Raw genomic sequence first — 288,358 nt, 5'->3', positions numbered from 1 at the left:
GTGTAATGGTGTCCCCGCACTCACAAAGTTCAGGGAATTGTCTCTGAACAATGTGGGGGCACCTTGGCTAGTGCCAGGGTGCCCTCACACTAAGTAACTTTGCACTTAACCTTTACCAGGTAAAGGTTAGACATATAGGTGACTTATAAGTTACTTAAGTGCAGTGTAAAATGGCTGTGAAATAACGTGGACGTTATTTCACTCAGGCTGCAGTGGCAGGCCTGTGTAAGAATTGTCAGAGCTCCCTATGGGTGGCAAAAGAAATGCTGCAGCCCATAGGGATCTCCTGGCACCCCAATACCCTGGGTACCTCAGTACCATATACTAGGGAATTATAAGGGTGTTCCAGTAAGCCAATGTAAATTGGTAAAATGGTCACTAGCCTGTTAGTGACAATTTGGAAAGAAATGAGAGAGCATAACCACTGAGGTTCTGATTAGCAGAGCCTCAGTGAGACAGTTAGTCACTACACAGGTAACACATTCAGGCATACTTATGAGCACTAGGGCCCTGGGTTACCAGGGTCCCAGTGACACATACAACTAAAACAACATATATACAGTGAAAAATGGGGGTAACATGCCAGGCAAGATGGTACTTTCCTACACAACCCCCCCCAAACGAAGGACAATAAGACTAGCCATGACCTGATGAGTCTTCATTGTCTAAGTGGAAATATCTGGAGAGTCCATCTGCATTGGAGTGGCTACTCCCAGGTCTATGTTCCACTGTATAGTCCATTCCCTGTAGGGATATGGACCACCTCAACAATTTAGGATTTTCACCTTTCATTTGTTTTAGCCAAAGTAGAGGTTTGTGGTCTGTCTGAACAATGAAGTGAGTGCCAAACAGGTATGGCCTCAACTTCTTCAGAGCCCAGACCACAGCAAAGGCCTCCCTCTCAATGGCAGACCAACGCTTTTCTCTAGGGGTCAACCTCCTACTAATAAAAGCAACAGGTTGATCCTGGCCTTCAGAATTAAGTTGTGATAGGACTGCTCCTACTCCTAATTCAGATGCATCAGTTTGGACATAGAATTTTTTAGAGTAACAAGGGCTTTTCAGGACAGGTGCAGAGCACATGGCCTGCTTCAGCTCCTCAAAAGCTTTCTGACAGTTTGCTGTCCATAATACCTTTTTAGGCATTTTCTTGGATGTGAGGTCATTAAGAGGGGCTGCAATGGAGCCATAGTTCTTAATGAACCTCCTGTAATACCCAGTGAGGCCTAGGAAGGCTCTCACCTGAGTCTGAGTGGTAGGGGGAATCCAATCAATAATTGTTTGGATTTTCCCCTGTAGTGGTGCAATCTGTTCCCCACCAACAAGGTGTCCCAGATAAACCACCTTCCCCTGCCCTATCTGGCACTTTGAAGCCTTGATAGTGAGGCCTGCCTTCTGCAGGGCCTCCAAAACTTTCCATAGGTGGACCAGGTGATCATCCCAGCTGGAGCTAAAGACAGCTATATCGTCCAAATATGCTGCACTGAAAGCTTCCAGCCCTTGGAGGACTGTGTTCACCAACCTTTGAAAAGTGGCAGGTGCATTTTTCAAACCAAAAGGCATTACAGTAAACTGGTAATGTCCTCCAATGGTTGAAAATGCAGTCTTAGGTTTAGCATCTTCTGACAATTTGATCTGCCAATACCCTGCAGTCAAATCAAAAGTGCTTAGATACTTGGCAGATGCCAGTGTATCTATGAGCTCATCTGCCCTGGGTATAGGGTGAGCATCAGTTTTGGTTACCAAGTTGAGACCTCTATAGTCTACACAAAACCGCAATTCCTTCTTTCCATCTTTGGAATGGGGTTTTGGTACAAGTACCACAGGAGAAGCCCATGGACTGTCAGAGTGCTCAACCACTCCTAGTTCTAACATTTTCTGGACCTCTTGCTTTATGCAGTCCCTGACATGGTCAGGCTGCCTATAGATCTTACTTTTGACAGGCAAGCTGTCTCCAGTATCTATAGTGTGCTCACACCAAGAAGTGGTACCTGGCACAGTAGAGAAGAGTTCAGAGAATTGATCTAGGAGGTTTATGCAATTGTCTTTCTGCTCAGCAGTAAGACAATCAGCCAAAACTACACCTTCAACCAGAGCATCTTGTTCTGTGGAAGAGAAGAGATCAGGTAGAGGATCACTGTCTTCTTCCTGTCCCTCATCTGTTGCCATGAGCAGGGTGAGATCAGCCCTGTCATAGTAGGGTTTCAGGCGGTTTACATGGAGTACCCTAAGGGGACTCCTTGCAGTGCCTAAGTCAACTAAATAGGTGACTTCACCCTTTTTCTCAACAATTGTGTGGGGACCACTCCATTTATCTTGGAGTGCTCTTGGGGCCACAGGCTCCAAGACCCACACTTTCTGCCCTGGTTGGTACTGAACCAAAACAGCCTTCTGATCATGCCATTGCTTCTGGAGCTCTTGGCTGGCCTGAAGGTTTTTACTGGCCTTTTTCATGTACTCAGCCATTCTTGATCTGAGGCCAAGTACATAATCCACAATATCCTGCTTAGGAGCTTTTAAAGGTTGTTCCCAACCCTCCTTTACAAGTGTGAGTGGACCCCTAACAGGGTGTCCAAAAAGAAGTTCAAAGGGGCTGAAGCCCACTCCTTTCTGGGGTACCTCCCTGTAGGCAAAAAGGAGGCATGGTAGAAGGATATCCCATCTCCTGCGGAGTTTTTCAGGGAGACCCATAATCATGCCTTTGAGAGTTTTATTAAATCTCTCCACCAGTCCATTTGTTTGTGGATGATAGGGTGTTGTGAACTTGTACGTTACACAACACTCCTTCCACATGGCCTTTAAGTATGCAGACATGAAATTGCTTCCCCTGTCTGATACCACTTCCTTTGGGAAGCCCACCCTTGAAAGTATTCCCAGGAGGGCCTTTGCCACTGCAGGTGCTGTAGTGGTCCTTAAAGGAATAGCTTCAGGATATCTTGTGGCATGGTCCACTACCACCAAGATAAACCTATTGCCCGAAGCAGTAGGAGGGTCAAGGGGGCCAACTATGTCAACCCCTACCCTTTCAAAGGGTACCCCAACCACAGGCAGTGGAATAAGGGGTGCCTTTGGAGTTCCACCTGTCTTGCCACTGGCTTGACAGGTTTCACAGGACTTACAAAATTCTTTTGTGTCCTCAGACATCCTAGGCCAATGGAACAATGGAACCAGTCTGTCCCAAGTTTTCATTTGTCCTAGAGCCATGGGGTGGCTAAGTGTGTTGTTGTGAGCATCGGTTACTTGGTACTGGTGACCAAGTAGGTGTTGTTCAGGGTGGACCAGTTTCTCTATGACCATAGTCACACTGGCACCAGTGTCCCTGTAGGCCTGAACCTCAACACCATTTATTAGGGGTAGCTGCTTGTACTTATCCATATTAAGGGGACAAGCAACTAAGGTGGCTAAATCAATAGCCCCCTCAGAGACTAACACAGCCTCTGTGGCCTCCCTAACAAGGCCAACCCCAACTAAGTTACCAATAGTGAGCCCAGCTACTCCCTTGGATTGGCTATTAGTAGGTTTGCTCCCACCACCACTGCTATTAGTAGGGACACTAGGGGTAGCAGTAGGGGTTGTAGTGGTAGGAGCATTGGTGCTTTTCTTTGGACAACTGGGATCTGTTGTCCAATGGCCTTTTATTTTTCATAAATAGCACCATGGTTTCTTTTCCTTGTTCTGATTAAAAGAGGATTTGGGCCCACCACCCCCACCAGAGTGTTTTTGTGGGCCTGATGAAGACTCATTTTTAGATTTGTCCCCACCCTTATCAGAAGACTTACCATCCTTCTTTTTGTTGCCATCTTTGTCACCCCCTGTATGAACTTTTCTGTTCACCCTTGTTCTGACCCATTTGTGTGCCTTCTTTCCCAATTCTTGGGGAGAGGTCAGATCAGAGTCCACCAAGTACTGGTGCAACAAATCAGACACACAATTATTAAGAATATGCTCTCTCAGGATCAAGTTATACAGGCTGTCATAATCAGTAACTTTACTGCCATGTAACCACCCCTCCAAGGCCTTCACTGAATGGTCAATGAAATCAACCCAGTCTTGTGAAGACTCCGTTTTGGTCTCTCTGAACTTTATCCTGTATTGTTCAGTGGTTAAGCCATAACCATCCAGGAGTGCATTCTTAAGAACTTGGAAATTATTAGCATCATTTTCTTTCACAGTAAGGAGCCTATCCCTACCTTTTCCACTAAATGATAGCCATAGGATAGCAGCCCACTGCCTTTGAGGGACATCCTGTAAAACACAGGCTCTCTCAAGTGCAGCAAACCACTTGTTAATGTCATCCCCCTCCTTATAAGGGGGAACTATCTTGTGCAGATTCCTGGAATCATGCTCTTTTGCAGGATGACTATGGGGAATACTGCTGCTGCCACCATGGGTTTCTAAACCCAACTTCTGTCTTTCCTTCTCTAGTTCAAAAGACTGTCTATCCAAATCCAGCTGTTGCTTCTTAAGCTTCAGTCTGGTTTGTTCCACCCTCAACTTATTGAGTTCCCTCTCTAACATTCTGTCATCAGGGTTGGTGGGAGGGACATTCCTAGATACAGAGGTATGATGGGAATGAACAGAAGGAGACCTGTCCCTTACAGAAGCCACCCTAACAGCTTGGCTAACAGAAACATTACTACCAGTTAGGTGAGAATAAATGCTTTTGCTATGATGTGAGACAACACTATTTGTATGGTGTGGCTCATCATCCTTACCAACTATGCTAGACTGTCTAGTAATGGGCAGGCTAGGAAGTTTCTTTCCTGAATCTTTTCCTGGGGGAGTCCCTGAATCAGATTGGGAACTATTAGGTACTTTTTCAACAGATGGGGCACCTATAGCCTTATCTTGTTCTCTAAGCATGTTAAGTAACAGTTCCAAGGAAGGATTCTTCCCTACACTCAAACCTCTCTCTATGCAGAGACTCCTTGCTCCTTTCCAGCTAAGGTGATCATATGCAAGTTTGGACAGATCAACATTTTGGCCTGTGCCAGACATCTTTAGAGAGAGTTAAAGTGATAGAAAAAGAGAAAAAAGTTTTCAGAACTTTTTAGAAAGACAGAAAAAAAACTTTTTAAACTTTTAAGAACTTTTTGAAAGTTTAGAAGTACTTTTCAGCACTTACAAAAGAGTGAAAAGAGGAAATGCAAAACTTTTTGGCTATGTGTATATACACTGACCTTGTTTTGTATATTTTTCTCTTATGAAAATTACAATGACAAGAGTGGTAAGTAGTCTCAAAGCACTTATCCCACCGCTGCACAACCAATGTGGGAGGCTGGACTGGCTTGTAGTGAGTACCAAGGGGTACTTGCACCTTGCACCAGGCCCAGTTATCCCTTATTAGTGTATAGGGTGTCTAGCAGCTTAGGCTGATAGATAATGGTAGCTTAGCAGAGCAGCTTAGGCTGAACTAGGAGACGTGTGAAGCTACTACAGTACCACTTAGTGTCATATGCACAATATCATAAGAAAACACAATACACAATTATACTAAAAATAAAGGTACTTTATTTTTATAACAATATGCCAAAGTATCTCAGAGTGTACCCTCAGTGAGAGGATAGGAAATATACACAAGATATATATACACAATAGCAAAAATATGCAGTATAGTCTTAGAAAACAGTGCAAACAATGTATAGTTACAATAGGATGCAATGGGGAAACATAGGGATAGGGGCAACACAAACCATATACTCCAAAAGTGGAATGCGAACCACGAATGGACCCCAAACCTATGTGACCTTGTAGAGGGTTGCTGGGACTATTAGAAAATAGTGAGAGTTAGAAAAATAACCCTCCCCAAGACCCTGAAAAGTGAGTGCAAAGTGCACCAAAGTTCCCCTAAGGACAAAGAAGTCGTGTTAGAGGAATAATGCAGGAAAGACACAAACCAACAATGCAACAACTGTGGATTTCCAATCTAGGGTACCTGTGGAACAAGGGGACCAAGTCCAAAAGTCACAAGCAAGTCGGAGATGGGCAGATGCCCAGGAAATGCCAGCTGCGGGTGCAAAGAAGCTTCTACTGGACAGAAGAAGCTGCGGTTTCTGCAGGAACGAAAAGGGCTAGAGACTTCCCCTTTGGTGGACGGATCCTGCTCGCCGTGGAGAGTCGTGCAGAAGTGTTTTCCCGCCAAAAGAACGCCAACAAGCCTTGCTAGCTGCAAATCGTGCGGTTAGCGTTTTTGGACAATGCTGTGGCCCTGGATGGACCAGGAGGTCGCAAATTGGATCAGGAGAGAGAGGGGACATCGAGCAAGACAAGGAGCCCTCTCAGCAGCAGGTAGCACCCGGAGAAGTGCCAGAAACAGGCACTACAAGGATGCGTGAAACAGTGCTCACCCGAAGTCGCACAAAGAAGTCCCACGTCGCCGGAGAACAACTTAGGAGGTCGTGCAATGCAGGTTAGCGTGCCGTTGACCCAGGCTGGACTGTGCACAAAGGATTTCCGCCGGAAGTGCACAGAGGCCAGAGTAGCTGCAAAAGTCGCGGTTCCCAGCAATGCAGTCTAGCGAGGTGAGGCAAGGACTTACCTCCACCAAACTTGGACTGAAGAGTCACTGGACTGTGGGGGCCACTTGGACAGAGTTTCTGGATTCGAGGGACCTCGCTCGTCGTGCTGAGAGGAGACCCAAGGGACCGGTAATGCAGCTTTTTGGTGCCTGCGGTTGCAGGGGGAAGATTCCGTCGACCCACGGGAGATTTCTTCGGAGCTTCTAGTGCAGAGAGGAGGCAGACTACCCCCACAGCATGCACCGCCAGGAAAACAGTCGAGAAGGCGGCAGGATCAGCGTTACAGAGTTGCAGTAGTCGTCTTTGCTACTATGTTGCAGTTTTGCAGGCTTCCAGCGCGGTCAGCAGTCGATTCCTTGGCAGAAGGTGAAGAGAGAGATGCAGAGGAACTCGGCTGAGCTCTTGCATTCGTTATCTAAAGTTTCCCCAGAGACAGAGACCCTAAATAGCCAGAAAAGAGGGTTTGGCTAATTAGGAGAGAGGATAGGCTAGCAACACCTGAAGGAGCCTATCACAAGGAGTCTCTGACGTCACCTGGTGGCACTGGCCACTCAGAGCAGTCCAGTGTGCCAGCAGCACCTCTGTTTCCAAGATGGCGGAGGTCTGGAGCACACTGGAGGAGCTCTGGACACCTCCCAGGGGAGGTGCACGTCAGGGGAGTGGTCACTCCCCTTTCCTTTGTCCAGTTTCGCGCCAGAGCAGGGCTAAGGGGTCCCCTGAACCGGTGTAGACTGGCTTATGCAGAATTGGGCACATCTGTGCCCAACAAAGCATTTCCAGAGGCTGGGGGAGGCTACTCCTCCCCTGCCTTCACACCATTTTCCAAAGGGAGAGGGTGTCAAACCCTCTCTCAGAGGAAGTTCTTTGTTCTGCCATCCTGGGCCAGGCCTGGCTGGACCCCAGGAGGGCAGATGCCTGTCTGAGGGGTTGGCAGCAGCAGCAGCTGCAGTGAAACCCCAGGAAGGGCAGTTTGGCAGTACCAGGGTCTGTGCTACAGACCACTGGGATCATGGGATTGTGCCAACTATGCCAGGATGGCATAGAGGGGGCAATTCCATGATCATAGACATGTTACATGGCCATATTAGGAGTTAACATTGTGAAGCTACATATAGGTAGTGACCTATATGTAGTGCACCCGTGTAATGGTGTCCCCGCACTCACAAAGTTCAGGGAATTGTCTCTGAACAATGTGGGGGCACCTTGGCTAGTGCCAGGGTGCCCTCACACTAAGTAACTTTGCACCTAACCTTTACCAGGTAAAGGTTAGACATATAGGTGACTTATAAGTTACTTAAGTGCAGTGTAAAATGGCTGTGAAATAACGTGGACGTTATTTCACTCAGGCTGCAGTGGCAGGCCTGTGTAAGAATTGTCAGAGCTCCCTATGGGTGGCAAAAGAAATGCTGCAGCCCATAGGCATCTCCTGGAACCCCAATACCCTGGGTACCTCAGTACCATATACTAGGGAATTATAAGGGTGTTCCAGTAAGCCAATGTAAATTGGTAAAATGGTCACTAGCCTGTTAGTGACAATTTGGAAAGAAATGAGAGAGCATAACCACTGAGGTTCTGATTAGCAGAGCCTCAGTGAGACAGTTAGTCACTACACAGGTAACACATTCAGGCATACTTATGAGCACTGGGGCCCTGGGTTACCAGGGTCCCAGTGACACATACAACTAAAACAACATATATACAGTGAAAAATGGGGGTAACATGCCAGGCAAGATGGTACTTTCCTACAGGGGCGGAACACGGAGCACGAGGATAAGGGGCAGTGAGGTGTTGGGAACCACCCCGCGAAGGATACAGGTGAATTTCGGTTCACCTGTGTGGTCCAACGGTGTTCGGGACGCGAGAGGATCCTTGGTTGTGTCGTTATCATGATTTATGACAGGATGGAATTTTGACTTACAGGATATGTTTTTTAAGATTTATAATTTTAATGACTTTTGTAAATAAAATTATTCCAATGGCAAAAACAATCAGACTTTGTTGGTTTTAAGTTTGGCAGGTGTTGGGGCGGGGGCCTACTGGAGGCATCTGGGTTCTATTCAATGAGGCGCTGTTGTTCAATTGGTCCTCTTCAAATTCTAGATGGCTCCTTGTTTTATCAAGCCTGTACTGAGACAATGCGACATCCAACCTTATGTACTTTACAGCAGCTGCAGTCTTAATGATACTGGCCTTCACTGAGCTGATAGACGACTTGATGAAGGTAAGCACCTTCATCAGTGTTTCTAGTATCCACTGCCCCATTTGAAATTTTTTCCCCCTTGCCTGACAATACTTCAGTTAGTAGCAGTTGTCTTGGACATTTCTATTTAGGCAAATATATTGATAGGGGATTTAAGTTGGCTGTGGTAAACAAGTAGTCATGGCTAGATTGCCAGTCCGAAAGAAGAGACACTTTTCCAAAAGTAGCAAACTCAAAATATAGATTGGGGGGTAGGTATTAGTAGTAGTAATCAACTTAACTTATTTTGATAGTTTTGTCAATGTCGTAGGTGGTGTTTCGGGAGATAGGGTGGTTAAAGGGTGGCGTTTACCGGGGGCATCAGCGACTGCCCGGCCATATAGCAGAGGCTCCACCCAACTCAGGGAAGCCAAACATATGGCAGCTAGCCGTGGCCTGGCCTTGGGGTGTGGCGTGAGCTTTCATGGCCCTTAGGTAAGGTGTGGTGGGATTGGTTAGCGCAGGTGAGACCCCAGAAGCACTTGAGCGCTTCCAAGGTCATTGAGGCTGTGAAGCAGCCATGCCCATAAAAGGTGACACAAGGTGGCAAGCGGGTCTCTTTCCCCCCCTTGCTGCCTCGCAAGATGGTCGCTGCTCCGGACCATTAGCCACCCTCAGCTCACCTGAATTTTGTTTCCCTACCCATCCTCTCCAGAGCAATTGGCAGTGGGTTGGGGAGCACTTGGGTAAGGGCTGTTGTGTGTGGTAGGGTGTTTGGAGGGTGGTGTCTCTCAAGGGGCATCAGCAACTGCTTGGCCATATGAGGCAAATGGACTAATCCATAATTATTCAAAAAACACTGCAACTAGCAGAACTGAATAATTTCAGTGTCACTCTATATGATCAAACTTGCTTGAGTGCAAGCCATGCTGCTCGCCTAGTTGCACCTTGGGAATTTAAATATTAGCACATTTTCATAATCCAGTTCCGAATTGATCAGGAGCCATTTTATGCTTTCCCTTCACTGCCTACATTGACTCTCTCCAGAGCTCTAATTTTTCTGGATAGAATGCTCTTTTAGCTCCTATAGTCCATGATTTTCTTTACAATGTAGCACCTGTCTTGAATTCATAATGAGATAAACTAGGAACTACAATCAGCAGAATGCACAGTGCTCCCCATCTCAGGTGGGCCGCTCGCACAATGGGCCAAAAGCTCCTTGTTGGGGGCCAAAGGTGCAATGCTCCTTCAACCACGAAGTTAGGATTCCAGTGATTGGGGGAGGCATTAGCATATCCCAGGAAGCACTACTAGTGTTTCCGGGCCGCCGAACGGATAAGGCCATCTGCCCTGCCCTTTCAAAAGGGTCACTGTCGTTCCCGCTTGCTGGACGCTCCGCTGAATGCCATCTTCAACCTCCCAGCAAAAAACTATTTTTTTAGTGTCTCTCTTTTGTTTTCTCCAATCTATGTGTCAACCACGAGGCCCAGGAAATTATGGAGCAAGCACTGCTCGCGCTCTGCATTTGGCAGGATTCACAGAGAAACAGCCCAGCGTGCCTTTGTTGGAAGCCACATGGGTTAGAGCCCAGCTCACCTGACCCATGCACTGCTTCTGTGGCAGCTTGGGCGGAGTCCACTGTGCCGCTGGTGAGGGGGGTTTGCATTTCATGGGGGGGCCTGAACAAAAATGTGCCTTTTCGCTGTTATGGGGCCATTTTTGGGCTAATTATCAGCTGAATGTGTTTCACAAAGAGAGGCATTTCCTGGTTTTGGGGCTGATTTTTTTCTAGGGGCAAACAGTGAATGTAGAGAAATTTGAGGGCTGCAGAGGAGGTGTGCTGGTGGTGTGCACTCGAGGGTGGCAATTTTTTCCTGGCAGCACCCTCTGATTTTGCTCAGATTTTTGGCATTTGGTGATGTGCTGGTGTTGCCTTAGAGGGCATTACTGCAAATCCTTTAGAAAGGAGGTGTGTTGGTGGGGTGCGCTCGAGTTGGGCAATTTTTTTTAGTGGGTGCTTCACTACCTTGATGACTTCCTGCTCCTGGGCCCACCTGGCTCGGAGCGGTGTGCACAGGCTTTGGAAATCTTTCAGAGGCTGATGGGTGACTTTGGGGTCCCATTCCTGCAGGGCAAGATGGTTGGCCCTTCTACCACAATTGAGTTCCTGGGTATTGAACTGCACTCTGTGGCAGTGGTATCCCAGATCCAATGTGTAAGGTTGATGCCTTCTCTCAGGCCTTACTAGCATGTCTGAGAGCTAGGAAGTTCAAGCTCCATCAGTTGCAGTGCCTGGTTGGGCAACTCAATTTCAACCTATGGATCATTCCCATGGGGCGTCCCCTCCTGTGGTCGATTGCTCAAGCCATGTCAGGCTTGAAGGTGAGAGATCACCACACCAGACTTTGCGGCAAGGTCAAGAGGGGCATGAGGATTTTGTGGTCCTTCCTGTATGACTTCAATGGGACGCTGGTGTGGCCAAGTCATCTGAGGTCCAATGTTGAGCTGCGGCTGTTCACAGATGCAGCGAGCAGGGAAGGGTTTGGTGCCATTATTGGCACAGTTTGGTGTGCACAGCGCTGGCCAAGGGAGCGGGTTCAGTCGGGGCTGGTGGCAAATATTGGCTTCCTTGAACTGTTCCCAATCCTTGCAGCTTTGTCGGTGTGGCCAGAGAGTTTTTGTAACCAGTCTGTGATATTCTGGTCCGATAATATGGCAGTGATAGAGTGTATTATTCAGCAAGAGGGCGAGGTGCCAGATGATCCTAAGGCTGCTGAAGGAGATTGTGCTTCTATGTTTAAGATTGAATGTCTTGTTTAGAGCTAAACATGTGCCTGGTGTCCTGAACAATGCCACTGATGCCCTGTCCTCTTTTAAGATGCAGGTTTTCACAAATTCTCAAGCGCATCCTGTCCGCAGCAGGATTTGACCCCTCTGAATTAGGGACCAATTTCTTTAGGATCAGTGCTGCCACTGCAGCTGTGGCAATGAGGCTCTCCGGTTCATCGGTTAGGAGGACTGGCAGGTGATCCTCGGATTGTTATAAAAGCTATGTGAAATTACATATGCTGTGAGGACTTGCTTCTTACCTTTCCTGTTTTCAATCCTGCCCCCTTTTTAGGTGGCCAGTGCGATTTTCTGGAAGTCTCAAGTGTTTTGGTATACACCGTAACAGCAGGGATCACTGAGGTTTGGGTCATTGGCCACTTTTATGTGCGGTGAGCAGGTGAAATGTATGAAAGAAGTGCATTGGCGTTGCACGCTTATGTGCAGGATACCAGATTGCTTTCTTTGGTCAGGGGCGGGCTTTACCTCACCCAGTTGAGGCTGGTTATGGACTCAATGCTCCCCAGGGGTGCTTGCACCCGTATATAGTTATTCTTCATCTAGGCGGTAATGACTTGGTTCCACTAGGTTGGCAACAACTTTTGGAAATGGCAATCTCTGAAGTTGGTGGTGGCAAAGAAATGTCCTCATGCAGTACTTGCCTGGTCAAATATCATCCCCCGACTTCAGTGGAGAGGCGACATTTGGTTAAGGCCCTTAATAACTCAGTGAGAAGGGTAAACAGCAAGGTTGCCAAGTTGTTCAGGCCACCGAGGCTGACTGTCATTCCCCACGACGATATACAAGGGGAACGTTTCTTCCTACTGGATGGAGTCCTCCTAATGCTAGCTGGCAATGAAATGTTTTTGGAAAACTTCCTTGTTTGGCTAGTCCGCTGCCTACTGTAAAAGGCAACTGCGGTGGGAGGCCAGATAGTAGGTCGACTATGCTGGCCTGTGGCAGGGTGAGATCATGATTGATGGGGCAATTAGCTTTACCTTTTCTTCCCTGAGCAGCACACCAAGGTAAAGTGACCTTTAAAGGGATGCTGGCCTGGAATTGAAGATGACAGAGGGGCGCAGGGTTGCAAGTAGCCGCTGGCATCTGGTCACTAGGGTCAAACACACACACATGCGGAAGGGTCTTGAAACTAGCACTGGCCTTTGGGGTAGGGGGAGTGGAGTCTGAGGTGGGGGGGGCACCTGAAGTAGGTAACCTGGCGGGCAGGCAGGCCCCCTGAACAAGCATTCCACTTATGAAGATGGTCTGCAAGGGGTAGTTAGGGTGCTCTAATATAGAGAGTCTACCCAGGGCCACCTAGACGTGGGTGGAGCAATGACTGGGGTGTCTCCATAGGAATCAGTCATGATCTCATTCGCAGTCACTGAAGTGGTTGTACAGGAACGGACTTTAGCTAATGCTAGAAACTCAGAAGTATTAGCGTACTCAGTAAAAGTTAGGCATTCAAAAAAAAAAATGAATATGTAAATAACTTGGGGTTGCTTCGTAAAAAATATTGGTTGCTGGATATTTTGAATTGTGATTCTTTTGTGAATACAATACAGCCAGGGTTTTACGATCCCTAACCTAAAAGTTGAGTTTTTATTCCCCAAAAGTGGTGTGGGCTGGTGTTGGCGGGAGGCCTCAGCAGCATCTGGCCATGTACAAAGAATTCACTTTGGATAAGCTACTTACAACTGGAATGAGTAATGCTCAGAACTCTGCCTTTCTAGCAACTTGGTCTTGCAGGACTGTACGGGGAACGTCGGGGTCATCAGCAGTGCCGGACCGGTTAGGGCTGCCGCGTGCCAGTGGAGGGGCATAAAAGCACCCCCCCTCCCCCCAGAAGGCACAGCCTTCTTCTTCCTTGCTCGGTGGCCCGAACGGACGGGCCTGTTGTCGATCAGCATTTCACTCGGCAGTGCTGGATTTTACTCGTATTTGTGGAAGCGCAGGGGAGCAACCTTGTTGAAACGAGCGGCGGTTCCTGAGCAGTGCTGGACTTCATCCGTATTTCCAGCATCAGTGGTGTAAGCGCAGGGGAGCGGCCGTGTTTGGGCAATATTACAGAGGTAGCGAGGTGAGTGAGCGCACGGAGGCTAACTCCGTTTTTAGGAGGTTGTTCTGTGCGCGCTCTCACCTGCTAGGGGTTCCCCCCCTTTTTTGGGGGGGGCTGCAAAAATATACGTTAAAGGGAGTAGGCGCAGGTTGAGGCCAGTTCTGTGCGCGCTCTCTCCTCCTAGGGGTTTCCCCTCGAGTTTTAAAAAATTAGATTGGGTGCTGGAGCACGTGGTCGGGGCTCCATTTTTCAGAGCAATTGTGTTTGTGCGCGCCATCTCCTTCACTTGGCTTCATGGTTAGAACTAAGTGATTTTATGGTATTGATTTATGGTTGTGCTTATTCCCATGTTATGATTGTTGTCACTTGTATCATGTTGGTATTATTGTCGCCAATTGAACTTGACTAAGCTGTATTGCGGGGACAGTGTTATAGTTCTGTTAACCGCTGTGTTTTTCAAACGTACTGTAGGCGTTGTGTTAACAAAAAAAAATTCTTTCAGGATAATTAATTTTAGCAGGTTACCTACCACAGCTTATACCTTGTTTTACCTGGCATTTGCATTATGGCATCTAATAGGGTGAGGGTGGGTAAGAGGAAGGGCACAGATCCTGAGCTTGCCCAACTATTGAAATTGTTCCTAGCAAAATTGGGGGGCGGAGATTCAGATGGGGAGGCTGCCCTTTCAGATGGAGATGACGGTGGGGAAGGCACTTCCCGCCCGCGCCGCACGCATGTAGCCCCACCTGCAGCATTTCCTCCAGTTAAACGTAGGAATAAAAACCAGTCCGCAGTAGTCCAACAACCTACGCCTCAAACAGTCCCCGCCCCTCCTCCTCCTATGATTGAGTTAGTCACCGTGGTGGCCCCCAGTATTGCAGCGGCTGCACCTTCTGAGGAAATTGCTGGGCCTCGTCCGGGGGGGGCGACGCCTATTCCGGGTCCGGCAGGAGGTGTGGAAGCTATGCTAGCTGACATACGGCGTTCTGTAGCGGCATTAGCAGCACCAACCAAGGAGTTACCCACACAAGTATTACCCATCGTGCAGGGAGTGGCACCAGGAGCTAGCACAACCACAGAGCAGGGGCAGGCGGCAACGGCCCTACCGGGGGCATCCCAGGACCCGACAACTCAAACGTTGTTGTCAGTATCCCAGATGTTAGCCAATATTACTGTGCCAACGCCAACACCACCCCCCACAACCCCATGGGTTAGTGACTCATTGCAGAATACGGTACTCGAACTTAAGCACCAAGTCGAGGCATTGGTAGCAGCGCGTAATGTTCCTTCATTGCAGGTGACGACCTCAAGCCCCTGTGTCAGCCAGGCACCGGGCTCGCTGTCTCAGACTCCTCCAGTGGAAAAAGAACATGGTAAGGTTATGAAACAGGGTGTTAGCATTATAAAAACACCGGCTTCAGCTGAGAGAACGGATTCAGACACATTGTTATCTAGGCCAGGGAAGTTAGCCGCACATGTGGCTTCTGAAATCAAAGAGAAAATATGGAAAGGGGATTTTGTAGACATTTTTAGCCTAGTAAGGGCTAAGAGAAGGGAAATAGAATCAAAAGATAAAGATGCAAAAGCTTCATCATTTACAGATAAAAAACCAAAGATAGAAGAGAATATTACGAATTGGTTATTCGGTTTTAATGTGTTTATGTCGGTCATGCTGGAAAAGAAGCCTGAAATAGGTATGTCAATTATATTTTATGCGAACAAAATTTTAAAAGCCCACCATATGTATGGAGGAAACGCTTGGCTGAAGTATGACCGTGATTTCAGGTTGGCAAAGGTAGAGGACCCAGCAATTGGGTGGGACCAGACTGAAGTAAATGTTTGGTTGGAGTGCGTGAACAACAAATTACCTAGCAAGCAGCCCTTTCGAGCACAGTATTCAAATGACAAAAAAGGATCTTGCTGGGCGTTTAACAGGAAAGTATGTTCACGCCCCCCCGGGACGTGCAAATTCAGGACAAAGCTAAGGAGGGGAGTAAGTCCAGTATCTAGTTCCTCCTTGCCTTCTCCCATTCATTTAGAGGTTATGATGCCTTGGCTGAAGGTTTATCCAGTTAAGGCTTCAGCTGAACTACTGATTGAAGGTTTTTCGCAGGGCTTTAGAATTCCAGCATCCCGGGTCCCCCCCTTAGGTCATTGCAGAAATCTTCTGTCTGCCGTGAGGAACCCCGGCGTGGTGGCTAGAAAAATTGCTAAAGAATGCACACTAGGGAGTCTGGCTGGCCCCTTCCCTTCTCCCCCCACAACTAATTTTGTTTGTTCCCCATTAGGAGTAGTACCCAAAAAAGAGCCGGGTCAGTTCAGATTGATCCATAACCTCTCAGCTCCTCGGGGTGCATCAGTAAATGAGGCTATAGACCCGACCCTATGTTCAGTGCGTTATGCTACCGTAGACCAGGCACTGGTGTTGCTGAGGGGTCTGGGGCGTGGGGCGCTGTTAGCAAAAACAGATATAGAGGCAGCTTTTCGGCTTTTGCCAGTCCACCCTGAAGATTACCATCTTTTGGGATTCCAATTTAACGGGGAATATTTTTATGACAAGTGTATGCCTATGGGGTGCAGTGTGTCCTGCAGTTATTTCGAACAGTTCAGTTCTGCTTTGCAGTGGATTTTCACCAGGCGTACTGGTCATGCAAATGTGATACATTATTTGGATGATTTCCTAGTTTTGGGCCCCCCTGGGTCTAAAAAATGCCTCTGGGTCCTGCAGTGTCTGACAACCATGTTCAGGGAATTCGGGGTCCCAATAGCCCAGGAAAAAACAGAAGGCCCCTCCACGTGCATCACTTTTCTGGGCATCGAAATTGACACCGTCGCGGGGGAGTGCCGCCTTCCTCTGGACAAGCTTCAGGTTTTTAAGGGGTCCATCAGAACTGTCTTATCCCTTACCAAGGTCACCCTGCACCAATTGCAAGTCCTGGTGGGACAATTGAATATCGCCCTGAGGATCATTCCCATGGCCCATCCTTTTTCCAGATCCATAGCTAGATCTATGGCAGGGTTGACCAAAAAACCCCACCACACAAGGCTGTCTGCAGAAGTAAAGGCATTTTTGAGGGTTTGGGAGGCTTTCCTACAAGACTTCAACGGGTGGTAATCTGGCCTCATCCCGCTGTGGACAGCCCTTCTCTCAGCCTATTCACGGACGCTGCAGGCAGCGTGGGCTTCGGGGCTATCCTAGGTTCAGCCTGGTGCAGGGCGGATTGGCCAGCTGATTGGGTTGACATGGGTCTCACCAAAAATATAGCATTCTTAGAACTATTTCCCATCATTGTAGCTGTATCTGTCTGGGATGACACATTGAGAAACAAGTCAGTAGTATTTTGGTCAGACAACATGGCAGTCGTTGAGTCTATCAATAGACAAAAAGCTAGCTGCAGATGGGTGCTGAGACTACTTAAGTATTTGGTGTTGCAATGTTTGAAACTCAACATCACATTCCGGGCGAAACATGTTCCAGGGGTAAATAACAATGCGGCTGATGCCTTGTCTTGATCATTACTGCAGGATTTTCAGAGGTTCCACCCACAGGTGTCGGAGAGGAGGACAGAGTTTCCAACATCACTGTGGAGGATTGGTGTCCCGCACTGTCAGCCTTAGTAGGGTCATCTTTGGCGACACGAACGAAGGGGGCATACGAAAGGGCCTTCTTGCATTATAGACTGTTTTTTAAATCAGTGAACTCTTTAGATTGGTTTTCATCCGAAGCAATCTGTGCCTTTTTGCAACATTTAAAGAGCAATGGTAAACCTGTGTCTTGCGCCAAGGCCAACTTGTCAGCCATCCGTTTTTTCGCCAAGCTAAGGGGGCAAGACTCTAAACTCAATGCCTTTATTATTAAGCAAGCGCTGGTGGGGTGGTCGAGAGTAGATGGTCCCAGGAGGCCTATAACCCCTCAATTATTAGAAAAATTGCTGGGCGCAGTTACCGTAGTCACATCATCCCCTTTTGAGACTACCTTATTTACATCAGCCTTTTCTGTGGCCTTCTATGGGGCCTTCCGTATTGGGGAAATGTTAGGTACATCCAAGAACGACCATGCGGGGGGTCTCCAGTGGCCAGATGTGGTAATCAATAATAACTCTGCCACAATACTGCTGCGCAAGTCAAAGACTGATCAGTTAGGTAAAGGGGTGAGGATTGCTCTTCAGGCAGCGCATGGGTCTCTTATCTGTCCTGTAGCCAACCTAGATGCATACCTAAAGGTGCGCCCTTTAGAAAAATCCACGGCGCTATTCATACACACAAATGGGGACTGTCTGTTGCGCTACCAATTTACAGAGGTAATGAAGTTGACACTAAATGCAGCGGGCGTAGAACCTCTGGGTTACTCCCCTCACTCGTTCAGGATTGGCGCGGCTACGTTTGCAGCGGGGGCAGGCTTGCCCATCTCTGAGGTTAAGGCCATTGGTAGATGGTCATCCAACTGTTATAAACGTTACGTTAGGCCAGAGCTGGTCTAATCAGTGGTTATGTGTGTTATCTAAAAATCTTTATCATTTCTCACACAATTTTCCCTTTATTACAGTAGATGGCTCTGCGTGTGGTTTGGGTACTGGGGCATTCATTCGTTCGTCGGGCGGAGTACCGGTTGCAGCAGCTCCGTAAACCGAATCCGGCGACAAGCTTAGACGTGGCCTTCAGGTGGTGCGGGGTTGGCAGCAAAGGAATTAAACAGCTGCAGCAGCTAGTAGATTTGGCTCGTGGATGTGCAGGGCTCCAATCCCCGGACCTCATCATCATTCACCTTGGGGGCAACGACCTGGTACATTTAGGACGTAAAGCCCTCAGAGAGGCAATATTCTTAGAAATTACGAAGCTTGCTAAGCAATTCCCTAATGCAGCCATCGCCTGGTCTCACATGGTGCCGCGGAAAAAATGGGGCCCAGGAATAAAACCGAGGACAATCAATGTGTCAGTTAGGCAACTTAACGCGGAGATGTCAAAGCTTTGCCCTGGTCCGGGCCATTTGTGGAACATCCCTCATAGACAATTGAAAGGACCTGAAATGTTTCATAGAGATTTGTCCGATGCAGGTACTGACCAATTCATGGCAGACATGTGGTTCTTCGCTAAGTGTTTGTTTTCTGGTGGGGAGGGCGAAGGACCCTGGGGCCCTGGTCGCCCTTGTGGCGGAGAAAGAGAGAATAAAGTAACTGGAAGCAACAGAGGGGACCCCAAGGGTGGGGCCCCGGTATAACAACAGAGATAGGATCCTGAAGTCCTGGACCAACCTGCGGATGGACACACCTGTTTGGGGGTAAGGAGCCCAGATCACTGGGGTGGTCACGGGGCTCATGCCCTGGGCCGCCCTGGTACACCCCTTGGTTGATTGGTGTTTGGAGAGGGGGCGGAACCCTGAGCATGGGGGCAAGGAACAGAGGAAGCAGGGGTACCGCCCCCCAAAAGTGACGGTAAAGTGACGGATATACCACCAGCCGTATTACGAGTTCCATAGGATATAATGGACTCGTAATACGGCTGGTGGTAAATCCGTCACTTTTCCGTCACTTTTGGGACGGATTAACACCTCCTCCAAAGTTAGAATAACCCCCATAGTTTGGGTTCTGGGGCATTCTTTTGTTCGACGGGCGGGGTACCGGGTGCAACAGCTCCGTGGGTCGAATCCGGCGATGGTGCAAGGCGTGGCGTTCCGCTGGTGTGGAATTGGTGGAGTAGGCATCACGCAACTTCAGCATTTGGTCAATATGGCGAAAGGATGTGGGGGGCTGCAGTCCCTGGATCTTATCATTATTCACTTAGGCGGCAACGACTTTGTGCGATTAGGCAGCAAGGCACTAAGGGAAACTGTATTCTTAGAAATCACTAAGGTGGCGAAGCAATTTCAAAACGCAGCAATTGCTTGGTCGCACATGGTGCCGCGGAAAAAATGGGGCACAGGGATCAGATCAAGGACTATCAATGTTTCAGTTCGCCGGCTTAACGCCGAGATGGCCAAGCTTTGCCCGGACCCTGGGCGCCTATGGAATATCCCCCACAGGCTCCCACATGTTTCACAGGGACCAGGTGCATCTTTCCGAGGCGGGGACCGATCAATTTATTCGTGACATGTGGGGTTTTGCTCGCGGTCTGTTTTTGGGTGGGGAGGGTGAAGGACCTTTTGGGCCCTGGTCGCCCTTGTGGCGGAAATTGAGATATAAATGTGACTAGAAACAACTGGGGGGGTCCCCAAGGTTGGGCCCCCAAGAGGACACATGGGATAGGATCCTGAAGTTCTGAGCCAACCAGCGGATGTACACACCAGATCAGGGGGTAAGAGAGCTCAGATCACTGGGGCGAACACAGGGGCTCCAGCTCTTGGCCGCCCCGATACACCCCGAGTCTGATTGGTGTTTGGAGGGGGGTGGAACCGGAAACATGAGGACAAGGTACGGTGTAGTCAGGGTAACCGCCCCTCATATGGATACAGGTGAGATATGGGTCACCTGTGTTGTCCAATGGTGGTTCAGGACAGGAAGGGATCCTGTCAGATTTGATTTATGGTCACTAAACTCTCATGACATGTAAATATGAAAATATTGATGGAATGAATAATCTTTTTACACTTATTATTACTAGTTTGCTATAAAAAGTTATAAGATGTTTTTGAAATGTTTTTGATAATAAAAACCACTTCCAACGAGTTAAGTTTGTCGATTTCTGGTGGGGGTAGTGTGGGCTGTCTGGAGGCCTCCGGAACCTATTACCTGTGCACACAGCCGGAATAGTATCAGCCCTGTTCATCACGTTTTCAGTTTTCAACGTCCTTTCCACTGCAGCGATCTAGTCTGATGGTGTCTCTTTATTCTTTTAGGATAGGGTTTGCTACGTCCGCTGTTAGAGAAGGTTTTAGTGCAGGTCAGTTCAGCAAGTTATGTCTTGCATTTTCTACCTCTCGCAAACGCTGTGTACACCTGAAATTACGACAGTGTATCTTTCCTAAACCACTGACTCACGTCTGGATTGTATTAACGAAGGGTCAGGATGGCAGAATGGACAGAATAAAAGAGCACTAGATGAAATTGAGATGTCAGTTTAATCTTTTTCGTCGTGATTCAGAAGCAGTGAGCACTGTCTTTGAGTTCTCCCTGAAGTGTGCGTGAAATTGCCGCACATCGCCACGAGAGCTTTTAAATGAGGCAGGCTGGGCACCAGTGCCTGGGTAAGGTGTCCAACACATGGCGCAGGTACATAGCCTCAGGTGGGTGGAGCTTGCATTAAGTGTTGACAAGAGGCAGGTACAATGGGTGAATAGTTTCAATTAGGTCATCTTTGTTTACACTTGAAGCTTATCAGATAATTGGCGCAGCAAGGTGCAATTCACAGGGCCGCCCCTTACATGAATCAGTTAGGAGGAGGAAAACAGGGAGAACAAACGATCCCAATTAAGAGAGGACTAACTGGGGTTAATTATCTGCCCATAGAGAAAGGCGGCCTCTTCCATCAGCTAAGCTACACCACCTCCCTAAAACCCAATCCACAGTAACACTTATCCTGCGGGCGAAAGAGCTTCAGATTCCCGCCAGGGGGGCAACACCTGAAAACCCCGCAGCACAACCCCCTCGGTGCCTGTGAGCCGAGCCAGCGTCCAACTTAGGGAAAGCTTTGAGTTTTATTTCAAATTACTGACACAATGAGGCAGTAATTAGTGCAATTTAAACATGAAAGGCCCTTGCATTAAGAGAGCATTGCCTTTATTCTTTTGCTACGTCTCTCCGGTTGGGCATGTGGTGTTTATTTGAGAGTGCTTGTATATTTGTTTTAGAGGCACATGTTTTGACCTGTCGGGTGCAGTTTATCCACAACGCTTGCTGGTTGTTTTTTATGTATACAGTTGACTTTTTAGCTCCTGTATCTTTTGGAGCGCGGACCCTAGGTGGAAATTCCCAATTGCCCTTTTACAAGCGCTTCCCACTGGGCGCTGTTGTTGGCATGTATGTTTTTTGTTATTTTCCAGGCAGATGTAGTTCGTTATACCCAAAAGCAGTTGTGCTAGCGTCAAGAAACCTCTTGCCACAGTACTATGCAAAACACAATAGGAGTTAAAGCTTGCGCTTCGACTAATCTGTAGTGAGGAACATTCCTGATACAAATTTGAACAGGCAATTTGCGTTTAATAGTGTTTATTGGTTTCAATTGTAATTTTCACCTATGCATTAGATTTTGCCTAGTGATTTTTCACACTGGTCATGTACAGTTTAGAGTTCAAAATCCGACGTTATTCGTAGCCTATTTTTTATTAATATTATTTTTAGGAAAACAGCACATTCTTGGTTCACTTCCATTGGACGAGCATACAAGAAAACACTGAATTGTGTAACGAAAACCCTCAACTGGAAAAAACTATGTGCCTCAAACATTGCAAACAATCATGGTTCTACTAACACTCATGTGTAACTCATCCTGTTCGGATTTATATTTTGTATTGTGACATTTGTAGTTTTGCTTGTCCCATTACAGAACTAAAAGTGATAGATATACAAAAAGGGACACGATGAGTTAGCTACTAATGCCTGACATGAGACTGAGCAAATTGAGAGCTTCGAAAAAAAGAGCTCTGCACGCATGAGTAAATTAATATCCATTGCAGGTATTGTCTTTACATTCTCGGATGTGAAGTCTTGACATAAAATGAGATAAACAGTATTTCAAATCTCAGAATGCACAGAAAGGAAATCTTGACTCATTAAACGGGCCTGCTGAACGAGTGAACTGGTCAAACTCGGTACTCAGTTAAGTAGAAACTATGTGTCTCTGGTCAAATGGAATTTTCTCCAGGTGGGGGTCACATACTTGGGAGATGAAGGATTATAGAACTCGGAAGCCGCCAGTGGGCCTTTACCCCCAACACCGGTAGTACACCAACCGACAAGACAGTTTAGTTTGATGGAAGAAGTATTTATTTTGATATATACTTTCAATAAAATTCATCGAAACAATTTATGCAAGTCATCATATGCACATTACTAAAATAAAACATTTCACTGCAAACTTAATATATATACTGTCATAGACGATACTTTTTCATTTGTAACCATAAATTATTTTTGACAGGATCCCTTCCTGTCCTGAACCTCCTTTGGACCACACAGGGACTGGTCGTCACCTGTATCCCTAGGGGGGGCGGTACCCCCGCTTCCTTTGTTCCTTGCCCCCATGCTCAGGGTTCCGCCCCCTCTCCAAACACCAATCAGCCAAGGGGTGTACCGGGGCGGCCCAGGGCATGAGCCCAGTGACCACCCCAGTAATCTGGGCTCCCTACCCCCAATCTGGTGTGTCCATCCGCAGGTTGAGCCCAGGACTTCAGGATCCTATCTCTGTTGTTATACCGGGGCCCCACCCTTGGGGTCCCCTCTGTTGCTTCAGGTTACTTTAGTCTCTCTTCTTCCGCCATGAGGGCGACCAGGGCCCCAAAGGTCCTTCGCCCTCCCCACCAGAGAAGAGGCACCTAGCAAAGAACCACATATCGGCTATGAATTGGTCAGTACCAGCATCAGACAAATGAACCAGGTCCCTGTGAAACATTTCCGGTCCTTTTAATTGTCTATGAGGAATGTTCCACAAACGGCCTGGACCAGGGCAGAGTTTTGACATCTCTGTATTGAGTCTCCTAACGGACACATTGATTGTCCTTGGCTTAATTCCTGGACCCCATTTTTTCCGTGGCACCATGTGGGACCAAGCAATGGATGCGTGTGGGAATTGTTTAGAAAGCTGTGTAATTTCCAGAAATATGGCCTCCCTGAGTGCCTTTCGACCTAAGCGTACCAGATCGTTGCCCCCGAGGTGAATGATGATGAGGTCCGGGGAATGGAGCCCTGCACATCCACGAGCCAGGTCCACCAACTGTTGCAGCTGTTTAATTCCTGAGCCGCCAACCCCGCACCACCTGAAAGCCACATCTAAGCTTGCCGCCGGATTCGGTTTACGGAGCTGCTGCAACCGGTATGCCGCCCGACGAACGAATGAATGCCCCAATACCCACACCACACGAGGAGCCATCTACTGAAATAAAGGAAAATTGCGTGAGAAAAAGGAATAACTGCGAAGACATGACAAATAACCACTTCTTATACCAATTCTGGCCTAACGTAACGTTTATAGCAACTGGAAGACCATCTTCCAATGGCTTTCACCTCTGAGATGGCCATGCCAGCCCCCGCTGCCAAGGTGGCCGCGCCAATCCTGAATGAATGGGGGGAGTACCCTCCCGGGTCGACGCCTGCTGTCAGTAGTGTAATCTTTAACACCTCTGCAAATTGGTAACGTGACAAGCAGGCCCCATTAGCATGTATGAATAGGGCAGTGGAGTTCTCAATGGGGCGTACCTTCAAGTAAGCAGCTAGATTGGCTACAGGGCAGATTGTTGACCCATGCGCTGCCCGTAGTACAATCCTCGCGCCCTTACCTAACTGATTAGTTTTTGATTTACGCAGATGTATAGTGGTAGAGTTACTATCGAATGTTACATCAAGCAACTGAAGGCCCCCTGCGTGGTCATTCGTGGAGGCACCTATCAATTCCCCTATGCGAAAGGCCCCGTAAAAAGCCACAGTGAATGCCGCTGTGAATAAGTTAGCCTCAAACTGTGAGAAAGTAACTAGGGTGACTGAGCTCACCAATTTTTCCAATAATTGCGGGGTTATGGGTCGCCTGGCGTCTGTTCTGGGACCGTCTGCTCTAGACCACCCCACTAGTGCCTGCTTAATAACAAAGGCATAGAGCCTAGAGTCTTGCCCTCTTATTTTGGCAACAAACGTATGGCTGACAAGTTGGCTTTCGCGCAAGATACTGGTTTACCCTGGGTCTTTAAATGCTGCAAAAAGGCACAGATTGCTTCTGATGAAAACCAATCTGGAATGTTCACAGATGTCAAGAACCGTTTATAATGCAAGAAAGCCCTTTCATATGCCCCCCTAGTGCGTTTTGCCAATGATGACACTACTAAGGCATTTAGGGGGTCATTCTGACCCTGGCGGCCGGTGACCGCCAGGGTCACCGACCACGGGAGCACCGCCAACAGGCTGGCGGTGCTCCCAAGGGGATTCTGACCGCGGCGGTTCAGCTGCGGTCAGAAAGGGTAAACCGGCGGTCTCCCGCCGGTTTACCGCTGCCCCATTGAATCCTCCATGGCGGCGGAGCGCGCTCCGCCGCCATGGGGATTCAGACACCCCCTACCGCCATCCTGTTCATGGCGGGAAACCCGCCATGAACAGGATGGCGGTAGGGGGTGCCGTGGGGCCCCTGGGGGCCCCTGCAGTGCCCATGCATTGCATGGGCACTGCAGGGGCCCCCGTAAGAGGGCCCCACAAAGTATTTCAGTGTCTGCTTTGCAGACACTGAAATACGCGACGGGTGCAACTGCACCCGTCGCACCCCTGCAACTACGCCGGCTCAATTCCGAGCCGGCGTCCTCGTTGCAGGGGCATTTCCGCTGGGCCGGCGGGCGCTCTTTTGGAGAGCGCCCGCCGGCCCAGCGGAAATGTTTGAATGGCCGCCGCGGTCTTTTGACCGCGGTGCGGTCATTTGTCGGCGGTACCTTGGCGGACGGCCTCCGCCGTCCGCCAAGGTCTGAATGACCCCCTTAATGCGGGACACCAATCTTCCACAGTGATGTTGGGAACTCCGTCATCCTCATCGCCGCCTGTGGGTGGAACCTCTGAAAATCCTGCATTAATGATTGAGACAAGGCATCAGCTGCATTGTTATTCACCCCTGGAACATGCTTTGCTCGGAATGTGACATTGAGCTTCAAACACCGCAGCACCAAATGTTTCAGCAATCTAAGTACCCATCTGCAACTAGCTTTCTGTCTATTAATACTCTCCACGACAGCCATGTTGTCTGACCAGAATACTACAGATTTGTCTCTTAATATGTCGCCCCAAACTGATACAGCGACGATGATGGGAAATAATTCCAAGAATGCAATATTTTTGGTGAGTCCTAGGCTAACCCAATCACTTGGCCAATCCGCCCTGCACCAGGCGGATCCCAGGATAGCCCCGAACCCCACGCTGCCTGCAGCGTCTGAGAATAGACCGAAGGCGGGGCTATCTACTGTCTGGTGAGGCCAAATTACCGCCCCATTGAAGTCCTGCAGGAAAGCATCCCATACTCTAAGATCCTCCTTCACTTCAGCAGACAGTCTGGTGTGGTGGTGCTTCTCTGTTAATCCAGCCATGGACCTAGCTATGGATCTTGAAAAGGGGCGGGCCATGGGGATGATTCTCAGGTCGAAATTCAATTGTCCTACCAGGACCTGCAGTTGGTGAAGTGTGACTTTAGTATGGGACAGGACGGTACGGATGGACCCTTTAAACGCCTGGAGCTTATCTAAAGGAAGGCGGCACTCACCCGCCTCCGAGTCAATTTCGATGCCCAGAAAAGTGATGCAAGTGGAGGGGCCCTCAGTTTTTTCCTGCGCAATTGGGACCCCAAATTCCTTGAACATGGTAGTTAGTGACTGTAAGGCCCAAAGGCATTTTTTAGACCTAGGGGGACCTAGGACTAGAAAATCATCCAGGTAATGGATCACGTTATCATGATTGGTACGCCTGGTGAATATCCATTGTAAGGCTGAACTGAACTGCTCAAAATAACTGCAGGATACACTACACCCCATGGGCATACACTTGTCATAAAAATAGCCCCCATTAAACTGAAATCCCAGGAGATGGTAATCTTCAGGGTGGACTGGCAAGAGTCGGAAGGCTGCCTCAATATCTGTTTTTGCTAGCAGTGAACCGCGCCCCAGAACCCTCAGCTTCTCCAGCATCTGATCAACAGTAGCATAGCGAACTGAGCAGAGGACCGGGTCAATAGCGTCATTTACTGAAGCCCCCCTAGGGGCTGACAGGTTATGAATCAACCTGAACTGACCAGGGTCTTTCTTGGGTACTACCCCTAAGGGGGAACAGACAAAGTCATTAGCGGGGGGGACTGGAAAGGACCAGCCAATCTGCCTAATGTGCGATCCTTAGAAATTTTTCTTGTGACCACTTCAGGGTTCCTTACAGCAGACAGCAGATTCCTGCAGTGTTTTAGGGGGGGGACCCTGGATGCTGGAATTCTAAAGCCCTGGGAGAAACCTTCGATCAATAGTCTAGCAGAAGCTTTAGCTGGGTAAGTCTTCAACCAGGGGATAAGTGCTTCTAAGTCAATGGGCGGGGGCAAGGATGAATTATACATTGGGCTTACTCCCCTCTTTAACTTTATCCCTTGATCTCTGAAGGCATTTAAACTCGGGGTGGGAAGGATGCCCACAAAATGAACAGGAGTGCCTGAACTTGCACGTCCCGGTGGGGCGTGAACATATCTTTCTGTTGAACGCCCAACATGATCCTTTTTTGTCATTCGCGTACTGTGCTCGAAAGGGCTGCTTGGTGGGTAACTTGTTATTAACGCACTCTAACCAAACGTTCACTTCTGTCTGGTCCCACCCTATCGCTGGGTCCTCCACCTTTGCCCACCTGAAGTCCCTGTCATATTCTAGCCAAGCGTTCCCTCCATACGCCTGGTGAGCCTTTAATATTTTGTTCGCATAGAATATCATAGCGATCCTAATTTCTGGCTTTTTCTCTAGCATAACTGACATAAACACATTGTAACCGAACAACCAATTTGTAATGTTCTCCTCAATCTTCTGTTTTTTCTCGCCAAATGCAGAGGATTTTGTATCCTTTTCTTTTGTTTCTACTTCCCTTCTCTAAGCCCTAACCAGGCTAAAAATATCTACAAATTCCCCTTTCCATATTTTCTCTTTTATCTCGGGAGCCACGTGCGCGGCTAACTTCCCTGGCCTGGACAGCAGAGTGTCCACCCCTGACCCTTCAGCAGAAGCAAGTGGTTTTGTGGCACTAACGCCTTGTTCGCTGCCCTTACCATGCTCTTTTTCCACCTGCGGAGTCTGAGTGAGCGAGCCCGATGCCAGGCTGACACAGGGACTGGCTGACGACACCTGCAAAGAAGGAACAACACGCGCCGTCGCCAAAGCTTCAACCTGGCGCTTAAGATCTTGCACTGAACTCTGAAATGAATCGCTACCCCATGGAGTTGTGGGGGGGGGTGGAGGGGCAGGAGGCGCACTCAGCTTAGTCAACATCTGAGATACTTCCAATAGGGCCTGGGTTGTTGGGTCTTGAGACACTCCTGGGGGGTTTGGCTCACTCCGCCCCAGCTCTGACGCTATTCCCCCCACTGGAGTCACCCCCTGGGTACTGTAGGATGCGTGGACGGGCAGCCCCGTGGTTGGGGCTGCTAATACTGCTAAAGATCGCCGTATGTCGGCCAGCATGGAATCCACCCCTAATGCCGGGCCCGAAACATCTATCACCTCGATTGGTTGAGGCACTGGATTGACTCCTGTGAGTGATGTAGGCATGGGGGCTCCCAGGGGGACTGGATCCACTGTAGGAGGTGGAGGGGGGGGTGCCTGTGTTGCACTTGCTTGTTGGACCGCTGCGAGCTGCTTTTTACTCCTACGTTTGACTGGAGGGAAAGCTGCACGCGGGGCCACATGTGCACGACGGGGGCGAGAAGGCCCCTCCCCGGCATCATCACCCTCTGAAGGGACGTCCCACCCATCTGAGTCACCGTCACCCAATTTTGCTAAAACTAATTTTAAAAGCTGGGCCAAGTCTGGGTCAGTTCCCTTCCTTTTACCCAACCTCACCCTAGTGGATGCCATAATTTAACAGTAAGATGAGAAACCCAGTGAACAAGGATGCAGCAGCTGCAATACACTTACCAAACGACAGATACCCTGCAAGTGAAATCTTTTTTAAAACAATCGCCAAGTTAAATAGCAACTTATTCAGGTTAGTAATTATTAACAATCCTGTAAGACCTGAAATAAATTGTGTTAATCAACACCAGCAAACTGAACAAACGTGCTGCATACACTTTCCAAAACCAATGGCGAAGACTTTGATGTTAATAAAATTCAATTTGCACAGCATATACAACTAATAATAAGTTAGTGTAAGGGAATAAACACGAACGCGCTGCTCCGTAGGTAAATTGCAATGCTACCCAAAAGATATCCACACACGCCTAATAAGCTGAACCACTGGGGCTCAAACACCCCACACACGTTTACGCGCTGCAAACCGCGTTTTACCTGCACCCCCGAACGGGAATTCCTGCTTTTTGCTATACTGAAAGTTTCTAGGGGGAACCCCTAACAGGTGAGCGCGCGCACAGTCAACACCACTCCTAAACACGGAGCCCCGTCACCGTGCGCTCACTCACCTCTTTTTCCCGCAAAATGGGCCCCGGGATCTGCCGCCTGCTCCTTCGTGAACTTCCCTCACAACCGGTCCCTCTGCACGCCTGAAGACCTGCCGCCTGTTCCTCCGAGAACTCCTGGTAAACAGCTTGCTCCCACAAGATGATGCCCGAACGTCCGCAAATTGGGCCCGCGACCTGCCGCCTGTTCTGCTGAGAAGTAATCAGCTCGCTCGAAGAAATCGGCTCGCTCCAAGAAGATGATGCCCAAACGTCCGCAAATTGGGCCCGCGACCTGCCGCTCAAAGAAATCCGCTCGCTCCAACAAGAAACATTGGAAAGATGATGCCCAAACGTCCGGGCCGCCGCGCCAACAAGAAGAAGGCCGAGCCTTCAGTGGGGGTGCTTTTAAGCCCCCCACTGGCTTGCGGCAGCCCAGACCGGTTCGGCCCGCACGTCGGCCCAACGTTCCTCCTAAGAGGTATTTCCGCTCCCACGTCTCGCGAGGCGTGAGAGCGGAAGCCTCGGCCAGCCTGCGCACAACTAGTGCGAGGGTTAGGCCCCGGCGTCCCCGACCCCTAAGGGGTCGCCCTCCCCCCATGTTGGGGGGGCGCTCTTCCAAAATCATTCTCATAGGCTCTCTTAATGCATGGTGCCAGAGATGTTGCTACTAAGTCTGGGACGGCGGGGCACCAATGCTCCACAGAAATTCGGGGAACTCCGTCATCTTCTTCATCGCCTGGGGGTGATACCGCAGAAAATCCTGCATTAATGAGTGAGACAGAGCGTCAGCTGCGTTGTTATGAACCCCCCGCACATGTTTAGCCCGGAAAGTAATGTTGTGTTGCAGACAAGTCAAAATCAGGTGCTTTAACAGGCGAAGGACCAGAGGGCAAGAAGCCCCTTGGCGGTTAATAACTTCCACTACCGCCATGTTGTCAGACCAAAAGATTACAACCCTGTTCTTCAATTCTTCCACCCAGATATTTACAGCTACAACAATAGGGAATAGTTCCAAAAAGGTTCTTGGTCCAACCCCTGCTAACCCAATCTTCTGGCCAATCAGCCCTACACCACCAGGGGCCCAGTATTGCGCCAAAACCTACGCTACCTGCAGATTCTGTGTACAGGCCCAGCGTGGGGCTCGAAATCGCCTTGTCTGGCCAAATGGCTGCTCCATTAAACTTCTGCAGAAAAAGATCCCACAACCTTAAGTCCTCTCTAAGCTCCCCAGACAACCGGGTGTGGTGGTGTTTCACTGTCAGCCCGGTCATTGAACGAGCTATTGATCTAGAGAAGGGGCGGGCCATAGGAATGATCCTCAGTGCAAAATTCAGCTGACCAACTAATACCTGAAGCTGTTGAAGGGTCACTTTCTTCTGAGACAACAGTGTACGAATGGACCCTTTGAAAGCTAGCAACTTCTCCTGAGGCAAGCTACACTCGCCAGCCACAGAATCAATTTTAATCCCTAGGAAAGTGATGCAAGTAGAAGGGCCCACCGTTTTTTCTGGTGCCAAAGGGACCCCGAATTCCTCAAACATTGGGATCAACGCCCGAGATCCCACCCGCATTTGTCAGAACTAGGAGGACCCAGGATTAGGAAGTCATCCAAGTAATGAATGACCTTGCGGTGACCAGTACGAAGAGAAAAAACCCATTGAAGAAAGGTGCTGAATTGTTCATAATAACTGCATGATATACTACAACCCATGGGCATACATTGATCATAGTAGTATTCTCCCCGGAATTGAAAACCCAACAGGTGCTAATCTTCGGGGTGAACAGGAAGCAGTCGGAAAGCTGACTCAATGTCGGTTTTTCGCTAACAACGCCCCATGGCCTTATGCCCTGACTTTTTCCACTGCGTTGTCAACTGATGCATAGTGGACCGAGCAAAGTTGAGGATCAATGGCATCGTTAACCGATGACCCCTGAGGGGCCGACAAGTTGTGAATCAGCCTGAACTGCCCCGGTTCCTTCTTAGGAACCACTCCCAAAGGGGAACACCCAAAGCCTGCTAAAGGCGGTCTTTTGAAGGGGCCTACTAGCCTTCCCATGGCCCGTTCTTTAGCCAGCTTCCTGGCTACCACCACAGAGTTCTGAGATGCGGAGATTAAGTTCTTACAGTGATTCACTGGAGAGACATTAGAGGCAGGTATCCTGAAACCAAAGGAAAAACCGTTAAGAAGTACCAATGCGGAAGCCAATGCTGGGTAAGCCTGTAACCACGGGCGCAACGTGTCCAGCCTAATAGGGGAAGGCAGGGGTCGAACAATTTGATGGCTTACTAGGATCCCTGCCCCTCTCTTTTGACTTCATGATACATTTAAATTCTGTGTGGGAGGGGTGCCCGCAAAATGAACAGTTATGCCTGAACTTACAGGAGCCTGCGGGTCGCGAACATACCTTCCTGTTGAATGCCCACCAGGACCCCTTCTTCTCACCTGGCACTTGTGTCCGAAAGGGCTGCCTCCCAGAAACTTTGTTATTAATGCATTCAAGCCACACATTAACCTCAGTTTGATCCCAGCCAATGGATGGATCTTCAACCTTAGCCCAACGATAATCTCTGTCATATTCCAACCAAGCAGACCCCCCATAAATGTGTTGGGCCTTCAATATTATTTTCTTTGCGTAATACATCAAAGAGATACCCAACTCTGTTTTTTTCTCCAACAGAATTGACATGAATACGTTAAAGCCAAATAACCAATTTGTAATGTTCTCTTCTATTTTGGGCTTCCTTTCAACATAAGAGGATGACTTCTTTTGTCTCAACCTCCCTCCTTTTTGCCCTTATTAATGAAAAGATGTCCACAAATTCCCCCTTCCATATCTTTTCTTTAACCTCTGTACTAACGTGAGCTGCCAGCTTTCCTGGTCTGGATAGTAACGCATCTGTTGTCCCTTCCTTTGTATGGTTATCCTGACCAGCAACCTTGCTGGAACTAGGCAGGAATTTTGAACTATGGGGGGTGATGCGAGAACGGCGCCTGGTGTCTGGGTGACACTCGGGCTATTAACTGAAGCTTGCAGAGGATTTGAGGTATGTGCCGCCGCCAGTGCGTCCACCTGGCACCTTAGGTCATGTAGTGAATTCTGCAAGGAGTCGCTTGACCCCCACGGTGTTGTAGGCGGCGGTGTGTTGATAGTTGGGGGATTAATACTGGCTAACAACTTGGATACCTCTAGTAACACCAGCCTGGAAGGATCTTGTGCCTGCGCCTGCTGCTTGGGAACCCGAACAGGTGTGGGCACAGGCGGTGCAGGCAAAACTACCCCTGGTAAAGGAGTGGGTGGTGCCCCAGACTGCGATGTAGGAGCCAAGGCGGCCAGGTACTTATGGATAGCAGCTAAGTCCCCCTCTAGGCCCAGACCCGGTGATGCAGTGGTGCCAACAGTTAAGACGTGAGGCGCGGGGGAGGGGCTGCGGAAGGGGCAGGAGGTTCAGGTCGGGCAATCTGTGCTGGTGGACTAACCGTTGTGGAGGACGCCTGATTAATGGAGGCCCGAACCAGCGTTTTCCCATTCCTCTTGCGCTTCACCGGGGGGAAAGCAGCGCTGGGCGCCACATGGGACCGCTTTGGGCGGGTGCTCCTATGCCCAATAGCTTCTTTCTCAGGGGACCCATTGACCTCAATTGTGTCATCGCTCCCCAGTTTTTCTAAAACCAATCTTAACAGCTGGGACAAATCGGGGTCCCTCCCTTTCCACTTTTGGGTGCTAGCCTTTTTTGGTGGCATGATGAACTGAAATGCAAGCAACTACCCAGAGGCTGAAATGAAGAAGTTTTTTTTATTTTTTTTTATAAAATTGTGTTATTGATGACCCTGCAAAGAAGACGAATACAAACACAGTTAACCACTGGATCAAGAGGATAACACTTCTTAGGTACTTAACTCAGCCACGGCCAGCTTGAATAATTAGTGCAACCACACAGGCCCTACACACCCTTTGGCTGAATGCAAGTAAGCCACTTATTAAATTAACAATATTTCTTAAACATAACGCGCAACACAGGCAGGTCTAATACCACAGCTACCATGCAGTAAAATACATTTCCCCAGTGATAAAACATAAACCAAACTGCACTTAAATTCTTTGCGTGTCAGTAAGAATAAGTATACCCTGATAAAATAATTTTTTTATATATTTTTTTTGTACAAACAGCGCGACCCACAAACACAAGACCAATTGGGCCAAGCGTGCATTCAGCAAAATACTCAGCGCGCCAGTAATTGCGCTGCCTACCACCTAAAAATGCACTCAAAAGGCGCTTCCCAACACGCGAGGTTTAACAAAGGGGGGGGTGACAACTATACCCCAGGCTTAGCCCGGTGCTTTTTCGCAAAAAACCTGCGCCACCTGCTGAAAGACTCGCGTCTAAAGATCTCGCCGCCAACATTTGTTTAAAACGCTCCTGTCACGCGTCGGATTAGATGCTAAACCACTCGTGTTACCGGCGCTTGGTCTTGGAAAGCCTAGAGCCCCACTTTGGTGAGGGCGCTTTTTACCCTTCTGCACTTGCGTCTTTTAGGGGACACCAGTGCAGGGGCTGTGTCAACGTTTTATTTAATTGCCAATCGCGCAGGCAATAAAATTTACAAAACAAGCCTGTCGCAAAATGCTCCCCATGAGGTTTGAGACGGGGGGCTCCAGAAAACAAGCAGTGCGCGCGCCAATACTTACAATTCTGCGGACCAAACACCTCCTGCGACGCTCCGCTCCCCGAGGAATGTAGAACACTGACCTCACAAAAGCGTGTCCAATCCCAGGAAGCAGGAACCGATGCCAAAAAGGAAGCGACGAAGAATCCTCAATCGCAGGCCCCCTCGTGAATCTGGCCACCGCAACAGGTAAAGAAGGACTAGCCTTCTTGGGGGGGCTCTTAAATAGCCCCCCACCGGATTGCGGTGGCCGGATCAGACCAGGAGCCAACGTCGAGCCAACGTCTAGCCCCCCCACTGTACTTCCGCCCCAACGCCTTGCGAGGCGGCGGAAGTCTGGCCAGCACTGTGCACCTTCCGGTGCAGGAAAGAAAGGGGGAGTGAGCCCTGGGCCTCAGAGGCCCCGAACCCTAATGGGCAGCACCCCCCCACTTTGGTGAGGGCACTTTACCCAAGTTCTCTAAGGCAGCAAGAAAGATGGTGAGCTGCTTGCAAGGGGATAAAGTTTTCCCCTACCCAATTTAACAGTCTTAGAACGGGGAAGCCTGATGTTGACCAAGGACTCACCCATATGGAATGGGCAATCTAAACCAGCGTCCCCTCTCCGAAGTTGGCACGTCAGACTAGCTCCTCTATGCAGAATCCTCCTGGAATGCCAACCAGTAAACCACCTTGAATACATAAAAAGTACTTGAATCAAAATGCCTCAGAAGGAGAGACGCAGATCGGAGGAAGTGGCCAGCTGTCTGTTGTAACTTCAGTACATCGAGGGGCTTACTAGCAGGGTTGAAAGTGCCAACCAATCACTCAAGCTCTACTACAGATTCACAAATGAGAAAATGGAAAGAGTGCTCTACAGTGCCAGACAGCTTAGCTAATAGGAACATTGCCACCATCTGTGCTCAGACAAAGCCTACTAACATTCTCTGTATGTGAATGACAGTTATTAAAGTCACCTAAGACTCTGAAGTAAAAATGTCCACCCCAGCTTCCCTGTTTCCACTGGAGAAAACAAGTAATTACACAGTGCTATTTTGAGGGCACTGTCTGTCTTTGACACTGGTGCAGCTATAATCAACTCTGGCAAGCCCTATTACCAAGCTTCCATAGATATTTTCAGGAATTAATGGAAGATGAACAAAGGGATCTTCTAAGGATATGCCAGCAGAATTTCTTTCTCACATAGTATGAACCACAATCGTAAAGGCCTTTGTGTGCCAAGCAGAGTGCCTTAAAGACAGCTCTTTTTCTGACTGGAAATCAACGTAGCGCCTCAATAGTTTGGGAGACTAACGTACATTTTGATATCTGCATGAAAAGGAGAGCTGTCACATTTTGAAGTATCGCCAGTTTATTCATCCGCCTTTTTTGAATGTCCAAAATAAAGGGCATTACAGTAGTCAATCTGGGAGAGAGCTAATGATGTAATTAGTGTTTTCTGTAAATCGAAAGAGTTAAAAGAGAAGGTCTTTTTCAGTGTTCTTGAGAGGTAAAAGCAGGATGATGTAATTTGATTGATCTCTTCTGAGAAAGTGAGTTTTCTATCAAAAATCACTCAAGATTTCTGACTTGAGTGACTTGAAGGGGAAGAGGACCAAGCTCTTGCGGCCACCAGTAGGATTCCAAAAAGTTGTTTCCTTTCCAAAAAGAAATACCTCTGTCTTCTCAGCATTTAGTTTGAGGCAATTGCCCGCCATCCAGTCCACTACCTCATGCATACTCTTGCTAAAACGTTTTGCAACCTCTGTGGGATCACCTGAGATCTAGACTACAATTTGCGTATCATCTGTATAAGAAACAAGAGAAGAGCAGAAGAATATGATCAATGTGGCCAGTGGTGCCACATATATATTAGAAAGGGTCGGACTCAAGGAGAATCCCTGAGGGACATCACATTGTAAAGTGAAAGATACAGATGTAAAATCTCCAAAACTACAGTTTGTTCTCTATTTGAGAGAAATTATGTCAAAAGCTAAAGTTGTTCAATAAGCACTGAGTGACAAGCAGTAACAAATGTGGCAGAACGATCCAGCAGGATCAATGCAACATTTTCTTTGCTGTCCATAATCATTCTGATTTTTTCAGATGCTGTGGCTAGCATTGACTCAGTGCTGTGGTTTTCCCTAAAACCGTACTGCACATTATCCAAAATCTTATTCTCATCCATAAAGGATGAGAGTTCAGAGTTGGACCCAACCACATGTTCAACATTGTGCCAGGGACGTCCGGTTGTGACAGAGCCATCCATCTGCATTGGGAAACCCTGGAGATCTTTGTGGCTGAGTCCCAACCTTAGGGTGATCTGGAGCTGCTGTCACGGACATGGCCAGCCACCCTCACGTGGGACATAAAGGACCCATATGGATTAGAACTCGGAGACCACCAGCAGGCCCTTCCCCCAACACCGATCATACACAAACTGACAATCTCTATTTCATTGGAAGAAGTTTTATTTAACACTTTTGTTGTTAATACCATAACACACGTTAGTCATAAATCACTTCAATAAACTTCAAACATATTTATAATAACATAACTATAACTGTATTTGCACATTTTCTGTAACCATAAATCATTGTGACAGGATCCCTTCCTGTCTTGAACCTCCCTTGGACCACACAGGTGACCTGTACCTCACCCGTATCCACTGAGGGCGGATACCCTGACTTTACCGTTCCTTGCCTACACGCTCAGGGTTCTGCCCCCTCTCCAAACACCAATCCGGGATGTAACGGGGCGGCCAGGAGCAGGAGCCCCATGGCCACCCCAGCGATCTGGGCTCCCTACCCCCTTATCTGGTGTGTACATCTGCAGGTTGGTCCAGGACTTCAGGATCCTATCTCAGGAGTTATCCCGAGGCCCCAGCATTGGGGACCCCTCTGTTGCTTCAGGTTACTTTAGTACTTCCTCCTCCAAACCAAAAAATAGGGAGAGGGTGGGTGGGACAACAACAATCCTCCCGGTCGATTCCACCGCAGTGCCACAAAGAAGGCCAAGCCTTTCTGGGGGGGCACTTATGTAGCCCCCCACTGGCGCGCAGTGGTTCCCACCGGTCCCAGGATCCTAGCTGTAATGTGCACCACTCAAAACTACTTCCGCCCCCACACCTCGCAAGGCGTGGGGGCGGAAGTACCTGGCCAGCCTGACGCACAACTAGTGCGGAGGGTCCGGCCCACAGCGGCCCGACCTCTAAGGGGCCGCATTCCCCCCATATTGGGGGGGGGGCGCTTTTCCATAGAACTCGGAGACCACCAGCAGGCCCATCCCACAACACCGATCATACACAAATTGGCAATCTCTATTTCGTTGGAAGAAGTTTTATTTAACTCTTTTCTTGTTAATACCATAACACACGTTAGTCATAAATCACTTCAATAAACTTCAAACATATTTATAATAACATAACTATAACTGTATTTGTAAATTTTCTGTAACCATATATCATTGTGACAGGATCCCTTCCTGTCCTGAACCTCCCTTGGACCACACAGGTGAACCGTACCTCACCTGTATCCCTAGGGGGGGCGGCTCCCCTGACTTCACCGTTCCTTGTCCTCACACTCAGGGTTCCGCCCCCTCTCCAAACACCAATCTGCCAAGGGGTGTAATGGGGCGGCCAGGAGCGGGAGCCCCATAGCCACCCAGAGATCTGGGCTCCCTACCCCCTAATCTGGTGTGTACATCCGCAGGTTGGTTCAGGATCCTACCTCTGGTGTTATCCCGGGGCCCCAGCCTTGGGGACCCCTCTGTTGCTTCTGGACACGTTAGTACTTCTTCTCCAACCATAAAACAAGGGAGAGGGTGGGTGGGACAATGCCATACTGGATGATCCCCGCCGCCGTGCCAACAACAAGGCCGAGCCCTTCTGGGGGGGCGCTTAAGTAGCTCCCCATCTGGAGCGCGGCGGCTGGAACCGAATCGACGGACGCTGCCCCTATGTTTTTCCCCTACCTAACTTCCGCCCCCACACCTCGTGAGGTGTGAGGGTGGAAGTTCCTGGCCAGCCCAACGCACAACTAGTGCGAAGGGTTCAGGCCACGGCGGCCCCAATTCCTAAGGGGCTGCTCTGCCCCCATATTGGGGAGTGCTTTTCCCTTGAAAAGAGTTGTTCTGTTTCTCAGTCCATGGCTAAAGTCAGAATTTTCCTCATTCCTAAACCAGGAAAAATCCAGAAAATCGTGGATCTTATTGCTGGTTTTGTTTTAAATGTAGATGCAAAAATCTATTCTACTATCCTGGCAAAAAGACTGTAGAATCTGAAGCCACCCAAGTGGGGTTTATCTTTATTCGACTGAAGACAATAATACACAAAAGACATTAAGCACAATAGACATTATCCACAAACAATAAAGTGCGGACCCCTGGACAGAAGTAAGGCCATTGGCAGAGTAAGTTGAGGCATTCTTCAAGAGGCTCTTCCTTGCTGGGGGTAGGGGTGCAAGTTATAGTTAATTTCAGTCACAAGTTACTGTTACATGAGATAACTATAACTGGGGAATTTGAGTGGTTTTGTTAAAACAGAATGTTTAAACAGACATTTTCACTTAACTATAAAGTCCCCTTAATCTTTTTTTTAGTGAATTTCTAATTTAAAAAAAAATACAAATCAAGATATTATTACAAATCCTAACTATAACACCACTTTAACCCTAGGCTTTTTCAGTGAATGTAAATGTTTTTTAACGTAAAATAAGATGTCAATCATACTGTGAGGCATTCAGATGGGCACACAGCTATCTCATGTAACAATATTAACATTGTCATTTTGAGCAAGAGACACCCACTGGCTTTGTTAAAAGGTCAAAACCCCAAATTATAAAAAGCAGGGGGACTATTTGCTTTATAAAGGGGTCATCACACCAACACATATAAAGCAATTCCTATTGACTTTGTCAAAAAGTCACCACTAAGTATAATCAAATGTTTATTTTTATACATTCACACGTTGCAATGTTTAATAATGGTGATTGTCACATTTTCAATAAAGCATTATTTAAAAAAAGCATTAAACATGTCTTTGAGCCTTGTGTTTTTTTTTACATTTCTCAGGCCACAAAATGGAATTATAGAACAAATCACAAGTGGTCCCTGCATTCCAGTTGAAGATCATACAGCTCCAGTAAAAAAAGTGCTTTGAAAAAAATATGGTAAGCTCTCCTGGGGTCATGGATTCAATCACCCATGAGATTTGCTGGAAAACAGCTGAGCTCCCAACAGGCCTCTACAACATTAAACAAGCATTTGCAATGCAATGGGTCTTGCATTTGCTCGACTTGGAGCTAGTAGCGTCGTAAAGTCCTAACCGTACTTTTATTGCCACATAAAATGAATATGAAAAGTAATACAGTTTTACATAAGCAAGCCGATTTAAAGCTTGAGCATGAAGGAGCACACAAAAGGAAACAGAAGTTTGCTCGCAGTCAAATGTATTGGCAAATTTGCAGCAAGATCGCGCTGCTTAGGAAATAAAAATAAAAAGTTGTCCAGAAACCATGCAGAAAACATAGCGCCTCGTATGTTTTCAGTAGTTGGTCAGTGCGCTCCAGGAGGGCTAAACACCGGAAAAGGCATGATGTATGCATGCCTCTCACGAATGAAAGCAAGCGATTTTTAAAAGTCAAACCCACAAACCAATGAAACTGATGGGCGTGCGGTAGGCGTGGTTAAAAGCCCACAGAGAGATTACAGCAAGCTAGAGTGCTTGCGCGCCTGACCCTAAAAAGGGTTACCGCTGCTCATTTATAGTTTTCTTTTACCCTTTTTTTATTTTTGTTTTGTGACTCAGTGCCCACCTGAGACACACAAACCTTTTACATTTTGCTTTATAAGTTAGGGCCACAAAGGGGGGCCCCCAAGACTCTTGCAGCTCCTGACAGCTCCTGAGCCAGCACCCACACTAGGTGCCTGTGGGAATTGTTTTTGAACTGGGGGCCCTGGTGACCAGCCATAGCATGCATAAGATATGCCTGGTTTTAGAGCTGTGGGGGAAGCTCCAGGGCCCCTGCAGTGCCTGCCGGCTCTCAAGCCAGCACCCATACCGGGTGCCAACAAGAGGGAAAATTTAGTTTTAAGTAGGTGCCCGTTGCTCAAGAGTTCCTAAACTGGTGAAAGCTGCGGGAGCAGTTCCAGTGCTCCCACGAACCCTGCCAGATCCTCAGCCAGCATCCATAGTTGTGCTTGCAGGAGTCAGCTCTTTTACTTTGCTCCCATCCAGTCGTGAGCAGTGTTTGAGGTCTCTGGGACAATGCTCTCATCACACCCAGGGGTTGGGGTCCCCAGAGCTGGTGACCAGATCGAGGTGAGGCCCACACCCTGTCCCCTTAATTGTAAAGTCAGCCTTGGAGAATGAGGTACCCAAGGGGTTTAATGAAGCTTGAAGAGGGGAGGCCACATGCCCTCTCCCCTAATTATGATAATCAGCCTCCGAGAATGGGGGTTCTGGGTCCTTCCCACATATGACTATCGGCCCCCGGGGATGGAGTCCCCAGGGTTTCAGTAAGGCTGGTTGAGGGGCACATACCCCTCACCCCAATAAAAAATAAACACAATGACCCCCCCGGATCCTGGACCAACACGAGGGGCTCATATTTAAAAAGTGCAGAAGAGCACGTGTTTTTCAACCCTGCAGATCCTTCATAATTCCACTGCACAGAGAAATAAATATATGTTTTTTGCCCTTGGGGGCTTCCATTAGGAATATTAACCTCTTTGTTGTTAAGGAAAAATTGTGTATCTATTTTCACCAACTTTTTAATACTAATATGTTTGTTGGGTTTTAATTTAGTTTTTTCTAAACGGTGTTGCTTTTGGAATTGTTGATGCCTGGACCCACCAACACTTCCCTCATAGTGAGCCTTGATCTTGGCCCATGCTGCTAAAAGGTGTACCAAGAGTACTTTGTAGAAGCCTTTGGACTGCCTTTATTGGGATTCATTGTCAAGAGTGTTGCTGGAACTCGGCTACAGCACCAATTAGAATATTTAACCATGCTCTCTGCCCTAGCACTATAAGGAATTTATGGAGTTTTATCTGCTCTATGCACCTAAATGAAGATAAAATACAGATTTAAAAAATGAAAATCCATTTTCAATAGGTGGCGCAAAACCCAAAGGTTGATGGCTCAAAACCCAAATGTTGATTTAAATTGAGTTCCCCTGTGACTCACTGAAATGGACATATTGTGACATAACAGTGGAATTTTTTTATGGTTCTATATGGAGTTGTGTGGACTGCGACACTGTAGCACAGTGGCCTTAGTGGTCTCTGAGGCGTGGGATGCTGGAGCTGCGGAAATATGGGTAGCAAGGGCATGAGAGCTGCATGGACCACTGGTAATCCGGTTCCTGTTGGCCTCCAATCTTTCCCAACCCGTGAGAGCCTTCTTGACTACAAAGGAGTGTGAATGGTCAGGCACCCCCATACGTTTGGCAAGGAAGGTTACCCCAGATGTGTGTCACCTGGCAGATGCGGCTGATTTGCCCTGCGTGTGCAAGTGCTCGATAAAGCACAATCAATTGCCCAAGGAAAAACACTGCAATGGCACAAGTGCTGCTGTGCATGCAAGAAAGGTCTGAAAGGCCCTCTCTTAGGCCCTCCACGTTATGGGTGCAAGACTGGCAGCGATTACCTGTGGTAAGGCCGGGCACCAAGACTCCGTAGAGATGCTGGGAATATGGTGGGCTCTGCTTCCGCCTCCAGATGAAGACGTCAAAAATCATGCAACTTGAAAGGAGACAATGCATCGGTTGCGTTATTCAGGATACCAGGGACATGTTTAGCACTGAGCAGAATCTTATTCCTCAAACAAATAAGTATCAATTCTTTAAGTAGCCCCAGAACCCTTCGCCATTTTGTGTGTTGCAAGCTAATAAACTCCACAACAGACATGCTATCTGACTAAAATGATACTGAGTGATTACGAAACTGATCCTTCCACAAATACAAGGCCACCACTATGGGAAACAACTCCAAGAAGGTGACATTCCTCAGCAAACCTGAATCAATCCAGTGTTGTGGCCAGGGCTGGGCACACCACTTTGAACCCAATATAGCACCAAAGCCCACACTCCCAGCCACATCAGTATATAGGCCCAGCTGCTGGCTGGACTGCATAGTCCCAGACTCAAGAGGTCATGTCAGCAATCCGCAGGGGTTCAGCACACCACAAGGCTAAGTGGGTGCTTAAGGGTTGTCCACAGCTTGAATGCCGCTTCCTGGGCCCCTGCCGGCTGCCCAGGTGACCCCGCTGACCCCCGGCAGCCAGTGAGCACCAAGTGCAGCTAGCACGAAAATTCTAAATCAACACCAATGGCAAACAAGCAATAAGCACCAACCTTCCACTGGTACGTCTTCACCCCCACCTGCACCCGGGGCCCACCATCACAGCTTTCCCCTCTGAATCATTATGTTGACAGTCTAATTAAAACAATTGAGAGGTTCAAGGTGTAGGGTTGGGCTGCCTGAGTCTTAATGAGACTAAGCTCAATGCCAAGAAATGAAACCTCCACAAGACAAGAATTCAAATCAACACCATAATGTTTTATTGAAAATTAAGAGCATTACAGAAGGCAAATAATTGTTAGTTAAATCATGGGGAATCAGCAATCATAATAAGTCATTTTCAAATAATGCAAGAGAATTAACATAAGATAAACCTTAAAAGCAAACTGCAGCCATAACCAAAGTATAGTTCAGCAAAAGGATTATCAGAGAGTCTGCCTTCAAAGAGTGTGCCAAGAAGACTGGCACATATCCCAAAAAACATCATATTTTATAGGAGTTTATGTAACGAAAACACACACTCAACATGATGTGACATGATATAATAGGGCTGGATTAACAAAAATACATTCATGTAAACCTATAGGATACATCAAATACAATACACCTACTTTACTGCTTATTAATAAAGAGGTGTGTTTAAGGAAATGAAGGAGATGACTTGACATTTACTTAATACAGAATTACAATAGACTATTTAGCTAATGAATGGTCCCTGAAAAGACTCGAGCAAAGGACCTTAAATGTTACAAGACAGGAACATCCTGAGCTAGGCTTCCTTCAAAGGAACACAAATTAATAGTTATATTCTGCACAGTGACCAACACCAACAAATAAGGTTTGGATTTTGATTGTTCTGAAATAAAAAGAAACACATGCATGTGGCAAATGCCCATTCACATAAAATGAAAGTGTAATTTCTATCTGCAAAGGAGAATAAATATCAATGCAAGCTGTTTGCTGCCTAGTCATGCCAACCTAAACAAATCAGGATTAAGCATTATTTTAAATTCCATAAAAACACCTCTTCGGTTCAAACTATGACCTAAAGCCACAAACATACCAAAAAATCAAGCGCTATGGCAAACATAAATATACCTTTCCTGCATCAGACAGCTATCCATGACTTTATTTTCAATAATGGAAAGAATACCGTTTTAGGTTAACTGCCAGTTAATCACCTAGACTGGCTCCACTTTTAGAAGGTTGTTCTGCAATATTTGCATTGTCCAAACCCAAAATCCTCATTATCATACACAAACTGCAAAATAAATAGAGTCCAAAAGGGTCCTATCATCAGGAGAGGACCAGCTCAGCAGATTGAGGTTTCCTTGTTGCAAGGCAAAAGTGATCTAGCAACTTTTTCTGAAGGTCTCCAGCAGGAAGAGCGTTTTATTACTGTGTGTGTTTTCCTTTGCTCATGCGGAGTGATATGCAAGGGCATGATTATACTCCATCCTGATACATTCCCTGTACCTGTCTCCTTTGTGCTGCACACAGCTATGCATGATCTCTGGTCCACAGTCTGCTGCCTACGTAGGTGACTGGCAGCTAAACTCATTCCATGGGTTGTCCAAAAATGTGAACATCCAAATATACCAAACCACGGCCTCACTCATCAAAGTTTCACTATCACCCAGACATGAAACATGTTTTAATGAGGTTATATTCAGATAATTATACATTTAAGCCCTTTTCCTGGCTCAAAGCTGCATTTGCTATAATACACAAATTAAACACAAGGAGATGTTTAACATTATTACTGGCCATAGACCCCAGCGAAGTGACACAAAGTGGGATATTTTATTGTTCAAAGAGATATACATGGAAATATGGCTCTAGTGTACAAAACATGTGCAAAGAACTGACAGCTGTCAGGGATTGATACTAGCATTGCCTGTCACTGCTACGATGCAAAGTTAAAGCCATATCCAACATGCAATTGGTTGTTAGCATGAACCTTAGTGTCTCTACTCTGCTGCCATGGAGAAGTTAATTTACGTAGTGATGGAAAGGATGACCTGTCTCAAGAGTTGCCAAACAAGTTGACTTTGATTTTTTTTTAAATATCTTTATATTAAACAACAAAACAGGCATTGTACAATATAACAGACGACAATAAAAGTCCCATCATTTATCCGCTACCCTGAGACCAATCCCAACAAATATCAAATTTCAAGGGTAAACATGTTGATCGAGCAACCTCCCTGTTGGATAGTCCGGTGCAGTCTAGTTCCAGAAGCCCATCCCCCCGCCCGCACACAGCCCGCCAAGGGTCATCCCGTAGATCTATAAGCCCCCCACCCACCCCAGATTTTCTCCCACTTCCTGGAGCATCCCCAGCTCTCGTATATTACTTTTTCTGCCCTTACAGCACCAGTCCAGTGTCTCCCAGTCACGTATACTTGGCGGAGACTCAGTACCCCATGTCCACGCTACATTGCATTTGGCCACTATCGCTGCTACGGCCAGCCACAGTGCTTGCTGTTTCGGCCAGTGTTCCTCCCCTGCTACATTAAGCAAAAGCAGGCTGGGGTCCAATGGAACCTCCCTCCCCTACACCCAATCCGCCACCCCGGTGACCCCCTCCGAATAGGTCGTTATCACAGGGCAGGTCCATAGAATATGATAGAAGGTGCCCTCCAACCAGCATTGATGCAAGCACTGTGAGGTTTGCGCCCTACCCATCTTGTGCAGTACCACCCTGGAATAATATGCCCTATGCAGAATCCTTAGGTAGATCAGTCTGAGTTGTGCTTTTATCACCAGCACTTTAGGACCCTGTCTCGCCTCCCCCCATTCCTTGTCGTTCAATGCTCCCATGTCCGCCTCCCATTTGGTGCGCAGGGTGGTCATCGGGTTTGGAGAATTATTCAATAATTTCTTATACAGTAGCGAGATGGCCCTGGCCACTAGGGGCTCCATCAAAAGGCGGTCCTCCAGGGGGGCCGCCTCCGGCATCTGCTCCACCTCTGGGACATAGTGACCTAGCACATGCCGCAGCTGCAGATATCTAAACTACTCTGTTTCTGCCAAGGAATATTCTCGCTGAAAGACTTCAAACGTCACCATTGCCTGACCCCTCCAGATGTCCTCCAGATGTTCAACTCCCAGAAGAGACCACCCGCGAAACCCGCCCAGGATCTTCAAGTCCCCCAATAAATCACTACACCACAGTGGGTCCGGGCCGACAAAGTAGTTCTCACCCAAGGGCGCTATAGGTGTCGCACCACGCCCTCACCACCGTCGCAATGCCAGCACACTTGCAGGGGCATATAGAGCCCACTCATATCCCCCCAGCCCATTGTCTTTCTGTCCACCCAGAACTCCGGGTCCTCCTGGTCAGTGAAGGCCCAGTCATTAACCGTCACCAGCTGTGTCGCCCAATAGTAACAAAGAGGACCCAGAACCACCCTCATACAACCCAAGTTTCAATTTCTGCAGTGCCACCTGGGAACAGGCACTGTCCCAGAGCAGCAATCTGATGTCCCAGTCCAGGCGGTGAAACACCTCTGCCGGAACCTTGTAGGGGGTATTCAGAAAAATGTTTAAAAGACGGGGCAGTGTCATCATCTTGTAGAGGGCTGCTCTACCCATAAGAGAGAGAGGCAATGCTCTCCATCGAGCCACGTCCCCTCGAAATCCATCGAACAGGGGCTGCAGGTTTTTGCATAAGAAACGCTCCTGATCCTAGTTACATATATCCCCAAGTATTTGAAACCGCCTGTGGAGATTGGCACATCGCACCCCTGGGGTAGGGCGGGTGGGTCCCCAACCAGAGGGAACACCAATGACTTGGCCCAATTAATCTGGTAGCCTTAGTGGTCCCCGAATATACGAAAGACCTGCAGGATCCTGTTGACAGACCATCGGGGATGGGTGACGAACAGCAGAATATCGTCTGCGTACAGGGAGATATGTTCCTCCCATGCTGCTCCTGAGTCAATGCCCCGAATCAGGGGATCTTGCCTAATCCACTCTGCCGACGGCTCGAGTGCACGCGCAAATAGGATCGGAGAATGCAGACATCCCTGCATTGTGCCCCTGTGTAGGGCAAAGGGCTGTGACAATGTCGCGTTGACTTGCACTCGGGCCACTGGCTCACGACAGAGCAGTCTGATCCAGCCCAAGAAACGTGGACCCACTCCAAACCTCCTAAGGACTGCAAAAATATAAGGTAATTCTATGCTATCGAAGGCCATTTTAGCACTGAGGGATAGGAGCGCCGCCTGCCCCTCAGTCTGGTGGTCCGTCATGTGTAAGACCCCGTAAAGCCTCCTCAAATTCAAGCGCATAGATCTGGACGGCATAAATCCTGATTGATCCGGATGAATGAGCTTAGTAATAATCGTGGTAGCCAGGACCTTTTCCAGGACCTTGACCTCCGTGTTAAGAAGGGAGAAGGGCCTATACAGGCACATTTATCAGGAGGTTTATCCTGCTTCGGGGTCAATACGATAGTTGCAATCTGCTGGTCCAGCAGCAGCTCCCCCACCTCCCTCATCTCCAGAAACATGGCCAACATATGTTGTGCTATCTTGCTTCTCAGAAATTTGAACAACTCAATCGGGAGTCCTTTCGGTCCCACCGCTTTACCCTACTGAAGCCACCGCAACGCTGCGGTAACCTCCTGCTCTGACAGCTCAGCATCAAACACGTCTCTTTCCTCACTTGAGAGCCCCGGAAATGGGATGTCCCGCAGGAGGTCTGCGCAATCCTCCTCAGACATCTGAGTCACCGAGGTATAAACCTCCTCGTAGTATGCGGCGAATGCCTCCGCCTTTGACTCATTGGTCTCACAGAGGCCACCATCTTTAGACTCTACTGCCCTGACCAATGCTCGTTCCCTGTCCCTCTTTTCCAACCAAGCCAGCAGTTTATTGGCTTTGTCACCCACATCATACAATCAGCGCTGGGTCGCCTGCGCATGCGCTCGAGCGTGCTGTTCGGCCAAGGTGCACAGCTCATAACGCTTAAGTCGTAACTGGTGCTGAAGACTACTTTCCGCCCCTCTGGCCGCCTCACAGCGGGCCTCAAGAGCTACAATTTCCCACTCAAGGTTGGCGGCTTGCATATTATGTTCCTTTTTTTTTGCCCTGATCAAATCTTGCGCGTGGCCCCTGAGTACAGTTTTGAGGGCCTCCCACAGGGTACATGCCGAGTCCACAGACCCTAGATTCTCAAAATATTGGGTGTCCCTCTCCCTCATTTTGTCCACAAAGCCTTTGTCTCTCAGATGCCAAGGGTCAATTCGCGGTGGCAGAAAGTAGGACCGGGAAGGGCCTAGCAGAGTGACCCCCACCGGGGAATAGTCCAAAACCCCCATTGAGGCAGCGGGCTCTCTTGCATGTGAGATTCTGTCTAACCCTGGGTCGGACACTAGGTTCATGTTGCCACCCAAGATCAGGAGTCCTAGCAGGAGATCAACTAGCAGGGCGCCAAGCTTCATTAGAGTGGCTTCCTGCAGTCTCGGAGGAACATACACCAAACACATATGGAGGACACGTCCTTCCCACACACCCGAAACAGCCACATAGAGCCCCAATCTGTCCCACCAGGTGCATGACAGGATAAAAGGTACTGATTTGTTTAGAAGGATACCCACCTCCCTGGAATCTGTTATGTAACCCGCATGTGCTTCTAATAGGTAACCAAATCTGTCTAAAGCCTTGTAATAATTCACCTCCAGGTGTGTTTCTTGTAGGAGGACAAGGTAGGGGCCATGCCTGTGTAAGTACTGAAGGACTATGGTACGTTTAATACAACTGCCCAGACCATTCACGTTCTATGTCATAACCGTAAGGGTGCAAGCCGTCAGTCCTGCCATGTGTGAGTCTTCCTCCCCTCACTCGGGTCACTCTGTTCCCTCCCTTGCCGCTCTGTCCCTGGCAGTATTACTTAGCAGCCCATAGCTGTACAATGGCATAGAAAGAGTGTAGAACCACAAACAGTAGAACAACAGTCACTAACAGAAAAGTCCCTCCACCCTGCTACCCTGCTTAGCCAGCTTGAAACTGCCCACCCCCTAATCAGCGGAGTGCCTATCACCCATAACATCTTAAACACCTGCCTGGGTGGGCTAGTGCCACTGTTCCGTGTCACCTCCAACATCAATGCTAAGATTTAATTCAATTCAAGACGATCCCCCAATAACCATTACAGGCTGTGCGCCTCACGTCAGTTCTATGGAAGCGCTGGGCTTGCCCCGTCCCCAATCGGTGCCAGGGACCATCACCTCACGGACTCTGTGGTCTCTGCAGCGTGTTTCGGCCAAAGTCACCAATCCTGATGACTACGATCCCATAGCCTCCACTCCCGGTTCCTGTCGCTGTGAGGAGGGAGCCATCCTTCCCCTTTCACCACGTCCTCCTCCGGGACCTGGTCGACCCACACGGCCCGCCGACCGGGACCCCTCCAGCCACTCCCATGCCTCCTCTGGAGTGTCAAAGTGCCATGCTTTCCTTTCTGCGATTACCCTCAGTCTTGCCGGGAAGAGCATCATGTATTTGACTTCGCGGTCCCGCAATACTTTTTTGACCTCCTGAAAGCTTTGGCGCCGCCGTTGGACCCTTAGCATGAAATCTGGAAAGCAAAGTACAAAAGCATTTTCATACTGAAGATCTCCATGCGATCTGGCCTGTAGGATGGCACCTATGTCCCGAAAGTAAAAAAATTGTGCAATGAGGGTCCTTGGGGAGGCCCCGGCCGGGGGTGGGACCGGAGCCCTATGTGCTGCTCGACCGTTAAGAACTTAGAGAGCCTCTTAGGGCGCAGGGAGTCTGTGATCAGGGTCTCCACAAAAAGCTCGACATTCAGGACCTCGGCACCCTCCGGGACCCCAACCACTCTAAGGTTGTTTCTCTGGGCCCTCTCCTCCTGATCCTCCAGGTGTGCCATTATTTTCTCATGTTCCATGGTTAGGAACTAGACCTGATCCTCAAGCCTCTTAAATGTAGACTGTAACCAGGCAATATCAGTTTCTGCATTAGTAACCTTCTCTGTGACTTTCTTGATATCTGCTCTGAGAAGGGTAACATCCTCCGACACTGCGTCTACCTTGGGTTCCAGCAAACCACGCAGGTCTTGAATGGCTGCCATTATTGCACCCAGGGAAGGTTCGCCCGCAGGGCCCCAGTCCTTCTCCTGTCCCCACTTGGCGTCACCCGGCACAGCTGGCCCCCCGTTGGTCTCGGCACTGCATTTTTATCCATTTTATTCGCCTGCTACAGGGGACGCCCCTTGTTCCTGACCATGCTAGAAGGGCGATCCCGCCAAAAAGGCTCACCAGCAAACCCCCCCCCCAGTTACAGACTCACCCTGCCGCAGGTCTCAAAAGGTTCCCAGGGCAAGGTCTTGAAAGCTGGTCAGTCCCCTTCACCAGTACGCGGTGCCCTTGTCTGCACCACGCCGCTCCGCCTCAAGGCTCCAAACCCGCTGACATCTCCTCACCAAGGGGGGGGGTGCACAATCCCCGATACAACAGCCGTGCTGCCGCCAACAAGGGGGGGAGCCAACTAGCCACTGCTCCCCCAATGCAGGTCCAGCCGACCCCCACTGTGGGCTGCCGAGCCAGCGCCTCAGCTCGGGTGCACCGCACCCCCACCCCGTACCTCAGGAACAGGTCCGCTACTTGTCAGTGGGCCTCCTCTGACCCCTCCTCCTTGCTCCACAGTCTCCCCCCGCTGCCAGCATCTGGGGCCCCCGGCCCCCGATATCGCCTCAGTCACCTCCGGTCGGGGGGGCCAAGAAGCAGAGGCACCAAACGTCTCTGGCTACGGTTTCACCAGCCGCTGCGATTCCCGACAGGGCCCCGCACTCACGAGCCCCCGGACTAGGGGTCCATCCCCATTCTCCGCCCTCTCCGCTCCGTTGGCAAATTTTGGTCTGCCGGCCCAGCGCACCATGTCTCGGCAGCTGGCTCCATGGGGCCATGCCCAGGCCGCATGGCGCTACCACGCTTGCCACAGAAGCACACGGGCACGACAGCCCCCAGACTGCTGCCTGGACCACCGCCGCCGTCGGGAGGTAGGATAAATACCCGGATTACATAGGGGATTAGAGAGCAGAGAGTGGAGCTCTGCTAAATGGTGTCCATCTCGGCTGGTGCCTAGCCACACCCCCACCTTTGAGATGTTTGGGCTAGATGTACAAATATTTTTTGTGATCGCAAAGAGTCCGATTCGGAGAACCGGGCTGTTTGTGACCATAGAAAGGTCTGTTATGTGCCCAATGAATTTGCTATTCAGTAACATGTGACTGAATCGCAATTTAGGTTTGCACCAAATAGTGATTTGGTATTCGAAAGGGGCATCTCTTTCAAATACCGAATTGGATTGGTATGTATTAATATTTTGCATCAGAATTTCCACCAACACCACACTAATCTTTTACCACCTCCCCAAAGGAGGTAATAAGCCCCAAGGTCCCCAAGAAACACCTTGGACAAAAACATTTTTTTAAAGTGGGCACTGGTGACATGGATAACTATCTACTTTAAAAAAATGAAACTTACATTTTTTATTTATTTATTTATTTATTGTTAACAGTATCAGCAGGCCCCCATCCCTGTGACAGCTTTGATTCCTAGTAAATCTCAATTTACAACTTAGCTTATTAGTATTCATGAGGTACCTCAAATTATAACTCACTAGTAATCAGTAATTTGCAAACCAATCTTTTAGTACATAGGTCGGTTTGCCATACTGGTCATAAAAATACAGGTCGTAAATTGCGGCCAGTATTTTATGACCAGTTCTTAGTAATCTGGCCCTTAGTTTGGCACCTCAATATGATTGATTGGTCACATGCAATTGGTTACCTTTTTCAGAGGATGCAAGCAGTATGATAATAAGATAAACTCGTATATTTGAGGTGAGCTCAGTGGCAGCTTGTATCACAGTTGATGAGCAGGGAACTCAACATGGCTGCCAGCAAAGCCCAAGCCAAGCAGAGGGATGCTGCTCTAGTGGCGATGAGGGAGAGGCGACACACCGGCACAAGGAGAAAAATGAGAAAGCTGGGACAGCGGGTGCATAAGAGAGAAGGTCAGAGGATAAAGATGCAGATGAGGGAGGAAATGCCAGTGGACTACAAACGGGTGTGATGGTAGTGAGAGAGAAATCCAGGCCATCTGGGAAGTAGCCGTTACTGCAGGAGATGCCGGAGGTGATCACAACTTCATCATGAGCAGGTTCCAAGAAGCACAACCAACTGTGTGCAAACCTGGTGGCCAGGAGAGGCAGGAAGACTACCCGGGGACCACAGCCAATGCCTTGGAGATGAGCCATGGCCACAGGCAAGTGCCTGCTTTCTGATTTTCAAATTTGTTGAGGTGGTGGTTCGAAGTGGGAAGTACCATACAGGGTAATAACCAAAAGGAATAAGAGTGGAGGGGGAACACCAAAAAGAAAGACTCAGACACTCACTGGGTAGGTGATGGTAGCACAACAGTATGTAGTGGGCAAAAAACAGCCTATTCATTCCTCTTGTGTGTTTTTTCTCTGAGGATCTCAACTCCTCTCAGCCGGACTACAGAAGGAATGGTGAGAACTACAGACAGAGTTCAAAGACTGCGCTGAGCAAACTTGAACCTGGAAAGACTGTTTTTTCTATTTTTCTATTGAAGGACTTTGAAGAAGACTCACCTACCTGGGAATATTCAATAAAAATACTTACTAATGCCCATGCCATGATTGTATGATTTATCCCACCATATAACAAGCAGTGGCAGAAGTGGGATAACGTGTGTCTGCAACCATGGCCCAGCCTGTGCCCCTGGAGAAAATGATTACCCAGCTAGCGGAGGGAGAGCAGCATTTGCAGCTAGTTTTTGTGGAGCAAGCCCAAGCCTCCCAACAAGACAGTGAGACCCTTCAAGCAGCATTAAAAGGTCAGGCTGCTCTGTTAACAAATAACCAACAGGTTACTGTGATAATGAGACTGACAGGAGCCACTACCAGTATAAGGGTCCATCCAAATGTTCCTGGAAATATACAACAGAAATATCAGGAGGGAGACAATCCCATTCATTTCTTTATTAACTTTGAAAGAGGGGCATCCATGGCAGCCTGAAAGATGGGGATAATATATTGCACCACTGCTGTGAATGACAGGTTGCATATCAGGCCGCCAATCCTGCAGAACAGCTCCAAATGTAGATATCAAGAAAGTCATTCTAGAAAGACTAGGATGTGATCCCAAGTATTACCGGGTCCGGTTTAGGAAGGAGAAATGGTCTACAGGGTATAATCGCAGAGCCCTACATTATAGAATACGAGACCTAGGAAACTGGTCCCTCCAGATGAGTATATTGAGTGTAACAGAAGTTACAGAAAAGGTATATTTAGAGGAGGTTCTAGATGCTCTACCAGCAAGCACTCAGAACTGGGTTAGGCAGCACTCTAACTTTAGGACTACCATAAGCAGTGAGTTTGACTAAACTTACCATTGTTCCCCAGAGTTCTAGACCAATGTGGTCTGACCTACCTATCCAGTAACTAGAGGGGTTCCCCAGGTGGACACATGACTTTCCTTGGCCAGTAAACCCCCTAACAAACCTGCACAGGAAGGCAATGGACATCCCCAAGGTCCACAGTGTTTTGATTGTGCAGAGTGGAGCCATATAGCTTTCCAGTGTCCACAACGGACCCCACCAGTGGAGCCCATGAAAGTTAGGTATACACAGGGTCCGATCTTCTCTACAAGGGCAACCCCCTGCTGGTATCGGAAGATGATATATCTCAATGTCAAGGTCCTAAAGGCCCTCCTGGACACTGGATGTCGCAGTACAATGGTCAGTCAGGAGCTAGTTCCTAAGGCCCAAATAAGGGAGGGAGGAAGTGTGGTTGTCACCTGTTCATGGAGATCAAAGAACATACACTGTAGCTGAGTTTTTGATGGACATTGAGCGAGACCCTCAACTTAGGAAAGTGGGGGTAACCCTTCCTCAACAAAACAAGTGATAATGGGCACTGATCACCCTAGATTTAATCATTACTTAAAGTCCCTGGAGGTACAGCGGTCAGGAGATCAGTGGTCCAGAGAAGCCCCTTTCAGCCAAGCGAAAGTAGAGGCACACCATGTAAGGCCCAAGAAATCTAGACAGGAGAGGAGAGCAGAGAAGCAGTGAGTTAGACTTCCAGTGACAACTATCCCACTTATATAATTTCCTCCCCAGAGAGAACACGGACCTCCACGTCTAGTTTCCGAACAGCACAGAGGGAGGACAGTGTGTTGAAAGCTGTCTGAGAAAAAGCTTGCAAGGGAGACCCTGATCAGGTAGGACCCTGTTTTGGGATAAAAAAGGGTCTTATGCACAGGGTAACGAAGGTGGGAAGCCAGTGCTTCAGGAGGTTGTTGGTTCCTAGTGCTTTTCAGGAGCAAATATTGCAATTAGTCCATAACCAGATGGAGATGGACATTATGGGAAAGAATATACCTTGAAATATGGTTCTATTGGCCAGGGGTTTACAGAGACATAGCGAAGTATTGAGGCTTTTCTCCCTGGTGTCAATTAATGCATCACCCTGTCATAGCAAAAGCCCATTTACCCCTCTACCCATAATTGGGATACCATTCCAAAGAGTCAGAATCTACCTTACGGGGCCCCTTACTCTCTCTTAATGAATACATCAGTATATTCCACTCCTAATGGACAATGTCACTTGCTATCCTGTGGCTATTCCAACTAACAAGTATGACGATCATTAATGCAATGATCACTTTCTTCTTTCCGGTGAGATGACCCTGGGAATTGTTAACTGCCCAGGGTACACCTTTTATGTTCTATCAAATTTCCCAAATATGCAAAACCCTGGGTATACAGCAGATCCAGACTTAGGTCTGTTATCCTCAGACAAATGGCCTAGTAGAGAACTATAATAGAACAGTAAAAGCTATTTTAAAAAACTATGCAAAGGAAAATTATTACTGAAACTGGGAAAGACTAAGATTGGAAATTACCTGTAATTCTGTTCACTATGCAGTCTTGTGAACAAAAGTCTACAGGCTTTTCCCTTTTTGATCTACTTTTCAGGAGAATGCCCAGTGCATTCTTAGACATGGCAGCAGAACAATGGGAGGAGGATGCAAATAAGAAAAACCCCTATTCAAATGGGTCACAAGTGTAAAGGAAACCCTAATACCCTTATGGGATCAAGAACATGAGAACTTACAGCAGGCCCAAAAAATAACAAAAACAGGAATATAATAGAGGGACTAGATTAAGGGCATCATTCTCAGAAGTGTATAAGGTATTCTTTCTACTCCCTAGTACAGAACATAAACTTCTAGCCAAACGGAAGGGACCCTATAAAATGCTACAAACATTGACTCCTGTAACATATAGAGTAGCTGTTCCTCAGAAACCCAGAGAAGGACAGATATTCCATGTGAATCTACTAAAGAAGTGGGAAGAGTCTATGTCAGATAGAGAGGAACACTCACTCTTTGTGCAATAAATCACAACCACCCAGCCCTTAGATGTTCCTATACAACCACAGATGGGGAAGGGGATAGACAGTGGCACTATAGGAACCACTCTAACAAAAAGACAAAAACAACAACTCTACCAACCTCTGGAATCCTAGCCCATGTTGTTTTCTGGTACGCCAGGGCGAACCTCTTTGTTTTCCAATGACATCCACATTACAAGGGAATGAGTAATAAAACTGAAACCCTATTGGATCCTAGCAGCCAAAGGGCTGTGGAGCAAGAAGTTGAGTCAATGTTAAAGGCAGACATTATAGAGCCCTCATATAGTGCTTGGTGTTTGCCCATAGTAATTGTATCAAAAAAAGATGGGAGCCTTAGTCTTGATTTTAAACAATCGAAGAGTAAATCTAAATTTGATACCTACCTCATGCCCCGAGTCAGCGAACTCATAGAACAGTTGGAGGGAGCTCGGATAATATCCAAGCTTGACCTCGCAAAGGGATACTGGCAGATCTGACATCAAGGGATGCGAGAAAGCAGCTTTCTCAATACCTTTGGGCATTACCACTCACAGTTCTTGCCTCTTGGGCTTCACGGGCCCCTGACACATTAGGGACTCTCTACTCAAACCCCATTGCACATATGCAGCTGCGTACCTGAATGACATTGTGATTTTTAGCCTCACTTGGGAGGACCATTCAAGGCATCTAGTCCTGATACTGAGAACTCTACAACAGACGGGTCTCATAGTCAACCCAAAAAAATCCATTGTACCCACTAACCACATACAGTACCTAGGATTTCCCATCCGATCTAGAGCCCTTTAACCTCAGATTGCTCAAGTAGAAGCCGTACAAAAGTTACAGAGGCCTTCTACAAAAAAAGAGAGCCAATCCTTACTGGGGCTGGTGGGATATTACAAATGATTCATTCCCCAATTTTCGGAAATCGCCAGTCCTCTCAGAAGAGCTGCTAACCAACAAATAACCCTGTTGGGTACAAAACTGGTCAAGCATCCACAACCAAATCTTTTATCGCTTGAAGAACATCCTATGTAACTCTCCCATTCTACACTGTCCAAATAAAATAAAAACATTTATCTTACAGACTTATGCTTCTAAGTTCTAGGAGCAGTATTTTCCCAGACCTAAGTCACAAACTATACCCAAGAGAGATTCACTACACCACCATGTAAAATAATGTTTGGCCATCAATTGGGCCATTTAAGCCCTTCAATATTACTGGGTGAGTCGTTTATTTTATTAACTGACCATGCCCCACTTACATCTCTAGCACACAACTAAGAACCTAGCCCTTGAATCTTGAGATGGTTCTTGGCTTTACAACCTTTCTCATTTCAGACCCTGCATGCCATGTTTTAATGGCCACAAGAGCTGATGACGAAGATGCATCACACAGCAGCAAGGAGAAAAACAAGGAAACTAAGGCACCAGGCACATCAGAGAGAAGATGGTATTGAGGACCAAGATGCGGATGAAGGAGGAAACACCCCTGAACTACAAACACCAGTGATGGTGGTGCGAGTGGAAGTCCTGGTCATCTGGGAAGTGGCCGTACTTCCAAGAGACGCCGGATGTGATCACAACAGCAGTGTCGGCAGGTTCCAAGAAGCACAATCAACTGTGTGCAAATCCAGCAGCCAGGAGAGGCAGGAAGATGCCTCGGGACCACAGCGGATGGCATGAACTGGTGCCTTTAGGTGCTATACTTACCTAAAACTTTGAAATTGCATATCTCTGGTTTCACTGATAGGATTTTTGTTGTTCCAGTGTTGTTTTATTTATTAAACAGTACTCTATTTTTCAAAATTGGTATGGGATTTTTCTTGTGTTGAGTTTTCACTTTATTACTGTTTGTGTGCTGCATAAATACTTTACATTTTGCCTCTAAGTTAAGCTTGACTGCTTCATACACAGCTTAATTTAGTGACTTTTTGTTCATCCTGACAAAGATCGGGTTGGTTGCCTGATTATGGCTTCCAGCACTTTAACAGCAATCTGATTTCTTAAACTTGTAAACAGACATGTTTAGACCCTGTGCCGTTTTTGTGAGAAATTGTGTTGTTGGTTGACTGGGTGTGAGCCATGGTAAAGCAACAGCCACAAGCTTAGCACAAAAAGCAGTCAGGTTTAACTTAAAGGCAATTTTTAATTTTTTTATGCCACACACAAACAACAATAAAGTGAAAACACAACACAAGAAAAATCCCAAACCAATTTAGAAAAATAGAGTACATTTCAATAAATTACTAAACATCAAAACAACAAAAATCCAATCAGTAGAACCAGAGTTATGATTTTTTTAAATTTAGAGTTCAAAACAGCACCTTAAAAAATTGCCAACTGCAGATATTTGGTTGTGAGAGACCTTGTCAAAGTCAAAAGTTAAGGCCGACCGCTATGGAGCAATGTTTAGATACAAAAAGTGCATTGGGCCTGGTCAGCACTTACCTTTGGACTTAGAAAACATTTGAGAGAAAAATGTCTGTGAAGATAGAAGTTCAGCAGGGCATGGCTGCAGAAGTGTCCACGGATCACTGCCTACCCTTAAAAAGTAAAACAGAAAAGGTTTTTTTAATTTTTTTAAACACAACCCATTTTTCTTTAAGGAAAATGGCCTGCATTTAAAAAAAAGACACTTTATTTAAAAGCAAATACAGATATGGTGGTCTGCAGTCCCCAGAAGGCCACCATCACTGTGTTATTTCCCATTCCCAATGGGTCACAAATTGCAACCTCCCTCATGAATGTTGATGAGGCAGGTCAATTGCGACCCAGTTGGGAATTGCTAAATGCAAACCGCGAGTCACAAAAATTCACAATTTGTGAGTTGCACAAGGAAATGGTCATGCACCTGGCCCACAGAGTAAGTACAGAGTGAGTCAGCAATCGGCACTCACAGCACTTACAGTATATTTCAAATGTTGACCCTTTAGCAGACACATCTAAAGTACAAATATTCGTTTAATTATTGAATTAACATAAGAAATGCTCCTGAGAGAAAGGAATTGCTATAAATTTTGAAAATATATCTCAGAATAGTCCTTCTCCCATAGGGATTCCCCTCACATCTTTACACCTTTATCTCTATGACAGGCTAAGTCATAGTTACTCAGGTTCTTTTGCTCACTCAAGTTTAACTTACCATCGTGATATCCTTTTATCTCTGTTGTTAGCACCTGACATAGACATACAGATTTTACACATAGAAGAAAATCTGCATTAGTGAAAATTGGTCAAATAGAGTGCTTCTGGAAATCTACAAGTGTCTTAGACTACTTCCATGGATGTTTGTCAATTCCCTTAAAGTCATTTTCCACAGAAGAAACAATGATGCCAGGTTGATCTTTATTTCTTTTCCAAAGATAGACTCCAAAAATTATATTTTGTTTTTGGAAAATAAAAAAATCAATTTCCTGGACCCGCTAGCAGTTTTCTCTGATACCACCATCTGTGCAGGGAGGCCCCAGACATGAAGAAATGGTTGACATGACATTTGAAGGGCCACCTTTAGTAGGATGAGCCTTTCAACACTTTAACATTCCATGTTCCAAAAACAGTGAGGGTGATTCTGACAGTGAAACCCATTGCAACTCTACAACCAGATGCACAGTGTTTCTTCCGAATCTAAATTAAGCTACGCTGGTGGGATTTTCTGTAATTATTGACATATTGACAGCTATTCTGTTAATGCCCATCTATAAAGAATTACCTATGTGGCTACCTAGTGATGAAAGAAACAATACTGTTGAATGTTACTACACCACGTATTAAAAAGGAGCTCAATGTTGTGCATATGAGACATCTGAAGGAGTTACAACCATTGCCCACCACATAACGGATGCAGGGTTATTTTAATGGAGACAAAGCACTCTGTTGAAAACAGTTGTGATGGCACCACATTCTTGTGTGACTGTAGGTGTCGGTAAGCTGGCCTTTAAGTTGGTGTGATATAATGAAACCCAGAAACATGTTATGATTTACATACGGAGGAACCATAAGAACTCCGCTGATTATATTATGTCATGTCAAATCACATCAGGATCTGCTCTGCCACGTTGTTTATAGTGTGCATTTCTTGTCAAGGCTCAAAGGAGGAAACCAAGAAAAGGACTGACAAAGAGAGAAATTAATGAATCAGAGCCTTGCATGGAACTAGTGAGTGATAATGAAAGGAATCAAACCTGACAATGAGTTTAAAATCACTGGGGGCATACCTATTTGAAACATGGTTGGAATATGTAAGCATCTAACTTTTCAGAGGAACCATGAAGAAAACATTTCTTCTAATCCTCAAGGTTGGCATTACAAGTATAATGAATGACTCTGTTCAATGTGGAACAGTTCCAAATTCACCATAACGTACTATCACAACGCCTTCTAAAGGAACCCACAGCAAGCCCCTAAGTGCCTTCTAACTATTGACTGATGTCAAACTTTCTCTACCCAATCAATTTATTTTAAAGAAACACCACAATGCAATTGTAATTGTATGCAGATCCAACCTGCATCCTTATTGACCACCAGTCACACATTCAGACCATCAGACGACACCGCCTTGGCAACTGTAAGGGGAGATCCCCTCACCATACTTAACAAACGACAGCAAGCATACCTGATTCTGCTTGGCCTCTCGAAAGCCAACAGCACAGTAGACCATATATTTCTGCTGCATAGACTTAGTAAGAGGGTGGAGATATTCTGGACAGCCCTTTCATGGATTTAATCAATACTTCAAAATTAGATCAAAAATGTAAATAGGATGAAGTATTTTATTTTCTTGCAAAGTGCAATGCAGAGTGCCTCAGGTTTCTTACCTGTGCCTTTTACTCCTCAATGTCTAAATGCTTGATCTGGCACAAATGCTAGATCGTCATCAGGTGCAATTCCAGAAGCATATGGATGATACTCATATGTCTGATGAACAGCACTCACAAAAATTAAAATATAGCAGTGTCTTTTGGTCTAATTTATTGTATATGAAAAAAAGCTTCCTCTTCATGAATGGAACAAAGATCGAAGTTTTAATTGTATGAGGATTTAGTTTAGCGTCACTACAAAACCCATCCCAGCACAAGAGGAAAAGAACGTGGGGATCATTTTTGATTCCAACTGCACCAGTTTCGAAATACATTGCATTTTACATAAGGCATACAAGGGGAGGGTAAAGGTTCTTGGTACCCCCAGAAGCTAGATTTCCATTCTATACCATTCATGAATTTGAGATCTACCTCAGCTCTTTAGATCCACCAGCACCCACTCAAAGCTAATGCTTGGAAGAAGGTCAATGGGGGTCCAGGCACAATACTTTTGCCCTTAGCTCAGAGCAGAACCTCGCTACCTTCTGTCCACATGCCCTTGAAACATAATTCATTGGATTGACTTTGCGCTAAATGCCCACTTTCAACATGTGAATGATTGATGAATGCTGGACCAAGTCAATCCTATGCATCAGACTGGACTTTAAATCCACTGGACTAATTTCCTATTCTAGCAAACTGAAATGGCCTAGATGATATGCACTGTTTTATAAAACTCCTAAATAAATAAATGCATTCTTTGCTACAAGTGACAGTATCCTGAACTATCCTAGCATCGGATACTACTGGCACAGATACGTTGAGAGGTTTTCTACACAAGAGGGGGACAGCTATATTTACTGTGCAATGCGTGTGTGCTGCCATTGAGAAATATATCTTTTTTAAATCTCATAGCTGGTACTCTAATGTACAGTAATTCATTTATTTTTGTATATTTTCGTACACTCAAAAGTGTAGGTTTTTGCTTCATCTTTGTAAACTACTTTTCTACATGTATAGGATCCTATTCAATAACATACATTTTTCCATCAGTAAATCTACACATGTAAACTTACTCTTACACTTTAGAGTAAATTTACTACTTTTGCCTAGTCCCCATTTTCAAAATTTATAGGCGTAACATTACTACTTGTAACTTCTCAGAAGTAGGCAGAGATCTCTGCCACCTTAGTGGAGATCTCCACCTCAAATCTGGATATCTCCACCACTGAAGTAGAGAGCTCCCCCACTGTGGTGATCTCTCTATTGAAAAATTTGGGAAAATGATTAAAGTGTATGATTAGTTTAAATAAAATAATATAATTATTTTATTGAAAAAAATAAATGTAAAATAAATTAAAATAGTTATTTTTTACCCTAGAATGAATACAATAAAATGTTCAAGCATAGTACCTCTTCAAAGTAAATCAGCATCAAATATGTTAAACATATTATTTATTTTATAAATATTATGTTTTGAACAAAATAAAATAAAAAACACTTAGCTAGAAAATTTATTGTTGATTAGTATAGAGTAAACATAATTAGAAACCTTAGTTAATTAATTTAAATTACATTTAAATGAAATATTTAATAAAGGTTTAAAAATGTATTTTTATAGTTTAACTAATAATGTTTAACCCAATAAAATATTTATTAATTTTGCTTAAGTTTCAGACTAAAATGTATGTAGATATAGCTTAAAAAGTCAAAATATTATAAGTGTTTTAACATTATTTCCCTAAGGGTGGTATATTAAGTCCCAGACAATATTTTCTATGGGTGTGTGCTGTGGTACCTGTGAGTGCCCACGTGTGGTGCTAGAGTTACTCCAAGGTTGTGCTGGAGTACAACTACTACTGCTTTGCCACCTTTGAGGCAGAAGTAACTTTTGAAGTGTATTTCGAGAATAGCAACAGATTTACTATTTTGTGGGTGTGGGTTTGTATCAGCATGCATTTCTTACCCTTCCCTAACCCTCTCCGTATCTCTCCATAAATCCCTACAATGAAGTAGTAGATATTGCCCATTTTCCAGGACTCTCCTTAGCCACTTCCACATTTACTAGTAAGTAGTAAACTTACATGTGTGGAGATCTCCCCATAGAAAAGATTGGAGAGGTGGAGTTGGAGGTGGAGATTTCCACATCTAGGTTTGTGAATTGCCTTTTGTAGTACTACTGTAATGCTACTTACATACTACAAAATGCAATTTGTGAATCAGGCCCCTTGCCTTGTGTGATATCTAGGCATATTTTGGGTAAGAACATGAAGAAAGCCTTTTCATGAAAACAATGAAAAACTAAGTACAGAAAATTATTTAAATGCCTCCTCAGTGTGAGACAATTGGGCAGTGCAATGAAGTTTATTTCATGTGTAAATGAAAGAAAGTGCGACCAATCACAGTTAAGTTCTATGCATGATGAAAATGTACATTTAAAAAAGAAATAGTGGGTACAGTGAGTGTGCGATATATTTTTGCCTCACATATTGCTTTCAGATAATGCAGATATTTGAGTCGTAATACATGTGTGTGCATTGACGTTTTAGGAACTGAAAATAATTGTTACCTTTTAATTAAAGAGCTCCTTTGTTATGAAAGAACAAATGCCAGCATCTTAGAAGTGAAACTAATTGTCAAGTGACAACAAGCAACCAATTTTAGAGCCAGGCATGATTACTGCATGTACAGCTCACAGCTCCTACTAATTAGTCCCATGCATGGGTTGTTTATGAGGTGATCGTTCACTAAGTGGGACACAATGTCATTTGCAACTCTGTTGCAATTGCCTTCTCCAACCAAGGTGCAAAATTTTTAAATTCCCACCCACCAAAACCAAAAATATCCGAAATCCCTAGGAATTCAGGAAGGAAGTAAAGCTAAAGCCTTTCCCAAACAGGTGATGCAGGGTCTTGCCAACCGGTAAACATCAGATACTAGCCACATAAGATGAGTTAGGGCCATATCCACCTTAGACCTGAAACCTATTGCCTCTTCCTCAACCAGGGTGTTAGATAGAACACAAGAAATGCATTGGGCTATTCATCAAGTGAAAATGTGCATTTCTGGTGGTGTTTGAGCAGTTGTGGACACCTTATTTATCTTTTCGAAACCTCCATCTATCTTTTGAGGATTTGGTGTGTTTAGCTAAATTTTGCCTGCAGACTACCTTGTCCTATACTTTGGTGATTTCCCTTTTATTAGTTGATATAAGGGGTCATTCTGACCCTGGCGGTCTTTGACCGCCAGGGCGGAGGACCGCGGGAGCACCGCCGACAGGCCGGCGGTGCTCCAATGGGGATTCCGACCGCGGCGGTAAAGCCGCGGTCGGACCGGCACCACTGGCGGGCTCCCGCCAGTGTACCGCGGCCCCATTGAATCCTCCACGGCGGCGCAGCTTGCTGCACCGCCGCGGGGATTCCGACCCCCCCTACCGCCATCCAGATCCCGGAGGTCCGACCGCCGGGATCCGGATGGCGGTAGGGGGGGTCGCGGGGCCCCTGGGGGCCCCTGCAGTGCCCATGCCACTGGCATGGGCATTGCAGGGGCCCCCGTAAGAGGGCCCCTACATGTATTTCACTGTCTGCTGCGCAGACAGTGAAATACGCGACGGGTGCAACTGCACCCGTCGCACAGCTTCCACTCCGCCGGCTCGATTCCGAGCCGGCTTCATCGTGGAAGCCTCTTTCCCGCTGGGCTGGCGGGCGGTCTGAAGGCGACCGCCCGCCAGCCCAGCGGGAAAGTCCGAATTACCGCGGCGGTCTTTCGACCGCGGAACGGTAATCTGACGGCGGGACTTTGGCGGGCGGCCTCCGCCGCCCGCCAAGGTCAGAATGAGGGCCATAGTATGTTTAATCCTTAAGCTGTGGTATGTGGTAGGCAAAAACTCAGTTGACTGCAGAATTCACTCATCTTTCCTCAGCTACCCTCGCTAGCCACACATAACTGCTTAGTGTGTAAGCAATAGTGCGGGGCAGAGGGTGTACTGTGGTGAGGGGCCCCTGGCAGGCCCCAGATTAGGTCCAGGGGAGAAGGGGCCACCTCCAGGTACTTTGCAGGGGGGGCACTCAAGTTTTGTTGCGCCGCTGCAGTGTGATGCTAAGTACTACAGGGTATTTTTCTGCTAATTGCTTCTCAATTCTTCTTTTTCTTTTTTTTTAAACACATTTTTATTGTTTTCTCCATAAATCAATAACAATACTCTCTGCAAATTCCAATACAATAGTTTTCATAGTATATGATATTCAATACAATCATTCCGGCGATACAGCTTTACATTATATGATTCAGCTATGCAATCTCATATCCAGATTTCGTATTCATGATCATTCTTAGTCAGTATTAGGATATATAGTATATATACAATATGCTTTTTATCTCAAAGCTCGCCTGGTGAAAATTGTGTTCTATTTACTATTTCTTGACATATATCAGTTAACACTCCCCCCTCCCTTCTTTTTCAACTTTTCAACTTGACATCCTAATCTCACTGGAGAAGCATAGCAGTGGCATGTCAGAATTCAGCCATTTATTGTGGAGCATATGATCATTATTTAGGTCTGGTGTGGGGGAATCATATCAGGCCTTTGTGCTCAAAGACGCCATCCTGAGATCACATTTCCATTATTAACGCATTTCGATTAGTGGTTACTAGACCTTGTTAAAGCAAAATGGCCTGGTATGGCTATATCTGTATCTATCATTAGGCCCTCTCTGCCTCATATGCTGTTTTGAGAGAGTCCAGGACCTCATCCCAGTCTAAAGCCATAGGGTGTCTTCTCACTTCTCTACTCTCTTCTCTTCTGAGTGTGGCACTTTCGGCTCTGCCCCATTCCAACACCTCCACACTCCACTGCGTTGTTGAGGGGGCTATTGTAGCTTTCCACCGTCTAGTCAATAAGCGCTTTGCTAGTAAAAGTGCCAAATCTGCGAACCGTGAGGCCACCCTCCCATTTCTCGTGTGGGGAAACATCCCAAGCAAACACACCTCCGCCATCTCCCAGACACCACTTCCTGTTACCTTCTCTAAGACGGTACAAACTCTTCCCAGTACCTAGAAATAGTAGGGCAGCTCCAGAGCATGTGTAGTAGGTCTGACTCATCCACTCCGCATCTAGGACACGTGGATGGTAACGGAGGGTAAAGCATATGTAGCTTATGATGGGTGAGATATGGTATATGCAGTATGGTGTATTGTATAAACTTGAATCTCGTGTTCCGTGAAACCTGACTAGGGTATTCTAGTATTGAAGACCACTCTTTGCCCGACAATTCTTTGCCCATATCTACTTCCCATTTAGAGTTAAAAGCTGTCAAGTGCTGCAGTAGATGTAGTCTGAGTCCACGGTAAAGCCATTTTAACAAATGTGTCCCATGTCCCACCATGTACATGGTATAAATAAAATCGTGTGTGGGGGGTTCTATGCCATCCAGAGCCCAGTGTCGTTTCACAAAGTGAATTATATTTGCATGCAGTAAAAATAATGAAGTTGGCAGGCTATGTTCATGGACAAAGTCCATATGTGTATGTAAGTGACGGTCTCTGAACAGTATCCCAATTGTGTCCACTCCCTCCTGTGTCCATTTTTGTATTCTGCTTTGGCTTAATGGTCCAGTCGTCATAGGTAACCCTATCAGTGGGATGTTGGGGGCGTAGGGAACTGCTCCGGCTGCATATTTGAGCGCATGTTTCCAGTATTGTAAGGCTACTCGTAGCAGAAATGTCATCTTCTCGTGGGACGGGACCTGGGACTTATCAAGGAGTGTAGGCAACCTCTCTCAAACATTATCTGGGTGAATTCTATTTCTTGCAAATTTCACCCAGCTAGCCAGTATGCGACCCATTGAAGCTGGCTCGCCACACAGTAGGCTTTAAAGTCGGGTGCACCCATGCACCCTTGGTCTACTGGCATTTGCAACTTCGCCAAACCAATCCGGCGCCTTCCCCTTCCCCAGATCAGTTCAAGCAACATAGAATGCAGCACTTTAAAGTAGGTTTCAGGCACCCTCACTGGTATATTCATAAAAAAATACATGATAAGAGGCAGCATCACCATCTTGGCCAGCGCTAGACGCACTGCTATGGATAGTGGCAATGCTATCCAAAACTGAATCTGTGGTTTGAGTGAGGTCATCACTCTCCGCAAGTTGCCCTCTAGCAAGTCCAGCGGGGTTCGATAAACCTGTATTCCTAGGTATCGAAAAGTGTCTACAGCTACCCACAGTCACCTATCACCAAAGCCCACTGTGGTCCCTATATCCAAATCACAGAAAAGGAATGCTTTGGACTTATCATAATTTATGTCTAGTCCCGACAGTGGTGCAAAATCTTTAAATATCTGTGCAGCAGAACTCGGGCTATGGGCAATGTTTTTTACATATAAAATAATGTTGTAGGCGTATAACGATATCGAGTGCATTGCACTCCCTATAGCAATTCCCCATGATTCTGCATCTCGTCGCAGTTGGTGTGCCAAAGGTTCTACCGCTAAGACAAACAGCAGGGGAGTAAATGGACAGCCCTGCCTAGTTTCCCTATGAATATGGTGGGAGATTGAGACATTCTGCCCACTGATCATCGAGCCATCGTTATTTTGTTCTCCAACAATGATGTTTCAGAACAAAATACTTTGCTGAGTGGGCATACCACACATGGCACCCGTTCGGCAAAGAATCAGTGACTGCAACAGTGGCTCCACTGAAGACTCAGAGACCCCGTCTGGCAGTCAGAGTCTCTACATTTGGTGGGTGGTTCTTCACCAGAGAAAACTGTAGCCTCTGTTTACCTGGTGGGTCCGACTGCCCATCAAACTCTAAATAATCCACTAAGGTGGTCATTACAACCCTGGCGGTCGGTGTTAAAGTGGCGGTAAGACCGTCAACAGGCCGGCGGTAAAAATTGTGCAATTACGACTGTGGCGGAAACCACCAACAAAGACAGCCACTTTAATATTCCGACCGCCAAAGCGGTACAAACAAACAGCGCGGCGGACACCGCCAACAGACAGGCGGAGGACAAAGTACTCCCACAGTATCACAACAGGCCAATCCGCCACCTTTTCCGGGGCGGATTCACTGCAGATAAAAACACGGCGGAAACAGGATTCCGAAGGGAAAACTCTCACCTCTACACACCCCGCAATGAACTAGGACACCATGGAGCCGGAACTCCAAATTCTCCCAGCGATAATCTTCCTGCTCCTCTACCAGGAGCACGTACCCCGGCGGCGAAGACCATAGTGAGTACTGCACCTACGACACGGGGGGAGGGAAAAAACAGGGACACGCAACAGCCCCACCCCCACCCTCACCCACTACAACACACACACTAATACAGCATGACACATTACAGTTACACCCCCCAAGCCCCCTGGAAGAATGCAAAGACAAAAGGAAATGAGTGTAACCATTGTAATATATAAAAATCAAGTATGCAAAAATATATATATACACCAGTAACAAAATATACACCAAGCATAGTAGTCCAAGTAGTGCTCCAATTAAGTAAGTGGAACACTGGCCCCACACGGTATGGGCGAGGCCCACACAAGATCCCCGACCATTACGAAGGGAACACTGAAGGGGCATCAGAGAGCACGAAAAGAGACATCTCAGGGGGAAGGAAAGGGGGGACACCTCAGCCGGTTGAGTGCACAACGCCAAATCCACGAGAGGGCCACATGCCCACTGCCATATCCTGGGGAGTGCAAAGCCACAGTCTCAAGTCTCTACAGTGGGTGGGTTGCCCACTGTTCAATCCTGGGGAGTGCAAAGCCACAGTCTCTCAAGTCTATACAGTGGGTGGGTTGCCCACTGCCATATCCTGGGGAGTGCAAAGCCACAATCTCTCAAGTCTCTCCAGTGGGTGGGTAGCCCACTGCCATAGACTGGGGAGTGCAAAGCCACAGTCTCTCAAGTCTCTACAGTGGGTGGGTTGCCCACTGTTCAATCCTGGGGAGTGCAAAGCCACAGTCTCTCACCCTGCTAAGGACAGAGGTAGTGGATGTATCTCTCCACTGGTTCTGGAGGGGGCATGGTGCCCAGACTGCTTCATCCTGCTAAGGACAGAGGTAGTGGATGTATCTCTCCACTGGTTCTGGATGGGGCATGGCACCCAGAGTGCTTCATCCTGCTAAGGACAGAGGTAGTGGATGTATCTCTCCACTGGTTCTGGAGGGGGCATGGTGCCCAGAGTGCTTCATCCTGCTAAGGACAGAGGTAGTGGATGTATCTCTCCATTCGTTCTGGAGGGTGCATGGTGCCCAGAGTGCTTCATTCTGCCCGTGACGGACTCAGTAGCGTCAGTGCCCTTGGCGCTCATGGGCCAGCGTTGCTTGAGGCTGCGGTGCCCTGTTCAGCGGTGCTTGAGACGGCGGTGCCCTGTTCAGCGGTGCTTGAGACGGCGGTGCCCTGTTCAGAGGTGCTTGAGGCAGCGGTGCCCTGTTCAGCGGTGCTTGAGGCGGCGGTGCCCTGTCCAGCGGTGCTTGAGATGGCGGTGCCCTGTTCAGCGGTGCTTGAGACGGCGGTGCCCTGTTCAGCGGTGCTTGAGATGGCGGTGCCCTGTTAAGCGGTGCTTGAGAAGACGGCGATGCCCTGTTCAGCGGTGCTTGGAGCGGCAGGCTCCTTTGCAGTGACTCATCTGCTGGCAGTCCTCTCTAGACCAGCGGGGCTTGTGCTGGCGGTCCTCTCTGTCCCAGCGGGGCTTGTGCTGGCGGTCCTCTCTGTCCCAACGGGGCTTGTGCTGGCGGTCCTCTCTAGCCCAGCAGGGCTTGTGCTGGCGGTCCTCTCTGTCCCAGCGGGGCTTGTGCTAGCGGTCCTCTCTAGCCCAGCGGGGTTTGTGCTGGCGGTCCTCTCTGTCCCAGCGGACGCTTGTGCTGGTGGTCATCTCTGTCCCAGCGGGCCTTGTGGTGGTGGTCCTCTCTAGCCCAGCGGGGCTTGTGCTGGCGGTCCTCTCTATCCCAGCGGGCCTTGTGCTGGCGGTCCGTTCTAGCCCAGCGGGCTTGTGCTGGAGGTCCTCTCTAGCCCAGCGGGCTTGTGCTGGCAGTCCTCTCTGGCCCAGCGGGGATAATGGCTGTGGCCTCCTGGTCAGGTTGGATAATGGCTGTGGCCTCCTGGGCAGCGGGGATGATGGTGGTCTCCTCCACTGTGCTGCTCTTCCCAGACTTTCCTGCTTTCTTGTGGCCCTTCCCCACCTTGGAAGGTGTCGCAGCTGACTCCACACTCCCACCGGGACCCGTAGGAGCGGCTTTGGTGGCTGGAGTCTTCCCCCTCTCCCGCCGGGCACTGGCCAACTTCTGATGCTTCAAAGGTGGGGGAACTGTCTGTCCTGTGGCTCCGTGCCACACTGGCTGCCCTGGTGGCCGATGCACTCCATATTCCGGTGACTACAGGTACAACTGGTCCCTGAGATGTTGTGGCTGAGGTACTAGTTCGGGACCTAGGAGACGGATGGGGTGGGGGAGCTGTGGGAAAGAGGTCAAGGTTGGACAGTAAACATTTTTGGGAGACACTGGGACGGGTAGCTGGAGGGGGTTTGGGAGTGGAGGAAGAGGTTGTGGTTGTAGGAGGTGTTTGTTTGCTGACTTTGGGTGAAGGTGCATGCGCTGCAGGCTGTTGTGAGGTGGATGGCTGTTGGGTGGATGTGTGCCTGCGTTTGTGTATCTTGGGAGGGGGCATCACAGACACACTGGGAGAGGACACAGGGGACGTGTGAATGGTAGTGGGGATGGTGACTGCACGTGAGCGGGGTGTGGTGGTGGGTGCGCTGGTGATGGCAGTAGTGGCTGTAGATGTAGTGCATGCAGGTGTGAGTGTAGACGAGACTGGGAGGGAGGAGGTTCACGAGGGGGAGGGGGACACAGTGGAGGCAGTGGATGTTGGTGTGTCTGCATGTGTGTGATGCTTGCGTGAGTGCCTGTGGGATGTGTGGTGCTTATGTTTGCCTCAGCTTCCCTTGTGTGTTGACGTGTGTGCATGTTGGTCTGTAGGTGTGCTTGGGATACACTGGGGTACAGGGCATTGGGTCTGGGTGGAGGAAGTTGGAGGGGGGAGGCTAGACACAGGGACAATGGCTGCCATCAGTGCTGAGGCCACAGTCTGAAAAGCTCGCTGATGGGCCGCCTGACCAGAATGAATGCCCTCCAGGAATGCATTGGTTTGATGCAACTGCCTTTCAACACCCTGGATGGCATTCAAAATGGTAGACTGCCCAACAGTGAGGGACCTGAAGAGGTCAATGGCCTCCTCACTGAGGGCAGCAGGGGTGACTGGGGTAGGGCCTGAGGTGCCTGGGGCGAAGGTGATGCCCACCCTCCCGGGTGAGCAGGCATGGGGCAAAGGCTGAGGGGCTGCTGGGAGTGCGGTGCTGGAAGAGGGGGTGGCGGCTGTACCTGTAGATGGGGGGGGCACAGATGTTGCCACCACCACAAGGGAGCTCCCATCAGAGGACGAGTCTGTGTCGCTGGTCTCAGCTCCTGTCACCGCCGTGGAGCTCCCCTCGCCCTCTGTCCCACTGATGAAGTCCTAGTCCGTAGTGTGGCTCTCCATGGCCATGTGGGATGCAGCCCCCTCGTGCTCCGGTGCCACTGCTCCTCCGCCTGCTGATGCTAATGCACACAAGAACAGGGACGCCACAAAAATGGGCGAACGACAGAAGAAAGACATGTTGAGTGCATGCATTACCTCTACCGTTGGTGGACACGACAGACACAGAAGCCCCCTGCACTACACGGCGCTCTTGGGCTCCACTGTTCAATTCCTGGGAAATGGCCTACTAGGCTATGTACGACATCTGCACACATGGATGAGACAGGGGCATGACAAGGTGTACTTGGCACTCTACAGAGGTGCTGTGGGGTGCCACATGGACTGCCTTGCAGAGGGACCTTGCCTACGGAACTCGCCCTGGCCTAGGGAAACCCACAGCCCACCTCTCCCACCCAGACACCTCCACTGCATGCAAAATCAGCAGGATGAGAGTGTACTCACCCCCTTGTGGCTGCTGAGATGCCCTCAAGCGCTCATCCAACTCCGGGTTTGCCACCGCCTGGATCCTGAACATCAGGGGGGTCATGGTGCGACGGGCACCCCTCCCACGTTGGGAGGCCATCCCCAGCTGAGCCTCCGCCGTCTTTTTGCTCCAGCGGCGAATGTCCTCCCATCTTTTCCGGCAGTGGGTGCTCCATTTGTGGTAGACCCACAGGGTCTGGACGTCCTTGGTGATGGTACGCCAAATATATTGTTTCTGGTGGGCGCTGACCTACATGATTTGTAAAGGGGGAAGAGAAACTTATTACCAACGGCACCGTCACAGTCATTGGCTCCCATCCCTACCCTTGCCATGTGGCACAAGCACTCACCGTCGTTTCATGGACGCCGCACTCTTCCCCCTTCCTTCTTACATCCACCCCTCCCCACACATGCATAGCCCATACAGCATGCTCCCAGTGTACTTACCTGTTTGTCTGGAGGACCGTAGAGTAGCGTGCACTGGGGGAGGACCCCATCCACGAGTTTCTCCAACTCCTCCGATGTGAAGGCAGGGGCCCTTTCCCCAGACACTCGAGCCATTGTCTCTTCCAGACCGAGGTCACAGCAGCACTTGCAGTGTAGGTCCTTTCCTGTCGAAGGTCAGGTATTGAGTGATTGAACAGATAGAAAATGGTGGTAACGTCCGCGGCGTCATTGGCTCCTGGGACCCATAGGGTCCAATGTTAACCAATGCAGCATTGCGCCGCGGTCTTCGACCGCCTACCGCGACAGTGTACAACGCCAGCGCAGTTACCTCACATCCAATTATCCCACTTTACAGGTCAGGCAGCACCCATTTCAGGGGCCCACATGGCTTCATTTTTAACTGCGTCACACATACCTAGGCCTAGACTCAACACACATACAGGCCACTTTTTAGATTATGATTGGTGTTCTGTGTAAGCTGTGGGTACGTACCTCTGAGCTGTTTGACTCTGTGCTTGCTGTTGTCCTTCATAGGCACCGTCCGCTGGGACATGTGAGGAGATGGCGGCATCCTCGGTGTACCGACCGTTGGTGGACCTGTCGACAATGGAGGAAAGACATGTGATCCTCACCTACAGGCTTGACCGTGCCACAATCCAGGAACTGTGTACCCAGCTGGAGCCATACCTGATGTTAGCTATCCGCCATCCCACAGGAATCCCCCCTCAAGTGCGGGTGCTGTCAGTGCTCCATTTCCTTGCAAGTGGGTCATTTCAAACAACAGTGGCCATAGCATCAGGGATGTCCCAGCCTATGTTTTCCAACGTGTTGTCCAGAGTGTTATCTGCCCTGCTGAAACACATGCGGAGCTACATCGTTTTCCCTCAGGTGGAGGATTTGCCTACAGTGAAAGGTGATTTCTATGCCCTGGGACATATCCCCAACTTCATAGGTGCCATTGATGGGACACATGTGGCTTTGGTCCCCCCCCCCCACAGGAGTGAACAGGTGTACAGAAACCGGAAGAGTTATCATTCTATGAATGTACAGATGGTATGTTTGGCAGACCAGTACATCTCCGATGTGAATGCCAAGTTCCCTGGCTCAGTGCATGACGCCTACATCCTGTGGAATAGCAGCATCCCTTATGTGATGGGTCAACTCCAGGGGCACCGTGTGTGGCTATTAGGTGAGCACCTGGAAGCAAGACAGTGGGAATGGTTGTCTGGGTCTGGGGATATCCCTACAGGTTAGTGTGTGTCTAACAGTTGTCCCTCACCATTTGCAGGTGACTCTGGTTACCCCAACCTGTCATGGCTACTGACCCCAGTGAGGAATCCCAGGACAAGGGCAGAGGAATGCTGCAATGAGGCCCATGGGCGAACTAGGAGGGTGATCGAGCGGACCTTCGGCCTCCTGAAGGCCAGGTTCCGGTGCCTCCATATGACAGGTGGATCCCTATTCTACTCACCAAAGAAGGTGTGCCAGATCATCATGGCCTGCTGTATGCTTCACAACTTGGCTTTGCGACGACAGGTGCCTTTTCTGCAGGAGGTTGGTCCAGATGGCGGTGTTGTTGCAGCTGTGGAGCCTGTGGACAGTGAAGATGAGGAAGCAGAAGAAAAAGACATGGACAACAGGGACTCAGTGATCCAGCAATATTTCCAGTGAAACACAGGTAAGAATACAAACCTGCCTACTACATGTACTTAAACACTACTACCTCTCTACTGTCTGTCATTTTCACCCAGTGTATGGTCACTGAGTTGTCACTTTCCTTTACGATTTCACAGATGTGGGTCCCAATGTGTGACATCTGCTTTGATTCCTCATGGACTACAGCTGTGTGACATAGGTATGTTGACATTACAAATGAAAGAGCTTTTTGCCTCAGTAATTGCTAATACAGCATTCTGAAATCACAGACTGACTCCAGATTGTTTTGTGCTTTAAGGGTGTTTATTTTAGTGCTCAATATTGGAGGGGGTAGCAAAATGGTGAGGGGTGATGGCGGAGGAATGTCCATGGCAGAGTCCAGTCTATTAGTCTCACAGGTGCATTGCCCTAATGGGCATAGGAAGTGGAGCTGGGGCAGTTTAAGGATGGACAGGGTGACAAAGTGGGACAGTAGGATGACATTCAGGGTGGTCTCATTTCTTGGCGGGGGTCTTGGCATCGTTCTCTGTCTTTGTCCTGGATCTCAGGGACCGTTTGGGAGGTGGTTCTCCCTCTGCAGCGGGTGGGGTGCTGGTGTGGTGGTCCTGTGGCTGTGCCTCCTGTCCACTAGTGCCGGCGGAGGTGGTGGGCAGTTCATCGTCCAGGCTAGTGTCAGGGGCCCCTTGTAGTGCCACAGTGTCCCTCCTGGTGTTGAGTACTTCTTTCAGCACCCCTACGATGGTGCCCAGGGTGGAATTGATGGCTCTGAGTTCTTCCCTGAAGCCCAAATACTGTGCCTCCTGCAGGCGCTGGGTCTCCTGAAACTTCGCCAGGACCGTTGCCATCGTCTCCTGGGAGTGGTGGTAGGCTCCCATGATGTTGGAGAGGGCCTCGTGGAGTGTGGGTTCCCTGGGCCTGTCCGCCCCCTGTCGCACAGCAGCCCTCCCAGTTCCCCTGTGTTCCTGGGCCTCCGTCCCCTGGACCGTGTGGCCACTACCACTGCCCCCAGGTCCCTGTTGTCGTTGGGGTGGTGGGTTAGCCTGGGTTCCCTGTAGTGGTGGACATACTGCTGATTGACGTGTCCTGGGGACGGAGGTATGGGCCCGCTGGGTGGGTGCTGTGCTGGTGTTTCCAGAGGAGGGAAGGTCTGTGGTGGCCTGTGGCTGGGTGAGGGGAACCGACTGTCCCGAGGTCCCTGATGGGCCGGGCAGGTCATCTCGATCCAGTTGGTCAGAGGTGCTGTCATCACTGTGGGCCTCTTCTGTTGGTGGGGTGGATCCTCCTGTCCGGTGACGTTGGGTAGGGGTCCTGCAGGGGTATAAAAGGATGTTTATTACATCTGTGTGTGCCATGGTGTTCAATAGGTGGGTGACCGTGTACGCCAGTGCTTGCATTCCTGTGTCGGACCTTGTGTGATGATGGTTTAGGGGGGTGTATGGGTATGTGCAGTGGGCATGCTTTAGTGATGGGTATCCATGCTTTGTTGTTGCATGCAGGGCTTGGTATTAGGATGTGTGGTTTGTGATGTTGGGACATTGTGAGGAGTTAGAGTGATGGGGGTGAGGGTGAGGCTGGCATGCAGGTAGGGTGCTGGCATGCAGGTAGGGTGGGGGATGTCATAGTTAAGATGTAACTTACCAGAGTCCATTCCTCCACCTACTCCTGCGAGGCCCTCAGGATGCAGAATCGCCAAGACCTGCTCCTCCCATGTTGTTACTTGTGGGGGAGGAGGTGGGGGTCCGCCGTCAGTCCGCTGAACCGCAAGGTGGTGTCTTGAGACCACGGAACGCACCTTCGCCCGTAGGTCGTTCCACCTCTTCCTGATGTCCTCCCGATTTCTTGGGTGCTGTCCCACTGCGTTGACCCTGTCTACTATTCTTCGCCATAGCGCCATCTTCCTTGCAATGGAGGTGTGCTGCACCTGTGATCCGAATAGCTGTGGCTCTACCTGGGCGATTTCCTCCACCATGACTCTGAGCTCCTCCTCCGAGAACCTGGGGTGTCTTTGCCGTGCCATGGGGTGGTGTAGGTGATGTGTGGGGTGGTGTGTGGGGTGATAAGTGTGCTGATATGTAGTGGTGTGTAGTGTGAGGTACGTAGAAGTTATGTGGGTGATGGTGTTGTGTGCCTGTGGATGCTAGTATTGTTGATGGTGGTGTCTCTCTCTGGCCTTCTCTCAGCAATTGTTGTCGTAAGGGTTTGTGGGTGATGTGGGTGTGTGTTTTATATTTTATTGGGTGTGTGGGAGTGGTGTGTGTATGTGTATCAGGTGTGTGCTTTTCGATTTGTCCATTGTGGAGGTGTTTTGTATATGTGGCGGATTTCCTCTGCAGCGGCGGTGTGTTGGCGGTCTTCTGCACGGCGGTAAGCGGCTTTTACCGCCAATGTTGTAATGACCCCCTAAGTTATTTTCCCAAGATCATACGATTGGTCAAATCAGTTAATATGGTGTTTTCTTTTTGCCGAGGTCGGAAACTTTAAATTGCTGCCACAAGTGTTCCAGATTTTCATAAGATATTGAAAATCTACACACTTGTGAGGTTGTGGGTATTCACCAAAAGTTTGCATGTAGCTAACTGCCATGACACAGATGCAAATTTAGGAAGTGTTTCTAAATTGATATGGATGACTGGTATGGGAAGGGGGTTTTATGATGAAAATAGTTTTGCTATTCAAAACTAAAAAGTGTTGAAGAGCAAAATAACTTTTAATTAATTTCTGTATGCAGAATGTACACTTATTATATTTTTGTATGCAGAAATGATAGAGCTTTTGAGAACTTATGCCAGTCTGTGACTTTGACAAATTCACAGTGGTACTCCAAGAATTCTTTATGAATTTCTAGGCTGTCCCAAATTACTTCACCCTGCCCTCGGGGCTGTCCATGGTTTACTCTAGGGGTGACATATGTATTAAAAAAGAAGGTTTCTGCCTAGCAAACGGTTTATTTTGCCAAGTCCAAATGACAGTTCAAACTGCACACACAGACTGCAATGCCAGGCCTGAGGCATGTTTGAAGGGCTACCTAATTGTGAGGCACAATCAATTCAGCAGGCTCACTAGTAGCTTTTAATTTACAGTCCCTGTGCACTTGTAGTGCCACTTTATTAGCGATTTTCAAGTAAAATAAATATGCCAATTGAAGCTAAGCCAATATTGCTTTGTTTTAAGGAGGGGCTGATGCACGATAGCACTAGTTAGCAGTGGTAAAGTGCACAGTCCTAAGGCCAGCAAAAACAAAAAAAATAGAATGGAGGAGGAAGGCAAAACGTTGAGGGTAGAGTATCCTAAGGCTGACAGGTCCAAAAAAGAGCTGCGGTTCACCTTTAGCTCAAAGCACAAGTGCAGCTTTCAAAAACTCTTTTACAAATGCCCTGATATATAACACGAATTGAGAAAAAAAGTTAATTGTGAACATAAATGCCCTCGATAGCTTTGTTCCGTTTTTCCTGTGCCCTGAAATCTTCTTAAAAATAGAGTTTTTCCACTGTGTGGAACATTTAGCAGCAAGTTTACAGTGCATAATATGAGTTCAGTCGTGGCAGTGTGACCCACAAAACGGTATCATTAATACTCCAGGTTTGCCCCACTGTTATGGCACCGGAGAGCCCCCACATTAGAGAGTACAGCCAGGATTAGTACTGAACCATGAGATCCGTTTTCAGATGCATGATAATAATAATAAATTGCTACATTGTCATACTGACTCTATGAACGTGTCAGGGAGACTTAGGGGGTGATTCTGACCCCGGCGGTTCAGTACCGCCGGGGCCAGGGTCGGCGGGAGCACCGCCAACAGGCTGGCGGTACCCCGCAGGGCATTCTGACCGCGGCGGTTTGGCTGCGGTCAGAAAGGGAAAACCGGCGGTCTCCCGCCGGTTTTCCGCTGCCCTGGGAATCCCCCTGCGCCGCCATGGGGGATTCTGACACCCCCTACCGCCATCCTGTTCCTGGCGGTTCGCCCGCCAGGAACAGGATGGCGGTAGGGGGTGCCGCGGGGCCCCTGGGGGCCCCTGCCGTGCCCATGCCAATGGCATGGGCACGGCAGGGGCCCCCGTAAGAGGGCCCCACTGGGTATTTCAGTGTCTGCCTAGCAGACACTGAAATACGCGACGGGTGCAAACTGCACCCGTCGCACATGCCCACTCCGCCGGCTCCATTCGGAGCCGGCTTCCTCGTGGGGAGGGGTTTCCCGCTGGGCTGGCTGGCGGCCTTCTGGCGGTCGCCCGCCAGCCCAGCGGGAAAGCCAGAATGGCCTCCGCGGTCTTTCGACCGCGGAGCGGCCATATGGCGGTTCCCTCCAGGCGGGCGGCGCCCGCCGCCCGCCTGGGTCAAAATGACCCCCTTAGACATTCTTACGGTTGCACCAAGGGCTTGCCTTGTTTATAGCCACCAACAGACAAGGCAACTTTAGCTGGTCAAGGGAGAGTGTTAATCTGATACTCACATCCAAACATGTGAGTGTTACCAAAAACATTAAAGAGGCACACGAACCGGCTGGACAAGTGTTGGATTTCAAGACATTTCCGAAAAAGGTTGGTTTTTACTAGTTTTCGTGCTCTACAATAAGTACCTATTTTTTTCTGCATTTCATGTTCTGTATTAAGCACACAGTGTTGGGTCGATATTGTTGACGAAGGTGAGAATAACTCAGATACTACTTTAGGTATAGAATGTTATTTTGAGGGAAATATGTCATACATGTTCTGTGATTTTATGGGCAGCCTTCTTTTTGAAGAATGTAATCTCATGGTGCGGTACGCTATATCTCTAATTTCAGCATCTATTCACTCGCTTTGTGAACTGCAAGCACTGTCTCCATCTGCCAGTTTCTGCTGGTAGGTAATTACTTGTCTCTTTTGCTCACTGCTCTCGTCCACTGTTTCCCTCCATTCTTTCCTGTATACCATCAACATTTTCTGCCTCACCTAACCTGGGCCCGGGATCAGTAATGTCAGCTGTCGGGGGACCTGCAACAACTCCAGCATCAACAGAATCATATCCAGGCAATTCCTTCATGCCCGACAACAGAATCCTCAACAGCCAATGATGTTTGCTCAGAATCACAACAAGCAAATCCCTCTTCACTGGTAGCACACCGCACACTCTCGAAACTTAGGGGCAGGCAATCGCTTGATACTGCTTACCTTTCACAAAGTTATTAGAAATCTCTTAGTCCCTGGGCTAATATGATGGATGTATTATTTCTGGATGTGGTAATGTATGACGCTGTGAGACATCTTGGTCTATTAGTTATGGCGTTCATTTGACTTTAGAATTACGATGTTTTATAGCAGAACACGAAAGTCACATGGAATTTTCTGGGTGCTCACTGTCCAGGAAACCAACAGTTCCTGCATTACAATGACTGCAGTCAACGACTGGGGTTTCACTGTTTTGATTGTTGTTGAACAGATAGTCACTTATGGGTGAACTAAGCATTCAGGATAATATTGCTAAATAGTAGCGACATATTAATTAAGATTGCCTTGTTCGGGAACATCTTTGGAGTCCAATCCAAGGCTGTACACTTTTTATTGGATCTTCACTTGAATATTGTCTTTTATAGGAACAGGGCATTTTTGTGCTTTGATATTTACATATACATACATCCAAGGGCCAGCAGTAGGTGCAGAACCAAAAAGTTCCATTGCCTTATTTTGACAGTAAAATCCTCTGCAAATTTGAGGGACAGATTTATATAGGACAGATGCCTGCTTCTTAAGACACACACATCATTGACAGCAGCGCTTTGATGACAAAAAGTCCAAATCATCTTAAGAATTACTTGTGTTCTATCTATCCAAACAGTGATTCCAGAGGGCAACCCACATTCTTTGACCAAAAAAGGAGTCGAAAATTGTGGATCTTCAAACAGTGATCCTCACATAGGGCCTCATTACGACTTTTGCGCAGGGGATTACTCCGTCCCAAACGTGACAGATATCCCACCCGCCATATTACAAGTTCCATTATGTTCTATGGAACTTGTAAAGCGGCGGACGGGATATCTGTCACTTCTGGGACGGACTAATCCCCTCCACCAAGGTTGTAATCAGGCCCATAGTCATTATCCTGGTGGCCCTAAAAGCCCAGGGGCCAGCATTTATGGCCACCAGCCAGCCTACGTTTTACCATTCCAGGTTAACTCATCTGTGCACCCTAATGTCACTCTATGTACCATTGTAGAGGGTAATCCCACCAAAGTGGGAATTATTTAAATTAAATACCTTGAAAGGTCTCCAGGATAACTATCCATTGAGCGAAATGCATGTTGACCTCTTGACAAGCACATAGTTCGAAGTATGAAATATGCAACAACTTCAATTAAACAAAATAGAAAAGTAACATGTATCTCATAAAATTGTAATTGTAAAGTAGTCTATTGTCGTTTTGCTTACATCAGGCCTTCTGTTGGATTATTTGATACTTACGAAGCAAGCACTGAGTGACTAATATCAACGACTAGGGATAAATACATTCTAGTTTTTTTGGTATTGCCTAAGTTGAAACTTTTGCCTCCACGTAATGAGGCATTATAAAATAAAATTTGATATGATTATCCTGGTACTGTGGTCGCATTTAATCAAATATGTATTTGTATACAGGCTCCATTACCGAATTACCCAGAACACTTTTTATGGATATAAAGATAAAATGGGATCACAATAACTTCATGATCAGGGAATGCATCAAGGAAAGTATAACGGAAAAGTTAGTTTGACTTTGGGCCTGACTTAAATTTTGGCAGATGTGTTACTCCATCACAAACTTGGGGGATATTCTGTCCACCTTATTTCAAGGGTAGGGAGATATAATGTAAATGTAATAAGGTGGAAGGGATATCCTCTATGTTTGTGATGGAGTAACCCATCCGCCAAACTCTAACTAAGGTCCTTAGTCTATAATTGTGTTTAAATTTGGTACAGGTTGGACGATTGGAGTGGGGGTGGGGGTGGGGTAGAGCAGCAAGCACCCGAATTTTTAAGCAAAAGTCTTTGCAAACCTTTATACAATATCAGACCAAACCTTATCTGGTTAGAAAGACTTATAGTAATCTATTTTAGAGGGCAGAGGTTGTGAGAAGTATACTCAAAATGATGTGCCTCTAAAACAACACAGACAACAACATTGTGCTCTAAACAAACAAATTACACATCTGGGACATGCACGTGTGGTGCAGGATCTTCATAGATAAGGAGCACTCCTATTGATCAAGCCCCAAAGAGGGTCAAAGCACCGGGTACCTTCTTTGGAAACTGGTAATGTTCTCTCCAGAGTGGAGTGTTTTGAGGCTCCTCAAGCAGCTACCATGAGCGGGCCCATTAACCTGATACAATGGGTTAGTGCCTTTATGGAATCGTCTACCATCCAATTGCTCACAGTTCAGAGAACTTCGCTCCACAATGCAATCGGCAGAAGAATGGACTGGGAGAGTCTGTCAAATTATACAGTAGACAGTAAACCCTGATTTGGCCTCTAGCAGTGATGCATCCTGCCAAGATCATTTTCTTAGCCACAGAATGTCTTCACCATAAGCATTTACGAGCCTTATTCAAGGACACTGAGACTTCATCAGGTAGCTTAGGCATAAATGAATGTTTCTCTGTCTGGATATAAAAAAAACATGGCTCAATAAAAAGACACATGGTGACTTGCATTTTTATATTGATATTCATTTTAATCAGACTTTAAACTAAAATGTTATCTTACAGCTTGAACCTAAATTTGAATGGATAATCATGTATACCTGTATCACAGGATAGATACTGGGCTCAGGTAGATGCTGGCAGAGGATCACCTGCGAAATTTAGAGTCCACCCCCTCCAGGCAGGCACGTATCACTATGACTTCATTGGAGCCACTGCACTTTGTGCTTACCTGGAGGTACTGATTCTAGCTGAGCAAATGCGATGGTTGATAAACTCACTAAGTAAGCTCCAAAAAGGAGAGGCTGAGATAGGATATTGTGGAATAAGGTCTGGCATATTAACTATTGGCTTTCTGTGCCACCTTTATCTGTTAAGCGGCTCTTCAGACTTTGATAATCACAAACCTGTACGCAGAGTAGTTATTCAAAGATGTGCTTGGCCAACTAAAACTCAAGATCACCATTGGTGGTTGAACACATAGACTGGCCGACGGCTGCTTCACAGACCACATTCGGGAAGGCATTGAGTATTATTTGGCCATAAATGTCACTTCTTCCCCATCAGCAACAACATTGTGGGAAGCAACAATATGGGGTGAATTATTTCAATGACTGTAGGACTCTGTAGAGATGAAGAAAGGGACATCACTGAGCATGATGGGTGAGACGAACTACTTCACCATATGGACGCCGTTAGGCAGGTGCTCAGGGAAAAACTACTAGACAAGGTGTGTCTCCTCCCAGCATCCCCTGTGTGAAAAGGGGATAAGACTAGCAAACGTCTATACTGGTCAGCTCACGATGACCAGGAACTCAGGCTGCTAGCAGATATTCGGAATCTCTTAGGCACAGTGGTGACTAACTCTGTAGAAATAGCTGACACATACACAGATTACTACAGAAATCTGGACAAAGTGCCCCCTATTCCTGTGGCAGAGCATGACAACCCTTTAGTAAAACACCTCCCAGTTGCAATCAATCAATCAATCAATCAAAGAGATTTATAAAGCGCGCTACTCACCCGTGAGGGTCTCAAGGCGCTGGGGGGTGGGAGAGGGGTATGGGGCTGGGAGGATCACTGTTCGAAAAGCCAGGTCTTGAGGCTCTTCCTGAAAAGTAGTAGGTTTTGGGTCTTGCGGAGGTGGGTGAGGAGGGAGTTCCAGGCTTTGGGGGCAAGGTAGGAGAAGGATCTGCCTCCGGTGGTGGTGTGTTTGATGCGGGGGACAGAGGCGAGAGAGAGGTCGGCTGAGCGGAGGTGGCGTGTGGGCGTGTGGAAGGTCACTCTTTCGTTGAGGTAGGCAGGGCCGGTGTTGTGGAGTGATTTGTGTGCGAGGATGAGGATCTTAAAGGTGATTCTTTTGTCTATGGGGAGCCAGTGGAGGGATTTGAGGTGTGGTGAGATGTGTTCATATCGGGGGAGGTCGAGGATGAGTCGTGCCGCTGAGTTCTGGATACGCTGTAGTTTGCACTTGAGTTTTAGTGTGGTGCCAGCGTAGAGGGCGTTTCCGTAGTCAAGTCTGCTGCTGATGAGTGCGTGAGTGACTGTCTTTCTGGTCTCTGTGGGGATCCACTTGAATGTTTTTTTCAGTATGCGGAGTGTGTTGAAGCATGAGGAGGTGAGAGCGTTGATTTGTTGGATCATCGAGAGGGAGGAGTCCAGGATGATGCCGAGGTTGCATGCGTGGTTGGCGGGGTGGGTGCGGGCCTAGCGTGGTGGGCCACCATGAGGGGTCCCAAGTGTTTTTGTGTGGGCCAAAGAGGATTATTTCGGTTTTGTTGGAGTTGAGTTTTGGGTGGTTGGCTGTCATCCATGTGGCGGTGTCGAGGAGTGCATTGTGTAGGTTGGATTTAGCGGTGTTGGGGTTGTGGGTGAGGGAGAGGATGAGTTGAGTGTCATCAGCGTATGAGAGGATGGTGATTCCGTGGGGTTTGATGATGTTGGCTAGTGGGGTCATGTAGATGTTAAATAGTGTGGGACTGAGGGAGGAGCCTTGGGGGACTCCGCAGGTGATTTTGGTGGTGGGAGATTGGAAGGGGGGGAAGACGGACTTTTTGGGTTCTGTTGGTGAGAAAGGAGGTGAGCCAATCCAGGGCTTTGTGTCTTATCCCTGCGTCCTGAAGGCGTGTGCTGAGTGTGTGGTGGCAGACAGTGTCAAAGGCTGCAGAGAGATCCAGGAGTATGAGTGCTATGGTTTCGCCCATGTCGACTCTGGATCTGATTTCGTCGGTGCATGCTATGAGAGCGGTATCTGTGCTGTGGTTCTCAGTTGCAATGCCACAACCAGGTGAGAGAGATGCCCTAGACCTACCCATATCTGACACAGAAATATGTGCAGCAATCAATGTATTGTCATCAGGGAAGATCCTAGGTCTGAATGATTCCCCACAAATTTTATAAGCACTTTGCCAGCTTACTCGTTAACCTACTATCAGCGCTGTCCAACAAATCACTTAAAATGGGAAACTGACCAAGGAACCTGGGGGACACAACAGTGGTGGTTATCCCTAAATCTAGAAAGAATCCCATGAACTGCACTTCTTAAAGTCCTAATTCTCTCATACAGAAGCAAAAATACTCACTAAAGTCCTGGCTTTCAGGCTTGCCGGAGTCATCCGTACTCTGGTCCACCCAGACCAGAATGGGTTTATGCCAAGAGGTGGAACCAGACATAGCATCAGAAGACTACATATGGTCTTTGACCTCCTCTGCTGATCTCCTAGACCAGCAGTGTTCTTAGCTTTAGTCTTTGAAAAGGTGTTCAGCTCAGTGTCTTGGCCCTTCCTATTTATAAAATGGATTTTGTCCCACGCTTCCTGGTATAAATGTTGCACCTTTACAGCTCTCCCTGGGCCTAAATCCATAACAACGGCCTCTTCCCCCACTACTTCCCAATCGAAGGAGGAGCGGGACAGAGTTGCCTGCTATCCCCACTCCGATTTTCCTTAATGATTCAACAGTTTGCTGCTTAGATTCAAATGAACACCCAGGTAAAGTGCATAGACTAGGGCGGGTGCAAGGAGGATCTGATCTCCCTCTATGCAACTCTATAGTTCTCTCCCTAGAATGTCTGCAGTTATCAGTCATGGCTTTCAAAAAAGCAGTGTGACAATGTTGTTTCGAAATCGGCTTGCTGAGGAGGACCACACATCAAGAGAGAAAAGATCCAGAATCAATCAATCAATCAATCAATCAGGGATTTGTAAAGCGCACTATTCACCCGTGAGGGTCTCAAGGCGCTGAGGAGGGGAGGTAGAATAAGGCGGGGGTGCTGCTACTGCTCGAACAGCCAAGTCTTGAGAAGTTTCCTGAAGGTAAGGGGGTCTTTGGTCTGATGCAGGTGGGTGGGAAGAGTGTTCCACGTTTTGGCGGCGAGGTGCGAGAATGATCTACCGCCGGTTGTAGTTCAGAAAAGGTTTCTAAGTGCAAAGTTAAAATTTTGACAAAGGCCTTCCGCTCAGTGTATTCGAGCAGGGCTTCATCGCAGTCGCCTCAAACTTTGACTTTGTCCCAATCAAGCAGAACCAGATGTCTCGGTTGGTGCTATTGATTTCTAAGCACTAGAAAGCACTTTTTAAAAATGTAATTCTTTAAAATACATAACTCTCGTTCCCTATATTGGATTTTTGTAGTTTTGGTGTCATTTTAAAGATGCTCGTTGCCAGGCTACCAGGGGTTGAGCAAGGGGCTGATGTTTTGAGTCCTTGGCTGAGCCTAACATTGTCTGGGGGCATTATTAGTAGTGATAGGTGCATACTTACCTCTACTAATAACCACCCTCCAACATATACTGTCCCAGGAATCTTTTTCTTAAATATATGTGTGTGCAAAGATTAAGGAAGCATAGTCTTCATTTAGTTCTCTGAGACTTCTGACTCAAGCCCCAAGACCATCTGACCAAATCATTTTATGTGACCTATTGAACGAGCCACAGCTGATTGAATAGTATTCAATGACCATCAGGAAACTGACTTACTTTCTTTCCTCAAAAGGGCAACTCCTTTTATTGACAAAGAATCTAGTTTTTTACCAGCTGTGGCCTCTCACATTTCTGACACTTTATTTTTAGAGTTCCTAGGTTTACTCCTATAGAATTTTACAAAATGACCTGGACTTCTGCAGTGTAAACTATGTATATGTCTTATGTCTATTCTTTTTTAGCTATACAGTATCTCAAACTGCTTATGTGCAAGGTTTCTGAAGCTTCCATAATTTTAGTGTCCTCCAACTTCTAATCATTTAGGGGCTGTTTAGGCAGTGGCAGCTGCCACTGAACAGTGGTGGTGGGGTGGGACGTTCTGCAGTGGGACGGGGGGAGTAAAATAAATAAAATACTAATTAAAAATATAAAAAAACACTTACCTTCGAGGGGAGACGAGTTTGTCTCCCCTCTGTCCTTGTCCTCTTCCTGTTCCTGGTACACACAGGCTGCCAGCCAATCATGACGCTGCTGTCACCAGTATGACAGCAGCGCGGTGGTTGGTGTGAGTGGCCTGCTTCACCGCTCAGTCTGGGAGTGAGAGCCTGTGCATGTTCTCCACTCGACTGTGCAATATGACTGGGAGGGGAACATGCAAAGAGCGCATGTCTGTTTGGTCAGCCCAACACAGCCGTGCACACATTGTGGTGCATAACCCTCCTCTGGCCCCCTTGCTCCAGTCCAGCCCCGCCCCACCCTGCCCCTCACTCCCAGGAAAAATAAAATGATAATAACATACCATAAGTTATTATCATTTTATTTTCCCTTTTTAAAAAATCCAGCGGGGTGACACTCCTCTGCCTCAGCGGAGGAGACGCCCCTGTGATTAGGAGTTTGGCAGATGGAAACACCCATCTGGCAAACACCCGATGGGGTGGATCCTGCCGTGTTGGTGACCTCTCCACCAGCCCCATTACGACTTTCCATCTGAACTGACCGGAAAAAGCTGGCGGAGAAAAAGGTTTTAATCATCAGACCGTGCAGAGTTCAGTGCCACCCTGGCTAATTACAACCTGCAGTGCCGTCTGAGATCCTGATGGGGATGGCAGTAGGTTGGTGGGTCTGCCCACCAACCTAGTAATGTGGCAGCTGGACCGCCACAGCCGCGGCGGTCCGACTGCCACCGCGGGGCTGGAGGTCTTTGGACCACCAGCTGCATAATCAGGCCCTTAGTCTTTTCAGACTAAGGTTCATGTAAGTGATGATCAAAGTGAATCACTAAATGTATGAGCTCAGGATTAACTTACTTGTGCTAAGACAATCTTTAGTTTGATTTGAAGCTCCTGATAACCTTAGGATGTCCTTTTATCCTCTGCCACGCAATCTCAATTACCAAGTGATTAAATATGGTAATTAACTCAACAGATTTTGATGGTCCTGTTTCAACGTTAACAACTAATTATTTAGAGAAGGAGTGTGTAGTTTCTTGTCAAACTTCTTCCTCATCTAATCAAAGAAGAGAGAAAAAAATATGCAGTAAAGGATCATTTCTCTCTACTATTGGAATGCTCCAATTTGCTTCATTCCCATTTAGATTGTACAAAACAAAAGCTATTCTAGTTTCATTAGCAGGGAAAGTTACGGGTTTGCACAAGAAACGTGATTGACAATAATTAAGAAATAATATTATATTTTCTGGGTCTCAATAAATCCTTTCTGGAGGTGCTAAGGGTATGATTGGAGTCACCACAGAAATGGGAAGGGCAGAAAACATTGTGTCTGGCAGGAAGACTGTAAAGGCCAGGAACCAGTTTTCTGGAAATTCGCAGATTAAGGCATTTTGCCAGCATATTTTTTCCTCTGATTTAAACATGCTATCTATCTCTTGTTTCACTGCAAACAATTTTGAATGTAGAACCTTATGGTCAGGCTTCATTGAACTGACTTTCTGCTGTCATTTAGTTACTGTCTCTATTATCTGAAACGGGATAGTGTCAGAATCCATCATTCAGGTTGGATGAAAAAATGGGTTAGGCAATCTGTCAGAAAGCACTATTCTTGTACTCTGGTTCCATGTGAAATGATGCACTCTTCTGTCCCTCATCACCTCCAACTATTACCACAGACAAGAAGATTATAAAGGCCACTAATAGAAACAAGAAAACAGGAATGGAATAGTGAGGAATTGAGAGACACCAAGCACCTTCTTTTATTCTTTACTGGAACTCTGAATACCATGCATATTATTATATGTACATATCATGAGTAACATTGCCCTGTCCCGTAAATTCCTCCAGTTCCATCACAGGATCAAACCCTAACAATCTTCACAGTCTTTAGAAATGCTCAAAGTTAAATGTTCAAGATAGTTCAAAGTTTATTTTCATATCATGACTCAACTTTCAGAATACTTCTCTGCTTTCTAAAACGTCCTCCAAGAAACTCCAAAGAAAGCAGCTGTTCTTTGTAAAAGCACAGCCTAAGTCTGCTTAGAAAGGTCCTGCCTGCAGCAAGGTTGTATAACAACTGGACAATGTGAAACATGAGGAAAATTACATTTGATGATCCAAGATGGCCTCCACTCTCTCCAAACAAAGAGAGAGTCCACAGTCTCCTTTGAAATAAAGTTCATCATCAGGGCGCTGTCACCTAGTGAGTTCTTCACACATGTGACACCTAACACTAGACAGACCAACACACTGCGAGGACCGTCAGAATTTCCTCATTCATAATCTGGGAGGTATTGGTTCGGAATCAGTGGAACCATGTCAGATATTGAATATAGCCACAAAAGATGAACACAGCCATTTAATCTAAATAGAACTCATATATATTGTGTGGTTATCTGGAAAACATGGAATAGATCCAGCCCTCCTAGGCCTATGTTGGACACTCTTTATTCAGATTCACAAGAGAAGCTTTGGTCTAGGGTTAAATACCAGAAATAGTTCACATATCGTGTTGTGTCATATGAGAGCCTGAGGCACAAAGGATTTATTTTTCATTGTTGTACAATAAAAACATAGCATGAATGTTTAAAATGTATCAGGGCCCAATACCATAAGTAACCAAATGCAGTGCATTCAGCTACAAACTCTAAAATACATGACAAATGTAGTAGAACTATTAATAAAAAGAAAACCAGCAAGACGTTGCTTGAAATCCAGTATTGATTTCCAAGTGTGAAATGGGTTCTTGCATTTTCATATTTTTCTGGAAAAGTAGAGATAGTTGATGTGACATTTTCATTTCTTCCACGGCTGCTGTAATTATATTCACTTTTGACATGACACAGGCCTAAAACACAAAGAAAAACACATGTTCATTGACATAAAAGTGATCGTATCATTTCAAATATAGTCTAAGAGCCTTTTGGGGCACCTATGGCGGCGTACCTCATGACACTACCAGATGTGGGGTAGGTGGGACATGTTACACAAAGGATATTTTACCTTTTACTTGTCACTGCTGTACTTGATTTCTCTGACTAAATGTGAATCTATGAATGTCTATATAATTATGGCACATGAAGCATGGCTTGTAATACGGGTGATGTGTGTTGTCTTTTGTAATGTATGCATTGAAAATGCTTTAAAAATATATAGTTTAACAGCCTGTAAATGTAGGAGTTGTAGCATTACCACTGATCAGGTTTTAGGAATAATCAGGATAATATATTATTAATGGCATTCCAGTAGCAAGGCAAGAGATAATGCTTTTCAGGCAAAAGTGCAACTATATTCCTTTTTAATGCAAAAGTGCAATCACTGTAATAAAAATATGGAATAAACTCAAAAACAAGTTAATTTTTTTTCAAGATATATATCTAAAAATGGAAAGTGATTCAGACCATGTGTGTTAGCAGCACTATCATGCTTATATAGACCCGGTTTCTGGAACTCATTTGTGTTTTTACACTGATTAATAACTGTGCACGAGTAGAGAATTATGTGCCACAGTAATTGTGGGTGCATTTGTTTCCTTTGTGCTTGTTTTGCATGAAAATTCACCACCAAGTAAAATCCAGTTGTGACAAGCAAGGCAGTAAGTTGATGTAAAATGTCAGGGGCTCCCAAAACAGGGGGGAGCAGGGGAGAGCTTAAGAAGCATAACGAGGAATAATTTCCAAGAGGGGTGGCCTTTGTAAAGAAGTGTGTGGTTTAAAACACTTCAGCCTAAAATCCTATATGCTCCCATAGAGTGCCCCCCGACCATTTTTGGTGCCTCTATGTGAGCTTTCTGACATTGCATCCAGCCATATCCCAAAATAACAGACAAGCGCCTAAAGCAAGCCAGACCTATTGAATTTCCAAATGCTTATGAGCAGTATCAGATAAATGGGCAACAATTATTTTGCTGTGAAAAATAAAAATTGAAAATATTTGTATTCTGTGAATTAAACACTGCTAAGGTCTGTGGGAGGATTAGCGGTCTTGGAGTGTCTCAATCACTCCCATTCTTCGCCTCACACCATTTCCATCGGCACTCTCTCACCAAGTTAAAAACGTGTGCATTTTTCTTCCACACACCTTTCTGAAATCCCCTCTCTGTTTACACCTCGTCTATTTCCTCTTCAGCCACCTCTTTTCAACCTCTCTGTTATGTACTTTGTTGCAGCTTCTTTACTTCACCATCCCCCACACATACACACCCACTCACCTGTGAGGACGATGTTTTCTTTTACTTAATTCCTATCAATATTCTGATAGTTGCGCACCGCCTTCATATAATTTCATATAGAATCAGTTAGAATTGTCGTGCGTGATTACGTGCACGCTGCAGAGAGGCCAAGGACTGGATGATTATGCGTTTTGAACTCATTTATAAACGTCGACAGCCACTGTGATAAATTTGCACTGGCTTCAGTCACAGACCCAGAAGTGTCAATCGTGGCCAATTATAAACACCCACTGTATGAAGAAAAATCACACAACATCCTGTAAAAATCAAACACTTAAGGAAAGGAAGACTAAATAAAATGTGAACTGTCCTCGGAAATAAACACGGTGGCTAGCTTGGTCTGTAAGATTGGAGGGGGGAGGGAGTTACCCAACAATCAAGCTGGCACAGAATGTTGAAATACATTACATGAGAAGTTGGGGCACAAGAGGAGCTTAGGGCCAGTGGAAAGGGAGAGGAATGCAGATCAGTAGGGGCACTAAGTGAGCAAAAGCACATTATTTTGTGAAATAACCAACATTTTTGCAGTATTCCCAAAGAGACTGAGGGAGAGTGTGTGTAAATTCCTGGTGAAATCCGACATGAGACCTCACCATACCTGACTAAAAGCCCCTGTACCCAACTATTCATCAAAAGATACATTTGCCAGGCGGGTGTAATACCCCACACACACCCTGAAGCTACGCCCCTGACTACAAGGCTGAAATGAATTATCATAACGTTTTTTACAGTCCTTGTTCAGAAATAGATCAGTGTTATTTCTTCTCAAGCTGGAGGAATTACACAGGGACCAATAAAGGTCGGTTTCAGGGTCAGGTTTTAATAACTGCTGGGTCTGGCCCTGGAGGGACCCGCCCCACTTAAAGAACTGGTGAGACCTAATGCAAACATTGAAGTGTGATTTAAGATCGCGTCCTGCTTTCAGTTGGCTAAAATAGCAACAAAGCAAGCCAGCGCCAGTTTTCGTTCTAACTAATGGGTCTAAATGGCACATTCATTAGGAGAAAAGACAATGTTATACAGAGGATGCATGCCTAAAATCTATTTGTTTTACAGTTTTGAATACGTCTTCCCATTGCCTGGTGGCCACTTCCCTGGAGAGTGCGCACTGATGATATGTGGAGGAATTAAGGGCCAGATGTAGGAAGATTGGATTTTGCGCTCGGAAATTGCGAGTCGGTGCGACTCGCAATTTCTGAGTCGCAAAATCATATGCAGAATGGTGTCTCAGACACCTTCTGCGAATCGCAAGGGGGTCGCAAAGACCCACCTCATTAGTACTAATGAGGTGGGTTGCAATTTGCGACCCCCTTGCGATTCCCTGTACTCACAGGGATGGTGGCCTGCTGGAGACAGCAGACCTTCATGTCTGTGACTGCTTTATAAAGAAAGCAGTTTTTTTTTTGTATTGCAGCCCGTTTTCCTTAAAGGAAAACGAGTTGCAATACAAAAGAAACAATTAAACCATTTGGTTTCGTTTTTTCAGAGCAGGCAGTGGTCCATTGGACCACTGCCTGCTCTGAAAAAATATTTATGGCGACATTCACAAAGGGGACGGGGTCCCATGGGGACCCCTTTCCTTTTGCGAATGAGTTAGCACCCACTTGACATGGGTGCTAACTGCGAATTGCTTTGCGACCGCGTTCGCGGTCACAAAGAAATTCTGCATTGTGGTGCAAATCACAAATAGGAAGGGAACACCCCTTCCTATTTGCGAGTTGCATTCCCATTATGCGAGTCGGAACCGACTCGCAAAATGGAATTGCGCATCGCGATGCGCATTTTGCATGGCGCAAACTGCAAATTTCGCTTCGTACATCTGGCCCTATGTGCATGCATGGTCGGAAACCTTAACTGTTGTTCTTCAATTGTGATCGTTATCTTAGTGGTGTGTAGTGGAGGTGGTAGCCTGGCCCTCCTCTAAAATGTACCAGACCATTCCGAAGAGGCAGGGCAGTGGTGGCAGAAAGACCCCGTATGCCTGTCTGGCAGCTATGCAGAGGCAGCACTCAAAAACTCTTCTATCGTCTTAATTTTTCACTCTTTTGACGTTATATAGGCGGAAGCTCTCAATTAATACAAGGGAACTCCATTGCGTAGCTGAGGGAGAGGCTCGATTCTACCAAAGGAATAGAGTGATGAGGAAAAAAGAGAGAGAGAAATGCAAGGACGTGAGAATGAAAAGACAAAAAGCATTGGAAGGGCAAACATTAGAAAGGCGGGTAGAAAGAAATTAATCAACAAAAGAAAGGGAGCAACAAAGAAAGAGAGAATGAAGTAGAGAGAAAGATCAAAAGAATTAAGAAATGGAGCCAAAACAGAAAAAAAATTGAAAAGAAAAGAAAAGAAGGTGCCGGAGTGAGAAAGTGACAGAAGGAAGGGAAACAGAAAGAAAGGGGAAAACGAGCGAGAAACAGACTGCAGGAAAAAGAGGGATGGGGAGAAAGAAAGGGAAAAGCAGGGGGAGGGAAGAAAGAAAGAGGAGCAGACCCACTGAAGCTGAAGCTACAGCGGAAACAGCACTTCACACTCATGTTCCTTCTCGCTCCCTCGGTGCGGCTGCCCCTGAGATCGCTCACTCAGACAGCTTGTAGAACATTTTCCCTCCCACCGGGAAGCCAAGGAGGGGTGACTGGCAAAGGTTACGTGGTCCAAGGGGTGCCGCCTCAAAGATGGCAAGGAGTGGGGCTTGCGGCACAGGGCCTGCTACAGACTGAGGCAACAAGCAGAAGGACACTACCCTCTGGAGAACAGATCAGGTCGCAGCTCTTAGTAGCAAAAAACAGACAGTGAGGGGGGCACTGGATAAAGCATCTATGCACGCCTGAGCCCTCTGAGATTCACTTTGGGCGTAGTGAATTATTTATAACTTGACCAACAGTTATGGATAAATGTGTGTGACATGGTCGTAGTAAATAGAAGCAAGAGTGACCTTAGTTCCTTCTTTCCTTAAGGAAAACATCCCTTTAATGTGCAGGGCAGCAAGCTTTACACACGATGTACCTATATGTAATTCTAACAATAGTAGGTATGCTAAGTGGCCCTCTATCATGACAAATCGGGCACAATTGCAAATATGTATTCCTTAGTTGCCGATGTCCTTGACCTATGAAGGTACTTCCTTGGAATAAATCCCCATAACATATATTTTTAATATCTTACTTGAATTTCTGAGAAAATACTTTTACACAAGCATGAAGATTCAACCTTACAAACCAACGTTCGACAAATCATGTAGGCAAGCCAAATCAAAACGGGTTGCTGTTATCGAAAGCGGCATAGGAGAAATGGCAATTATCAGAGAGGAGTACAAACGTGCCCAGAGGACAGCCAAGAGGAGTAGGGAGGAAGTAAATTGAAGTGACCTGCTTATTGCTGAAAAAAATTAAGGATAGCAAGGTTTTTTTGTCAAACGCTTGCACATGGTACCTGCAAAATCATTAAGGGTGAAGGCTTTTATATCCAACCTCAGTTTTGGACATAGCACTTTAAAGAGCTCTATACACTTCAGGTTAGGACAGAGTGTACAGTAGAGAGTGGATCATATTTAGATAGTTTGAGTAAGTCCCAGGGTATTTCTCCTGCCTCTTTCACTGTGGAGGGCACCTTAGCACACATACAGACCCTGAAAGCTGCGAAGGCTCCAGGATAAGATTGGATACGGGGTCAGTCAGAACCTGTTGTAATGGGGTTCTTGTTAAGCACCCTATCCAATGCAATAGGCAGGGGAGCTGAGATACTTGAACCATTGAGAGGTGCAGAAATCATAATGATTTATAAGAAGGAGGATAAGAATATCCCTGCCATTTATAGGCCAATAAGCCTGATTGATAATGCCCAAAAGATAATTAGGAGTCAAGTACTGGCCAAAGTACAAGATTAGATGGAGAAAAACTATGTGCTATCACAACTCCAGGCAGGATTAAGAGCATATACGAGTGCTATCAACCAGGTTAATCATTTTATTTTAATTCTTTGGAAGACAGTCACCCAGAGAAAGGGCCAATTGTATGTAGTGTTCATCGATTTGAGAGCAGCTTTTGATCTGATACCAAAGGCAAAATTATGGGCTGTGCTCGAAGACTTGAAAATGCTTTCCCATTCACCTGAATTAGTAATATGTCTCTACCCCAATAACTATGCACAAGTGAGTTGGGGAAGAAAGAAAGAACTAACAGACCATATAAATATCGAGAGTGGGGTCCCCAATGGAAGTGTCCTCACCCTTACTTTATTCACATTAATAATTTATGTCTGAAATGTTGATCCTCCTAAATAGGCAGGCCAGAAAATTTCTACTGCTTTTCACGGATGGCACAGTATTAATCTCTAAGTTCCCCATGGGCCAAAAAAAATTGAGAAAAGAATGGTTTAGAAATAAACGCTGCCAAGGAGCGAGACTCCCCAGTGGTGCCCCTGGGGAGGCTGCTTTTTTAGCGTTTAGCCTTTGCCTGTTGTGAGCAGTGTGACTAAAGCTGTCAGTGAAGTGTTATGCTGGGATAGCAGGTAACAGAAGTACTAACACATTTATTCACATTAACTGAAGAACAAGGGCTACCTGAGGAAGTCTTCTAAAATGTGTGGGGAGTTAGAGTCTTAAGAGGTTTGGAAGAGCTCAATGACTGATCCTCATTTACTCAAGGGATTGTAACTCCCTTTGGTGTTTGCTCTCCTGTTCATTTGTGTCTACAGCTGTTTTAGTGAGAGGCATTACTGAATTTTCTCCTGTTGGCCAAACTGTTGTGAGGACCTTTTCGGACCCAAGTTGGCTCCCCCTGTTTTTAGTTTAATTTTATATTTCATGTTTCATGGTTTTATCTGCACTGCTTGAAACAATGACATTTTACACATTTCTTCTATGATATTCTTCTAAGGTTATGTGGTACAAGTTGCTTGATAAGTTAGCCTTTGCATGATATGTAATCAGTACTTTCTGTTCAAGGCTGGGAACACTGTACACAATATCCTAATTCTTGTGTTGCCCATTCAGGAGACAGCTTCTAATATCTAGGCACAGTATTCAATCAGTGCTGTGTTGCCAACACAATATGGCTTTATTAGGTAAACAATGCACTGACCTGGATGGAGCAGAAGGCACTCCAGATACGAGCGTCCTAGGACGACTCCTGACACTGTCTTCATATATGAGGCTGGGACTAATCCCTTAGATCGGGCCAAGCAGAAGGGTACACCAGCTATCCTCTCAGAGCAGTCTTGGGGATTGGTAGGAACCTGTAGAACACATTTACCATGGTTGGATTATTTATTATCTTCACCATGTTTATCATGCTGGTTATTTTGCTTTGTTTCATTTGCCTAATGTTTGCAGTTTATTCACTTTATGCAAGATTACATCTGTTTCAATAAATGTATTTAAAACGTATCTTGTATCTCTCTTGTGTTTCACCTGGGCATGAATGAGTAATACAACGAAAGGGTGAAATCTGTTTCCACGATTTCCCTGGGGAGTCAGAGTGTCATATTTAGGTTGCCATAATCACTTTCCACCCCAGTAGGTTTAGGAGCGCAGGTGAAGCACTGTGAGTTAGCCAGGAATAGGGCTGACAGTTTCTGATGGTGTGGATGGACTCAGTCTCCCACATATTGAAGTTCTGCTGTCCTAAATACACAGTCCAATTATCTTAGGAGTAACTGTATAGAATGGCACTACCAATGTATTAAGGTCATGTACTTATTTAACAAGTCTCATGAGTAGCTCCTTTTGTGTGCCCAAGGTGCCCTATACACCTTAAAACTGAGACATCCATGGTGTTAAAGAAGAAATCCTCCTCAATAGTATAGGAATTACCTACATTGCAAGGCAAATCCAGTTAAAATTCTTGTCATTTGTAGACATACCATCACACAACATTTACTCCAAAATGGGCTACTTAATAGGGGTGGAGATGTTATGTTCATGGTAGAGGCACACAATGCATACAAAACTGAAGTATTGTACTCACGGGTCACCTTTCCTGCAGTTGATGCCAACACAAATACATTTCATACATACACAATGGCAAACCCACCAGACCAATACAGAGCATACCATTACTTAGGAATACCTTTAGCATATTAGGAACACAAAAATTAGTTCGAAGGTGCCCCACCACACGTTGTTGAACATGTTAGATTGGGTCCCATTAGTATTGGCGGACGGAAGGGCCAGTTCTACAGATCTACACACTATATCCAAACATACAAAATTTAGCAGCAGGTGATCTACACCCATTATATAATAATGTAGTTAGATTATACAGACGGTCAACACAATTTATTATGCGCTCCTTAAACGCTGTTCCAGCAAGGGCTGCTCCAGCTGTCCAACCACAATAGGCTAGTCCTGGGATTGACCTAGTAACTATTATTGCTATTATGGGTGAGGTACCCACCAGACAGGAGGAGATTCCATTCTGGATTGTTAAAAAACAAACCAGCTTGAAGCAGTGTTTTCCCATATGCAACCTCAAGATAAACATAGCATTTTCACAATGTACTTGCCACTTGGAATGGTACCTCTATAGGTGACTGTGCAAAATAGGGTACAGTCTTTGCTGAAATATATACCATAATCCATGGTACACCATCTCTTTCTGTTTTACCAAATGTGCTGAAACAGATTCAAAATTAATACGGGGCAGCCCGTGCCCTGGACTTGGGGATGTAGCTAACTGGCAATTTTGCAGCGGTATCCTCAATAATTTTCAGAAACATTAAAGGGGAAGCAGCAGCATTGGTGGTTTACCAGTGTCTGGCACAACTTCCTTTAATAGACCAGATCCAGAAACCCATATATCCATAGGCTGCAATAACCTAGAGGCTAGGCCAAATAAGCCACAGCTTAAAGGTAATTCTGATAAGGATAAAACCAAGCAAGCACAAGTGTCTTCTAAAAAACCCTGGGACAAACAAAGATAACAAAAGACAAAATTAAATCACGGGGAGAATCTCTGCTGCTGGAGAGCTCTGAAAAATGATATTATTTATGTAACCGTGATAATTTAAAATAGCCTGACAGGTATCAGTATATTGCTGAACATCCTTCTTGTTCCTTTCAGGCCTCATCAGACAAACGGTCTGAGAGAGCAGGGCAATCAGCGCGCAGACAAGAAGAGTACGTGAAACCAAAAAAGGACTCACAATGCTAACCTGACATCGCATAACCCTGGGCGGAGTTCACCGAGTTCCATTCCACAGAATTCCACGGAGTTGATTTTAAACTCTGTGGAATTCCACGGAGGCGGAGTTCTGTGAGCTGCGGAGTGGCTTCCTCTGCTGAATGCACCCGATCTCAGAAGGGCCTGGTGAACCAGGCCGACCCTGCTTAGCGCTTCACAGGGTCGGGCCTGGTTGGCCAGGCTTGACCCTGCTTAGCACTTCCGAGATTGGGCACATTCAGAAGAGGGCCATAGGCAGTGAAAACGTCTGTTTCAGGCTTCTTGTGCAGCCATCTGTCCCATTGGTGCCTCACACGGGACAGGCTGTTGCACAAGAGGCCTGGGCAGGCCGATGCACCAGAGGTCTGAAACAGCAGCTACCAGCTAACAGCTACCTACGGCCCAGGCATGATTTCAGGCCATGGCCGTAGGTAGAAAAAGCTGCTGTGTTAGGCCTCTTATGCACAAGAGCGAACAAAAGAAAAAATGAAAAAACTAGGATTCACCTGGGTCCTCATTGCCAGAGGCCTGGCGCTCTGCCTCCCTCTGCCCTCTGCACCCGCGACTGGCCCCGGCTGTTGGCAGAGGGAGGCCTGGAGTATCCAGAGCTGGCTCCGGCAGCAGTTCCATGCTGCCGTGCCAGCGTCGGACCGACGCTTGCACTGTGTGGCCCATAATTGGAGTGCAGTGTGCACGTGGTGAGCTCCACTCCACTGGCAGGGGTAGCTGAGTTCTTGGGCAAACTCACGCAGAGTGCCAAAATATCTGTTAGCTCAGCCAGTGGAGGGGAGGTCGCTGCCCACCCCTAATCATCATAAGAAAGGAAAAGAAACTTCCTCAACAAAAACACAGAATCAAAGAGAAGAAGGTTGTGGGAGTTTTGGTGAAATATGCCACACATACTGAGAACATTACTACAGAGCAGGACGTGGACAGTGACTCTGTTATATGATAGTTCACCCCTCTAGAGAGAGTATACAAATTAAACATACAAATTGAGGGGGGCATAATAAGCACAATTAAAGTAATATTCTGGGACTAACACTTAGGGCTTGATTTAGATTTTGGAGGATGAGTTACTCCGCCAAAACGGTGATGGATTACCCATCCGCCGAAACCCATTATTTCCCATGGGATTTATATTTTAGTGGAGGGGAAATCCGTCAGCGTTGTGACGGAGTAACTTGTCTGCCAAGATCTAAATCAGGCCCATAGCTATGACATTATTTTGGAAAAAAAGATTGGCCATTGGAGTTTGTTAGAACTCTTTCACAAGGGAAGTTGTTTTTTGCCATTCTAGTTCCTGAGCAAGTAAAACAAGTCTATGCCGCAGACTGGGATCTTGTACAAGCCCCCATGCTATACCACAACGATAGTGGTTGGGATAAGGGCTTGTCTTTTCATGTAATACTCATAAGGTCCAGCCCACAAGTGCAACCACTATACCCAATAAAACGAAGCAAAAACTCCAGTGAGAGAAATTCTCTCACAACTAAAGTACTAAGGAGTAACTGAATGCTCTGTATCTCCTATGAACAACCCCGTGAGTGTTCCCAGTAGCTAAGACACATCACTCCTATAGCATAGTCTTATATTAAAGACATTTAAATTGCCACACATGCACATTTGCAATAAAAAACTCACATAGTACAGCATTAATGAATGATATTGTCCGTAAAATATACATAACGACCCTAGATGTCTCCAACAGGTTTTTCTGCCAAAACATAGCGCATGAAAGCAGGGATCTAACTGCTTTTTCAGCTCTCTGCTCCCAGGGCCTTTTTATCTGCTCCCTAAGGGTATATGAACAGTTCATGGCTGTTCTCATTCCATGTAACATTAATATTACATGATATTGATCCAAAAGCATTGTCCTATGTCAATGACAGATATCCGACAGACGATGACTTCTACACTCATTTAGCCAGAGCAGATCGCATTGTTTTGGGATTTGCAGAACATGGCTATAAATTCAATTTTAAGAAAACAAAAATTGCCTTTCTTAGTATGCTGTTCCTGAAATATGACTTATCAAACGAAGGGAAGAGCCTGGCACCACATTTCCTTGAGAAGTGTGCACAATTACAACCACAAACCCCCATCAAAAAATTACAATCCTTGTTAAATTTCTTCAATTTTGGCCGCATTTACATATCAGATTGTGCACAACTCGTGAAACCGTTGTTGTTACAATGTGCTCATCCTGCGCTATTTGCAACCCTCTAGGTACCCTTCATTGATCCCAGGGCCCACACATTTCTGTATTAGTCTGGTGAACATTTCTTTATTAGTCTAGTGAACATTTATGTTTTGTGTAGTCTCTATATAAGCTTCGGATTTCATGTATATTGTAACCTCGAAGGAATGTACAAGGTTATTACTGCAATGTGTGTTTTTTCTCATGTCTTCAAAATGTGCTATCTATGACTCATCTCCTTGCACATTGCCTGCTCCTAGCACCTGAAGGAGAATGATGACCCATTCCCTCACTCCCAGCACCTGAGGGAGAACGATGGCTCATTCCTCCAGCTCCCCATGTCAAGCCATGTGAGAGGTTTCCTATTTAAACCACCCCCATGCTGCCTCTCATCGCTTGGCTTCAAGATGCTTACCTGTATGGTTCCAGCTCCCGATCAGTCTGCAGTCTTCTGATTCCGCTCCTATTTCCTGGTTCTCAACAGCCTTACTTCAGACCAAGACCTCTTGCAGTGAAACTCCTGCAAAAGTAAAAGAGAAAGAGAAAAGAAGCATATTCCATTAAGAATATTCCAGCGCCCCTGTGATTTAAAGGTTGGTGATTAGTACTTTACTGAGAAACCTGTGTGAAAGGCTGGCTGGATTCTAGGCGTGCCCTCTGGTTTCATTAAAGAAAGGCTCAAGAAAGATACCAACTTAAAAAGATAATTAGTTTTGTAGAGGCAATTCTAAAAACATCAACAATGCCAAACTTTGGGAACTAACTTAGTAAATCGGCATGGTGAAAACTGATAACAATGGTGGGCATTGTTTCTTGCCGAATGACTTCGTTTACTTAAAACTGGTAGCAATCCAGAATATTATTTTGTTTGAAACACTGTGACATTTTTACTCCCAAGATACATCTATGCTGAAATCGCTGTTTAAGAACTTTCTAAATACTGTTAAGAAACTTTGATTCCATTTAGTATTCTACATATCATAGTATAGGAACACTGGGATATTGTGCAACAAGAACATTGTATAAGAAGAAATTTTGTGTGACTTGAACACTGTTGCTTCATCTGCTGAAAGATTCAGATCAAGATATTTATTGGTGTGCATTTTGTCAAGGGTTAATCACCTAAACATATACTAAGAAAGGTAGTAGGGTGAATTAATGCTAAAGGCTAATACTATTTCTGTCTTTTGCCCAGGATCTTTTACTCACAAGACAGAAACCATCCCACTAGCAAGCACTGCATAATCGAGGTGTCCCAGGACCTGTTGTCTCATACCCTCTCTTCCCATCTCCCTACCCCCTACCCCCTCAGGACTCTTCGCTCACTGCTTGTAACCTCATCAGGGAAGGTCTAGTCCACAGGGGTGTGGGTCTTGCTCTTCATTCCTGCGGAAACCTGGATTTCAGATGAGTGGTCCAGGCCTGACCGAAAGCCAAGCGTACAAAAACTAAATCCACCCGAACGAAGATATCCAAAACCAAAGTAACCATGGCAGATCTCGCGCAAGCCCTGGCCCAAGTACCAGCAGCGGTAGAACATCTTAGGAATTAAAATTATTCCTTCAAAACAGAACTAGAGAAATGCAAACCTAGAGTTGATCCTTAGGAATGCCTTCCTGGAGTAGCCACGAAAACCAATAAGTCTTACCTAAAACAACCAACATTCACTCCCAACAGGAACACAAACCCAGGGGAAGGTGCACCAGTGTATTTAACTGTGGTAACCCCCATCCTTGTTCCCTTAGTACCCCCAGAGAGGTTTACAGGGGATAGCAATAAATATGGCATATTTATGAATCAGTGTCACCTTCAATTTCTTTGCAGGCCAACTGCTTTCCCTGATGGCACTGCCAAAGTGGCTTTTGTTCTCTCTTACCTAGCAGGCAATGCGGCTAACTGGTCTATTACTTTGGCTCAAAACAGCAACCCCTTCCTGTATAACTTTTCAGCCCTTAAGGGCCAAGTGATTAAGCTCTTTGCCAAGCGCACCTTTATGCAAGCTAGTGACACTGAATTACTAAATCTCAAACAGGGTAACAAGGACCTGTTAACTTCTGTTGCCAATTTTAACAGACTGATTTCTGAGAGACACTGACCTGAAGATAAGTGCACATCACTGAACTATCGAGGTCTCCGAGTTGACTTGAAGGATTTGTTATCTCAAATAGTGGACTTCCTAGAAGACTGCCCTGACTTTATTGATCTAATAGTTAAACTTGATCAGAGCTTAAGTGAGCAAAAAGGAGAAAAGTTTAAAGGTGATTCTACTCACCTCCTGGTAATGCACACTGAAAAGAAAGAAGACTCAAAAATCAGAATGGCAGTGAACCCATGCAGATGGGGGGTTGTTTGCCTCTTTCTAATGAAGAGAAGGAGAGGTGCTGTTCTCATAATCTGTGTATTTACTGTGGCAAGGCAGGCCATTAGACCCAAGACCAAGGTCACAGCAGTCAAAAAGACAGTGCCTTCAATAAACCCCCTGCTAAGCATTCGGAAAGCTGAGTTGCCAAAGAAGCATGGGGATGATTCGCTGGGCAAGAACCGACAGACCCCTGTAGTTTCAAGACACATTCTTCCTAGGCCTACGTGGCATTTAGCAATCACAGTAACTATGATTTTACTGAATCAGGTGTAGAAGGTTCAATCTATATTACTCCATTCTGGAGCAACAGGCAACTTTTGAGATATTGCCTTAGCCAGAAACCTGGGAATCTCTTTCCTGTGCAAACAGGAAGCAGAACCTGTGCGAGCAGTGGATGGTTTGGAGTGTTAAAGCGTCCCTCTATGTCAATTTATACACATTAGGACTAGTTTTAGGCCGATGAATCTTTTGACCCAGTGGTGAGACACCGTAGAACGAGATAACTGATCAACATGTCAAGCAATATATCAATGATATTATCAACATATATCACCACAATATACTTCAATTTAGACATTGGTTAAACTACCGGCGCAACCATGACCTTTCAGTCACGAATAACCACACCTTTATTGGAGTTTTGTGAATTGTATTCCCTATTGATTACAATCTAATAGCAAGATTATTAATCTCAAAACCATGAAGCAAAAGAGCATAGTCACAATATGGCAACTGTGATAAGATTTTGACAATGCAAAGATCACAAACATAAAAACACCAATGTAAGAGATACACAGATCAGAATGCATAGAACATCATATACGCCTTAGTTCAGCATAGCACAATGTCAGTCGCGTCGGTTACGTCAGTCAAGGTGAATGCCTAATCTAACCACTAATTAGCATCAGCATGTTGGACTTCATGCAAAACAATTTAGAACACTAATTTGGAAAAATCTAACTAGGGTCTCTATCCAAAAATACAGCAGTTGGTACCTAGAGAGGAAAAGCATGTAGACAAATTACAATAGCAATTGTCATAATTACCCTCCTCAGGATGAGTCAGCATACAGGATCAGTCTTCATCTTAAGGACATCAGTTAGATCGCCATCAGTCTATTTCATCTAAGGGACAGGGGGCACTTCCCTCATAAGGAGGAGAAGTGTAGAGGGGCAGTCTATGGATGAGGATGGTTTATTTAAGTCTCAAATCATCAAACAGAGTGACAGAGTTCCTGGATGCAATCAATATCTTTCCCTACCTAGTTCCCTCGAGTCTCCTGTGTCATGGGTTTTTATCCCTTTTTCACAATACATTCCCCCAAAATTCTATTGGATAGTCACTACACCCCACTATCTTCAACCTATCAAATTATACATTAAGTAATGTAATTGTCACCCCACGATAATTTATAACACTCTGATTGGTCTTCATAATTGACGTCTTCGTAGGTGGCACAGCCGGGGTTACTTCATTCTCTGGCACATTCTTCAGGTCAAAAGTTCTCTTTTCCATGGTCGATTGTCCTTGGATGTTTCAACTAATGTTGCAAAACATATAAAACTTATACTAAAACAGCTAGCATGCAGGTGAGAAAGATCCTCACTTGCAACATAAAACAAAGAAAAAGAACACATGCTGGGTCATGGCCTTTTGCGAATCAGCACACTGGAGAAACAGAAAAATATGCTTTAATATGCGATCTACACAGCTAAGTTTTCAGCTCATTCTAACTTAAGACTTATGGATTCTAATAAACACAATTTTCGCAGATGTTAACGTATTTAATTAATCATAAGCAATTATTTCTTATAGTTGACATTAGTATATGTGTACAATGATTTCTTCACACTTATAATTATGTTAGGAATATTTTAAGTAAACAATATTTTATGATCGTTTTGTATGCAGCATTGTTAGGTATAAGCAATTCGCATCTAAAATATGTAATATTTAAACTATGCTCTCTCAGGAGTTATCTTCCTCACTCATCACCTATTATTCCGAACCTAATATCTTACTATGCAACAATGGCCACTGAGTCCATTAACTTCAATGATATTGTCATCCCCACTTTTGGACCTATCCTGGGGGTAAATGGCTTCAACAGCACTGACCCAAGAATAGATTGAGAAGTTCGTACTGTCACCATTAGCTCCACCTTTTGTTTACAATATTGCTATCAAGAGGCTTCCAGCTGGAACTCACTGCTGTTGTGTGCAACTTCATGTGCCTTGGAATCTGCTCAGCTCCCTAGTCAATACCAGGCTTATGCGGATGTCTTTGATAAAGTTCAGGCAACCAGTCTGCCCCCTCATCGCAGTTTTGACTGCCGATTAGATCTGGTACCTGGTGCTACATTACCTTGCAGCAGGATCGACGCCTTATCAGAACCTGAGACTCAGCATCTCAAACAGTACTTAGACAAATTATTGGCCATTGGTTTTATACGGCATTCCACATCTCATGTTTCACCCCCCTTATTAATCTTTCCTTGGAATAACAGGGAGCTTAGGGAATGTACTGACTACACGGAACTTAACAAAGTGACCATCAAGAATTAATATCCTCTTCCACTTGTTCCAGTCTTGTTAAGCCAAGTGCGAAAGGCTTCCATCTTTACCAAGCTCGACCTCCGCAGAGCTCATACAGCTCCACGTAGGTGATGAGTGGAAAACTGACTTTCATACAAAATATGGTCTTTTTGAATAGTGCGTAATGCCATTTGGCTTATGTAATGCCCCACCGGCATTTCAATGATTTATCAATGAGGTTCTGAATAAGTTACTTGATCATTTTGTATTCATCTACATAGACGGCATTTTCATTTACTCTAACAATGAATGTACCATGAACAACATGTCCTGCATAAACTGCGGGAAAACAGTCTACATGCAAAGCTTGACAAGTGTCAAATCCATGCTTCCCAGGTAGAATTTATAGGGTTATACTCTCTTCCCAGGGAGTTCACATGGGTACCAAGAAGACCGGGGCAATTGTACAATGGCCAGCTCCTACTGATGCAAAAGAAGTACAAACCGAGTTAGGCTTTGCCAACATTTACCAATAATTCATTAGATACTTTTCTGGCACATTAGTCCCGATGACCCATTTGATTAAAAAAGGGATGCCTTTCCATTGGTCTCAAGAAGTGCAACAAGCTTTTAAGAAATTGAAAACATGTTTCACTATAGCCCTATCCTGAAACATCCTGATCCATCTCTACCCTTTTATGTGGAGGCCGATGCCTCCCAAGTAGCTTTTGGTGGAGCCCTTTCTCAAAGTGAACCACAAACAGGAAACATGCATCCAATAGCCTTCTTCTAAAAAAAAACTCTTAGCAGTTGAACAAAACTATTCTGTTGCAGAAAGAGAGCTGTTGGCTATTAAATCGGCTTTCCAGGAATGGCATCACCACTTGTGAGGTGCACGCTTCCCAATCACCATCTACTCAGACTATAAAAATGTTCAGTTTTTTAGGCCAGTCAGAGCTCTTAGCCCACAGCAAATGAGGTGGGTGTCATTTTTTAATGAGTTTCACTTTGTGATAACTTGTAGGCCAGGGGCCAAAAAATTTAAAGCAGATACACTTTCAGGCAGCCACACTCCAAAAGATCAAAAAGTTCTTGAGTTCATTTCCATGATTCCACTGGAACGCATAATAGGCTCTTGTTCAGATCCCTTGTTATTAGATCAGCTAAGAAGTGCCTTACAAAAGGAAGATTCACACTTATGGGTTACACATCCACACCATTCAATATCTAATGAAATATTCTACCACAACCAATGCTTAGTCATCCCTGTAGGTCTTAGAGATCAGATACTACAGTGGTGTCCTTCATGATCCCTAATTCGTTACCCAGGAGAAAACAAAACCAAGGAATTATGTAGTCAATGGTTTTGGTGGGAATCCTTAGACAAAGATGTTCGAGCCTTTGCACAAATTTGTCCTTTGTGTTCTAGTAGTAAATCTTCTCACAAAGCCCCTGCAGGACAGTTAGCCCCTCTCTAAATACCACCAGCCCCTTAGCATACCATTAGCATTGATTTCGTAATCGATTTGCCAAAAGACCATGGAAACAATTGTATATTAGTGGTAGTATTTTTGTTCTCAAAGATGTGTTACTTCATCCCACCCTCAAAGCTCCCAGCTGCTAAAGAATTAGTTGAGCCTTTTATCACACATGTAGTTTAATTCCATGGTTTGTCCTCTACTATTATTTCAGAGTGGGGCACGCAATTCGTATTCACATTTTGGCAAGAACTCAGTGCTAACCTCCACATTGATCATCGTTTGTCTTCAGCACATCACCCTCAAACAGGTGGTCAAATGGAGAAAACCAATCAGACTATGGAACAATTTCTCCATTGTTTCCTAGTCATGTTAACCAGTAGCTGGCTCTTGGCCTTACCTCTGGCAGAGTTTGCATACAATAATATTGTTCACTCTGCATATAACATGTTCCCATTTTACTGCAACCAGGGTTACCACCCACATTTTCTACCTTTTCGGTTGGCACCAAAAGTACCAGCGGTGCACTCATATATCACTGACTTACAAGACATCTGGCAAAAGGCCAAACAAGCATTACAAGACACTAAAGAACGAATGAAGAAACAGGCAGAGAAGCATCCTACCCCTGCACCCAACTATGTTGAGGGAGATCAGGTATGGCTAAGCACCCGAAAATTGTCATTACCAGGATTTAAGGAGTTATAACCCAGGTTCATTGGTCCCTTCCCCATTGTAAAGATAATCAATCCAGTAGCCGTTAAACTGACTATCCCTAGTAAGTACCATATTCACCATGTATTTCATGTTGCTTTGATTAAGCCTTTCCTCCCAACCACCCAACCTGTACCACCCTGCCTCAAATAATGGTAAATAATCATGCAGAGTTTGAAGTCCATCGTATCATGGACTCATGCAGGCGGCAAAAATGATTGTTTTACTTGATAGATTGGAAGGGATACCCCCCAGAAAAACATTTGTGGGAGCCTGAAGCTCACGATCATGCCCACAAGTTAGTGTGATTCTTCCATGCTCGTTTCCCCTTGAAACCACATCCTGTGGGTAGGCCTTGGTGGGGAGGTACTGTTACAACAGGCTCATCCTGCGCTTTTTGCAATGCTTTAGGTACCCTTAATCGATCCCGGGGCCCGCACATTTCTGTATAAGTCTGGTGAACATTTCTTTATTAATTTAGTGAACATTTATGTTTTGTGTATTCTCTATATAAGCATCTGATTTCATGTATATTGTAACGCAGAAGGAATGTACAATGTTATTAGTTCAATGTGTGTTTTTTCACATGTCTTCAAAATGTGCTGCCTATGACTCATCTCCTTGTACATTGTCTGCTCCTAGCATCTGAGGGAGAACAATGATTCATTTCCCTGCTCCGAGCACCTAAGGGAGATCGATGACTCATTCCTCCAGCTCCCCATGTCAAGCTATGCGAGAGGCTTCCCATTTATACCACACCCATGGTGCCTCTAATCGATTGGCCTCAAAATCCTTTCTTGTGTGGTTCCAGCTCCCGATCTGTCTGAAGGCTTCTGATTCCGCTCTTGTTTCCTTGTTCCCAGCAGCCTTCTTTCAGACCAAGTACACCTGAAGCGGAACTACTGCAAAAGAAATACAGAAAGAGAAAAGAAGCATGTTACAGTAGTAGTGATTATTACATTACTGAGACAACCGAGTGATAGCCTGGCTAGACTCTATGTGTGCCTCCTCATGTCATTAAAGAAAGGTTCAACCAAGATACAAACATAAAAAGTTTGTTAGTTTTGTAGGGACAATTCTAAAATGATCAACAACGCCGAACTTTGGGAACAAATTTAGTAAAGCGGCATTGTGAAAACTGATAACAACGCTGGGCATTGTTTCTTGCTGAATGACTTTGTTTACTTAAAACTGAGAGCAATCCAGAATATTATTTTGTTTGAAAAACTGTAACATCTTTACTCCCAGGAGACATCTATGCTGAAATAGGTTGATAAGAACGTTTCTAAATACTGATACTTAACATGTTAAGGAACACTGGGATATTGTGCAACAAGAACATTGTATTAGAAGTTGTGTGTGAAATGAACACTGTCGCTTCATCTGCTGAAAGATTTAGACCAAGATATTTATTGGTTTGTGTTTTCTCATTGGTTAATCGCCTAAACATATAATAAGAAAGGTGGTAGGGTAAATTAATGCTCAAGGTTAATAATATTTCTGTCTTTTTCCCAGGGTCCTTTACTCAAAAGACAGAAACAATCTAGCTAGCAAGCACTGCAGAATCGAGGTGTCTCAGGACCTGTTGTCTCATACCCTCTCTTCCCATCTCCCTACTTCCTACCCCTTCCCTCTTCGGGACTCTTCGCTCACTGCTTGTAACCTCAGGAGTGAAGGTCTAGTCCACAGGGGTGTAGGTCGTGCTCTTCGCTCACAGGGAAACCTAGATTTCAGATGAGTGATCGATTCCTGTCAATTGTACGATTTAATTGGCCTGGATTTGTCTAGCAAACATTGGACACCAGAACATACACAAATACCCAGATCACTACACACTGACATGCTTGTAGCAAAACACTTACACACATGTACAAACAAAACCAGCTTGGTCATCTGGATAATACTGGGTGCCATTGGCTTTACCTACATCAAGGTGACACAATACCAATTGCATATATATCACATTTATGTTCCAATGCTGAAATGGATTTTGCGTCCACTGAAAAATAGTGACTGCAATTCAGATGGCTGTCATTAAGGAAAGACCACTGGCTGAGGGAAAACACATTATTGTTGTTGGTCCTGTTTAAGCTTCAGAGGCTTTCACAAAGGCTAGTGTCCCAAATGCAAAAGCCTTACATCCTCGATAAATACAATGGGCCACTTTCTTGATGAACTACAACCACTAAAATATGTTAAAAATACCTAAGGGTAAACCACAAGATATCTCTTTATTAGGTGATGCCCTCAGTATCTTAAAACAATACCACGAGGTACTGATAGGAACAACTTTGGCCCTTGTGCCCCACATGTTTCTACCATTTCTAAAGCCTAAACTTTTCTCTGGCATTTTTCAGGGCTATTAAGGACCCCTATGCCTTAAGAATTTTTAAAATATATTTTATAAAGGAAGGTACCTACTTTCCCTCTACTTATATCAGGTTAATGAACCTAACAGGAGGTAAAAGCACAAGAAAACAGAGTGAACCACTTAAGTATTTGTCGTCCACCAATACTCCTAGTCTGTGGTCACCACACATTATTTTGTTAAACAATATTCAGCTTTAACTTTCTGTAAGTGAGAATCAACAGTGACACACATGATACCATAATCTGCCACACATTTTGGTACAAAATGTGCCTCATACTACACTGTCTAGATCCTTTTGTTTTCCGTAGTATTTATAGTCCCTGTGCCTCATGGTCTGTAGGAGGTGGGCGCTTCCTGTAGTCACACACTAAAAAACAGGTTACAAAAACACCAATATGTTCATGTCTGTAAAGAGTGTCACTTATGCCCCTATTCACTATTCATGTACTACATGATCCATAACAGTTGGAAGGAAAAGGCTCATAACAGAATGCAGCGAGTCTCCCTTATAGTAAAGGCCCACCTTTAATAATCTCGAGGGGAATGTTTACACTTATACAGAAACCATTCACCACTTACTTTGTGAAGGAGAGTCGCCCTCTTGATTCCTATCCTGCCCCCTCGTACAGCTGTCTCGAACTGCGGGAGACCCCATAAACGTCCAGTCTTATAGTGCAAGGTGCCGCCATTTCCCTCTTAGCTTAATGCGTAGCACCTATGTAGCCCGTAGTACACCCCGTGTCAGGGGGTGAAAACTTCCATACCTGAATCACTTATTCTGAGGTGCTTTAGGTGCTTTGGTACTTACGTATTCACAACTTTTAATTTTAAAGAGAAAAAGGAGTCATTCAACCCCGGCGTGCTGCTCAAAACATGCCGATACTTTGTTGGCAGGTGTACCGATAGCTGAGCATCTGCCTTGAGCGGCCAAGCTCTATTCCCTGACATCAGAGACTCCCCACCTCCTGGGAGTGCTGTGGGCAGGTCAAGGTTTCATTTGCTGGGGTTTGTACTGATATCTACATAGCCCTCTGTAACTCTCCAAACATATGGCGAAGCTCATTAGTTCTATTGCTCCCGCTGCCTCCCAATGCTCATTTTTTTGGAAAATATGATAGAGGTATTTTTGATGAAAAGTAATGCATGTAACTGTTCTGAGAGCACACTTGCATCCTCACGAGCCCTCTTCTTTTATGTCATCAGAGGCTGATTATGATGAATTTATAATATATTGATTCAAGGAAGGACCCTCTTGCTGTTCCACACAAGGCTCATCATATCTAAGGTGGTGGCTGCATACAAGAGATTAGAGTAATCACCCCTGTATGTACTGTTGTATCTCAGTAAATAATTATGCCCCTATCATTGTATGACCCTCATGATGTACCTACAATACCTAATTATTGGCTTCTTTCTAAGTAATACTCGGGGACATTCAAGTTTTATATTTATAAGGATTGTGCCATGGGGACCCCAGGATACATAGAGAACCCAAAAGATTTTGGGGGTCATTACAACATTGGCGGTAAAAGGCACTTACCGCCGTGCAGAAGACCGCCAACACACCGCCGCGGCGGCGGGAGCCTGCCACAGCTATTATGACACACATCACGGAATCCGCCGAAATTCAGACACCCACACAACACCGCCACACCAAAGGTCAGCGATAAACATGCGGAAACAAATCCTCCACCTCCACGCCAACAGAAACACGCCCATGCCATTAAGACCCACGAATCCACGCGGCGGTCTTTCAACCGCGTTATTCCATTGGCGGTACACACCGCCGCGCTCAAAATACACACACAGCTCCAAAACACCGCCACATTGGACAATTCAAAATACACACACCTGATACAAATACAAACAACACTCCCACACATCCAACACAATATAAAACACACACCCACATCACCCACAAACCCCTACGACCCACAATTAGAGAGAACGCCATAGAGAGACAGCACAGAATATGGAACCCCATCACACAGAGGCACACTACACCAACACCCACACAACATCCACACACAAAACACCACATATCACTACACTCACCACACTCATCAACACATACACCACCCCACCCCCACCCACACCACCCCATGTCACGCCAAAGACACCCCCGCTTCTCTGAGGAGGAGCTCAGGGTCATGGTGGAGGAAATCCTACGGGTAGAGCCACAGCTATTTGGCTCACAGGTACAGCACACATCCATAGCCAGGAAGATGGAGCTATGGCAAAGAATAGTGGACAGGGTCAACGCAGTGGGACAGCACCCAAGAAATAGGGAGGACATCAGGAAGAGGTACGACCTACGGGGGAAGGTGGGTTCCACGGTATCCAGGCACCACATCGCGGTACAGCGGACTGGCGGCGGACCCCCACCTCCTCCCCCACAACTAACAACATGGGAGGAGCAAGTCTTGACCATCTTGCATCCTGAGGGCCTCGCAGGAGTCGTTGGAGGAACGGACACTGGTAAGTCAAATCTTAACTATCATATCCCCCACCTTACCTGCATGCAATCACACACCCCCACTCTCACAACCTCCCCTATCACACTAACTCCTCACTAATGTACCCATAACACCAACCACCCATCCCAACCCCAAGACCTGCATGACACAACTAAGCATGGATACCCATCACTAAAGCATGCTCACTGCACATACCCAGAACACCCCCCAACCATAAGCACACAAGCCCCCACACAGGAATGCCTGCACTGGGGTACACACACACCCAACCATTGCACACCATGAAACACACACATGCAATAATCATGTACTTATCCCCCCGCAGGAACCCGAAGGAACGTCACCACACCAGAGGGTCCAGACAACACCACTCCACCCCCAGAAGAGGCCCACAGTGACGACAGCAGCTCTGCCCTACTGGATCTTGATGACCAGCCCGGACCATCGTGGGCCTCAGGACAGTCGGTTCCCCTTGCCCAGCCACAGCCCAACACCGAACTTCCACCCTCTGGTAACACCAGCACAGCACCTACCCACCGGGTCCATACCTCCCTACCCAGGACAGGTCAATCAGCAGTGTGTCCACCACTACAGGGCACCCAGGCTAACCCACCACCCCAACAACAACAGGGACCTGGGAGCAGTGGTAGTGGGCACACGGTCCAGGGGACGGAGGCACTGGAACACAGGGGAACTGGGAGGGCTGCTGTGCGACAGAGGGAGGACAGGCCAAGGGAACCTACTCTCAACGAGGCCCTCTCCTCCATCATGGGAGCATACCACCACTCCCAGGAGACGATGGCAACGGTCCTGGATAAGTTGCAGGAGACCCTGCGTCTGCAGGAGGAGCAGTATTTGGGGTTCAGGGAGGAGCTCAGGACCATCGCCTCCGCCCTGGGCACCATTGTAGGGGTGCTGACAGACATTCAAAAGACTTTGGGGGACACCGTGGCACTCCATGGGGCCCCTGACACTAGCCACGATGATGAAATGCCCACCACCTCCGCCGGCGCTAGTGGACAGGATGCCCAGCCACAGGACCACCACACCAGCACCCCACCCCCTGCAGACGGACAACCACCAAGAAAGCGGTCCCAGAGATCCAGGAACAGGACAGAGCAAGATGGCAAGACCCCGCCAGGAAATAAGACTACCCTGATTGTCCCCCCACTGTCCCACTTTGTTACCCTGTCCAGATTGTAACTGCCCCAGCTCCACTTCCAATGGCCAGATGTGCAATGTACCTGTGAGACTAATAGACTGGACTCTTTGGCTAACACTGGAATATCAAGTGTGAGGAATTGACCCTCTGAGGAAAAGAAGGAAAAAGAAAAGCGAGAAGTATGCCACTCATCATGATATGGTACTAGAATGCCACATCCTGAATATTATCTGACAAAAATATTGCATTCGAAAATATCCCTCATTAGGGTTTATAATGGAAGATCTACAACTACTGGAGCAATATTTTTGTAAACAATATTTTTGCCAGAGGATATTTATTTTCAGGTCTTCTGGCATACAACCCCTCATTATGGGCTTTTAGACTGAATAGAGGAGTGTAACACCCAGCAACAGGTCTGGTCTCGGGTGTTCAACACTCAAATGAGTGATAACAATCAAATATTACCAAACAATACAGTGAATTATAGTAGAGAGAACAGTATAAAGATCAACCTTACTATTCATTCCTCTAGGACACGATCTGCTGTAAGTCCCTGCCACACAAAATTAGAAAACTAGGGACCAAACCCAAGGGGAACTGAAGAGGGAAGAACAAATTAAAAGTGAGGGGAAGAGCCTGGTGTGAACTAGTCCAAACAGTGGCAAACCTCCTCAAGATGCACAGCTGTCAAGCATAGAGTGTGTGAAGCTTACTTATACACCCTATGTAATCCTTGCCCAAAAAGACTACTGTGTGACCCGGAAGTGAACTCAGGCAAAACGATGGACCTCCTTTTTGCACATATAAAGTCTCCTCTGAAAGATCTGCCACAGGCTCCTTGTTGTGTGGCATTTCTGTTTCTGTAACCTAGAAATATGTTAAGAAATTTCAGGTAAACTGCCATTAAAGTTCAAGATATATGGTTTACCAATTCTTGTCTGCCGTGTATTTGTCCATGCCTCCAATATAGTCGGTCTGGTCTCATGATTGGGAGGCTTTTGTTCCTGCAGCTAGCAGGGCAGTTCTTTGGTGTTATTGGTATGCATCCTGTTCGCCTTATTTGGCATTCTTCTCCTGATCCCAGGTGTTGGATGTAAGCAGCTTGTCTCCAAATGAATATACTGACTAGGGATGTGCTTCTACTGGATATCACTGACAGGGTAGTGGCATTTGTATATCCTGCCTCTCTTTAACGGTTCATTGTGGTTGCTGATAATTTGGATCCTGATCCTGGGAGCTTGATTCCTGAAATACTATGTCATGTTTAATCAACGGGGTTAGAGTAAGGGATAGATGGGAGTTGAACTGAATACACTTAAATTGCGAACATCAAGTGAAATCCTGAAAGCCCCAAATTATTAATATTATCAGCTGCTCCTCGCATAATCCCATGTAATATCATGTAATTTTGCATAATTATGCCACAGCAAATTACGTGAGTTACACCCGCTCCTAGTGTATTCCTTGCATATGGAGGTCTTACTGATGTAATGCATATGCGATAAGGCAGGCAGAACCAGAGAAGGAGCATGCATTATGTACCATAGCGCTGATAGGAAATGGACAGAAGGCAATCACTCAGATGTATAGAGCATTGTAAAGTGAGTGGATGAGAATCTTACCAGTTTGAGAGACATATAGACACAAGTCCTAGATCAGGAACTCACTGATAACAAATGGACGGCATCTTGGAGTATCCACCCGAAATCTCCTGAAATGTTAGATTTAAATTGTAGCAGTTTCACTTCTGCACAAGGCATATCCCACGCCTTTTAAATTAGCACAGACATATCGGATAGCCAGTGTTCGTGCCCTAGATGTGGCATACAAGATGTAAGATTTTTTCACTTGCCATCATCCTACCCCATAGTGACAGATTACTGGGTAACTGTTATCTCAAGAATTGAGCAAATGATGGTCCAGCTATCTGACCAGCTATCTGACCCAAAGAGTTACCTTTTGAAGATGAAAGTGAACACCAAGTATAGAGAAGTAGGTCGAATTAGTAATATAAAAGGCTGAGTTTGAGATGGAAAAAATGCATCTGAAAATCCAAAGGGGAATGGGGTATAGTGAGGGGTGGGAGGAAATATTGATGTCTGTTTGGACTTTTGCTTATGCAGGGTCATCCCAAGTCTTTTTGCCTCCTGCCTCCTATTTTTTTATGACCTGTTGCTGTTGGCTTTTCAACTCTGAGCACTTTACCACTGCTAACCAGTGCTAAAGTGCCTATGCTCTCTGTGTAAAATGTGTACGTAATTGGTTCTCCATGATTGGCATATTTGTTTTACTGTTAAGTCCCTAGTAAAGTGCACTAGAGGTGCCCAGGGCCTGTAAATCAAATGTTACTAGTGGACCTGCCACTGCAGTGTCTGTAAGTGTATTTTTACACTGTAAATTCGACTTGGCAAGTGTACCCACTTGCCAGGCCTAAACCTTCCCTTTTCTTACATGTAAGGCACCCCTAAGGTAGGCCCTCGGCAGCCCCAAGGGCAGGGTGCAGTGTATGGATAAGGTGGGACATATAGTAATGTGGTTTATATGTCCTGACAGTGAAATACTGCCAATTTTGTTTTTCACTGTTGCAAGGCCTGTCTCTCTCATAGGATAACATGGGGGCTACCTTTAAATATGATTAAAGTGTAGATTTCCCTAGAGAGTAGATGGACATGTGGAGTTTGGGGTCCCTGAACTCACAATTTAAAAATACATCTTTTAGTAAAGATGATTTTGAGATTGTGCGTTTGAAAATGCCACTTTTAGAAAGTGGGCATTTTCTTGCTTCAACCATTCTGTGACTCTGCCGTGTTTGTGGATTCCCTGTCTGGGTCAGTTTCACAGTTGGGTTGTTTTTCACCTCACACCAGACAGTGACACAAAAGGGGGCTGGTGTGTAACCTGCATTTCCTGATTAGCCATCTCTGCTAGGAGGGAGGGGTGGAGTGGTCACTCTCATCTGAAAGGACTGTGCCTGCCTCTGACAATGCCGTCTCCAACCCCCTGCTGTGTGTTTGATGCCTTGCCTGGGCAAGGCAGGATTTCACAAGTAGGTGTGAGTCCCCTTTGAAGAAAGGTGACTTCAAAGACTAAAATGGGTATAAGAAGGGCACCCAAATCTACAGACTTTAGAAACACTTCTGGATCCAAGAGGAACCTCTGCCTGGAGAAGAGCTGATAACTGAGGAAGAAGTGCTGCCCTGCCTGTGACTGTGCTTTGTGGAGCTTTCCTGCAGTGCTGCTTCTGCCAGAGTAAGAGGGCAAAGACTAGACTTTGTGTGCCTTCCATCCTGTGAAGAAATCTCCAAGGGCTTGAGTTAGAGCTTGCCTCCTGTTGTTTGAAGTCTCAGGGACAGCAAAGACTTCTCTCTGCCAGCACCTGGAGTGTCTGGAGAGACTCCTGCCCCGACAAGTGGGGCCCTATCCAGTCCCTGGGCCCTTGAAAGGAAAGCTGGTGGAATCCAAGGAAATCGACTTCGGACGACTTCGGACCTACGCCGCTGCTGAATCCGGTAACGCCGCCTGCACCTGACGCCGTGACCTTTGCTGGAACGCGACGCTCTTCGCAGGCCCGACGCCGCAGCAGCCCCGCTGAAGTCCGCAACTCTGTGGAAGTCGCTGCACCACGTCGTGACCGACGCCGCTCGAAGTGCACGGATTCAACATTTCGCACAAACGCCGCGATTCCCGACTTCGTGCATCGGCTTGTTTTCACTCTTCACCAAAGGTACTGTACTTGGGGGTCTACACGACTCCGTGTCTGGTGCCGCTGGTGTCGGCTTGTTGGGAACGACTCCGTCACGACCCCGTGTTAACATCTCATCGAAGCATTTTTGTTTCTCAGTGCTATTTTTGAGTTTAATCTCTAAAAATTCATAACTTGACTTGTGTGTGTCGGATTTGTGTCGTTTTGGTCTTGTTTTGTTTAGATAAATATTTCCTATTTTTCTAAACTGGTGTAGTGTCATTTTGTAGTGTTTTCATTAAGTTACTGTGTGTGTTGGTACAAATACTTTACACCTAGCGCTCTGAAGCCTACTGCTCTGCCAAGCTACCAAGGGGGTAAGCAGGGGTTAGCTGAGGGTGATTCTCTTTTACCCTGACTAGAGTGAGGGTCCTTGCTTGAACAGGGGGTAACCTGACTGTCAACCAAAGACCCCATTTCTAACATTGGTGATCAGCGGTTGGGATTTGGACTTGTATTTGTACTCGACATACAGTGATTAAGTGTACACTACTCTTTTGAGTTCAGACCACTACGTGACCACATACTACTTGTCTTGTGATTCTGCTTTTTGTTCTCTGATGTCCTCCTGGAAGTATTGCTAATATTTTTGGACTTTGGTTTTTGGTTGTGAAGCCTTTGCAGAATGGAAGTCAATTTCTGGCACCTATTTATGTATAAAAAGTGGCAGCTTAAAGCATTCTGCATGGAAAGGGGACTGGCTGTGAACAAGAAATCCAGAAGGGAGGATCTTGAGTCAGCCCTGTTTCAGTATGAATTGAAACGTTGTCAGGCAACACCACCAAATGAGTCTGAGGAGGATAACTACTCTGAGGAGGAGGACTACTCTGAGGAGGAGGGCAGTGGCCCTGAGGAGGGAACAGAAAGAGATGATTGGCTCCTAGCTCGAATCCGGAGTCTGGAAGAGCTAGATGCAGAGCTTGAGAGGGCTGAGGAGAAGAGAGCCTTAGGCCTGGAAAAAGAAAGGATTACAGCTCAAGAGCTGAGCTGTGAAGAGTTGAAGCTGGAGGCCATGAGGGCTGAGTCCAGTTCAGATGGTGGCAGCAAAAATCTTGTATCCAGTACTGCTGAAGAAGTGCACATGCCCAGAGATGTGGTGCCCTACTTGAAGGAGGGAGTTAACACACGCCAGGAGGTTCAGGGGTATGAGGTAGCTCCAGTGATCCACAGGGTCCCTGAGGTGGATTAGGGAGCTGGCATGGGGAGTCATATTCCTACTGGTGGGAGGGACACTCTACTATCTCTAGGTGAGAGTGACAGGGAGAGGGGTTCCCCCCAGGTAGAAGTCCTGGTTATGGAGTGTGAAGACATCCCAGAAGAGTGTGGGTTGAGTGTCAGGGACAGTCAGGTACTGTCTCACCAGTCTCAGGAGGGTGATGTGGGGTGCTTTTTCAAAGCAGAGTCACTGGATGTTTGGGTGAAGGGTACTTTGGTTAATTCATGTAAGGGGCTGAGTGATGTAATTGCTGGAGAGCATATGTCTAGTCCTTATTTTCCAGAGCTACGCCAACACCAGGTGGAGTGTGAGTTCTCTGACCCCAGGGAGCTTACAATGGAGGCAGATCTCATGGTGAGTACCAGAGAGTCTGAAGAGGCATTTGGGGGGGCTCCTGAGAGGAGTGGTCTAGGTATTTCCCAACCAGGTGAGGTAGGGAAGGATTGTAGTGTCCCAGGTAGGTCCCAGTGTAGTGGGATGGGTGAGGGACCCCATGTCCAGTCCCTGAGGAGAGGGAATGGGGATGGGCTGAGGTCCAAGGTGCCCGAGATCCGGTCCCAGGTCCTGGAGGGTTCCATGAGGGAACACCAGGAGGGGAGCCTAGCCTGTACCATAGGGCCATCTGTTGAGGGAGATCCCACAGTGTCAGGAGAACTTGGGTGGGCGCTGTAGCCAGCGTCCCACCAGTTCTGGTGTCTGGCAGTACCACTCCTAGTGAGGGGGTGCAGAAGTCCAGACAGAGGGTTGAGAGGGGGTTGCGGACCCCAGTGGAGAACCTGGAGGGTCAGGGGTCAGCTCTGAGAGCAGAGCCCCCCAGGAATGACCTTGGTAAGACCATTGCTGGGTTGGGGGGAATCCAGACTCTGTCAGATGGGCAGAGGTCAGGAGACCTGTGCCAGCCAGACTCTTGTGTGGCCCTTGGGGACAGTGTGTCCCTTGTGGGGGGTAAGTGTGCCCCCCTGGAAGTCCTGGTGTGCCAGGCAGTGGTTCAACCGCAGGGTGGTGACCCAGGGTTGGATGACCAGGTTCAGAGGGTAAACTCTGACCTGGTGGGGGGTAGGTATGCCCCCCAGGAATTCCTGGGTCGCCAGGCAGTGGTCCAGTCTGTGGGTACAGACCCTGGACTGGAGGATCAGGTGCAGGGGATAAACCCTGACCTGAAGGGGGGGCTGTTTGCCCAATCACCCCCCCGGTGTGATTTCAAGGAGTACTCTCCCTGAGGGGTGGGTGCAGAACCCTGAAAGTAGGGGAAGGGGAGAGAAAGACTCACCCCTGACCCCAGAGCTATCTAAGGGTACAGACCCTGGATTGGAAGGCCAGGTTCAGGGTGTCCCCCCTGACCTGGAGGAAGGGGCTACTGCTAACAGTGCCCCTACCATGTTGTCTTCTGGGGGGCACTCCTAGTTGGGTGGTTCAGTACCCCAGAAGAGAGGGCAGGGGGAGGGAAGCCTCACCCCTGGCCCTGGTCCAACCTGAAGGTACAGACCCAGGTTGGAGGATCAGTTGCAGGTTAACATGCCTGCACTGGTCGAAGAATTGTGCAGGACTGCTTCTACAAGTGCCCTGACAATTTTTTACTCTGGGGGTGCCGCTCCTGGAGGGAGGGTACAGAGCCCCAGAGGGGAGGACCAGGGTCAGGTTATCTTCTCTGACCTGGTGGAAGGGAGAGTGGTCAAAGGGTGTCAGGCACCTGGGGCTACTGCCCCCCACTCTCCGCAGTCACAGTGCTTGGAGAGGCCTGATGTCGGGCTCTCATCCCTGACAGTTGTCTGGGGCCACTGTGGCTTGCTGTCCTGGTGGACAGAGTTGCCCCTGGGGGTGGGACGAGAGTCACACCCTGGGGGTGGAGTGGGCAACACCACTGTGTTGGCCCTGGTGGTTATCTTAGTGGGCCCTGAGAGTATGGACAGAGGGATCCAACTGGAGTCAGGAAGGCGTAGAACTGGAACATGCCCCTGCTGTTGTGGGCCTGGGTCCTTGTTCTATCGCTCCAATCAGGGAAGTACATCAAGGTATTGATTGTTCTCCCCTGGCTTTAGGCTGGTAGGGGGTTGTGTTGGACTTTTGCTTATGCAGGGTCATCCCCAGTCTTTTTGCCTCCTGCCTCCTATTTTTTTCTGACCTGTTGCTGTTGGCTTTTCAACTCTGAGCACTTTACCACTGCTAACCAGTGCTAAAGTGCCTATGCTCTCTGTGTAAAATGTGTACGTAATTGGTTCTCCATGATTGGCATATTTGTTTTACTGTTAAGTCCCTAGTAAAGTGCACTAGAGGTGCCCAGGGCCTGTAAATCAAATGTTACTAGTGGGCCTGCAGCACTGGTTGTGCCACCCACACAAGTAACCCTGTAATCATGTCTCAGACCTGCCACTGCAGAGTCTGTACGTGTATTTCTACTCTGTAAATTCGACTTGGCAAGTGTACCCACTTGCCAGGCCTAAACCTTCCCTTTTCTTACATGTAAGGCACCCCTAAGGTAGGCCCTATGCAGCCCCAAGGGCAGGGTGCAGTGTATGGATAAGGTGGGACATATAGTAATGTGGTTTATATGTCCTGACAGTGAAATACTGCCAATTTCGTTTTTCACTGTTGCAAGGCCTGTCTCTCTCATAGGATAACATGGGGGCTACCTTTAAATATGATTAAAGTGTAGATTGCCCTAGAGAGTAGATGGACATGTGGAGTTTGGGGTCCCTGAACTCACAATTTAAAAATACATCTTTTAGTAAAGTTGATTTTGAGATTGTGCGTTTGAAAATGCCAATTTTAGAAAGTGGGCATTTTCTTGCTTAAACCATTCTGTGACTCTGCCATGTTTGTGGATTCCCTGTCTGGGTCAGTTTGACAGTTGGGTTGTTTTTCACCTCACACCAGACAGTGACACAAAAGGGGGCTGGGGTGTAACCTGCATTTCCTGATTAGCCATTTCTGCTAGGAGGGAGAGGTGGAGTGGTCACTCTCATCTGAAAGGACTGTGCCTGCCTCTGACAATGCCGGCTCCAACCCCCTGCTGTGTGTCTGATGCCTTGCCTGGGCAAGGCAGGATTTCACAAGTAGGTGTGAGTCCCCTTTGAAGAAAGGTGACTTCAAAGACTAAAATGGGTATAAGAAGGGCACCCAAATCTACAGACTTTAGAAACACTTCTGGAACCAAGAGGAACCTCTGCCTGGAGAAGAGCTGATAGCTGAGGAAGAAGTGCTGCCCTGCCTGTGACTGTGCTTTGTGGAGCTTTCCTGCAGTGCTGCTTCTGCCAGAGTAAGAGGGCAAAGACTGGACTTTGTGTGCCTTCCATCTTGTGAAGAAATCTCCAAGGGCTTGAGTTTGAGCTTGCCTCCTGTTGTTTGAAGTCTCAGGGACAGCAAAGACTTCTCTCTGCCAGCACCTGGAGTCTCTGGAGAGACTCCTGCCCCGACAAGTGGTGCCCTATCCAGTCCCTGGGCCCTTGAAAGGAAAGCTGGTGGAATCCAAGGAAATCGACTTCGTACGACTTCGGACCAACGCCGCTGCTGAATCCGGTAACACCGCCTGCACCTGACGCCGTGACCTTTGCTGGAATGCGACGCTCTTCGCTGGCCCGATGCCGCGACAGCCCCGCTGAAGTCCGCGACTCTGTGGAAGTCGCTGCACCACGTCGTGACCGACGCCGCTCGAAGTGCACGGATTCAACGTTTCGCACAGACGCCGCGATTCCCGACTTCGCGCATCGGCTTGTTTTCACTCTTCACCAAAGGTACTGTACTTGGGGGTCTACACGACTCCGTGTCTGGTGCCGCTGGTGTCGGCTTGTTGGGAACGACTCCGTCACGACCCCGTGTTAACATCTCATCGAAGCATTTTTGTTTCTCAGTGCCATTTTTGAGTTTAATCTCTAAAAATTCATAACTTGACTTTTGTGTGTCGGATTTTTGTCGTTTTGGTCTTGTTTTGTTTAGATAAATATTTCCTATTTTTCTAAACTGGTGTAGTGTCATCTTGTAGTGTTTTCATTAAGTTACTGTGTGTGTTGGTACAAATACTTTACACCTAGCGCTCTGAAGTTAAGCCTACTGCTCTGCCAAGCTACCAAGGGTGTAAGCAGGGGTTAGCTGAGGGTGATTCTCTTTTACCCTGACTAGAGTGAGGGTCCTTGCTTGAACAGGGGGTAACCTGACTGTCAACCAAAGACCCCATTCCTAACAATGTCATTCCAAGAGATGACTGATTCTAACATTACAGAAAATAATTAAAAACTATGGTTAGGAGAATATCAATCAACTAAAGGTGGAAAATAAGCAACATGGACAGAACGGTTGAAGGTCTGGGAAGGAATGAAAGTGCCCCTAATGTGTTTGATAGATCACGGTAACAAATGGTGTATTATGAAAGTGCACAGAGCTTATCTGCAATATGTAATCTGTAATATTGGACAGATTCATACTGACTTGCAAGTTGTAACAGCTACATGATATTTTTGAAGTGATTGTATAAACTGCTCTGCTTTCTGTTAACATCAATAAAAACATTTTGTAAATACAAAAATTAAACTGGGTTAAAACCAATTCAGCTTAGCAGTTCTAGGAAACTTCCCAAAATCAACATGGGTATGATGTCTTCCTGTGATATTCCCTACTATCTTTTCACCTCTACACTTCTAAGCGGCTCTGGGATGTGATTCATTGTATCACAACATCATTCCATGTGAGGGTTTTGCACTTCATCCTCCCTGCATTTCTTGTTTTTTGTTCTTGCTGCATCTGCTATTCCTATTGTTTGTCTTTGTCACCTTGCCTAAATTTCCAGAGGTTTTTTTGTCTACTCTCATTTGTCCTCCTGAAACTAAATTTACTCTAGTATGCCTTTCCCTCACTCTCCTGTTTCAGTGTTGACATCATTCTGGAGCAAGGAAAAGAATAGAAGTGTGGTAGGCCATTTCTTGGAACTAAAAGTAGAAATACAACTAAAACTTTACAAAGACCAGCTATCGACCAAATCTTTGAATCTATAAATCTAAATGCTGTATAGTTCTAAAGTTGGGGATAGCTATTGTGTCTCTAACAATGTCCCATGGCTCTTTCCTGTGGCAAATATTCACAAGGAGGCTCGAAATGCCCTGGATTGAAAAAACAGCATCTGTTAAAATAGTTTTTTTGTCATGACTTCTCCATACGACGTAAGCACTTCTCCTGGTCCATGAAAAATATTGAAAATATTAGATGGCTATGAGCATTATTCAAGATGAGAATCAGTGCATCCGTCCAAAGTAACATACCTAAGAAAGATAAGAGAAATGAAAGGCTTAATAAATTGCATAACAAAAGATATGCAAAAGCAAAGGGCAGTTAAAAGGAATACCAGGCAAGGTTCAAGAACGACAAACAGCACATTGCCAAAATAATAACTGATGGTGCAGAAGTTGCCACTTTCCAAATCGGTGCTAACGATATCAGTCAATATTACAAAGATATTGAAAATAACAATAAGAAACTTCCAAAATTCATCCCTATTGGCAGAATATTGGAAGAATCGGATTTCAAACACCTGTATACAGAAATTGCACTTCTTGAATTAACAGTATGGGTGGGTGTAACTAGCGGAATTTGCCTCGGTGGAATTCCATGGAGTTACATTAAAACTGCATGAAATTTTGTAGAGTTCTGCCAATGGGTGGAAATAGGCATGTTGTGCTGTGTGATGCCTCGTGCTGTGATTTAGCACAGAAAGCACATTTCATGCTGAAAAATCGGTGCAAATTGCACCACACTGCACACCAGAGGGCGCAGCCACTCAAGTTGATTTTGATGCCGCTCAAGTACATTTTCTACTCAAGCAGCAGGCTTCTGACTGCAAAAGGTTGCAACCGCCTGTGTTAGAAAACTCTCACCAGATGTCCTCCCTAGCAACCGGAAATTGCACGAGGGGATCCCAAATCGTTCTCGCGCTCACCAACTTACTGTTCTGCTGCTGTGTGCAAGAAAGAATTCTGCCACTTGGTGGAATTTTGCTGGACCTCCACGTTACAAAAATAACGTGTAGTTGCCAAAATTCTACCAATTCCACTGACAGAATGGAATATTTCACACACATCCAGACAGGAGCTGGGAGCTTTCATTTAAATGTTAAGGGGCTGAGAATTGCAAGCTGGCAAATTTGTTGCACTGGAAGGCGAGGCTTCCCTCATGTTGACAATTATGTATTTGCAGCCTAACTCAAACCAGCATTAAAGTGGTCATCTTTAGGAGCGATAACTCCATGTGTTTTACTTGAAAAGGAATATTCATTAGTCACCCTCTATCCCATGTGCACGTGTTAACTTCAAAATATCAGTGACATATGGATGATCCTCTGAAGATTACAACTGCTTTTTTGCAGTGTCCACTTTTAAAATAGCTTATTGCCATTTTAACCTAAACTGTGTGTACTACTGTTTTAAATCAAAGTTCTATACTTACCTGTGTGAAGTACCTTGCATTTTATGTACTGACCTCAAATCTTGAATCTTGTGGTTCTAAAATAAATTAAGAAAGGATATTTTTCTATATAAAAAGTATTGCCTGGAGTTAGGTCTTTGAGTGTGTGTTCCTCATTTATTGCAACAAATGTTTAACACTACCCTCTGATAAGCCTACTGCTCAACCACACTACCGCAAAATAGAGCATTATCTATTTTTGCCACTATCAACCTCTAAGGGGAACCCTTGGACTCTGTGCACGCTATCTCTCACTTTGAGATAGTATATACAGAACCAATGTCCTACAGATGCGCAAACAAATGTTGTGGTTTTCTCTGATTAGTGCCTTCTGAATGATGTTAATGTCACCATTGAGAAAACTACAGGGATAGTTCTCCTGACAAATCCTTTGGGGTTACTGTTTGGTTATGGATGAATAGATACCTTCATTGATGTCCATTGAAAATGGTTACCCACATGCTTCCATCTGCCCAACTTAAAATTGCTGTAGCTTAGATGTGCAATGACTTTCTCTTGATGCAATTGTGGTGGACAAAAATGTTGAATTTATATGTGATGGAGAAACTAACAGTGGTAGCCCATGACAAGATGTTAACAATGATGTTGACAGTGTTCAAATCTTAGAGTAGACTGATATTAATCTGATGTGATGCAGAGGTCAGGCTTTCTCAGGGAAGGGCTGCCTTAGATAGTCAAGTTTTTAATGTGATCTGGGTATGTGAAAGTTTTTTTTTTAAGATGACGGAGTCATGGGCTACTTTCAGACAGTCCAGCAACACCTGGTTGTAGAAGGCAAAATTAGTAAGATTGATCATAGTGTCTACTACACAATGGGAAAGATGAAAAACAGTCTGGGGGTGGAGAAAGCCTTTTCTGTGTGTTTCCCACCAAAACTATAATAATGCTATGAGCGAGAAAGGCACAGTGGATGCTCCACTCTGACATTGCAATTGTGCTTGGAGAAAAAGAAGTTCTGCTGGTGAGCACCAAAGTTAATTGTAGTCCTGCTATGGGGCTGTTACAGTGAAACTTAGGGTTACGTGTAGGAATCCCAAAGACCCTTATTGGAAGGTAACCATCCTTTGAGAATTCCTTAATAAAAGGATTACCTGTCTCTTTATGGACCATCATAGAAGCATCAATATGTGTTTGGTCAATCTGGGGGCCAGAGAATCTCCTGTGAACATCCAACATTCCCTGCAGGCCACTGTTCTGCTTTCCTGCTCTTATCTGATAACCGAGCTTACAGAACCTCTCTGGAATGCACTTCTGAGTTTAAAGAAGACATTTATTGTTATTATTACTTCACCGCAAGGTTCTTGAGAGACAAAATTAGTAGACTGGAAGCACACGTTCAAAAGTAGTCTCAGCAATGAAAGCAAAATATATCAAAGTACTTCTCAGTTGCAAGTTGATGACTCCGTTCAACTGCAAGAAAGAGATTTTCTACCCAAACGGGAGACAGGCAACTGACGTCTCCGTTCCTGTCTGAAGTCAAAGCAGATTCAATCTACCCCTGCTGTAGTCCAGAGTCATCCTTAAAAGCACACTCAGTGTGAGAACCGAAAGAAACTTAGAGAGTGGCCAATTCTCCCGAGCTCACTTGTTCTCAGACTGGATTGTGAGGTAAACACAAAATCTGCATGCTCTTATCAGCTATAGTCTGGTGTGAAACACACAGCTTGGTCTATCTTGTGGAAAAACACAGCTTGGAAAAACACAGCTCATCTGCAATTTTTCAAATGTAATGTCTAATTCCATGTCAAAGCCAATAGGCAGATAAACTGAATACAAAATGTAATGGCTAATGGCATGTTAAAGCCAATAGGCAACTGACCTGAATACAGAATGTAATGGCTAACTCCATGTTAAAGCCAATAGGCAGCTAAACTGAACACAACATGTAATGTGCTACTGGTGAACATTGAGCAACTAATATGCGCAATGGTAAAACACAAAGTCATTGGTCAAACACAATTAATATCGTCACATTCCACCCTATGACCAATTAATTTTTGTTTACATACCTCTTATTTCAAACAAAAACAAAAACATCAACACAAAAACACATTATCAGCAAATCAGATTTGAATGATAAACATCAAAGCAATCACTGTAAAGCAATGGAAGTGGATTAACATATTGATCTCATAACCTTTCACATCAGATACATCTACAATGAAAAGACTGAAACTTATATACTCTGACTGGGATAATAACTGATTGAACAGTGTCTCTGAAACAGCAATTTGATGTAACATGAGTTATACTCATGTAAAGGTACACGGTCCACCTGAAAGGTTTGCTGGAATGTAAGCGAAAGTCAGAGTTCCATACGAAAAAACACAGACAGTTAACTGTTAAGGTTGCTTAGTTCCAGTGGAAGAATGTAATCAAACAAGTTGAACTTGAACTGAAGACGCCATTTGCGCAAAATGGATCCATGGTGCTTGTACTTTACTCAATCAGGGTCAGGTTGGGGGAAAAGTATTTCCTTCCCTTTGAAGTCCCTCCGAGGGTTTCAAAAGCCGGATTGCTTGCAATCCGGCTTTTGAAACCCCACTAGACACCAGGGATTTTTTTTTTTTTCTTAGAAATTGACAAAAGGGAGCGACCCCTTGGGCAAGGGTCGCTCCCAGGGGGGGCATTTTTTTGAAAAGGCCTTTTCTGCCCCCAGGGGGGGCAGAAACCTCTAGGCACCAGGGACCCTTTTTTTTTTTTTTTTTTTTTTTTGTTTCATTTTTTTTTATTGAGGTGGGGAGCGACCCCTTAGGCAAGGGTCGTTCCCCTTGGGGGAAAATTATATTTTGGCCATTTCTGCCCCCCTTGGGGGCAGATTGGCCTATTTTGATGAGGCCAATCTGCCCCCAAGGGGGGTAGAAACCACTAGACACCAGGGATTTTTTTTTTTTTTTATTGTTATTGACAAAAGGGAGCGACCCCTTGGGCAAGGGTCGCTCCCAGGGCGGCATATTTTCGGGAAGGCCTTTTCTGCCCCCCCCTGGGGGCAGATCGGCCTACTATTAGGCCGATCTGCCCCCAGGGGGGTCAGAAACCTCTAGGCACCAGGGACCAATTTTTTTTTTTTTTGTTTCATTTTTTTTTTTTTTGGTGGGGAGCGACCCCTTAGGCAAGGGTCGCTCCCCTTGGGGGAAAATTATATTTTGCCCATTTCTGCCCCCCTTGGGGGCAGATTGGCCTATTTTGATGAGGCCAATCTGCCCCCAAGGGGGGTAGAAACCACTAGACACCAGGGAGTTTTTTCTTTGCGTGAATTTCACGCAAAGGGAGCGACCGCTTAGGCAAGGGTCGCTCCCTGGGGGGGGGAGGGGAATTTATTTTAGGCCATTTCTGCTCCCCCTGGGGGCAGATCGGCCTATTATTAGGCCGATCTGCCCCCAGGGGGGGAAGAAACCTCTAGGCGCCAGGGCAAATTTTTTTTTTGTGTTTTTTTTTTTTGTTCTTTTTTTTTTTTTAGAGATGGGGAGCGACCCATCAGGCAAGGGTCGCTCCCCTGGGGGGCAAATTGTATTTAGACCATTTCTGCCCCCCTGGGGGCAGATTGGCCGATTTTAGGTCAATCTGCCCCCAAGGGGGCAGAAACCACTAGGCACCGGGGATTTGTTTTTTGGCGCCAATGTCACGCAGGGGGAGCGACCCCGTAGGCAAGGGTCGCTCCCGGGGGGGGGGTGGGGGTTGGGGGGGCAAATTTATTTTAGGCCATTTCTGCCCCCCCGGGGGACAGATCGGCCTATTATTAGGCCGAACTGCCCCCGGGGGGGGGGGGCAGAACACTCTAGGCGCCAGGGCAATTTTTTTTTTGTGTTTTTTTTTTTTTGTTGTTTCTTTTTTTAGAGATGGGGAGCGACCCATCAGGCAAGGGTCGCTCCCCTGGGGGGGCAAATTGTATTTAGACCATTTCTGCCCCCCTGGGGGCAGATTGGCCGATTTTAGGTCAATCTGCCCCCAAGGGGGCAGAAACCACTAGGCACCGGGGATTTGTTTTTTGGCGCCAATGTCACACAGGGGGAGCGACCCCGTAGGCAAGGGTCGCTCCCGGGGGGGGTGGGTGTTGGGGGGGCAAATTTATTTTAGGCCATTTCTGCCCCCCCGGGGGGCAGATCGGCCTATTATTAGGCCGATCTGCCCCCGGGGGGGGGGGCAGAAACCTCTAGGCGCCAGGGGAATTTTTCTTTTTTTTCTTTGTTTTTTTTTTTAGAGATGGGGAGCGACCCATCAGGCAAAAGTCGCTCCCCTGGGGGACAAATTGTATTTAGGCCATTTCTGCCCCCCTTGGGGGCAGATTGGCTGAGTTTAGGTCAACCTGCCCCCAAGGGGGCAGAAACCACTAGGCACCGGGGATTTGTTTTTTGGTGCCAATGTCACGCAGGGAGAGCGACCCCGTAGGCAAGGGTCGCTCCCGGCGGGTGAGGGTGGGGGTTGTGGGGGGCAAATTTATTTTAGGGCATTTCTGCCCCCCCCCCTGGGGCCGGCTGAGCTACAGGCCAAACACCACAGGTAGGCACCTTGCAAAAAACACCTCTGTTTTCTGTGAAAAAATATGTTGTGTCCACGTTGTGTTTTGGGCCATTTCCTTTTGTGGGCGCTAGGCCTACCCACAGAAGTGATGTACCATTTTTATCGAGAGACTTAGGGGAACGCTGGGTGGAAGGAAATTTGTGGCTCCTCTCAGATTCCAGAACTTTCTGTCACCGAAATGAGAGGAAAAAGTGTTTTTTGGGCCAAATTTTGATGTTTGCCAAGGATTCTGGGTAACATAACCTGGTCAGAGCCCCGCAAGTCACCCCATCTTGGATTCCCCTGGGTTTCTAGTTTTCAAAAATGCACTGGTTTGCTAGGTTTCCTCAGGTGTCGGCTGAGCTACAGGCCAAAATCCACAGGTAGGCACTGCTTTTTATAAAAAAATGTGGTGTGTCCACGTTGTGTTTTGGGCCCTTTCCTTTCGTGGGCGCTAGTCCTACCCACACAAGTGAGGTATCATTTTTATCGGGAGACTTGGGGGAACGCTGGGTAGAAGGAAATTTGTGGCTCCTCTCAGATTCCAGAACTTTCTGCCACAGAAATGTGAGTAACATGTGTATTTTTAGCCAAATTTTGAGGTTTGCAAAGGATTCTGGGTAACAGAACCTGGTCCGAGCCCCGCAAGTCACCCCTCCTTGGATTCCCCTAGGTCTCTAGTTTTCAGAAATGCACAGGTTTGGTAGGTTTCCCTAGGTGCCGGCTGAGCTAGAGGCCAAAATCTACAGGTAGGCACTTCGCAAAAAACACCTCTGTTTTTTTCCAAAATTTAGGATGTGTCCACGTTGCGCTTTGGGGTGTTTCCTGTCGCCGGCGCTAGGCCTACCCACGCAAGTGAGGTATCATTTTTATCGGGAGACTTGGGGGAACGCTGGGTGGAAGGAAATTTGTAGCTCCTCTCAGATTCCAGAACTTTCTGCCACAGAAATGTGAGGGACATGTGTTTTTTTAGCCAAATGTTGAGGTTTGCAAAGGATTCTGGGTAACAGAACCTGGTCCGAGCCCCGCAAGTCACCCCTCCTTGGATTCCCCTAGGTCTCTAGTTTTCAGAAATGCATAGGTTTGGTAGGTTTCCCTAGGTGGCGGCTGAGCTAGAGGCCAAAATCTACAGGTAGTCACTTTGCTAAAAACAGCTCTGTTTTCTGTGATATGTCCACGTTGTGTTTTGGGGCATATCCTGTCGCGGGCGCTAGGCCTACCCACACAAGTGAGGTATCATTTTTATCGGGAGACGTGGGGGAACGCTGGGTGGAAGGAAATTTGTGGCTCCTCTCAGATTCCAGAACTTTCTGCCACAGAAATGTGAGGAACATGTGTTTTTTTAGCCAAATTTTGAGGTTTGCAAAGGATTCTGGGTAACAGAACCTGGTCCGAGCCACACAAGTCACCCCTCCTTGGATTCCCCTAGGTCTCTAGTTTTCAGAAATGCACAGGTTTGGTAGGTTTCCCTAGGTGGCGGCTGAGCTAGAGGCCAAAATCTACAGGTAGTCACTTTGCTAAAAACAGCTCTGTTTTCTGTGATGTGTCCAGGTTGTGTTTTGGGGCATATCCTGTCGCGGGCGCTAGGCCTACCCACACAAGTGAGGTATCATTTTTATCGGGAGACGTGGGGGAATGCTGGGTGGAAGGAAATTTGTCGCTCCTCTCAGATTCCAGAACTTTCTGCCACAGAAATGTGAGGAACATGTGTTTTTTTAGCCAAATTTTGAGGTTTGCAAAGGATTCTGGGTAACAGAAACTGGTCCGAGCCACACAAGTCACCCCTCCTTGGATTCCCCTAGGTCTCTAGTTTTCAGAAATGCACAGGTTTGGTAGGTTTCCCTAGGTGGCGGCTGAGCTAGAGGCCAAAATCTACAGGTAGTCACTTTGCTAAAAACAGCTCTGTTTTCTGTGATGTGTCCACGTTGTGTTTTGGGGCATATCCTGTCGCGGGCGCTAGGCCTACCCAAACAAGTGAGGTATCATTTTTATCGGGAGACTTGGGGGAACATAGAATAGCAAAACAAGTGTTATTGCCCCTTGTCTTTCTCTACATTTATTCCTTCCAAATATAGGGGTGTGTGTAAAAAAGACATCTATTTGAGAAATTCCATGTAATTCACGTGCTACTATGGTCACCCCGGAATTCAGAGATGTGCAAATAACCACTGCTCCTCAACACCTTATCTTGTGCCCTTTTTGGAAATGCAAAGGTTTTCTTGATAGCTATTTTTTACTCCTTATATTTCAGCAAATTAATTACTGTATACCCGGTATAGAATGAAAACGCACTGCAGGGTGCAGCTCATTTATTGGCTCTGGGTTCCTCGGGTTCTTGAAGAACCTACAAACCCTATATATCCCCGCAACCAGAGGAGTCCAGCAGACGTAACGGTATATTGCTTTCGATAATCTGACATTGCAGGGAAAAGTTACAGAGTAAAAAGTAGAGAAAAATTGATGTTTTTTTCACCTCAATTTCAATATTTTTCTTTTTCAGCTGTTATTTTCTGTAGGAAACCCTTGTAGGATCTACACAAATGACCCCTTGCTGAATTCAGAATTTTGTCTACTTTTCAGAAATGTTTAGGTTTCTGGGATCCAGCATTGGTTTCATGACCATTCCTGTCACTGACTGGAAGGAGGCTGAAAGCACAAAAAATTGCACAAATGGGGTATGCCCCAGTAAAATGCCAAAATTGTGTTGAAAAATTGGGTTTTCGGATTCAAGTCTGCCTGTTCCTGAAAGCTGTGAATCTGCTGAGTTTAGCACCGCAAACCCTTTGTTGATGCCATTTTCAGGGGGAAAACCACAAGCCTTCTTCTGCAGCCCCTTTTTCCAATTTTTTTGAAAAAAACGAAATTTTCACTGTATTTTGGCCAATTTCTTGGCCTCCTTCAGGGGAACCCACAAAGTCTGGGTACCTTTAGAATTCCTAGGATGTTGGAAAAAAAGGACGCAAATTTGGCTTGGTTAGCTTATGTGGACAAAAAGTTATGAGGGCCTAAGCGCGAACTGCCCCAAATAGGCAAAAAAAGGCCTGGCACAGGAGGGGGAAAAGGCCTGGCAGCGAAGGGGTTAAAGAAGACATTTAGGGGGTCATTACAACATTGGCGGTAAAAGCCGCTTACCGCCGTGCAGAAGACCGCCAACACACCGATGTGGCCGCGGAATTCCGCCACAGCTATTATGACACACATCTCGGAATCTGCCGAAATTCAGACACCCACACAAGTCCGCCACACCAAAGGTCAGTGATAAACTGGCGATAACAAAACCTCCACCATCACGCCAACAGAAACACGCCCATGCTATCACGACCCACGAATCCACCAGGTGGTCCTTCAACCGCGGTATTCCATTGGCAGTACACACCGCCTCGCTCAAAATACACACACATCTACAAAACACCGCCACATTGGACAATTCCAAATACACACACCTGATACACATACACACACCACTCCCACACACCCAACACAATATAAAACACACACCCACATCACCCACAAACCCCTACGACCACAAGTGACGACCGAAGGCCAGAGAGACAGAGAGCACAGCAACTGAGAAACCCACCACACAGAGGCACACAACATCATCACCCATACAACATTACACGCACAATACACCACACACCACTACACATTACCACACACATCAACACTGACACCACCCCACACATCACCCAAACCACCCCATGTCACGCCAAAGACACCCCCGGTTTTCTGAGGACGAGCTCCGGGTCATGGTGGAGGAAATCCTACGGGTAGAGCCACAGCTATTTGGCTCACAGATGCAGCACACATCCATAGCCAGGAAGATGGAGCTATGGCACAGAATAGTCTGCAGGGTCAACGCAGTGGGACAGCATCCAAGGAGGACATCAGGAAGAGGTGGAACGACCCACGCGGGAAGGTGCGTTCAGTGGTCCCCAGGCACAACATTGCGGTTCAGCGGACTGGCGGCAGACCCCCACCTCCTCCCCCACAACTAACAACATGGGAGGAGCAAGTCTTGACCATCATGCATCCAGAGGGCCTCGGAGGAGTCGGTGGAGGAATGGACACTGGTAAGTCAAATCTCAGCTATCATTTCCCCCACCTTACCTGCATGCTCTAAAACACCCCCACCCTCACCCCCCCCTGTCACTACAACTCCTCACTAATGTACTCATAACACAAACCACACATCCCAACATCAAGCCTTGCATGACACAACTAAGCATGGTCACCCCTCACCAAAGCATGCTCACTGCACATACCAATAACAACCCCCTAACCATCATCACACAAACCCACACACAGAAATGCTTGCACTGGGGTACACAAACACCCACCCATTGCACACCATGACACACACAGATGCAATAATCATGCTCTTATATCCCTGCAGGACCACTAAGGAACGTCACCACACAGGAGGGTCCAGACATCTCGACTCCACCCACAGAAGAGGCCCACAGTGACGACAGCAGCTCTGCCCTACTGGATCCTGATGACCAGCCCGGACCATCGTGGGCCTCGGGACAGTCGGTTCCCCTTGCACAGGCACAGCCCAACACTGACCTTCCACCCTCTGGTAACACCAGCACAGCAACCACCCAGCGGGCCCATACCTCCGTACCCAGTGCACGTCAATCAGCGGTGTGTCCACCAATACAGGGAACCTAGGAGAACCCACCACCCCAACAATAACAGGGACCTGGGGGCAGTGGTAGTGGGCACCCGGTCCAGGGGACGGAGCCACAGGAACACAGGGGAACTGGGAGGGCTGCTGTGCGACAGGGGGAGGACAGGCCAAGGGAACCCACTCTCCACGAGGCCCTCTCCTCCATCATGGGAGCATACCACCACTCCCAGGAGACGATGGCGACGGTCCTGGACAAGTTTCAGGAGACCCAGCGCCTGCAGGAGGAACAGTATTTGGGCTTCATGGAGGAGCTCAGGACCATCAGCTCCGCCCTGGGCACCATCGTAGGGGTGCTGAAGGACATACAAAAGACCATGAGGGACACCGTGGCACTCCAATGGGCCCCGACACTAACCTGGACGATGAACTGCCCACAACCTCCGCTGGCGCTAGTTGACAGGACGCCCTGCCACAGGACCACCACACCAGCACCCCACCCCCTGCAGACGGACAACCACCACGCAAGCGGTCCCTGAGACCCAGGAACAGGACAGAGCAAGATGGCAAGACCCCCGCCGGGAAATGAGACCACCCTGATTGTCCTCCCACTGTCCCACTTTGTTACCCTGTCCATACTTAAACTGCCCCAGCTCCACTTCGTATGCCCATATGGGCAGTGCACCTGTGTGACCAATAGACTGGACTCTGCCATGGACATTCCTCCACCGTCCCCCATCACCATTGTACAACCCCCTTCTATTTTTGAGAAATTAAATAAACACCCTTGAACCACAAAACAATCTGGAGTCAGTCTGTGATTTGGTAAATGTGTATTATCAATGACAGTGACAAAATGCGTGCTCAATTGTAAAGCCAACATACCTATGTCACACATCACAAGTCCTTGAAGGATGCAAGCAGATGACACACATTGGTAACCACACCTGTGAAACCGTAATGGAAAGGTACAACTCATTGACCAAATACTGCTAGTAAATAACAGACAGGATAGAGGTAGAAGTATTAAAGTGATTGTAATGTTAAAAAATAAGATGTTCTCACCTGTGTGTCACTGGAAATATTGCTGTATGACTGACTCCCTGTTGTCCATGTCTTCTTCCTCAGCTTCATCCTCATCACTGTCCACAGGCTCCACAGGCTCCACAGCTGCCACAACACCGCCATCTGGACCATCCTCCTGCAGAAAAGGCACCCGGCGTCGCAAAGCAAGATTGTGAAGCATCGAGCAGGCGATGATGATCTGGCACACCTTCTTGGGTGAGTAGAATAGGGAACCACCTGTCATATGGAGGCACCTGAACCTGGCCTTCAGGAGGCCGGAGGTGCGTTCGATCACCCTCCTAGTCCGCCCATGGGCCGCATTGTAGCGTTCCTCTGCCCTGGTCCTGGGATTCCTCACTGGAGTAAATAGCCAGGAAAGGTTGGGGTAACCAGAGTCCCCTAATAGCCACACACGGTGCCTGTGGAGTTGACCCATACTATAAGGGATGCTGCTATTCCGCAGGATGTAGGCGTCATGCACTGAGCCAGGGAACATAGCATTTACCTGCGAGATGTACTGGTCTGCCAAACATACCATCTGTACATTCATCGAATGATAACTCTTCCGGTTCCTGTACACCTGTTCACTCCTGTGGGGGGGGACCAGAGCTACGTGGGTCCCATCAATGGCACCTATGATGTTAGGGATATGTCCAAGGGCATAGAAGTCACCTTTCATTGTGGCCAAATCCTCCACCTCAGGGAAAACGATGTATCTCCTTACGTGTTTCAGCAGGGCAACCATCCCCAGCTGAGCCTCCGCCGTCTTCTTGCTCCAGCAGCAAATGTCCTCCCATCTTTTCCGGCAGTGGGTGCCCCGTCTCTGTTGGACCCCCAGGGTCCGGACTTCCTTGGCGATGGCACGCCAAATGTCCTTCTTCTGGTGGGCGCTGACCTACATGACATGCACAGGGGAAGAAGAGAAGTCATAACCAACGGCACCGTTGATGTGAGTGGCCCCCATCCTACCCTTGCCATGTGGCACATGCATTTACAGTTCTTCATGTTCCCTGCACTCTGCCCCCTTCCCTCTTACAACCAACCCTCCCCACCCAGGCCTAGCCCATACAACGTGCTCCCTGTGTACTAACCTGTTGGTCTGGAGGACCGTAGAGTAGCGTGTACTGGGGGAGGACCCCGTCTACTAGCTTCTCCAACTCTCTTACTCTCCCCCCTCTTTCTTTTCTTTCTTCTTTCCTTTCTTGCCTTGTTTTCTCTCTCCCTATGTTTTTCTTGTCCCCCATTTCCCCCCCCCCCTTCTTTATTCCCCTTTACCCCCTTCCCCCGCTCTCTGGCTCTTTTTTCCCCCCTCTTTCCGTTCCCTTCCTTCACGGGACTCCAACTCCCAGAGTCCCTGGGCGGGTGGTGACGCGCCGCGCTATCCGCGCCGCGTCACCACTGCACGCCCCACAACGCGATCCCACATTCGCGTGGAGGAAGCACTTCGCCCCTCCACGCCACATCCGGGCGTGGCCTGCCCAGCGGGACTCCACCCCCCGGGGGTCCCGCGGCCGGACGCGTAATTCCGGAGCCTGGAGGGCCGGACCCAGCCCCCTTCCCAGCACAAACCCAACCGAGGGTGCGACCGGCCAATGAGCAGGCCGGAAATCAATAGACGAATCAGTGTGCCTACCGTCAACGCCGCCAGGCACACCTGAACTACCTTGCAGTTGGGGTTCAACTCCGCCCCCTGCCTCACTACGATTGGCGTTCGGATACCATAAGTACCAGGCCAGCCATTCAGTCAGTACCAGAGCGGCCTGGCTCCGGCATGTAGGTACCCCCCCATGGTATTCCCTTTGGAGTGGTAAGTTCGGGCTCTCGGGCCGTTTTTTATTTTATTTTTTCCATTTTCCTCCCCTCTGCCACTTGCCTTCAGTTCCCCCTTGATCCCTTCACCCCCCCTCTCCCTCTTTCTCACCTTTTCTCTTCCCTTTGCTTCCCCTCTTTCCTTTTTTTCTTCTTTCTTTTCTTCTCTCTATTTCTTCTTTTTTTTCCCCCTACTGCTCTTTGCTCCCACTTGGCTTCTCCTTTTCTTTTCTCTATTCGTAGTATTTTTTTCCCCGTGTGCTGGTTTCTTTTCCTGTTTCTTCTCTCCTATGAGGTTCTACTTCTTTCTGTTGCTTTACTGTCTTGTCCTCTACGTTCCATTCCTAATCTCCTTAGAGTGTGACTACAAGGGAAACCCCCCCCGGCATTAGCCAGACCAAAGGCAAATCGCCCCCAACTACGGGGTAAGTCACGTTTGCATGTGTGTGTGAATTTCCTCCATACACTTTCACTTGTGCTGTGTTGTGTGCAGTGGTGTGCCGCTTTTTCACTTTTAATAATCTGTGGTTTATTTATTAGACATTTTAGACCTACCCCACCGTGAACTACCTGTTCAGGTAGGCCTTATATACATTTTCACTTCGAGCACCTCACTTATTTCGTGTGCTCCGACCCTGACGAATGCCCATGACCAACCAGCACTTAGTGAGGGCAGAAACATGTTGGTCATACGTATTCCTTTTTAGACTCTAAGAGACATTGGGGGTTATTCCAACTTTGGAGGAAGTGGTAATCCGTCCCAAAAGTGACGGTAAAGTGACGGATGTACCACCAGCCGTATTACAAGTCCATTATATCCTATGGAACTCGTAATACGGCTGGTGGTAAATCCGTCACATTTGGGACGGATTACCACCTCCTCCAAAGTTGGAATAACCCCCATTATCCTCTAATGAGCCTTCTGTTCCCCTATGTTCTTAACCTTACCAGCATACACCCCCATTAAAACTAGCAGTAGTAATTGGTGACTTGCTTGGTAATTTTATTTCTCACCCCATCTGGATCTCTGTAATTATCCAGTGAGTCTAATTTCAGCACTCCCTCTGGTTCTTTTAACCAAGAGGTTGAGTCCGCCCAAGTACTATCATCTTACTTGGGTGGGGCTAGGTGGTCAAATGATGAAGCAAGACACTATTATGTGTGTGAGACCACCTAGTCCGTAAGGGAACTCCCCCTTCCACTTGTAGAACTACATAGCACCCCCCTACGTGGATACTTTCCCACCATGACTTCCCCACTTCAGAGTCTTAAGCGACTCCAACACGGTGCACTGGGTTAATCGACCTAGGCCCACCCCCAGTTCCTACTACCCCACACCTTTAGTGATGATATAGTTTTCTTTGGGAGTTGGTGTGGGTTAGCAATACTCCCAGTGCTCTCCTTTTGTGTGTTATCAGCAGGGCAACCAACACTCTGGACAACACGTTGGAAAACATAGGCTGGGACATCCCTGATGCCGTGGCCACTGTTGTCTGAAAAGACCCACTAGCAAGGAAATGGAGCACTGACAGCACTTGCACGTCAGAGGGGATTCCAGTGGGATGGCGGATTGGTGACATCAGGTCTGGCTCCAAATGGGTACATAGTTCCTGGATAGTGGCACGGTCAAACCTGTAGGTGACGATTAAATGTCGCTCCTCCATTGTCAACAGGTCCACCAGCGGTCGGTACACCGGAGGATTCCGCCATCTTCTCAAATGTCCCAGCTGACGGTGCCTAGGAAGGACAACAGCAACCACAGAGTCAACAAATTTGCAGGTATGTACCCACAGATACACAGAACACGACACCAAACACAAAACTCTTCCTGTATGTGTCTTGAGTGTAGGCCTAGCTATGTGTGACGCAGTACTAAATGAAGCCATGTGGGCCCCTGAAATGGCGGCTGCCTGACCTCTAATCTGGTACAATCGGAATGTGAGGTATCTGCGCTGGCGTTGTACACCGTCGCGGTAGGCAGTCATAGACCGCGGTGCAATGCTGCATTGGTTAACATTGGACCCAATGGGTCCCAGGAGCCAATGACGAAGTGCGCCGGCGGTGATGATACGCACTGCCGCGGACGTCACCGCCGCGGACGTGACCGCCATTTTCTATCTGTTCAATCACTCGATACCTGATCTTCGACAGGAGAGGACCTACACTGCAAGTGCTGCTGTGACCTCGGTCTGGAAGAGACAATGGCTGCTGTGTCTGGGGAAAGGGCCCCTGCCTTCACTGCTCAGGAGTTGGAGAAGCTAGTAGACGGGGTCCTCCCCAGTACACGCTACTCTACGGTCCTCCAGACCAACAGGTTAGTACACAGGGAGCACGTTGTATGGGCTAGGCCTGGGTGGGGAGGGCTGGTTGTAAGAGGGAAGGGGGCAGAGTGCAGGGAACATGAAGAACTGTGAATGCATGTGCCACATGGCAAGGGTAGGATGGGGGCCACTCACATCAACGGTGCCGTTTGGAATGACTTCTCTTCTTCCCCTGTGCATGTCATGTAGGTCAGCGCCCACCAGAAGAAGGACATTTGGCGTGCCATCGCCAAGGAAGTCCAGACCCTGGGGGTCCAACAGAGACGGGGCACCCACTGCCGGAAAAGATGGGAGGACATTCGCTGCTGGAGCAAGAAGACGGCGGAGGCTCAGCTGGGGATGGCCTCCCAACGTGGGAGGGGTGCCCGTCACACCATGACCCCCCTGATGTTCAGGATCCTGGCGGTGGCCTACCCGGAGTTGGATGGGCGCTTGAGGGCATCACAGTAGACACAAGGGGGTGAGTATACTCTAATTCTGGGGACTTGGCGCGCAGTTGAGGGGTCTAGGTGTGGAAGGAGGGCTGTGGGTGTACCTAGGCCAGTCAGAAATACGTAGGATAGGCCCCTCCGTAATGCAGGGCATGTGGCACTCCCCCCACCTCAGTAGTGGGCCAAGTACAGGTATAGATGCCCCTGTGGCATCCATGTGTGCAGATGTCCACTATAGCCAAGTAGGCCATATCCCAGCAATTCCATCTGTAGAGGCCAAGAGCACGGCGTAGTGCAGGGGGCTGCTGTGTCTGTATTGTCCGCCAACGGTAGCAGTAAGCCATGCACTCAACCTGTCTTTCTTCTGTCGTCCCCTCCCCCTTTTTGTGGTCTCCCTGTTCTTGTGTGTATCAGCATCATCAGGCGGAGGTACAGTGGCACCGGAGCACGAGGGAGCTGCATTCCACATGGCCATGGAGGGCCACACCACGGACTCAGAATGCACCAGTGGGACGGAGGGTGAGGGGAGCTTCATGTCGGTCACCGGATCACCAACCAGCGACATGGACTCGTCCGCCGATGGGAGCTCCCTTGTGGTGGCGGCACCATCTGTGCCCCCCACTTCTACAGGTACAGCCGCCACCTCCCCTACCAGCACCGCCCTCCCAGCATCCCCTTAGCTTTCGGCCCGTGCCCGCTCACCCAGGAGGGTGGGCATCACCTTCGCCCCAGGCACCTCAGCCCCTGCCCCAGTCACCCCTGCTGTCTTCAGTGAGGAGGCCATTGACCTCCTCAGGTCACTCACTGTTGGGCAGTCTACCATTGTGAATGCCATCCAGGGTGTAGAAAGGGAGTTGCAACACACTAATGCATTCCTGGAGGGCATTCATTCTGGTCAGGCTGCCCATCATCAAACCCTGCAATCTCTGGCCTCAGCACTGATGGCAGCCATTGTCCCTGTCTCTAGCCTCCCCCTTCCAAATTCCTCCACCCAGACCCAATCCCCTGTACCCCAGCCTGTCCCAAGCACACCATCAGACAAGCATGCATACACCTCAACACCCAAAAGTAGCTCAGGCAAACATAAGCACCACACAACCCACAGGCACTCACACAAGCATCACACACATGCAGACACAGCAACATCCACTGCCTTGCATACACCTCAACACCCAAAAGTAGCTCAGGCAAACATAAGCACCACACAACCCACAGGCACTCACACAAGCATCACACACATGCAGACACAGCAACATCCACTGCCTCCACTGTGTCCTCCTCCTCGTCGTCTCCCTCCTCCCTCCCAGTATCGTCTACACTCTCACCTGCATGCACTACATCTACAGGCACTAGGACTCACACCAGAACACCCAGCACCACACCCCGCTCACCTGCACTCACCACCCCCACTCCCATTTACAAGTCCCCTGTGTCCTCTCCCAGTGTGTCTGTGACACTCCCTCCCAAAGTACAAAAACACGGGCACCCACACACCCAACATCCATCCACCTCACGACAGCCTCCAGTACCTGCACCTGCACCCAAAACACCTAAAGTGACACCTCCTACACCACCTCCTCTTCCTCCACTCCCAGACCCCCTCCAGCTACCCATCCCAGTGTCCGTCAGAAAGTGTCCCTCTGCAACGTTGACCTCTTTTCCCCCACTCCCACCCCTCCAATTCATCAGTCCCGTAGTAGCGCCTCAGCCAAAAGGACTCCAGTACCAGTGGTGCGTGTTACAGGTGTGTGGAGTGCACCGCCCACCAGGGCAGGCAGTGTGACACGGAGCCAAGGCACTGCCAGTCCACCCCCTGTAAAGCATATCAAGTTGGAAAGTGGCCGACGAGATCGGGTGAAGACTCCTGGAGGCAAAACTACTAACAAGGGTCCCAGGGGGATTGCAGAGTCAGCTGTGACTCCTCCAAAGCTGATGAAGTGCCAGAATAAGTCTGCAAAGCCTCGTGAGAGCAGCACAGCGGAGAAGGCCGGCATCCTCCCCAGCGGACAGGATGCCACCGCCAGCACCGTCGTCACTGGTCAGGAGACCACCGTCGGAGTCAGTGCCCATGAGGGCAGAAGTATCGTCACTGTTCAGGAGACCACCGCCGGAGTCAGTGCCCAGGAGGGCAGAAGTATCGTCACTGGTCAGGAGACCACCGCCGGAGTCAGTGCCCAGGAGGGCACAGGTATCGACACTGGTCAGGAGACCACCGCTGGAGTCAGTGCCCTGGAGGGCAGAAGTATTGTCACTGGTCAGGAGACCACCGCCGGAGGCAGTGCCCAGGAGGGCAAAAGTATCATCACTGGTCAGGAGACCACCGCCGGAGTCAGTGCCCAGGAGGGCACAGGTATCGTCACTGGTCAGGAGACCACCGCCGGAGTCAGTGCCCAGGAGGGCAGAAGTATCGTCACTGGTCAGAAGACCACCGCCGGAGTCAGTGCCCAGGAGGGCACAGGTATCGTCACTGGTCAGGAGACCACTGCCGAAGTCAGTGCCCTGGAGGGCCCGGGCTGCCACAACCCCGCTGGGCAATGAGGGACCGTCATGCCACACACCAATGCACAGGCCAGAGACCGCCATGGCAAAGCATCGCTGAACATGGCAAGCACCGCTGAACAGGCCAGAGACCGCCATGGCAAAGCACCGCTGAACATGGCAAGCACCGCTGAACAGGCCACAGACCGCCATGGCAAAGCACCACTGAACATGGCAAGCACCGCTGAACATGCCAGAGACCGCCATGGCAAAGCACCGCTGAACATGGCAAGCACCGCTGAACAGGCCAGAGACCGCCATGGCAAAGCACCGCTGAACATGGCAAGCACCGCTGAACATGGCAAGCACCTCTGAACAGGCTAGAGACCGCCATGGCAAAGCACCGCTAAACATGGCAAGCACCGCTGAACAGGCCAGAGGCCGCCATGGCAAAGCACTGCTGAACATGGCAAGCACCGCTGAACAGGGCAGAGCATTGCTGCAGAAGGAAAACACCACCACATCAAGCATCGTTATCCCATGTACAGCTGGGACAGTGACGGGACAGGAACTGTCACGGGGAGCCTAATCCAGTCTAGGCACCATTCCCCCTCCAGAACCAGTGGACAGATCCATCCACTCCGTCTGTCCTTAACAGGATGAAGCACTCTGGGCACTAGTCCCCCTCCAGAACCAGTGGAGACTGTTATCCACTAGAGAGACTGTGGCTTTGCACTCCCCAGGATATGGCAGTGGGCAACCCACCCACTGTAGAGACTTGAGAGACTGTGGCTTTGCACTCCCCAGGATATGGCAGTGGGCAACCCACCCACTGTAGAGACTTGAGAGACTTTGGCTTTGCACTCCCCAGGATATGGCAGTGGGCAAACCACCCACTGTAGAGACTTGAGAGACTGTGGCTTTCCACTCCCCAGGATATGGCAGTGGGCAACCAACCCACTGTAGAGACTTGAGAGACTGTGGCTTTGCACTCCCCAGGATATGGCAGTGGGCAACCCACCCACTGTAGAGACTTGAGAGACTGTGGCTTTGCACTCCCCAGGATACATCAATGGGCATGGAGCCCCGTCGTGGATCTGCTGTGGTACTGTAATCCGGCTGAGGTGCCCCCCTTCCCTTCCCCATGAGGTGCCTGTTGTATTTCTATCTGATGCCCCGGCAGTGTTCTCTCCGTTTGTGGACAGGTATCTTGGGTGGGCCTCGCCCATGCATTTTTGGCCCAGTGGTGCACGGACATTGATATGTGCATATCTGCACTACTTCTCGTAATGTATTTACTTTTGAATGTGTTTATATATATCTGTATATATTTGGTAACTGTATTTTGATACATTACAATGTTTGAACTGATTTCCTTTTGTCTTTGCATTCTTCCGGGGGGTTTAGGGGCTGTTACTGTGATGTTTGGAAATGCATTGGTGTGTGTGTTGTAATGTGCGACGGTGGGGGTGGGGGTGTTGCGTGTGTGTGTGTCCCTGACTTTTGCCTTCCCCCTCCCCAATGTCGTAGGTGCAGTACTCACCGTTGTCTTCGCCGAGCCGGCGCTGGTGTTCATAGATGAGTAGGAAGACAAGGGCAGGTAGGATTTGTAATTCCGGCTCCATGGTGTCCTCCTTCCTCGTGGGATGTGTAAAGGTGAGCGTTTTCCCATTGCATAAGCTGTTTCCGCCGTGTTTTTATCCACAGTGAATCCGCCCCGGAAAAGGTGGCAGATTGGCGGGTTGTGATACTGTGGGCGGTACATTGTCTTCTGCCTTTCTGTTGGCGGTGGCCGCCGCACTGCTGGTCTGTACCGCCGTGGCGGGCGGAGTGTTAAAGTGGCTGTCTTTGTTAGCGGTTTCCGCCACAGTCAAAATTCCCTTTTTTTCTCCGCCGGCCTGTTTGCGGTATTACCGCACCTTTAACACCGTCCGCCAGGGTTGTAATGACCCCTTTATTGTTATTATTACTTCAATGCAAGGTGTAAGAGACGAAATTAGTAGACTGGAAGCACACGTTCAAAAGTAGTCGCAGCAATGAAAGCAAAATATATCAAAGTACTTCTCAGTTGCAATGTACGCTGCAAATACATGTAATTATATTATAGCATAACTTCAAAGCAAAGCATAAAAGTCAAAATTCATCACCGTAGGGCAAGACTGTCAAAGTAGGGCCTATATTCAGCTTCATCTTTCTGGGACTTCAAGTTGAAGGCTCAGGTCAACTGCAAGAAAGAGATTTTCTACCCAAACGGGAGACAGGCAACTGACGTCTCCGTTCCTGTCTGAAGTCAATGCAGATTCAATCTACCCCTGCTGTAGTCCAGAGTCATCCTTAAAAGCAAACTCAGTGTGAGAACCGAAGAAACTTGGAGAGTGACCAATTCTCCCGAGCTCACTCGTTCTCAGACTGGATTGCGAGGTAAACACAAAATCTACGTGCTCTTATCAGCTATAGTCTGGTGTGAAACACACAGCTTGGTCTATCTTGTGGAAAAACACAGCTTGGAAAAACACAGCTCATCTGCAATGTCTCAACTGCAATGTCTAACCCCACGTTAAAGCCAATAGGCAGCTAACCTAAATAACAAATATAATAATGTCTAATGCCATGTCAAAGCCAATAGGCAGCTAAACTGAATACAAAATGTAATGGCTAATGACATGTTAAGGCCAATAGGCAACTGACCTGAATACAGAATGTAATGGCTAACTCCATGTTAAAGCCAATAGCTAGCTTAACTAAACACAACATGTAATGTGCTACTGGTGAACATTGAACAACTAATGTGCGCAATGGTGAAACACAAATTCACTGGTCAAACACAATTAATAGCATCACAGCCTCATGACACATTCTTGTTGGTAGGGAACCTTTGAGTCACTCCAGTCACTTGAGAACCTCCAAAGGTGCTCGCCTTTTCACTATAGGGCCGTGACTTCCTGGCCTTACTCCTCCATCCACAGGTACTTCATCCAAGAGGTCATCCATCGGCCTACGCATTCACAACTGCACATCTAATTTTGTAGATTCCACATTAACAGAGAAAAAAGGGTAGTCATTTTTTTATAGTATTGTACTTGAAATACCTATGTGTTTAATTCATCTGCTAGGTATATCATCATGTTAAAATGTTTACCTTACAAAACAGACCGCCTTCAAGGAAAAACTGACAACACCCTGTCACATTCATATAAAAATATCCCCATCCACACGGATTACATCATTCAGTTAGTGATTGCTTTCTTAGTCCCAGACAGGTGCCCATATTTTTTCCTGAATGCATTTTTATCAGTTGTTTTGCAAAGTTGTATGACCTTCTAGTATAAGGCTTAAATCAACTCCATTGTTCTCCTGCATATCCTTGCAGCCGACTGTGTGCCTAAAGGACATCTTGGCTTTTATGATTGATGGTGCTACATTATATTTGTCTTGTTTCTTTATTTGTTGGAACAAATAACAGATGCCTCATTTGACCTTCAAAGCACATTCTCCCACTCACAGCACCCTGTTTGTCCAAGACTTTGCTCACAGTGTTTACCTCCATCCTCAGACGCATAGCTGTTGAATTTGACAATATGCTCAGTGGGACTCTTGGGAGGTTCTCATTTTAAGACAGGAGTATTCTAAATGAAATAAATCCACCCACAAGCAGTGCCATATTTACCTGCTTAAATGCCTATGTTCTTTAGCCTTCACTTTCATATCCCATGCTATCCATTTATGGCCAGGGCTGCACAATATTCATATGCATATGGTCCTTCTCATTTTTGGGGTTCCTTGGCTAGTAGGTACCTCAGTATATTGACTTCTATATGCATGTCTGTGTGTAATGTGAGAGATCGTGCATGTAACAAATGTCAACTGCAAACCATACACAACATAACCTGCATATTACAGTAATGAACTGATTTTGAGCTGATTTTCATACTTTAGATGTTGATCAAATGAATACCATTGTGGTGGGTAATACCTGTTGGTTAAGTGCCAAGAGAAAATATATTTTATTGTATGTGCTTAATATAGCCTTAATTATCATAATGATTAGGTGCATAGGGAAAGTATGCTAATTGCCAAATCTGATGCAGATCTTGCGCATGAATTATACAGGTGTAATTCTCTCTCTCCTGGTGTGAATTAACCTATTTGTGTTGAGGCATGTATTTTTTCATATATTAATTGGCATTCTTATTACGTATGATCTCCTTTTAGTATGTCTTTAAAGCATTGTAGTGTGACATTGTGGACCAGATACTTTATGCCAAAATATAATTTACAGAAATATTATCCTACAAAAATATCATAGCAAGAATATCACAATATCATGATGGTATCCTAGGTGAATATTGATTAATTTTTCTTGACTCCACTTCTCCACTCTTGGGCACATATATAATGTCAAGATAGATATGAATGATTGATTGGTTTATTTTAGTATTTGTAGAGTGCAAATTGTCACCCAATAGGGTACTCCACAGCTACAGGATTCTGCTGAAATATAATTTATAGAAAGACATAAAGAAAAGGGAAAGTGAAAAATACATTAATGGTATTTGGTTATTTGATCCTGTTTAAAACAATTATAGACTGAAAGATTCTAAGGTTTGCTTCCAAAGGACAAATTATTTTCAATCCAGCAAAGGGAGGAAGGTAAGGTACTTCACACGTTACCCACTAGAAAAGAAAAGCATCTCTAATTTTCTCAAAAGATGGAAAAATAAGCAAGTTACTTCCTAAGTATCTTTTTAGCTGAGTTAGAACATAATGCTTGAACTTTCCTTGTAATAATTCAAGATCCGATGTGTACTATAAACAGTGTCGTAAAAGAGATTTGTTCTGTTATACTGTGCGACAAATACTTGCTGAATAACAATGCAGCTAAGCACGGCTAATGTCATTAATAATATTTACTACCTCAGACAGAGGTAAGAAGGAGTTAGAAGAAGGAATGTAGCTTATATATGTAAGTGTGTGTAGAGCGGGGGACAGGAGTGGGGCAGGGATTTATGTTTTGCGGTGTTCAACGGGATACTGAACAGGATTAGCATTAAGCGAGCTGGGTTTGACCTGTGCACAGTTTTGTGCGCAGTGAAGACAGCCTGGTGTGTTAAGTTAATACTTTGAGGATAATAATGAGAATGTCAGCAATGTCAGTAATTGAAATTGAGGCAGTTCAAGTATCCTGCTGACCATATCCACCTGGTTGTAAGAGTTGTGTATGGTGCGCTATTCACGGGGGGTGCAAGTCATCGCGCGCTTCTATTGCCACCACAAAAGTGTTCCAGACTTCGGGGCCCACCTCAATGAGACCTCTGCGTTGCAGTAGATTGAGTGTCTGCACCTCAGCCTGTGAGCGATTATGTAAGTCACGTAGCCAAACCAAGTGGGATGGAACATGGGGAGCCTTCCAATGTGTTGCGATCAAGCGTTTAAAGACAGCAAACGCTAAGTCTATGAATCTGTGTGTCTGTTTATCTTCCTTAGTACGGTGACGTATGCCTAATAAGCAGGACTCTGGTGTGGGGGATAATGCGAGGGTTGAGATGTCTGCTGTGGCGTCTGTGACTCGGTGCCAGGCTGAGTTTATTGAATGGCAACTCCAAGCCATGTGATAAAAGTCGGCTGCCGGGGTAGCACATCTTGGGCATGACGGAGTTGTGTTCGGGTATATTCTTAGAATGCGGGCTGGGGATAAATAAGATTGGTGAATATAATTGAATTGGGTGTAGCGTAGGCGAGGATTTCGGGATATTGATTTAATCGTTGCAAGAGCCGCAGACCAGGTTTTTTGTGGTAATGGTGTAGGAAGAACCATGTCCCAGCGTGCCTTAGCGTGCGGCAGGGTGGTACAGACTGCTGCTAATAGTATATTATATATTTTAGTTATGGTTCCTTTTACGCTACCTATTGTAAGGATAGTAGTGAGCAATGGAGACTCGGGAGGCTCGTCATTGCCGAGGCCCCAAATTTTGTTTAGTAGCCGTTTAATGGCGCTGTATGTCAAAAAGGCTCCCTTATGCATCACCCCGGCCGACACCAGATCCGTAAAGGAGTACATCACGGAATTGGAGTATAGATCACCCACCTTCAGCATATTTATGTCATGTGTGTTATGATGTGTTGAAATAATTTGGGTGCCCGGTAATTGAAACAGCGGTAGCAAGGGTGAGTAAGGGGGAAAGGGGGTCTTGCCATGGACATATCTATGCCAACAAAAGCGAGCTGCCTCCATCAGTATGTGTTTCGAGGATAGGGAATGAGGGGTAGATAACAATGTGAGCAGCAGCCCCTGTGGGGCCATGCATGACTGCAGCACTGCGCCCTCAGTGGAAGGGGCATCACGCAGCCATGCAGTCAGCCACGACAATTGAGCGGCCGCGTAGTATCTTTCGAGGTTAGGCATGCCTAGCCCTCCCATTTCCTGCGGATGTTGTGTTATGGTCAACGCTACTCTACGTCTATCTTTGCCCCAGAGTAGGTCGGTTAATATTGAATGTAATTTACTAAAGAAAGAGCGTGGCAGACACACTGGAAGGGCAGTGAAATAATATAGGAACCTCGGGAGGATAAGCATCTTGGCAATTGCTACACAGCCCATCGGGGATAAGGGGAGTGAGCTCCAGAATGGTATCGAGCTGCGAGTGGATCTCACTACTCTGTCGATGTTGCCCTCTTTTAGATCTATAACAGAGTGGTAAATCTGCACCCCGAGGTATTTAATGGTTGTATGTGACCACGGTAGTTTGTACTGCGGTAATGTTGTATGTGTGTCAGCCGGGATGGGGGCGAGAGGGAAAATACTGGACTTAGACCAGTTGACGTGTAATCCAGAGGCGAGGGCAAAGGAGTATAGCAATGCCAACACCTCTGACATGGAGGTAGAATGATTACGCAGATAAATCAGGGCATCATCTGCATATAAAGATATGACATGATAAGTGTTAGATTCCGGGATGCCCCACATATGCGCGCAGCTACGTAATTTGATTGCCAATGGCTCCATGGCAATGGCAAACAGCAAGGGGGACAATGGGCAGCCTTGCCTGGTGCCTCTGCTTATGGAAAATGCTTCAGAGATAATACGACCATTTTTTACACGTGCTGTGGGCTTAGAATACAGTGTTTTGATCCAGTTTATGAAACCAGGTCCAAAACCGAACGCCCTGAGTGTGCAAAGAAGGTAATTCCAGCTTAGAGTGTCAAACGCTTTTTCAATATCTAAGGAGAGGGCGACCGCTTCAGTGTTTGTGTTGTTGTGCATTATATGGAGCAGCCTCCTAATATTTAGGAAGGTGCTCCTACCAGGAATAAAGCCGGACTGGTCTTGATGTATCAGACTCGGTAGGTGGGGGAGGAGCCTATTCGCTAATATTTTCCCTAATAATTTGCAATCTGTATTTAGGAGGGATAGCGGTCTGTATGATTTAACATCCAAGGGGTCTCGGCCAGCTTTTGGAAGGACCACTATTAAAGCTTCGTGCATAGAGTCTGGCAGTTGTAAATTATGGTACGCCTCATTAAACACTTCTACGAGCGGGGGCAGGAGATGACTCGCATAAGAGTTGAAATATTCTACCGGTAGTCCATCCGACCCGGGGGTTTTACTGCGCGCCATTTGTGCTAGTGCTGAGCGCAGTTCTTCAATGGTAATGGGGCCATCCAGAATAGGGGAATTATCGAGGATAAGTTGGTTTTGAGAGACAAGTTGTAGTATATCAGTTAGGTGTGATTCCGGCGGAGGAGGAGGAGACGTGTAAAGTGTGCGGTAATATATGAAAAAAGCTTCATTAATGCCTGACTGAGTGTTAACGATATCGACGGGGTTTAGGCGTATCGCGCCGATAGGCGTTGGTTGTGAGGGCTGTCGAGTCAGCCAGGCTAATAGTCTACCGGATCTATCTCCTTCAGCATGCTGTTTTGTCATATAATGTCTGTAGTCATGTTTGCCTAGCCTAGTATCTGCTTCGTTATGGGCAGCCCTGAGTGAGTTCAGTGTTGTTAGTATGGACTCGTCTCTGACAACCACATTCTCTGCGTTACGGATTTTTACCTCTAGTGTTTGTAACTCTTTAGTAAGTGCTTTTCTCACCCCCACCGTAGCTGCAAGGCAGTGTCCTCGTATCACCACTTTATGGGCATCCCACTCTATAGAGCGGGATGATGACGAGTTTTTATTTAGCAGGAAATAATCAGTTAGTTTTTTAGCTATGTCTGTTTGAAAGGGGGGGTCTAAAAGAGCTTCCGGCTGTAAACGCCACGTTGGTATACGAGTGTGCATATGACCCCAGGCTATTGTTACACATAAAGGATTATGATCTGATATAGTGCGAGCTAAGTATTCAGATCCGCACACTTTCTGAATTACTGCTGTGGATACAAAGACCATATCTATTCTGGTATATAACTTGTGTACAGGGGAATAATAAGAGTATTCCCGTTGGGTGGGATGGGCCGTCCTCCATACCTCACTCAGGCCGTTATTTAAAGCCCAACTTACTAATGCTTGAGAGGCGCGGTTGGAAGGAGCTGAGGTAAGCGGGGGGAACGAGCGATCTATTTGAGTGTCTAAGACACTGTTAAAGTCTCCCCCCAAACGCATTCCGACGTAGGGTCGTTAAGGTTGCCGGTAGAAAGTGTGGATAGGAAATCGCATTGGTCTGCATTTGGGGAGTACAGTGCAACTAGGGCTAAAGGGGACCCATCCAGTATGCCCTCAACTATCACGTGTCGACCATTTGAGTCACATTGTGTGCGAGATACGGTGAATGGGACCCCGGGGGCGATCCAAATCGCTACCCCACGGGCAAATGATGAAGAAGTTGTGCCATGCAATTGCCCCTTCCTATTTTATAGGGGCTTCCTTTCCTTACAACATCATTTGTACTTGATAGTAGGCTTTTTGGGGCTGGGCTATTTTCTTCTTATAATTGTGGTTGAAATTATCTACTTTACTAGGCCACCGGTCAGTCGACATGGGGAAGAGGAAGGCCGATGAGGTAGCAGTATCCCAATCTAGGGTTAAAAAACCCAAGAAACGTTCTGCCGGGAAAATGGAGGGATCTTCAACCACTAAACTACAGCAATTCAAAGCAATTGATTCACTGTTTGAAGAGGTTGAGGCTATATTGAGGAGTCCTTCCATTGTTGGTCCTTCTAGACCAGATACCACTCTTTCCAAAAAGATCCCAGATCTCTTCAAGAAAAAAACCCAGTCACATAGAATAGAGGTTAAAGCTGATTTACACCCTTTTCCTCAATCCCAGGGTGTAACCCCCTTACCTCCGGAAACCTCATCACCCTTGGTGGGGACAAATGGTCATCTAGCCGAAGAAGATGCACCCCATGTGAGGTGCGCGTCCCCTCCCCCTATTACCATTCCTTGTTCAAATAGGTTCTCGGTTTTGGCTTCAAATCCTGTAAGTCCTGGTCACTTACAGATCTTATGCGAAGAAGGTTCTGTTAAAAACTCTCTGGATGCAAAGATGGGCAACAATGAAGTTTCCCAGTTGGATATTATTTCTCTGAAATTAGATGATGTTAAAAGTCTATTGGTAACTTTGATGAACAAAATTGCTGGACTTCAGGGCCAAAAGTCTGGTTGTAACTGTAATGTGCCCTATAAGTCTGTCCCCTCGTCTGATCTTCTGATGGATTCCACAAAACCCAGTCCCCTCAGTTTAGGTGACAAAATGACATCTTCCTCTACACATAACACCGTTAGGTGTATTAATGATAATTCCCCAACATGTGGCAGGAATGGTAGGTTTGTTTCTCAATCCATGTCTTCCGCATATGAGCGAAAGTCTCAATCAGGTGTTAATAAGGGTGGATTAATTTTTGGACGGGGAGATATAGTTATTTCACGTCCAAAAACTTCTCAGTTTAATCCAGGAGGAACATCCTCGGTAGTAAGCTGCTGTGTTAGTCCCCGTCCTGCTACTAATCCTGATCATATGACATTATTGCAGACGCACGTCCCTAATCAAAGGTCCAGAAGGAGGAGGGAAGCCGCGACTATCTATTTAACTAGGGTACCAAAGCTACCTCAGGGTAACGGAGAGTCGAGTGATTCACTAATTAACAAAGTGATTCACTGGATTCGTTCACAGAGGAATTGCCGCTCTGTCATCCGGTCTGATATATGTGAGGCCCACAGACATAACCAGTTAGGGTCAGAATTTGATTACATCTCGATTCTCTTTAATGATTATAGTCTAGCTAAAGATCTCCTGGCCTTTGATGCACGGACACGCACACTATGTATTGGTAGGGTATCGAATCTTAGACTTAGCAGTCAGCCGCCAGGGGCCCCGCTATCCAGAGAATGTTGTACATCCGGAACTATAGCAGCTGGGGCTATTCCCTCCCCAGATAATTCTGTTACTTCTAAATATGAGAACCCTTCCCCCTCACTCTCTGAATTGGACTGACTGTCCGCCCCCTGTACAGTGCTTCCAAAAACAGTAAATGATGTGTGTCAATTTATAGGGACTTCGACTCCTGCCCTACCTATGAGAACAAAGTCAATATCTCCATCTCCTAAAATTAACATCATGTCCTGGAATGTAGCTGGAATCAAGCAAAAACTGGATGACCCGGAATGGGTAAGCCTTGTAAACAAACAAGATATCTGTCTCTTCCAGGAGACATGGACTAAAGAACAGTTATCCTTACAAGGCTTTACAACCTATTTCTCTGCTGCCCAACCTGCCTCTGGTGGATTCGGAAGACAGATAGGAGGTTTAATGATTTTACTGAACAATAAGTTAGAATGTGATCACTCTGTGATAAAGTTTAACTCCTTTGATCTGCTGGGTGTGCAACTTACATTCCGTCCTGGCTTCAAAATTATAGTTTTGAATATTTATGCTAGATCTGTTCCCCGTGGGTCTGATTCAATTGTTCTTTCTCAGTTGACGGACTACATAGACGCTTTGGACCCTTCAGTTTTTTTGATTATAGCAGGTGATTTTAATTGTTCTTTTGTGTTGGACAACTCCATTAGCAATCTGACTACTGAGGAGGACGAACATTGGGGTATTCCCCAATCTAAAGAAATGGTACTTTCGCCTGTTTCCTGTGTTGCATTCCAGATGTCTTCCCTTTGCCTGAACTATGGCCTGAGAGAATGCAATGGCCGCACTAAATCTGACTCAGAGCGAGCCATTACTTTCAAGCGAGGGCTTTCCTTTAGTACTATTGATTACATTCTTTTGGACATTAGGCTATGGTCAAGTTCACTTGATATGGAAATTCTACCTCGCTTGGATAGTGATCATAATCCTTTGTGTCTTGTATTGACTAATCAGGCATTTTTAAGAGTCCAGCACTTAAGGATTACTAATGTTCCATTCCCTCATTTGAACCATAGACGCTCTAGGGTCTGCTGGCCAAAGGTTGAATGTAACCCGTACTTAATTGGGGAAATTTATTCATCTTTTTTAAAACTCTTTGTAGATTATGAAGATCAAGAATCCTTGGATATTCCTATTATGGCGATCCACACTAAGATGGTCGATTCCCTTCAGGGTATCTTCTATAAGGAAACTTCCATTAAATTGAGACCCGCTGACACCCTTCGCAGGGACTGGTATAATCAGGACTGTGCGCAAGCAAGATCCACCTTAAAAGAGGCTGTTAAAAATTCTACGCATGCGGCTATTAAAGAGGCTCGTTGTAGGTATGCCAATGCCCTGAAGCGAGCCAAAAGAGACTGGGAGAATGAGACATGGCAGAAACTGCTTGCAGCAGCCCAAAGTAAAGATGATAGCTCTTTTTGGCGGTTGTTGACCTCCAGTTCGAAAAGGGGTAAGGACGATATTGGGTTGCATATACAGCCCGAAAGATGGGTGTCCTACTTTTCTGAAATCTATGCCTTGCCTGTACAGCAAGCTCTGGAGGACCCTGCACATGTCGAGTGTTGGGCTGCTAACAAGATCTCAACTGAGAGAATTGTTTTTACCTTAGCTGAAACCACAGCTGCTATTGATTCTCTGAGGCCAGCAAAAGCCCCTGGCCCGGATAAGATTCCAGGGGATTTGTTCAAATCAGAACCTAAGATATGGGCATGGTATATCAATTTGTTGTCTAATGCCATAGCAGCTGGCAGCCCTATTCCAGAGTCTTGGCACGGTGCTGAAATAATACCGATCTATAAAAAGGGTGATACAGGGTTGCCTGTAAATTATCGACCTATTAGCCTTATTGATATCCTTCAGAAGACGTTTGCCAAACAAGTCTTAGTGAGGCTTACTGACTGGATTCAAGACCAGCAAATTTTATCTCCTTTACAGGCTGGGTTTCGGCCCAAAACTAATACTATGGACCAAGTTTTCAGGGTGTCATTACTGTTCTGGAAGTATGTCACCTTATCTAAGCAAAAACTCTATGTGGCTTTCGTAGACTTAAGATCTGCATTTGATCTTGTCCCAAGAGAGAAACTGTGGGAAGTATTGTACAAAATTGGTATCCCAGGGAACTTAGTGCATTTAATCCAAAGATTACATGAAAAAACATTTGCACAAGTAAGATGGGGCAATCAGGGGGAACTCACAGACAAAATAGACATCAAGAGAGGAGTGCGCCAGGGTTGCGTTCTTGCCCCAACGCTATTTACACTGTTCATCAATGAGGTGGTGCAAGTCGTGTCCAATTGTCAAAATGACGCCCCATCTTTGAATCACCATAAAATTCCAATTTTGTTATTTGCCGATGATTCTCTCTTGATCTCCAGAACCCCTATGGGCCTCCAGGTACTCATGGACAAGTTCAGTTCGTTTTGCGGTGACTACGGTCTGGAACTTAACCATAGCAAAACTAAACTCATGACTTTGGGTTGTGGCCCCACCAAGAGATATTCAATATTTTACAATGGAACGCCCCTAGGTTTGGTAAAATCTATAGATTACTTGGGGGTGAGAATCAGCAACAATCTGCATTGGGGGGCCCAAATCGACAAAAGTTTGGCTCGCCTGGTACAGTCATCTGGAGCCATTCTTCGTTTTCATAAGTCTACTTCTGAGAGAGTGATTACTCCAATTATTAAAATTTATAGAGCAAAGGCACAAAGTGCTGCGGTCTATGGGGCAGAAATTTGGGGGTCGTCAAACACTGGCAGGCTTGCAGTGGGGGAAAACAATTTCGTGAGGTCTACTTTGGCCTGCCCTCGCAGTACCCCACTGCTGCCATTGTTTTGGGACCTTGACCTTCCACGCATCACAGATGTAGTTGCCCTACGACCTCTGCTTTTTTGGGTCCGTGTTTGGTCCACCCCTGAGTTATCTACATACAAGGAGTCTATCCAAGACATCTTGGATAGACCTAATGTACTCACCATTCCCTGGTTTAATCACATCTCTAAATGGTTTCACAAATTGGGTCTTAGTGAGCTATGGAGTCATCCAGAAAGTATAAGGAAGGAGCAGAAGAATCATTTGAAAACGGTATACTGGACTTACGTCAGGGAAAACTATCTGCTGTGCCTTACTCACGGCAGATTGACCTCACAATTTTTTGATTTTAAATGGTATCCGTCTTTTGAATCTTTTATGGATATAATTCTTGACCCATTAAGTAAGAGTTTATATATCCAGTTCAGATATGGTTGTCTGCCTCTCAAATCATATGGCAGTAAGTGGAGTGCAACTACAAGATCTGATTTATGTCCGAGCTGTACTCTTAATCCAGAATCCATTGTACATTTTATGTTTTTATGTCCTGCCTATTTGATTGCGCGTCGAAAGTGGTTACGGCCAGTGTGTAGGAATGTGGGGGTAAGACATTGTATTGTTGCCTTAAGAATTCTGATGAGGGAAAGTTCCCCCCCCTTGCCCTGTGCGGTTAGTAGGTACATTACAGCTGCCTGGCATGTACGTACTTATCACTTGGGGAAAGTTGCTGATGCGGAACTTACTTCCAAATAAGGACAACATGAAAAACTGACAATGGAATGTTTTAGTCATCAAATTTTAACCACACACCTAGACTGGAACAATACCCCATGATTGATTTAAATGACAGTCAGTAGGAGATTAGGTGTTTGGTTTTTATGTGTTTTAAGGCCGTAAAGGATGTTCTTTTTTATTCCTCTTATTTCCTTTTTAACATAATTTTTACTTATCTTTTATCTTTCTACCGGTGGTTGTTTTGCTTTTAGGGTTGAAAGTAACCAATAAAGCTATGTATGTACAAACAATTGCCCCTTCCATTTCGAACGTGTGTTTTCTAGCGTAATTTTAGAGAGATGTGTCTCTTGCAATAGAGCTATATGTATCTGATGTCTCTTGAGAAAGGCATAAACTGTCACGACTCACGTGCTGCTTGCGCCTGGAGTTTGCAGATCTTGAGGCGTGGATCTTGAGAGTTCGACTTTGGCCCAAAAAGGGGCGACTCTTTCTGGTAGCCATGGTGCTGTAGGCAAAGGAACGCCAAGGACAGACCGTGACCGTGAGAAAGTAGCGCCAGAGGGAAAAAAAACCTTCAGAAGAAGAGGAAAAAACCTCCAAGAAGATTCGCAGAGGATTCCTGAAACAAGAACAGAGGAACAGGAATCAAAAAGAACTGACGTAATAACACAGAAATGGCGAAATCCAGAACCAAAGGCTAGGAAATCAGGAGCGAGGACACTAACTGAACAGAGAGTGTTGCAGCGCAAAGAGGAGAAGAAAACACCACCCTTAAATACCATAAAACAGGAAGTGACCCACAGGAAGAAAAAGGACACCATCTTAGATAGGGAAAAGTAGATAGAATAGACTGGAGCAGAAACCATAGAGAATAGGGAAGGAGGAATGCTGGGAAGACAAGGGTAACCTGGGAAGGGGAAAAGACATAAAGGAAAGAGCAAGAAACAGACCCAAAAAGAAAGAAGACAGAAGAAAGAAGAAAAGGAGCCCAAACAGGTAAGAGGGGTCAGGAGACCCCAACAAAACGGAGGGAGAGAGCAGCGCGAGGCCCCAAGTAAGCCTTGGGGCCTCGTAGGGTGCAGGAAAGGCTCGGGGCGCGCCGCGTCTTAAAGACGCGAAGCGCGGCCCGAGCCGAACGCGCGGCTTGTGCCGAACGCTCGGCTCGCGCGGTGCGGCGCGACAGTAGGCCCCCCTCCCGAAGGCCCTGGTTTGAAAGGAAATAAACGGTGAAAGCGCAGAGTCAGAAGAGGAGCATGAACAGAAGATGCATCTTCCCAAGAACATTCACTGAGAGGGTAACCCTTCCAATGAATCAGATACTGCAGACGGGTGTGAAAAAGACGAGAGTCACAAATCTCCTGAACCTCATATTCAGGAACATCATCCACTAAGACAGGAGGAGGACAGGAAAACTGACGAGAATACGGATCTGGTACATAAGGTTTGAGTTGGGAGACATGGAAGACTGGATGAATCTTCCACGTGTGAGGCAAGTGAAGACGGACAGTGACAGGATTAAGCAACTGGAGAATACGGAAAGGCCTGTAGTAGCGAGCTGTGAACTTGTTCTGAGAAAGACGTGAGGGTAAGAATTTTGAAGAAAGCCAAACTTTATCTTGTGGATGGTAGTCCGGAGTGGCCCTACGTTTCTTGTCTGCTACTTTCTTCATATATCTCTTGGTGTTTAAGAGATTAGAACGAATCAGTCTATGGATTTGTAGAAGACGTTTGGAAAAATGAGTAATAGCGGGCAAGGGAGTGGGAGACCGAGAAGAAGTAGGAAAAGAGGTAGGATGAAAACCATAAGAACAGAAAAAAGGAGTGGTCTTGGAGGCACTATGGACTGAATTATTGTAAGAGAATTCAGCAATAGGGAGATAAGTGTTCCAGTTGCTTTGAGTTGAGTTGCAAAAACAACGAAGGTATTGTTCTAAGCCTTGGTTCAGACGCTCGGTCTGTCCATTGGTCTGAGGATGGAAGCCCGATGACAGAGCTCTATCGATATTTAGTGTCTTACAAAAATACCTCCAAAACCGGGAAATGTACTGAGGTTCTCTATCAGATATAATAGTATGAGGAAGTCCATGAAGACGGAAGATATGTTCGATGAATATCTGGCTTAATTCTTGGGATGTAGGTAGCTTTTTCAAGGCAGTGAAGTGAGCCATCTTAGTAAAGGAGTCCACAGTGACCATGATTACCCGGTTTCCTGCTGAAAGTGGTAACGAACACATAAAATCAGTAGAGATGGTGTGCCATGGAGTTGGCGGAACCGGCAAGGGCTGGAGTAATCCTGCAGGTCTGGTTCGGGGAATCTTGACTTGAGCGCATGTGGGACAAGCCTGAACGTATGTTTCAATATCCTGTTTCCAAGTAGGCCACCAGAAAAACCGTGATAACAGTTCTTGTGTGGCCTTGATGCCTCTATGACCAGCAACCGGTGAATCATGACACATTTGTAATGCCTTTTCTCTAACTCTGTTAGTAGGGATGAATAACAGATCGTGATAATAATAGTATCCTTGTCTCTTATGTAAAAGAGGCCTTAAGTTCTCTACTTCATCATCAGATAGATTGGAGTATTCCAGTTGTACCTCCTCCAGAAAAGACTGAGCTACCCCAATGATCTTATTAGGTTCCAGTAGGGGTTGAGCTGGGACAGGAGTACAATCTGGATAACGATGCGACAGAGCATCAGCCAGAATGTTTTGGGAGCCAGGAATATATGTAATGTAGAAATCATACTGGCTGAAGAAGAAGGCCCAACGAGCTTGACGACTATTTTGGCATACGAAATTTCGTAAACATTGTAAGTTTCGATGGTCTGTTCTCACTTCAAAAGGCTCCTTGGAACCCATCAGAAACTGTCTCCATTCAATACAAGCTGTTTTCAGAGCCAACAATTCTCTTTCCAGTACTGAGTAATGTTGTTCTGCAATAGAGAGTATATGAGACAAATAGAAAACAGGATGTTCAAGACCATCATCCTCTTGTTGTTGGAGTAGGACGGCACCAATGGCTTTTTCAGAAGCATCGGTGACGACAATAAATTGTTTGTTGGTATCTGGATGTCTTAAGATGGGAGCTTGTGTAAATGCCTTCTTTAAATCCTGAAAGGCTGTTTTGGCAGCTTTAGTCCAGACAAACCCTTTAATAAGATTTTCCTTCTTTAAAGTGTGAGTTATATGGCTAGTTTGTTTTGCAAAGTCTGCGATGAATTGTCGATAGAAGTTCGCTAATCCTAGAAAGCATTGTGTTTCTTTAATAGAAGATGGAGAAGGCCAATCTAGAATAGCTTGTACCTTTTCTTGATCCATAGCTACACCGGTGGGACTTAAATGATATCCCAGATATTTGACTTCCGTCTTGTCAAACTCACACTTTTCGGGTTTGCAAAATAGTTGATGTGCCCGGAGTCGTTGAAGGACTTGTTTCACATGGGAAGAATGGAGTTCGGGATTTCTAGAATAAATAAGAATATCATCAAGGTAGATTACAACTGTCTGATTCAGGAGATCAGAGAATACTGAGTCCATAAATCTCTGAAAGATTGCCGGGGCATTAGTAAGACCGAAAGGCATTACCCTGTATTCAAAGTGACCAAATGGAGTCCTAAAGGCCGTTTTCCACTCATCTCCTTCTTTAATGCGTAAAAGGTGGTAGGCTCCCCGTAGATCTAGTTTGGTAAACCGTTGGGCCCCTCTGACTGCCTCTAAAATGTCCCTTATGAGAGGCAAAGGATAACGATCTTTAATAGTTATTTTATTCAGGCCTCGAAAATCCAGGCAAGGGCGAAGATCCTTTGTCTTCTTGGGTACGAAAAAGAGAGGAGCCCCGGCCGGAACAATAAGACCACTTTGAATATTTTCATCCAAATACTCCTTTAGTACTTCCTTTTCAGTTTCCGTGAGGGAATACATCCTGCCAAAAGGAACGATAGTGGCAGGTTCCAAGGGAATAGCACAATCGTAATCTCGATGTGGAGGTAACACAGGTTTGGAAGGTTTTTGGAAGACATCTTGAAAATCCAAATAGTGTTCAGGAACTCCTTGGACTGTATTTATGGTCGAACCGGTAGTACCCTCCGTGATTATTGATCTCTTAGGAGACCAATACTTGTCTGAAGCAAAACAGTGCTCGTGACAGAACTGTGAAGACAAGGACACCGTCCGGGTAGCCCAGTTCACATATGGATTATGTCTGATGAACCACGGGATTCCAAGAATGATGGTATGGTTGGGGGAAGTTATAAGATCAAAGGAGATGTGTTCCTGATGGTTACCGATCTGTAGATTCAGCATCAGGGTAGTTGTATCAACTGGACCCGATGATATCAAAGATCCGTCCACCGTGTGTACTTGTTCGGGAATCTCCTTAGGTTGTATAGGAACTTGTTGAGTAGTGGCCCACTTCTTATCCATATAAATACCACTAGCTCCACAATCTAGTAGTGCCATAGTCTTCTCTTGACGGCCATCAGGTAATTGTAACATGACTGGTACAATGAACAAGGATGTGGTATTGTCATTGAAAGAACTGATGGAAGGTATAGCTGCTAATCCCGTCCCCTCCCTTCTTACAGAGGACGGGAAGCGGCGTTTCCCGATGGCCTTGATGGACGTACTGGACAGGTACGCAGTATGTGGCCGGCAGAACCGCAGTATAAACACAAACCCTTCTTTCGTCTATCTTCTCGTTCGCTAGCGGAGAGAGGGCCTCGAGTTGTATCCACCTGCATGGGTTCTCCTTCGGTGTCTCTGACAGGAGGGCGAGGTTCCTCAGAACGATGCGGAAAAACTCGTGATGTGCTTGGTTGAAAAGACCCTCTGCTCTTTCTCTTCTCTGCTCTCCGTTCCTGAAGGCGATACTCGATGGAGAGGGCTTGATCCATCAGGCCACGAAGATCTTCCACTCTGGTGAAATGTACTAGTTCATCTTTTATTTCTTCTTTGAGTCCTCTACGAAACAAAGTCACCAAAGTACGTTCCACCCAGGTGGTCTCTGCCGCTAGTTGACGAAAGCGTGTAATGTATTGAAGGACATCTTGTGAACCTTGATGAATATCGCATAAGGCTTCTTCCGCTGAAGCCTCCAATCCCGGACGACTAAACATCAGCTTGAAGCGGTTCACAAAGGCGGAATAATCCGACAATACCGGATCGTTAGATGATACCATCGGGGTTGCCCAGGCCAAGGCAGGACCGGATAAGGCACTGATGAGATAACCCACCTTTGTTCTGTCATGGGAGAATTGGGTGGGTCGGAAGGCGAAGTACACTGTTAAGGAATCAAGGAACTCACGCAGCTTGGTTGGTTCACCAGAAAAACGATGGGTAGAGGCGGAGAGCGTCGGAACATCACCACTACGGAAAGCCAAAGCCTGTCGCAGCGCAGCATTCTCACTACGTAGTTGCTGTAATTCTTGAGCTTGTTGCTGAATTGTAGTTAGAAGAGCTTGATCCGGATCTGCAGCAGCTACCACAGTGTCTTCCATGGTGTTAGAAGACGTCGGGATGGTTTGGCGCTGCAATCTGTCACGACTCACGTGCTGCTTGCGCCTGGAGTTTGCAGATCTTGAGGCGTGGATCTTGAGAGTTCGACTTTGGCCCAAAAAGGGGCGACTCTTTCTGGTAGCCACGGTGCTGTAGGCAAAGGAACACCAAGGACAGACCGTGACCGTGAGAAAGTAGCGCCAGAGGGAAAAAAACCCTTCAGAAGAAGAGGAAAAAACCTCCAAGAAGATTCGCAGAGGATTCCTGAAACAAGAACAGAGGAACAGGAATCAAAAAGAACTGACGTAATAACACAGAAATGGCGAAATCCAGAACCAAAGGCTAGGAAATCAGGAGCGAGGACACTAACTGAACAGAGAGTGTTGCAGCGCAAAGAGGAGAAGAAAACACCACCCTTAAATACCATAAAACAGGAAGTGACCCACAGGAAGAAAAAGGACACCATCTTAGATAGGGAAAAGTAGATAGAATAGACTGGAGCAGAAACCATAGAGAATAGGGAAGGAGGAATGCTGGGAAGACAAGGGTAACCTGGGAAGGGGAAAAGACATAAAGGAAAGAGCAAGAAACAGACCCAAAAAGAAAGAAGACAGAAGAAAGAAGAAAAGGAGCCCAAACAGGTAAGAGGGGTCAGGAGACCCCAACAAAACGGAGGGAGAGAGCAGCGCGAGGCCCCAAGTAAGCCTTGGGGCCTCGTAGGGTGCAGGAAAGGCTCGGGGCGCGCCGCGTCTTAAAGACGCGAAGCGCGGCCCGAGCCGAACGCGCGGCTTGTGGCGAACGCTCGGCTCGCGCCGCGCGGTGCGGCGCGACATAAACCCTTTGTCGCTTCCGTGGAGTTGCCATGCCTCTAATATTCCATGTGAGCACCTTGTATTTTACTATGCTCTGATGAGTTAGAGTGGCCATAATATTTTTGTGATTTTCGTGTATTCCAGGGAATGTGTGTCCGCTGACCACGGCACAAAAACATTGTGATATGCGCACGCTAAGATTGGGTAACTTGTACCTACGATATTACGAGCTGCAATCCTGTTACTATAATAATTATGACATGTACGTTTGCTGCTGCATTTGCGATTAACTAGCATGTGACAGAACCAACGATTAAATAAAAAGATGCACTCTAAAACAACACACAATAACAACTGAATTAAAAGATAAAGATGAATTCCAGCAATTGCTGGCACGAGAGAATGGTCCATATGGAGTAGGGGGGTGTCGGGGAGCATTGTTGCGCAGACTAGGGTTTACCCTGCCCTATTCGCTTGTGATGCAGAGTGTGCCGCCCAGGGGCACATCCGATTCACGCGGCACAGCAGGGAGATGAAGACGGCGCCCAAAAGGAGGTATGGTAGAATTATGATGCTATCTTCACTCTGTAAGAACCAGTAGAACCCAATTGCTTAGCAAATATCGTCCGCTGTGCGTGGTGTGAGGGTAGGGCCACGTGTGGATTCCGCTGAGTCAGAGTTTGCACCTTGCTCCTGCTCAGCGTCTGCTTGTGTAGAGGAGGCAGTTGGTGAAGCGTTAACAAATCTGGATGTGGCCCGCAGGAGTCGGGAGCGTTCAGTTTGCGCTTGTTCAGGCGAGGGCTTCGCGCCTTGTTTTTTGCGCTGTCTACGACCCGGCGTGGAGGAGGGTCTATTGACTCCCAGAGCATTTGTGTCTAACGGGTCAGCTAGACCCTTGGCATGTAGCCAGGTCCAGGCGTCCTCCGGAGAAGTAAAGAAGAGTGTGCGGGTGTCATCTTGTACCCGAAGTCTGGCAGGGAACAACAGCGCGTACTTAATGTTGTGTTTACGGAAACACGCCTTAGCATGGTAGAAAGAGTTACGTTTCTTCTGTACTTCTGCTGTAAAATCTGGATAGGCTGTAATCACGCCATCTTCGAAGCTTACCGGACCAGATTTACGGAATAACTGTAGGATAAGGTCTCTGTCACGGTAATTGAGGAGTCTTACTATAAGCGGACGTGGTTGTGAGCCAGGAGGGGGAGGCCTGGCGGGAATCCTGTGTGCCCTTTCGACAGAAAAAAACTTCGGGATATTGTCCTTCAGAATGGTATCGGTGAGCCATTTCTCTATAAATAGTTCAGCACTGAGGCCCTCGGCTCGCTCGGGAAATCCTACCATACGGATATTGTTGCGGCGGGATCTGCCTTCTGCATCCTCAGCTCTGCGTTTTAAAGAATCCACCTCTGTTGATAAGTGAGCTAGCTGCGATTGAAGATCTTTCACAGAGCGGGGGAGGACCTCAGTGTCTTTTTCAAGTTCCGATACCCTATCAGCTAGTGCGTATTGGTCAGTGCGAAGTATGTTAAGATCTTCTGTTACCGAACCTATTTTAGCTTCTAGAGTAGTTTTAGTGTCTAGGATGGCTTGTAGTATCTTTTCAAATTGTGATGTGTGTGATTGTAGGGTCAGTTCTAGCTTCTGAAGTGCCACTTGCGTGGTGGCGTAGGGTTCTGAGGAGGATGAGGTGGCATGTTCCATCTTGCCCAACGGTGCACGTGAGGTTTTTGGTTTGACCATTTGGCAAGTGCGGAAACTCTTAGACGTTAGCGTGCTGAGAAAACGCGAGGCAGTGTATACGACCAGGTCAAGTGTCCTGTCAGTTCAACCTGGACGCCGAGGAGGAGCAAGGCGGGGATCAAGCGAAACTGCTAATAGATGATAGCCTGGCGCTTTTGCTATCATTTACGGATCTTAATAATTACAGTACTGGTGTGAGCTTGTAAGCCTAGTTGGATAGGGAGCAGCCCGCTGTTTAGTATAATGGAAGTTGCAGCCACACATGGTATCTTGTGTCTCAAGGGAGATGCCTCATGCGTATACCCCCTACAGCTCGGTAACTGTCACCAATAAGCACTCCATTTATAAACGACCAGGACCATTTTACATTTTCCCCACACTCAGATAGCTGACTTCTTGTCACCACAAACTCTTAAAGATGGAGCACCGGCCAATACAGGGCAAGGAACCGTGCAGCAGGGGCTGTGGCTGTGGCCCCTTATGCTAGTACAGCATTCCACATTAATCCAGTACGTTTAATTGGCCACGATTAATAATCCAGCGCAGCCTACGATGTTGGAGCTGGTTAATTTGTAAGACCGTTCCCGCAAGCCACTCCATGCAGGGAGCAGGAATACCACAGGACTGTGCCGCGACTCAACAACGCTCCAGAATAAGTTTTCAGGGTGTGCGCTCTGATGTATTACACTGCTGTGTGCGCCTCCAGTGCACTGATGGGATTTTTATGGCAGAGTTGGGCACTGTTGTCTACTAAGGACGCAGTAGTGAAGATTACTGGCCGTCACTTGTTGGGCTTATTAATACACGGTTTACGTGGTCTAACCACTAACCGGAGCGCGGGGCGCAGTGCAGCTTTAGGCAATCGGGAGGGGTCAGGTCATAGCTACCCACATCGGCCGCATTCCATGATGATTATAGTGCGGAGAGGGCTCACCACGGCAGCATTTCAGTGAAGGGAACTCAGCCGGCGCCGTCCTTGCAGGATGTCTCTTACGGGCCGGCGTGTCATATCACTGCACAGTACTGGGTTGGGCTCACGCTGGTGTTCTCCATCCGTGCGACGTGGTTCACGGGCCTCGCCGATAAAAGGCACGTCGCTTGCGGCACGACCTCCAGGTCGACCGCGGAGCGGCGTATTGACACAGATTAACTGCGCGGAGAGCCTCCCCCACTGGGCGAGAAGCCGGGAAAGCCCTCCACGGCAAGGCTTGTTCCGACAGAAATGATGATGTGCCGGAGGTGGCCTGGACGGCACCACCCCTCCAGCGTGCTCTCAGCTGGGCGGCGCGCCCCACCGCTCCTCACCTCCAGGTAGTAACAATGTTGTTGCGCCACATCGACGATGCACGAGCCCGTGTTCCAGGTACGGGTCCCGAATGGCACCGTGCCGCGCCCGCCGCAAGCGAATTATCCGTAACTCAAACTCGGCCTCGATTTGGCCGATTGCCAGCTATGTGACGGCAGTGCGGCTCCGGCTGCGGTCAACGATGCAGCCCCCGGGCAGCTCTCTTAACGGCGGTCGGACCCACTCCTAGGGGGGCCCGGGTGCCTCCAACAGGATGTTTTTCCGGGCCAGGGATCGGAGCTGCAGTTTATGCTGCCGCTCCGGTCGCCATCTTGGCCACGCCCCATTTGTTCTGTTATACTTAACCAATGTAGGGTCTTCCAGTAGGGATAGATGTGCAGCTTCTTTAAGAGATGCAATATGTATCCAATGGCTGCCTATTGGATTCAAGTTACCCTTTTAAAAATACTTTTAGGGTGACCCAAGTGGCGGGGGTTGCAGTACCCCAACCATGATAAAATTAGCACTTGCACTATAAGACTATGGGCTTCTGGTCTAAGTAAGGAATGATCTTTTTCAGCATTCTGAGAAGGAAAAAAATGAGGATGGGGTTTTATTCATTATTCAATGTGGTCCCATTGTTAATTGGTCATCTAATTGGAACTCTAAGGTGCACACTTGTTTTACCAGTTTAGTGCTAGTCAATTCAGCAGGCCAATTATATCTGAAATAGGTCTGTATGAAATTTAAATTATGCAGAAGTAATTTTGGGATTTTTGTGTTACCCTTGTTATGCGAAATCCACTTGTGTAAATATGTGCTATTTGCAGTAACAATGTACAGCGATCACACAATTTGTGTTAAAAAATTACCACAAATGCTTAGAAACAACAGAACACAAGAGGCTTTTGTTTGAGGTGGCTTTTTTTTGCATTTTTTAGCATGAACATTTTACAATATAGGGCCGGATTTGCATTTCACATTATTGTGTGTAATTTTGCATAATTTTGCCCAAACTATGTAATTACATTAAAGCAAATGAGTCCAGTTTTGCACATCTCTAATGTGAAGGGCTTGATTGGCCAACTAGGAGAATCTCTCTCTTTCTATATTGACTTTTTTAAAATGCATCCATTAGATAGCTGAAATAAGAAAGGTTCTGAATTTGATGATGTGGATTTATTTAGGCTTACCAAAATCTGAGTTTCAAATTTAAAGATTGAAAATGCGAGCAAATCTCTCTAGAGCTATAATGCATTTAGAAAATAGTGTTTGAATTTTGTCAAGTATTCTTCAATGCAGATGAAGTCTGATAACTTGGATAGAACTGAATAACAAATAAGTGTGTATTAAGAACACTACTATGGCATCAGGTATTGCGAAAACATTTTTGGTATTTTGTAAAAAGGTAATACTATTATCTTTTAGCTTACATACTTATAGTGTATGTGTTGTTTTTCATTTGAACATACCCTCCCCAAGCCTATATAAAACTAAATTTACATGTTAAATAAGATGTGGAGGTTGCACACCTGGGTGGGTCAGAGATTTTGCAGGGCCACTGTTTCAAAGCTTTCAAGCTTGTTTCTTCATTCCCAATAGAACCTATTAACATATTCATTAAATAATGTTGGACTTAGTAATGTAGGGCTTAGTAATGAACTCCAGTTAATGTTTAACTGTGACATTAAAGATGAAGTTAAAGGTTTGAAGATTTCCGATGACTATTATATGACAAAAACTGAATAAAGTTATCTCAGAAACTGACCAGGTTGAAAATACAATGCTGAATCTAAAGGCATAAGGTTCACACGAAGCAAATGATAACCATAAAATTGCACAGGGAGCTTGGAGAGAAGAGAGGAAGAAGAAGGCATGCTGGTGAGTCAGAAGCTCTTGAGCAAAAAGAGTGTCTCAAATATTTGTTTTGACTAAAAGATATCTAGGCATTTAGGGGAGGCATGAGGCAATCTGAAACAAATAATTTAGGCCCTCATTACAACCCTGGCGGTCGGTGATAAAGCGGCGTTAATACAGCCAACAGGCCGGCGGTAAAGAAAAAGGAATTATGACCACGGCGGAAACCGCCCAGACAGACAGCCACTTTAACACACCAAACGCCATGGTGGTAGCAACAAGCACCACGGCGATAACCGCCAACAGCCAGGCGGAATACAATGTTCCGCCCACTGTATTTAAACAGGCCTATCTGCCACATTTTCTGGGGCAGTACCATAGACAACAAAAGCATGGCGGAAACAGAACACAGAAGGCAAAGGACTCACCTCTGGACACACAGGGAACAACCACAACGCCATGAAGCCAGAGTTGCACATATTTCCCATGCTGCTATACCTCTTCCTGCATTACAAATATCAGCGCTGGAGAAGTCGACCACAGTGAGTTCTGCTGGTGAGCACACAGAGGAGGGGGGGAGGAAAAAGAGAGTGACACACACGGTCAAAAAGTGGGTGATTTGCCCACTGCTTGGTCCAGGGGAGTGCAAGGCCACAGATTCTCTAGTGGGTGGTTTGCCCACTGCTTGGTCCTAGGTAGTGCAAGGTCACAGTCTCTCAAGTGGGTGGTTTGCCCAACACCATACACACAACCACATGCATCCGGATGGTGTTTTTGTGAGTACCTGTGGGATGATGTGTGGTGCTTGTGTTTACCGGAGCCACTCCTGTGTGTTGTCTTGTGTGCATGCTGGTCTGCCTGTGTGCTTGGGATGGTTGGGGTTGAGGGGAATGGGACTGGGTAGAAGAAGTTGGATGGGGGAGGCTAGAAACAGGGACAATGGCTGCCATCAGGGAGGAGGCTAGAGCCTGGATTGATCTCTGTTGGGCCGCCATGCCAGAGTGAATGGCCTACAGGAATGCATTTGTTTGTTGCAAATGGCCTGCCAGCCCCTGAATGACATTCACTATGGTTCACTGCCCAACAGAGATGGATCTCAGGAGGTCAATAGCCTCCTCACTCAGGGCAGGAGGGCTAACTGGGGCAGGGCCTGAGGAGCCTGGGGTGAAGGAGATGCCCACCCTCCTGGGTGTGCGCGCATTGGAACATGCTGAGGGGCTGCTGGGAGGGCGATGCTGGTACGGAGGTGGCAGCTGTACCTGTAGTTGGGGTGGGCACAGAGGTGTCCGCCACCACCAGGGAGTTTCCATCGTAGGAGGTATCACTGTTAGAACTGTCCCCTCCAATTTCTGCCGTGGTGCTCCCTTTACCCTCCGTCCCACTGGTGCCCTCACCGTCAGTGGATTCGGCCTCTTGGGCCCTGTGGGATGCAGCTTCCTCCATCGCCAGTGCCTCTGCTCCTCCGCCAGATGATGCTAATGCACATAAGGACACAACAAAAAGTGGGGGAGAGACAAAGGATACACTTGGTCAGTGGCGCCAGCAACACCACCATTGGTGTACATGACACACACACACACACACACAGGGAACAGCCCTACGCACTAGGCAATGCACAACCAGTAGCAATGTAAGTCACTAGGCAGTGGACAGGAATACCTAACGCCAATAGCAGCATACCTGACACCCACAGACCCCTGCCCAGTACTGGATGCATACTAGCTTGATAGGAGGTGGTGTTCATCAGCCCCTCCCCAACATAGGACCTACCCTGCAATGTCCGGCCTGGCCTAGGGGCACCCACAGACCGCATCCCCCACCAGGAGACCACCCCACCATGCACAAGTAGTATATTGGGAACCTGTACTTACCTCTTGTGGCTGCTGTGATGCCCTCAAGCGCCCATCCAGCTCCGGATAGGCCACCACCAGTATGCAAGCCATCAGGGGGGTCAGGGTTCAATGGCTACTAGCCCTGAGGGTGGCTACACCCTCTTTATGCCTCCTCCCTGAGGGGAGAGGGGGCACATCCCTAATCCTATTGGGGGAATCCTCCATCTGCAAGATGGAGGATTTCTAAAAGTCAGAGTCACCTCAGCTCAGGACACCTTAGGGGCTGTCCTGACTGGCCAGTGACTCCTCCTTGTTTTTCTCATTATCTCCTCTGGCCTTGCAGCCAAAAGTGTGGCCGGAGGGGGCGGGCAACTCCACTAGCTGGAGTGCCCTGGGGTGCTGTAACAAAGGGGGTGAAGCACCTCCACCCAGTACAGGCTTTGTTACTAGCCACAGAGTGACAAAGGCACTCTCCCCATGTGGCCAGCAACATGTCTGGTGTGTGGCAGGCTACTAAAACTAGTCAGCCCACACTGGAAGTCGGTTAAGGTTTCAGGGGGCATCTCTAAGATGCCCTCTGGGGTGTATGTTACAATAAAATGTACACTGGCATCAGTGTGCATTTATTGTGCTGAGAAGTTTGATACCAAACTTCACAGTTGTCAGTGTAGCCATTATGGTGCTGTGGAGTTCGTGCATGACAGACTCCCAGACCATATACTCTTATGGCTACCCTGCACTTACAATGTCTAAGGTTTTGCTTAGACACTGTAGGGGCATAGTGCTCATGCACTTATGCCCTCACCTATGGTATAGTGCACCCTGCCTTAGGGCTGTAAGGCCTGCTAGAGGGGTGACTTATCTATACCTATAGGCAGTGTGAAGTTGGCCTGGCACCCTGAGGGGAGTGCCCTGTCGACCTAGTCATTTTATCCCCACCAACACACACAATCTGGAAAGCAGTGTGTCTGTGCTGAGTGAGGGGTCCCCAGGGTGGCATAAGACATGCTGCAGGCCTTAGAGACCTTCCCTGGCATCAGGGCCCTTGGTACCAGGGGTACCAGTTACAAGGGACTTACCTGGATGCCAGGGTGTGCCAATTGTGGAAACAAAAGTACAGGTTAGGGAAAGAACACTGGTGCTGGGGACTGGTTAGCAGGCCTCAGCACACTTTCAAATCATAACTTGGCATCTGCAAAGGCAAAAAGTCAGGGGGTAACCATGCCAAGGAGGCATTTCTTTACACAGCGGCATAACCTCATTTCCACATGTCCATCCACACAGGACAGGCGGATACCATTTCAGGTGGGGGCAGGCCATGGCATCTAACTGCGTCACAGTACACATAGGCACCATTTGGGCCTATCCAACAATACACTGTAACAGCCACAAAATACAATGCAGTGTAATGTTTGGAAATGTGGAATACTGGCCAGATGCTCACTGTTTTGCCCCCTAGATTGCAACCGCTGCGGATAAATAGGAGATGGAGACATCTCCCCGTGTACAGACCCCTGGTGGACTTGGCAGCAATGGAGGACAGGCACATTATCCTCACCTACAGACTGGACATGGCCACAATCACAGAGCTGTGTGCCCAATTGGAGCCTGACCTGATGTCTGCTATCCATCACCCCACTGGGATCCCCCCTCTTGTGCAAGTCCTATCTGTGCTCCATTTCTTGGCAACTGGCTCCTCCCAAGTGACAGTGGGCTTGGCAGCAGGAATATCACAGCCAATGTTCTCAATAGTGCTGACCAGAGTGTTGTCTGCCCTGATTAAACACATGTGCAGCTACATCGTTTTCCCCCAGGTGGAGGATTTGGCCACAGTGAAAGCTGACTTCTATGCAATGGGACATATCCCCAACATCATTGGTGCAATTGATGGAACACATATTGCATTTGCCCCCCCCCCCCGGAGAAATGGACAGGTGTACAGAAATCAAAAGAGCTTTCACTCGATGAATGTGCAGATGGTGTGCCTGGTGGACCAGTACATCTTCCACGTCACAGCAAAGTATCCTGGTTCTGAACATGATGCCTTTATCCTGAGGAATAGCAGCATCCCAAATGTGATGGCTCAACTCCAGAGGCACCAGGTGTGGCTAATAAGTGAGCCCTGGTTCCCACCCAGTGGATGTTGGTGTAAGCGCATGGTGTGGGCCCTAAGGGTTAATGTGTGGCTAACAGTTGTCCATCGATATTTGCAGGTGACTCTGGGTACCCCAACCTCTCATGGCTACTGACCCCTGTGAGGAATCCCAGGACAAGGGCAGAGGAACGTTACAATGAGGCACATGGGTGAACAAGAAGAATAATAGAAAGGACATTCGGCCTCCTGAAGGCCAGGTTTTGTTGCCTCCATCTAACTGGTGATCCCTGTACTACTCACCCAAGAAGGTCTGCTAGATAATCGTGGCCTGCAGCATGTTGCATAACCTTGCCTTGAGATGCCAGGTGCCTTTTCTGCAGGAGGATGAGGCTGGAGATGGGCGTATGGCAGCAGTGGACCCTGTGGACAGTGAAGATGCAGAGGATGAGGATGGGGACAACAGAACAGCAATAATATGACAGTACGTCCAGTAACAAGACACTGTAACTTCACTTTACATTGACAGTTTTGTGTTTGACATTGTACATGGCAGGCAGATTCTCCCAATTCGATGGCCACGTACTGTACCCTTTGGTATCTCTATTTTCAGATATCTGTGCCCCACTCTGGTACCTGGTGTGTTGACTGCAGCCTACTACAGGTCATTCCTATGTATTTATTCCTGTATAGTAGTATTGCAGGCTTTCAAGCTTGTTAAACAAATAAATAGTTCAATCATTTGACAGACTCCATACTTGTATTTTTTTTCACTGGTGTTTATTTAAGTACTAAGAAGTAGAGGGGTAGTAGAATGGGCTGGGTTGATGGCGGAGATAAGTCTAGGACAGAGTCCAGTCTATTTTTTATCACAGGTTCATTGTCCAAGGGGGCATTGGAAGGGGAGCAATGGCAGTTCAAGGTGGACACGGTGACAGAGTGGGACGCAAGGGTGACAATCAGGAGAGTCCTATTTCCTGGCGGGGGTCTTGGCAATGTTCTCTGGCTTCTGCCTGGATCGCAGGGACCGCTTGCGTGGCGGTTCTCCTTCTGCAGGGGGAGGGGTGCTGGTGGCCTGTGGTGGGGCCTCCTGTCCACTAGCGGCAGCGGAGGTGGAGGACTGTTCATCGGTGTGGCTAGTGTCATGGGCCCAGGTGGTGTGCCACTGCCTCTCTCATGGTGTTGGCCATGTCTGCCAGCACCCCTGCAATGGTGACCAGGGTGGTGTGGATGTTCTTCAGGTCCTCCCTGATCCCCAGGTACTGTCCCTCCTGCAGCCGTATGCTCTCCTGTAACTTGTCCAGTACCTGGCCCATCGTCTCCTGGGATTAGTGGTATGCTCCCAGGATGTTGGTGAGTGCCTCCTGGAGAGTCGGTTCCCTGGGCCTGTCCTCCCCCTGTCGCACAGCATTCCTCCCAGTTTCCCTGTTGTCCTGTGTCTCTATCCCCTGAACCGTGTGCCCACTGCCACTGACCCCGGGTCCCTGATCGTCCTGTGTTTGTGGGGTAGCCTGGGGTCCCTGTAGTGGTAGACACACTGCTGATTGACGTGTCCTGGGGACAGAGGTATGGGCCCGCTGCGTGGGTACTGTGGAGGTATTTCCTGAGGGGGAGGCTCTGTGGTGGTATGGGACTGTGCCTGGGTAACCGACTGTCCAGAGATCCCTGAAGGGCCAGGTTGGTCATCCAGATCCAGGCGTCCAGATCTGCTGTCATCATTGTGGGCCTCTTCTGGGGGTGGACTGAAGGTTGCTGGCATCTCCTCTCCGGTGACTTTGGGTGGGGGACCTGTGGGGATGTAAATGCAGTGTTATTGTTTCTGCGTGTGACATCTTGTGCATGGGTGTGTTGCCCTCTATGGTTGTGATTGCCCTGTCAGCTTTGCTTTGTGTGAGCAGTGGTTTTGTGGGCTATGTGATTCTCTCTAATGTGCATGCTTTAGTGATGTGTGTCCATGCAGGTCTATGTTGGGGGTCCGTGCATTGGTGTTACATGCAGGGCTTGGTATTGGGAGGGGTGGTTTGTGATGGTGGGGTGTATGTCAGGTGGTGGAGTGATGAGGGTGAGGGTATGGGTGGGGGTATGTGATGGCATGGAGGTAGGGGGGTGAAAGAAGTAAAGAGTTGACTTACCAGTGTCCAGTCCTCCTGCTACTCCTCCAGGCCCTCAGGATGCATGATCGCCAAGGGTTGCTCCTACCATATTGTTAGTTGTGGGGCAGGTGGTGGGGGTCCACCGCCAGTACTCTGAACTGCTATCTGTTGTGTTGCTGCTGTGGAACGCACCTTCCCCCATAGGTCATTCCACCTCTTCCTGATGTCATCCCTTGTTCTGGGGTGCTGTCACACAGCGTTGACCCTGTCCACAATTCTCCACCATAGCTCCATTCTCCTAGCAATGGATGTCTGCTGCACCTATGATCTGAATAGCTGTGGCTCTACCCGGATAATTTCCTCCACCATTACTCTTAGCTCCTCCTCTGAGATCCTTGGGTGTCTTTGTGGTGCCATGGGTGTAGTGTGTGTGGTGTGTGTGAGGGTGTGTGGGGTGATGTGTTGGGTGTGTGCTGTAACGTGCATGGATGGTGTATGGGTGATGGTGTTCTGTGGATCTGGTTCCGTGGCTGCTCTTGGTGTCTCTATCTCTCTGTTGTCAATTTTTTTAGTCGTAAAGGGTTGTGGGTAGTGTGTGTGTGTGTTTATAGTGGTGTGAGTGTGTGGGTGTGGTGTGTGTATGTGTGTCAGGTGTGTGTAGTTTGAAATGTCCAATGTGATGTTGTTTGGATGTGTGTGTGTGTGTGTTTTGAGCGCAGCAGTATGTACCGCCAATGGTTTACCGCGGTTGAATGTCTGCCACAGTGATTCGTGGGTCATTATCTTGTTAGCGTAGTTCTGTTGGCGTACCGGTGTGGGTTTTGGTACCGCCAGTTAATCACTGACCTTTGGACTTGTGTGTGTGGCTGTAGAGTGATGGATTGCTATGTGTGTGTCATAATATGGGTAGCCGTAAACCGCAGCGCCGGAGGAATGTTGGCGGCAGTCAGCATGGCGGTAAGCAGAACTTACCGCCAATGTCATAATGAGGGCCTTAATACTTAAACAACATAGTCCTTTGTCAGTAGAAGGAAGTGAACTGTATGGCCGAAGAGGCCGAGTTATTGGAAGAAAATATATCACAAAGATTTGCTAATTCAGCAGCTTTTATAATGTGTAGCTTTTCTTGAAGGAGAGAATGAATGGCTTGATATCAAGGCTACTTTCGAAACTTAAGCTTACGTCATGTTAACAGTTCTTTCACTGCTGAATAGATTTAGCTTGCAAGCTGACATAATTAACTTTTTGTTCATTTTCAAATAATCACTGAAAATGCATGGTCATCTACAAAAGTTAGTGAGAATTGTTTTGCAGTTTTATATTACGCGAACTCGAACCGAGCACCACTTACATTACAGAAGGACCCATTACTTTTTGGTAGGCAGGGAAGATTAAGTGATTTGCCCAGAATCACAAGATGTTGAGCTGACCCCCAGAAAAGCATGTTTTATTTATCAGCTCTCCCATTTTTTGAAGTAGGTATCAATTTTTAACAAAACACTGTTTTAAATTTTTTCCTCACCCTAATTTATGTTAGTTTACCAGTTCTCTTGTCAATCTTTATCTTCCAGGCTCTTCCATCCCCTTAGTGCTTCAACTGAGGCTTTAATTGGTATGAGAAGTATATAAGCAATAAAGTCAATGAAGTGAGGTGGGACACTAAAGTTAGTATACTGACACAGGAGGCCCACTATTGACACTAGGAAATTGACACAGGGGCGCCAGTGGTGTTGCTGACACTGTCGTAGGAGCATTGACAGTGACATGGAGAAACTTGGGTACAGTGACAAATGGCACTGACACCAGGACACTGATAAAGAACACTGGAGCACTCGCAAATGTACACTGTAATTAGCATACTGACACAGGCAAATCAACATTGACACTAGGACAATACCACAGGGAACACTAATACTGACATGGGAACATTGACACTGGAATGCTGACACAAAGGAGGGCCACATTGACACTAGGAAAGTGGCACAAGGATGCCAGTGGTGGTGCTGATACACTGCCATAGGGGCATTGACAGTAGAATAGAGAGAACATAGAGACATTGACAATGGGAATTGACACTAAGACACTAATAAGGGATACTGACACCGGAGCACTCATAAATGTACACTGTCATTGGCATACTAACACAGGCAAATCAACATTGATACTAGGACAATACCACAGGGAACACAACCAGCAATACCTACATGGGGACATTGACACTAGAATGCTGACATGGGCCACAAACACATGAACTCACAGACTAAAAGATACTGACACTAAGATAGTGACACAAAGACACACAGGGGGTCATTCCGACCCGCACTCCCGCGGCCCCCATTCCGACATTCCCGCTGGGCCGGCGGGCGCAAACCAAGTTTGCGCCCGCCGGCCCAGCGGGAATGAGGCCGCAACACAGGAGCCGGCTCCTAATGGAGCCGGCGGTGTTGCGGCCGTGCGACGGGTGAAGTTGCACCCGTCGCGCTTTTCACTGTCTGCTATGCAGACAGTGAAAAGCTGGCCGGGGCCCTGTTAGGGGGCCCCTGGACACCCCTTACCGCCAGCCTCTTCCTTGCGGTGAAAACCACCAGAAACAGGCTGGCGGTAAGGGGGTCATAATCCCCAGGGCAGCGCTGCTTGCAGCGCTGCCCTGGTGGATTATCACCGCCGGGGCATAAACCGCAGAAAACCGCCGGCCCCGGCGGTGCGACCGCGGCTGTACCGCCGCGGTCAGAATACTGAAAAAAGCACCGCCAGCCTGTTGGCGGTGCTTTGGTCATTTTTGCCCTGGCGGTCTCGGACCGCCAGGGTCAGAATTACCCCCACAGTATCAGAACAGAGACATTACACAGGGATGCTAACAGACAGACACTGATTATGGATGCACCACTAGTGTACTGACATGTGGATACTGAAGCAGGGCACTCATACAAAGACACTGGCATGGAGACACTGACACTGTGACATCGCCTCTGGGACACGGACACTAGAACACTGCCACAGGGGCACCAACACTGAGATGGGGATAGTGATTCTTGAACATTGACAAGGGTCTCAAACATTGACATTAAGACACTACCTTGAGTGCACCATCAGTGACACTGACATAAAGGCACTGACACTAGGACATTGCCACTGAGACACAAATAGTGGGGCACTGACACAGCAGTGCCAACACTGACATGTGATATTGCATTTGGCACAGTGACAGTGGAACGCTGACAGAGAGCACAAACATTGGTACTAGAACTAGGCATGTTGCAGTGACACTGGGATAATGACACATGAAGACTACAATACTGACGGTAAGATACTGACACTTAGAAATACCACCATGTCAGTGACACAACACAGGGCCACTAACTAAAAGCCACTGACTGGTGGGACATAACATTGGGGTACTGACTTGTGGTTACTAGCAAGGGGAAAATAACATTGGGAGACACATGGACACTTACATAGGAACACAGGCACTGATACTGACACTAAAAAACTAACATGGACATTGGCCACCGCAAAACTCCCAAGTGTTAATGCCGTAATGACCCTCCCTGGATACACAGACTTTGACAGTAAGATGAGAAAGCACTGTAAAACACTATAAATAACATGGGTAAATTGACCTTAATGTGTGTAAGTCACTGTAATGTTGCTGACTCTGCTACATGGACACTGGCATGGTGAACTTACATGGGATCATTGACAAGGGGACACTGACACCGGACACTCACAGTGGGGTAATAGGGTCACTGATGTTTATGCTGCAACAGTTACAGAGGCAAGCAAACAGAGGCAGTTTGACGCATTTGTACTAACACTGACACAGGGACTGTTAGTAATTAGGTTGTTGTTTGACTGGCATGTGAGCCCTGGTCAAGCAACAACCATAATCATAGTGAGGCCAAGACACAAACAAACCCCAAATTAAACTGTGCTCATCCTCTGGTAGCTTAGAACAGAGCAGTCATGCTTAATTTAGAGGCAATGTGTAAAGTATTTGTCAACACTTCAAACAGTACAACAGTGAAAATACCAAACACAAATATTCTAGACCAGGGTAGAACAATAGATGGGAATTTAATAAATAAAAAAGACCAAAATGGCAAAAGTCCAATAAGTAGAACTAGAGATATTGAATTTGAAGTTTTACTAAAAAACAGCACCAAGATGCAAAAAGCACTAGTGGTGATATCTGGTTGTGCTGGACCTGGATAAAGTCAAAAGTACAGGCTGACCATGATGGAGCGAGGGTCGGTTGTAGGGACCGAGTTAGGCCGCTGCATCAAAGTATCCTAAATCCTGATTGCAGAGTGGTGCGTGGATCTGAGTCAAAGATGTGTTGTGCAGCCGATGAGGCGAGGCTGCAGCGCGAGGTGGTTTTGCGTCAACATTGAGGATCCTGTTGACAGGGCTTGCAATGCAAAGGCTGGTGTCATGGACGAGTTGCGTAGTCGAGATGATGCATTGGTTCTGATGAGCAGTGAAGGTGCTATGCAGAGTTTTGACATTGTCGTTGAGGCTGCCATCAACGGGAGATGCAAGAAGCTTGCGCCGGGAAAAACATCACACAGTGGTGCTTCCGAAGGCAATGCATCAAACCCAAGATGGGCGATGCAAGTCTGTTGTGATCGGTCCAATCCACGCAACTGCAGCAATGCATCAGTTATGTTCGAGGATGCGCCACTCAGCTAAGTAAATGTGTTGGTTCTGCTCAGGGATGTGTCACTCATAAGAGGATGCAGTGGTTCAGCTGAAAAAGTAACATAGGCCAATTTATAAGGGTCCAGGTCTGGATGGCACCACTTGGGAGGGTGGGTAGACTCACAGATGGCAGAGTCCAGGTACAAAAGCAGGGTGATTGGAAGTCTTTATGTTCCTGAGACTTCAGATCAGGAGGCCAGCCAGCTACACCTTGGAGTCACTCTGGGTTCAAGTGAGGTAGGTCCAGTCCTTCTCACCAAAGTAGGAGAACAGCGGGCAGCAGGGCAGCACAGCAAGGCATGAGTCCAGTAAAGGAGCAGTCCAACAGAGTGGCAGTTCTTCAGCAGCACAGTAGTCCTTCCTGGCAGAGTAGTGGTGTCAGAGGTAAAGTATTTATAACCACTTTGGCCTTTGAAGTTAGGGAGACTTCAGAAATCAGTGTTGAAGTTCAGAGAGGTTCTTCACTTCCTGCCCTGGCTCTGGAGTCACTGTAGAAGATTATGCAGCCCTTTGTGTGGGGACAGGACACAGCCTGTTCAGGTGTAAGTGCATCCTGGGAGGATGGGAGGAGTCCTACCCATCCTCCCAGGCTGGCCCATGAAGTCACAGCTACGCTCTTATTGTGTGTGGCTCTCAAGGGGGAATACATAAAGGGCAGCTGTCACTCACCATAGACAAGTGATCAGAGACAAGCAGCAGGCAGCAAATGGCTAAAGTATGAAAATGCAAACTTTCTAAAAGTGGCATTTTCAGATTGCAATTTAAAATGCGCCTTCACCATAGGATGTGGTTTGAAATTGTGATTCTTGAGACACCAAACTCGAAACATTTATCTCTTTCAGGTTGGGAATTTCACTTATAAGATTTACTACGATAATCCCAATGTTCTCACATGGGAGAGATAGGTCTTTCTGTAGTAAAAAATGAATTTGGAAGTTTTTCACTATCAGGACATGTAAAACTTCAATGTACATGTCTTGCCTTTTTTAATACTTTGTACCCTGTCCTCTGGGTTTGTCTACAGCCTACCTTAGGGGTGCCTTATATGTACAAAAAGGGAAAGTTGGAGCCTGGCAAACTGGTCATTTTGCGAGATCAACATGTGTAGGAAAGTACCATCTTGCCTGGCATGTTACCCCCATATTTCACTGTATATATGCTGTTTTAGTGTATGTGTCACTGGGACCCTGCCAGCCAGGGCCCCAGTGCTCATAAGTGTGCCCTGTATGTGTTCCCTGTGTGATGACTAACTGTCTCACTGAGGCTCTGCTAATCAGAACCTCAGTGGTTATGCTCTCTCTGCTTTCCAAATTGTCACTAACAGGCTTGTGACTAATTTCACCAATTCACATTGGCATACTGGAACACCCATATAATTCCCTAGTATATGGTACTGAGGTACCCAGGGTATTGGGGTTCCAGGAGATCCCTATGGGCTGCAGCATTTCTTTTGCCACCCATAGGGAGCTCGGACAATTCTTACACAGGCCTGCCACTGCAGCCTGAGTGAAATAACGTCCACGTTATTTCACAGCCATTTACCACTGCACTTAAGTAACTTATAAGTCACTTATATGTCTAACCTTCACCTGGTGAAGGTTGGGTGCAAAGTTACTTAGTGTGTGGGCACCCTGGCACTAGCCAAGGTGCCCCCACATTGTTCAGGGCAAATTCCCCGGACTTTATGAGTGCGGAGACACCATTTCACGCGTGCACTATACATAGGTCACTACCTATGTATAGTGTCACAAGGGTAACTCCGAACACGGCCATGTAACATGTCTAAGATCATGGAATTGTCACCCCAATGCCATTCTGGCATTGGGGAGACAATTCCATGATCCCCCGAGTCTCTAGCACAGACCCGGGTACTGCCAAACTACCTTTCCTGGGGTTTCATTGCAGCTGCTGCTGCTGCCAACCCCTCAGACAGGTTTCTGCCCTCCTGAGGTCCAGCCAGGCCTGGCCCAGGAAGGCAGAACAAAGGACTTCCTCAGAGAGAGGGTGTAACATCCTCTCCCTTTGGAAAAAGGTGTCAGGGCTGGGGAGGAGTAGCCTCCCCCAGCCTCTGGAAATGCTTTGATGGGCACAGATGGTGCCCATCTCTGCATAAGCCAGTCTACACCGGTTCAGGGATCCCCCAGCCCTGCTCTGGTGCGAAACTGGACAAAGGAAAGGGGAGTAACCACTCCCCTGACCTGCACCTCCCAGGGGAGGTGCCCAGAGCTCCTCCAGTGTGCTCCAGACCTCTGCCATCTTGAAAACAGAGGTGTTGATGGCACACTGGACTGCTCTGAGTGGCCAGCACCATCAGGTGACGTCAGAGACTCCTTCTGATAGGCTCTTACCTTTCTTACTAGCCTATCCTCCTTCCTGGGTAGCCAAACCTCCTTTTCTGGCTATTTAGGGTCTCTGCTTTGGGGAATTCTTCAGATACCGAATGCAAGAGCTCATCAGAGTTCCTCTGCATCTCCCTCTTCACCTTCTGCCAAAGGAGCGACCACTGACTGCTCAGGACGCCTGCAAAACCGCAACAAAGTAGCAAAGACGACTACTGCAACCTTGTATTGCTTCATCCTGCCGGCTTTCTCGCCTGTTTCCTGGTGGTGCATGCTCTGGGGGTAGCCTACCTCCTTCTTGCAGCAGGAGCTCTGAAGAAATCTCCCGTGGGTCGACGGAATCTTCCCCCTGCAACCGCAGTCAACAAAAGACTGCATCACCGGTCCTCTGGGTCCCCTCTCAGCACAACAAGCGTGGTCCCTGGAACTCCGGAACTCTGTCCAAGTGACTCCCACAGTCCAGTGACTCTTCAGTCCAAGTTTGGTAGAGGTAAGTCCTTGCCTCCCCACGTTAGACTGCATTGCTGAGTACCGCGTGATTTGCAGCTGCTCCGGCTCCTGTGCACTCTTCCAGGATTTCCTTCATGCACAGCCAAGCCTGGGTCCCGACACTCTAACCTGCAGTGCACAACCTTCTGAGTTGTCCTCCGGCGTCGTGGGACTCCCTTTTGTGACTTCGGGTGGACTCCGGTTCACTCCTCTTCTAGGTGCCTGATCTGGTACTTCTGTGGGTGCTGCCTGCTTCTGTGAGGGCTCCCTGACTTGCTGGGCACCCCCTCTGTCTCCTCATCCAAGTGGCGACATCCTGGTCCCTCCTGGGCCACAGCAGCATCCAAAAACCCTAACCGCGACCCTTGCAACTAGCAAGGCTTATTTGCGGTCTTTCTGCGTGGGAACACCTCTGCAAGCTTCTTCACGACGTGGGACATCCATCCTCCAAAGGGGAAGTTCCTAGTCCTCTTCGTTCTTGCAGAACACAAAGCTTCTTCCATCCAGTGGCAGCTTCCTTGCACCCTCAGCCGGCATTTCCTGGGCATCTGCCCACTCTCGACACTGTCGCGACTCTTGGACTTGGTCCCCTTGTCTTACAGGTACTCAGGTCCGGAAATCCACTGTTGTTGCATTGCTGGTGTTGGTTTTCCTTGCAGAATACCCCTATCACGACTTCTGTGCTCTCTGGGGGTTGTAGGTGCACTTTACACCTACCTTACTGGGTCTTGGGGTGGGCTATTTTTCTAACCCTCACAGTTTTCTTACAGCCCCAGCAACCCTCTACAAACTCACATAGGTTTGGGGTCCATTCGTGGTTCGCATTCCACTTTTGGAGTATATGGTTTGTGTTGCCCCTATACCTATGTGCTCCTATTGCAATCTATTGTAACTTTGCACTGCTTGCATTACTTCCTTTTGCTATTACTGCATATTTCTGGTATTGTGTACATATATCTTATGTATATTTGGCATCCTCATACTGAGGGTACTCACTGAGATACTTTTGGCATATTGCATAAAAATAAAGTACCTTTATTTTCAGTATATCTGTGTATTGTGTTTTCTTATGATATTGTGCATATGCCACCAGTGGTATAGTAGGAGCTTTGCATGCCTCCTAGTTCAGCCTAAGCTGCTCTGCTATAGCTACCTTCTATCAGCCTAAGCTGCTAGAAACACCTCTTCTACACTAATAAGGGATAACTGGACCTGGTACAGAGTGTAAGTACCCCTTGGTACCCACTACAAGCCAGGCCAGCCTCCTACATTGGTTGTGCAGCGGTGGGATAAGTACTTGTAACTACTTACCACTTTGTCATTTTGCACTTTTCATAAGAGAATAATATACAAAACAAGTTCAGTGTATGTACACCTAACCAAAAGGTTTTGCTTTTCTTCTCTTACACTATCTGCTAAGTGCTGAAAAGTACTCCTAAACTTTCAAAAAGTTTGAAAAAGTTTTTTTCTGTTCTTTAAAAAGTCCTGAAACGTTTTCTCTCTTCTCACTGTCCCTAAACCTTCTTCTATCATGTCTGATGTAGGAACTTCTCTTAAAATGGTCAATACAACATATGACAATCTTAACTTTAAGAGCCTAAGGAGTCTCTGCATTGATAGAGGTTTAGTGGTAGGAAAGAATCCCTCTAGAGAATTTCTGTCTAACATGCTTATTGAGAATGATAAGGCCCAGGGTGGCACCTCATCTGAAACGTTGATAGATAGCTCACACTCTGACTCAGGGGAGCCCCTTGAGGGAGTGGTACAGGGTTCTCTTCCTAATCTGCCCCTTAGCAGACCACCTAGCATTGCTGGTAGTAATAGAAGCTCCCATCATAGTAGGGATGTTTTTGTTCCTGAAGGCCAGGTTGTTAGAGTGCAAGCTGTTAGAGGCAGGTCTCCCTCTGTTGAATCCAACATTTTTTTGTGTCCAAGCATTCCCAACCCACCCACCCTCAAGACAAATTGTTAGAAAATGAACTCAATAAATTGAGAGTGGAAGAGACCAGGCTGAAGCTTAAACATCAACAGCTGGCTCTAGACAGGGAATCTCTAGATCTGGAGAAGGAGAGACAGAGGTTGGGGTTTGGACCCCATGGTGGCAGCAGCAGCAGTATTCCTGATAGTAATCCTGTGAGAGAGCATGATTCCAGGAATCTGCACAAGATAGTTCCCCCTTACAAGGAGGGGGATGACATTAACAAGTGGTTTGCTGCACTTGAGAGGACCTGTATGGTACAGGGGGTCCCTCAAAGGCTGCTATCCTATGGCTATCTGTCAGTGGAAAGGGTAGGGATAGGCTCCTTACTGTTAGAGAAAGTGATGCCAATAATTTCGCAGTTTTGAAGGATGCACTCTTGGATGGAGTTGGCTTAACCACTGAACAATGCAGGATTAAGTTCAGAGAAACCAGAAAAGAGTCCTCACAAGACTGGGTAGACTTTGTTGACTATTCAGTGAAGGCCTGGGAGGGGTGGTTACATGGCCGTACAGTTTCTGACTATGAAAGCCTGTACAATCTAATCGTGAGAGAGCATATTCTGAATAACTGTGTGTCTGATTTGTTACACCAATATCTAGTGAACTCAGATCTGACCTCTCCCCAAGAATTGGGAAAGAAGCCAGACAAATGGGTCAGAACAAGAGTGAACAGAAAAGTTCATACAGGGGGTGACAAGGATGGCAAGAAGAAGGATGGTAAGTCTTCAGACAAGGGTGGGGACAAATCAAAAAATGAGTCTTCATCAGGCCCACAAAAACACTCTGGTGGGGGTGGTGGGTCCAAATCCTCTTCTAATCAAGTAAAAAAGCCTTGGTGCTATTTATGTAAAGTAAAAGGCCATTGGACAACTGATGCCAGTTGTCCAAAGAAAAGCACCAAACCTCCCACTACCACAACCCCTACTGTGACCTCTAGTGCCCCCAGTAATAGCAGTGGTGGTGGGAGCAAACCTACTAATAGCCAATCAAAGGGAGTAGCTGGGCTCACTTTTGGTAATTTAGTTGGGGTTGGTCTTGTTAGGGAGACCACAGAGGCTGTGCTAGTCTCTGAAGGTGCCATTGATTTGGCCACCTTGGTTGCTTGTCCCCTTAATATGGATAAGTACAAGAAACTTCCCCTAATCAATGGTGTTGAGGATCAGACCTACAGGGACACAAGTGCCAGGGACACTGGTGATAGAGAAACTGGTACACCCTGAACAACACCTACTTGGTCACAAGTACCAAGTGACAGACGCTCATAACAACACTCTTAGCCACCCCATGGCTGTTGTGAATCTCAACTGGGGGAGGGTTACTGGTCCAAAGAAAGTTGTGGTTGCCTCAGATTTACCTGTAGACTGTCTACTAGGGAACGATTTAGAGACATCAGCTTGGGAAGAAGTGGAGTTGGAGGCTCATACAGCAATGCTGGGCATTCCTGGGCATATTTTTGCTTTGACAAGGGCTCAGGCCAAAAAGCAAAAAGGACAGGGTGACTTGGATGCTGGAACAATGGACCAAGTGCTCCCTAAAGCTAGGGTTAGTAAGGGTAAATCCCTACCCACTATCCCTCCCTCTACAGATATTTCAACTTCTGAGAAAGAAGAATTTCCCCCCTTTGCAGAACCTTCACCAGAGGAGCTGGCAGCAGACACTGCTGAGCTTTTGGGTGGAGGGAGGGCCTGCCAGGGAGGAGCTGAGTGTGGCACAGCAATCCTGTCCCACATTAGAGGGTCTCAGACAGCAAGCTGTCAAGCAGCAAAATGGGGATGTCAGTGACTCACATAGAGTTTACTGGGAGGACAACCTCTTGTACACAGAGGCAAGGGACCCAAAACCTGGAGCAGCCAGGAGATTTGGTCATTCCCCTGCAGTACAGAGAGTTCCTCCTAACTCTGGCACACGACATTCCCTTGGCTGGACATTTGGGTCAGATTAAAACATGGGAAAGGCTTGTCCCCCTGTTTCACTGGCCTAGGATGTCAGAGGACACAAAAGATTTTTGTAAGTCTTGCGTGACCTGCCAAGCTAGTGGCAAGACTGGTGGCACTCCAAAGGCTCCCCTTATTCCACTGCCTGTGGTTGGGGTTCCCTTTGAAAGGGTAGGGGTTGACATAGTTGGCCCCCTTGACCCTCCTACTGCTTCAGGCAATAGGTTTATCTTGGTGGTAGTGGACCATGCCACAAGATATCCTGAATGATAATGGGACTCCCTGAAAAACTCAGGAGGTGATGGGATGTCCTGTTACTTTGCATCCTTTTTGCTTACAGGGAGGTACCCCAGAAAGGAGTGGGCTTCAGCCCCTTTGAACTCCTATTTGGGCACCCTGTAAGAGGTCCTCTAACATTTGTGAAGGAGGGTTGGGAACAACCTTTAAAAGCTCCTAAGCAAGATATAGTGGACTCTGTACTTGGCCTAAGATCCAGAATGGCGGAGTACATGAAAAAGGCCAGTAAAAACCTCCAAGCCAGCCAAGAGCTCCAAAAGCAATGGCATGACCAGAAGGCTGTTCTGATTCAGTACCAACCAGGACAGAAGGTGTGGGCATTGGAGCCTGTGGCCCCAAGAGCACTCCAAGACAAATGGAGTGGACCCCGTCTCATTGTTGAAAAGAAGGGCGAGGTCACCTACTTGGTTGACCTGGGCACTGCCAGGAGTCCCCTTAGGGTGCTCCATGTCAATCGCCTAAAACCCTACCCTACTATGACAGGGCTGATCTCACCCTGCCCATGGCAACAGATGAGGGACAGGAAGAAGAGAGTGACCCTCTCCCTGATCTCTTCTCTTCCACGGAACAGGATGCTCTAGTGGAAGGTGTAGTTTTGGCAGACTGTCTTACTGCTGAGCAAAAAGACAACTGCATAAATCTCCTAGGTCAGTTTTCTGAACTCTTTTCAACTGTGCCAGTCACCACATCTTGGTGTGAGCACACAATAGATACTGGAGACAGCATGCCTGTCAAAAGTAAAATCTATAGGCAGCCTGACCATGTCAGGGACTGCATAAAACAAGAAGTTCAGAAAATGCTTGAACTAGGAGTGGTTGAACATTCTGAAAGCCCATGGGCCTCTCCTGTGGTGCTTGTACCAAAGCCTCACTCAAAAGATGGGAAAAGTAGATGAGGTTTTGTGTAGATTACAGAGGTCTCAACCAGGTAACAAAAACTGATGCTCACCCTATACCCAGGGCAGATGAGCTTATAGATACACTGGCATCTGCCAAGTATCTAAGCACCTTTGATTTGACTGCAGGGTATTGGCAGATCAAGTTATCAGAGGATGCTAAAGCAAAAACTGCATCTTCGACTATTGGAAGGCACTACCAATGCCCTTTGGTTTGAAAAATGCGCCTGCCACTTTTCAGAGGTTGGTGAATACAGTCCTGCAAGGGTTGGATGCTTTTAGTGCAGCATATCTGGACGATATAGCTGTCTTTAGCTCCACCTGGGATGATCACCTGGTCCACCTGTGGAAAGTTTTGGAGGCCCTGCAAAAGGCAGGCCTCACTATGAAGGCTTCAAAGTGCCAGATAGGGCAGGGGAAAGTGGTTTATCTGGGACACCTGGTAGGTGGAGAACAGATTGCACCACTTCAGGGGAAAATCCAAACAATCATGGTTTGGGTTCCCCCACAACTCAGACCCAGGTGAGAGCCTTCTTGGGCCTCACTGGGTATTACAGGAGATTCATTAAAAACTATGGCTCCATAGCAGCCCCACTTAATGATCTCACTTCCAAGAAGATGCCTAAAAAGGTATTGTGGGCAGCTGGCTGTCAGAAAGCTTTTGAGGAGCTCAAACAGGCCATGTGCACTGCACCTGTCCTAAAAAGCCCATGTTACTCCAAGAAATTCATTGTTCAAACTGATGCATCTGAATTAGGGGTAGGGTCAGTCTTATCACAACTAACTTCTGAGGGCCAGGATCAACCTGTTGCTTTTATCAGCAGGAGGTTGACCCCTAGAGAAAAGCGTTGGTCTGTCATAGAGAGGGAGGCCTTTGCTGTGGTCTGGGCACTGAAGAAGTTGAGGCCATACCTGTTTGGCACTAACTTCATTGTTCAGACAGACCACAAACCTCTACTTTGGCTAAAACAAATGAAAGGTGAAAACCCTAAATTGTTGAGGTGGTCCATATCTCTACAGGGAATGGACCATACAGTGGAACATAGACCTGGGAGTACCCACTCCAATGCAGATGGACTCTCCAGATATTTCCACATAGACAATGAAGACTTATCAGGTCATGGCTAGTCTTATTGTCCTTCGTTTGGGGTGGGTTGTGTAGGAAAGTACCATCTTGCCTGGCATGTTACCCCCATATTTCACTGTAAATATGTTGTTTTAGTGTATGTGTCACTGGGACCCTTCCAGCCAGGGCCCCAGTGCTCATAAGTGTGCCCTGTATGTGTTTCCTGTGTGATGACTAAGGATGTTATTACAACTTTGGAGGAGGTGTTAATCCGTCCCAAAAGTGACAGTAAAGTGACGGATATACCACCAGCCGTATTACGAGTCCATTATATCCTATGGAACTCGTAATACGGCTGGTGGTATATCCGTCACTTTTGGGACGGATTAACACCTCCTCCAAAGTTGTAATAACCCCCTAACTGTCTCACTGAGGCTCTGCTAATCAGAACCTCAGTGGTTGTGCTCTCTCTGCTTTCCAAATTGTCACTAACAGGCTAGTGACTAATTTCACCAATTCACATTGGCATACTGGAACACCCTTATAATTCCCTAGTATATGGTACTGAGCTACCCAGGGTATTGGCTACATTATGGCACTGTAAAACTACACACACAGGTTCTGCAATGGCAGGCCTGAGACAAGGTTAAGGGCTACTGAAGTGAGTGGATCAATCATGCTACAGGCCTACTAGTAGCCTTTAATTTACAGGCCCTGTGTACACATAGAACCACATTACTAGGGTTGTACACGGAAATAAATATGCCATTTGGGTATAACCCAATATTGCAATGTTTAGGAGAGGGAGCACAGGCACTTTACCACTGGTTAGCAGTGGTAAAGGGCACAGAGTCCTAATACTAACAAAGCTGAGGTCAAGAAAGTGCATGAAGTAGGCAAAAGGTATGGGGGGAAGACCACTCTAGGGCTGTTGAGTCTAACAGAGACACTAACCTAGGGAAACTGACAAACCCACAAACACTAATGCAAAGACAGTGACATAAGGGCACCAGCATTGTGACACTGGCCCAATGATGCTACGACACATGGATGCTAACATGAGCAATAGGAATTGATACAACACAAGGGTACTAGCATGCAGACATCTAAACTAGGTCACTAGCAATAGAACACCCACACTTACACAGGAGAATTAACAGGAGGGATAGAAGTCCTGGGACACCAACACTTGCTTGTGAATACAGTTGGGGGATACTAATGCAGGGGTTCTAACACCAGGACACTGACAAGAGAGTACTGATATGTATACATTGACACTGGTAAAACACAAACTGCAGTGCTAGAACAGACATTGGAAGTGTTGTCACTGCCACTGGGACACAGCCACATACGCAATCAGACACTGACACTGAGGCGGTCATTCTGACTGCGGCGGGCGGTGGTCATTCTGAGCGCGGCGGGTGGCGGGCGGTGGTCGCCGCCCGCCATGCGGTCACCGCCGAATGACCGCCCCGCGGTCAAAAGACCGCGGCGGCCATTCCAACTTTCCCGCTGGGCCGGCGGGCGACCGCCAAAAGGCTGCCTGCCGGCCCAGCGGGAAAGCCCCTGCAACGAGGAAGCCGGCTCCGAATGGAGCCGGCGGAGTTGCAGGGGTGCGACGGGTGCAGTGGCACCCGTCGCGATTTTCACTGTCTGCTAAGCAGACAGTGAAAATCTTTGTGGGGCCCTGTTAGGGGGCCCCTGCACTGCCCATGCCAGTGGCATGGGCAGTGCAGGGGCCCCCAGGGGCCCCACGACACCCGTTCCCGCCATCCTGGTTCTGGCGGTGAAAACCGCCAGAAACAGGGTGGCGGGAAGGGGGTCGGAATCCCCATGGTGGCGCTGCAAGCAGTGCTGCCATGGAGGATTCCCTGGGCCAGGGGAAAACCGGCGGGAAACCGCCGGTTCCCCTTTTCTGACCGCGGCTTTACCGCCACGGTCAGAATAGCCCTGGAAGCACCGCCAGCCTGTTGCCGGTGCTTCCGCGGTCCCCGGCCCTGGCGGTCATGGACCGCCAGGGTCGGAATGACCCCCTGAGTCCCTGAAACTAGCATGTGGAGAAGAATATTGAAACTGGGACATTATTAACATAGCCATTGAGATGGTTACATTTGCACTATGTCACAGGGACAATGAAACTGGAAGAAGGATACAGGTGGACATGACGAAACCAATGCTGATATGTAAATATTGATATCTGGACAATGGAATGGTGAAACTGACAGACGGATATTGTAACAGACACTGACAATGGGAGATTGCCACTGCAACACTGACAATGGGAGACAGGATCACTAACAGAACCCTTGAAACTTACATATGGTCAGTGACTGTGGAACAAGTGGACATAGGGGTACTTAAGTGAGGACACAAAACATATGCCAGGAAAACAGACTGGGCAACCATGGACATAAGAACAAGCAAGTCTATGTTCACAACTAAACAGCATTGCTCTTGAATAGCCCTCAGCACTAAGAGGGTGTTAGACCTGGCAATATTGGTGTGGTTTTCCCCTAAGTTTTTGCTTCCAGACCACCTGTTTTTCCTGACTTCGTTTTTGCACGTCTTTAGATTCTGCACAATTTGCCACTGCTAACCAGTGTTAAAGTGTTTGGCATATTTAATTTACTTGTAAGTCCCTAGTGAAGTGTCAGTACCTATGTCCATGACCTGTAAATTAAATGCTGCTAGTGGGCCTGCTGCACTGATTGTGCCACCCACTTAAGAAGCACTTTGAACATGTCTCAGGCCTGCCATTGCAGCCTGTCTGTGTGTAGTTTTAAAATTGCCAGGCACAAGCCTTCCTTTTTAATGCACATACATCTGCCATAGGGTAGGCCCTGGACAACCCAGGGGACATGCTGCAATGTTTTTCAAAGGTGGGACATATACTTTTAAATCTTATGTGTCCTGGTAGTGAAAAATGCTTAAATTTGTTTTTCATTACTGCAAAGCCTACCTCACCTGCAAGATAACATTTGAGCTCCCTTATTACATTTTATTAGTGTAATTCCTAATGGGAACAGGTAACCAGTTTCTGTTTGGTGCCTCTGGCATTGTAATGAAAAGTCCTAACTTATGGTGAAGTCATATTTTAAAGAAATTTTTTGAAAATGCCACTTTTAAAAAGTTGGCATTTTCCTGCCCTAGCTATTTGGTGGCTGCAGACTGTCTCTGGGTCACATGACTAGGTATATTTGACAAACGGGTTTCGTGTATTACTCCTAGACAGTCACATACAATGGGGAGCTTCGGTGTGACTGGATGGGCCATCACTGACAGGATGGGAGGGAGCAGCTGAACCCATCTCCACTTACACTTGAATAGGATGTGCCCTGCCTCCACACAGAGGGCTGTATACCTCCTGTAGTTAATCTGGAACCAGGTAGGCACTTCAAAGTCATGCGTCTAGAACTGTATTCCCACTACAAAGGCACACTGGCTGTGAATACTGGGCTTCAGACATCAACTCATGAGTACACTTATGGAGCTGTGGATACTCTGCAAATAAGGACTTCTGTGCTGTTGAAAGGGCTGCCATTCTGCTGGACTGTTGGTCTGAAGGAGTGCTGCCCTGCTGAGCTTACCTGCTGCCTTCTTGCATGGGTGAGAAACTCTGGACCTGCATCCCATGAACCTAGAACCCAAAGTGACTCCATGGGCTGGTTGGCTGGCCTCCTGATCTGAAGCCTCAGGGACACAACAGGCTTCCAACAACCTTACACCTGCACCTGGACTCTGTTATCTGTGAGTCTTTCCTGCCAGTTAATTCCACCCTCATCCTGGATCCTTGGAAGTGGGATTAAGTGGTCTGCCAACCTTTGTGGATCCAGCAAAACCACTGTATCTCCTCTGCTGCATAACAAAATCCCAAGCAGAACAGATGCATGGCTTCTGCTGCTGCATAGATTGGACCAATTACAAAAATGTGCATCACCTCTGAAGCCTCTTCAGAACTGCCCATCTGTGACACATCCTCAGCACAGGCCTTCGCATACCTCATCGACGACAGCCTCAACGACAATTCCAGACTCCGCATCGCAGTCTTGCAGCTCCTCGGAACTAACGCATTGCCCCAACTATGCACCACATCCTCGATGCCGGACTTCACGTCGCAAGCCCCATTGACACTGACTCTTAGAACAAACACATTCCTTCAACTGCGTGACACATCTTCGGTGTGTAACCTCACAACACTTGCCAAACCAGGATTTAAAGTACTTTGTTTAGAGGACCTAATTGGGTCCATGTAGCCAGCCCACTCTCCATCACGGTTGGCCCGAACTTTTGACTTTGTCCCAGTCTGGCAATACCAGATCTCAACAATTCATATTTCATGCTTTTTGCCTCTATTTTTATCACTAATATCATTATAATTGCATATCTCAGTTCTACTGATAGGCTTTTTGTTTGATTTGGACTTGTTTTATTTATTAAAGAAAGTTCTATTTTGTAACTTAGTGTGGGATCCTTCTTGTATGGTGTTTTAAGTGTTGCACAGATACTTTACACATGGCTTGTAAGTTAAGCCTGACAGCTCTGTGACAAGCTACCGAGGGGTTGAGCACAGGTTAACTTGGTGTTTGCTTGTGTCTTGCCATGACAAGAATTGTGGTTGCTGCTTCATCAGGGCTCACCCCCCAAGTCAACCAACAACCCAATTTCTCATAGAGGGCATAACATTCACAAATGCTGCTCTTCAGCAAGGCGTTCTAACCTTTACCCTTAGGGCATTGATGCAGCCTATCAGCTTCCCCCACAGAATGACTCCTTAGTACTGCCTAAAACAACCCAAACCTTTTCTCACCCAGTGTAAATTCCTAGAGTACATCTTTTTGGTTTCCAGCACTGGAAGAAGGCTCATTCTCCTGTCACAGTGCATGAAAGTAGGTTTTTGGTCCATCTAAAAAACCTCCATTTGGAAGAGATTTCTTTCTTCCTTGGTTGAACCTTCTGTGTTATTTAAGTTGGTCAGCCTCCCACCTGCTAATTCAGTTTGGAAACACTATGCAGGCAGCCACAGAGAGAGAGCAAAACAATGCAAAGTGAAGTTCTGGATTTAAATTATATCACTATCACTCGATGTCAGTGGCTTGGGGTACAAGCTGTGCTTAATTTCTAAACAAAAGTAAGTGCAGGGGCTTTACATGTTTCCTAGGGACCAACTCCCATTGCTACTGAATGCCAGAGTGGCTCAAAAACAAGGCTGCCACGCCCTTATGTCTCCATCTCAAGCCTCTATAGTTAAACACCAAACTCTTACTAGCTTTTTTTCTTACTCTTGCAGCTTACTTTTCTTCCCTGTGGTCCCTCTGCCACTCTTTTGATGTCCTTCTCTTTGTCCTTCTTTGTCCCTTCTCTTCCATTGTGATTGTTAGTTTGGGACAGTATCCATTGCTCAGAAACGATGGCTGAGTTGGTTTCCAGCTGGTTCTTGCTCTCTTGACTAGTGAAAGGGGCTCATCACCAGACTCACACCCTTGTCATTGCCGTGCTCCCCCACCATGCATACCTGTACTCTCAACTGTTCCATCAAGGATTGTCCTACATGAGCCAGTTGAAGTCTGTGCAGTACGGAGTGACAGTGATTCCACAGAAAATGTAAGTTTACATAAACAGATATAGTGACAATGTGGCAATGTGTTTAGAACTGTCTATTAAAATTATTCCATTATTATCGAAGGTAGTTAGTGAAATTTGCCTAGAAATTCACATTTGCGACACATTTCTTTAAGAATGCCTTGAGGAAAAACACATCTCCACATTTATTATTACATTTGAGTTCTAATTAGTATTCATCAGTCTTATTGGTGAGTGTTGCTTCTGCTTCACACCTACTTCTTGAAAATACACAATGTTTCCAGAACACAGTGCATTTAAAGGCACACTTGCCTACAAATGTTCTCCAGACAGATGGTGTTATTCTCTAAAGGTGTTTGTTAGGAGAACCACAGCCCTGTTCAAGCTGAAGCCCCTTTTATGCTGAAATAGTTTTCATGCCATAAAACATAAAGGGTTCGCTCATGTCCCCCTGCAGTCCCTGGGTTCTAAATAGGAGAAAAATATAGAGCGGAAAGCTGAGGGCAAAGATTGATGAATCCATCAATAACACGATTAGTTATTACTGGGTGTTCATTATTTTAACATTAGAAATAATTCATCTACGTATATTATACAGTGCCTATACTTCTGTAAAGATCACACAACCAAATCCTAGAAAGTTTTGACCAACAAAGAGAATTAAAAACGGAATATAGTTGATTCATTTTTTTAGCGTCTGTCCACCAACGTTAAAAATAATATGTCACCAATGAAATATGTTGGTTCCTTGTTGCTGCCTTATTGTTTTGCAAAGCTAAGGTGATTTTCCAAACTCTTCTGGCACTCAATCCAGCTAAAGATCACCCTTTACAAAAAGAGGATACGGGGCCAATGACCTATAAATCCTTCCATATTATTTGTGTCATTGGTCATTGGTGGATTAAGCATAACATATCAATCTATCCCTATAGCCTTTGGCTCCATTTTGTTCTTGAAATTCTTCTCATGGGCCACACTTCTGAAAAATATCTACCTTGGCTATGAGCCTGATGTTGTTCCTTTTAGAAAGGTTTCTTAATGTAGGACTATTGCAAAGGTCTCTTGTATCCATGAAATCCGCATTTTTTTCAGCAATTTATGCTTTCTGTTTCTCCACAGTACCACTAATGAAAGATTTGTGTTCAGTTTTGCAAGTAGACAATCTTGTTCAAAAACCACTACATATGTAACTCATAAAGAAGGAGAATTTAGGCTTGTACGTCAAGTCTGGATATTTGAATTAGCAGCAGAGTCGGAGAGGGAAACTAAACAAGGTCTGGAAAAACTGCTCAAATTTGATATGTATTTCACTGTATAAGTGACTATGGCAAGAGGCATTTACCTGCACCACTGGATTATGGTTTGGGTGGAGGTAAGTGGGAGAGATTCCATCAACCTAAGAAAAGGTTGATGCAAACTGTGAAAATTACAGAACAATCTATGAAATATATTGATCAAGTGCTTTAAGGGCTATGTTTGATCCACATATCCACTGATCTTCAAAATAAGACATGTAAATGTTTGCTATTTCTGGTGTGAATGCACATCCCATCCCTACACCTTTTATCTGTAAAAACAGCTCCTGCTTCAACAAAAATAAATTATTTTTCAGACCAAGCATTGCAAGTTCTATGAGAACGTTTCTTGGTACTTGATGATGAGTGATTCTTATGTTCAGGATGTTCTTCGTCACAGCTTGAGCCTCATTCTGAGGTATATTGGTGTTTAGTGACTCATTGTCTAACGATAACAATATTTCTTCAAAGGGTTCACATGATAAAGTTTCATACTCCTCTATGAAGTCCACCGAGTCATGGATGAAGGCCTTGGTTTCAACTAGGAAGGGCTTAAGAAAAAAATCAACGTATTTGGGTAGTGGCTCCAAAATTGATCCACACCCTATAGAATCTGGACTGCCTTGCAGATGTACCAAACAAGTGGGACTGTATAGATATAAGGAATTGTGTGAAAAGTATATTAATTTTAACATGTTTGCTATCAACTAAGTGGTGTTTTGTTGTTTACAGTATATCCTTATCATAGCAATGCTTTTCCTTTTTTTTTCTCCATACAGTGTCTGTGAGTATTTTTGTAAATATTATATAAAGAAAAACAGAGTATAATAAAAATAGATTTGATCCAATAATAATTCATACATTATTGTTGACAAAATAATTTATGTATTTATCCCTATGTAGTCTGCATTTTAGTTTTTACATAGTGAAAAGAAACTTAGGCAACAGAACTCTTGTTTAGCAAAGCATAATCATGTCATACCTCAAAGGAGCATAACAAATTATAACAATGCACAACGGTGATTTATCTTCCAAAGGAATAATTCCGCCTCGCCAGTGTACAGTCTTTTGTAAATAGAAAGACATTCCTATTGTAAAGATATAGCCAGTTTTCTACAGAAGACGCAATGTGGAATGAAGTGTGTTACAAAACAAATGCAGAAGAATAAGGTATAAATCAGTATGGCCAACATAGAATTAAGAGAATAATGCAAGCATTTCTCCAGCACAAAAGGGACCATGGAGTCCACAAGAACAGTGCCTGATTGTCTTTTGTTATCCATTTTACAGACGTACGACGGCACAATTGCCAATCCACAAAGCTGTTTAAAAATGTGCGTTTACTTATACATACAACTAGCCGTTTATAGAAGTGCTATCCGCTTTAGGAATTCACAAAAGCTGGTTTTACACATGTAAGCAATTTTACAAACACAAAAACTTGAGGTGAGTAAATCTATTCTGAGAGGTGGGGAGAGCGTGGGCACAGGGTGTTCCAGGGCAGGAATGTCATGAAGGGTTATACACAGACACATGCATGCATATCTAAAAATGTTCCTACAACACTTAGCCACTCAGAAAAGTGTCTACAACATACCTGTTAGGAAAGAGTAATACTCTTTAACAAAATGGCTTTCCAAAAAACTTGTGGCCTTTTCCTAATATCATTTATGTGTAAAATTGCACATGCTTACATTTATCTGCACAGTCACAGTTGCATATTCACATTAGTTTCCATGTAATCTGCCTGGAAACCTGCGAATTTTTACAAGTGCAAACTCTGAAATCTATCTGAGCTTCTCATATAATTACATATATGCCCATGCGAGTTTGCAGACCTCCTTGTGTAGGTTTACTCATTTTTTAATAATTAAGGGGCAGATTTAAGAGCCCCTTGCACAATAATATTGCCACATTAGGGTAATTTTTGTTACGCTAATGTGGCGATATTATGACAAAAATGCTGCACCAGATTTACAAAGTGGCGCAATGCAGGCGTTAAAAGGGGGCCCCTATGTACTGTTCAGGGTTAGCGCCAAAGGTTTGGTGCTAAACCTGAACAGTACATCAATTCTGCCACTATTGCCTCCCACCCTGCGCCACAGTGCGCCATATTTTAAATACGGCACACACATGATGGTGGTAGGGGGGCGCTAAGGGGCACAAGGAAAGTGGTGCTGCACTGGGTGTTTTTTTGCAGTGTTTTAGAACACTGGGACCTTAGACATAAATAGCTGGTACAGCCCTTCTGTTTTAACATTTCAGTAGTTGTCTTTCAGTTTCTAATTTTTAATTTAGAACATTCATTGGCCAGAGGATGTAATATTCGTAAAGCATTACACACCTTCTGCCTCAGGTTATACAAGTCATTAAAGGGACTTCCCCTCGTTCTGGGCCCTTGTCTGTGGCTCAAACTCATAACTCAGGAGATGTCCTTTAACCTCCGGCTTAGCCCTTGGCAACAGTCCTTAAGGCTTTAGATAGTGAAAAAATATGTCCTTCTTTACGTGTAAAACAGTTTAATATTAATGGGATTTAGAAGCATCCTTTCAACATAAATGCAATCTTGTGCATATTATCAATGATGTAGGATAGATATCGGTCCTATAATTGGTGCAAATACGCCCATTGCTATTCGTAATAGTATGTACTAAATACATTGCATAATTACAGCTATACTGAATTCAAGCATACTTTCTAGAGAAATAGAGGAGATTTATCAATATGAAAGGATATCACACAGGCGAAATAGGGTCCTGAGGTTCCGGTAGCAACAATTCCTGATGCTAACACATAAAAGTTCACTTTTTATGAACACGGGAGAATTTCCTGTCGACCACAGTTATAGTAATTTATAGCACGCTGAATGTGTTTTCTTGCATTTCCCAGTGAAAAACAGCAGTATAGTATTTCGAATCGAATGCTAAAAATAGTCAAGTTAGATAATCAGGCAAATAGTTTCTATTTTAACGTTTGAACATCAAGAGATGTTTTGCTCCTCAGAAGACTGTTCCGGGCAATTTTCCAGTCCATATATGCACTTTCACAAACCTTTGCTGGCATTATGCGTCCCACCCAAAGAAATGCATTACCCAAAATGGAAAGAATTCATTTCAACCTGACTTGACTTGACATTTAGTCAATGAATGGCTCCACGCGCTTCTCAGTTTCTTGTTTGATCTCTGCAAAAAAATGAAAAGGAAATGTGCACACATTAAACATACATGTTTTAAAACTATGATATTCCTGTACGTTTGTATACTATGCCGCCTATGTACTGTTAGTTAGTCCAGTCTAGTACATCACATTCCAAATGCACACATTTTGTGTTAGTTTAGCCTAGAACATAGTATACCATCTGTGTGCTTCTTGGGTTAGTCTAGACTAGTACATAGTATACCATCTGTCCACTTCTCGTATTAGTGTAGACTGTACATAGTATACCATCTTGGAGCTTTTTGTGTTGGTCTAGACTAGTACATAACATACCATGTGTGCGCTTCTTTTGTCAATCTAGGCTAGTACATAGAATACCATCATAGCACTTTTTGTTTTAGACTAGATTAGTACATAGTATACCATCCATGCGCTTCTTGTTTTAGTCTAGCCTAGAACATAGTATACAATCAGTGCACTTTTTGTGTTTGTCTCGACTAGTGCATAGTATACCATCTATGCACCCTTGTGTTAGTCTAGACTAGTACATAGTATACCATCTGTGCAATTCTTGTGTTAGTCTAGACTAGTACAAAGTATACCATCCATGCGCTTCTTGCGTTAGTCCAGACTAATACATAGTATACCGCCTGTGCACCTATCAGGTTAGTTCAGTATTGTTCATAATATGCCATCTGTGTACTTCTAGAACAGCAAATTTCTGTAGTCCTGCTTTGTCCAATACAGAAAGTAACATACCAGCTGTGCACACCTTGTGTCAGTCCTGAGACATTAAAAGGCATGGGCAAAGTGGGCAATAGCCCAGGCCCCCAAATTCCAAGGGGTCCCCTGGTAAAGTGAGTGGGAAGGTCAAGAGTCCTTACACATACAGTGAGCTCCTGCATTCTGTGTAAGCTCAAAAGCTTTACTTATTTGTAAATTTATACCATAAAAGTACCTTTTTGTCGGTAAAAAACTAAATCTAAAAGTGTTCCTTTTTTAGAAAATGTCAACAGTTCATTTTAAGATGGTCATATTCCACTCAGCTGATTGATATAATTTGTGTGCCTTATGTTGGCTTATAGAGCATTTTCTATATGCTCTTAACATAAGGTTTACAGTTCTTTGTGCCCCTCGGAACAATAAACCAGGAAATTGCTTGACCAATCAAACAACATAATTTACAGTGTGATCAATTTGGGCACACAGTGAAAACCCAAGTCAGAAATAAAGTTTAAGGGTTTTATTACAAAATAATACTCAGGTTAATGTAAACAAGCCTCAAAAATATACTGTCAAGATACAGGATTACCATAGGGTAGCCAAGTCTTCTAAAATAAAATTCGAACGAGTTGACATAAGGCAAACCAATAATTCAGTTACTGGAATGCAAAATATCAGAAGTAATATCTGATGTTCAGAAAACAATGGTTAATCCTCTCACACGTTAGTTCAAGTGAAAATCACCTAGCAAAATTAATCTAAAGGCATAGTGAATTCTCTAATCAAAACAAAAAGATAAAAGAAAAATTCTAAAAAGGCATAGGAACAAAAGTCAGATATTGAACGTGAAGGGGAATTTGAAGGTGAAGGTGTCTGCATTTCAGAAGCTCGTTCAAGAGTCTTCTTTAAAGAGAATTAAGTGTAAACCAAAGCCACACTCAATGAAAGATGGGGACAAAAAGGGAAAATGAGGGGTCTGTACCTTTCAAAGTCCAAAGGAAAACTGCTCTACTATCAATCAGTTTAAGTCCTAGTTAATACTGCAAAAAGTCCACCATGTAACAACCTATGAACACCCTATCACTTGCTTCATTAGTCTCCTGTCTCACGGTGAAACTTGCAACATCAGGCTTTGATCCCACAATAGTCCTGGGAACGTTTCAGTCCTTGGCCTCCTGAACATCATTAGTAGCACATATGAATAAGGGACAATCATGCTTTCTCCCGATGCCTCTATGTTCCATTTAAGGTTGTTTTCCCAGACTCTCTATGATTAAAACAATAGCACATCTATTTCCAAACTAACATTTCATGTGAAAACACCTGCATTTAAAAGACACTTTAGCATTAATGAAAAACAATTTCTTATGTTCAAGAAATTTAGGCCTAGTTATTTCAAGTTTAGACATTATTCACTAATATACATTGAATTTCACATTATACTGTGCACATATTATTTTCTACATTTATATGAATGTCAATTACATCAATTCATTTGTAAAAGTTTTTACAAGTAACACAAACGAAATACAATCATTATTACATTTACTTCAGTATGGTGGAAAACTACATTTCTCAATGTTAACTGTAAACATTAGTGCACACATTACATAAATTGCTAACTTTTCTAATACAAATACATTCAAATAATATGAGGATGGTCCTAAAGATACATTCAATAATTGTTTTTTTCTTACTAAGGTTAAAGGCATTCAAGATACATTTTCTTCTAACACTACAGTGAATTCACTTCAGCATTGAATTCGAGTGCACCACTTTACATTAGTATAATCTTAAATCACCTGTTACAGAATATCTTGGTCACATATAGATCAAGATTGTGACGTCAGGGGTTAAAGTCACTTAGCTGATTAGTATAGTTTGCATGCATTATGTTGGCTTACCCGTTGTCTTCACAGATGTATGTGTATGATCATGGCAACTAATTGAGAAAGCCTCCTGAAGAAGTTACCTTCCTCAAAATTCATTGAGGCAAATGAATTGTGCCAATAACTAAGTAGAAAATCAAACTGTAGTCATTGTATCTTTTGCAAAAGTAACTCCATCAAATTTTGTTTTTCACACAGAAAGATGTTACTTTTCCTATAAATTTGCAAATAAAAAATCATGATAAAATCCACATTAAGGACCACATTTATGAATGGTTTGTGTCGCCCTGAGCCACGCATTGGGATACAATTGTGACACAAAACCTAAAATGAAATTTACCAAGTCACACAAGGCTACCTTCCATAGCCCTGCATGGCTTGTTAAATCAAGAGTAGTGAACAGCAGCACAAATCGCTGCCTTGTGTTACTCTGCAGCAGGGAGGCATTACATGGGTGGAGTGCAGGTGTTCCCACATAACCACCCATGCATTTTGATACAATCCCAAGTTTAGCAATGCTGGTAGACCTGGGAATGTGTCAGAATTATACACCTCCCCACTAAAGGTGCAACGAGGAGAAATATTTGTATTTCTCTTTGTTGTTTCCTCTTTCTAGGCATGCTGCATTGTGCAGCACACGTATAAAGATGAAAATGCCTCTGGGGATTGTGTTTGTACAGGTTGATGCCCCTTTCTGCCCAAAAACAATCCTGTCTACAACACAGGCAGGCTTGCACCATGGGGCGAGCTAGGCAGCAGTTTGTGCGCCGGCGCAAGCAGAGAGCAGGAATGTGCCATAGAATGTTAAATAGGGTGCATTCCTGCCCTTTCCCTTTAACGCAGAGGAGCATAATAAGGTGACTTGCTGTTTTGCATGTGTGAATATTTATTAAATATTTCATTAACTCTTTGAACACATAGATAGCTCAGGGTAACAAGCACAGAGTTGAGTGCTTTAAGTGTTTCAGTTGTTTACACACACACAAACCTTCCCTGGTGAATTTATCTCTGTAGCGTTCAGAAGGCATTGCACAACTTAACCAAGAGCAGCATCATTACAAAAATCACAGGTACCAAGACAAATTAACAATGTGTGCTTAAAAGAGGGAAGGTTGCATACGTTCTTGAAGTAAAACATCTGCTCATAATAACGGCCTGCATAAAACCAGATTCTTTCTTAATTTGACAACAGGGCCTAGTCAAGAGACACTAAGGAGCATATTTACTATTCATGCATGCAAAGCAGGGCAGTATGTAAAGCTGCGGTGCAGTAATGCACGAAAGGAAGAGAGCATGAATGCTCCATATTTACGAAGAAATGGAGCATTTCTGCTCTCTCTTCGTACTGGCATGCTGTGTGCTGCTTAGCACCAACACAGGCACCCTTACACCATAGAGGAAGAGCCCCTCTATTGTGGGTAGGATTGCTATTGTGCAGGAAAGGACACCTTCTTCCACAAAACAATTCTTCGATACATTTCCTCTTTCTATGTGTGCAGCACAATGCTGCACCCACATAAAGAGGAAATACAGAGGTGAAACAAAGATATTTCTCCTCATTATGCCTAACGGGGGAAGGTATAGCAGTTTGAAGCATTTCCAGGTTTATTAGCTATAGTAAATCTGGGAATGTGCCAACATACATTGAAGGATGCATGGGAACGACCATGCACCAGCCATGAAATATCTCCCAGCTTGAAATGTAATGTAATGAAGCACAAGCCACTGCACTACGTTACATTTCTTTACAAATCCACAAAGTCACACAAGGAGGTGTAAATAGCCCCTCAAGTGGCTGTGTAAAAATTACTGAAGCCATTGAGTTGCCCTTGCGTTGCCTTGATTGACGCAAGGACGATGCAAAGGCTTGATAAATATAGATCCAAGTGTGCAGGATGGCCTGCCTAACCCTCACACTCTCAGGAAATTAAAGTTATGGAATTTAAAAAGTAAAAAATAATCATTCCTTGTCATTCCTCTCTCCTACTTTCTCTTCACTTTTTGTACGTCACCTCTCTCTCGTTACCCCTCTCTCTCTGTCTTTTCCTGCCTCTGTATCTCCCACTCTCTACTCCCTGTGTGTTTCTCAGCTTTCTCTCCCCAACTGATCCCTCACCCTCTGCCTCATTAATATGTTTTTCATCTCACCTTCCAAAATCTCTCTTACATCTTTTTAAACTAAACTCTCTCAGCCTCATCTGTCTCTTTACTGCTCTGTCTCTCCATCTCTCTCTCTCTCTATACCTCACCTCTGCCTCTCTCAGCCAGCTCTGAAATTCATTACTTTTTCCCTCAGCTCTCTATCTCACATCTCCCTCTACCTAACATCTGTCTCACTATCTGATCTCTCCGTACCTCACCACACTCTGTCCCTCACAATCCCTGAATTTACCTTACCTTGCTCCTTGATTTCTATTTCTGTGTTGCTTCCTCTTTTTCTCTGTCATTTCTCTCTCACACATCCCCCTCTGCCACTCCTTAATTTGAGCTCATCCTTTCTAGTACACCCATCTCTCTTTGCCTCTGTTTTCTGTGTGTATTCATCTCTGTACCCCACTGTGTCTCTACCCCTATTTCTACCACACAAGTCTCTCTACATCAACGTCTCACGCTCCACCTGTCCGTCAGCTCACCTCTCTTTCTCTGGTTCACCTATGTCTTTCTAATTCCTTTTTGGCTTGAATTTGCTTTCTAACCTTTATATCGCTCAGCCTTTCTCTCTGACTCACTACTCTCTTAATCTGATATGTCATTCTATAACTCTTCACAATGTGGCTCTCTCCCTATTGCACACCTCTTCTCTCTCTACAGTTCCTCTCTCTATATATCTCTCAGCATGTTAATTCTTTCTACTTGTCTAACTCTCTCTGCATTTACATCTCTCTAACTCTGCTCTCTTTCTGTATTACCTCTCTCTCTACTTCATACCTTAGTGAAACTGGGTGCTTTCACTTGCTACGCTTTGTTTCTCCCTATACAGAGCACCAGTGCTTAATTTGCAAGCAAAAGTGTGTACGTGCCCAAAGCTCTCCTTTGAAACTCCCACCTGCTGCAATTAAATGTGCGAGCACAAAATACTGAGGCAGCGTAATCCTAACTCCATCTCAAGCCTCTTTTAATCCTTTTACAGCCACTCCCTGCCCCTTCAGCTCCCTTTTGCAGCTTTCTGCTTTCTCCCTTTGTGACACTTTCTTATTGTCCTCTTTTTCTGTCTTTTCCATATGTGTCTTTTGCTCACAGTAAATGGCTGATGCAGAAAAATATGTGACAGCCCTGAAAAATAAGTGCCAGTGCCCGCCCACTGCAAATCACCGGCTAAAATTAAGCACTGCCAAGCACACTGTACTTCTCTGCCACACTCTAAAACTTTATTTATCACTGTTTCTCTCTTCTTCTATCTACTGCTTCCATTTTCTACCTATCTGTATGCCATCTTTCTCTCTTTACATTATTTCTCTCTGCAAGTCAAAACAAGCAATACCACAGCCAATATACTGCAAGCCTTTTAGCTTTGTTAATGATTTTTTGTTATGTTTTTTGCTAAACTTTATTGTTGGGGAAACTACTGGGACCTCTACAATCTTTAAAAAAAAACAATGTCTACAAGCAAAAATATGTTTTTGGTCTCAAAAAGCATACTTTGCCAAAGTAGTCCTTTTTTAAATATGTCCTTACTGCATTTTTATATTTTGACAATCTGCAGAAAATTGACATTTACTGCACCAGCATGGGATACAGCATAGCTGGCACTGACATTCAAGTACACATATTACATTACACCTAGTAGCCCAGTGCTCCATCTTACCCAGTGGTACCGAAGCGCAGCAGTGAATGTGCCCTGTGGAGGCCCCGTTCACAATAGGGATCAGTAATTGCACCTAGATCAAATACATCTCAACATTAATGTAACTTGTTCCAAGGGGGTGATTCCACTGTTAAAGGAGGATCATTATTCAGTAATATGAATACATGGAAGAAGGCGGGTGGGCAGGGGAAAGCAGTGAACGCAACAGAGCCATTCAGAATGAGACACCATTCTCCCCATCTAGGGTGGGCCTGAGTTGTTGTGGTCACTGTTTGTCCATCAACTTATGAATGCCAAAGTAGTCCTTGGCTGTGAGACATTGTATTATTGCCTGGGGTGGGTGACTACCCTCCTCAAGAAATAATCACAACCCTTATCAGGGTGAACTCTCAAAGTCACTAAATTAACCTGAGTTCAACTCCCTGGGAGCTATGGCTCAGACCAAACAGGCTTAATTAGGACAATGTCTAAAAGTCTTTATGCAGTACCAAAACAATAATAAAGTTGGCTCCAAAACAAAAAGACACTGAAATAAAAAAAATCCAACGAGGAGAATGTGAGATATTCTTTTTTTAAGTTTTAAATAAAAATAATGACAAGGACCGCAAAGTGTCAATGATAGTCAATGGTCACGATAGACTGGGACATAGGCACAATTTGACCATGACTACAATGGAGCGCCGGTCAAATACACCAACTATTTTTGTTCTGGACAAAGATTTTACCTTCTAACTTTAGTCTTTCAAATCCCAACTCACCACAGGAGTACACTTCTGAAGCCCTTCATGACTTCAAGAGGGAGCTCCTTATAGACTTACAGGGTGTCAAGCACAGGCCAAACATCAGGGCCCAGTCCAGGTCCAGTTGCCGTTGGTCAGCTGGGAAGTTGCAGGAAAGTTCTCTTGTAGAACGTTCTGTCCTTGTAGCTTTAACAGGAGTTCATGACCTGTGCAGGCCACTTCTTTGTCCTGGGCGTAAGAGGGAGAGCAGGTCCAGTCTTTCAGGCACTTCTCTGGTCTCATATAGCAGATTCAGTCCTCTTCTTCTCTGCCACAAGTCCAGGAATCTTCTGAAGTGGGTGCCTGAAGGTGCCCCATTTATGCCTGTGGGTGGGCATTACTCCTTGGCACTTCCTAAGCAATGGAGTAAAGTTCTTGGTGCCAACCCTTTGTGGCTTTTGAAGATGGAGAAAGTGTTTGGCCACCCTTAAAGAGGGCTCTGAGGGCTAGAAGGGTATGTCCTATGATAATCTTGGTGTCCTCCCACATCTAACACCAAATTATATTTTGAAGCAGCCATGATAGCCCCAATAAACCGAGAAAAAGCTATCTGGTAGAAGAAGCAGGGTTTTCCAGCAATCAGACAGTGAATGCACACAGAGGTACTCATTCCGAGTTTGGTGTTCATTACCGAAGAGCGCAGTGCAAACGGCAGCCGATACTCTGCAGCGATGGCAGACTGAAGACCGCCACATTACGAGTGACCCACACAACACCGTCGGCCCAAACAACGGTATGAATGAGGCGGCTGGACCACCACCGCCACGCCGAGAAAATACCGCCCGCCAAATTCCGAGTCACAAATCAGCATCACGGAACCCAACACAGCGGTAATCCATTGGGGGAAACATCCTTTATGCCGACTTTTTTATAACGAAGTCCTGGTTAACGAAAGCGGAACAACGCTTTCTTTAACCACGACTTTGGTATTTTGTGCCTTAACCACTCATGTCCTGAACAACGAACATGCATGGTTAAGGTACAAAAAAGGGAGTCGGCTGAGGAGGACGACGCAGATGACGAGGCGACGACTCAGTTAAGTGGGGTTTTTAGGTTTTGGGGAGCGGGTGGGGGGTCAGGGGGTGGGGTTGGAGGGTGGGGCATTTTTGGTTTTGGGGAGGGGGTGGGGGGTCGGGGTTTTAGGTTTTGGGGTGGGGTTGGGGGGGTGGGGCGTTTTTGGTTTTGGGGAGGGGGTGGGGGGTCGGGGGTTTTAGGTTTTGGGGTGGAGTTGGGGGGGTGGGGCGTTTTAGGTTTTGGGGAGGGGGTGGGGGGTCGGGGTTTTAGGTTTTGGGGTGGGGTTGGGGGGGTGGAGTGAGGCATGCAGGATCAATGGGTGCCTGTTACTAATGACTTTACCAGGAATGCCTTTACAACGAAATATCGTTGTTAAGGCATTCGTGGTAAAGGCATTAGTAGTAACAACGAGGTCGGTGTTCCGACCTCGTTGTTTAGGCACCCGTTGTTTTGTCAGTCGGCATTCCGTCATACAACCATCCATTGGCGGTCCAAACCGCTGTAGGAATAAAATAGCCACCACTGCATTAACACTGCAACGGATGGGATAACACCAATAGCAACACCTGAAACACATACACACACCTGTCCACAGCACTACAAAACACCCCCCCCCACACACACTCAGAAACCTTTGCAACTAGAAACCCTGACAGAGCGAGAGAAGAGCACACTGAAAGGGGGCACTGCACCTAGATACACAGGCACCATCATACTAAGCACACATCACACAACACATAACTGCACACAAACACCACAGAGCACACGCACATACCATTACACATATTTACAAGTACAAACAGCACACTCGGAATCCCTGCAGACCATACACCCCCACCTACAACACAACCAACATGGTACCACAAACAAAAACCCAGATTCACAGAAGAGGAGCTCAGGGTAATGGTCAAAGAAATAGTCAAAGTGGAGTCACAACTGTTTGGAGCACTGGTCCAGCAGACATCCATAGCCCGGAAGAACGACTTATGGCAGAGGATAGTCAACAGGGTGAATGCAGTGGGGAACCATCCACGCACAAGGGAGGACATTAGGAAGAGGTGGAACGACCTTAGGGGGAAGCTACAGGCCATGGCTTCCAGGCACCAAGTATCAGTCATAAGGACTGGTGGAGGACCCCCACCACGTCCCCCAGAAATGGCACCGTGGGAAGAGATGGTCCTGGCCATACTACATCCGGAAGGGCTGACAGGAATTGCTACTGGACTGGACACTAGTAAGTCTGTTGTACTCACTGGCCACCATGTCCCTGTGCACAGCATGTACCCCCACCACCTTCTCACCCCCTCAAACCACCCGGACGTGCACAAACTCACTATTGGCCCTATACCCACCCTTGCATGCCACAGCTCCCCACTGACGCCATTTCCTCACAGCCCAACTTAGTGCATGTATGCCTCACACAGCAGTAAGTACCACAACTACCACAATGCAACACTCCCTACCCTTGCCTGGCTGCTATGTCCATATCACATCTCTGCAATTGCATGTTAAACCATGTCACTCCCCATCACCAATATGTGGAGCAATGCACATCAGTACATGGCAATGACAGTAGCAAGACAAATGTAAACGGTACTCCAAAATAGGGCTATTGCAACCTTCCACTGATGGGAACACAAGCAGTGGACTGGAAACTACCAATGCCATTACTGTCCTTCAAATACAGTAAATGATGGCATAGAACCATTTGTGTCACTGTTACAATACCATCATCTGACACAATTCCTCTCATCCCACAGGTCTCCCAAGTACTGACACACAGCAGTGGAGCCCAGTGACAGGAAGCCCACGCCTGGATGCAGCACTAATAGGGGAGGATTCACCTGCAAGTCTGGATTTGGACAACGAACCTGGCCCATCAGGCATGATTGGTCAGCCCACCTTCCCATACCTGTGTCCCAAGGTCACATCAATCATCAGTGTGCCCCACAGGACAGGGGCAGAAGTCAAGGGTGCAAACCCAAAACAATGATGGTTCTGGTGTCAGTCGAAGGGGGCACACTGCACCAGGGGCACAGGCACAGGGGGCAAGGGCAAGTGGGAGACCAATCGTGGGACAAGGGACGAGCCAGGTACAGGACACGACTGGCCAGGAGGCTGTCTCCAGATTTCTGGAAGCCTACCAGCAAACCCAGGACCAGTTGGGCCAGATACTCACCACCTTGCAGGACACACAAAGGCTGAAGGAAGAATACCACCAGGAGGCCAGGCAGCAGTGGTAGGCACATAGTGCCACCATGGCCTCCATATTAGGGGAGTTCAAGGAACTCAACTGCATCCTACGGACATTCTCCACCCAACAGCAGGCCCCATCCAGTAGTCAGTCAACACCACTGCCCTCAACATCAGCACCTGCTACTGGAATGGAGGCACAGCAGGAGGACCCACAGACCACCAGCATCCCTACCTCTGCAGCTGAGAACCCCCCAGTAAAAGAGGTCACCAATCGAGACATCCTGCAGGACCTCAGGCCAAGACCAATCCCCCACCAGGAAGTGATACCTCTTCTGAAATGTTACCCTTCTGTGCCACTGTCACACCCTGTTGGGTGTCACATCATTCCAAGGCAAATGGGCACAGGACCTATGAGCCTAACAGCTTGGCCACCCACTCTGATCATCAGCTAGAGCACTACCCCACTCCTCTGGACTGTGAAATTCTACACTAAATAAACACCTATTATCACAAGTCATGGTGCATGTCTCTATTGTTTGTATTGCCAAATGTGTTACAGAACAACAAAAGAATACACATGTCTACACAACAATAATGTCAAAGTAACTGATGTAGTGGAAGACACTAGCAGGGTTGTAAGTACATCCACATTGTTTTAACATCCACTGTCAACTATGCCAACAGGCAAATCAGCAAGCAGACTGCAAACAAAGATGTCACCTGAAGAGGGATAAATAAATGGAATGAGGTACAATGTTGTAAGAAATGTAATCCACAGTCATACAATAGCACAGTTGAACACAAATACAGGATGAGTGTCTCAGCAGCTATGTTACACCATATGTAAGGGTCTGCATTGACATTCACACACGTGTGGGACAGGAACAATGAAACATAGGTAACATCCTCAATTGCACAACTCCCTGAGTAGTCAGGAACAGGTACTTGCTACACAGGAGATGACAATGCATGACATGCCTACGCAGCAGGACAAGACTAATAAGTCCCCCTTACATATCTCCAAACAGGCAGCCTGAGGACCTTGAACCTTTAGTACAACTAAAAGGTTGGACCGCAATGGCACCAGCATTCCACAAATGGACTTAGCAGCTGTGCATTTCCACTACCTCTCATGGTGAGTCACCTACCCCTCAACAATGATCTTGCAGACTTTCCCTGGATTGTACTGGAGGGCACCACTCGCCACATGAAGGCAACAAAATCTAGCTTTCAAGAGACCGAAAGTCCGTTCAATCACATGCCTCGTCCGGCCATGTGCTCATTGTACCTGTTCTCCCCTAATGTAGTTGCATGTCTCACAGGTGTCAGGAGCCAGGGCAGGTTGGGGTATCCGGAGTCACCTGTGTGGAAAAGAAAACATGGCCATAGGTACCATTGCTAGGCGTAGTGCTGACTGTATCATAAGGGGTATAAACGTCTGACATGGAGAGCTGTACACATACCTATGAGCCAGGCCCTTTCTCTCTGTAACTGTGACATCATTGCAGGGACACTGCTATACCTCAGGATGTAGGAATCACGTACTGATCCAGGGAATATAGCGTTCACATGTGTAATGTATTGGTCTGCAAGACACACCACTTGTACATTGAGTGAATATGTACTTTTTCTGTTTCTGTATACCTGTTCATTGATCCTCGGAGGTACCAGGGCAATGTGAGTCCCATTAATGGCCCCAATTACATGTGGGACATTTGAGATGTTGTAGAAGGCTGCTTTTACAGTGCGAAAATATGGAGGTATTGGGAACCTAATGTACCTGTGCACATGCTTAAGTAGGACACTCAGCACATCCTGCAACACCTTACAGAACTTGGGCTGTGAAAACCCTGCAGGCAGTCCCACTGTGATCTGAAAAGAGCCACTCACCAGGAAACTGGGCGACCAGTTTCTTGATGCACAAACGGTTTAGTTTATAGGTCATGATGATGTTGTCTTCTTCCATGGTTTCAAGATCTATGAGTGGCCAGTAGATTGGTGCATTCCTCATCACTCCATTGTGGCCAAAATATGTGCGGGGACACAAACAACAATCTAGGAATCTCTCACAATGTAGGCTATTCAGTATGACACTGGACAGTCATTAGGAAATAGTCAAGCAAGTTGCCTGTCATGTTGTGGGAATACACATTACTCCACCCTCCGTACCTGACCAAAACGATGGCACATAATTCCTGTGGGAATGGACGTATACAGGACATGTACACCTACACCTTCCATGTGTTCCACTATACTGATCATTTATGCTGACAATTGTGGTGACAAGTGTGGAAATGTCACTAGACACGAACTACATGTGTCTATATTAACCATGTCAGACCTGAAGTATGTATTTGTGACGACATGCAGGTAGTTACGCTGCTTAAACTCAGGATAGTAATGTCACAGACTAAAATGGCATCCACATGTCCGGAATGCATTGAACTGCTGGAAGTGACCTCGTTCCGCCAACGAAAGTCGTCATGGTGGAGTGCGATCTGAATCGCCGTGCAACTCCTCATTGGTTAACATTGATTTCAATGGGAGTCTGGGACCAATGACGATCACCGCCGGTGGTGACGGTCATGACCGCTGCGGTCGTAACCGCCATTTTGTATGGCCCAGCAAACATGACTCCTGGCATTCGGAATAGACAGACCTCCACTTTGTGTGCTGCTGTGTCCTGTCGCTTGGAGCAACGATAGCATGCACTGCAGGGGAAAGGGCCCCAGCCTTCTCAACAGAGGAGCTGGAGAAACATGTGGAAGGGGTCCTAGCCCTGTATGGGAGGTTGTACGGAGCTCCAGGACAACAGGTCAGTACAACATCCTTTGCCCCACATGTTGGGTGGTGTTTGACGATGTATGTCTGTGCACATTGACATGTCATGACTGATCAGGTGTGTAGCATGCACATGATATGTGTGGGATATTGCCAGTGTGAGTGAGCAGTGTTTGTTGTGTTCCGCCAAAGCTTATTGCTGGATTGGTATTATTTACATTATGTCCCCCCTTTTCTCACTGTTTCCCATTCAGGTCAGCGCCCACCAGAAGAAAGGGTCATGAGGAGCCATCTCCAAGGAAGTGCGGACTCTGGGGGTCGAATTCCGGCGAGCACCCACTGCAGGAAGCGGTGGGAGGACCTGCGACGCTGGGCCCGCCCGGAAGTCCGCAGAGGCCGAGCTGGGGACAGCCTCCCAACGTGGGAGTGGTGCACGTCGGACCCTGACCCCCCTAATGGCCAGCATACTGGCGGTGTGTACCCTTAGTTGGATGGGCGCTTGAAGGCAGCACAGCAGCCACAAGGGGGTAAGTGTTGACTGTCAGGTGACTACTGCATGGTTGTGCTCTGTCACCCTCTTTGGACTTGGAATGAACATAGTCAGATGTTATTTAGGGAATGTACAGTCCTGGTTGCCACACCCATCAAGTAGGAGTGTGTGACGGTCACTATGTTGAGCCATGTAGGATAAGAAGTGGTGGTACTGTGACGCATGTTCAGCTGTATGGGTCTCTCAAGTCTGCTATCATGTCAATGGCTGCATCCTCCATCTCTGCGTGTACTGTAGTAGTACTAAGAGGTCATGGTGGCCCTCTATAGGGGTAATGACAGGCGTTACGTGAAGGTTGCAGTTGCATCACTTCCTACATCAATGGATCCTCTGTACCACATGTACTCCTCGCATTCCTATCAGTTAGTTAGTGTCCTGAGTACCTCTCTGCTTAGATTAGTTTCATCCTGTAATGGATGACATGTGGTTGGGTATAGTCCTGTGCTTGATTCTAGGAGTAGTCATTTTGGCATTAATGGGCATGTAGTTGTCTTCATGCAGGAGTTTGGTCTGCAGGGTTGAGATGGGTTTGGACATAGCTTGCATGACTCTATTTGGGAATAATTCCTAATTGGTCTAGTGTATCGCAGGCAGGGACTGTTATTTGCATTGTTTGTATGTGAAGTGGATGTGTGGGTTCTAATATTTTCCTCCCTTTCTATTTCTGCCACTCTCCATTTCCCTCTCCTCCTCTGTCTATGTGTGCATTAGCATCATCTGGCAAAGGATGAAGGGCACCAGCGATTGGGGATGCAGCCACCCATGAGACCCAGGAGGCGGCCAGCAGTGAAGCCAAGGGGACCAGTGGGACGGAGGGCGAGGGGAGCACCACAGGGGAGACTGGAGCTACCAACACATCTGATTCAGATACCTCCTCTGATGGTGACTCCTTGGCAGTGGCGGACCCTTCTGGTACCACACCAACACCATCATTGTCCGCCGCCCCCCTTACCAGCACCGCCCTCCATGTTGCACCCCACCTAGTTGCCCGTGCCCGCTCACCCAGGAGGGTGGGCATCTCCTTTGCCGCAGGCACCTCTGCCCCTGCCCCAGTCAGCCCTGCTGCCCTCAATGAGGAGGCTATAGACCTCCTGAGGTCCATCTCTGTGGGGCAGACAACGATCGTGAATGCCAGCCAGGGACTGGCATCCCAGATGCAGCAGACAAATGCATTCCTGGAAGGCAGTCACGGTGCCTTGTATGGTCTACAGAGATCGTTTCAGGCTCTGGCCTGCTCATTGACGGCAGCCAGTGTCCCTTCATCTTCTGTCCCCCTCCAGCTACCTGTTCCCAATCCACAAGCCCTCTCCATACACCCGTCCAGGGCCCACCTACAGACATGCATAAACCCACTACAACAGACAAGGTGTGCAAAGACAGACATGGGCATCACAAACGTTCACACAGGCATGCACACACACAACACACATCTGCAGATACAACAACAGATACTTCTCCCACCACCTCCTCCCTTATAGTCACTTCTCCACTCAGACCTGCCAGCACTTCATCATCACACACTGGTCCTGCTGTCATTCCTGTCATCCCCTCAATCACTACAACAGCAGACTCACAGTCACACACCCCACACACCACATCCACACTCACAACAACTACCGTCTCTGCCACCTGCAGCACATCCACCTCACTTGCATACACCACAACAACATTCACTCACACATCACCCATTCCCTCTCCCTGCATCTCTGCCCCCTCCCTAAAAATGCATACGTGCCCACTCACCCACCCAACATTCAGACACCACACACATACAGACACTGCACACACGAGCATCCACATACAGCACACAGACACATCAGACGAGCACTCCCTCTACCTCCACTCCCAACCCTCTATCATGTGAGTGCCCCCATGTACCTAAGAGAGTTTTCCTTGCCACCCTTGACCTGTTACCTACTCCTCTCCAAGCCCATCTTCCCCGTAAACAGCGTGTCCCCCTGCCCCTCTCAGGCCCTTCCACCTCCCATTCCTTGGGTATACCCTCTGATGTTCCCCTGCTCCTCCACGCAGCAAAAAATCAACTCCTCCCAGTGCCAAGGTCACCCTTCCCTAGCCCAAGCCAAAACGTGCCCCTTCCACATCCAAGCCTCCCACACCCCTGAGGTGCCTGCCTGTCCCATTGCTGCCCCTATAAAGTGGAGGCCTATTTTCAATCAGGAGTCAAGTTGGGCCCATATTAATGGACAATGTATCCTGCTGAAGTGGACATTGGACTTGTCATTGGCACATTTTATATATAGTTGATTTATTGTTTGAATACAACTGCCTACATTGCTGTGGTTGGCAAGATAAGATGATTGTCCTGGTTTCCTTTTACATGGTGGTGTGACATCTGTGTGCAAAGGTGTGTGAGGTCTGTGTGTGGATTGTGTCTGTGTTGTTGCATGGACTTGGTAGATGGTTTGGGCCATGGGGATGTTGTGATGTGTGTGTCTGCTTGCTTGTGTGTTTGTCTGGAGTGTTGTGTGCATCCGTGTGACTCGTGCTGCATGTGTGTATTTCCTTGATTGTTGGTTGTACATGTTGTGTCACCTGTATTATTGTTTGGATATGTGTTCACAGCTATTGATTGTGTGTCTTTGCTTCATGGAGTTCATGGTGTGTGTATGTGTGGTGTCGGACAACGTGCACGTCTATGCCAGCGTTGAGGTGTTTGTGGGGTAGTTGTCGTTGTGTGGTTATGGGGTATATTGGTTGTGTTGTTGTGCGTTGTGCTGTATGTTTGGCACGTATCTGCATGGCTTTGTGTGTGTATTGGGTATTTGGCATTGATGTATGTTGTGTGTGGCCTTCACTGTGTGTGTGGGGTATGTATGTTCTGTGTGGAAGTGTATCACTGTCATTTCCATCCCCTCTGTGCTAGGTATACTTACGGCTGTCGTCTTCGTCGTCATTGGTGGTCCTGAAGGTCTATGGCGAGATACAATGCTGGGAAGAATAGCAGTTCATTTGCCATGGCGGCCGGGTGGCACCTCTGGGCCTGGAGGTGGGTGTTTCCTTTTGTTCTTTCTGTGTTCGCCAGGTTTATCATGGTGGTAAAGCCCCACCGGATATCCTGGCGGAGTGGTTACTCGGAATATGGAGGGCGGGATGTTGGCTGCCGCCTGCCTGAAGTTGCCTTCTTCAGGTGGATGCTGCTAGATGGTGGTGGCGGTGCTGGCAGTGAGTTGTCTGTATTGCGTTGGGTTCACCGCCTTACTCGTTATTTGGTTACAAGACCACCTTCGGCGTGGCGGTTCGGTTACCGTGAAACTCGGAATGAGCACCAAATTGATTTTACATCTAGTTTCCCTCTTTTACTCTTTAGTGTTATATGTAAATCCAGCAGTCCTGTCAATCAGGATTTGATACTCAAGCAGGATTTGATACTGTAGTATCAAAATGAGACCTACTGTAATTGAAGCCTGCCTGGTTCTGGAGAAAGCAAGGCCCTCCGCAGGTGTCAGCTAACATTTAAAAGCACCTCAAGTTTTATATGTAAAACCTAGGCATGGTGTCAAGCAGGATTTGACGATATAATGTCAAAAAATATGTTCACAGCACCTCCCTGCATATTCTGTTCCGTTCAGTCGGGTAACCTCTGCATATTCAGGTCAGCCTGCTGTTTAATTCTGGGAGGCATTTAACACCTATTCAAATGCTAATTACTGGCTGACTGAAGTAGGACAGCAAATGCATATGGGCCCCCAGAGGCTTTAGGGTGGGGAAAGGTAACTTTCTAAAAGCACCTCTTCCTTTATATTTATCAGAAATCTGACTTCATCATTGAATTCGATTTTTAATAGCTATTAAAATAGTTGTTTATTTTCTAGCTGACCAAAATTAGCATTATTCAATGTAATAAGGTAACCCAGTGTTTCTTATAGAACAGCCATCTTGCTTCAGTAAAACTAGGTTTGCCCACTGTAAATATATGACTAACATTAAGGGCCAGAAGTAGAAAGCCTTTTGCACGTCGCAAACTGCGAAAAACGCAGTTTGCGACATGCAAAAGGCCTAACGCGATGCACAACCTCAAACTGCGAGTCGGTACCGACTCGCAATTTGAGGCTGCGACTCGCAAATAGGAAGGGGTGTTCCCTTCCTATTTGCGACCGCATCGCCATGCTGAGTTGCTTTGTGACCGCGAATGCGGTCGCAAACCAACTCACAGTTACCACCCACTTGAAGTGGGTGGTAACTCATTCGCAAAAGGGAAGGGGTCCCCAGGGGACCCCTTTCCCTTTGTGAATGACAAAAAAAAATGTTTTTTCAGAGCAGGCAGTGGTACTATGGACCACTGCCTACTCTGAAAAAAACGAAACCAAATGGTTTCGGAAGTTTTTCTTTTTGCAACTCGTTTCCCTTTAAGGAAAACGGGCTGCAAAAAGAAAAAAGAAAACTGCTTTATTAAAAAAGCAGTCACAGACATGGAGGTCTGCTGTCTCCAGCAGGCCACCATCCCTGTGAGTGCATGGACTCGCTATGGGGTCGCAAATTGCGACCCACCTCATTAATATTCATGAGGTGGGTCTTTGCGACCCCATAGCGAGTCGCAGAAGGAGTCTGAGACACCTTTCTGCATTTGGTTTTGCGAGTTCCAATTTGCGAGTCGCTATGACTCGCAAATTGCAAGTCGCAAAATTATAATTACCTACATCTGCCCCTAAATTCCTGCGTGTCTTACTTTTAAGTACCATGCACTCTACTTTATGGGTAACAAGACCTACATAGGTGTGACTTATAAATATTTAAAAGGATGGTTTTGACCTATTAAAAGAGGTTATTTTGACATGTTGAAATTGCAGTTTAAAACTACAACAGCCAGACTACAAATGTTAGGCCTGCATCATGTTTAAACTGCTGCTGTAATGGATGGCACAATCTGTGCTGTAGTCCACTAGAGACATTTAACTTACAGGCCTTGGGTACATGTTGTACCGTATGCTTATAGGTAAGTTAAATATACCAGTGAGGAGTATACCAATTTCATCATGTTGCACGGAGAAAGGAGGAGCACAGACATGTGACCACTGGTACCAAGGGTAACATGCATAGATTTCTAGGGCTAGAAAACATATGGGGTCCGACAAAAGGCAAAAAATCTGGGTTGACATAAAGCAAAGATATATTTCCTACACTGGCACTGACTAAAATGGGCTGCGCTTTTGCCCTGGGCTATACGGCGTAGTGTGTAGAAGAAAAATGAGTATAACACAAGAGCAGACTTTATGAAGAGGGTTGATTGAAAGCCCCTTTAAGTAAGAATATAATACATGTAATGTTAGTAAAAACAGAAGGTCTTGGCAATATGTATTATTGTTTGGCTTAACTGGGGCTTGAATTAGCAAACAATGGTAATAAATTCAAATGTGTTCCAAATAGGAGGTCCTAAAATATATCTTGCCAAGGGCAGACAAATCCTTATAGCATCACTGTGTTAGTCCCATCCACTGCATAGGGAACTATCTGTGCACTTCTTGTGCTAGTCCAGTCCGGTACACATTGATTCACTTCTTTTGTTAGTTCAGTCAAGTGTATCAAGTATATAACATACCATCTGTGCACTTCTTGTGTTAATCCAATATTTTACATAACCTACCATATGTGTACGATGTGTGTTAATCCAGTTCAGTTCATAAATCCTATCTATGCCTTCTTGAATTACTCCAGTCCATACATAACATCCCACAAGTTCACTTCTTTTGGTTGTCGAGTGCAGTCTTTAATATTCCATGTGTGCAGTTCTTGTGTTAGTCCAATCAAGTGCATAACACACCATCTGTTTATGTCTTGTGTAAGTTCAGTCCAGTAAATAGCAAAACATCTGTGCACTTATTTTTCATTCCAGTCAAGTGTATAATATGATCTGTGCACTTCTTGTGTTTGTGCAATACATTACATAACTTACCACCTTTGCACTTCTACGGTTAGTTCAGTGCAGTGTATAATATTCCATCTGTGCACTTCTTGTGTTAGTCCAGCCCAGAGCATACCACTCCACCTACATATGGATTCTGTTATTTCAGTCCAGTGCGTAACATGTCATCTGTGCATTTCTTTTTGTTATTCCAGTACCGTACATAACATACCATCTCTGCAATTCTTGTGTTAGTCTAGTCTGTACATTAAATACCATCTGAGTGCTGCCTGTGTTAGTCCACTGCAGAACATAATAAACCCACTTATGTTAGTTCAGTACCCTGCATACTAGTGTTGAGCTCATAGAGTCAGAACTATAACATCCTTTGTTGGTTCACTGACTGATGTCACAACTCACAATCCACGGGCAAATACACAGACATGCAGAGAGGCATTGAGACACACAGTAGTGTACAGTGACACAAAGAAAATTGTGGATTACATAAACAAATGCACACTCACATTCACAGTCATGTGATGAAAAATAGATAAATGCACACATATAAACATACACATATTCAAGCATGCCCAGACATGAAGAATTCCTTAAAACCTGAACACAATACATTGTTTAAATGCCTCCTTGATGTCCATTTCTAACTCTGGTGTTAGCCAATACCTTTTGATTTTACCACAATAATATGTATAATCTACTCACGTATGGGCTCTTTCAGACAGATCTCTTCATCCATTGGTCTTTTGCTGTGTCATTCACATTTTGCTTCCTTCCATTGCATCATGTGACAATGGGTCAGACTACATACGCCACTAGTTATCAGCACTTTGGGTGACTGCATTATGCACTTTCACAATGAGTCCATCCGCACACAAGGTATTTCCCTTCAGAGTCAGTGTTTTTGTTTTTACTTGGATATTTTCTTTAGTGCTGCACTCCTGATGGCTCTTCATGTGAGCACAGGGAACATTCCACCATTATCATTTCCTGTCTCCTTTCAATGCTGTTGTTAATTCTTTTGGAAGTGGTGTCTGTTTATTTATCTGACGGCTGCTATTTCACAACATAACATATTGTATTCCTGGACTCAGTTTCACCAATGGTTGTTTAATAAATTAGGCCAGGGAAGACATTCAAACTTCATAGTGTTTAATTTGCAGCACATTTGTAACACTTTTAATTTCATGTAGGTATAATGTAATTTTGGTTTTACTATCCAATATTTTATACTGTGAACCCTCCTTCCTTCCTTCTTTCCATCTTCTTTCTTTCTTTCGTTCTTCCCCTGTATCTTTATTTTTTGCCTTCTTTCTTGCCTTCTTTCTTTTTTCCTTTTTCCCTTGTTTCTGCTTCCTTCTTTCCTTCCTTCTTTCTTTCTTTCCCTTTTACCTACTTTCCTTCCTTTTTTCTTTTTTCTGTCCTTTCTTTCCTTCTTTCTTGCCTTCCTTCTTTTCATGTTTGCCTTCTATCCTTTTTCTTTCCCTCCTTTCTTCTTCTTTGCCTTCTTCCTTTCATTCTTTCTTTTTTGCCTTATTTTATTCTTTCATGTGGCCATCTTTCTTTCCTTCTTTCCCTCTTTGTAGTCTTCTTTTGTTCTTTCTTTCTTAGCCTTCTTTCTTTCCTCCTGGGTTTCTTTAGTGACTTCTTTCCCTTTATCTTTCCATATTTTCTTATTTTTTCCTATTTGCCTTCTTTCTTTTTTTGCTTTCCTTCTTTCTTCTCTTGCTTTAATGCCTTGTTTCCTTTTGTGTTCCTTATTTCTTTCTTGCCTTTCTTCTTTCCTTCTTTGTTCTTTTTTGCCTTTTTGCCTTCCTCCTTTCCTTCTTTCTTTCTGCCTTCTTTCCTTATTTCCTTCTTTCTTCGTTGTTTCCTTCTTTTGTGTCTTCTTTTTCATTTTTTGCCTTTAGTCTTTCCTTCCTTCTTTTTCTTTTCTTCCTTCTTTCCTTTTTCTTTCCACTTTCTTTCTTTTTGCCTTTTTTCCTCCCTTTTAGCCTGCCTTCCTTCCTACCTTTTTTTCTCTTCTTCCTTTCCTGATTACCTGCCTTTCTTTCTTTCTTTCTTTCTTTCTTTATGAGGATTATTATATGGTACATTTTAGAAAAGTAGGAACTGGTGTGTAGTAGCCACAAAAATTGTAGTATATAGAAATTAAGACAACGTTTCGATTTTACCCTGTTGTATTTTGCTGTGAATAATAACTTTCTCAGATGAACCTTGTTTCTTATTGAGTAGTAAATGTGCACACCTTTACATTATAAAGATCTGCTTACTCCTCGCTCAGGTCACTGGGTTTACACTGATGTAAGGAACTGATTTACATTGGATAAATTTTACTTATGTGGGAGCTACCTAGCATCATAATGTGACAAGCAGACTTCTCTGTTACCATGGTATGTACTCCAACTTGAGCTAGCTCCTCCAATCACATGTTGACTATGGGTTGCCTTTGACCCAGTACAATACTCCTCTGGCTTTCATGCTAAACAAAAACCACATAACACTAAAGCATTGTCTCAGACACTCTGAGAGGGGTACAGAGTGCACGAGCCTAACATCTGTGTCAGGTGTGCCCATCACTCTATGCTAAACCAAACTAAAAATTATTAAAACTAGAGTAGTGATATCATTGAAACTAGTACTAATTACAAAAGTCTGGACAGTTCCTGGTGGAGGCAACTGTGAATAATCCAGTTGGTACAATAGAGTTAAATTTGTAGTACAAAGGCAACACAACAGCAATGAGCAAACAGGAAAAATAACTATAAGGGGAAAGCCAAACGAACAGTGGACAACAAGGCTAACACCCATAGAAAACACATTGCACACAGTATGGGAACTGGAACAGGAAAACAGTCAGCAAGAAATTAACAGGAAACGCACAGTGCTTACTAAACATAAATTAAAATAATAAGGCTTTCCTGTTTTTAGTTTGTTGTGTATTTTAGTTTTTGCCATTGTTTTCAAAAAGTATAAAAGTCAGTGGTTGTCAGTGTTTACTGTTTTTTGCACTCTAAAACAAGATTATGAGGATAGTGTTTTATATTATTTGCAATGAATTTGACGTTTATTGCCTTCCCTTGTTCATTCCTATTGTCTGTTTTTCCCTCATTCTTTCCTGCTCCGAATTCCTAACTGTGTACCTTGCCCTTGAATTTGTTCTTTCATGTAACCTTTCTTTATTTGCTTCACATCCCTGCCAGTCTGATTTCCCAGCATACAGACTCCTCTTTCCAGCAGTTCATTCCCCCTTCAAGTCCAGGAGTTACATGCATGGAGATATGTATGCTCCTCATAAAGTTATTATTGCAGCACATAAAACGTAATAGTCAGCTTTTAACACACCTTCCTGCTGCTCTACTCTTCAGAGGTTTGACTGAATTAAGATGATCTACGTAGAACATGAGATCTGTATTGTTGGCGTCTGTTATTGTTGTTCCAAGCAAGTGCAACAGGAACATATTTGAAAGCAGTGTTTGTGGTCTGATTCTGCATTGAATTTGAGTGCACCGCTTTACATTATTATAATCTTAAATCATATGTTATAAAGTATCTTGGTCACATATAGATCAAGATTGTGACATCAGGGATTATAGTCATGCGAGTGTGTGGGTGAGTGGGGGGGTTTGTTTGTGTGTAGGAGTATGTGGGTGCATGTGTGCCGGTATGTGGAAGTGTGTGCAGGAGTATCTCGGCAACAGGAATGCAGATTCCTGTTGCCAGGATACAAGACCGCCAGCTTTTCTGGCGGTGCGACCGCCAGATAAATGCTGGCAGTCTTCCGCGTCATAATACCACTAGTGGTATTACGGCATACGCCGGGCCAGGGGTGCTCACCTCCAGCCCGGCGGACTGTGGAAAAGCTGCGGGACAGGCGGAGTATCGGCGGTTTTGCCTGGGCCCAAACTCGGAATTTGCCGATCTTCACTGCCGGCCAGTCAGCCGTAAGATGGCCGCCGCAGGTCTGGCGGTCTTAAGACTGCCAGACTCATAATGAGGGCCATAATCTGAGGGGGTCAAAGCGGGAGCTTTTATTACAGAAAAGTGCTTAGAAGTAGAGGCCACACTTATACTGCTTTGACTTTAGAAGAACTAAATCCCCAAAAATGCAACAAGATCCCATTTTTCCATTTTGTACTGAAAAGCAAATATTCCCTTATGTGGGGTTTTATTGGATTTATTCAGTATTAATTGAAAACTGGAAACTCAAAACATATTTAAATAAGGGCTATTCTGAACGAAAGGTACAGAGGGCCAGCTGAGATGGTTAAGGCTTCACCAATGCACTGGTACGTGCAGTTTCTAAAATACGAAACAGGCAGACAAATCTCTTAAGTTTCCGAATCCCATGCCTGAACAGCTAAGCCAATTCATGTGTTTATTTCTATCCCATATTTGTTTTTTTTGCCTATTCCATTAGAAATGTAGGACTATAAGTAGCAGAATGGAATCACAAAACAAGGATTGGTAAAGTCAATAGGTCGTACTTCTCAATCCTATTGTATTTGCTGAGGCAGTTTGCTGATGTTTCAGCAAAAAGGAAAAATGCAAAAAAAAAGAGGAAATAGGCCTTATGAAGTGGCTGCTGTTGCCATTCGTATCTTTCTGTGGGTGTATAAAATTAGGCCACCAGGCCGTGCACACCTACAGAATAGCACAGGCACCATTTTCCTTTTATTATTCACTGATCTAAGATGGCAGATGGCAATTAGAACATAACATTAAAAAAATTAAATGCTAAGTGTATGAAAGTGCTTATGATGGAGCAGAGTGCCCAGCAGCAAATGGCAGCTTCTTGTCCCTTGAAAGAAGTGCAGCAAAAACAAAATTGAAATGCCTGTTAGGTGCAGGGGAGGTGGGTGTGTGAAGCAATGAGAAGTGATTAAATAAAGCTAAAGCTGGGTGTGGGAAGGAGGGACAAAGCAGCACACAAGGAAGAAAGTGACATTGGGTGTGAGGTTTTGGGGGAAAACAGACTAGAGACACAAGTGCAAGGGGGAGAGCGGAGGGCCAGAGGTTGGTTTAGAGAGAGTACTACTTCACAAGGAAGAGAGCCTAAAAACACATGCACTTTAACCGAGTGCTGACAGAAAAAGAAAAAGTAGCTCCCTAAATGTGAGCAGTGGAAGAATACAAGGCATCCAATCAAAAGGAAACTGAAAGGTCTGTGCTACAGTGGAGGGATAAACAGAAAAAAGGGGAATGCAAACCATTGAATAAGAAGCACGCAAATGAGATTGACAGCAAAGTCAATCAATTGTAAGCAAAGGGGCAGGTCGTGATCCCAACGGTGAGTTTTTAATAAGCTCACAATACGGCTGGCTCATGCTGCTATAAACTGTGTACAGGCCATATTGGAAGAGTATCTCTTGTTCATTCTCCGCCATTGAGATCAGGGAGCCTCACTGAATTAATGAAATGCATTTGGTGTCCATACAGTGTACATTTAAAGAAAATTGGTAGAGTCCAGTACTTGGCAAAGGTTATTCAGAAACAATAACACCTGCTAACCTCAGGTAGGTGTTAGGCATTCTTATAAACATCCCTTTATCAAGACAAGTATAGATATACTAGAGTTATTTTCAAGTTGCACTCATATCAATTTTTACAGGTACAGAGGGAATAAGGGGGTTCTTACCTGACATCAGTATAGATTGGTACTCAGAATCTCCTGTTTCTACAATATTTAAAAATAGCTGAAAGCAAGGGCAAATAGGTTGTTTTTACAAATAAAATAAAACACATTAAGATATATATTTCCGCTTTGATGATAGCAAATCTGTAATTATAGAAATAACTATTCAACAGGAAAGGTGTTTTTATCCCTAGTAAAAAAAAAATAGTTATGCCATATATATTACAATATAATAGGATGTGAACAGCATATCAAAATAAAGAAAAATAAAATAAGTCAAAATGAATAAGTCACCGAATAGGAAATATACGGACTCATATAAAAGAAGAAGGAAGAAATCTAGTAGGAGAACAAAAGATAAGGAAAAATACATGGTGAGACAAAATTATAAAATAGAGAGAAATGATAACAAACTATTCAATGAAAATCCTAGTGAAATATAGCATGAATAGTAACTCATAACATAGATGAAAAAGATCATACCATGTGGTTAGTCTTCTGAAGAAATAGTAGGATTAACAGTAGTTATGTTAGTTAAATAATTGGCAATTTTTAACCACAATTTGTCACAATTAGCTGCTAATTGTAGAGAGTGAAGATTAAATGTGTCAAACCTGCGATTGTGGCACACTAGATCCTACCAACAGCAAATAGAAATATTATCTTTGGATTTCCCATTAGAAGTAATGACCTTTATAGCAATTGCTGATAGGAGATCTGCAAGCTTTCCTCACATTTAATAATGAGACCAAACAGAGTGTACCCCTACAAAAAACAACTTATTCAATGAACAAGGTGACAAAACATTGGTAATAACTTCAACGTTTTGCAAAAGAGTCCAGATTTCGAAAACAACAGAGCAAGTATGAACTAACATGTGCATCACAATGCCAACAAGAGTCTTGTTCAGTGAGGTTAGTTTTAAAAATAAAAATCAGTGTAAAATAATTGATTATAAAAAACAGAGTTTGTGTTAAGGTTGCAGAGTGTGCTGTAGAATTACCTTTGGCCCAGATTTTATCCCAGGTGCAAACTGTCAAGTACAATCCAACTCCAATTCCCACAACGCTTCATTTAGAAACTTAGGTCTGCCCGTATTGAGTAGTCAGAGCAATTTAGATGTGACAGCAGCCTTTGAGGGCCAATTCCTAGAAATAGGGCTGCTCTGCACAAGAGGAGCCACAAGGCTAGAGGACCTGAGTGACCCAAGTGCAATTGGAGAAGATCTTTAAGATCACTATATTGTGTAAACATATTGTTCAGGAAATTGTGTGCTGGATAGAGCCTAAAAAGAGTCAATAAAGTTTTTTTCTGTTTTTCTTAATCAATGTATTATACCAGATCAGACAGTTAATAAATTGATCAAACGTTTGATAAATTTGAAACACTAAATTGTTTCAATAAGGAACAATGGTGTGATACAGTAGACAGCAACTAAAACCAATTTGGGTTACACAAAAAAAAAAAATTTGCGTGAAAAAAAGGAAAATCAAAGCCTGCTCTAAATAGAACCATAACTGCCAATGCTGGAGACAGGACCCACTAAATGAACCTGAATTTGTTCAAGATCCACTAAATGAACATGTAATTGTCTAAACCCAAATGCCCTCTGATAAGTGAAGGAATTCTGAAAATTAACACTTTCATACACCCTGGGATTTTCAATCTAATTTGAGAACTTCTTTTTTTCCCATTTCAAAGAAACTTAATTAAAATGCTATCTAGGGTAGCAACAAAACCTTTAAAACCTTGTAACTGGCATCATCATAAGGAAAAGGTTTATAATTGGCAAAATCATCATCTTTATTGTGTCATTGCAACTCAACCAAGATACAAATAAAGGAGGCCATTAGTATATAAGACAGGGGTCTTCAAAGTGGGGGGCGGGCCACCCGAAGGGGTCCTCAAATGATCCCGGGGGGGGGCACCATGCTCTGGCCAAAAGAAGCATTCTGCTGATAACAGAGCTTTGTTTTAAGCTGAAAAGAATGAGCAGCAGTAATCCGCTCTGCAATGGGCCATCACTAACATATTTTGTCATTTTTTATCCAACCTGGAAGTATGTGTTAAAAGGGGAAGGGACTCCAAATACTCCTCAAAATCCCCACCCCCACTTCTAATAATCAGACTGTGAATACTTTTACACATTAGTAAGGCCCGCCTGACAATAGTATATTTGGCATCATGTATTTGATTGTATTTTTAAAACAATTACAGAACTTAACTAAAATGTTTAAATAAGCCTCAACATATATATAGTCAATTTAATATAATAATTGTGAAACATTTGGAGGGGGCCTCTATGGATTTCATTTTCCACTGAGGTATGCGGCATTAAAAAGTTTGGAGACCACTGGTGTAAGGTGACAGAATTTATTATTTCATCTGTATTGTTTTTCAGAGTATCCCTAAAAGAATTGCAATACAAGCATTTGCTCTTAGTTGTATTCCAGGATAAACCTGTTTTAAAAAATGGCTATTTCATTCAATACAGATTAAGAGATTTAACTTTTATTTATCTACATTACGTTTATAACTTGTATGAGAAAACTGGGCTGATTGCAGAAGCCCCCTAACTTTTTGCCCCCATTTTCATGTTTTCCTGACTCTGATTGTGCCCTGGGCACTGCTAAACAGTCCCAGGGCCTGTGCTCTGAGTAAAAGGCTAATTATAATTGGCTGTGTTAACCTACCTATAAGTCCCTAGTATACGGTAGGGCATGTAGGGTTAGGGTTCCCAGCATAGGTAGTGCTCCCATAGGTGCACTGTTGAGGTGCCCAGTGTCATTTTAAAGGCAGGTCTGTCTTGCTGGCTGACTTTAAATTAAAGTTATCTTCAAATTTGACTTTGGAATTAAAAGTACTTCCAAAGTCTTAAACAAACTTATTTGTACATTTGTCACCCTTAGGGTGTGCCCTAGATGCCCCAAGTGTTAGGTGCAGTGCCACTATAAGCAGGGGCCTTATAAAAGATGCTTTATAAACCCTGGTGATGACAATTAGTCAAATGTGGTTTTCCTTCATTATAGTGAATGGGCTCCATAGGCTAAAATGGGGAGACTTTATTTTAATTAATAAAGTCTCAAAAGGAGCTAGGTATGTCAAGTTTGGTATCAAACTTATTGTTATAATAAATCCAACAACTTTCCATTGTAGAATTTCATATAACTAGTTCAGGGAAAGAGTTTTAGAACTCTCCCTGAAAGTTGCCAACTTCAGCTCTGTAGTGCCCTTCTGTGATTGGCCAGCCTCAGGCAGCCTGGCCAGGCTACCTTGATGAGGTGTAAAGTGGCCTGGACTGAAGACAAAGGAAGTGCCTGGGGGAGGAGATCTGCCTCCACAGATGGTAAAACAGGATGGGGGAGAGCAGCCACACTGGTCTTCAAAGGAGGGAAGGACATTTGGAGCAGCTCAGGACCCCCACCATTTCCTGCAAACGCAGACAACCAGGTGCCCCCCTGATTAGATTAGGAGAGGGCCAGAGGGGCGTGTGTTAAGGGAATTTAGCCACAACAGTGGGTGGACTCAGTCAGACCTAACCTCAAAAATGCAGATTCTGCCATTTTGGATTTTTAAAGAATGTTGCTCCCTGGGATTGATTTTTCCACACTTCTCAGGGTGTGGTCACCCAAGAGAGTGGTGGCGTGCCTTTGATTGGACAGTTGCCTCCCACGTACCACTTTCAATCGCAGGAGCAAGAATAAATATGGCAGAGCTGCACCCACACCTCAAATCCCTGCTGGAAGAATATACTGGAGAAGAAAGACTGCCCTGCTGGACCCCTGGCCTGCACCTGGACACTGCATTCACAAGGACTGCACCAGCTGCACACTTTTTGCTTCAAAAATAAAAATACTTTGCCTTGCTCCTGCAACTCCAGGAGTAGACTTCCAGTAAGCTACAGGTACAAAGGAGCTGCCCAAAGTCCCAGGCATCAAGTCCTACAAGAAGAGCCCAGCTGACCAGCGTCCAGTGGCCATTTGAGGATTCTGACCAGGTGCATTCAGGGAATTGTAGTCCCAACTCCCAAGGAGCAACTCAGAGCTTCTGGAACCTTGGATCAAGTTGTGGACACTTGAAGGACCCAAAAAGGACTGCTGGAAGAAGATCTAGAACATTTGGACCAACTGTTGTAAACAGCTTCATACGTTGAAGAGGTGCATTGTGGGAGTTGTAGACCCAGACCCCAAGAAGCAAACCAGGGCCTCTGAACCCTTGGATAGTGATACGGACCACTTTCCTGTATCAAGAAACACTTCTTAAAGTAAGTGTAACAGTGGCCTGAAATCTGGACTTTGTCCCTGTCCAGTGTTACCTTTTTAACCCTTTGAGTGCTAGTTGCTTCTAAGCGCTGGAATTACTTTTAATCTTCAGAAATTCATTCCTTTGGCTCCCTACATTAGATTTTTGTTGTTTTAACGTAATTTTAAAGATAAAAATATAGGGGGTCATTCTGACCCCGGCGGTCATGGACCGCCGGGGCCAGGGTTGGCGGGAGCACCGCCAACAGGCTGGCGGTGCCCCGCAGGGCATTCTGACCGCAGCGGTTTGGCCGCGGTCAGAAGAGGAAAACCGGCGGTCTCCCGCCAGTTTTCCGCTGCCCAAAAGAATCCTCCATGGCGGCGCAGCTCGCTGCGCCGCCATGGGGATTCTGACACCCCATACCGCCATCCTGTTCCTGGCGGCTCTGCCGCCAGGAACAGGATGGCGGTATGGGGTGTCGTGGGGCACCTGGGGGCCCCTGCAGTGCCCCTGCCAATGGCATGGGCACTGCAGGGGCCCCCGTAAGAGGGCCCCACTTTGAATTTCACTGTCTGCATTGCAGACAGTGAAATTCGCGATGGGTGCAACTGCACCCGTCGCACCTTCCCACTCCGCCGGCTCCATTCAGAGCCGGCGTCCTCGTGGGAAGGTTGTTTTCCACTGGGCTGGCGGGCGGCCTTTTGGCGGTCGCCCACCAGCCCAGTGGAAAACCCAGAATCACCGCAGCGGTCTTACGACCGCGGTGCGGTATTCTGGAGGGGGGAACTCTGGCGGGCGGCCTCCGCCGCCCGCCAGAGTTAGAATCACCCCCATAGTCTATTTTTGTAAATTGGAGTTGGATTTTTATTGTGTTTTGTGTTTTACCTATTTACTGTTTTGTGCTTTTTAAATGCTTTACACACCTTTCTCCAAACTTAGGCCTACCTGCTCGTTGCCAAGTTACCAAGGGCTGAGCTGGGATTAATTTATTGAGACCAGACTGGACCTAGTGGATGTTACTGCCCCTTTGTTAGGTGTAGGTACTTACCTACCCTTACCAATAATCCACTTTCCAGCAACCTGAAACCTCAGAATAGAGTTTTAGTTGGGTGAAGAAAGTTGGTATACTTAATTTTGTTTTGAACATAAACAAAAGAATATAATCTGATCAAGCAGTAAATTTAATGTGTTAATCTTTAACTTTGACGCTAGAAAAATTCTCACTGTTTTATTTAAATGGAAAATGGTTCTAATGCCCAAATAAAGAGTAAAGGAGACAGAGGACATCCCTGTCAAACATCCCTTTTAAGAGGGGAACAAGGGGATTGGATACCATTTGATAACACTGACTACTGGGGAAAAGAATACAACAGTGAAATAAGCTCCAAAGATTTGGGGCCAAAACCATGTTACTTCAATGCTAAAATAAGAAACTGCCATCAAGAATAAGGGCAGAGATAGGGACAGCCATTTTCAAAATGTTGTTGATAATATTTTAATAAGTATGATAATTATCTACTATGTTTCTATTTTTAACAAACATAGGCTGTCCGAGGCCAGTAAAGTCCAGTATGAAATTAACTAGACTTAGGTCCAGCACACAGGCAATTATTTTACAATCAGTATTAACTAGAGAAATAGGTCTGTAGTTCTTGCACAAAGAAAGATCTCTATTTTTTGTAAAGTATACTACAAATTATAGCCTCCATAAAAGAGCCCACAGAATCATTCAAACTTAATCAAAGTGATTAATCAGCTTAGATAGCATAGAGAAAAATAATGTTTCAAAATTGCAAATAGAATTATACTGTGAATCCTTCTGAACCCTGTGCTTTCCCTGTTGGGAGAACTTTAACAACACAGTATATCTCTTCAATTTTTAACAGGTGTTCTAAAGGAGACAAACCTATATTATCTTTATTACTTTTCTTAAGCTTAAAAATGTACAAATTATTGTGTTCCTCCAAAGGACTAGTTCAGACAGGGGCATGGTCAGAAATAAGAATTGAGACAGTTTCCAAATAAACCAAATGCTGAACCATGCTTTTACTTAAAAAGAAAGAGCCAGTTCTAGTTCCAAAGTTATGAGTGGTCAGGTAAAGAGAGAACTCTCTAAGATCTGGGTTAAACAATTCCCAGGAGAGAGATGGGGAGCTCTGGGAAATGATATCTTTAAATGCCTCGTGGCCTCTGTTTGGAGTAAATCTAGCTGAGGAATTCCTATTAAAAAAAGGGACAATTTATTGATTACAATCCCCACCTAGTGGTAAATGATCATGAAAATTTTCCAGTATTTTCTGTGAAATGAGTTTCCAATTTTTTTTTTCAAAAGTCGATCCAGATAAGTTGGACCATATACTTACAAATTACTAGTAACATTGGCCTATAAGAAACTGAGTTATTTGTTGAGGGGGGTGCAAGCCTCACTCAGGCAACAATCACAAAACTTGTCATGGTGACCCACAGAAGCCACTAAATTGACCTGTGATTAACTCGCTGGTATCTAAGCATAAAGCAGTCAGGCTTAACTTAAAGAAAAAAGGGTTGATTATGGGTTTGGTGAATGGAAAACTCCGTCCGTCAAACTCCCAACAGGGTGGCTGCCGCCTACACAACAACCTCTCCACTGGACCTATCATGGGTTTCCTGCTAGGCCAGTGGGCAGAAACCTAAGTTTTCGCCTGCTTGCTTAGCGGAGAACAGACTACAGCATTGTCTCCAGTTTGTAATCCAGCCGGCAGCAATGGTGTAGCAAGTAGGGTGCACGCACACCCTCGCAATGTTCACTGTCTGCAAAACAGACAGGGAACACTGAGATGGTGCTGGCCAGGGGGGCCCCGGCACTGCCCATGGAATTGCATGGGCAGTGCGGGGGCCTCCCTGTGGCCCCTGCACCTGTTCTCCGCCATCCGTTTCATTGCTGTGCTACCGCCATGAAACCGCTGACGGAGCACGAGGTCATAGTCCACAGGGCAGCACTGCCATGGTGGATTAGGACCTCCGCCAGACTGCCGGGATCCAAGATCCTGGCACAGCTGGTGGTCCCAGACTGTCTATAGACTGCCACACTCGTAATGAGGCTCAAAGTGTCAAATATTTATGCAACACACAAATAACAATAAAGTGAAAACATAACAGAAGAAAAGCCTCAAACAAATTTAGCAAATAGAGTAAATTGTAAGAAAGAAAATGATACCAGAACTACAAAGCTCCAATCTGTAGGACTGGAGATATTTAATTTCACAATTTTAAGTAGATGTAGCGCCTAAAAACACAAACCACCACTCATGGTCATCTAGTCGTGCTAGACCAGTGAAAGTCATAAGCTCAGGCCAACCAGATGGAGCGCGAGTCAGATAGAGAATCAGTTTAATCCAGCTGAAAAAAGTTACCTTCTCAATGCCCGACACAAAGAGTTCAGTCGCAGTTGAGGAGGCATTGAAGAGCAGGGAGAGCATCACGGATGGTCATTGGTGTAATGACAAGAGGAGGCCAGGGGGCACCGACTATCATCTCTGTAGCATGAAGAGCCAGTTGGCATTGCAGACAGTTGATGCTGGTACTTTGTGTTGGCAGTCATCAGGAGCTGCAGAGTCTTGGCTCAACTTGTTCCATTCACGGTCGTGAAGAACCTCAAAACTTCAGGATTTCATTTTTCCTGCACAAGAGGAGCTCAACTGATGCCAGCCAAGGGTCCAGGACCTGTGGAGGTACCTCTTGGGGATCAGGAATTCATTCCAGCACAGGCCAGCAGGGCGCAGGAAGGTCCAGTTGCAAGTCAAAGCAGGTCCAGTGCAGCAGGTCAACTGGGCAGTTACAGAGTGGCCTCTGGAGCTTGTTGTGTCCCTGCTCCTCAGACAGGAAATCATCCAACTGACTCTTGGAGTCACCCAGGTTATCCTCGGATGAAGAAAAGGAGGTCCAGTATGCCTTCTTAGAGATTCTCAGAGAGCAGGGCAGTCCTCAAGCAGCAGGGAAGCCCTCTGGGGGTCATGCCAGTCCTCAAGCAACAGGGCAGACCACTGGGGAGCCTGGCACGCCTCAAGCAGCAGGGCAGTCCTACGGAGAGCAAGGTACCCCTTCTTCTGTGATGTTCATTAGTCCAAGAGTGTACTGATCAGCGGCTCTGCAGGTCCAATATTTATACCTGATACCAGCCTTTGAAGTGGAGGGATTCCCTATACTACCCCCATATCTGATTCCAGAAAGTTCTTCCCTTCCCCTGTCAAGGCTCCAAGAAGTCTAGGGTGACAAAAGACTAGTATCAGGTTCCTTTGTGTGTGTTGGAGGCAAGCCCTTTGAATTGTAAGTGGGGCAATGCACAATTACCCTCACAGCCATTCTGCCAGGATGATGTATCCTGACCACATCTAGTCACCTTTTTTCGCACTCTCTGAATTGAATACACAAACCCCAAATGCAGAACTTTACACAGTCATGTGACCCAGGATACTGTCAGAAGGAACACATGGTTAGGACAAGAAATGCCAACTTTCGAAATGTGGCACTTTCAGCACTGAGTCTTAAAATCTGACTTTACCGTTAAAGAGGGTTTAAAATTATAATTCATTTGAGTGTAAACAACATATCTCTATCTTTTTCCAAACAAATGTATCTTATTAAATGTTATAAGGTAGCCCCGTGTTAATCATTGAAGAAGATAGGCCTTATAACAGTAAAAATAACTTCAGGAGTTTTTCCACTGTCAAGACATGTAAAACATAAGTACACATGAACTACTTTTTAAATACAATGCACCCTGCCCTATGAGCCTTTAGGGCATACCTGTTTTGGATAAAACAATTTTTATGGTTTTGCAAACAAAACACACAATACAGACTGGTTAAATTTCAGTACATTAATGATTATCGCACATTCCGTAACAGCACACTTTGTGAGTGCAGCCTCATCTCTCATTGGTCTCAGGCCCATAGAATGCCCATCACTTCCCCAGATCTTAGTATGTTTTTGTGGGCATCCCCATGCCTGATAAATTGGTTAGTCCATCATGGAGCACCAGTCTATGCCCAGCTGCCATTCAGCCCAGTTACGGGAGAACGGGGGGTTGCATTTATGTGCAATGTAGCTCTTATCGATCAGTGGGTCTATGCCCACCATTATCCATTTGGCACGTGGGACACCCAAGTCTTACTGGATGCCCAGAAGGCCAACTCTCAGTGATTCATCCACCACTTTGCCCAGCCACCTGAGAAAGTGTTCCCTCTATTCCATGTCAACACCCCTTTAGTCGGGTAAAGGAGCAGACAATGTGGAATAATTCAGCATTTAGACCAGAGCAGCTATAAACATGTGCATTGTGGGATACACAGTCACCTGGGTGTGAGATAGGTAGGATGTAGGTAGTATAGCTGGGTTAGTCACAGCCCAGAGGAAATGGCAATCTCTCAGGGTGCTCTATGCATGTCCCACCGATCCACGTTATCCAGGGGGCCCACCCATCCCTCACAATTCTGTTTAAGAGATAGGAACTCCTGTGGGCCATTAATCACCAGTGTACGATATATACATGAGATTGCTACTTTACCTAGGTGACCAATAAGCACTTTAACTTCAAGAGGGCTGACTTCAGGCAGGGTGGTGGAATCCCGCTGATGGTAAGACAGGGAGTGGCGCAGTTGTAGATATTTGTAAAACTGTGAATGGGCTAAGGAGAAATGCTGTTGCAGGTGTTGAAAAGAGCAGAGGTGTCTGACTTGCCAGACATCACTGAGAGTAGTAAGCTCAATTTTGTCCCAGCTCTCAAATCCCTCAAGCTAGACATTGTGATGTAGCCATCATCCCTCCCATAGAGGAGTAAGTTGTGCAAGCTTTTTGTTCCAGCTTGTGAAGCGTAAGGCCGTCCGCCACATGTGAATGATCACTGTAGTCAGGTGCAGAAGGTGATGGGGTGTAGGGCTGCTGTAAAGCAACCCCATTATGTTACCCAAGCCCAAATGTGTGAGTTCCAGGTGATAAACTGGATTGTCCCAACCTCCAGTTAGCCAGTCATTGATGATCACCAGCTGAGATGGTCAGTAGGAGAGCTTGACATCAGCCATTACGAGACCACCATCATATGTCGATTGCCTGCACTTACTGAGTGCAATACGGGGTCCGCAATTTGCCTACAGGAAGTTACGGATCATGGCTTTAAGGGCCTTATTACAACCTTGATGGAGGGGATTCCTCCATCACAAATGTGACGGATATCCTGTCTGCTATATTGTGAACCCATCAAATTCCATGGAGATCATAGTACGACAGATGGGATATCCATCATATTTGTGATGGAGGAAACCCCTGCATCAAGGTCGTAATAAGGCCCTAAGGCCCTCATTACAACCCTGGCGGTTGGTGTTAAAGCGGCGGTAATACCGCCATCATGCCGGCGGGAAAAAATTGAATCACCACCATGGCGGAAACCGCCAACACAGACAGCCACTTTAACAGACCGTCCGCCACAGCGGTAGAAACAAACACCGCGGCGGTAACCGCCAACAGACAGGCAGAAGACAATGTACCGCCCACTTTATTACAAGGCACCAATCCGCCAGCTTTTCCGGGGGGGGACCAACGCCATCAAAAGCACGGCAGAAACATCTTTGGAACGGAAACCAATCACCTCTTGACACCCAATGAGGAACAAGGACGCCATGGAGCCCGAACTTCAGGTGTTACCAATGTTGGTTTACACCCTCTTCTACCAGGAACATCAAAGACGGCAGCGACAACCACAGTGAGTACTGCACCTAGCACACATGGGAGGGGGGAGGAAAAAGAGAGTGACACACACACGAAACACGCAACACCCCCACCCCCACCCTCACCCACAACACCATACCCACAAATACATGCAACAACATTACATATACACCCTGTAACCCTCTGGAAGAATGCAATGACCAAATGAATGATTGTAACAAGTGTAATCATCGAAAAGTCAGATAGGGCAACGTGTCTGTAAGAGATCAATATATACAAATAGGTACAGCAACTACACAAGTCCGGAAAGTGTTCCATTCAATGTCCCTGGACCAGTGGTCCCAAAATGCATGGGCGAAGCCCACACATGACACCTGCCTCAAAACGGAGAGAACACTGCTGGGGCATCAGTTTGAAAAAAAAATAGGCACCTCAGGGGGAAGAGGAGGGGGGCACCTCAGCCGGATGATGGGACGACGCCACTGCTCCACGAGGGGGCGCCATTCCCACTGCTTGCTCCTGGGGAGTGCAATGCCACAGTCTCTCAAGTCTCTCAAGTGGGTGGTTTGCCCACTGCTTGCTCCTGGGGAGTGCGAAGCCACAGTCTCTAAAGTCTCTCAAGTGGGTGGTTTGCCCACTGCTTGGTCCTGGGGAGTGCAAAACCACAGTCTCTCAAGTCTCTCAAGTCTCTCAAGTGGGTGGTTTGCCCACTGCTTGGTCCTGGGGAGTGCAAAGTCACAGTCTCTCAAGTGGGTGGTTTGCCCACTGCTTGGTACTGGGGAGTGCAAAGTCACAGTCTCTCAAGTGGGTGGTTTGCCCACTGCTTGCTCCTGGGGAGTGCAAGGCCACAGTCCCTCAAGTGGGTGACATGTTCCACTGGTTCTGGAAGGGGCTTAGTGCCCAGAGTGCTTCATCCTGCCAATGACTGGGGTAGTGGATGTCTTTCTCCACTGGTTCTGGAGGGGGCTTAGTGCCCAGAGTGCTTTATCCTGCCAAGGACTGGGGTAGTGGATGCATCTCTCCACTGATTCTAGGGGGGCCATGGTATCAAGAGTGCTGCACATGGTGTGGCAGTTCCCATTCCCTCACCTGGGTGTCAGAGCCACGAGATTTTCTGGGAACAGGTAGCATGATACTCCAGGGGGGCAGAGACACACTCCACCCTGCGGCGCCTTTGCCTGCCATCTGGTGGTATTGCCAGTGCTGGTTGAGGTGCCTCATGTAATGTGTGCAGGGTCCAGGACGTCTCCTACAGCCTCGGACGACTGCACACTAGGGATGATGTTGATCTCGGCTGTGGTGGCACTGTCTGAGCACGTCGCGGGGCAGGTGGCGGTGGGTGCGGCGGAGTCTGCGGCGGAGATGCTGCCAGTGGTGCATGTGTCAGCACCTGTGGAGGGAGACAGCAGGACGTCTCCTGCAGCCTTGGATGGCTACCCACTGGGGATTATGCTGGGGACTGTAGCAGAGGCAGCAGACGTGCAGGTGGCGGTGAAGGTGGCAGTGGCCACCGCCGTAAAGGTTGCTGTTCTGTCTTTCAGAAGAGGTGACACCAGTCCCTTACACGGAGGCTCAGTGCCCTGAGGTGACTTCCCTTTAGCCTTGTGTCCCTTCCCCACCTTGGAAGTCACTGCTGGGACCTTGGCACTGTCCTCTTTTGCCTTGGAGGAGGCCTTGCTGGGTGGTTGGTGCGGCTCTTCCCTACGGCATGTGGGCCCCTTCTTCACCTTGGCAGGTGGTGGAATAGGGTGATCCTTGGCCTCACTAGGTGGCATACTGGCAGCCCTGATGTGTGCCACCTGTGATTTTACTGTACTTGCAGGGACCACAGTGCTCGATGATTTTGTGGCTGAGGTGCTGGGCTGGGATCTGGACATCCTGGCCCTAGGGGAAGGACGGGGGGGAGGTGTAGGGAAGAGGTCAATGTTAGCCAGGAAAAGATTTTTGGACACACTGGGACGGCAAGATGGAAGAGGTTTGGGAGTGGAGGAAGAGGTAGTGGTTGTAGGAGGTGTACGTCTGCTGAATTTGGGAGAAGGTGCATGTGCCGGAGGCTGTTGTGAGGTGGATGGCTGTTGAGTGGGTGTGTGCCTGCGTTTCTGTAATTTGGGAGGAGGGCTCACAGCCACACTGGGAGAGGACACAGGGGACATGTGCATGGTAGGGGGGTGATGATTGCATGTGAGCGGTGTGTAGTGATGGGCGTGCTGGTGATGGAGGTAGTGGCTGAGGAAGTAGTGCATGCAGGTGTGAGTGGAGACGAGACTGGGAGGGAGGAGGAGGACGTGGAGGAGGGGGTCACCGTGGAGGCAGTGGATGTTGGTGTGTCTGCATGGGTATGGTGCTTGTGTGAGTGCCTGTGGGATGTGTTGTGCTTATGTTTGCATGTCCACTCTTGTGTGTTGATGAGTGTGCATGCTGGTCTGATGGTGTGCTTGGGATAGGCTGAAGTAGAGGGGATTGGGTCTGGGTAGTGGAAGTTGGAGGGGGGAGGCTGGACACAGGGACAATGGCTGCCATCAATGCTGAGGCCAGAGCCTGAAATGCTCTCTGTTGGGCTGCCACGCTAGAATGAATGCCCTCCAGGTATGCATTTGTTTGCTGCAAATGCCTCTCGACACCATGGATGGCATTCAAAATGGTTGATTGCCCAACAGTGAGGGATCTTAGGAGGTCAATTACCTCCTCACTGAGGGCAGCAGGGCTGACTGGGGCAGGGCCTGAGGTGCCTGGGGTGAAGGAGATGCCCACCCTCCTGGGTGAGCGGGCATGGGAAACACACTGAGGGGCTGCTGGGAGGGCGGTGCTGGTGGGGGGGAGGCGGCTGTACCTGTTGATGTGGTGGGCACAGAGGTGCCCGCCACCACAAGGGAGCTCCCATAAAAGGAGGAGTCACTGTCTCTGGTGTCTCCTCCTGTCTCCGTAGTGGAGCTCCCCTCATCCTCCATCCCACTGGTGCCTTCAGACTTTGTAAATTCACCCTCCTGGGCCATGTAGGTTGTAGCTCCCTCCTGCTCCAGTGCTAATGCTCCTCCGCCAGATTATGCTAATGCACACAAGGACAGGGTGACAAAACAAAAAGGGGAGGAAAGACAGAAGAGCACATGGTCAATGCCTACAACAACACCACCGTTGGTGGACACAACACACAGGGAGCAGCCCTATACACTAGGCCATGCACTAACAGTTTAGGGGAAAATCACATGCCCCTGGGGGACTGTGCCTAGACACATTTGATGCACACCTGGAACCCACAGGAGCCTGACTAGGTGTAGATGGCCACTACCACTTTTGGGGTTGGAGTGCCACAGAGCCTGCCTAACAATGGATCTACCCTGGCACACATGCCCTGGCCTACAGGAACCCACAGCCCACTTCCCCCACCTAGACATCTCATTAAGCGTGCAGAATCAGCTGAATGAGACTGTACTCACTCCCTTGTGGCTGCTGTGATGCCCTCAAGCGCCCATCCAACTCAGGATATGCCACCGCCAGGATCCGGTACATCAGGGGGGTCATGGTGCGACGGGCACCCCTTCCATGTTGGGAGGCCATCCCCAGCTGGGCCTCCACCGTCTTCTTGGTCCAGCGGCGCAGGTCCTCCCATCTTTTGAGGCAGTGGATGCTCCGTCTATGGTAGACCCCCGGGTCCGCACTTCCTTGGTGATGGCACGCCAAATACCCTTCTTCTGGTGGGTGCTGACCTCGAGGAAAAGTGAAGTAAGGATGGATTTTACTCCCACATCCGGTTCTTCTTAATCATTGGCCACACCTTCCCACCCTGGCCAAGAAACACATACACTGACCATCCTCACATGCTGGCCTCTGCCCACCCCCGTATCTTCCATCCACGCCACTCCATACATTCATGTCCCATCTATCATGCTCACAGTGTACTCACCTGTTTGTCTGGAGGACCGTAGAGTAGCGTGTATTGGGTGAGGACTCCAGCCACCAGGTTGTCCAACTCCTCCACGGTGAAGGTAGAGGCCCTTTCCCCAGACACTGTAGCCATTGTCGCTTCCAGACTCAGGTCACAGCAGCACTTGCAGTGTAGGTCCCCTCCTGTTGAAGGTCAGGTATCAAGTGAGTGAACAGATAGAAAATGGTGGTCACGTCCGCAGCAGTGTGGACCGTCACCACCAGCGTACATCGCCATTGGCTCCTGGAACCCATAGGGCCCAATGATAACCAAAGCTGAATTGCGCCACGGTCTTCGTCTACCTAACGCGATGCTGCACAATGCCAGCGCAGTTACCTCATTTCCCCTTGTCCCTCCTTACAGGTCAGGCAGCCGCCATTTCAGGGGGCCACATGGCAGGCCAACTAACTGTGTCACATCACTTTTGTGCAGGAATACGGACAGACAGTGCCACACACCGAATACATCACTATTGTTCTAAAGACCCTTGTGAACCCTATGTGGTGTATGACCCTCTTCTCACCCTACTCCTCCATAGGGCACGTCCGCTGGGGCAGCTGATGAGATGGCATCATCCTCCGATGTACAGACCCCTGGTGGACCTGTCGACAATGGAAGACAGACACATCATTTTCACCTACAGACTTGATCGTGCCACAATCCATGAACTGTGTGCCCAGTTGGAGCCTGTCAGTACTCCATTTCCTGGCCAGTGGGTCCTTTCAAACAAAGGTGGCCATGGCATCAGGGATGTCACAGCCAATGTTCTCTAACGTATTGTCCAGAGTGTTGTCTGCCCTGCTGAAACACATGCACAGCTACATCATTTTCCCACAGGTGGAGGATTTGCCCACAGTGAAGGGTGACTTCTATGCCCTGGGACATATCCCCAACATCATTGGTGCCATTGATGGTACACATGTGCCATTTGTCCCACCCCGCAGGAATGAACAGGTGTACAGAAACCACAACAGCTACCATTCCATGAATGTGCAGATGGTGTGTTTGGCAGACCAGTACATCTCCCAAATGAATGCCAAGTATCCTGGCTCAGTGCATGACACTTACATTTTAAGTAATAGCAGCATCCTTTATGTGATGGGCCAACTCCAGAGGCACTGTGTGTGGCTAATAGGTGAGCCCAAGGTCCCCACACAGTTTGAATAGGTGTCTGGGTATGGTAGAGTCACTAAGGGTTGGTGTGTGTCTAACAGATACCCCTCTATATTTGCAGGTGACTCTGGTTACCCCAACCTGTCATGGCTACTGACCCCATTGAGGAATCTCAGGAAAAGGGCAGAGGAACGCTACAATGAGGCACATGGGTGAACTAGGAGGATACTAGAGCGCACCTTCGGCCTCCTGAAGGCCAGGTTCCGATGCCTCATTCTGACAGGTGGCTCCCTATACTACTCACCGAAGAAGATGTGCCATTTCATCGTGGCATGCTGTATGTTGTACAACCTGGCCTTGCGACGCCAGGTGCCCTTTCTGCAGGAGGATGGGCCTGATGTTGGTCTTGTGGCAGCTGTGGAGCCTGTGGACAGTGAGGAAGAGGAGGCAGAAGAAGAAGATATGAACAACCAAAACAACCTCATCATGCAATACTTCCAGTGAGACACAGGTAAGAGACTGGCACTGCTCCTCTCATATCAGATTACAGTAGGACATTGCATGATTCTGCCTTTTTAGCTCTGTGTATGGACCCTGACAGTTCACTTTGGCTTTCCATTTCACAGATCTGGGTACCACTTTCTGCCTTCTGCTATGTTTACTGCTGCCCAACAACTGTCGAACATTGGTAAGTGAAAATGAACATTGACATTGCTATTTTTCAGAGAGGTGGCAATAACACATTTGTGAAAGTACAGACTGACTCCAGATTGATTTGTGATTCAAGGGTGTTTATTTCTGTGCTAATAAATGGAGGGGGCTGTGCAATGGGCTGGGTTGATGGTGGAGGAATGTCCATGGGAGTCCTGTCTATTGGTATCACAGGTGCATTGTCCAAGGGGGCATGGGAAGTGGAGTAATAGCAGTTCAAGGTTGTCAGGGTGACATAGTAGGACAGAAGGGTGACAATCAGGAGAGTCTTTTTTTCCTGGTGGGGGTCTCGGCAATATTCTCTGTTTTGTGCCTGGATCGCAGGGACCATTTGCGGGGTGGTTCTCCTTCTGCAGGGAGTGGGGTGCTGGTGGCCTGTTGGTCCTGTGGCGGGACCTCCTGTCCACTAGCACCGGCGGAGGTGGGGGGCTGTTCATCGTTTAGGCTAGTGTCAGGGGCCTGTTGGTGTGCCACTGTGTCCCTCATGGTGTTGGCCATGTCTGCCAGCACCACTGCAATGGTGACCAGGGTGGTGTTAATGGACTTCAAGTCCTCCCTGATCCCCAGGTACTCTTCCTCCTGCAACCGCTGGGTCTCCTGAAACTTGGCCAATACCGTGCCCATGGTCTCCTGGGAATGGTGGTAAGCTCCCATGATGTTGGAGAGTGCCTCGTGGAGAGTGGGTTCCCTGGGTCTGTCCTCCCCCTTTTGCACAGCAGCCCGCCCAGCTTCCCTGTTATCCTGTGCCTCTGTCTCCTAAACCGTGTGCTTACTGCCACTGACCCCAGGGCCCTGATTGTCTTGGGTTAGTAGGTTTGCCTGGGGTCCCTGTAGTGGTGGACACACTGCTGATTGACGGGTCCTGGGGACAGTGGCATGGGCCTGCTGGGTGGGTGCTGTGGTGGTGTTTCCTGTGGTGGGAGGTTCAGTGGTGGTTTGTGACTGTGGCAGGGGAATCGACTGTCCAGATGTCCCTGATGGGCCGGGCTGGTCATCTTGATCAAGGCGTGCAGAGCTGCTGTCGTCACTGTGGGCCTCTTCTGTGGGGGGACTGGATATGTCTGGAACATCCTGTCCGGTGACGTTGGGTAGGGGTCCTGTTGGGGTGTAAACGCATAGTTATTGTATCTGTGTGTGCCATCTTGTGCAATGGGTGAGTTACCCTCTACTCCTGTGCTTGCATTATCGTCTTTGACCTTATGTGATTGGTGATTTTGGGACCTGGATGAGTCTCTCTTCAGGACATGCTTTGGTGATGGGTGTCCATGCAGGTCTGTAATGGGTGTCCATGCATTGGTGTTACATGCAGGGCTTGGTATTGGGATGTGTGGGTTGTGATAGTGGGGTATCTGTGAGGTGTTGGGGTGATGGGTGTGAAGGTAGGAGTAGGAGTTTTTTATGGCATGCAGGTAGGGTGGGGGGGATACAAAAGTAAATATTTGCCTTACCAGAGTCCAGTCCTCCTGCTACTCCTGCGAGGCCCTCAGGATGCATGATCGCCAAGACTTGCTTCTCCCATGTTGGTAGTTGTGGGGGAGGAAGTGGGGGCCCACCGCCAGTCTTCTGTACAGCTACCTGGTGTCTGGATACCACGGAACGTACCTTCCCCCGTAGGTCGTTCCACCTCCTCCCGATGTCATCCCGTGTTCTTGGATGCTGTCCCACTGCGTTGACCCTGTCACACTGAGGGGAAGCCGAACCCATTTCTGAAAATCGTATTTCATTTTCCTAATGAGGGGTACAAGGTTAAGGTGCCAAACATGGTCAGGGTCCTTGAAGATATGGAAGCCAAGTTACTGTAAACTCAATTTCCGAATGGGGATTGACACTTTCCAGTCCACTGTGAGGTGGTCTCCTTGGATGGGAAACAGGAGGGACTTGTCCCAATTTACTCAGGGACAGGGGCCAGCTCATGGAGGGTCAGGATTTCCAGCATGCGGGGTCCTGACAGATGCGGATTGGTTAGGAAGAGAAGGTTATCATCCACGTACAGTGGGATTTTGTCCTCTACCAGTGTTGGCCCACTGCTACCTTTAAATCCGTGCATTAACGCAAATGAGGTGCGCCAGGGGTTCAATAGTGAGGGCAAAAAGAAGTAAAGAAATGAAGCACCCTTGCCTTGCCTGGTGCCTCTGCATATCAGGAACATATCAGAGAGCACTCCATTGACTCACATCTGTGCCATTGGGCAGCGTAGAGCAGTTTAGCCTTTCGGCTTACCTTAGGGATGACTGCTATGTATTAAAAAGAAAGGCTTAAGCCTTGCAAAAAGGTTTATTGTGACAGGTCAGAATGTCAGTTTAAAACTGCACTCCTGACCGCAGTGGCAGGCCTGAGATGTTTTCATGGCCACTTTAGTGGGTGACGCAATGAGTACTGCAGGCTCTCTGGTATCATCAAATTTACATGCCCCGGGTATATGTTGTACCATTTACTAGAGACCTACAAACAAATTAAAGGTGCCAATTGGGTGTAAGCTAATTTTACCATGTTTGAAGGAGAGAGTACAAGCACTTTAGTAATTGTTAGCCCAGAGTCCAAAAGCCAACAAAAACTAATTCATCAAAACAGGAGGAATGAAGGCAAAATGTATGGGAGAATAGCACACCAACAATGCAAGGTCTAGCATGACTCTTTTTGATGAATACCATGAAACTTTGCAGTATAATGGGCATGCCCATATTTCTGATTTTGGATCATTTTTTTAAAACTGGAGACAGATGTCTAAAATTATAGGGGAAATGAAACATCGAGTCTCCCACATTGATACCAACATTGGCATAAAGAAAAGGCTACTTTATTCTTTGTTCCCTTTGTGATTTAGTCTATAACTGCACTGCAGTTTTTGGATCACTGCTGTCTGACACTGGCTAAAGACTATGTCATGTGGTTATGATCCAAAATCTAAAAAAGACTGAAATTCACCAGTAATAGAGAGCTATGCAACTGTTAACTCCTCCAATGCACTGCTAATGTTGCAGATTACAACACAAGTTACATAATCATTGATAAGCTAATTACATATAAAAATACTTTTACCTCTACATAATTTGCCCATGTTTACACTCATAAGTCCCTGATCTGTGGTGATAGGGCTGGGAGGGTGAAACCCTGATCTGTAGTGGTGGTGCTGGGAGAGTGAGTCCCTGAGCTGTAGAGGTACTGGTGTAGCGATGACTATCAAACTTCTTCCACAACAAAATCTCAAACATCTACAGCAACTTTGTGCACCATCCTGACCCTAGCAAACTCATCACCAACCAAGGCTGCGACCTGACCAAATGAATAAGTCTCACCAGAGATGGCATAGAGACAATTATGCAGACCATCCACTCAGGGTCCCAATGGATCCATGCCCTCAACATCTACAGCCTGGGAACACCACCAATCAGCACCTCCCTGACCCATATCATCAATACCTCCATCACCTCTTCCATATTCCCGAATGACTGGAAACATGCAGAAGTCAACGCAACCATTTGCCAACCCAAACCAACTGAGCAACTTCTGACCAATCTCTCTGCTCCCCTACCCAGCCAAAGTGATTGAGAATGGCCAACAACAAGCAACTCCCACCCCACCTTGAGATTCACCATCGGCTGGACAACACTCTATTCTGAAGGATCCACAGCACTAAAACAACACTCACTTTGCCACCAATGACACCCTTATCATCCGTAACCAAGGAGAAACAGCAGCCCTCATCCTGCTTGACCTCTACGTGGCTTTCAACACTTTCTCCCACAACACTCTCATAAGAAAACTTCACAAGATTGGTATCCAAGGATCCACACTGAACTGGATCTGCTCCTTCCTCACAGGAAGACCCCAAAGGGTCAGATTGACACCCTTCATAACAGAGGCCAAAAACCTGATCTGCAGTGTGCCACAGGGATCATCACTCTGCCCCACTTTGTTCAACATCTACATGACACCACTCGCCAACATCATTCGATTACAAAACATCGCCATCATCTCCTATGCCGATAACACCTAACTCATCCTCTCCCTAATGGGCAAGACAGTCATTACCAGAACCATCTTCACCAACTGCATGACCATAGTAGCAGAGTGGATGAGAACCAAGTGCTTGAAGCTCAATTCCAACAAGATGGAAGTACTGATCTTCGGAAATAAGACCTCCCTATGGGACTCCATGCACAGTGTGCGGGGAGCTTACGGACCAAAGAGAATGTGGGGACATTGTGTACTAGAATCCTGTGGGTCCCCTGGTAGTTGTTTTGGAGAGGGAGTGGACGACAAAGGATGCTTCTATTTCCAGGAGGGACAAAATAGCCTGGCCCATGGTGTTGTGGAGCTAGTGGGTGGAAGAGGATCTGTAGGTTCAAGAAGGGTGCAGGACTGATAGGTCCTGGGTGGCAAATGAAAACCAACAGGTAACTGCTATTGAGGAAGGCCAGTATACCCAAGGTATAGGATAATAGACTTACAATAGGTGCTAAAGGTGAAAGGAGCCTGCAAGAAGAAGGCACAAAAGGGGGCCTTTAGCTCGAGCAAAGGAAAGGACAATTGGTAACTTTGACTAATAGGTAAAATGCTGTCTTGGGAGCATTTGGGAGGCAGAAAATTAATTTTCTAGGTGAGCCTCTAGGTGGTAAGAAAGCAGTGCGGGCATTAGGATCAAGAGCGTGGTGCTTTAGGGCAACGGGGCGTAATGAATCGTTGAAATGCTAACGTGGGGGAGTTTTGTACGGTGACATGCAGGTGTGGCAATGTTTGAGAGCTCAGACCAGTCACATTAAAGAAAGGCTTATTTCACACTTTGACAACTGTGGTCAAATGCGCCATTTCGCCTAAAGAGTGCTTTATAAACCTATCCACTGTGTGCGCTCCCGCCCAGGGAGCCCTGGAAAGTGGTCAGATGCTGCAATGTCTTCGCCCCTGTCAGGTACTGCGGCTCCACTGAATCTAGGTCAAGCTCTGCGGCTGAGGCGTGGGAGCGCGCGCAGCAGCTCATCTATTAGGAATGTGAAGGGGGATGGGCAGGGAGAAGGTACCTCGGAAGACTAGGCCTCGCGTATACCTACTGTTTATGTTAAAAATGCACACTAACCAATTAATAGTGGTTACTCAACCGAAACAGAGAAAACAGAAGACCAGGGGCATGGACTGAATTATTCAGCACACATTCTATTTCAGATGCCACACCACGTGCAGGGTGTGCGAGAAAGGGTCAAATCGAATTTCACTAAATCAATTGGCTGTGCCCTAATGGGAGATTTTCGGGAAGGGTTGGTGATGATTGCGCGGTCAGAACTCCGGTACCTGCCAACAAAGGGGAATCTGTCAGTAAAACGAAAGCGCTACAAATAGCCTTCTTAAAAAAACAGGCTAGATTATGCACTAACTTATTTTTTCCTGCTGTGTGAGCAAGCCGAACTACACACTGTGAAACCACACTGACTGTACAGAGGACGGGGACACCGCTTCTGTATTTCATTTATGTATTGGTTATCTCTGTCAGAATTGCTGCACCAATGATGAGTGAGTGCGTGAGCGAGTGAGTGAAAGAAAATTGGTAAACAGGAGTTAAACACATGCCGGAATTTAATGGGAGCCTAAGTGTAGGAATGTGTGAAGCAAGTAGAAATAAAGTGGAAGAAAGGAAGAAATGGGGGAAGAAAACAAGACAGTGGGTGACTGAGTGTGCAAAGTGTTTAACTGAATAGGGCAGTCATAAATGAAACAGTGCGAGAACGGTGGGTGGTGTGTGAGTGAGGAGTTTGCAAATTGTTACGTTGAAAACAGTGAGGTACCTGGAAGAAAGGGCTGCTGTTTGATTATTAGCAAGGCCACGCACATTTTACTATACCTCGCTACTTTTTCATGAGAAATTGCTACAGGTCATATATAACTTTATTCATCCCGCATAGTTCCCATAGGTTATAGATTTCTTATGAGAAAAATGAAAGATAAATTATATAATTTGTATATATGTGTATATATATATATATATATATATATATATATATATATATACAAATTATATAAGTATATATATACATTGTTAAATACATTCTTTAAACTTTCATTAGCATGTAATGATCCTCTACTGTACTAACATACTGTCAGAAAAAAACACTTACAAATGATCTGAAAGGGTTGGTAGGATGGAGATGTTAGCTACACAAGAGTAGCTCACTCCTTGCCGTGCTTTTTACCTCACATTATTTCACAGAAGAAGCATCACAAGTTACATCACTATTGCTTTTTGGTTTTGCATTGATACACTTTTGCAGAGGGCCCAACCTAAGGGTGGATACTGTGCAGACAGTATACACAGCACGGCCTGTGTGCATAGCCTGTGGAGTTTGAACAGAGCACAGCCTTTGGCCGTGTCCAGAGTGCAGCACTTCTAGGGCGTCACCTGCAACCATACCCTGTGAGCAGTTGGCAGAGGGCCCCAGCCTAAAGATCTTCATTGTACAAAGGACATACGTCTTGTCCTGCAGCAATGCTCTGTGAGCCTATCCTGTACAACTCACATGTGGCGCTCCCAAGTGCCATGCTCTGTATCAGTGATACTCAAAAGTACAGCCCGAGGCTCTCTTGACCTTTACATGCGCCCTCCTGGTGAACAGCAGCACGGGCTGCGGTTTACTTGCTGAGCACTAATATCCAGAAAAAAATATTAAGCAAACGGGCAAGCATTTATTTGCAGGTTAACTGAGTTTATGAAGTGCCTAAGGTGGTGTCCTGCACCACTTAATTTTAGGAACACCTTTATTTTAAATACATCTTGCAACACATATGCAAAAATACGATTATGTTTCTTCAAAATTCAAAAAAGTCTTTCACTAACATGCAGAAGAGTTTTACCATACCAGTGGATTGAGAGATATTTTAAAGTGATGGTTTTCAAACATAAATTTAGAAACTTTCATGCTTCCTCTCCCCACCCTGACTGCCAATAACGAACTAAGAGATAAATCAGTTCTCATGTGCACCCTTTGGGTGGCCTAGGTTGCTAATATATGTGGACAGCATTATAATCAAAACCAAGAGGTTTTGTACAATGCACATTCTGAAATTATGTATTTTAAAGTCCCCCTATATGTCATAATAAGAATAAAAGAGGCAAAGGGGAAAAAAACCTGCCTAGAAGCATATAGTTTGGTCAGGGGGAAAGCCGGGATTGATCACCGGTTTTCTGGTTTCACATTGTGCAATTCAGCAACTAGATGTACTTGCTTCGCTTCCCCTACAACCACCTTACACAAACCCTGACCCACCAGGACCCCATCCCACCACCCTGCTTACATCAGTGCAGCCCTCAGTCACACCACTGACCATAGAGTGTAGCCCCTCAGCTTGTGAGTACCCATGCTCTGTATCAACTAGGGTACCACATGACCTGATGTCATGCTTTGTATGTGCTCTAAAAAGGGCATGGCTGGTACCCTTGCCTTTGTGCGATACATACAGAGCATGGCCACATTAGCTGCACATTGAGGTTGTTCACAACAATGGAACATATGCAGATCTGCATATTCAAATGTGTGACATACCTCAGTGGACTGTGTGCTTAGCCAGAATCGTGGAGGTCATTTATTTTGGTGAGCAGTCAGGAATAGTGTGTGCAACTGGCATCACATGCATGGTTCACCTAGCTAGGCAGTGCTTGCATCCTAGTTTATGAAGTATGTTGATACAAGAAGTATGAGTAGAGTTTTCCAAATATATTCATCCCCGGCAACTTGTGAATATAATTTGTGCAACAGCCCTGCACTTAAATAAAACCCCTCAGGGGGCCGCCCCCTCAAGATCATTATTATGGTAGAGCACCCCCCAACTGGGGGGACGCGCCTCTTAGAGCACGGGGCCGCCGTGGCCCGAGCCCTGCACACTAGTCGTGCGTTGGCTGGCCATTGGTACTTCTGCCCTCTCACCTCACGAGGTGGGAGGGTGGAAGTGCATGATCCCGTAGTCACGCAGGCTGGGTTATTTCCAGGTCCGGTTGCTGGTGCCGCATCCGTTGGAGGGGGGTACTTAAGTGCCTCTCAGAGAAGGCCTCAGCCTTTTCGTGGATGCCTGGAATGGCATAAGGCATGGAAGATGATGAGGGATTCTACGTGCTGGTGCCGACTATGTTGAGCCTCTCTGACAGCACTCAAGCTCACCGCACCAGCCTCGCCTGGGCCCCCCCTTAATCTGAGAAATGTTTTAAGCCTTGCCTGGCCCCCCTCACTTACTGGGCCTCCCCTGGGCCCTTCTACCAGCGTTTGGCCACGTCGCTTTTTTGTGCACGCTGCACCAGGGCCCCCTTTCATTTGGAGGCATTTTGGGAGCCTCGTCTGGGCCTCCATTACTCAGAGGCATTTTGGAAGCCTCGCTGGCATTTGTCCACACGCATGCCACACCAGGGCCCCCTTTTACTCAGAGGCATTTTGGAAGCCTCGCCTGGGCCCCTCCAGCTGGTGTCTGTCCACACTGCATATGTGCACAGCGCACGTGGGCCCCTCTTGATTGGGGGCATTTTCTGGGGCCTCGCTTGGGCCTTCTCCTAGGCCCCCTCCTTCCTTACTACTTCAGGCCAGCTTTCGGTAGCTAAGGGGTTGCACCCATTACTGTAACCTGGCCTACCGGCATATGGGCTGCCCTTGATAGATTTCTAAGTCTTGTCACACATTCCCTGTCCATAGCGTACCGGATTCCAACCCCCTCCACGCCTTTCTGACCTGGCTGGATGGCTCCGGTCAATGGCATTACTGCGACCAACGTCAGCCCGGTCTTGGCTAGGAACGCGCTTCAGGAACTGGGGTAAGTGTGGGCAAAAATATAAAATTTGGGAGAAAATGTTATATAACCTGCTAATTTGTGGTAATTCATTGTATATAGATACTAGTAGTGCATGCATTCGATAAGTTTCACTTGGCAGTGCATGTTGGTTTGGGGGAAAACGTTATATAACCTGCTAATTTGTGGTTAATTCATTGTATATCCATACTAGTAGTGTGTGCGTTTGATAAATTTCACTCAGCAGTGCATTGTGGTAGTGATTACATATTGGGGTCATGGCTTCAAGACGCAGAAGAGTGGGAAAGAGGAAATGTAATGATCCTGAATTGTCCCAATTGTTAAAATTAGTCCTGGCTGAATTAGGTAATGGGGAGTCCGAGAGTGGGGACTCTGAATCTGACAGGGAAGAAACCGGAGTTGTAAGCATCCGTCCTAGGTGCTCTCACGTTCTCCCCTCGCTGCTTTCCCCCTGTAAAGCACATAGCCAGAAAGCAGGTATCAGCTATCCCTGTGAGAGGATCCACGGGTTCGGCGGAGCAATTATCCACGGTTCACCCTGTCGCTGCTACTCCTGCGCAGTCACCACTAGGGGACACTTTGGGAACAGCCCTGCCTCAGTCCACTACATTGAAGGTACCCCCAGTAGAAGAGAGGGTGGTACCTGCTCCTGATCAGGGGATCATGACCATTTTAGCAGATATATGGCAGGGATTGTCAGCTTTGTCCTCATCCTCAGCCACACAAGGGGTTAAGGTTACAGTGCAACTGGGCCTTACACCTGCCATCCAAGTGCAGTGAAGTGCACCCCTTCCCATGCCCCCCACTCCTACACCTACACAGGATGCAACCACACAGGCTTTGCTGACAGCGGTTCAGCTATTGGCCACCCTGGATAGCCCGTCTGACTCTGTCCCACCTATCGCCCCGTGGGCTCCTACAGATACTGTAAAGAATATCTTAGCGGAACCCAAGCGCCAGATCTCGGCGACTGCAGCGGGGCATATTAATGGGCCATCGGGTACTGGTAATGTAGGCTCGGGTAACACTCTGTCACCGGGCATGCAGGCCCCTCCCACCACCAGCGTGGACACAGGTAAGGTCACTGACAACAATACAAACAAGTCAGGGGGTGTTGGTTTGTTGACAAGCACTGGCCAAGACAAATTATTATCCTGCCGGGGGAAACTCGCGTCGCATGCCCCCACGGAGGTAAAAGAAAACATTTGGAAAGGGTACTTTGTTGATATCTTTCCACTCATCAAAGAAAAGAGAGGTGGACTCGAATGATAAGGAGGGGAAGGCCTCTCTTCCAATGATAAAAAACCAGAGTCGAAGAGACTATAACAAATTGGTTATTTAGTTTTAATGTTTACATGTCTGTCATGTTGGAAAAGAAACCAGATCAGGCAACATCTATGATATTTTATTCTAATAAGATATAGAAAGCCCACCACGCGTATGTTGGTAATGCATGGCTGGAGTACAGTAGGGACTTCAGGTGGGCTAAGGTTGAGGATCCAGACATAGGGGGTCATTCGGGCCAGGGTTGGCGGGAGCACCGTCAACAGGCTGGCGGTGCCCCGCAGGGCATTCTGACCGCGGCGGTTTGGCCGCAGTCAGAAGTGGAAAACCGGCGGTCTCCCGCCGGTTTTCCGCTGCCCAAAAGAATCCTCCATGGCGGCGCAGTGAGCTGCGCCGCCATGGGGATTCTGACACCCCATACCGCCATCCTGTTCCTGGCGGCTCTGCCGCCAGGAACAGGATGGCGGTATGGGGTGTCGTGGGGCCCCTGGGGGCCCCTGCAGTGCCCATGCCAAAGGCATGGGCACTGCAGGGGCCCCCGTAAGAGGGCCCCACTTTGAATTTCACTGTCTGCATTGCAGACAGTGAAATTCGCGACGGGTGCAACTGCACCCGTCGCACCTTCCCACTCCGCCGGCTCCATTCAGAGCCGGCGTCCTCGTGGGAAGGTTGTTTTCCACTGGGCTGGCAAGCGGCCTTTTGGCGGTCGCCCGCCAGCCCAGTGGAAAACCCAGAATCACCGCAGCGGTCTGACGACTGCGGTGCGGTGTTCTGGCGGGGTACTTTGGCGGGCGGCCTCCGCCGCCCGCCAAGGTAAGAATCACCCCATAGTCTGGGATCAGACCGGGGTAAATGTGTGGCTGGAGAGTGTGAATAGTAAACTACCTGGGATACAGCCTTTTTTGCCCTCAATACTTAGGTGAGAAAAAGGGCTCTTGCTGGGCATTCAACAGGAAGCTGTGCAGGTGCCTGTCGGGATCCTGCAAATTTAAACATAACTGCTCCTTCCATGGACACTCGTCTCACCCAGAGTTCAAGTGCCACAATAAATCCAAGAAGAAGGGTAAGGAGGGGAGTAAGCCCTCAAGCTGAATTCCTCCCATCGTTACAGTCATATCCAAATAAAGACGCAGCATAATTATTGTACAAAGGCTTCTCTTTTGGTTGCAGGATCCCTGCCCTCAGGGTGGCCCCTAACCCTCATTGCAATAATTTATTGTCAGCCTGGAGGTGTCCGGAAGTGGTCGCAAAGAAGGTTGAGAAGGAAAGGAGGTTGGGCAGGTTAGCAGGCCCCTTCTCCTCGCCCCGTTCAGTGAATTTGTTTGTTCCCCCTTGGGAGTGGTCCCCAAGAACGAACCTGGGCAATTTAGACTGATCCACAACCTTTCAGCTCCCCGAGGATCTTCAGTGAATGAAGCAATTGACCCTCAACTATGCTCGGTTCATTATGCAATGGTAGACCAGGCTCTTGAGAAGTTGCGCGACCTGGGGAGAGGGGCTCTTCTAGCTAAGACTGACATAGAATCTGCTTTTCGGCTTCTCCCAGTGCATCCTGATGATTACCATCTATTAGGCTTTCAATTTGCAGGGTCCTATTATTATGATAAGTGCATGCCAATGGGTTGTAGTGTGTCCTGCAGTTATTTTGAGCAATTTAGTTCCATGTTGCAATGAATCTTCCTCAAGCGCACTGGTCACATGGATGTGATTCATTACCTGGATGATTTTCTGGTTTTGGGCCCCCCTGCATCAGGGAGATGCTTGTGAATCTTAAGGGCCTTATCTATCATGTTTGAAGAATTCGGTGTTCCCTTAGCCCCAAACAAGACGGCGGGTCCCACGACCTGCCTTACATTTCTCGGGATTGAGATAGATACGGCTGTTGGTGTGTGTTGCCTTCCCTTGGATAAGATAGTGGCCTTTAGAAGTTGTACTGACGCAGTCCTGGCACAGAAAAATGTCACCTTCATCAGCTGCAGGTTTTGGTAGGGCAACTCAACTTCTCCTTAAGAATTATTCCCATGGCTCACCCCTTTTCTCTGTCCATTGCCAGGGCTATGGCTGGGCTGAAGAAGAAGCATCATCACACCAGGCTGTCTTTGGAGGTCAGAGAGAACCTCCAGATCTGGGCTTCCTTTCTGCAACACTTCAATAGGGCTGTCAATGGCCGTCCCGCCCGGGTTCCAGTACTATATTGGGTCTCTTCACCGATGCAGCTGGTAGTATTGGTTTTGGGGCTATCCTTGGCCCCGAATGGTGTAGAGGAGAATGGCCGGCCGAGTGGCATGACACTGGTATTACAAAGAATGTGGCATCCTTGGAGTTATTTCCCATTGTGGTTGCGGTCACGATCTGGGCCCTAGTGTTCAAAGACAGATCAGTGATATTCTGGTCTGACAACATGGCAGTGGTGGTAGCCATTAATAGGCAGGGTGCTTCTTGCAAGTTTGTGTTGCGATTACTGAAACATTTAGGCCCTCATTCTGACCTTGGCGGGCGGCCTCCCGCCGTCAGGTTACCGTTCCGCGGTCGAAAGACCGCGGCGGTAATTCTGACTTTCCCGCTGGGCTGGCGGGCGGTCGCCTTCAGGCCGCCCGCCAGCCCAGCGGGAAAGAGGCTTCCACGATGAAGCCGGCTCGGAATTGAGCCGGCGGAGTGGAAGCTGTGCGACGGGTGCAGTTGCACCCGTCGCGTATTTCACTGTCTGCGCAGCAGACAGTGAAATACATGTAGGGGCCCTCTTACGGGGGCCCCTGCAATGCCCATGCCAGTGGCATGGGCACTGCAGGGGCCCCCAGGGGCCCCGCGACCCCCCCTACCGCCATCCGGATCCCGGCGGTCGGACCGCCGGGATCTGGATGGCGGTAGGGGGGGTCGGAATCCCCTCGGCGGTGCAGCAAGCTGCGCCGCCTTGGAGGATTCAATGGGGCGGCGGTACACTGGCGGGAGCCCGCCAGTGGTGCCGGTCCGACCGCGGCTTTACCGCCGCGGTCGGAATCCCCATTGGAGCACCGCCGGCCTGTCGGCGGTGCTCCTGCGGTCCTCCGTCCTGGCGGTCTTTGACCGCCAGGGTCAGAATGACCGCCTTAGTCTTATTGTGTCTGAAACTCAATATTACATTCCTTGCGAGGCATGACCCTGGTGTTCATGACAATGCTGCTAATGCCTTATCTCACTCATTGATGCAGGATTTTCAGAGGTTCCACCCACAGGCGGCGGAGAAGATGACTGAGTTCCCAGCATTTCTGTGGAAGATTGGAGTCCCGCCCTCTCTGAATTAGTAGCTGCGTCCCTAGCAACCCGCACCCGGGAGTCATACAAGAAATCATTTAAGCAATTTAGAACATTTTTAAGCACTCTCCAATTCTCTGAATGGTATGCAACACAGGCAATTTGCCTCTTTTTAAGTAATCTTAGGGAACTAGGAAAAACAATTTCTTGTGCGAGGGCTCACCTTGCCACTTTTCTCTTCTTTGCAAAATTACATAATAAGGAGGCCCTGCTAAATGCATTTATCATTAGGAGAGCCGTGGCCGGATGGGCTCGCCTAAATGGTGCAAAGAAGGACATTAGGCGCCCCCTAATGGTTCACGTCTTGGGGGTTCTCCTTGCCAGCCTTGATACAGTTTGCTCTTCCCCATTCAGGTTGACACTGTTTGCAGCAGCATTCTCTATGGCTTTTTATAGTGCATTCCGCGTGGGCGAACTAGTGGGGTCATCTAAGGGTGACTTTACAGGGGGTCTCCAGTGGGCCGATGTACGTATGGGCTCAGGTTGCGTAACGGTTTGGTTACAAAGAACCAAGATAGATCAACAACAAAGAGGGTTGACCATTAAATTCAAAGCAGCACATGGCTCTCTCTTGTACCCAGTTGATCGCTTGGGCTCCTAGCTAGAGGTTCGCCCAGCTACGGGAGCCCCAGCATTGTTCCTTCATAAGAACGGGGAGTTATTTTCCCAGTATCAGTTCTCGGTAGAATGATGGCGGTTGGGGTAGATCCAAAAGGTTACTCACTGCATTCATTTCGGATTGGGGCGGCTACTCTAGCGGCAAGTGCAGGGATGTCACCTGCAGAAGTGAAGACAATTGGTTGATGGTCTTCCAATTGCTATAAACATCATATCCAGCCTGAGTTGCAATGACAAGTGATACACATGCCTGTTTTTGATTCTTTATGTGCTGGTTGCTCATGCTGGTTTCTTTTGTTTCAGTATTGTGCTGTCTCATGTAGTTTGGGTGCTCGGGCACTCCTTTGTCCGGTGGGTGGCCTACAGGTTGCAACTGCTCTGCAAGCCTAAGATGGCATCAATTTGTGACGTAGCCTTTCGGTGGTGTACAAATGGTGGTCTAGGAAGTCATTCATCTGCAGCAACTGGTGAAGATGGCAAAAGGGTGCGAAGGACTCCAGTTCCCGGACCTCATCGTCATGCAGATAGGAAGAAATTACCAGGTTCACTGTGGCACAAAGCACTCAGAGAAGCAATTTTAGCAGAAATAACCCTGTTATCCAAGGAATTCCCAAACACTGCCATTGCATGGTCACATATGGTACCCCATCGCAACTGGGGTCTGAACACTGAATCTAGGACTATGACTGAGTCCGTGTGACAGCTCAACAAAGAAATGACAAGGTTGTGTCCTGGTCTAGGCTGCTTATGGAATATCCCACACAGACTGCTAAAAGGTGCGGACATGTTTTACAAAGATGGGGTGCATTTATCTGATGCGGGCACAGACTGTTTCATAGCAGACATTTGGGCCTTTTCTCACAGCTTGTTTGGGGGGGGGAGGGCGAAGGACCTTTGGGCCCCTGGTTGCCCTTGTGGTAGGAGAGGAGATACTAAAGTCACCCTAAGCAACAGAGGGGTCCCCCAGGCAGCATCCCCTAGATTACATTGAAGGTAGGATCCTACAGTCCTGAGCCAACTTGCGGATGTACACGCCAGCTTGGGGGTTAGGGAGCCTAGATCACTCGGGTGGGCATGGGGCTCCCGCTCCTGGCCACCCCATTACACCCCACAGCAGATTGGTGTTTTTGGGGAGGGAGCGGAACCCGGGGCACGAGGACAAGGGATGGTGAAGTGTAGGGAGCTGCCCCCCAGGGATACAGATGAGGTATGGTTCACCTGTGTGGTCCAACGGAAGTTCAGGATGCAGATGGATCCATTAGATGCCTGGGTGTTAGCAAGATTTATGACTTGATTGATTGAATTTTGATTGATATGTTATGAATTTATTGATGTAATTTTTAATTGAAATTAACTGCGTGTTTTTTAATCCCAACGTTGTAAATAAAATCCTTCCAATGCAAAACAGACAGTCTTTGTTTGTTTACGCGTGGTGGGCATTGGGGCGAGCGCAATCTGGTGGCATCCGGGCTCTATGGTAGATTGCCCCCTTCAATTGGTGGAGGCGTGGCTCTTAGAGCACGGGCCGCCGTGGCCTGAGCCATGCGCACTAGTTGTGCGTTGGCTGGCCGTTGGCACTTCCACCCTCTCACCTCGCGAGGTGGGAGGGCGGAAGTGCATGATCCTGGAGTCACGTGGGCTGCATAATTTCTGGGTCTGGCCGCCGGTGCTACATCTGTTGGGAGGGTACTTAAGTGCCCCCAGAGAAGGCATCAGCCTTTTCGTGCATGTGGCGTGGGCAGCGGGGGCCTGGAACGGCATAACCCACCCTCCCATCCCCTGGCTTTAGGTTTAGAGTTTGGCGGGAAAGGAGATACTAAAGTCACCCTAAGCAACAGAGGGGTCCCCAAGGCAGGGTCCCTTGGATAACACTGAAGGTAGGATCATGCAGTCCTGAACCAACCAGCAGATGTACACACAAGCTTGGGGGTTAGGGAGCCCAGATTGCTGGGGTGGGCATGGGGCTCCCACTCCTGGCCACCCCGTTACACCCCCATGGCGGATTGGTGTTTTTGGGGAGGGGGCAGAACCCACAGCACTAGGACAAGGGACGGTGAAGTGTGGGGAACCACTCCCCCCAGCGATACAGGTTAGGTACGGTTCACCTGTGTGGTCCAATGGAAGTTCAGGACGCGGATGGATCCATTAGATGCCTGGGTGTTAGCAAGATTTATGACTTGGTTGATTGAATTTTCACTGACATGTTATGAATTTATTGATGTAATTTTTAATTGAAATTAACTGCGTTTTTTAAATCCTAACTTTGTAAATAAAATCCTTCCAATGCAAAACAGACAGTCTTTGTCGGTTTACGTGTGGCGGGTGTTGGGGCAAGGGACGTCTGGTGGCATCTGGGTTCTAATACTCAGTGAAACTAAGGCGGTGCGAGCACTTTGGTCCTATTCCCATGGTTAGCTGGGGTCTGTGCCATGGGTGCTGTAACACAGTAGCACCCTTTGCTTTAAGTGCCTAAATAGCAGACAAGATTAATGGTCAGGTATGATCTATCATAATAGCTGAAGTCATCAAAGGTGTGTTAGGAAAACCATAACTACTGAGTAACAATAGTAAAAAAATAAGTTACCTGATGGCAGCACAGTACCCATTTGTTTACCTGAGGTAACATTTGTATTAGTAATAAATGTCCAAAAAGGAGGGCAGTCTGATACTTTGGAAAACGTGTGGTATGATTTAAGCATGGACATCATTTAGGGGTTGCAAGGGGTCAAATGTGTGACCCCTGGCTTGCCCTTTGCGACGCCTGGCACTGCCTTTGCGATCCCTGGCCTCAGAGGTGGCAAAATTAGTGCCAGGAGCACAGGGGCACCTCAGCTGGTACTCCACTCTCCTTCTTTTCCGGCAATTTATTTTCTTAAACTAATAATGAATAATATTACTTTATTCACTATTAGTGTAATAAAAAAATGAAGTGCGATTAGCTGCAATATATTCTTCCCTAGTAGCTGAGGGAAGGTAAAATTGCTTTAAAAGGTATGCTGTGTGCATGCTTGCCAGTGAGAGTGTGTTTATGTGAGACATTGTGTGTATGTGTGAATGTGTGTGTATGTGTAAGTATGTGTGTACATGAGTGAAAGGGAAGGTCAATGGACGTGTGTAGGAGGCTGGCCTGGCTTATAGTGGGTACCTTATGGTCCTTACCCCTTGTGCCAGGTCCAGTTATCCCTTATTAGTAGATTAGTAGTGTTCTAGCAGCTTAGGCTGATAGAGGTAGCTATAGCAGAGCAACTTAGGCTGAACTAGGAGACATGCAAAACTCCTACTATACCACTTATATCATATAGCACTATATCATAAGAAACACAATACTCAGAGTTAGTAAAAATAAAGATACTTTATTTTAGTGACAAAATGCCAAAAGTATCTCAGAGGATTTACTCCCCTAGGAGGTAAGTGAAATACACAAAATTTACACACAAACCAAAATCAGGTAAGTAAAACACTTAGAAAAGTAGTGCAAACACTGTAGAACACAATAGAATGCAATAGGAGACAATAGGCCTATGGGCAACACAAACCATATACTCCAAAAGTGGAATGCGAACCCCGAATGGACCCCAGGCCTAGTGTAGCGTGTAGAGGGTCGCTGGGAGTGTAAGAAAACACTAAGGGTGTCCAAGATACCCCACCCCAAGACCCTGAAAAGTAGGAGTAAAGTTACCCTACTACTCCAGAAAGACAGTAAAGTCAAGATAGGGGATTCTGCAAAGACAACAACTGACTGCAAAGCACTGAAGACGGATTCCTGGACCTGAGGACCTGCAAAGGAAGGGGACCAAGTCCAAGAGTCACGCAAGTGTCCGGGGGGGCAGGAGCCCACTAAACCCCAGATGAAGGTGCAAAAGGGCTGCCTCTGGGTGGATAAAGCCAAAGATTCTGCAACAACCGAAGGTTCCAGGAACTTCTCCTTTGGTCAGAAGATGTCCTGCGGCATGCTGGAGGATGCAGAGTTGTTTTCATGCAGAAAGACAGCAAACAAGCCTTGCTGGCTGTTGGAGTCACGGTTGAAGGTTCTGGATGCAGCCAGGGCCCAGGAAAGACCAGGAGGTCGCCCCTTGGAGGAGGAGACAGAGGGGGCACTCAGCAACACAGAGAGCCCATGCAGAAGCAGGCAGCACCCGCAGAAGCACGTGAAAAGGCATTCAGGAAATCTGAGCACAGCTGTCATCTCAGCACAACAAAAGAGGGTCCCACGAAGTCGGAGGTCAACTCAGTGAGTTGGGCAATGCAGGACAGAGTGCTGAGGACCTGGGCTGTGCTGTGCATGAAGTAAGTCTTACAAAAGTGCACAGAAGCCCTAGCAGCGGCAGATCATGCAGTACACAGGATTACTGTCTGGCGGGGGGAGGCAAGGACTTACCTCCACCAAATTTGGACAGAAGGACCAATGGACTGCCGGGGTCACTTGGATCCAGCTCCTGTGTTCCAGGGACCACGCTCGTCAAGATGAGAGGGGACCCAGATGACTGGTGATGCAGAGGTTTGGTTCCTGTGTTAGCAGGGGGAAGATTCCGTCGACCCACGGAGATTTCTTCTTGGCTTCTAGTGCAGGGTGAAGGCAGACAGCCCTCAGAGCATGCACCACCAGGAAACAGTCGAGAAAGCAGGCAAGATTAGGCGCTACAATGTTGCTGGTAGTCTTCTTGCTACTTTTGCAGGCATCCTGGTGCAGTCAGCGGTCGATCCTTGGCAGAAGTCGAAAGGAAAAGAGCAGAGGAACTCTGGTGAGCTCTTGCATTCGTTATCTGAAGAGAAACCCACAGGAGATACCCTAAATAGCCCTCAGAGGAGGATTGGCTACCTAACCAAGTAAGAGCCTATCAGGAGGGGTCCCTGGTGTCACCTGCTGGCACTGGCCACTCAGAGGTCTCCATTGTGCCCTCACACCTCTGCATTCAAGATGGCAGAGGACTGGGACACACCGGAGGAGCTCTGGACACCACCCCTGGGGTGGTGATGGACAGGGGAGTGGTCACTGCCCTTTCCCTTGTCCAGTTTCATGCCAGAGCAGGGGCTGGGGGATCCCTGAACCGGTGTAGACTGGTTTATGCAAGGAGGGCACCATCGGTGCCCTTTTAAGCATTTCCAGAGGCCAGGAGAGGCTACTCCTCTCAGGCCCTTAACACCTATTTCGAAAGGGAGAGGGTGTAACACCCTCTCTCAGAGGAAATCCTTTTTTCTGCCTTCCTGTGACTGGGCTGCCCAGGCCCCAGGGGGGCAGAAACCTGTCTGAGGGTTGGAAGCAGCGGTAGCTGCAGAGAAAACCCCAGAGAGCTAGTTTGGCAGTACCCGCGGTCCATGCTGGGGCCCCGGGGATGCATGGGATTGTCCCCCCAATACCAGAATGGTATTGGGGGGACAATTCCATGATCTTAGCCATGTTACATGGCCATGTTCGGAGTTACCATTGTAACGCTACACATAGGTATTCACCTATATGTAGTTCACTCGTGTAATGGTGTCCCCGCACTCACAAAGTCCGGGGAAATTGCCCTGAACAATATGGGGGCACCTTGGCTAGTGCCAGGGTGCCCTCACAATTAGTAACTTTGCACCTAACCTTCACTAAGTGAGGGTTAGACATATAGGTGAATTATAAGTTACTTAAGTGCAGTGGTAAATGGCTGTGAAATAGCGTGGACGTTATTTCACTCAGGCTGCAGTGGCAGTCCTGTGTAAGAATTGTCTGAGCTCCCTCTGGGTGGCAAAAGGAAGGCTGCAGCCCATAGGGATCTCCTGGAACCCCAATACCCTGGGTACCTAGGTACCATTTACTAGGGAATTATAAGGGTGTTCCAGTGTGCCAATCAGAATTGGTAAAATTAGTCACTAGCCTGCAGTGACAACTTCAAAAGCAGAGAGGGCATAAACACTGAGGTTCTGGTTAGCAGAGCCTCAGTGATACAGTTAGGCACCACACAGGGAACACATACAGGGCAAAACCTATGAGCACTGTGGTCCTGGCTAGCAGGATCCCAGTGACACAGGCAAAAACATACATACATATAAGTAAAGAATGGGGGTAACATGCCAGGCAAGATGGTACTTTCCTACAGCGTGTGATGTCACTTGCCGCTACCCCTGACATTTTGGTGTATTGATGTCCGTGGGTGTAGGATTCCTTACTGTATGTGCAGGTACCCGAGAGAAGTGTGAATCGTGATCGCACAGTGAGTCTATGTCTTGCTGTGATGGCCTCCATTTTGGATGTGCATCAGCAGGGTCAATGTGTGGATGTCAGTAAGTGGTCACATCTGTTACACGATTGTTGGAGTGCTACCTTGGAGTGGTGTATTGAAATGAAAAGAGTTTTATAACTTTTTGCAATATAGTATGTTAGAAACGGCCCATCAGCATCATCTACCTCTTGCTAATGAGTATCTGATGGGCTGTGTGTGGGATCAAAAAATTCCTCTGGTTTCAAATAGACCAATGGGCTGAATGTCACATGAAACTGGGCGTACCATGTCATCTACATGTAGTGATGAGTAGCAATGCCACATTTGGATGGTAGGTGTATGTCATATTAGATTATTTGGGAGGGATAAATACTGTTTGATGTTGCAGAAGTTCAGAGTTCACCTATCAGCCTGCTACTACTGATGGTCATGGAATGAATCACTATGTATCAATGCACAATTCAAATATAGAGGCATATTCACAAACGTCATTTTGTAATATGTTTAATAGCAGTACAACAGTATTACTAAATACTTACTACTAGAGTAGGGGTTAAGAGAGAAGTAAGCAAAGATTAAGCCAATTGGTATTCACAAACTGCACTTCTAAAGTTACTGCAGGCAAAAGAACCCAAAGCAGTAGTAAATGTACTCCTGAGCAGAGCTAGAATAAGCCCATGACCGCATTTGGCCAACAACTAGTACAGCAACACCTTCCCACAGAAAATAATGGAGACAGGGACTTAAAATAAAAGTGCATAGAAATTACTGTTAAATTAAATTTTCTTATTTTAGCTGTTGAAAAATATCAATAAATTTAATAAAATGATAAATGTGTATATATAAACATATATATTTACAAATAGATATATAGATATGTATATATGTGTGCCTGATATATATATATATATATATATATATATATATATATATATATATATATATATATATATATATATGTGTGTGTGTGTCTGTGTGTATACTTCCTGTTATCATTTAAAAAAAGGTTACAGGGGCGTTATAGTTAGGGTCACATTCTATACACAAAACTATAGAAATGCAGTAATTATAGTTACGGCCAAAGGCTGCGCACAGCGTAGGGGCGGGTACACATGCTGGCTGGAGGCCTTGTGTAGTGGTGGTTGGATTAGGGTATAATAATGAAAATTACTTTACGTTAAAAAAACGTCGAAAGTAACTGAAAAATAACAAAGGTTACAAGGATGTTATAGTTATGAAATAGAATTTTAAAAAACATAGAAATTAATTTAAAAAACAAAGGTTGCAGGGATGTTATAGTTAGTCTCCCATTTTAAACGTACAAAACCATAGAAATTCACCTGTTATAGATAGAGTTATCTCAAGTAACTATTACTCGCACCCTCACTATGCATTGCTAATTACCCCACAAATTACGGCACTCCAGACATCTTTGATAACATCACTGAATGTCAATGTCATATTTGCAGTACATTTTTTAATGAAAAAAATGTGCATGGCGGGGGTGCTAGCTACGGTTACCTTAGTGCACGAGTTATAGTTTCTTGAAATAAATCTAACTATAACAGGTGAATTTCTATGATTTCCTATTTTTAAAATGTGAGCCTCACTATATCGTCCCTGTAATCTTTGGTTTTTAAAGCGAATTTCTATGTTTTTTTAATTCTATTTCCTAACTATAGCGTCCCTGTAACTTTTGTTTTTTCAGTGAATATATATGTGATGTAAATAATAATATAAATAATTGTTAGCTTATCATAAAATAATAAAATGTTAATAAACTTTTTTTAAATATAAAAATGCATGTAACATCAAAGTTTTAATAAAATAATAGAAATAATTTAGATTAATTCCGTATATAAATTTCAATAATTACAAGTATGTAATAAATTAATATAATTTTCATATTTAGGTGGGATTTTTAAAAAAATCTTAAAACAATTTTAATTTAGTTTAATATGCTTAAAATAAAAATGTAATTGAAAGTTAAGTTAAAAATTATGTAGCATGTGTTGTCTTTTGTACTGGTTTTAAAAAATAAATATATTAATTGACATTAATGTTTATTTTAAAAATATTTTTATTTTTTTTTAACTTTGAAGAAACTTTTATTTTTTCTCCATACTTTATCAAAGGGATATCTCCGCCCTGGTGGTAGAGATGTCTGCCTACATTTGAAAAGTTACAAGTGGTAACTTTACATTTGTAAATTAAGCTCCAACCCCTGAGTTCAGAGTCTACACTTTGTAATAACTCGTAAATGTTGAATAGTCTATAGTAGAAAATATACTGCAAAGTGTAAGACTAAATGTGCACGTGTAGGTTTACTCATGTGTAAGTTTAACCTTGTGAATGGTCTCCTAATGTACGAAATAAGAAAGGAAAGGGTGCTCTTGTCCGAGAAAGCAGAATGGATGTGTAAATATGGACAAAGTACATAATAATCCTGGCAAAATGTAATAGAGTCATCTTTCCTAACGAGATGTGGGTGGATGGGTACAGCACCTCTGTAGGGAATACCAGTGGCTACGAAATAGCAGGCACTTTTGGCTAAGTGTGTACATGTCGTTGAATGCAAAAGACCGGGTCCATGTTTTACATGATGGTAACACAGCATGTGACACAGCTGAGACAATACTGGTTGTAGAGCACTGATGTAGTTTGTACGTATCTAAGCATAGCGTCATGCAAAAGTCATTACATTCAAGCTACTATTCGAATGTAAATTAATTATTTCACATTTGCTTATACATGTTCATTACATTTGGGGATAAGACATGCTTTTGTGACCATTAAACTTACATTTAATCTATCATTCGTGGAATCAATCAGTGGACAATTATTGTTGTGTCCAGTTTCTTTGTGAGTCTCTGAAACATCAATGTGTTCCTAGCTTTGCCAAGGTTTGCTGCAGGAGGGGCACCTATTCACTGTTCTCGGCTTATAGTTCTAACTGCTTTCTTGATATTTATCCAAAAAGTGAGTTATGGCCCACAGCCACTGCTCTCAGTCTCATAATCCATGTAGATGGAGCCCGCTTGGGTCTTGTTTCACTAGTTTAAGTGTGTGAAATCTCGATTTGATATCAGTCACATTTGTATGGTATTATGCAAAATATGCAAAAGGGGGGTAGCTGGTATCCGCATTTCTGATGGCCCAGATGTGTTCCATCTTCATAGGAGTGAAATAACGAAGTTCCAGTTCTTATAAGAAAATGTGTATGTACATACATCTACTGACATTCCCAAATTGCAATTCGAATTAAAGTTCGGGGGCCATTTGACAAAAATCTGTACCTTTCTAGAATCCCTTTGATGTTACACAAGAGGCTGCAGATGCCTGGAATCTACATTTAGCACAGTGCAATACTCAGTGAGCATTCCTTCTTGTGCACTGGGATGACACTTGAAAATGAGTGATCACCTTTGTCCCTTATTCATAAAATATATTGCATGTATCGATAAACTATATTACTGATGCAAGCCTATGGGCAAAGAGGTCCTTGAGCAACCAATGTACTGTCTGCCACCAAGGGGGTAGTGCACACATAGTGCAACTCCAGGGGCACTGTTTGAGAGAAAATAATGGGGCTCAAGGGACCACCCACCACCACCCCCTTCTCTCTTAAGGAGGTGTATTGAAAGGCGCTGAGTTCCTTCCAAGACACTGACTTGATGATGATCTGGCCATTGGATCCATACATTTACGTAGGGAATAAATAAAGAAACGTTATATTTTGGGCCGCCAAACACATATGTCCCCTTGTCCATTATTCAGCAAACTGATACGGAACACGGCACCTACATGGGTACACAAGCAATAGGTGCAGGCCAGTGTGGGGGTTGAGAGGTTTACATTTTGGAGACAGCTATGGTGGGCCAGTAAAGCCAGCAAAACCCAGCTCCCGCCCAATTGGTGGAGAGTACTGTTGCCATAGCAGGGGCAGCAGCAGGAGTGCAGGCCTCTACGATGTAAAGTAAGGGGGTCTAGCAGTCACCCTCTTTCCCTGCTTGGGTACCCTCTAGCTGCCTCCCAGATCACTCCCCACCACTGTGTCATTCTCCCACCCATTCATCCACTGTGGTCAAGTGGTAGTGGAGGGGTAGATGTGATCATTGACTTGCTGAATGTTGCAGGGTAGACTCATGGTTGGCTGCAAGGGATGCACGTACCTTGGCTTTAGATATTTAAACAGTTACACATTCTGGATTTTGTCTCAATTTGAACCCAAGAATGGTTCTCCAGTGAGCAAAGGAGGTTGGGGTGGGCACTTCTACCACTATTCCTAGTACTTCAGATTACACTATAGTACTATCGAGGGAAGAGGGGAGGTGGTGCCTGTGCCAGGTTCCCAGTTAGGGCCTGGTTGCCCAGTACCATCTACTGGAAGGATGTTTGGGTGATCCCTCCGTAGGGTTGCATGGTGTTTTGACTGAGCTTCTAGCAGTCTGTCTCCATGGTGTTGAGAGGGGTGAATTTGTCCTGAATGAATTATTCGGGGGCGGGGGGAGGAGCAGGGACGAAGGTAGCAAAATAGACTATATTCAAATTAACTAAAGCTGGGAGGGCCAGTTGGGAGGTCAACTATAACTCTAGGTGAACAAAACTTCTGAAATGCTTAGTTTCTATTTGTTTAGTTGTACTACTTTGAATTTCTGTAAAGTATGTTATGCTGAAATAATATGTGCACTCTTGATGTTTATACGTGTAAGTGGCTGTCTTTTTTTTTTTTATTGTAAACTAATACTGTCTCAATACCATACCATGCTATACCACACCAAGATGGATCTTGGGCTGATTCTTAGAGAAGTGTATGTGTTGTCAGTCTTGCTCCGCCCCTGTTCCCCATTCTCCCTCCTCAGCGGGTCCCTCGCCTATTGGCTTAATCATTTTTTGGTGACCAATCATTTTGAGAGAACAGTTGTGTTGATTGTTTTAATAGGGACAAAGTCCAAAGCCAACAAACATTTGTTCTCACGTGGAACTGAAGATTGCACCAACATTCCATAAATGCTGATTATTGTTTGACAAAAAAACTAAAATATTACCTACGGAACAGTCCATCGCCCCTCTAATATATACAAACTAGACAACCGTGGTATTCAGAAGCACAAGTCATGTTGACAGACATGCTAGAAATAGCCTGCTTTTCTCAGAAGTCTGTAAAGATAACATTAGCACCCTACGCTCAAATAATATATTCTTGTGTGAGATGATAAATCGCAAAGTGATGCATTGTAAATCTGCGTCTTCGTTTCCTGGTGTTGCGAGTTTTAGGGGATGTGTCTTGTAGTAAAACTGCGACTGTCAGGGACTCTTCTAGCGTTGGTGCAGCAGGAGTAGTGGCACCCGGGCCCAAAGATGTGAGGGTCCCTCTACACCAGAGGTCTTCAAACTGGAGGGCGTGCCCCCCTAGGGGGGCCTCAAGTGATCCCAGGAGGGCGCTAGACTCTAGCCAAAAGAAGCACTATACAGATAACGGGCCTTTGTTTTGAGTAGTAGCATGTTATTGCATTTTTTTTTAAAGGTAAGAGTACTTAACTGTAATGTTTAAATAGGTCTAGACATATTTAAACATTGCCATCTTTATAAAATAATTGTCAAAAATTCGGAGGGGGCCCCATGTTTTTATTTTTCAACTGGGGGGGCACAGCATTAAAAAGTTTGGAGACCTCTGCTCTACACCCAAATGACAGCTGTGCTTCACTGTGCAGCCAGAAGGCAAGGGGCGCGTGGCCCTTTCTTGCACTGGCCCTCAGGGGAAAACCCCAGAAAGACACTGGCGACTGTAGGTGCGGGAGGGGAGTTCTGGAGAGGATTCTCCACCTGACCAAAATGGTGCGATCCTGGGCAAATGGCGCCATGTCTATGTGCTGCACCGGAAGTGCTTTGAAATGACACAAACGTCATTGTGCGGATGATGTTCAATCCTTAGAAATACCCCTCAGGTTGAATTCATTTGCAAATATTCCATTTGGGTACTTAATATATTTATCTTCCAAATGGCGATCATAGAATAGTATGCCTTCATTGTCCGTATTATAAATATGGCCAAGTACACAGGGAGAGACAAAATAAAACTAAGGAAGAGAAGAAATTGTGGTCGGACAGATAGAGCGGTTAAAAACACACACGTGTACGATCTACGTGCATCAGATGAACAACATAAGGTAAAACACAGCAGAATGCGCACCGTGTCAAGGCCAGTCATGACGCCTGTCCGCCCTGTTTCCTCACAGTTATAGCACAGAGCCCGTTTTGTACGTGACTGCATAACCTGTCGCATCGTCTGCCCAGCTCCATTAAAAAAGAAAAGTCAATAACAGTTGTTAACAGACCGGAAGACGCCAGCTTCAGGGTGGTGTTTCAGGCCCTGCTCTCCCGGTGTACTCCTCCTATTTCGGACCAGGGTTCCACCCACTCTCAGCGGGGAGCGCGGAGACAGCCTGGGACCCCGCACCCTGGCTCCAGGCTGAGTGCTGTAATTAGGAGCACCCCCGCCCTGGTGGTGCGGCCCATTTATTAAAAATGCACTTGGCGGTGTTGTCGCCATCCCCGGCCGCGGTCACGTGCTCGCCTGCCATGTCTGGCCCTCCCTGTCCATGTGCGAGTTATGCCATCAGACTAATAGATTGTGACTGCTCCTCTCTCCTGTGACAAAGCCTCGCAGCTGCCTCCGAATCAATAGATGTCAAAGGAATATGAAAACAATCATGACAGAGAACTTAAATCCTGGCTGGAGCCCGCAGAATCCGAAATGTGCTTCTGTTCTCAAGGCAGGAAGGATTAATGCCTCGCAAAGTTCCGTCCATTGCTGCCGCGCTCCCTGGTTCCCAGCAGAGCGAGGCTCCAGCTGCTGGGTGTGTGCTGTAATTTGTAATTACTGCCCTTCATGGGGTCCAATGGCTTGGACCATCTTTAATTAAAGCATAATTAAGGGCAGATCTGAAGCAGGACAATTACCAGATGGCCTTTTTACAGACATGGTAGATGGTCTCGAAGGCGAGGGCACCTCTCAGGGTGATGAAGGTAAAGAAACCCCCTGAGAAATGTCCCTCTGGAAAGGAAACATTTCAGGTCCCACCCGCACTCTGGGCGCTATACAAATAATGAATTGTATCACTGCAAGGTCCAGGGCCTTTGGCATTTGCCAGCCTGGGAGTCGTCAGAGGAAAAGTACCTAACGGCACTGTTCTAACAACAATAGTAACGAATACTGCTCTGTACTGCGGATGGATGGGTGGGATGGGTGACTAGGCTGATGAATTAATGTGTGGATGTGTATGGGTGGATGGATGGACGGGCTGTTGCTGAGTTTGGATTCCTGGTCACTGACTGGTGGATGTGTATCGGCGGATGGATGTCATCGATGGCCGTGGTTGAATGGTTAATGGGTGGATTGATAGTTTGGGATGAATGGCTAGTGCTGAAGGGTACATAGGGTGAAAGGATAGATAGATAGATAGATAGATAGATAGATAGATAGATAGATAGATAGATAGATAGATAGATAGATAGATAGATAGATAGATAGATAGATAGATAGATAGATAGATGGATGGATGGATGGATGGATGGATGTGAGGAGTAAATAAAGACGGATAGACAGAGGGACAGAGAGAGGGTGAAAGGGAGTCTTGTTCAGATGCAACCGTGTGACATGGCTGCCAGCCGGGACTTTGGCGGGAAACAAACAGTAAAGGTGATGCTTTTTATGGATTTAGATCCAGTGGAACAAGTCAAGAACAGCGAGGTCAGCTCGACACAAGAACGAAACAGTGGAGTGTGTGTGTCTTGGTGGGGGGCGCGTATAAAATGTACTAAACGCACGTGTAGACCCCGGCATGCTACCAGGGGTGACCTCTCCTTCCGTTGCGCAATACGTGCCGCAGCCACGCGCAATCATTTCAATTATCTTCAAGATAGTTTCTCCGGGACAGAAGTTGTCAGAGATAAAAAGTAGATTCCTGCAGCTCCCCGGGACCATTTTCCGGACGGTTTCTCCTTCGCGCTGCATGATTTGGTCCGGGCGCTGTCTGTTTTGTACATTTCCTGCACTTGCCCGGAGTCCGCCTCCGCCTAGCTCGCAAGGACACACTTTGTGTGCCTGGCGCTCCGTTTTCGCACTTTCATGTGTAATTGCCACAAACAAACAGACCTCGGCTCCCCTGCTGCGGTTATTAGATTCCTCTCGCAGGCGGCGCCTGAATAATATATATTTGATAACTTATTCATATGCTCGTCAGCAAGACAATAATGGACGAAAATACATTTCCTTGATTATGGCACCTTTTCTCCTCCCTCCCCCGGTATTAGGAATACTGCACATGTTTACGTATTTTCCTCCATTGTGGCAGATCATTGTTCCGGCAGTTATTTTATTATTTTTATTTTTTTTAATAAATATCATTGATTCGGAGGCATTCCTCCACGGAAACCCTGTGATGTGGACGCGGGGTCTTTTTGGCCTCTTTGAAACCTGGGATTTTGTCTGTAACAGTCTTCGACTCCCTTAGCTTGGGTCAGCTGTGCGACTACATGCAAAAGGTACCATTATTAACCTATTTAATAAGAGGCTTAATTACGTAATATCGCTTAATCTGAGGTTGATTTTAATATAGTGCCCCGATTACGTCGAAAACCAGAACCACCAACAACATGGAAACATTATACCATTGACAGCTTGTTAAAAAAGAAAAAACTCGCTGATGTGGAATAATGAGGAACACGGGAGCTAAACAGATGAATTTATAATCTATTAGTAGTATTACTTTAAAAACAAAGGTGTCCATTTTGGGAACATGCCCATCTATGCCCGCTTACGCTTAGTAAAATACACCTGAAAACAATATTTTGATAAAATATTATTAATTTGTGTGTTAAAATATTAGTAACTTACAAAACAACAGCAGAAGCAAAATGTAAAAATGAAGCCTGTGGTGTTACATAATTATTGACCAACTTGCAAGAATTAAGCGATGGAAACTTCGATTAAAAATGGTATTGCCAAAAGACTGTAAACAAGCCACCTGTATTAACTAACATTAAAATGGCGCAAGAAACACGGAAAACATTTCCATAAATAAGTTAATGGCCTGAAGGTTGTAGCCCTATTTCCGATGAGAAACTGCAAGGGCCCGAACAATCACGGGGAGGATGTGGGCTACGGCCAGACCTGCGACTTTGGAACTGGCAACCAGGTTCGAATCACGGCGTCAACTCAACATCTTGTGATTCTAGGAAAATCGCTCACTCTCCCAGTGCCTAAAAAAATAAACGTGACTGGTGCTATAGAAAGGAAGAAGAAAAAACACAACAAGCATAAGTAACTAAAATTAACATAACGTCACAGGGAGTAATAGCTTGGGTAAATATTTAATTTATTTCCTTTCATAAAGTATCTAAAGCACATTATACCAAAGCAAACCTATTGACTGACAAAGTGGTTACAGTGGGAAATGTTTACGATCCCTGCCTTTTGTGTTCAGTTCTCTTTACCAACAGGCGGCTACTGTTAATAACTTGGAAGGAATAACCTTGCGAAAGGATTGTGAAATGGTCGCAGGTCTTCGGGTGGGAAAAGTCAAAAGTCTTAATATTCACTTACAAATAAAAAAACACATTTTAACTTATGACTTATTTCTTACTAGAATATTATTGCCGCACTTTATAAAGTATAAACACCGATAACCAATGAAAACGCGAGACATATTAACCTGTATCAGGATTGTAGTAGTTTCAGGAGAAACGGAAATATCGAAGTAAATTGTAAGACAATGTAATTAGTAAACTTTAACATTGTGTAATTAGTAAAAACACGCGTTGCCCTTTTTAACTTGTAACATGGCAGCATTATTGTGTTGAAAATTGAAAATATTGTCTCTTGTAAAAACAATGTCATTAGTAAACTATGAAATAGTGTAACTAGTAAAGTACTGGGTAATGGTAAACAAACTAGTTGCAGTTACGCTGTTACAGTAGGATAGGTTTAGTGCCTTGAAAAAATGGAAATAGTTCATCTTCCGAAGTCGACATCATTAGCGAAATTGACAAATATTGTAGTTAATAAAAAAAAGAGTAAACGTGTAAATATATTTCTTTATAGCTTGTAGCGTGGTCGCAGCAGTAACTCAAAAAAAGATATTCTCGTAAATTATAAAAGTGATGTCAGCAGTAAACTGGGAAATTAACTGCAAAAAATGTAAGTGCTAACTTGTAAACTATAAATACGTTAATTTCACTGTAACGAAACTTGAGGGGGGGCCTCGATTGTAATGCCGTATTTAAAACGCGTAAAAAAGTTGGATATGCTTCTAAAATTACCGCATAAGTACACCTGTTAACTCGGAAAGTGAAAAGTGAAAAATTGATAAACCGTAGAAACAGGCTGGCGATAACTTGGATAGTCTTTTCATCGGTGGGTTTAGTGTCCCGCAGAGTAAACACCCCCCAGCCTCTCCAACCCCAACACACACACACAAAATACCCAGCGCAGCGCGGTTTATTCCCGTGTGACAACGCCATAACGATACTTCACTTGTTACATACACTCTGCTTTGGAAAATAATGCGCCTTTCCCAACAGGATGCGGTGCCCGTGCCCTGCTGCCTGGGAGCACGGGCCTCGTCGGGGGCGGGCCCGGGGAGGGACGGCGCAGTGCCCGGGGCCGGGATATTATGTTTGTGAAACGCAGCCTTTGTAGGGTCTCCTAACACGTCCTTATTACGAGTCGCTCGCTCTGTTCTTCGAGCCCGGCGCACAATTAGCCGCCAGTGTACCCCAGTTGACTGTAACCGAGCATGGAGCGGCCTTTTATTTCTCTCTAATTCGGCATAGCTGCTTTGTTTCACTTGTAGATAAGCCCAGGTTTGCAGCCGGGGGAAGGTGTAATTGTGCGGTGGGGGCGCTGGCGAAGGCTGTCCCTGCGCACAAGCCCCCACCGCCTCCACGCACTAGCGGGGCCGGCACCTGGAGTCGGGGGGACATTTGCATTGATACAGATTTAGTTGCAATGTAATCACCCAAATCTGTCCAAGGTTCGGAGATAATTAGACTCTGTCCGCGCTGCCAGGGGTCGGCGCCCCGGGGACCCGAGGAGTTGATTTTCTACACAATAGCTTTACATGCAGGAAATTGTGTTTGCGATTCTGATGCTAATGGGGGCAGCCCCGAGGGGGCCGGCTCATTCGGGCTAACTTTGTGGCTCCTTCGCGCCGACTGTAGGTCCTCTCGGCGCTGGGTGTAATGTGGAAGTCGGGGGTCGGTGTTTCTCACCAAGGGTGGGATGAAGCGGTGAGGTATGGGTCTGTGGGCCTGGAGCCGAGCCCTTCTAGGTCGGAGGTGTGTAATCCACCGCCAACACAGGTGGGCGGTATATCTCAATACCAGGCGCTGGGATCGGGATCATTGGTTTGAAATAAAATGTCATGTAGGATGGACTGGCTGGCCTGGGGCCACGTCTCATGCAGTACTTAAAATGGAATTATAGCAGCGCTGGTACCCACTGTCCCAGAGTACTTGTTTGCTGCTGAAAAGTGCCGACACTCTCCCATTAAAAGTGATGCACCTCTGCTGATAAGTGCAGGTATTCTCCTTCTCAAATCAAAGGAGTGCAGGTAGTGAGTACCTGCTCCTTGAAAGCCATGATCTCCCATGAACCCCCGCTGTGCAGGTCTGAGATGGGGGCGGGGCTTCCGGGCAGCAGGAGTCCAAAAGCTGGACATGTCACCTGGCTTTTCAGTGATGTACATGGCAGGCTGTGTACATCACGGGCTCTATCAAGAGAGACAGGCAGTCACGTGAGCATCAATGTGTCAGGAATTAGCAAAAGATGCACTTAAAGGGATTCTCGGCAGTGCCTCGAGTATCTATCTATCTATCTAGCTAGCTGTGTTTCTTTCAAGAAGCTGAGTGCCACAGCACCACAACCTCGGAGCACATGGCTCTGTACTTCCCAGCTGCTTTTTTCGGTTAAAAACCATGATTGCAGTCCTCCCACCCCAGTGTTACAATACCTACTGATACATGCACTGTCGTTGATGGGAGTTGCAAACAGTTGGCTATAGCAGGAAAAGAAGGTACACGTATAGCGACGCGTGACAGCTGTCACCATAGGTAGCCTCACGGTTACCCAGCTGAGATATGCCACTCATGCTAAAATGAATGTGCATGTTCACTTATCAAATAGTTGCTTTTTAAACCAAAAGGCGATACTAGAAGCCTCGGACTTCCGGTGCAATGCGGCGGAGTGCCTTCCCAACTCCGCTCCTAGCGCTGTATGTGTGTCTTCTGGGTCTGCAGACGTGTCCTCGGCTTCCAATAATGGCTTCCTCCGCTTGGAAGCTGTGTGATCCTCGGCGAGTCCTGTTTTGCATCTGCACGCCACTATTTTGCTATTGCTTGGAGGGTAAATCTGCCATCCGCTGCCCTTACTGGCTTATTGTATACATTCCGCTGTACTGCAATACCCTGCCCCAGTTACTATATTGGTAGTAATGCATTATCGTCATCAATATGACGTAAATAAACCTGTTCGAGGGGAAAAGACGACTATTCATGGAGAAAAATGCGCCATGCCTCATGCTCAGCGGTACTTTTATGTAATGAAAAGTTTCCCACATTGAAATATATTGCTCAGTATACGACTGGCATTAAAAATATCAACACCAGGATTTAGGAGAAGCGGGTAAGAATCCTGAGTAGTAATACTAGAAACAAGGAGAATACTTCTTCTTTTTACTCTCATCATTATTTCAGCAGTTTAGGTTTTAGGTACTTCCAGAAATGCTGCCCAAAGGAAGTTTTCGAGAGATTTACACGGCAGGAGAAGCGTTGGAGAGAAGAGCGAGAGCGAGAGAGGCTCATGAGCGGACTCTCGGAGTAGGGGAGGGAGAGAGGCGAGAGAAAGAAAGGAGAGAGAATCCGTGTGTGTGGAGGGGAGAGAGAAAGCGAAAGAGATGAAAAGAGAGAGAAAGACCACGTTCGCGAGAGAGAGGGAATGAAAGGTAGAAATAAGGATTTCGAGAAAAAAATGAACCAGGCGGAAAGTACGTGGTAGGGAGGTATATAAATGAAGAAGTATTACATAATGCGTGTATGTGTATATGGCACCTAATCCTCCTAGTAAAAACCTCATGTAAATACTGGAGCTATGCTATATTTCAGCCATAAGCAGAAGTGTTGTGGTCAACGGAACAAGACATAAATATATGTTTTGTGGGACAGGCATTTCAAGCCCAGGGTCTGTATCTCCTTTACATGTTGTTAAAGAACCCTCTGAACTCTTCTGTCACACCAGGGATGTCTCTAAGTCACAGAAGGGGCCTTGAGGGAACCGTACAACTCAAGGAAGGCGGATACGGAAACGGTGCCTTGAGAGACTATGAGGAGCAGGTAACCTCACGCGTCATGGACCCTGTCTTGAGCATGGCCCGTCCCCTAGGTGAGAAGATCCACTGTCAGCGGTTCAGCACCCAGAGAGAGAGGTGGGAGAGCTCAGCGCGAACACCTAAGGGAGCACAGGGCCTGGAGGGCGTCTTCCATTTCTACCAACAGGTTCATGGTCGGCCATTTTGTTGACCTGCAAACACAGCTCCCTGCTAGAGCTAGCAGGTGGCTGTCATGGAGGGAAGGCACGGCTTCTAGTACTGTAGGGGCTGAGAATACACTTCCCTTTTACAGATACAGGTAAGGGAAAACGAACATTTCTTTAAGGCACAAATATGAGTGGCAGACAGTGATTGAGTGCTTTGCACTGTGACCTGCAGGAGGATGGGTTGATATTACACTCTAGGTATGGCTTGGAGAAGAGGAAGGGGCACATGAAGCAAGCTCTGCTTTGTCTTTAGAGTACAGGGGGAGTGGAGGGGGTAATTATTTTTGTTTAAATTACAACACATCACACTTGAGACTCTAGTGAGGATAGATTTTCACTTTTAAAGTATATCCATCGACACCCTAGCAAGTCCACATTATAGTCACGAGATTAAATGGGGATGGTTGAAAAAAGCTTTGCAGAGGTGGAAAAATCATATCTGGAAGATGGCGCCAGCCAATCCGGAGAAGACACTGAAGTAAATAAATACCCGTGCGGAACTCCTCCTGAGGCAGAGACCCACACAGCAACATAGTAAGTAAGTGGGGGTTAAGGGAGATAGTGTAGTAAATGTTTTGAAAAGTGGCGTAAACAGTTCAAAGGAACACATGAACATCCGAATATTTTAGCCCCACCGCTCCTCAAAGCAGAAGGTGTTCCAGAGCATGTTAAAAAACATGGAGAAATGGCGTTGGGCACCTGGTTTAGTAAAGGTGGGTCTTGAGCCGCCAGAACATAAAGAAAAACATACAAACAATGAAGTGGGTTTGTGAACTCACTGTTTTGAAAGACATGGCTTCACGGTTTAAAACACTTTAAAGCCAGGTGGGTTTGATGTTGCCCAAAAGAAAATATAGTGCCCCAGAGTTTTATGAAAACACCAGGATCGATACAATAATATTGTTTTTTCACGGATCATTGAAATTACAGAAATAACAAAAGGCGGCTGTTTTGTGCAGAAAAAAGTTTTGTAGGTTGTAGAACTGACAGGTGCACATTAACATTGAGGCATTTCGTCATAAATGCAAAATAATGCGTTCGGGTTTATTTTTAAACGAGTCAGATGGTGGAATGTCTCACCACGGAGGTAAAAAGAGCACAGGTGAGATCGATAAGAATTGGTAAATGGGGGCGGAATCGCGGGCACGTGCCCCTGTGCACCTCCTCATATAGTCGGACTGTAGGACGGTGAAAAGTGGTCCCTAGTTAGACCAACTGTTACAGCGCCCCCACCAGATCATTGCAAGCTGCAACAGGAGGAGAATGTTTATCGCTGGGAAAGGGGGGTGTTGTTAAGCTGTTCCTAACATTCAGCACCAACTAGTCCAGTGCCTGCTATGTCTGGGCAATGAGAGGAAGGCAGGAATCCCTGGTCTCCATCAGGGGTCAACGCCAGAGGCACTTCTGTAGCCAGAACCTCTGTTGAGGGTATTTCTGTGGGTGACTTCAGGCACAAGGTGCGGGGGGGGGGGTAGAGGGAGGTAGGCAGTGTCCACCAGCAGGCACGGGACTCCCCCATGCCTAACGTCTGCATATGTTTGTGATAAGCCTCCTCAATCTTATATGTAACAGCAATATATATGTTAATTGGGAGCTTATGAATTTAGAAAAGGTTGTGACAAGTTATAATTTGCCTTGTCAGGGCGTGCAGTCCCTCACTCGGCTCTTTAGCTCTCCTCTGCTGCTGCCCGGGCTGTCAGCACACAGGCATTGTACCCCCCCTCCCTCGCCCCCCCCCCCCCCTCGCCCCTCCCTCCCACCCCCGCCTCTTCCAAGCACGGAAATGACAAACGGCCGCGTTATCCATACAATTTATGTCATTATTGTCGCCAGCACAGCGCATCACAATCAATCACCCGCAAGTCCATTTGACAGGTGTCAATCTTGGGGCTGCGCTCGGACATCTCAGTCTATCTTTAATCCAATTACAGGGGTCACAGAGGGAGTGCAAATCCCGTGTTTCACCTCACGTCTCTTGCCACATGTGTACCAAGAAAGTGATCCAGTTGCCAAAGAAAAGGGGAGGCGTAGTGGAATTGGGGTTGGGGGGGCGGTGACTGCGCCGTTGAAGGGGTAAGTTGACCATTCTATTTGAGCATTTGGGTTAGTGTCGACTTTTTATTATTTCAATATTGGCGCGGACTGGTGTCCCCAGAACACTAATTGGCGTGTGTGTAGTGGGGTGGGGGGAGGGTCCCAGTACAGCCCTTCAAGTTTTATTTAAAAAAATAAAAGTGGTTAACAATCCAAAGGGCTTTTTTGTCCTGGGGGGGGGGGGGGGTGTTCTTTTGCCATATCAGTAGGCCGGGGAGTTAAAAAACATCATGCTGAAATAATATTGGTGAAAACCGTCCCAACAGAGTGACTTTTGATTTGGGAGGGGCGGTGGGGGAGTTAGAGTATCTGGTAATTTTTTGCTGAGGGAGAGGAGAGAGGGAGGCTCTAATGACAGGGAGGTATTTCCGCTCAGTGCGCTTTCAAATACAATTGTAGATCGAACTCAGCCTTGTCACGTTGGGCAGAAGTGCGTCTCTAACATGCAGGACGTGCCTGTCGACTTTCTGCTGACTGCCTCCCATCAGCCCCGGGGAATCCAGCTAATGTCTCGGGCTGAGGCGGGAGGGGCGGCGGCCCCTCCGCCAACGCGCTTGTTATGAAAATATTTTTCATGGCGAGAAAAAGGCAGAGGAGGCAAGAGCGAGCCCGGGACAACACGCAGAAAGTTGGAAGTCGAATTAAAAAGCGTCGACGGGTTATTTTGGCGCTCCTCTGCATCAGCTGTGATGGGGCCGAAGGTTTTCGGCAAATGGAGCTGCGATGTCCTTTGCGAGAGGTAGTCGGTTCTTTGCATTTTGGGTGAACATTTAGCACTACTGTAAACTGGGATGAACGAATTACCTGCGCTTCAGCCTTTTGTACCACTCGGAAACAGGCGCTGTGAGGAGAGCGCTATCCCGAAAAAAGTGCTTCCAAGACACGAGCGTGTTCGGATTCGGCGAATTATTCCTTGAAATCGGCACGGGCCCCTTTCAATAAATGTACAATCTAGCATAGTATATTTTATGACTTTAATGGTGCGTTCTCTACATAAAATGTATTGGCGCTATTGAAAATATCCTATAATTAAAAAAAAAAATGATGACACACTTAACTGTCCTTTCTCTTATAGTTAGATCTAGTGCCAAATAATATTTGGCCTGTCCCTCAACGCTCCCAGCTGGTGAATATAAAGACACTGACTCACGAGGAATTAAAGACACATGCCAAGGATCACACACACTGGCCAAACTAGAAGCCGTGAATAGAACGCAATTGCAGTCCAGAATGTACACATGCTCTTCCTTTGACAGGATCAAAGAACCTCATATATATAATTTAAACAATTTGAGCGTGTATAATTTTTTATTTGATTCGGCGTCAGTCCTGACTTGGAGAACGTCATTTCCTGTTTATTTTTATTTTTTTAAATGCGCCTCTCCGACCAAAAGCAGTAAAGACTGAAAAGACGTACCTTGGAAGTGTCCTGACTGCAGACTCGGTGCTCGCCGGGTCCTGCCCTCCCTCTGGGCGCTGCCCGAGCCCTCCGCCAGGCGCTGTAGCCGGGCAGCGCAGCGCCCCAATAAACAGACGCTTCTGATGCGCTTATTATTATTGCTCGAGTTCTGCTTGGGTAGAGAATTAACGCTCATTACTACTGTGTGTGCTGAGAATTGCTCAATCTACGGGAACAACGTCCCGTCGGAGTGTAAATTAAATGTGCGCGGGGCTCAGTCGCAGAATTCACTCGGACATCCGCGGCGCGAGATTTCATGGAACTAAACACGGGAACCACAGCTGGCGGGCGGGCCTGTTCATCGGGACTTATAACAATTCTTGGTCTAGGGTCCAGATACTGAACGCGTTCCCTTCGAGTTACCTAGTTAATAAAGCAGTCCAGTCATCCGCAACTCCCTTCGAATTGCCCTCACAACAATAGCTTATCCTGCAAGTAAGTAAACCACGTAAACAGGCAAACAAGGATATATATATATATATACATACACACACACACAATTGTAGAAGTTTCAAATTCCCAAGCTAGTCCTAAAGGCTCGTATCCGAGAAGGGTGCAGAAATGCACACATTTTCTGCAGAAAAGAAACAGACGTGTTATGTCTGGATAATATACGGTTTGAACCGAAAAGCAGGCACACTGTCAACTGTACTAAAGCGCGGAGTGATTGAAATGAATGTTGTGATGCGAGAGGCACACGCAAACCGGACGTTGACGATGTGAAAGCAGACGAATTATGGCTTTTCTTGTGGACGGAAGGATGGATGAGTGGGTGGTTGGACGGATGACTGGATGAATGATTAGATGGATGGATATACGGTTGCTGAATTAATCCAGGTATAACTAGACAGGTATGTAGACTGAGCGGTTGGGTGCACAGGCCTTCGTTGAATGGATAGGTAGTTGGAAAGGTGCAATGGTTCAATACTTATATTGGAAATCAATGAATAGTTGGAATATGTGACGTGATTGGATAGATGGAATATGTGAAGTGAATGGATAGGTGGGATGTGTGAAGCGAATGGATTGGTGGAGTGTTTGAAGTGAATGGATGGGGATGGCTGGGTGAATACATAGATGACTAGGCAGACAAAGATGAATGGATGAACACGCACATGATTAGACAGACAGGAATGGATAGACATGAATAGATGGGTGGATGAACTTATGATTGGACAGACATGAATGTATGATAAATGCATAGAAAGATAGACGATAGATGAACATATGACTTCAAAGATCGACAAATGCATGAACGAAATGCTTAAAAGCAAACGATTAAAAAAGAGGATCAGCATATGGTCAAGAATGTTGGATGGGTGAAGGAGTGGAGGGTGAAATGAGGATGTATGGGTGGATGAACAAATTAACAGAATGGAATAAACATTTATACAAAGGATGGATGTTTGACTAGAAAGACATAGGTGGATGGATGAGAACAGAAGGATAGATGATTGGACACACAATCAGACAGACATGGATGGGGGAAGGGTGAATGAATGGGTGGATGGACAGATGACTAGATAGAAATGGGTGGACGGATTGATAGAATAAATGAAAGGTTGATGAGTGAACATGGATGGGTGTACCATGGTAATGGGTTGAAGGGCATGAACCATTAGCAGCTATGGATGGTTGAATGGGATAATGAATTGTGCTAATGTATGGGTGTGTTGGTTGGAAAGGGGTGGATAGAGGTGACCCTTCCAAAGTGAGAAAATATTACTGAATGAGAAAATCTTTGAAGTATAAGTCATCTTGTGCAGTCCTGCTGCGCAGTGCAAGTTGGTAGGGACTGCAACCAACCGGAATTTAGAGGGAACACAACATTTTCTAGTTGCAGCAGAACCTCAGAGAGGAGGCGTGTGTCCATGTATTAGGTAAGCGAGTGACCTGCACAGGTATACTGGTACTATTTCAAAGAAATGTACATTCGAGTAAGGTTCACAAAATTATTGGTTTATCTTGGGTCAGATGATCCAATTTTAATATAAATGTTAAAAAATGTTTGGTGGTACACCCATATAGTAAGAAGATCCACAGTAGAAATGTCTGAAATGTAATACATATAAACATTTGACAATGAGGTCATTTAATTGCTGATTTTATGTAAAAATATCAACAGCAAAAATATCACAGTACCAGAATATCATGTCAAAAAAATTGAGAATGAAAGTATCGAGAAGGTAAGTACATAGAGGTAAGTATAGATTCACTACTCTTAATTCTAAAATTCCAATGCCTTGAAGAGCACTGCAGTGGATACCCCTTGATGCCCTTACATAATGTGCACTGCACATTGCAGTGCCCACTCTGCCCTTTCAAAGAGTTCCATGGTATTCCTCAGATTTTAATGTAATTCTTCGTAATTCCACAGAATGAAAGTCTGCAAATTCTGCCCATCCCTATCTAAGACACACACCAGCTGGCTGAGCATCACTGAAAGGTGTCCATGGGCTCAGATATTACGGGTGAGGTGTTGGGGAGCCTGGGAATGAATGGCAACCAGGTTTGGGAGAGGCAGCAATGATCTGGGGAGTGGCTGGATGGTTGCTAACCTGACCTTCACCACTGCTTCCTGACTTCCTTCTTTTACCTTCCATCTCTCTGAAGTGCTCTGCAAACTGGGGCTGCTCAAGGTCTTCACATGACTGTTGGAATAACCTTTCCCGCCTGGTGGTAGTGCAGGTAAGGAGGAGGAACTAGAAGCTATTCGAACAGCAGCACCCTCACCCCATTGTGCCCGGCCCTCTGTCTCAGTAAGACTGTGCCAAGGCAATGCCTCAACAAATAAACATGGTCTCAAGGAAGTCCTGTGCAATACTGTACATTGCTTCCCACCCACAGGTGGGGGACCGCATTGAGGCCTGTACAGCCAACCTCCTCCTCAAAGGCATCAGGCAGCAAATGGCTCAAGTCTCACTGCCATCTTTGTGTTAGAGAATATATTTCATTCAGGCCGTATTTATTGCACATCATAAACATGATGTATCAAATAAAAACATTTTGAAGTAAAAACATATTTCCATACAGATTTACAATATGTATAGTAGAGTAACCATTGATGGTTTATTACAACTAATACAACTAATACATTGAAATCACCTACCCACATTCTCATATTTCTTAAACACTGTCAGAGTCATGATTGGCCAACCCTCAGCTCCCCTGTGGCATCATCTAGTTCAATTGAGTTGGACCTAGGGAAAAATAACTCTCACTGAGTCCACCAATAGCAGGCCTTTACAAGGTGAACCCAGCAGCTCTCGCAAGATAGAAGGAGCATGGGCCAGCATGAAAGCTGGTCCCCCCAAAACAACCATGTGTGCCAGAGCCACCCAATAGTGGGAATCCCCCTGGTACCTGAACAGGAGGTGGGCCTGAGCAACTGGGCCGTTCCTTGGTCGCTTTATGCAGTCACCATCCACCCTAACATTCCCAGCAGCACTCAATGTGTTACCTTGTCTTTGGCTACGGACAACCACTGAAGCGGACATCACCAGACCTTTTCTAGAGACCATGGTACCCCTGCCCCAGGTTGAGCCAACAGCTTAAAACCAATTCCATCTTGAGTTTGCCTGCACTTATGTTCCTGATGTCAAGGTAATCCACCTGTTTTGTAGCCAAACATGACTCTTCCTCCGTGCCATCCTGAAAAAGAAGATTACTGGCTGAAATATAGATGTTTCTGGGGATGGGAGGATGGGAAAAACAAATGTTGGCCCAGAGGGAGTGAAGCGTGTGGTCAGTTGTCAGGGGCAGCCAGGCAAGAAGGTGGCCTTTATTTTACCCACATGGCTGCCCCTGCTAACCACCCAGGCGACCCCATGGGCCCCAAGGCAACCAATGGATGCCCTTTTTGCGGATGACCTGTGAAAATTTGAAAAATGCAGCCACTGTTGGTCTGCTGCCGTAGACTGGCCAAATCCGGCCCACGCCGCTTAAGGTGCCTCAGAGCCCGCGGTCCACTCTCACTATGATTGTCTAAGGTTGGTAGGATTCCATACAAGTATATGCAAAATTCATAGCTTCCTACTCCCTCCTTTCAACTGCAAACTTTCTGCATTCACTCAGGGTCTACACACAGGGTCTAAAACTATTCACCATCCAATAGGCTACCAGTTTTTCTGCACATTAACCAGTGTGAGACCAAGCTGGGAATCCCAGGGCAGTCAGGGGCTGATGTGCCCCAATTGTAACAGCTGGGGTTGTTTACCTCTGGTGTCCTGGGATTTGCTGACTGTTGGAACCAACCTGACGCCACATGCACCTCTTCAGCACTTGACTCTGATGAAGGTTTTGAGAATTAAGAAAAGATCAACAATACCCAATGAATCAAGCGGGGTATGATGAAATTCAGATCCTTCTAGCCCTTTCTAGCGAGAGATCTGCCTCAAGATGTATTTAGCAATGGTAAGTCATGGCTAGACTAATCTGTGGTACTCATAAGCATCACTGAGTTTGTGAATCTGAACTTCTAAATTGCAATGATCCTGATGCACATACGCATACTAGGATCCTTGGTCCAGAGTCCATGCCAGAGCAGTCCCAGTCCTGTTTAGAGATGCCTTTGAGTGTTGCATTGCTCTGGGTGGCCACATATTACAAACAAGCCTCGGAGTTCATTTCAGGCACCTGGTCATCTCTACAACAGCTATGTTACCCTAAAAAAAGCCCATCATTCGAGTAGGGGTCCAAGACCTGACTTGCTGGAACACTTGATCCTCGGTATTCACAGGAGAGTCACAGTGCAAAAGGGTGTCAATCTTCGGTGTCCACCTACAATGGTGCACTAAAGGTGGGCCCAGTGCCCAATCATTATTAAGCAGATTTGAAGTTTAATTCACTAAATCACTCATGGACATCACAATATTCAGAGGTGATCAAAGGCACCTACCTTCACCATCCTCAATCCCAGGCAATTTAACCTTGTGCCAATAGATGTTCATAACTCCAGGTACAAGGACAGGGGAACTAGAGTATTTCAGGATTATGGGATATGACAAGTTTGCAACAAATATGGGGGACTGTCATGAGACCTGTGGGCTTGGAAAGAAGTCTAACATTGCCACCCCGCCCTTAACCCAAAGTAAAGCTGCAACCAACTGATGCAATAACAACCATCATTCTGTGTCCATATTCATTACACTTCATAAACACGACATTAAAAAACAGCTGTTGTTTTCATGTTAAAATCATTTTCATTATATACAACATTGATACTGTCTTTTGACTAATACCATCTCCTCCCACATCCCAAGGGGGTTATAACAGAGTACCCTCTTTGGGCTGTGGACAATTGCTGTAGCGGATGTCACAAGCCCTTTACTAGTGATCGAGGCACCCCTGCCCTGGGCTATTCACATAAACTTAGAGAACCAGAAACATCTTGAATCTACCTGTGCTTACATCAATGATGTCCCACGCTGGCAACCTGTTTTGTGGTAAAAGGATGATTCCTTAAACATACGCCCAAAGGGAAGGATGAGTGAGAAAAGAAAACTCCTCTGTGGCTTGGGGGCAGCACGTGCTGGCCGTCCACAGGGGCAAGCAGAGAGCAAGGTTTGTCCCCTTTAAGCTGCACTGCCGACCCCTGCTTACCACCAAGGCAACCCCACTGCCCTGTCGACCACTGATTGTCCCCTGGGGAAAACCAAGTCCACAAAAATATGAACATTGCGGCCACCATTGGGCCGCTGACCCTGGCCGGTCGGTTCCTGGCCTGCACCTGTCTTTGGGACCCTTTGATGGCGGGCTGCAGCCCCTTGCCCAGATTAACAAATGCCTAGCTGCCTCTGAAATTCCCCAGGCAAGGGTGGAGGACAGGGTAAACCTCATGGCCCTGTAGAGGCAACTAGTGATACACTGGAGGGGTCACAGACAAAAGGCCTCATTATAGTCTCTGCAGGCGCTGATCATTGCCCTGGCACTGGACAATGTAGATGAAGATGATTTCTTGTTTTTCCTACATAGTACCCATACTCTCTCTGCCCGGGAGCTGGGCTGTTGGTCTCCCGTTCAAGGTTATCTGCAGAGACATACCCATCACCCCTCCTCTCCACAGGGGGAAGGCCTCTCCTTCCCTCAAGGTAACCCAGCAGCAGTCCTTGGAGGATTCAAGGCCCACACTCAGTTCTCAGCGTATTGGGGAGCCAGAAATCTAGAGATCATGCTCATGGCCCAATGCACTCTTCTCAGCTACACTGGCATGCAATTCCATTGTGGTCAGTGAGAGTAAACTGTCCAGTACTTATCACAAACTGATCAGTCTGTTAACATCCATCATTCCATCTTTGGGGACACTGCTAATTAAAATCCTGGATGCCCCTTGCATGGCCCATACTGCATCTTGTGATGAAGACTGGGGCAGGTGCAGCTACAACCAATCTTGTAGGGGAAAAGGAGGCAAAGACGTCTATAGGATACTCCAACCCACTATAGTGAACGTTGGGGGAAGTGAAGCAATGCTACAGTATGGGCTTGCAGGCTATTAAAGGCCTGAGAATTCTCACTCGAGGACCTCCGCCATTTTGTACTGCAATTCACACAGAGAAGTCCAAAATGGGATGCCTGCTGCACCCAGCCTAAGATGCACATAGGCCCCAGTCTCACCCTGAGCCATACACCGTGTACATATACCTTGCAAACAGACGGAAGTGACCCCCCAGAAAAGAGAGAGTAGCAGAACCTTCGGAACAGTGGAGGCCAGCGGGCATCCTCCTAAAGGAGGCAGGTGGAAAAGCTTGGGACTTCCTTAGAATCTATGCTGCCACTAAAGGCCCAGGTAGAGAGGGCAGTAACCACTCTCTAAAGCAACTGCCGGCTCAAATTAAGCACCGCCTGATCCACTATTACCATCCACAAACAAGGGGTGCACAATTTATACTCTGATTAGTCTGCAAATGGGAATGCAGCTTGCAATGCCGTGTATGTAGTGATAGGTTGCATCGCAAACTGTTCATTCGCAAGGGGTCGCAAAGTGACCCGCATAATGAATATTTGGCAGGTCGCTATTTGCGACCTCCTGTGATTGCCAGTGAATTCAGTGATGGAGGCCTGCAAAGAAAAGCAGACCTTCATCCCTACATTTGCATTAGTAATTTGGACACATTTTTTTTTAAAGCTGCCTGTGTGGGTTAAAGAAAAAAAACATCTTTGCCACTTGATAACACCTGGATGGAAGAAGGCTGTGGTCCTCTGGATCATATAAAACTGTTCCCGAATCGGAAAGATTTCTCGGACTCGGAAAGGGGACAGGGACATTGTAAAAATATGTTTTGCGTTCGCAAATCCTTTGTTTATAGGAATCAAAGACTCAGCAGCTACAAAACACCTTTGTGCATGAAGCACGAGGTGCCTAAAATGCATTTACTTCTAATCAGACCAAAGTGAAGCAATGAAATGAACGAACGAGCCACAACGTCAACCATAACATGCAATTTAATAGCATGGAACAAACAGAGAGAGACAATTAAATGGTGCAAACAAAGGTCCAGCCAAACATCGTAGAAGTAAAGCAAATTAAAATCTAAAAACGCGATTAAAATATGTATATAGGAATAAGCCACAGAATACAGAAATTGCATTCGTATGTCCTATTAAAGGTGCAATCCATTTCCTATAAATATGGAAAATCCCAAAGCGATTTGGTTAAATGAAGTTTGGGTTTTCTCACTGAAAGCACAGGCCTCTGGTAATGCTAATATGATCCCCCACGCTGTGAAGTCAGCGTCGGCACACTCAGAGATGACATGCCATTTGTCACCGTTGATGCCACTGTCAGTCTCTGGGAAGAGGCGTCCGGTAGAGGGCGCTGTGCACCATATAACCGAGAAGAACTGACAACTGGCGTGACACCAGAGGACAACACTCGGTTGTGGGAGTGCCGAAACCGCACCGCCGCTCCCCTGTCAGTGTAGGCATGCATCCCATATAACGTCCTTACGTGATTATATTCCTGTGATGTGTTTGGTGCTCTTTGTGAAGGTATGATGAGCACATATAACCAAGGGCATCTTATTGTTTTTATTTCCTGGCTGAAGTCAAGAACACGCTGAGACATCGTGATATAAAAGTTCATTTTTTGTAGATAGAAGATATTGATATGATCTATATTGGGGTTACATGAGTGTGTGTGTAGGTGATGCCTTGTCATGCAACGCGAAATGTTATATTTAATGAAGCATTTGTTATTTTGTTGCGCTGTGTGGTTGTGTCGTACAAAGGAGTCTAATAATTAAGATCTATTGATTTATCACGTATATCATAGCGATACAGCTGGACAGACAGAGCATTATTACGAGTAAAAGAGGCAAGTGTTTGACAGACAAGCAAGCACACAAGCAAACAGACAGGCTGGAAGACAGAGAAACACAAAGGCATTTGGACTGTAAAATGCACAGACTCATAGATAGGCACAAAGGCAGCAGAAAGACAGGTGAACGAGCACACATCAATAAGCGAGTAGCCAAAGCTAGAAGGAAAGGAGAAAGGGCAGGTTTGTTGACAGGTAAACAGACCGATTCAAATATATTTAGATTGATTGGTAGGATTGTATGATGGAACAACTAATGCAAGAACCATGCACGCCTGAACAACACGGTCAGAACAACAGCGTTATTTCCAAAAATGCCTTTACCATGCATGCCTTTACAACAATTTTTCGTTGTAAAAGCATGCCTAGTAAAGGAATGTGTGGGAGCGGCATGCGTGGTTCTAGCATGCCATCCCCTACCTGCCCTTAGGCCCACAAGTACCCCACCCCTAATACTAAAACTACCTCCATCCCGGACCTAAAAACAAAAGTACCACAACAACCCCTACCCACACTGAGCCCTGAAACCTTCCCGACCACCACCTGCCCTAAAAACAACCCACCCCCCACCCTGCCCTCTAAAAACCAAACTACCCTGACTTTCTCACCCCACCCTTAAAAACCAAACTATGCCCCAACCCCACCCCTAAAAACCAAACTACCCTGACCCCCACCCCAACCCCATAATCCACCCACCCCTAAAAACTACCCCCAACCCTGCCCCAACCCCACTTACCTGACCAAACTACCTGTTGCACCCACCCCACCCCTAAAAATCAAACTACCCGATCCCCCCACCCCTGCCCTTGAAAACCAAACTACTCTGACCCCCACCCCATCCCTAAGACCAAAACTACCCCTAAAAATAAAACTACCTCCATACCCCACACCTACCCTGAGCCCTAAAACCCTTCCCGACCCCCACCCGCCCTAAAACAACTAACTCCACCCCTAAAAGTCAAACTACCCTGTCCCCCACCCCTGCCCCTAAAAACAAAAATACCCCCACCCCCACGCCAAGCCCTTAATCCCCCAACCCCTAAAAACTACCCCCAACCCTGCCCCAACCACACTTACCTGACCAAACTACCCCACCCCTTAAAATCAAACTAGCCTGATCCCTCACTACAAGCCCTTAATCCACCGCACCCCTAAAAACTACCCCAACCCTGTCCCAACCCCACTTACCTGACCAAACTACCCGATCCCCCACCCCTGAAAAACAAACTACCCCGATCCTCCCACCACCACCCCTTAAAACCAAACTATCCCAAACGCCCACCACGCCTGAAGCCCTTAATCCACTCCCTCCCCTAAAAACTACACCCCCACCCCTAAAAACTAACCCTGCTCCCACTTGCCTGGCTAAACAACCCCGATCCCCCCCCCTCCACCCCTAACAGCCAAACTACCCCAATCACCCCACCCATACTCTGACCCCCCTCCCCTAAAAACTACCCCTCAACCCTGAGAGAAAAAGGCAGTCGTTGTTCCAGCTAGCGTGCTTACGCTTGCATTGTAGATGATTTGTTGTTCCAGAGTCATGGTTTCCTGTGCACTTCCATGGTCAGTTTCAAACACCACGCAGAAGCCATTTTGTAAGGTGCAACATCAGCAAAGCCAATCAGCAGAAAGCATACACAAATGCTGCACTCATTAATAAGAAGATTTACTCTCCTCAGAAATTAAAATTACGGCCATGTGTACAAATTACTGGTCAGAAAAAAACGGGTTGAAATTTGCAACCAGTATGTTTGTCACCAGTAAGAGGTAATTTGCAAATGGCAACCAAGTCTGATTGGTGACCATCTCAGGAATGTGCATCTATCTAACCACAATGTCATGTGAGACCCATTCAAAAAGATGAAACCTCGTCTCTGAGTTGGAGGACTCCACCATCTACTTAAAATCATAATTTCAATACAACTTAATTTAGTGGAAAAACAAATTGAAAACAACAGCACAGGACAGGCTTAATTTCCGTCATGCAGGACTTAAATCAATACATTTACAATGTAATCTGATATATATGAATATAGTAAAGACGACTCAGTGCTCAAATGGCGGCTGTATTACAATATATAATACATAAGACCCTAAAAACTGCCCAGTGGTCATATTAATTCGTGGAAACAGATAAAATGAGGGAAGTTCAGGCAGATGCACACTTCCTTCTTGTTAGTTGCAAGCGCCAAACAATTAGGAGGGCTTGCAGATGTTTTAACCCACAATTATTTAAAGGGACTCTTCAAGATGTAGATGTACTGCACCATTTTTGTCTTCATCAGTATGTCCCCAATTAATGGCTCCTTAGAGTCCCTTATGTAAAGATCTGATGTGGTGACCCCCGATAAAGCCAATAGGCCTGCCTTTTCTGTTATGCACTTTTCACACTTTGACATAGCAAGTGGGGTTGCCTGTTTAAATCCCATATGTAAAGATGTGATGTGGTGACCCCAGATAAAGCCAATAGGTCTGCCTTTTCTATTATTGACTTCTCACCCTTGACGAAGTAAGTAGGTTTGCTTTGTTTAAAATGACAGCCTTTAAATTGTTACTTTATGTTAGAAAAACGTCAGAAACTCATTGAAAAAACAGAGGTTAAAGTCACGGTATAGTTAGGAATTGTAATACTATCTTACTTTACATTAAAAAAAGATTAGAAATTCACTGAAAAATCAAAGGTCAAAGGGACGTTATAGTTAGGTGAAAATGTCAGTTAAAACATATCATTTAAATGAACAAAACCACTAAAATTCACCAGTTATAGTTATCTCAAGTAATTGTAACTCATGCCCTAAACTAACAACAATCTGCGCTGTGGCTGAGCATAGTTCTGTTTTATCATATAATGACCAGCTTCCTTAGACCTCTCTCCTTTGTGATGAATGATGGTACTGGTAGTTTACAATAAGTTCATCTGTTCACTAAAACTTTTCTCTAGGTTGATGGCTCACTGTAGTAGACATTTGCAACACCCCTCTGCTCACACCTTTCTCCAGGAGAAAGCATCATTTTACTAGTGGTTTGTTATACGCTGGCCTGTCTGCTAACACCTCCCTACTGATTGTATGCTGTAGTGGTTTGTGCAAATCTGACATTTGCCCTAAAACCTCTTTTCAGGTTCACAAATGGTGTTGTGGTATACAATAGACTAACCTATGCCGATAGACATTTTACTTTGGTGATTAGTGTTTATAGTACTGATTTAGAAACACAGGACTATCCACAGAGAACTTACACGATAAGTAAATGTAGTAGTTGATAAGGTTAAAATGTGCTGTACATCTCTTACCTGTGTCTTCTTATTCTTTTTTTTTAATGAGTGATATTTTTGGAAGTATAGTGACATTTTCATTTCTGGATGATGTCATCGGTAATGTCAGCAGTGATGTCATCAGTGATGTCACTGACCATGTCATGCGTGATGTAATATGTGAGTGCATTAAGGGGCCATAAGTTATAGTTAGCTTAGTCAACTATAACTGCTGAATTTATATGGTTTTATGTGGGTAAAATCTGAACCTAACTATAACGCCCCTGTAACCTTCGTTTTTTCAGTGAATTTCTAAGGTTGTTTTAATTCTATTTCCTAACATTAATGTGCCTGTGACCTTTGATTTTTTTCAGTGAATTTCTACAGTTCTGTAATGGTATGTCCTAACTATCACGTCCCTGTAAACTTTGTTTTTTCAGTGAATTTCAATGGTTTTTACTGGTATTTCCTAACTATAATGTCCCTGTAACCTTTGTGTTTTTCAGTGAATTGCTAATTTCTAACGACCTATATTTATTAAACACACCAAACTATAACATTACTTTAAGCTTAGTTTTGTAAAGTGACTTTAATCTAGAAATGGTTTAGGTAAAAAAATATGAAAATGCATAACTTTAATTGTTTTTAAAACAATATTTGTGCTTTTTTAAACTGTTTTAAGGATCCGTGCATCTGCCATAAGCCCAGCCCAGGCAAACTTACTGTTCAGGACTCCATGGGGAGAACGCAGATCCGACATGATTTTAACAACATTTGAAAACATAAATGGACACTCTTAAATTTATGTTTGAGGTAATTGGTTTAGTAAAATAACATGGAAACTTGTATTCCAATAAGTAATTCTAGCTTGTAAGGTTGTTTTAATACATATTTCTGGATTCAGAGCACATTCACAGTGTCACCACAATGGATCTGCAAATACCATCTGACAAAGCAACAAATACATTTGATTGGTTGAAACACCTGCCAACCTTTTCTAAAGCAAGTTCATACCCATTTCTTCTTTTTTGGGTGTGTCTCCTTAGTCTTCACACCTCTGCAGCACAAGAGGAATTCTTTCTTTTTTTGTGGTGTTGCTTTCTAAAACATCCTAGAAAATGGCATCAGGAGGAGAAAGAGAGCAAGAGGAATAGCAGCAAGAACTACAGGAAGAAAACCTATCAAGAAAAAAATAATCTATTGCTTGGAACTTTTTATCCGTACCATCTGGAGAAACATAGGTGGTTGCAAAGGTTGTTAAATACAATCTCTGCAATAAAGAACTTTTGAGAGGGACAAGCAAAAAAATATTCTCATAGGATGAGCAAATTGTTGAAACATCTGCAGACCATCCACCCTGACAACTTGCAAGAGCAGAGATCCAGAGGGATGCACCAGATACATCAACGCCAAGTGCTGCAGCTCAACTTTTTCCCAAAGACTTGGTACCTGCTGCCATAACTGCAAACATTCCTGCAGTGGTACCACAGGTGCTCAAAATCGCATCTTGGAGAACAGTCCATGCCAGCATTTGTCCAGGCTGTTACTAACCACAAGTGTTAATTTTTTGTTTTTCAAAACACTGTTTGCACAGGTCCTGTGCATTTTTTCAATTTATTTCTTATAGTTACTGTTTGTTGAAATTCAAAAAAAAAAGCAAAGAAAAGAAAACCAGTTTCAAAACTCAAAAAATGTTTCTTTTTAGAACCACTTATTTTGGTTTAAATAAAGACTACATGTTATATGTTTGTTTGTTAATGTATGATTAACTGCTGCCATATGGCTACATATATGTCACTGTGAGTGGATGTGTGAGTGTTTCTATGGGTGTGTGACTGGTTGTGTGAGTGGCTGTGTGGGTCTGTCAATGGGAGTGGTTTTGTGGGTCTATGCATGGGTGGGTGAGTGTACAAATGGGTGTGTGAGTGGCTGTGTGGGTCTGTGAGTGGGTGTTGTAGTGGTTTTGTGGGGTCTGTGAGTTAGTGTGTGAGTATTGGTATGTGAGTGTGAGTGGGTGCATGAGTGTGTGAATGGGTGTTAGTGGGTGTATGGGTATGTGAGTGTGAGTGGGTGCATAAGAGTGTGAATGGGTGTTTGTGGGTGGGTGAGTGTGTGAACAGGGTGTGAGTGGGTGTGTGAGTGTCTATGTCTCTCTGTGAGGGGTGTGGTAGTGGTTTTGTGGGTGTGTGAGTGTGTGAATGGGCATGTAAGTGTTTGTGTGTGTCAGTGGGAGTATGTGTAAGAGTGTGTGAATGGGTGTGTGATTGGGTGTGTGTGCAGTGGCTGCATGGGTCTGTGAGGAGGTGCAGTTGTAGTTTATGGGTGTATGAGTATGTGAAAGGGTGTGTGAGTGTGTTAATGGGTGTGTAAGTGGGTGTGTGAGTGTGTGAATGGTTGTGTGAGTGGCTGTGTGGGTCTGTGAGGCAATGTGGTAGTGGTTTTGTGGGTGTGTGAATGGAGGTGTATGTGAAAGTGTGTGTGAGTGTGTCAATGGGAGTGTGAGTGGCTGTGTGAGTGTGTGAATGGGTGTGTGAGTGGGCATAGGAGTGTGTGAATGAGTGTGTGAGTCGGTGTATGAGTGGCAGTGTGAGGCCATGAGTGGTTGTAGTGGTTTTGTGGGACTGTGAGTGTGTGTGTGTGTGTGTGTGTGAATCGGTGTATGAGTGGGTGTATAAGTGGCTGTGTGGGTCAGTAAGTCAGTGTGGTAGTGGTTTTGTGGGTATGTGAGTGAGTGTTTGAGTGTGTGAATGGGTGTGTGAGTAGGTGTTTGAATCTGTCAATGGGTGTGTGAGTCGGTGTGTGAGTGTGTGCATGGCCATGTGAGTGTGTGAAAAGGCATGTGAGTTGGTGTGTGAGTGTGTGAAAAGGTATGTGAGTGGGTGTATGAGTGGCTGTGTGGGTCTTTGAGTGGGTGTTGTAGTGGGCTTGTGAGTTGGTGTGCGTGAATGGATGTGTGAGTATAAAAATGGGTGTATGAGTGGATGTGTGAGTGTGCAATTGGGTGTTTGAGTGGGTGTGTGAGTGGCTGTGTGGGTCTGTGAGGAGGCGCAGTAGTGATTGTGTGGGTGTGAGTGGGTGTCTGAATGGGTGTGTGAGTGGGTATGTGAGTGTGTCAATGGTAGTGTGAGTTTGAAAATGGGTCTGTGAGTGGGTATTTGAGTTTGTGAATGGTCTGTGAGTGGGTGTGTGAGTGTG

At 46.5% G+C, this 288,358-nt stretch overlaps 1 long non-coding RNA gene across 1 annotated transcript; it reads right to left on the bottom strand.

The window, feature by feature from the left end:
• Positions 1 to 85,986: 85,986 nt before the first annotated feature.
• Positions 85,987 to 262,913, bottom strand: LOC138283260 (uncharacterized). Its single transcript, XR_011201157.1, has 4 exons — positions 262,640 to 262,913; positions 194,304 to 194,367; positions 98,160 to 98,264; positions 85,987 to 87,004 (listed from the first exon to the last, which is right to left on the bottom strand). It is a non-coding gene; the product is annotated as an uncharacterized lncRNA (long non-coding RNA).
• Between the last annotated feature and the right edge of the window lie 25,445 nt (positions 262,914 to 288,358).

This window comes from Pleurodeles waltl, chromosome 3_1, assembly GCF_031143425.1.
Source record: "Pleurodeles waltl isolate 20211129_DDA chromosome 3_1, aPleWal1.hap1.20221129, whole genome shotgun sequence".
Classification (NCBI taxonomy): Eukaryota; Metazoa; Chordata; class Amphibia; order Caudata; family Salamandridae; genus Pleurodeles; species Pleurodeles waltl.
Note: the sequence above shows the minus strand (reverse complement) of the source record. Positions and strands in the feature narration are given on the sequence as shown.